Below are 282,794 nucleotides of genomic sequence, written 5' to 3' on the forward strand. Positions count from 1 at the left end.
TGTATGGGGCTTCTAGTCATGTTTTTGTCTTTTACTCTATTGAGGGCTTTCAATGATGCAACAGGGAAAAGAAAACCCTGTTCTCTTGCAAGCCTAAAGGCTGAATTCTTCCTTCTCTTCCTCCGCATCACTACTACTTTTACTACTACTACTACCATCCTCCTCCTACTTCCATCCCAGTTTGACCAGCTACAATCCCAGGACCTTTTGGGGGCAAGGACTCATAGCTCTGCATTATTTGGTGATGCTATGTGAACACATGAATAAAGATGTTGCTGAAGTTCCGTAATATATTTCAATCTATGATTAGACAAAGACTGATAACAAGCTGATTAAAGACAAGGCAAGTTTCCCAACAACAGAATAGATCCGTCAAGGGAGGAAGTCTGAGAGTGATGGTTTCTTTACTTTAAGATCAGTGTGGAATTAGGAAATACAGAAGGTCACCTGCAAGCAGGATTAAATATGCTGAAACAACTGAGATAATAGAGAAGGAGAAAAAGAGAAAGAGCCTATTTGCTTTGTAAAAGAACCTCTCTGAATGTGGCATTTTTATACTTTTTATACTTAGAGAGAGAATACAAAATCCAGAGCTTGTAGAACAAACCTAACATAGTTGAGTTTGGCATAGTTTTGCAGAAGACATTCCTTGGTGGTGATGGTGGGTTATGTTAACTGCTTATCTCAGTTAGATATGTTAGTATACAGTAAAGGGTGCTGGCACAAAACTTGAGGTTTAGGGCACAAAACTTTGAGGTTAGCTTTTGCCAAATTACTAGACATGGGATTTTCATGGCAGGATTTGTTCTGAGATTTGCCATTGCCTTCCCTTGAGGTTGAGAGCATGTGGCTTATCCATGGGTCTCATGGCAGAGCAGGAAATCAAACCCAGGTCTCCAGAGTCGTAATTCAACACTACAACCTCCACATCGCACTGGTTCTCCCGGGAACTACCTACCTAAATTTATTTATTTAATATTTATTTTATACACCTCCTTTCTCCCAGCATGGGACCCGAGATAGCTTATAAAAGGCTGGAAAAAATATAAACTAAAAGCCTGATAATCTATCTAATCACAAATCTCTGGCAGGAGAGACAATCTTTTGGATTGGCCATCTGTTGGGGATGCTTTGAATTTGAGTTCCTGCATGGCAGAGAGTTGGACTTTGAATCTGAGTTCCAACTCTAGGATTTTATGATTTAGATAATTTGGACCTAAGTCATATAGGGTTTTATAGGTCAGAACCATTACTTTAAATTGGGCCCGGAAATGATTCAGTAGCCAGTGAAGCTGTTTGAACAAGGAGGTTATATGCTCCAGCAGTGTTGGCTTGAGGATTTGGACTATGATTTGGGAGATTAGGGTTTGAATCCCCATTTAGCCATGGAAGCCTCCTGGGTGACTTTGGGAAAGTCACAGTCTCTCAGCCGCAGAGGGAGTCACAGGCAAACCCCTTTCTGACCAAATCTTGCCAAGAAAACCCTGTAATAGGTTCACATTAGGGTTGCCCCAAGTCAGAAATGACTTGAAGGCACACAGTAACAATAACAAACTGATTCCAATCAGCATTCAGGTTGTGACATTTTGAACCTGATGAAGTTTCCAGTTTCTAAAGGCAGCCCCATGGAGAATGTATTACAGTAGTCTAGCTTTCCATGTAATCGGGATAAATGGAATGAAATCAATTCATGAATTTAAGTCATTTTTGGTTGTGATTTTTTTTAGCCCCAAACAGTACCACCCACACAAATAGCAATTTATGTAACATGAATGTTATCCTATGTTTATTTTATTTGTTGTTTGCTATATTTTATTATTTAAATGGGAAAACTGCAAAGAACGGATGAATGGATGTTGTGGCTTTGTGTGCTCTTCGCTACAGAACTCATCTCTGCCCTAAGCATTTGTTGCTGCTTTCCCTAGTAGAGCATCTGTAGAATCGGTTCAACCTGAAGTAACAAAGAATGGCACTTTAGAACTAATGGGCAAATTAAAAAGTAACACATTGCTGGGGCCAAGTGGCATTCCCTCCACAATTCTTAAAAGATCCAAATGTGAAATAGCTCAGCTATTCACTGAAATATGTAACCTGTCTCTGAAATAAGGTTCGTCTGTGATTGACAGGAAGGCGGCTAAGTTAACACTAATATTTAACAAATTACAGACTTGTCAATGTCATGTCTGCACAAAGTAAAACGGGTAGAAAATTAGAATGAGTGCAAGAATTTAAACACATAAAAGATGGGGGCGGGATTCAATTTTGGGGGCAAAATCTGGCCCTGATACTGTTTATGAGATAGCCAGCCATCATTTGGAGTTTCTCAGCTCCCCCCATTCTAAAAAGTCTAAATGCCTTTCCTGGGGCTTAATTATAGATATATAGATTAGTTATAGATAGTAAGAGCTTTAAGATAAAATACACTGCTATTTTGGTTACACCCTTTTGCTTTTGGGCTTGCCTGCCTGCCCCTAGGATGATAACTTATCTGAAATACATCTGATAAGCCAGATAACATATCTGGAATTGAATCTAGCCCTCAGGTTAAAAGAGGTTACACAGCCTTGAAACTGAAGCACCAGTTGGCAATGGCCTTGGCAAAGGAATCTTATTGCCTCAATTCAGTTTCAGATAAACATACCCTCCAACATCACCTCTGATGGAGTGCAAATAATTCACTTAAATCCACCAAGAACAGGTTGCATATCTGCAACAGTGGTTTTTAAAGCGATAATCCCTTAACTCACCAAATGATATGCAGTCCATCATTCAGGAAGTTTAACAGCATGATCATTTTGGCAGCAGACCCATTCATTTCTGATGCCTAGTCAAGGAAATGAAATGCTACAGCCATGTTGTCTCTCTGTATAATCCATTTTGAAGCATATATGGGTACTTACCAACAGTTCCTGAGAGAGTTGCACCTTTCATCAACAGACTTCCAGAGGATGAGACAAAAGTAGCTGCTATCTTTCCAAACAGAACTTTGCTGCTTGGCAGGACGTCAAACCAGCACTGTACGAATTGCTGTGCCTGCCATGCAAAAGCTATGGCTTTAAAAGCATGTTTAGCTAACATCTGCAGGCCTTAGTCACAAGATAAGAACAACAATCAAGGATTTACCTTTTCATGAAGAAGGTTCTTTCACTCATTCAGATAAGAAATTGAAGTATCACCAGAAAACGAGAGTAATGGTTAAGGAACGTGATGTTCAAACCTCATCTTCATGCTCCAGGACTTGGCCTTAAGGAAATTCCTCTTCCTAAAAACATACATCTAGCTCTGTGTTGCATAGGCTCTCATGGCTTTGCTTCCTTAAAGGAATCTTCCTCAACAAATAAGTACTATTCATCATTTAAGAAATGGCAGCTGGAATCCATTAAGCATCTCAAACTGTCAGATTACAGTGAACAGATGCTGACCCTTTCTGTCCAGAAATACCTGATTTCCCTTAATAAGATACATCTGCAGAGACAAACTCTCTGTTTCTCAAACAATGATGTCCCTTGTCATAAGGGATGTCTAGCAACCTTATTTTCCACTTGCTACTAAACAATATGCTAGCTATCTGGTCAGGCTTCCTTGTTTAAATTATTCCGTTATTAAATGCACAATCTTTCATAATCAATCCTGTATCCTAATAGCAAATTAATTCTGCAGTTTTGGGCTCTTATGTGCAACCTTAATAGAAAACTGTCTTTCACAGATTTTAAATGGAAAGAGGAGGAGGTGGAGGAGGAATAAAACTACAGTACTTTCTTTTGTAAGATGGAAGAGGTTATCAAGTAGAATATCCTCTCTAACAATTAATTTTGCGGGTGCAATTATCTCTTGTTTTATACCTTGAGATGGAGTGAAGACGCTGGCAGCTGCTCATCATGATTCATCTTTAATCTTAAATGGTGTCTACAGCTCTTGAGATTTGTCCTTTAAAGTCAAATTAATCACTTGAAGGAATCAGTAATTTAAGGAGGTACACATTGACACATTTGCTGAGTGTTTCATGTTTACACTGATTTTGTCCCAACTCCACGCTGTATTAAGTGCACTTAATATTCACTGTTCTGTCTGGGAATAACATGCGATTTCCTCACCTTAAATTATGACATTTTATTGTTACAAAACATTTGCAAAAATACATATCCGACAAAAGCCTAGACAGCAAACAGCTAAGCGAATATTTATAAAAATGAACACTTATGCAAATGATGACTCTGACATATATAAAAAACATTAAAAGTAGAAGAAAGAGCAAAAAGAGAGGGGAAAGAGAGACTATACATGTAAAATCTACCTTGAATCAATTTGGCATATTGTACAATTGAATTACAATTATAATTTCATAGAATTAAAATATATAAATTTCTATGGACAAAAATACACAGGAGACTGTTATGAAAAACAACATGCCTGACTTGGTTAGCTAGATTTAACTCTTACAGACAAGGTGCAGTCACCCGGTGAAAAATTAACATGATGGATGTTAAGGCCATCAGGGCTATAAACTGTAAACATACTTACTTGGTAGTAAGCCCAGTTGAACGCACTGGGTCTTACTTCTGAGTAGATATGCCCAGGATTGAACTGTTGATGGATTATTGGATTCAAGCCTTTAAATGCAAGTAACATAGAGGTTCCCTAAAGTAGAAGCAGCCATTTAAATCAGCATGCAAAGGAAAGATTAAGCACAAGGCTAGTTCACACAGCCACCCAATGATGGTTTGGTATTATGTCTGAATGCCTTTTAAAAAAATCATCTGTAACTACTGGTTATAAAATTATAAAATATGCTTACAAACAGGCAAACTGCATATTAGCCTTGTGGTCTGTACATATAAGGCACAGTTAAACATCCCTTTATATTCTGCTCTTAATTCATAAATATATAACCCATATTGGGTTCTAAAATACTGTAGCAAATTCCAAAATGGTCACAAGAATGACTGGGCAACAAGTCCTAAGAATCATTGTAAACACTAGGAAATGAGTTAAAGCTTTTATAATGTTAGATCACAACCAAGGATCCTTGATTCATATAGTATACTGAGTATTACTGTTTTCAAGTGGTGAAAACCACAATTTGGAAACATTGTTCCCTGAACAACAGGGACAGCTACCATGCAGCCTTGCTCAGGTGTGCATAAAGATCAAATGCTTTATCTTCAAAAGTTGCTGGTAACTGGGCTAGTCCATTGGGAAGAAAAATGAAGGCATAATTGTTCTATTAGACTTTTATCTAAACCTTTTATTGGGCTTTATTACAACATTATCCAGTCTTTCTCTACTTCTATCTTGGTCAATCCTGGAGCTTTTGGATGACACAGCTTAGTTCTGTGCTTGTAGTGAAGCTTTTAAGTGCGCACAGCCAGGGCATCCCTACATTCTTCAACATTATTGTTTAGCAACCCAATGTTCTGTAAAAGGTGCATTAACGTACCTGGGTGAAATGGTTCTGTCACATAATTTTTTAAAGAAATAGCATCTCAATATCAGGGGAGACAGCTACAGATGAAATGTACAAATTCCTGAGGCCAAACTCCTAGTCTGACATTTTACCCCTCCTCCTTGTTCTTCCTCCCATCAGGAGTCTAGGAACATTACTTCTTGCTGTTATCTATTGAGCTGGATGTCTCCAGATTGTCTACTTCCCTACTGTTCCTTTCCTTCTCTTTGAAGAGTACATCCTGTTACAGACACCCAATAATTCTATGTAAATGCAGGATTTGGCATTGTTTCGTGTTCAGCTAACATCCTATTACACTTGGGCACCTAAGGTATCTACTTAAACCAATGGAGACATAATCAAATATGTTATCTTCACTTTGTACTCAACCGGCGTAACCATTACTCACAGATCCCAAAGGCCTTTTCTACCCCAACCACAAGGCAAAAATAGCTTGGTGAAGAGATGAACAGGAGCAAAGCTGTGCTAGGAGAATGAGTGATTAACCTTTGCCTTCCTCTCCTGTATGCTTCCTATTATCCCTCAAATTCTGTTGGTCCTTTGTTGGTTATTCAGAAGAAATAGCATTGCTGCAATATCCAGAGAGACTGCATTAACTGGTGCCAGTGAAAATAGACTAGGCACATCAGTAGATGTAACACAGGAACCATGAGATGAAAACAGTGACAATCATGCCGTCATGTTCCTTAAAACCTTTTAAAAGTAATTTTCGTTCCCAGTTCCTTTTGGAGATACCATCACTGGCAGGGCAATCCTGAGCATATTTACCAAGAAGTAAATCCAACTGTGTGTGTCGCAGCCTATGAAAAACAGAAGCTCCACCTAACCTCTCCTTTACTTTCTAAATCCCTAGCAGAAACTTTATAGTTTAATTTTTTCTGCAATCACAACTAAAATGACTACAATAAAACCCTGGTTTTTGGACAAGAATTAAGATTCACAGAGGTCTGAAAGACATATACATGATATTCCCCATTAACAATGCAATCACAACTATGCAGAAGTCTAGATCCCTGAATATCATCAAAAGAATAACAGCTTCATTCAGAGATCATATTTGTCTGCTTGATTGGTTTACAATCTGACCATTTACTGTGCACTTTATATTTGCTTCTTTCAGATCCATTCAGCACTGAAAGAGGTGTAAACATTTGTGTCCTTAACACAAAGGTTCCTGTTGGCTCTGAGTTTTAATAGGTGGAGAATGCTCCAAATCGCAGTAGCTAAAACTGTATCCCTCCAGCAGGTCTTTCTGGAACATGTCAGCTAAATGTGATTCATACGCTTTGACAGGACTCTCCGTGTCCCTTTTCTCAAGAGATTTATGCAAGAGTTCCTTCATCCTCCTGTTTTCTTTGGTGGTCGATTCCCAAATTATTTCAAGTTCATTTTCCATTGCCCTAGGAAGAAGAAGGAAAAAATGGATTTGCTAGCTTTGGATGCTTTATTCTCATGTTGTTGAGAGTACCTTTGAGTTGAACTATCAAACAGGATGGGTAGAATTACATTTAGATTAGTACCTGTAATGACATTTAAATGACACCAAGTGCACAGAGTAATGTGAGTGATCTGCTACGATTCAATCAAAGGTATACAATTATAAGTGAGATTTAATTCTAAAAGCATTAAAGAGTTACCCTTATTTCTACTCCCCTTATTGATAACATAACATAGCAAACCATCAACAGAACAGAAAATACTGCATTAGTCCACTCATATTCACTGTATCATCATTACTGTGTGCCTTTAAGTAATTTCTGACTTATGGGGACCTTAAAGCGAATCTATCATAGGGTTTTCTTGACAAGATCTGGTTTTGAAAAACAGAGTGTTTTGTAATGTTAAATAGTGCACAGGCCCTCTGCAACCTCTTTAAAAGGTAAATTGCCTCTTCTACTGGCTTCCATGAGAGGACATTCATGTTTTTTAACCAGAAAAAGGCAGTCTGTGAGGTCTGCAGGGGTCAAGCATCACAGAAACTACACATGGCCCAGGGCTGCACTTTGTCCACCATGAGCTCCGACAAGCAGAACAGCACAAAATGTTCCAGTGGTGGCTTCGCCATACAATCTTCGCAAAGGTATATTGATAGGAAGATGTCTTTCCTAATAATGCCCATGGCAGAATCTGTCCTTTTTTGCAGGTGCGATCTTGGATTGTTCCTCTTATCACTGCTAGGTTTTCTCATTCTGTCACCAGAAACTGACAGGTATGTTTTTAGCCTGTTTACCTGAAAGGAATTTGGAAATATTTTGCAACTGAAAATGGGTTGTAAATCAATCAAGCAGACAGGAACCAGTAGGAAGGGAGGGAGGGAGGAGTGATACTGAGATACTTAAAGGAGATTTAAGAACCTAGTTTAAAGAACATACAGTGCATGGAAGCCAGTAGAAGAGTATTGTAGTGGTTTGAGCACTAGACTACGACTGTAGAGATCAGGGGTTGATTCTCTGTTCAGCCACGGAAACCCACTGGATGTCCGTTATGTTCTTTAAGGCAGGTTCTTAAATCTCCTTTAACTACCCCAGTATCATTCCTCACTCACTCCCTTCCTACTGGTTCCTGTACATCTTGTGGTTTTACTAAATCTAATTTCTGAATGATTGTCTTATCATTAAGAGAGAAGATCCCCAGTACCCTTTTGGTCTTCAGATCTGTCTCTGTGTTATAAATCATTCACGTAATCTCTCTTGCAAAGGAGTTTAAAAAAAAAAAGCTGTTTTAGTCCTTTCCCAGCACATAAATGTTGCATTACTTTGTCCTGGTTCAACCCTGTGGTCATGTAACATTCTGAGTCTACAGTATGGATTATTTTCAACATGTCACTAATTTTAGGTTTTGGGTTATAAGGGGGTGAAGAAACCATAATTTAGTATGTAAATTAGGCACATGATTTATTTGTGGGGAGAGTGTTTACATTTTCATGGCACCATATATGAAATAAGGTGCAGTGCAGCACAGCCATGTGTACATGCTGCCGTTGGGGACAATGGGTACGCCGTCTGTGGATGCCTAAATCCACGGATGCCGAGGGTCCACTGCACTTCTGCAGTGTGTTTTGGACCTAGGTCACATATTTCACAGACTTCAAATATAGCACTGATGTTCTGCTTGCCCATTATACAGTTAAACATGTCAGTGAAATTTCTATCTACTGGCAAGAAATCTCTAGACTGCAAATTTTCTCCTTGAGCGATGCTGGTGGAAATAAATCTCCATTACTACATTACTGGCCCAGCGGTACTGATTTTGGTTGCCAAGCTACAGAAGATTAGCGAAAAGAATCCCACCCATAGTTCTGTAGTTTCTGTTATTCTTCAAGGAAAAAGGAATGGGGAGAGAGAGATCCAGAAGAACCTTTCAACAGACAGAAATCCATGATAGAAACAAAAGATTGGGCTAAAAAAATATTTGGGAGTTGGCTACAATATAGCAGAGAATAATATTTGCTAGAATTTCTAGATTTTGGTATAACAGTGAGGAGGAGTACTAATGGAATCTGGCTTCAGTTCAGCATTTAGGAAATATACTAAAAACATACCTAGAGCTTTTTAGTAACTAAACTGAAATGTTGCTAGTGTACAGTTGGCCCTCTACATTTGTGGGGTTTAGGGATGCAAGACCCCCGCGAATGTGAAAAAAAAGTGTGGGTGGGCAAGAGGAGCAAGCGTGCATGTGCCTCTCCTTCCCCTGCCCTTCCATCCCTTTAACTGCCTTCCTGCCCCTTTCCCACCATGAAAAGGGTGAGGAGCATCAGTTCCCCTCATCTTTCCCAGTTGATGTGCTGCCACACAGAAAGTCCTGTTACTAGTATCACTATCATATCTCTTTTTTTGGCCACACTGGGGAGCTATATCAAAGAGTGGGGAAAATATTTTAGTATTAGAGAGAGGGAGAGATATGCTAACTTCAAAAAAACTGACATGCACAAGCAGCATTCCCTCATGCGGAAAGGGAAACATGAGTGAAGAGCGCATCTCCAAGAAGCAGGTAAAAGTATGCAGTGGGCAAGGTTTTAATAGTGTTTATTTGAATAGGTTAAAAAGCCGAGGAACACTAGGACAAGAGATACAATATATGAATCTGGAAGGAGATCATAGAATCTTAGAGTTGGAAGAGACCGCAAGGGCCATCCAGTCCAACCCCCTGCCATGCAGGAAATCCAAATCAAAGCATCTCCGACAGATGGCCATCTAGCCTCTGTTTAAAGACCTCCAAGGAAGGAGACTCCACTACACTCCGAGGGAGTGTCTTCCACTGTCGGACAGCCCTTACTGTCAGGAAGTTCTGAGTTGCTTGGATTAGATGATCTACCTCTCCCCCTGCAATCCATCCATCCATCCATCCATCCATCCATCCATCCATCCATCCATCCATCCATCCATCCACTGCATGAAGCACCATGAATTATAGAAATGGAACACAATACACTATATTTATTCCTTCTCTGGAGTTGTTTTTTTTAAACGGAGGCAGGATGGACATCTGTCAGGGATACTTTGATTGTGTATGTCAGGGGGTTGGGCTTGATGACTCTTGTGGTCTCTTTCAACTTTATGATTCTATATTACTTGTAAAAGATTCATGGTGGGGTTTTTTTTTTAAAAAAAAACACCTGCTACCAAGAACTGGAGCAGCACTCTATGAAGTCCTACTATTAGAGGAGAGGAACACTTCATGCTGTATAATTTCAACACAGAGAATCATGTTCTAGCCAAGACCTGCCCAGCTGCTTGTTTTGCCTTTTGTGATTCAGCATCCTCCCAATGTGCAAGGCATCCCTCTTTGCCAAGCGTTATTAAGTGACTGCTCCCATTTGCCTGTCAGAAAACTGTCAGTCTGAGACTTCATCAGTCCCCACTGGAAGATGTTATTAACTCAATGAGCACATGACCACTGATTCACTTTGGAGAGAGTTGTTGAAAGCTCAATTCAAGTTAATAGCTTCTCTGTGTTTGCTTTCTTTCAAGAAGAGGCAGTGAACAGCCATGTGGATTTTTAAGGCTGGTTGTCAGGACTTAAATCGATAACTTCCTTCAAGGATTTGTAGGCTGAAGTTGGGGGAGGGAAGAAGAGAAGCTGGACAGAAACCAGTTCAGAGGATGAGACGGTATTTTCAATCCAGCAGAAAACCAGGGAAGTGAATACAGCTACAGCACACCAGATGGGGCTCTCAGACAGAACATGTTCTACATGTGCCTTCCTTTCACCAGTCTAATTGTTTGTTTAAGGCTTCGCTGACTTACCTTTTCTGCTGCAGCACTTCATCAAGGGTTTCCTGCTTCTCTTGCAGCAGCCGCTGGAGATGCTTCATTTCTCGTTGGTACTGGGCAGCCTTCCCAGCAAATTCTTGCTCCTGTTCTGTTACTTTGAGGGTGATGTCTCCAAGCTTCCCAGCAGCAGTCTCTTTATACACCTGTGAGTGGTGGAACAGAGTCCTATTAAAATCATTGCTGGGCTTGCTTATCCACTGTCGGATCATAACCAGCAGAATGACATTCTCCCACTATGGCTTCATTCTGAAACCTGGGATATCTTGTTTAAAGGACAAATCGGGTAGGTTGGAAATAAGCTCATCATTCTTCAAGCATTTCTACTGTATGTACTTTCCATGGTGTACAACAAAGGTGTTACTGCATGGGAATACTGTGCTATTTTTATGCTCCTCTTTATAAACAGCCTTGAAGTCAAACAGGTTTTAATTGTGAGGAAACGATGCCAGACTTTAAACACATGTTGCTGATATACACAGTTAAATAGTCTGTTTTTGATTATCAGTGTACATATAAAGAAAAAAATGCTGTCAAGTGATACTGTATATGTGGTTTTGATCCTTGAATGTTAGCACTGGGAAGAAAAAACAGCTTCCCTTTTTTATCAGCTTAGCTTTCTATTTGATGCTTCTGATATTTTAATATGTATTTTTTGCCCTCTGAAATAATGGAATAGATCACCTTTCTTTTCTTGCTTGCCATAAAAATGCATCATTTCAAAATGCCTGACACCTACAAAAAGAAAAGCTGTCAAATGCTACATCAAAGTTAGTTCTTTGTCTAATCAGTTTATACTGCTCTTGAACTATAAAAATTGCTATCTGTAGAAGGACCAATACTAAGCAAGATAAAGAAAAAATAATCATCCCAGAAAACAGTTCCACTGAAATTTACATTTCAGTTAAACTACTCCTTTGTACTCATATGACAGAAGGTCTCAGATTTGTGGGTCCCTTCTTTTTTCTTTGTGTAAAACTAACATTTGTACTTTTAAATACAGAAACTGTTCTACCACTAATTTAAGATTTATGGGTTGATGATTACTTTATCTGTGATGGACAACACAGCCCTGCTTCAAGTAAACTGGGTCTGAAAATTAACCTGGGATGGTATACTTTCAAAATTTCAGTCTTGAAATTTACTTTAATGTGTAAAACAAGAGATTAAAAGGAGAAGACGTTGTCTGAGACAGAAACTGAGATGGAATAATGTTAAGAAAATTCTCCTCTTCCTGTTGTTGTTTTTAACGTTGTCTATGCCCATTAAAATTCCATTACTGCTACATGGCAATGTGAAAGTAATGAGCCAAGGCTGAGCCAATTCTGTTTATTAGGAAAGTGTACCTATTATTATTATTATTATTATTATTAACCTTTATTTATAAAGCGCTGTAAATTTACCTAGAAATAAAACAACTGCTTGGGCAAAACAGAGAAAACTGTCAAATGCACAGCTGCTCCTATTTACCTGTCAAATCCTTGAAGCTCCATACTATGTGTTCTTAGCAAACAAAGAAGTGTTATAGAAAGCCTATATTCAGAATTTGTTTGTTTTCAGTCATAAGTAATACCTCTGTTGACTAACCTTAAATATATAGTGTCACTGAAATGAACAACCAAGACGCCTCCCCTCAATGAGCTTAATAGGTAAGTATAACATCACAGGAGAATTTGTTCACAAGAATAAAGATTTGTCTCCAAGGAAGAGCAAACTCTAAATAATTGCCGAGATCAGATTGTATCAACTGTCATAACTAGTCTCTAGGTTATATCCTCAACCCAAAGGCAAATGTCTTGCAGCAAAATGTGTGTGTATTTTTCATATTGACAGATAAAAGCAGTACCTAAATATTCCGAATGAGTAATTGCTACTTGTCACTAAATCCCACTGAGTTCAGTAAGATTTACTCCCACATAAGACTGCAGACTAAGTTGATACATTTCTATACTTTTCTATAGATGCCAGTCTCCAACCATAAATAGCTGGGGAAAGGGCTTGTGGTTAGAAGAACGTTTTCAATTTTCCAAAGTGGAATTTTGGCACGAAAGAGAAACAAAATTGGCAGGTTAATTCTTAATTAAAATTGATACAAACAAATAAAAATATGGCTATATTCATACATAAGAATAGAACATTATATTAAATGTGAAGGCACAGAGGGTACAGATGTCTGGATTAGGGCTGGAAAACCTGGGTTCAAACTGCTGCTCAGCCATAAAACTCAACTCAGGCTGACCCTCTTCTCAGATTAACCTCCCTGTGTTCTTGGGAGGATAAACATCTGGGTCAATCTCCTTGGGTCTCGTATATAAATTCAGTAACTAAATAAAATCCATTTAGACGTAGAAAGCTCAGATAATATTACCTAGAACAAAAATTCTCTCATACAGAGGGAGAAACTGGAAGCTTAGTTGGGCAAAAGGTAATGTGAAGTATTAGTCAAATAGTTGAGAACGTAACAAATGAATCTTTCAATCTGTGAGTTGGGAAAGCAACTTCCTGCAAGATTTAATCTGAATGATTCAGTTAATGTTCAGGAAAGTTAAACATAATTCAGCATACTCATAAGGAGTAGTGATAACTAGATAACAACCAGTTTTAACTGTTAATCTGCTATTATTCTTCTGCAACTAAAAGCACCTCCAGTATATATGGTAAGGTTAATGTATAATGAGAAAGTCATTATAAAAAATATGGAGGGACTTACTGTTGTTCTCTTTTATAGTGTGCCTTATCTAAAGATGAATAACCCTATGAAAGAGGAGGAGGAAAAAGTACTCAGTGATGAACTAGAGTGCAAAATCTGTTATCAGAAATTTAATGTTCACAGTCGCAAACCCAAAATCCTGGACTGCCTTCATAGGATATGTGCTAAATGCCTGACCAAAATCCTCCACATTGGAGATGGTTCCCTTTGTATTAGTTGTCCTTTCTGCCGTCATGGGACTGAGCTTCAGGAAGAAGAAGTGGAAGGTCTCCCTGATGATACAAACATTATGTCCAAACTCATGTCAAGAGACAAAACAGCATCGAGTTCAGACTGCAAAGAAGTTGTCTTGACACCAAAGAATCTGGCTTCTTCAAGTCCTTCTCAGGGGTCATCAAACTGCTTGGTGATAACTATCATGGAAGTACAGAGAGACTCCACAAGGACTCCAAGCCAAAACACCCTGTCAGATTATTATACAGATCAGAGTCTTGATTCAGTCTCTGTAATCACCCACAGCCAACTAGACCAAGACATTCTCTCTAAACTCTGTAAGCACGTCCCCAGAATACTAGTCTGGCTGCTTGGATTTTTCTACTTTGGGTCTTTGCCTCTTGGAATCTATTTATTGGTGATTCAGAAAGTGACCCTTGGAATTGTCTGTGTCAGCCTTGTTCCCTCCAGTTTAACAGTGTGTTTGGTATATGGTTTCTGCCAATGCCTCTGCCAGGGCATGTGCGACTGTTCCTCTAGAAGCTGACTTTGAAAAAACGACGACTAAATTTTGCATATCAGAACTTAGAGGCCTTTTGAAATTATGGACTATTAAAAGCCTTCAGTACGGTTTGTAAAATGTGATCTCATGCATAAATCAAGGGCAAGTTTTGGGGCCAAACTTATGGATTTTGGTATGACCCGTGGATAAGTCAAGGGTAAAACTTTGAGGTTCTTCAGGTCCATAATGGCTCTTCAGTGTTTCCCTGGCAGTGAGCAGAGGCTGTTTCTCTACTGCAGCAAGGAAGCACCAAAGAGCCAATTTTTCCTTAGAGTGGGGTTAAACAGTCACAGGCACCCTCTGCTCCTTCAATCCTGCCAAGAAACCTACTTTTACAGTTGTCTCTCCCCAGAATGGAAGCTCTTTACTGCTGGACCATCCACAGCGCTGGACTAGGGAAAGTGGGGAGAAAGGTATGTGTGTTTGTGACTAGATCAGCTGTTTCTCCCATAGAAATAAAAACTGCCCTGCACTCTCTCTGCTTAAAGCAGCCCATTCCCAGACAGGAGGGAAAGTGGGGAGGAAGGTATATATGTGGGTGTGTTTGTCACTGAATGAGTTGCTATCATATTGGAGAACAGAAGATTGAGATAGCCCTGTTTAAGCATTTGAAGGGATGACACACTGAGGATGGAGCAAGCTTGTTTTTTGCTGCTCCAGGACCTGGAACAATGGATGCAAGCTACAGCAAAAGAGATTCCACCTCAACATTAGGAGGAACTTCCTGACAGTAAGAGCTGTTCAATAGTGGAATACACTCCCTCAGAGAGGGTGCTGTCTCCTTTGGAGGTTTTTAAACATAGGCGGGATGGCCATCTGTCAGGGGTGCTTTTCTGCATAGCAAGGGAGTTAGACTGGATGCCCTTGACAGAGGTCTCTTCCAGCTCTATCATTCTATACAAGGGCTATTGCTTCAATATCTCATTCTGTGGGATTCTCAGAGCCTTCTGGTTGGCCATTTTGGGACAGCAGGAGTGTTAGTGTGATTCAGTATGGCTGTTTTTCTGCTGTTGGATTCAAACCACCAAATGTACCTCATAAAGGACTGTTCCAAGATCAAAAATAGAAGAAAACAAACAGGAGAAATAAAACACACACAAGGCAACTGCCTTTTCACATGCCCAAAACTAGACTGTCAGAATTGGAAAGATTGTTTGCAGAACTCGAAGGCTTACATGGCCAGCATCCATAGTTTTTTGTGGGTTTTTCTGGCTATGAGGCTATGTTCTAGAAGAGTTTTTTCTTCCTGACAGTAAGAGCTTTCCTAGTAAAACTCATCTAGAACACACCCTCATAGCCTGAAAAACCTACAAAAGCTGTAGTTTACAAAGTCCCCCCACCTCACTCTGGTCTAGACATGTGGAAGCCTGGGAGAAGGATCATTTACTTTTCCCCAGTTATTTTCCTGAAAAATATAGATTCCAGAATATTTTCTGTTAATTTTCCATTTCTTTTTTTCCTTTCAAATAATATGCTTAAGATAAGATGTTCATATATTCATTTCACCCACATTATTTTTAAAAACTATGAGTAAGTAAACTATTATGGAAGACTACGTACAGGAACACTATGCATGGTGGTTATCTGTGGACCTCTGCTGGTGCATAACACACTAGCCGCCAGTCTGCAACATGTTACCAAGAAATAACAGTTGCACTCGATGAGCACAAATACGATATTGGTCAAGGCACATTAGTGGGTGGGAAAAGGCAAGTTCCCACACATCAAATAGCCCAAGAAGCAGGATGTACACTATCAAATCAATGTAATACCTTTTCCCAGCTCTTTTTATGGGTCTTATAAAGGAATGAGTCGTTTATATATATGCTTCACACTATGGAGTATTAGATGAGACATATTTTTAATGTTTTATTAATGTAGATTATTAGTGTAGATGGATTCTTCTATTCTGTTTTTTCCTTGATTCTCATAAACTGGCAAAACCAAAGTGGTCCCTTATTGTTCAGTTGTTCCTTATAGTTTAAGGGCCTTGTAGCTCCATTTATAGGGGAGGGAAAATAAAATTTACAAAAGTAAATTCAATTTGCAGTTACTTTTTGAATTAACGGTACTTTTAATATACCAGGTTGCTAATATTACATGTAAAAATATCTGAAAATATCTGCCCCCCCCCCCCCCGCAACAAAAAGAGAGAGAGGGAGAGAGATAGAGTGATCCCTGATCCCCAGCTTCTATATTTATGGAAATTGTACATCTCTACTCTGGTCAATTAATTTATTTGCCCGCACACAGTGCTCAGTTATAAAATTTTATTACACAGTGGTGGGAAGGGTTCCATAAACCTGTCTTAGGTCAAGATGATAAATGCACAAGTGCATGTGAATATTGATACTCATGTTGTCCAAACAATTGAATAAAATCTTTGGCTTTCCTACACAGGAGATATATCAATGTTATCTTTATGTATCTTTAACAATCTTGTGAATTAAATTAGCTGGATAATGCATCCAACTTAATAACTGATCACAATGTAGGTTAGAGTTAAGCAGACTTTCATTTATTCTAGAAAAATATTAATATACAAGTGGGTTGCTTTTTTCGCACACTGAACTGTTTATTGTGTTACTTGTCCAAAAACAGCTACAATTGTTCTTTCATCATCTTTACTCCTCAATCTTGGTTATGATATGGCATTAAACTTAGTTAAACAAAGGCTCTGGGAGTCTGGCTTTTGCAATCTTTGGGCTTGTTCCTTTTCTTCATGCTCATCTAATGCTTTGAATATTCATTATGTGGAATCTTTTCTCCTGGCAGACTATATAAAGAACTTGACTATTCCTAATTACTGCATATTATTTACTAGGACCAGATGTAATGCTTTCCCTTCAGAGTTGCTTTGCGATTGGAATGCTGGGTTGCTCCTCTCTTTGAGATTTTGCCTTTGTGGATTGCAGGAGGTTGACACTGTGTTGCATATTTTACTATCTTGTGTTTTTTATAATCAGGGCTGCAAACAGTTCATTTATCCTTTATTAAGAACTTCTGTGAAAGTTCTATTAGAGGATAGATCATAGAATGTTCTAATGCAACCCTGTTGTTTGCCAAGTTCTTGTCTTTTGTAATTAAGATTGGAAAGAAGCGAACTCTTATAGAGTATCTAAAAAGTTTTTATTGAGTATGTCATTTTTATTGTGATTATGGAATGTTAATTGTATCTTATTTGATACTGCATTTTTTTGTGTTTGCTGTTTGTACTGATGTGTCTATAGACGGTAATAATAAATACTGTTACTAATTGGGTTATTTATGTTAACCCAGGTGTTTTTCTAAAGGATCATACTGAAAATCTGTTATTATATTCCCACTCTGGGGGGTGACAAAACAAAGTGGTCTACTGACTAACTGATAACCCTTCTGAGTAAAATCTTTTCTCCATTTCTCTTTATCAGATCACTCCTTCATGTGGGTCCACTGAGTTCAGGAGTGGGAAAAGTTTGTCCTTGGACAGAATGTTGCCCCAAAGTTTCATTTTTAAGCTTCCCAAGAGCCTCTGTGCCTCTCATGTTATAGGGAGGGGGGACCAGATTTTCTTTAACTAAAAATGCTCCCTCCCATTTCCAGGAAGCATATGGACAAATTTTGGCATATTTTGCTTTCCTCGAACTGTTTTAGGTCCAGCACAGGCGCTTTAGAAAATAAGAAAATGTTTATTGATCTTAAAACAGCTCAGAGGCGGCCTGTAATGTGGTGAAAGAAGGCTCAACTGGGACACTGCCATTTCTTTACGTTAAAGAAAAAGAGATCAGAAAAAATGAGATCTGAAACTGGGACTCATTCTCTGGATCAATGTTACATAATGTAGTGGTCCATAGACAGGTGCCACTCCGTGAGCCATCAGCCCTGGAGCCTTTCCAGGAAAGAAGCAAACAACTAACACTCATGGGCACAAACAGGTTAGGGATTCCTGATACATAGGAGAACAAATGCCAATCCATCACACCAGCTAGCTTAAGAAGCATTGTTCTAGAACTCAACAGTTGCAACAGACAGTAAAATAAGACAGCTCCTTTTCATATTTTTGTTTGCTGCAGAGCTTTAGCGGGAATGCCACAGAAGGAGGGCAGTAATATTCAGTAAAAGAAAAAAACATATCATTCTCTTAGTGTTTTACCACTTCATAGCTCAGACATAGGCGGGTTATAGACCGCCGCTTTGAGGCAGTCTGCCGCCGCCGCCGTTTGCTCCGTAAGGGAGCCGTCACAGCCACACTGCGCGGCTCCCTTGCGGAGCAAAAAAGAAGCTCCAAAATGGAGCTTCTTTCTGCGGCGCCCTAATGACGTCACGAGGCGCCGCTGGCGCACTCGCGACGTCATTAGCGCCGCAACACATCTGGACGCTATGTGTCCGATACGTAAACATGGCGGCCCCCATGTGGAAGGGGCGCCGCCATGTTGTACGTATGGAATACATACTAGGGTTAGGAGGGTGCGGAAGCACCGCCCCTTCCTAACCCTAATATGTATTCCATATGTATTTTTTGGCGGTTTGTAACCCGTCCTAGTTTCAAAGTAAATCCTTTTATTGCAGGTACCCATGTAAACACATCAACCAGAAATGACACCATATGTCATAAGTGAATGCTGCAGAGCTTTTAATGACTCCACTTCTAAAAAATAAACATCCACATGAGAAATAATACATTATACCATGCACACACACACACACACACATATATATAATTGTAAAAGCTTTACTCACTTTTACTTTCTCTTCTAGTTTTCCTAAACGCACATTTCCTTCTATTATTTTGTTAAGAACACCGCTCTTCTCTTTTTCCAAGCAACTGGCCTAAGGAAAAAGGGGGAGATATATGAATTTGTGAAGAATTTTGCTGTCTCATACTTATAACACTGAATTCAATGTTTGTAAGTGCTTGGGTGGCCATATAAGAAATGTATAGAACAAAGATGAAATTATGAATTGAAACACAAAGGGAGAAAGAAAGACAGACAGAAAGTAAACAGAGGAACTACTCAGCAGGAGAAAATCTGAAGAGAAGCTGTTCTTCTGGAGAATGGAAGGAAACTAAGGGACAGGCTAGGAAATGAATGCTAGGCAGCGGTGGGGTGTATGTGTGTGTTCCCACCATGCTACTGGATGTCCTACTGGATATTTACTAGATTTTCTATCCCTGAAAGAGAGCTGAACTAGAAGAGAAAGTGACTTTTTAAAAATTACCAGATTTAAAAGCTGATCACGTTCTTGAGTTACATTTTCCGCCAAGCTGAGTAGATTTGCTAGGTACTGATGAGCTATGATCTCCTTATCCATTGATTCTTCTAGCTGCTGCTTCAGAAGACCTATTTTCTTGTGGGATCGCCTACAGGTTTTTTGGAAATGTAGAATGTTCACTTAGCAAGCAGTTTAAGAGTAATAATATTTCAATTAATTCTGGTGCAATTTAACACACACAATGACCTCAGTAGCAATATATTAACTTAAGCCATGCAAGTGCACATACCATTCTGCAAGACTAATAACTGCAAATATGTACAAGGAATTGTGTCTAGTTGTGCTGCAACTTAAATTATATTCATGATGGCTTGCAGTGTGTCTTTGTGGTATGAAGAACTGCAACACTGACACATTGCTAACAGTTACAACAACAATTCTTGCCATGGGTCTAGCACCAGTTCATTAGAGAAACTTTTAGTACAAACTGAAGAAGTATATAATCATCCCAATTTAGAGTTGACTTTATCAAAACAGACAAAATACTGCTTCAGCAATTTATTGTTACTCCAGCAGCTAGATAAGAAAGTAACTAGCCCATGTGCATAGCGTACAAGTACAGCACACGATCATCTGTGATGATGTATGCACCTTGTCTTTTATTTAAAAACCTTTAAAAATATTTTGCAAAACACAGGGATGAATGTTCTGGGTACAATCTGAATGGCTTAAAGACCAAACTGATAACATACAAACTCAATACAATTTGTTGGGGAAGAAAGTTATTTGAATTTATTTTGACTATTTTACTTCCTTTTCATCTTCACAGGCCATAATGGAAGCCTTGTTTGCTTTAAAAACCAACATTTAAGGCATGCAGAAGGATTTGTTTATCAATTATTTATTTCAAGGATTTATATCCCGCTTTTCTCCTACAAAGGGATTCACAAGAATTATTTCCTTGAACCTTTTTCTCAAGTATGAAGACCAAAATCTCTCATTTAAACAAAATAGATTTCTCTGGATTTTAATAAACATTGCACTCAATCAACACAAAATCTTCAAGTATAAAATGTAGTTTTGTACAACCATGTTACTGAAAATTCTTGTGCTTGATGTAAATAATTAATAAAGCTCCCCCCTTTTAAAAATAAAAGAAAACACAAAAAACCAAGAAACAGGGTAAGTGAACCTTTTTGTCTTTTGTATCGTTTCCAGTTCAGCTTCTAGAACCTTGTTTTCAGCCACCAAATCATTTTTCTCAATAAGGATACTTTTTTTTTCTGCCTGCACAGATGCTAGTTTTTCCATTAATTCCTTTGCCTCCATTTCTCTTTTTTCTTGTTCCTCTTGCAACTGGCTACAGAAAACAGTAATAAAACCCAGGCATCAACAGCAGTAACCATTTCCCTTGTAGAAATTAACAAATCAGAAATTACAGCGGTGGGAAAGAACAGGTTGCTTATCTGTAACTGTGGTTCTTCGAGTAGACAACTGTGCCCTCATACAAATGGATTTCCGCACATGCACAGACATCATCTATGGAACATTCTAGAGCTGAGTAGCTTGGTGGGAATACCCTGCACCCACCATCTACCACACATAGTCCAGCCTGCCAAGCTACCCTCTCCTCATGTTCAAAGCCCACTGTAACAACAGGGCAGACTGCGGGTTAGGATAAAACATGGGCAACACGCCCTGGTTGATGTGGAACTGAGACACTACCTTTGGCAGAAAGGGTGACCAAAATGGTGAAGGGCCTGAAAACCATGCTTTGTAAGGAGCGACTTAGGGAGTTGGGGATCTTTAGCCTGGAAAAGAGAAAGTTAAGTGGTGATATGATAGCCCTGTTTAAATATTTGAAGAGGTGTCATGTTGAGGATGGAGCAAGCTTGATTTCTGCTGCTCTGGAGAATAGGATATGGAATAATGGAAGCAAGTTACAGGAAAAGAGATACCACCTCAACATTAGGAAGAACTTCCTGACAGTAAGAGCTGTATGACAGTGAAACACACTCCTTTGGAGTGTGGTGGAGTCTCCTTTTCTGGAGGTTTTTAAATAGTGGCTGGATGGCCATCTGTCAGGGATGCTTTGATTCTGTGTTCTTGCATGACAGTGGGTTGGACTGGTGGCCCTTGTGGCCACTTCCAACTCTTATGATTCTATGATTCTATGTCAGGCTGCAGAACTACTTTCTCTCCGCGGAATATGAGAAAGCTTTCATCATGATGGAGTTCAGTCAGCTCAGAGGCTCTCCTAGCAGAGGGAACAGCTATCAGAAAGACTGTCTTCAAGGTAAGTAAACGTTGATCAGAGAAGTCCATGGGTTCGAAGGGTTAGCATGTCAGTTGCAAAAGTATCAAGGATAGGGACAAGGTGAGGTAGAAGGGGGCCAGCGGTGGGGACAGGTGAGGTAAGCAGAAATCAAGACAATTTGCATTGTGCACTGTGGCAGACTGGTCTATTTGAGGTAGTTCCCATCTCAATGTGATTTATCAAAAAACTCTATCTGAAAGAGTCCACGCATGTCAAAGAATCAAATGGAAGGTTGAGTACCCCAGAACACGCCAACTGGAGGAATACTTCCTAATTCTATGGCATAGCCCATACAGATGTTAATGAGAACACAAGAATCCATGTCCTGCCCTAATATCTACAGTTTTGTGTCTTGTTTTATATCAGTGCTGTTAGGCATCTGTAAATCAACATGGAACTGTTATAAATTCAAAAAATTCACACAGGTTAGTGTAAAGAATAAAAATATAAAGCCATTTCAAGTTATGGAATCTTTTAAAAGGGGATACTCAGATATTTTTATCAGACTCTTACCGTTTCAATTTATTTACCAACGCAACATGCTCCTCTACAGTTATTTGATCTTGAACACGGGCTTTTAATTCTTTGTATACAGAACGCAGTTCTTCCAGTTGCTTCTGACACTCTCTCATTTCTTCTTCTTGGCTCTGTTTTTTGGCTTCCAAAATCATGAGCTGCTTTGTTAATTTGGAAACTTTAATAGAGGAAAGAAAAGAACACAAAAACATTTCAGACAAAGAAAAACAATTCCCTTAGGGAAATGAGAACAGAATATACAATATTATACTCTTCTGGGACAGTTTTCTGACATTTTTAGTTCACTGCAAAACATTCTTAGTTTAGTGACTCTTGCATTGTGCTAATCCTCAGTATTATAGTTAATTGTAAATGGTAGTTCTCACAAATTTTGAGTGTCAATGGAGATTTTTTAAATGTATGTTAAAGTAATTGTCAAACAGAATTTTCCAAGGATGGAGGGGCAACATCCTATTACAGACTTAGAGGAAGACACTACCAGGGGGAGCAATCCCCACATTCCTAGTTTAGTTCCTGCCTTGGCTTTGTGTAGGCTGTGCTTTTCCTTTTTCTGCTCCTTCCTTTGCTTTATCTTAAAGACCTTAATCTCCCTTCTGTTTTAATCATATTTATAATCTGCTTTGTCCTGTCTAGGCCACTGCCTATAAAAACAATAATATTCTTTAGCATTTTTTCTGGCCTTTCATCTTTCTAACCTTTTCTTCTGAGGAAAGGTCAGGCAGGGACTGACAGTTAAGAAGCTGTGCTGTGAGGCAAATATGTCCAACTCCAGTGTTAAAGAAGAAAATCCAGGCATGCCTGGAGAATCTTTTAACTCATCCAGACTGGGTTGAAAAAACTCCTATACTTGTGGTCAATGTAAGCTTGTATGTCTGCTTTTTTCAGACTTTGAAAACTATGGCTGCTAAAACAGCAATCAAGATACTTTACCTTCTTGGACATGTTGGCTGAGATTGTCTTTTGCTTTTGCTTGCTGTATTTTGAGTTGCTCCATCAGTACTGTATTCTCCTCTAAGACAAGCTTGGCTTGGTTTTGCAAACGATGCCTGCAAAGAACAATGATCTGAAAATGAAACGCCACTCAAATTTTCACAAAAAGTGAACTAAATGGAAGAAAAAACATAACCCTTTACTATTAGGCCAGAGATTCCCAAGAGATATATATGGATATTCAAAAACTGAAATACATAATTCACATAATTAGTCCCAAATTAGTTTGAATTTTTAGAGGATCTAATTTAGCTCCAGCTTATTATGATTTCTCCCCCTGAAATGTAACAAGGAAGTAATTTAATAGTTTCATATAACAACACACTTGCCATTCTTTGGGGGTAACAGAACTATTTCTATTTAGGTCCTTGTGTAACTGTTCATTTTCCTTCACTATTTCTTCAACTCGTGCTTTAAAGATCTTCATGTCCTCCTGAAAGAAAAATACATATATATAAAGAACACAAAATAGAAACTGTTTGTTTCAATTTCATGTTTTATAAGGTTAACAATTCCCTTCCCCCACCACATACTAATTTATATTTGGTGGTTTCTTAGTTTTTTATTCTCACCCTAGCATTTAGCTGTCCATCAATATATCTACATTCATGACAGTGCTAGAGATAAATTTAGCTCAGTTGTGTTACAAACAAAATGGCCCATGCCCCAACACACAAGACTGTTTCACATATTTCATATCCGTTATGTTTGCCTCTAAGAGCAAAAATAGAAGCATAAAAAAGCAATGTATTTATATTATACACATCCATTTGCCACAGTCACATTTTAAAGTACAGTTATACTACCTCAATTGATAAATTAGATGTGTTCATTTATCTTAGTTCTTTAATGCAAAATTTGGTGCCAGAGGCAGAACAACGTGGAAATAAGAGACGTAGGTTTCTACACTACAAGAAAGAAGACTTGCTTGCCAGGTTGGAGAAAGAGAAAGAAGCAGCTAGTACTGTTTCTAGTTTATTCAAAACTAGCAATTACGCACATGGAAAATGAAACAACTAGGTCAGGGAAACCTTGAATAAATAAAAACACTTTGAACCTTCTAGAACCTTGAAAGCCTCTTCCAAAATGCACCTAGAGATTATGGTTTTTTTCCTTTCAATAGCCTCCACTTTTCTTCAGATTTCCATTTTGGAGGCTAAATCTCTAGACTTATGCTTTATTAATATCCTAGGGAGAGCTAGTGTTGAATGAAGGTTTATCTACTCTCCCTCTTTCCATCTCTTTTGCTGTTCACACATGCTCAGTAAGGGGATTCTAGAGGCAATGGCTGTTTACCTTCCCTGTTGTAGGCAGCCATGTGCAGCTTCAGTAGAATCCCAGTGTTTCTCAGCTAGTGCAACAAAATGTCCGTGTTTCTCCACCACTCCCAATGCTGATGCTAAAGAAACTTCCAGCTAGGCCAAAGAAGAGGATGAAAAGTGGGGTGGGGGTGCCAGGGAAGAGAAAAAGATTTTGGCCTAATCTGCACTGCAGAATTAATGCAGTTAGACATGACTTAAACTACCTTGGCTCAATGCTATGGAATTCCAGGACCTGTAGTTTTGCAAGATATTTAGCCATCTCTTTCAGGGAGTGCTGGTGCCGCAAGGAACCCACAAATCCCAGGATTTCATAGCATCAAGTCATAACAGTTAAAGTGGTGTCAACTGCATTACTTTTGTAGTGCAGATGAGGCCTTTGTAATAAGGAACTTCTTTGTGAGAAGCTTTGTTAAATAAGATATGCCTTTATACTCCTGTTTTGTTAATATTTGGCCTAAGGAAATGCAGGATAGGAAAATTCAGCAGAGGAATATTCCAGGATGCTTGTACTATGAGTCCCAAGTCATCTTTCAGTGCTCTTTATAGTTATACAATATACAGTGTAATGTAGAAGCATTTTTCATGTTACCTTCTACTGAAATATTTCTAAAGAACACAGTTACCAATGTACCTCATGCGCAAGAATCAATTCTTCTTTTTCTCTCATTCTGTCTTCATAGGCTAACAGGAGAGGTGACAAATATTTCATATCCAGCTAAAGGAAGTCAAAAGAAATTTCTGTTCAGTTCAATATTGAAATGTATATATACTCTATAAATATTGTTTTTGTGAACTGAATGTCCTTCAGTAGCTAATACTAATTTTAAAATGATGCGTATTTCCAGTAGATAACTCAGAAGAGAGAAAAAACAACAGCAGTCTCATAATTATGGCAGTAACCAAATAACCATCAGTTTGTAAACCGTGAAAGTATGCAGAGTCTGTTTGTAAAGGCTATCTGTAAATTAAAGTGAGAAGCCTTCGTTCATTTCTAGAAACACTAACTACTGAAGTGTCCATTTTCTTTTATGAAAGTGGTGGTGACATTAATTTTGAAACAAATCTCCAAAAAAGCTAAGAAGTAACTCCTGAAGATCAACACTGCTAGAAACCTGTACACACTAGATTTATAAATGATTGAAGTGTTGTATATCTATCTCATTTCTGCACATAGGAGGATTACTCCCCTTTTTGTTAACTCCACAGCTGCTTTTAATTTTTAATCCAAAATTCTTCATAGCACAGGGGCAAGTAATTAATGTAAAATCTCAGGATTTGGGAGTGGCAATCCGGACAGAGTTACCATTTTGGAAATATGAAAAGTATATTCAAGGGCTCTTCTAGTGATATAGATGCCTCAGTCCACACTTCAGTAAATGCCCACAATCACATGCAATCTGATGTTTGTGTAGAAAATTCCAAAATGTGCAAACTGCAACTAAAAAAAATCTCACCCTGGCCATCTAATCTATGGTTCATGAGGGAGGCCACATGTTTGGAAGAAAAACAAAGTCCTGTTGCTTAGACCAAGACAGAACTAAGATGGGTTCCCTGACTGCTATATATTGTAGCAGATTTTTCTGAAGATACTTTAGTTGGCTTATAAATACTCCTGCACATGCAACCGTAGCTTGTGAGAACCAGCAGGACAAAAATATTTGTCCTATCCTGAAGTACTTCAACACACTCCTGTGTCAGATAATTTAGCAAAGACGTGTCAAGAGCCAAACCCATGCGGTGCTTTTCCAGTCTCGAGCTCTTTCAATAAATGGAGCACAGGAGGGGAACAAAAATATGAGAGAGAAGAGAAAAAAGCATTCCTATTTATCTATTATCAATTTATAAAATCACTTACTAAACACTGGCATTTTAAAAGTAAATCCTGAATATCAACATTTAAAAATATCTGATTAGATACTACCTGTCTTTTCAGTATTACATATAAGTGGAATAATGTGTTTTTGGTCACAAAGATAACGAGAAACAAATCAACTCTACATAATTTGGAGATAGCTAGTACTAATTCTTCAACATTTTGTAAACAGTTTTTTTCCTACTTACCAGCCAAGGTGGTATTGGCTTTTTGGGTGGCAGACTTCCAACTTTTGGACTCTTAAGATAAATAAAAGCACAGGTAACACATTAACAAATTGAAAAAATTTAAAATCTAACGAATCACAAGCATTTTTACTAGTAGTCTAAAAGTGAGCAAAGATGGGGGCAAGAGGGAATTTCACAACCTGGAAGTCAGTTGAGGCTGCATCCTTTGACTAATTTCAATGAAACCTAATCAGAATTACTCATAGTAGCTGTGGGTACTACAGTCACTTAACTCTCGTTGAACAGAAGAGACTCCCACTAGCTATGTTTGGATATCAATGGAATATTATAGTTAGCATGACAAGAATAATCCAGTTGGGTGTGTGTGTCACATGCACCCTTCTCTTCTCCTTCTGTACAATCATGGCAAGGAGACTGAAGTTTTCATTTCGGTTTTTGATCAATTACAATTTAGCATAATATCTAAACCTTAAACTGTGGCACAGCACACTTTGTTTCAACAAATTATAGTTGAGATTAACCACCATTTGTCAAGTTCAGGCGTAAATAATTAACAAAAGTTTTGGAACCCTTTTTTGCAGCTACGCTGGAAGAGGAAAAGGTAAAGTAGCTTCAGATTCATCTAGAGTTGTTCTCTTCACACAAAACTATGAGCAGTGTGATATACCCTGTGGAAGAGACATGTAATTTTTGGCTCTCTAAACTGAGACTACATCTCGCAGAAGGGCCCTTGCCATTCATTGGTCATGCTGGCTGGGACTTCCTGAAGTCGACGTTCAAAATATCTGGAGAGGCCAAAGCTTTACATCCCTACTCTATGTCAACTTTAATAAATGAGAAAAGATTTCTCACAAAGTGCAATTCGATTTTTTCCTCAAGCTTAAAACCAAAGATTACCTCATTTGGTGAAATTGGTCTGTATTTAGTTTGGTAGCGACTCAATTCTGCATTTAAACGATGAACAGTCATTTTCAGACTGTCATTTTCATCCACAAGTTCCTGGGCCTGTTGTCTTAATAAAACCAATTCTGAAAATTCCTCTGCATTTAAAAAAATAAGTAGTGTGTAAGAATTATATAGGTGACTTGATGATTGTTCAGACATTCAAAATTCTATGTAAAAATTACTAGTTTCTAAAGATTTCCTAATTGCACAAAATTACGCAGAAAATACCTGAGTAATTAGAGGCCAGCCCTCTGGGTCACAAATTGTGGATCTCAACCATTAACTAGGCTGGCTGGGGCTTCTGGAGTTCAAGTTCAAAACATCTGGTGGACCCAAGGATGAGGGTTATTACTTTGAAATGATATTTAGTGGGATATGTTCCGGACCCCCCACGTATGGAAAAAACCGTGGTACCTCAAGTCCCATTGATTCTAATGGTTCAGCGCTCCCATGCACGTCACTATGTGCATGCCACAAGTGCATGCACTATTTTGTCCCACCGGGCTTCCCGTATCTGCATGAGCTCAAGTTCGCAGATGGCAAGCCCACGGATGGCACAGGTGGACTGTAACATATATAGAAACTACACCAAGAAATGATTCCCAGGGAAATTCTTTATGGGTAACATGAGACCATAATTCAGTGATATTGCCACATGCTTTTTTGATGGTCGAGGTCCCATATTTAATCAATCTCCCATTAAAAAGGATAAGTAAAGGATGGTGGGAAAGACCTCTGCCTCAGACCCTGGAAACCGAGTGCTGGTCAAGGTAAATAACATTGGGCTAGATAATCTGATCTGGTAAAATGCTGCTTTTTATGTTATCCCAAGGCCCCCATCTCCCAAAACACCATCCTTCACTGCCTAATAAACTTAACAGTAATACACATAAACAGTACCCTGTGGGAGGCACAAATCTAGATTGTGTATGTGTGTGTTGTGTGCCTTCCAGCCATTTCTGACTTATGGGGATCCTTAGACAAACCTATCATGGGGTTTTCTTGGCAAGCTTTGTTCAGAAGAGGTTTGCCATTGCCTTCCTCTGAGGCTGAGAATATGTGACTTGCCCAAGGTCACTCCGTAGATTTGCCTTTTTTTTAAAAAAACAGCAGCTCTCAAAACATACATTTCTATAGTTTGAAAACAAATAAATGTAACATGCAAATCACTCAGTATGACTGATGTTTGACAGTAAAGCCTTCATATTTACAAGAACTACTCTCTGTTCATTTGTTAGGCATGGAAGGTTCAAAGACAATCCCAAATAGACTTCCTTGATATTTTATGATGTGCTTCTAAAGGTTCTGTACTCCAAAGACTTGAATTACAGGTTGGCTGAGTACATTCCTAATGCTGGCATGAAGATCAGATTGAACTGCTTTCAAAGAGATCAACAGAGAAGGAAACTAGCTGAGAAACATCCTGCAAGATGAGAAACCTGTTTCTCCAACAGACCACAAAAGCTTGCCTTCTCCACAATAAGCAATTGTTCCTACCTATGCTACATTTAGTAGGAGATATATTCACAGTATGGACATGCAAAATTCAGCTACTAAGTGCAGTAGTGAACAGCACAGGGAAGGTGAGAAGTCAGAAGGCTTCCAAACAAACCAGGTTCTTTCTTATAATATAATACCAGGAAGAAACCTTAGACATAATTTAAGTGAGGTGTTGTATATACAGCAGGGAGACAGATTTCCTAACATTGTAATGCATTAAATGATGGCTCATAGGGTACAGAAAAACACTGCGGCCACTAGTTTAAACTTCAGTGTATTTATGTACTCAAGCAAGCTCCGGAGAATTGAACATATTTGAATAATCAAGAATAAACTTATTTTCACTGATGTGGCAATTTCTTGATATATGATTTGCTCTTCATTTTCATGAGAATTCACATCATGATTTGAAAACCAAGTGTCATTCCTCACACATAATTTCCATTGAAGTGTAATAACAAATAGTGATAAGTTTAGGTATAACAGTAAACAGAAGAAAGTAGACATAACCATGACAAGGAGAATGCAAGGCTTCATTTCCAAGTCACTATATATCTCACACTTGCATATAAAGATGGTCAATTAAATAAGTCCAGATGCTGTGTACTGCAACTCCCAGCACTCCTTGCCATTGGCTATGCTGCCTAGGATTGATGACAGTTTCAGTCCAATATCTGGAGGGTTAAGACACCTCTGAGCTGAATGCACCACGGAGTCACCCTTACCTTCACTGTGTGAGTTCTGTGTAGTTTCTTTAAATTGTCTGTTTTCTTTCTCTAGTTTCTTAACTTTTAATTGAAATTCCTTCATTTGTTGCTTTGTCTCCTCTAGTTGTGAAAACAGGGTCTGATTTGTGTTGCACAACTGCAAATTTTCTTCTTTTAATTTCTGGAACACTTCTTGTTTTTTACGGAGTACTACATCTACTAATAGAATGGAATATTCTTCAGGCACAGAAATATTTAAACCAACTGATCAAAAAACTGCTCTCCTAGGCATTTGGTCTACAAGTAAGCTTTCTAGATACAAGAGCTATCTTGTATATTTATTTAAAAGTAAATGTGTTTAGGATTCAGGCATTTAATAACTTTCCTGTTAGTTATTCATTATAACTGAAATCATTTCAGCCTACTTTGTACTTATGATCACAGAAAGAACAAAACTCCTTAAGCTGTACCCAAATGTTATGCTATGCCATATGTCCTAATTTGATTTATTTCAAATTTAATCTAAATAAATGTTAAAGCTTCTAAACTCCATTTCTTGACTATGCTAGAGACAACTACAGGACAAGTCCAAGACTTATGTAGGTTTGTCTTCATAATGTCTACTATGATTCTACCATTTAAAATTACGGCTCTTGCTCAAAAGTAGTCCATACTATTCAATATCATGAAACTCACTCACAGACACATACAGACACAGCAGAGTCAGTACCTGGAGCTGGTGGGGGCTTTTCACTCAATGGATTGTCAGATGAGGTTTCCTCTGTCTACAAAGGGGGGGGGGGGGAAAGAATTATACCTCAGTTCTTGTTGCTGCTCTCCGCTTCTAAAAGGGTTATCTACAAGCATTCTAGAAAGCATTCTAGAAAGAATACACTGGACATTTAAAAAATAATTCTTGGCAGTTAAGAGTTGATGTTTGTGTTTTTATGCCTTTAATTTTATTGAGACATTTTTGATACAACATCAGCACAAACAGGTGATATATGAAAAAAAATCAAGCACAAGTAAAAAGGTGGTGGGAGAAAAAGGAAGAAAAATTCTTGGCTTGCAAGCTGTTGTGCAAGAGTTATACATGATACAGTCAGCTCTTTGTAGCCATGCGGGTTCTGTTCCAGACCCTTCCAGAGATGGCAAATTCCAAGAGATCTCAAGTCCCATTCTCCCCAATAGAAGCACAACATGAGCATGACCATGTTGGCACAAGCTGCATGCACACATTGCTGTTGGGGAGAATGGGGTGGGGCCATCCCTGGATGGCAAGCCCATGGATAGGAAGAGCTGACTGTACATAATCTACTGCCTTTTCAGTACTGAACACCAAGAAATAGAATATGATAGAAACCTTGAGGACAAGTATGCCTTAATAACAGCAGCTTGAATTGTAGGGTTCAAATCCAAAATGTAAATGTAAAGGTGCCCAAAAGTTTGGGCATGTTGTTGGGAAAGATTTTTTTTTAAGTTTTCCCCGAGTGCGAGACCTACATATTAAACCACAAAATTCCTTATTCTGCCTTAAAAGGTAGTTTTTAAGTAGAACTCAATATAGGCAGCTTATTCCTGGATGAAACAAATTCAGTTATCATCCATTCAGGTTTTATTCTAAATCTGTGCCAGATCCAGATAATATCAGAGTAGCACTATAAAAAAACAAAATAAATTTCCGGTCCACTAGGAAGCCTACAGATTAAATTTGAGCCTTAACAACTTCACAGCAATGTTCTGAGAATAAAGAGAGCAGGGACAGAATCAAGTATGCTGTCAAAGGCACATTACAGACCACCCAAAATGGGTGGTCTTGCGCCGCTGCCGGTTGCTGCATCCGGGAATCACAGCAGCCAAACCGCGCGGTTCCCAGACACAGCGAAGAAGTGCCAAAATGGTGCTTCTTCTTGCGCCCCAGATGGGACGCTGCGAGGCGCTACTCGCGGCGTCATATCTGGGGTGCAACGTGCGGATGCTATGCGTCCGGCACGTAAAAATGGCGGCATCCATGTGTATAGGGCGCCACCATTTTTACGCCCCCATCACATGTGAGGGGTGAGGCCGGTGTGGACGCTAGGTCCTCGGCCAACCTCTAGCACGTGATGGGGCGCCGCAAAGGCCTGTTTGTAACAGGCCTTAGTCTTTATGAAGAAGTGTGGAATGAAAATAGACAGATAAACAGCCCTTTATTTCCTTTTTAAAAACAATTACTTTGAGCATCTTTATGCTGATCTTACCTTCAAATTTGTCCCAGAGTGTTCAAGTTCTATGAAAGAAGAGAGATTATAATATATTTGAGGCAAAGTATTTCAAGATGAAGGAGAAATACAGCAGACCAAATTTCAAAACTGAGCAACAGCTTCCTTCCTTTTGTTTTTTATTTCAATTTCAGTGAAAAGAGACCTTTGTTTGACATTTATTTACTTAACTAGAATTCCATTTATTACATTGTCCCTTCCTTTCTCCTGAAGCAACACCCTCATTTTCATGAGCCCCACACTACAAGAGTTCTTCTGACACTGGCAGAAGCCATGAACAAAAGCATACCTTTCAAGGGATGGGGATACAACATTTTGTTACACATTCCACATTTCAGTGAAGATCCTGGAATATTACTCTGAAAATTTTACACCAATAAGCTGAATAGGTAACCCTACCTTCCACCTGAACATTGGGACGAATGAGACAAGTAGGTTCATGGACAGAAGAATCATCTTCTTCACGATCTGCATTAGTTGAGACCAGAAGATTTTCCTAAACAAAAGGATTATAGTAGTTTATAAATCCACAGTCTACATGAAAAACAGCATGCATGTTAAAGTACATGAACGCAGGCAACCTACAAGATTACTAATTATACATACAGCAGGATGGTTCTAGTTTCTTTTCTGTTGCTCCATTAACCTCCACCACCCTCTCACACTTTACCTCCCTCCTCCGCCACCTCCATGATAGAGTTTTGGACAACCATGTCTCTTCCTTCTCTCTCTTTTGTATTGAGATGGGGATAGCAAGCATTACAATTTGCATTGTTTAGAGAAGCAAGTCTGCATTGCCTAGAAAGCTCATGATATATGCTAAGTAGCATGTCTGGCACTGCCAAGATATTGACTATGAATGCCACTAACCAAGCTCTACACACACACACACATTGCATTGCCTAGAATGGCTTCTAGGTTTTATCCATGCCAGATATTAAGGCTGTCATACAACTTGGGGGGGGGGAATTAAATAATTAAAAATTGTAAATTTATATAAAAATAAGAAAATCACTTTGTATCTAAGATTATAGTTTTAGCTATCGTTCACATCAGGCTTTTGGATAAGCTATGACTAGAGTTGTGGAAAGCAAATATCCAGCTAGCAAAAGTTAATTGATTTCTTGAGTAACGTGAGTCCATCTTCAGTGTCAATGGTACAATATCCTATCATAATGCATGGGGTGTGTGTGTGGGGGGGGATTCTTTGCTGCAGAAAGACAGTTTGTTACTTTAAAAATGAAGAGAAATGCAGAATTACTGGTGAAATAAAACACCAATGTAGAAAACAAATTACCTTGCACATGAAAAAAAATATGGGGAGGGGAGATCTGGGCTGGGGAGGAGAAGGAAGGCCAAGCGCTCGCCCCTCAAGCCTCTCCCCAGCCCAGTTTACCACTTTTACCATTTGAGCTGACAAAAAGAAACACCTGAAAGCTTACCTTTTTAACTTTGTGTGGAACAGCATACAGGGCTTTGCTACTAACGCTTCCTGTTTTATCAATAACCTGATAGATAGGCTCTGGTTCTTTTTCTGTGTCTGATGGATATGTATCCATGTCTTCATCATCACAACAACTATCAGATACTTCAAAAGAGTGCACAGCAGACCTTTCATCGCCATCACTCTTCCAGTTTGGACTGCAACCAGAAAACACATTATTTCTAATGAGTCACACACATTGTTGAAACATTTGATTTAGAGAAATGAAACAATGGGGAACAATGTCTAAAAAGAAAAGGCTTTATTTCCTTCCAATGATCATATAACATTACCAAGAGAGCCATATTGTTTGATGGTGATGTGAAAATACAATAACCTACATGCCTCAACCTAAGATGGGATATAAGGTGATGTCCAACCTAGGATCACACCATTTTTGTGAATGCAATTTGTTGGCCTTTTTGTTGTCATGCTTTTACTGTATAGGAACCTAGGATAAAGTATTCTATTTGTTCCACCTCCTTAGCAGCTCTGAAGAAATATAACAAGTTTAAAAATGGAAGCAGATGCTTCTGACATCCCCCTTTGGTATATGAAAGGGGAAGATGGGGATAACTATGGGTCTGATGCACATGCAGGCTCACTCACATTTCCCACTATATCTGACGTGAGCCATACAGTAAGTTTGAGTTCTTGGACTTTGGTTACTAAAGACATAAAGTATTCTTTTCCAGCAGTTCTAATATATAAACTTTTGACAAAATACATATCCTACCCCATTCGTAGCTCAGTGACTGTGGCATATGGCTGAATGTAGTTTTCTCGATCCTGCAAACTGCTGGCATCACTTTCAGAAAGAGAACGCTGACGAGGATGAGGAATGGCAATAGTCCGCCCAGTCAGAGTAGTCACAAGAATAGCTGCTGCCAAAGCAGATCTATTAAACACAAAAATTATAATTAGTTATTTGAAGCATTATTCACTGATCAAATCTTTTAGTGGAAAGAGTAATATCTCTTTAACTGTCAGGAGTTTAAATATAAAACTATGAAGTTGAACAGTTAGCTCATGTACATAGCAGAGAACTCCTCCTGTCAGCTTACGGAAAGAGAACCATGAACGCATTCACTGAGCTATTCTATACCAAGTTATGCCAATATGCGTGGGAGCCACTCTAACGTGCATACCAAGCTTTATGCATGGAGGGTCCCCCATTGTTTGCTGTGACACGGAAAAAATAGCACACAGTGAAGAAAGACCCCATGAAAGAAATGAGGTTTGAATCTAAGAAAAATACACTCATCCCTCCACATCTGCGGCTTTGACTTTTGAGGCTTTGATTATTCACAGATTTGACTAATATATTCTCTCTAGAATATTTAGATCCTCCAGTACAACCCTATAGTCAACTTTAACCAAAAGTTGCACTGAAAGACATAGGCCTGTTACAGACAGCCAAAATAAAGCTGCTTCGAGTCACAGTGGAGGTATGGTGTTTCAATGATGCATGCGTCCTAAGAGTCCAGAAGCCACACCAAAGCCACGCTCCAGTCCTTAGGGCTGGAGCATGGCTTTGGTGCGACTTCTGGACTCTTAGGACGCATGCATCATTGAAACACCATACCTCCACTGTGACTCGAAGCAGCTTTATTTTGGCTGTCTGTAACAGGCCTTAGAGAATCCTAGGGAGAACACTCCTCTAGGCATTTGTAGCTCCTCCAGTGCAATTCTATGGTCAATGTCTGGAGGACCTAGAGATTCCTAGAGAGCTGTTATCTCAGGCAAAAACAGTGTTTTTGTTATTTGTGGTTTTTCGATATTCATGGGGTTCCTCTGCCTAACCCCAGCGAATGTGGAAGGACAACTGTACAGATAATATATACATGTCGATGATCCTGGATTACACGAGTACAAACAAAACCCAACTGTAAGTCATGTTTTAATCAGAGGCTGCTCAGACATAACTGCCATTGTCTAATAAGCCATAATTACGTAGACCAAGAATGAGAACTATGCTCATGCACTCTCTCCTTCCCTTCTCCCATATGTCACAGGCTTTGCTAACCCAGGACATTATCTAGCACATGAACAGGGAAGCTGTGGTACAATTTTAAGGTTCAAACCAGGATTTAAAAAAAAAGGATCAGGTACTGTTTTCATATTCTGAATTGTAGTACATGACTAAAGGTTTGGATGTAACAAGAAACTACTGTTTAGTAAACTGAAACTGTTATGTCTGAACCGGGCTGGAACGACATATAACAAATTCTTATTGGTTTCTTTAATATAAGTTGTATGGGATAAGTAAAAATGCTTTTGAGAGCAACATAGTGTAGTTGTTTGAGCATTGGACTATGACTCTGAAGACCAGAGTGTGATCCCCTATGAAAGGGTTTTCTTGGCATGATTTGTTGAGGGGGCTTTTGCCTTTGCCTTCCTCTGAAGCTGAGTGAGTGTGGCTTGCCCAAAGTCACCCAGTGGGTTTTCATGGCTGAGTTGGGCTTGAATAACTATACCACAATGGCTCTTCCAGGACACTCACCCACCTTTTTCATGTTAGTATCTGAGCATAAAAGAGCCTGACAGTCTCAGTCTCTTGATTTGTATAGAGGAGCTCTAAGCATGTAGAGTGATGTCTTTCACATGTCTGAGGCCGAGGGAGAGGGGAGAAGATATGGCCACCAAATGTCATAACACAACTAGCTTGTGCCATAGCAGCATTGTCTGAACACCTCTAAGATACAACATTAGGGAAGAATGATCCTGGGATTATGTGTTTCTGTATTGCAATATTATGCGCAATATCACAAGGATGATTAAGGAGTGTGCATGAAGAGTGAACAACAGGTGTAGAGAGATGGGGAGGATACAGATATGTATGGTGACTGCTGAAAAGTGAGTATGGCTTGTGCTGTAAAGATGATATGAGGGAAATCTGGTAAGTTTAGTTTTTTAGGAAGAAAACAAAGGAGAAGAACTGGGAAGAAGGGAGACTGTCAGGGTAGATTGTGTTTTCTATTATGACTATTTGTTTGGTAGTTACTAAAATTAATAAAACAGCAGCCCTGCTTATGGGTCAAAAGGAAAAGAGAAGAATAAGATCCATCAAAGATACTAAATGGATTTACATACATTATTTAAAATAACTACATCTACTGCCAGCATTAGACCAGTGTAGTGTCTAAAACAGTGGCTCCCAAACTGTGCCCTTTAAGATATTTTGGCCAATAGTCTGGGATTCTGGGAGCTGAAGTCCAAAATCCCTTAAAGAGCACAGTTTGGAGACCACTGGTCTAAAAGCTAAGGAGCATCAACTATGGAGAACAGCCTTATGGAGAATGTGTTGGAGGTGGATCCAATGGTGATCCTGTCAACATACCCTACCAAGAATGATTAAAGTTGGACACCACAGGTCAATGTTAGAAGTGTGATGACCATGGTAGGATTCACACACACTCAATAGCTTCTAGTGTAATTACTGCAATCACACCAGTGCAAGATGTCTGCCAACAAGCTCACGGATGAAAGAAATGTTCTTCTCAGCCCAAAAATAACAGATCACATTTGTGCAGCAAACCTGACACTTTTGACTATTGCTCTCTTTGGCCCCATACAGACAGGCCAAATTAAAGCTGCTTCAAGTCACTTTGGAGGTATGCTGCTTCAATGATGCATGCGTCCTGAGTTCGGAAGCTGCACCAAAGCTGCCCTGCAGTCCTTAGGACTGGACTGTGGCTTTGACGCGGCCGCCGGACTCTTAGGATGCATGCATCATTGAAACAGCATACCTCCAAAGTGACTCGTAGCAGCTTTATTTTGGCCTGTCTGTATGGGGCCTTTGTCACTCAACAGGTTTTTCTAGGCACTTGCAGAAGGTGAATTTAAATTAATGCATAAATAAGATATACACATGGCTGATGCCCATCTTCATCCAGTTCTTAGCAATGCTCTATATTTTTGGCATGCACCTGTTTTATGGAAAGGCGACATGCAAGTTAAGAGTCGTTGTTTTTCCTGCTAACTATTCAAACCGGCAAGAGATTTAATGGTACATAATGACTGGTAATCAAGGAATGAAAAGCATGATGACCTACCTGGGCCTCTCTGGAGAAGGGTTTGGACTACGAGGGGGAGGGGTGCGGGGGACGGCAGCTTTGGGAGCTATAGTAGCTGCAGGGATCAGGCCATGAGCTATGTGTTTCTAGACAACGCAAAATAAAGTTAGTTGGCAATGGGACTAAACTAACACAACGGAGAAACACAAATCTATGCATGAACAAGGACTGAGAAACAATAATACGACATGGAAGAACATTGGCATGTAAATTAATGAATGCAACAGGACCAAATGGATCTAACTGTAGGTATGGTTTTAAATGCCATTCATATCCACTAAAACATCCAAGAGTCCTTTAGCCGGGAAGATTTACATCCATCAGCAACTTGTCAATACTGTATATTCTTACACAGATGAACCAAATCCTTAAATTAGGGCATGCAAAATAATATGTAACGCTCAAAATGTATTTTTCCCTTTGGGCCTGAACAGAGAGGACAAAATGAGGCTGTTTTGGGTCACTTTGGAGGTACGCTGTTTAAAGGATGCATGCGTCCTAAGAGTCCGGAAGCCGCGCCAAAGCCAGCTCCAGTCCTTAGGGTTAGGCATTCAAAGGCTGCATCCACGCTGGAGGAATAACCTGTTTAGGCACTGCTTTGGCTTGTTGTCTGGCTCAAGGCTATGGAATTCTGGGAGTTGGAGTTTGTTGTGGGGCCCAGCGCAGGACGCCATGCTGAGGAGGGAGCGAGCTTGTTTTCTGCTGCTCCAGAGAACAGGGCAAGGAGCAATGGATGCCAGCTCCAGGGAAAGAGATCCCAGCTCAACATTAGGAGGAACTCCCTGGCAGTAAGGGCTTTCCGACAGCGGAGGAGACTCCTTCCTTGGAGTGTAGTGGAGTCTTTAGACATGAGGCTGGATGGCCATCTGTCAATGGGGGTGATTTGACTGAGAGTTCCTGCATGGCAGATTGGATTTGGACTGGATCAGGGCCCTTGGGGCCTCTTCCAACTCTGGGATTCTATGCATCAAAATGCAGTAAAGCCTTGCCTAAGATCAGATAGTCCTCCAAGGCCGCCTTGCTGCAAGGAGGATTCTGAGGGCTGCCTTCCCAAACCTAACTGTCTTCTAAAGACAACTAATGAATTATCATAAGCCAGGATCCCAGGAGGGATTTGGACATAGAACCAATGGCAGATCAAAAGCCAGGTCACAATAAGGGGAGTCAAGCAAGACACTCAGAGAGTGGAGGACTCTCCTCCTTTGGAGGCCTTTGGACAGAGGCTGGGTGGCCATTTTGGGGGCTGCTTTGACGGAGAGTTCCTGCATGGCGGAATAAAGGGGTTGGGCTGGGTGGCCCTTTGGGGCCTCTTCCAACTCTATGCTTCTAGACCTCCTCCTCTTCCTCCTTTCAAAGGACTTCCCGGGATGGATACTCACAAACTGGCCCTTGCGGCCTTGCCTCAAGTAAGACGCCATGGCAGCGGAGGAGGAAGGCAGAGCCCAGCGCCGAGGGAGGCTTCGCTCCCCGCCTCACTCACTCCTTCTCAGCAGACAAAACACAGACGCTTCCCCTTAGCAACCGCACCGCAACAACCCACTTCCCGATTGGTTAACCTTCAGTCGCTTCCTCCAATCGCCGCTCGCTTTACTGAGTCCTCCTTGCGGCCGTTAATGGTAAGCCACGCCCCTTACCCCCGCCTGCGTCGTGATTGGTCGGCGCGCGCAGGTCGTTCGTCGGAAGCCACGCCCCTCTCCCCTCCCTCCTTTCGTTCGCCAACGAGGCTGGAGGTTCTGCGTCATCGTGATTGGTCGGCTAGCAGAGGGCGCGCGCTCAGGTTATTAATGGTAAGCCCCGCCCCCTTTCTCTTCATTGGCCAGCGAGGCTGGAGAGCTGCGTTGTGATTGGTCGGCGGTCCTAGAGCGCGCCCAGGTCTCTGCTTAAAGGTGGGTGAGGTAGGTAGGTTCTACCTTTGTTTTCTTAGGGACATTTGCTCCTTGACGTTGAGTTTGAGGCTGCTATAACTGCTCTGGCTCAGTGCCAGGGAATCCTGGGAATTGTAGTTTATTGTGGCACCCAGAGCCATCTGACAGAGAAGGCTGAATGTCTCACAGAACTATAATTCCCAGAATTCCCTAGCATTGAGTCAGCCTCAGATCCAAAACACACCTCAGAAATAATCCAGGTTGAGACAGCTTTAACTTGTTGTCTGGCTCAACAGGCTATGGAATTCTGGGAGTTGGAGTTTGTTGTGGGGCCCAGAGCGGAGCAGAGCTCCACTCTGGACCCCACAACAAACTCCAACTCCCAGAATTCCATAGCCTTGAGCCAGAAAAGAATTATGAGTGCTGGGGCCTCGCAGCCCCTAAAGAGATGCAGCTCCTTTGTCCGTCAAGCACCCTGGAGCAGCGCTGTGACATCCCTCATGCACTGCGCCATTTGGCGCATCATCGATGCACGCCCCGCGTAAATGGCGATAGGACTCGGGAGCGTGCGAAAAAATATAGGCCCCTAAACGCCTAGCTATAGGCCCAGAGAAGTTCACTTGGCCTGTCCAGATTGTTTGTTTCTTTGCGGTATTTATACCCGGCGCTTCAGCCCTAAAGGCTCTCAGAGCGGCTGACAGATTCAGACTCAGGCTTACAATCTAAAAAGACACGGCACAAAAGGAGAAGGGGATGGAGGTGGGAACGGGGATTGAGTCCAGCGGTTCTTCTCTCCCTCTGAGGCCTGGACCAAGGCAGAGGGACTGGATGGAGGGAGGGCCTTCTTCTTCAGGCTAGCCCTAATGGCGTTGGGCCTGCCTTTTCATTCCCTCCCAGACCAATGATGACCAATGCCAAGGAGGGAGGGCTCTTCTGCAAAATCTTCAGATTCATGCTCTGGCTTCTCTGTCACTGCTATTACAGTTGTCCCTTGGGACTCGCGGGGGATCCGTTCCAGACACACACACCCGCGAGTCCTGAAACATGCGCATATTCAAGCCCCATAGGCTTGAATGGGGCGCATGCATGCATGCGGGGAGCACAGCATGGGCTCCTGTCCCATTGGGGTTAATGGTGGTCACCCCTCCGCAGATTTCCAAGTCCGTGGATTTCAAGTCCGTGGACTTAGAGGGACGACTGTATAATATAACAAAATATTAGTACCCCAAAATGATGCTGGGTGTAATAATGGCTTTTCTTCTTTTTCACTTGGATAGTGTGGGTCTTGTTCTGGAAGTGAAGACTTCGGCCATGGCAAGCAAAACCACCGCTGTCCGTACAGGATCTGTAAATGTCCCTTATGGGCATATAATTGGCAGTGAGAAATGGAAAGGCTCACAGATTGCCCAGGGCATTCAAGGTAAATATATGAATGAGGAAAGTACATATCTGAAGATGCAACATTTCTGTACTACAGATGAAATAAGGTGCTAGTTTGATGCTTCGGGGGGCTGATCTTTGGTCCTTGTTAGTACCTTTTGTTCCAATCCAGTTAGGAAACAAAGCCACATTTAGTACAGTACTATATCTGGAACCTTTGGGATGTTTTAAAGATACATATTAAGTGAAGTTGATTTGTGTACGGTCCTATTTATGTGCCTTCGCAGTAGTGTGGCTCTTAGAAAATATACTTGGAAATATATTAAAATAGTTGAGATTCCTTTCAAACAAATATTTAGCCATTAGATGACATTTTACTTAAATTCATATTAGGTTGCTTGCTATAGTTCTGCTATTAATAAAATCTTCTTGGTCCTCGTGTTTGAAGGGAAGGTTAAGCTCATTTTGGAAGATGGCTTGGGAGTTGTGGACTTCCATCTTTCAAACAGATCCTGTGTCCTCTATATTTCTGAAGCAGACCTTGTAGCAGGGAATGGCTTCAAAAGAAGACTTGCTTGTTTTAGAAATGTAAGTATGGTGTGAAGTTATTTATGACAGTTCAGAAATAAAAGACCCATTCCTTTGTACTCTGTAAAGAACCATGCATGTTATGGATTATATAAATATTAACAAGAATGGCAAAAATATCCAGGAAAGAGCCATGGAGCATGAAAGATAAATAGGTTTATTATGCTATGAGATTTTCTAGATTATAGTCTATTTCCTTAGATGCAAGGACTTTAATCTTATACATTCAGGTATATACAGTATGCTTACAAAGATGGGATATTAACAGTGACAATTGTTGTGTTAACATTTCCCATTTACAAAACTGGTAATAAATAAGAAAGTTAACACATATAATAAGTATCTATTGTCCGATGTAAACCTAGGTTCAGCAGTTTGTCACAGTGATCTTAAACTTTGAAAACTTCCCTGCATATAGGCTTTAACTTTATAGCAAGTCAGAAAATTCTGAGCTTTCCCTTTCCCTCTGTGAACAGTTTTGGAGTTTGGAATATTTGGGATTTTGAAATTCCAGATAAGGGAGACTCAGGCCTGTTGCAGACTGCCAAAATAAAGCTGCTTTGGGTCTCTTTGGAAGTATGCTATTTAAATGATGCATGGGTCCTAAGAGTCCGGAGGTCATGCCAAAGCCACACTCCATTCCTAAGTACTGGAGTGCAGCTTTGGTGCAGCTTCCAGATTCTTAGGATGCATGCATCATTTATGCCTACCTCCAAAGAGACCCAAAGCAGCTTTATTTTGGCAGTCTGTAACAGGCCTCAGTCTGTAGTATGAGGCCATCTGCTGATTCTTCCGTAATATCAGGGAGAAATCCTTGACAATATTTTAGAAAGACTGGGAAATGTTCATTTCTTTTTTACAATCATATTGGGGGTATACAACGGTTTTAGGTTTTGTAAAATGAATTAGGGATTGTTTAAACAGTAGAAGCAGAAGATCTGTAATTGTTTAGAGGAAGTATTATTGTAACCTTAGTTCAGAGAAGGGGAGAGTCAGTAGGGCATAGGTGTAGTTGTTAGATTTGTTATTATGTTGTATTTTGTTTGTAGCATATATGTAGCTTTATATTTATATATAACATTTATTCAAGTGTTGTGTTTGGCTTTGTACATTTTCAAACACACACACACACACACACATATACATATACACATACACACATATATGATTCTTCTGTAATATAAATTTCCTGAATGGTGAAAGCTTAATATAGTCTGAGATATATGTTAATATTGGTCTGTTGTTTACAACCTTGGAAGTTCAGCTGACCAAATAATAAACTATCTCAGACTTTCTGAAATGGGGGACCAATAGATATTCCCCCCCCCCCCCATGTTCCTGGGTCCAGCACTAAGTTTGTGCCCATTGGCTACAATTGTTTCTTTTTGCCAGGGATCAGTGGGCAATGACTGAAGGACCAGCAATAGTCCAGGGAAAACCACTTTGAATAGCTCTGCTCTACGAAACTCTGGCTAGATACAGATTGAAAAACGTAATGTAAAGAACCTTCAATCTTCTACAAAGAGATAAGGATGTAGGGAAAGTATCTGTTTCAAGAGGCACCATTTATTCCTGTTGATTTGTCTTCATTGTTCAAGGCTTTCAATCTTCAAGGAATTGTTATAGTTGAAAAAACTCCACTAAGTGATCAGTACTTCCCAGCAGTGCAGAAATTTGTCGTCCTAGAACTCGGAATGACATTACTACCAGTAGCCAACCAGGGAGAAGCAGCACAACTTATTATCCAACTAGTAAGTAACTTCTCAAGCTGTCTGCACTGCTAAAATGACTATTGATCAAAATTTGTGTGGTTTGATGGGATCTTGAAGGACTTGGGCGTGGAATGAAATGAATAGCAAGCTGTTTTGAGTCCTATTTGGGAGAAAGGTTGGATACAAATCAAATAAATACATAATAAATAAATGCTGGGAGAAAGGCAAGCAAGCAAGAGTAGGCGAGCAAAGTCTATAGATTAGTGGTAGGGCATCTGTTTTGCATGCCAGAAGTCCCATACAAAAAAGACGTCTGTCTGAAGTTGTAGAGAGCTGCAGGCAGGAATCTCCCACTTTCTAGAATAAATGGAAGTACACTTGGCTTGACCATTGGCTACACTGTCTGGTGTAGATGGGCATCGGAGTCTAGAAATATCTGGAGGTCCCATATTCTTTTTCTAATGTAGATAATACTCAGAGAGATAGAACTGCTGTCTGCTGAGTTGGTCTGTTTGTTTATACAGCTAGCCATGGAGATAGACCCCAGTTTGATCTAGCAAGGTAACTGTTAAAAGAGTATCCTTGTAACCCAATGAGATCATTAGTACTGTGAGCCACAAGAGGGTGCTCAGACTACATTTTGTTTTTTGTTTCAGCTGTGTGAACAAATGAAAGATAGATCCAGCAACCTTTTCCTTACGAAGAAATCTCCCAAGTTCTTAGAGGCGTCTGTGTTCCAAACAGTTCAGCAGATTCCAGGAGTTGGAAAAACAAAAGCTCTGCTTCTTCTGCAACATTTTGGAAACCTCCATCGGCTCTGTAATGCATCTGTTCCAGAGCTTGAAGGGGTAGTTGGTCAGTCTCTAGCTCAACAAATCCATGCCTTCTTCACACAAACAAAGTAATCTCATTTTATTGGCATCAGAGACAAGCATCTTGGAAAGGGTACCACCCAGATGACTTCTTAATTGATTCCTTTTCCAAACATAATTGGATTTCTTACAAAACACCTGCGGAGGATCTCCAGTTACAGCTGATGAGCAAAATAAGCTCTGCCTTTTTCACTGTGTCTATATTCGTTCTGTGCAGACTTGACATTGATTTGAAACTGAATTTACTACCATTGGGAAAAACTACGTGGTAGTCCTTTCATGGATAATGCTGAAAAATAATTGTTGCACATCTCTAAAGAGAATTGGTTATAGCATCCATCCCCTGAAAAAGAACCCCATAATTCGTCATCATTTGCCATACTGGCTGAGACTTCTGGGAGCATGTCTAAAGCATCTAAAGGGACAATGTTTCCTTATTTCTGTATTAAAGTCATTGGCCAAATGACCATTCTCTCCAATAGATGCAAGTGAATTGTGGATAAGTGTAGTTACGATTTCTTTGGATAACTTGACTGATTCACCATATGATGACTCCTGCTTTCATTTAGTTTTGATCAGATTTGTCTGAATGAATCAATTCTCTGAAATGGCCTCTTGAAACCGAAAGCATGAATCATTTTTTTTTCAGAGCTGGGGAGCAAATCCTTACCGGTTGCTCTCACATCAACTTTTCTTATTCATTGCTGCCTGATCCATACAGCCAGCCTTTAGCTTTATGTAAATCGTATTGTTTCAGGTGATGTACAAGAAAACCTGCTGTTTGAGTAGAACCTGCAAAGCATAGTCTCACAGGATGCCCTGAGGGCTGCCCAACCAACATGCGTAGGAGGAGTATTGGCATGTATGATTCAGACTTCCTTGCTTGCCAGAAGCATTCTGTATGACTTCCAGCACAGTCATGCGTTTTTGGAGTTCAAAGGTTATAACCTGACCTTCTCAGGTAAGAAACATACTGTACACACTTTACGGGGAAGTGAAAGTGATACATCAGCCTTCTTTGCATTTTACTAGACGGAAGAATTATGATGAAAGTTGGGCTCACCATCGGAAAAGTTTTCATAGAACTGCAGTCTAAAAATTGGTGCATGTCACTGTTTTGTGGTCCTTTGGAATAAAATAACCTGGAAAGGCCTCAGATTCTGATGTGAATAAAATTGTTCATCATTTAACACCTTTGGATGCACTTCATTTAAGTGAAAGCCTCAACACGTTTGTGCCCATTAATCTATTATACTCTCCCTTTGTGTGTCCCCTAAAACTGAGTGTTAGTTCAAAACCCTCATGGCAAAACCCTTTATTGTCTTATGAAGTTATGTAATGTGCTGTTCATGTTCTCTGTTCTACATATAATAAAATAACTATTAAATCTTTTATGATCTTTGGGCACAATGCCAAATGAGTTCTAAAATTTTACACACATGTTGCTCCCACCTCTGATGTTCTAGTGCTAGCACTAGGTGCTTCTAAACCTAACCCTCGATAGCAAAGCATAGGGATGGAGAACTGTGGGCTTCCAGACGTTAGAATATGATAGCTGAATGTATTTGGAGCTAGAGTTGGTCAACATCTTAGAGATACCAATGAAATGTCCATACACTAGGAAATTATCTAGGTGTTTAAAAATACTCTTAAAGTTAAAAAAAGAGAGAAACCAAAGTATGCATGCATAAAAAGGACATTCAGTACAAATGACTGAAATTCTTCCCCTCCCAACTTTGGCTTTTCATGAGTCATGAAGGGTAAAATCATTCAGGCAGTCTTGTTTCCTATGCAAGATAAAAGATCCCCTCAGGCATACGTACTTCTCCATAGTGGTTCAGCTGTGGTCATCACATAGAAAAAAGAGATTGCTGCAGTTTCTATGATAACAGGTAGTTTCTTGGCAACTAAAGGTCTATGTTTACAGAGGGATGGTGATGTAGGTCATAGATCAGCCACCAAGTATTTTCTCAACTGTCACAGCTGATGGATATGAAGTGCATATTACATTTTAGAGTCGGTGAACTAGGCTCCGATCGTCAAATGCTTGAGGCATGACTAATATGTTGGCCAAGGTGCCAGAGGACTTTGAATCTTCTAAATGTTGACTGAATAACCTTTGGAGTGTGAATGTATATTTTGCAAACATAACGTTGCAAAATGTCCAGGGGTGGAGAAAAATGGAATATGTATTTCTGCAAATTTGTCTTCCATAACTGAGAATACTTGAGGGGCAAGGGACGGCTCTCTTTCGCCCGCTTTGATAGTTTCCCAGGGTTACTACACAAGTGGCAGAGTGGAGTTTTTCTGCCTTTTGCTAACAATGCCATCCTACACTCCAGGGAAGGGAGAATCTGTCACATAGGCATGCGGTGGCCACAATGGTAGTATCTTTGTCTTTTCTGCATTCTCTGATCTCTTTCACTTTTTTGTTTCTGCTACATTTCGCCTCTCATTAAGGATAATGGAAGTAAATTTGTAGGTCTTTTTCCAAAGCCATCTAAAGGCACTTGGGTTCTCATGGTTTTAACTTCTTAGATTTTGCCAGTTGTTGTCACCTTTGTGTTTGTTCATGCCATTCTTTTGGGGAGCTGTTTGTAGTGATTTCTTGATCTATATTAGGAGCCTTTCTATTAAAAGAGGTTGATGGTTTGCTCAGATGGTCCTATAATTTTCCTATTCCCACCTTCCTAATTTCTCCCCTAGAGTTATAGTGTAAAAGAGCCATTTCACAGATGTACTAATGCAATACCAGCATTTATAACACTAAGCAAAAAAAAAAAAATAAATAGAAAAAAGAATATAAATCCCCCCCCTCAGAGTTGTCTCAGAATTAAAAAGAAACTCATATGAGGGTGGGAATAAAATGTTGCAGCTGGTGTTGGGAATTGCCAAAATGTAGTACAAGACCACAGAAACATTGTTTGGATATTTTAAAAAAAGAAAACTGCAACAAATACTGCAACCTCCTGAAACATTTGCCCTTTCACAAACCCATTTTTGTAGTTGTTAAAGAACCCACTGTTGAAAGCAGGGGAGGCATCTTTAGATATGTGGTGGGAAAAGATATGGGCCCTATGGTTGCTTGAAAAACTGTCAGACCGAATGGCAAGTTACTCAGGACAACCAAAATCAGGAACTTCCATAGACAAATGGTTCCCACTCATTGACTTTGTAAACAAAGGCAGAAACAAGAGAAGACAACCTCCATCTCATCTGAACCTTTGGTTGGTCATTCTGGATTAGATTTACATAAAGTCTGCACTGGATTTTAAAACGACCACTTACATTGAACAGAACCTAAGGAGGAGACACACAACATCATACAAAGTTGTGAGATGCATTGTTTTATTTTGCTTTATTGTTATTTACTTATATTTTTAAATGACAAAAAAGGGAACCCATTGTTGCTTTTTTTTTGCGGGGGGACGACAGCAATTTCCTCAGTTAAGGGATTCTCATAGCTTTACTCCCCCATTAAAAAAATTACTATTTTCCCAACTCTGGAGACAATTACACCGTTTACAGGGCAGGTGTGCATTTTTTTTCAGACATCAGAAGAATGAAAGCTTGGAATCCAGTAAATCTATGTCTTCTTTTGAAATGCCCTTCCCTTCGCTGTTGAATGCCTTGAGGGAGGGAGGTGTTTTCTGCAAGGGGGTGAGCTCTGTGGACAGACTTTCCTCTGCGAATCACAGGGAGTCGTGCAAAATCACTCACAATCAAATGAAGGATCAGTATTTCTGTGCGCGACGGGAGGGTAGTTTTGTTTATTCCAGATCACTCTATTACATAAGAGATACTACAGCCAAGTTTCTGCTCATTAGACTGCAACTGGCATAAGGTTTCTTGCAACAGCAAAATAAGCTGTATCTACTGTGGCATTATTTGATTGAATTTATGGTAAGCTTTCCATGCACCTTCCCTCTAGAGCATCTTTGCTAATGTTGCGTCTATTTGGTTTTGCTGCCCCTTGTATATATTTCAGTGTCTTCATTTACCACTTCAAGTGCTATGCCCATTAATTATTTTAAAGGGCTAGCCTGTTCCAATAGATTAAGTAAACCGGGAATATGAGTAATTAAGAGCAAGGGCCGTTTACTGCTAATGAAGTTATCGACTTATCTTCTAATCTGTCTGTCTTTACCAGCATATGTGAAACGGTCACACAGCTCTTTTTGCAAACAACAGATTCATTTGTTGTTGTTAACTGCCATCAAGTCAACTTTGACTTATGGTGACCCTATGGATGAGAGACCTCCAAGTCACTGATCTCTCAACAAACCTACTCAGGTCTTGCAGATTCAAGGCCATAGTCTTCTTGATTTAGTCAAGGATCTTTCGAACTGCTAGGTTGGCAGAAGCTGGGACTAGCTACTAGTAGGAGTTGTAGTCCAAAAAAAAAAGGGGGGGGGGATTTTTCATGGCCTGAAATCAGGTAGTTGGTATCAGAAAGAAATCTCGTTGGCAGCAGCTTTCCTGGATTTTTGGCAGAATAGATGCCATGCCAAACTGTGCACTGTTTAATCTGGTATAAAATATGCTCATAAGGGCTCTTATAGGTGTAACCAGTTTTAGAGGAGATGTATAAGAAAGTGCCTGTTCTTTGAGCCCATTTATCTCAGTCTTGAAGGCAACAGCAGGACTAGGGGAACTTTGGCCTGCAACTCCCAGAAATCCAAATCAGCATGACTGATGATAAAGGATTATGGAAGTTGTAGTCCAAAACATTTGAGGGGGAAAACATCCATCTCTTGGCTATAGGATGAAATGAGGCAAGCAACCTGTGGGTCTCCAGGGCCTGTTACAGACTGCCAAAATAAAGCTGCTTCGGGTCTCTTTGGAGGCATGCTGTTTATATGATGCATGCATCCTAAGAATCCGGAAGCTGCACCAAAGCTGCACTCTAGTCCTTAGGACTGGAGCGTGGCTTTGGTGTGACCTCTGGACTCTTAGGACCCAGGCATCATTTAAACAGCATACCTCCAAAGAGACCCGAAGCAGCTTTATTTTGGCAGTCTGTAACAGGCCCAGGTGTTGTTGAACTTCTGTTTCCATAAACACTGGCCAGCCTGGCCAAATGGTGAGTGATGTTCATCATCCACTGGAAGGCCACAAATCTGTGCCTTATTCTTACTTATTTGTCAGTAAGAATCAGTTAACAAATTTTAAATGTTTCAGATTCCTTTAGAGGACCTTGGCAGCTAAACCTTAAAATGCAAAATATCAGACACTGTTAACAATCTAACCCCACTGGTGACACACAGATTAAAATTACAAGATTTCTGAATGACTTGCTACGTATGGTTTATTATGTGCCAGGATCAGCTCTGAGCATCAGTTCAAATATTGCACAACAAGAACAATAATAGATAAAGAGCAGCAGCTATTTATGTTTTCCTTTCACAGGAGGGCAGTTATGAAGCAAATTGGTTTGCGTCTGCATTTTAAACAAACGTCAACAGTCAAGAAAAGTTGCACTGTTTCATCCCATCTGTAACTGCAGTAGAAGAGAAATGCTTCTTGCCCTGAAGTCCTCTGTACAACTTATTCTTAAATACATTTTTAAATGTATATATTTATACCATGTAGGAACACAAAAGCTAAAAAAAACCCTGTGAGTTCATACAAAGTTTAATAAACCAGGCTTTCAAATGAACAAAATCCCAAAATCTTTCCACTGAAAAACATTATCTAAAATTTCCTATCAGAGAGGCCTATCCCAATTCCACTGCAGGCCAAGGGGGATTTCTTCTCCCCATCCCACCCCCATAAATTCAAATGGGAGTTAGGATTTCATCTATTCAAAATGTTTTGACTATCAAACAGTGTGAGATCTACCCTGTAGACAATATTTCAGCCTAACACTACTGTGTTAGCAACCCGCAACTTGAAACGAAACAAATGTACAAAAAAATCACATTACCAGTGGGACAGTTCCTAAATGTATCCCAAGGCATAGCTTGTGACATTGCAAGCTCTTTGGAACAGCACTTCAGGCATACCAATGCTTCAGAAAACCTCAGATGATGGCAGTCCTTTAAGCTGTTGCTAAATTATAGACCTATTTTAAAGTGAAACTTGGCAGGCGTTGGGAGTTTGATCTGGGCCAGAAAGCAGTTGTTCTGTTTCTACCTCCTTCTCTACTATCTAAGTTGCAGTGTAGCAATGTGTGACATTTTTAGCTTTAAAATGCACCACAATTGCCATCTTGGTAATAATTATTGTTTCACAGAATCGTAGCACTGGAAAGGATGGCAATGGCCAAGTACATGTTTAAAGCTCTCCAAAGGAGAGTCCACTACTCTACAAGGCAGACCTTTCCACCATCAGATGACTCTTCCTGCCAGCAAGTTCTTCTTCACATTTGAGTGGAATCTCTTGTAATTTTAAAAAGGAAAAAAAAAGCTTGCTCCATCTTCTATATGGCATTTCTTCAGGTATTTAAATATGTATGTTGTATCACCTCTCAGTCTTTTCTTCCCCCAAGCTAAATATGCCCGGCTCTCTAGGCCATTTGTCTTCACAGATATAAAGAACCAGATTGAAGAATGTACAAGAGACAAAGCTTAATTCTGAAATATCTGGACTAGTAATAGCAGGAGGTCAGTGGGAACATCTTTAAACCATGTTACCCTCTACACCAGGTTGGAGAACCTCCAGTCTTTCATATGCTGATGAATTACTATTCCCATCAATATTAAGTTGGCTAGGGTTGATGAAAACTAGAGTTTAATGACATTTGCAGGACAACAACTTCCCCAGCCCTACTCTGCACATTACAGCAGTACCATGGAAGCTGCTTTGTTGCAGGCTGATCCCAGACGGCTGTAAATGAGTGAATGCAAGGTGTGAGCTCACCAGGAGAATATAGCTGGTGGCGTGCCATTTTGATTTCCCACAATGCCCACAACACAGCATAGTGCAAAATTTAAAATGGCAACTGCTCAGAGCTATTTGGAGGAGGAGTGGGCCTCGCCAGAAAAAGAAAAGCGCTCAGGTTGCTCCCTGTAGATGCCAAGCCTTGATGGAGCCAGTCAGGGGGGCTTTGCCCACAAACATTGACACCTGGGCCTGTTAAGTGTTACAGCAGTGCTGCAAGACCAGATCACAAAAAGCTAGTCCCGCTGACAGGTAATAATGGATAAAGGGAAACCAAAGTGACATTATGGTGTTTTTCAATGAGAGGTTAATTCAGTACAAGTCCTCTGCCCCACCAAAAGCCTCTAAAAGGCAGCTTAATTTGAGTTTAGCAAGATGGGTTTAATTCTCACCAGGTAATTAATCCCTTCTGTACTGATTTCTCCTAACATTTCTGGACTTAAGTATAACCATGACCAACATAATAAGCAACAGGGGAATGCTGTGCCACATCAGCAAATAATTCTCCTGTTCCTGCAAGGATAAAGCAGGATATTCATTCCACCTTCATTTAAAATTGCAGCTTGTCAGCGACACAATGATAAACAATCCTTCATAGTTTTTGCAGTAGTACAGCACACATTACTTGCTATAAATAGCTTTTTAAAAAAATATATAGTACTTAGGACAGAGCCCCACAGAGACACTTTGAAGGAGTCTGGTAGCAAACAAGATCCATGTAGTTTTCTGGACGACAAAACAACGTGACTCCTGAAATCATTGCAATGATGTCTCACTTAGTCAGTAGACAAAGCATAAGACATTGTAAGTATAAAAGTAACACAGGTCAGATCCGAACTGGCCATATTCTAAAACCACAGGCCTTCAAGATTTACAAGACTTAAGTTTCAGTTTTATGGCACACATTCAGACATCATTTCCAGATGAAAGAAAACCTCCTTTTGAAGTTCTAGTACAATGAGCTGTCCGTACTCATAAGCGTGAAGGGAGATGTGAGTTTCTTCTTAGTTGTGGAACTTCCAGCTACAACGGAAGGAAGACAGAGTGTACTAGCTGCTTTCGGCCTATTCTTCATCCCCCAGCTTAAAAAGGAGAGCTTTGGAGCTGTTTTCTTGGCCTTATCACTTTTTTCTTCTTCCTCGGCCAAACAGATCAGAGAGTATGTTTTCTGCATGCCCACGGAATAAGTGGCACACTTGTTATGCTGCAGGAGAAGGGTGGGGGAGGTGAGAGAGCATTAAAAAAAGAATTAAATCAGTCATCCATGATGGGTCAACAACATTTGGAAGACAACAACACAGTGTGTGAATAGTTTTCTGAGACAGACTTCACCATTCTTCTGCGGCAATTATCTTCCCTCTTGTGCACAGGCCAATAATTTTGCTTATTATTAGCATAGACCTCTAATAATTTTGCTTATTATTAGGGACAGAGAAGGCTCATATGGGAAGAACTGTGTAAAGTTATTTGTCCAGTACTCCATGTTTTTCAAAAAGGCCTCTTTGCACTGAGTGAAATCCCTCCAAAACATAGCTGGAATGATTGCTAGCATCAACTTTGGAAAAATAATTATCATTGTGCAGTAAGTATGGAGGAGAAAATTGAAATCTTTGCTTCCTCCCCCTTCTTTGTAAGTTTTCAGATGTGAGAAATTCACACTGGTAAGTTTTGTTAACACAGATTCATTTACAACTTCCAGAACCAAATACAAGAGCAGGGGAAGGGGAGAGATGAGCAGAATGTACCAATAAGATAGTACTTTGCCAACTGCAATTTCCCCCACCCCAGCAAAACAAATTATTAAAAATAAGAATAAAATCCTGCTGTTCAGTATTAGGAGTTCCTTATTAGATCAACAACAACAACAACATCTCAGTTTTAATAGCTAATAAGCAAAGTTACTTTGTCTAGCCCCACTGATTCCCACATAAATGCATACAGAATTATGACTTTAAAAAAGTTTTAAATTAATTAAGATTAGAGCCTGGCTAATTGCTTTAACTATGTAATGTTGAGACCTGCACAAACTATTGTCTCCCTTTACTTACCATAGAAGCTGTAGTATCTTGGCAGCTGATCACCTGAATCTCAGTCTTCTGTTCTTCCAGGTTTCGGAATTTTTCCAAGACCTCACTTACTCCCAGCCATTTGCAATCCGTGCCTTCAACAGCAACAAGGCAGTCTCCTTCTTTCAGACCTGCCAACTTAAAACGATTGGGTGCACCTTAGGATCAGCTGAAATGGTGCAGAAAATGAAATGTTTTTCTCTATCACAGGCACTGCAGGCATGTTCGTCCTTTCCCACTTTCGTAAAAGGCAAGTAATAGTGGCTACCACACTTTGTATAACCCGCACATCATTTTCAAACTCAAGATTTTCTTTCTTCTAACCAGTTATTCTTTTTTATATCTTTTTATTCCCCCCCCTCCCAAGTCATGCTCCAACTTCAGACTTTCAATGCCCAGCCCAGCGACAATGCCTGTTGTTTTGCCAGCTCCAAGACAGAGGAGGCATTTGAAAATGGTGCCAACTCTGGCCCCTGTATTCCCAGCTTCTTTCTACGCTCACTCTTGCAAGCAGTCAACCTCAAAGTACATGGAGGCATGAAAAGTCCTCCTTTCCCTCTATTCCTACTGCAGGGTAAAACAATAGTACAGAAGTGGGAAGGTACACCTTCTTTCACACGTATATTACGAACAGGCAGAAGATGCAAGTGTGAAAACACCATGTTCAACATGCTAGCTGAAGCTGCCAAGGCAGCAGCAGACACAGGATTAGTTTACGATAACTTTCCAAACCAGTATAGAAGATGAGCTACATCCCTCTCTGCTTCCTTTCTCTGACAGCTTTGCTATTTAAGTTTAGTTCTAACCATGGTTTGCTGAGAAGGTTGAGATGGCAGAACCATGACTGATGCTTCCTCTATAAATCAAAATCAGAAATTGAACAATGGTTTCTGATTCTTGTTTGAAGGACAACTCAATCATGGTTTGTTATTTGTGCTTTCATAACAAACAAGCTATCACCATATACTCTATGCATCTGCTCTAAGCCTGCTGAGGAGTTAGGAGCTTTGAAAAATGGAGTAACCAGTAATCCGGGTCTCAGCCAGGTTTAGTTTGTGAAGACAGAAATTATCAATTGTGCCTCCCAGCAAGCTGAAAACTGATATGTTGAAAATCTCTTCACTGAGCCATATAGCCAATGAACCTGCTCTGATTTTGGGCTTTTATTGCTTCCTTATCCCCTGATTTTTGTCCTTCCTAAATGAAGAGTTCTGGAAAACTCAAAGGTTTGTTTCAGTAGTCTTAATAAAGGTATTCCCTAACAACTCTGATTGGCACTAAACTGCAATCTGGATGTTAAGCTCCATACAAGAAGATGGGAGGCATGGCTCAATGGCTCATTTCTGATCCATGGTCTGGAGGATCATTTGAACAGAACCACAAAAGCAAGGAACCATACTCCAATTAGAGGTTAGAAAATGAGATTTCCTGCTGCACTTGCATTGTCTACAAAATATAAATAAGGCATGCTTTCACAGAACTCATTATGCCATGCACTGCCTTTGAATTATACCATTCCAGAAAGCTAGGAGAAATCCAAGAAATATTTACAGTGTATTTCGTAATGGAGGGTCAGAGTTCAGTTAAATTTACAACTAAAAAACAAACAAACAAACCCATGGATGGCAGTTAAAATTGTGGGACAAAAAGCCCTCCTAAACCAACAGAGGAATTTGGAGTCTGCAGCACTAACCCCATTTTTATTTGAAATACATTTTTTCCTGCCCTGTGCTGGTGTGCTACTTTTGTTAATATTTAACACTGAAAAATGCACTGAAATATTCATTTTACCCTTTGGGGGCAAAAATTGGAAGGTCACAGCATACAGCTAAGCTTTACGGCAGAGCCATGCAAAACAAAAGAAAGCAATTTATATGAGACTTCTCCTTACTGCTGCGGGAGAAACTGGATTGAGACAGTAAACGTGAACAGGCGGGCCTCCTTTCAGGGTAAATCCCAGGTTCCCAGCTTCACAACTGAAACGAACTGTGCGAGGAGCAGTCCACCTCTGCTTTGCTGAAAACACTGCAAGTGGGCCCTGAGATACACAGAACAATACGTTAAATTGTTCTCTCCGTCATCTGCAAATCTTAAATCAAATCATAAAAATTCTCTCTCACCCAAAAGCAACTCTTCTTACCTTGTTTAAAAATGTCCTATTTCAGATAAGGCACAGCCTATCTGAAATACCTTATTTCCCTATATGAGCACACCCAAGTCTTTAGATCTTAGGCAGAGGTCCCACCACTTTCTATTGGTCCCACTATGGCTAGTAGCTCTATTGCTAAAGTCATGGAAAACACTGCTCCATGGCTCTCTATTCAGTTTTAAATTACTGATAAATTTACATTTTAATAAGCTAGTTTGTTTGTTTTTTAACTTATTACTAGAATTTTAGCTGCATTTCATTTTAATCTATATTGCAAGCCACTTTGGGTCCCATGATGAAAGAAAGTTAGGATATACACTTTGGTGTGTCAGAAAGAGAGAATTCAGCAGTATCAGCAAAATTGTCTAGGATTCCGCACCCAAGCAGTAAAATCTAAATAAGCATATGTTGTGAATGACAAACTAGAAGGTATGTTTTCCCTCTAACAACAGTGTTTCCTCACACTCCAAAAATGAGACTTGCAAATAAAGCTCACGTTTACTTTTCAATGACCAAATCACAAAACAAAACACACCAAGGCTCCATTCACACTATGAAAATAAGCCGGTGTGAAAGCAGGTTATTTTCATGGTGTTCACACTCACACTCGGTAGAGTTTGCGTTGGGGGGGGGGGCAAGAGTGGGGTATATATATATGCTGTGTGACCCTGGGTTGGCAGGAGTGATTTCCTTGTTAATCTGTGTATTGTTCTGTTGTTGAATGGCACGGCCTCAGGATGGGAGGATATGCAAAGAGGATTTGTGTCTGTTTAATTAGAGATCCATTGTCTGCTGGGAATACCCCTGACCCTGGGTCGTTTTCATTTGCATTTGCTGGGTCTTGGGTTTAGGGTTTTTCAGGACTGGTAGCCAACTTTGCTAACTAACTTTAAGGGCATATTAGGGTTCAAGAGGTTTTCCTGAAAAGAACGGAAACAGACAGTAATGTTTCTTGGTATTTTCTTGGTGCCATGGAAGAAATTAGGGAGCCCACCAACTCCCCCCAACCCAAGGTCACACAGTATGTGTATGTGTACACACACACACACACACACACACACACCACTCACTTCCATGCCAGCATTCTCTGAAGATGCCAGCCACAGATGCTGGCGAACCGTCAGGAACAAACTCTTCTAGAACATGGCCACATACCCCCCAAACCCACAAAAAACTATGGATGCCAGCCATGAAAGCCTTCGACTACAGAATAAAAGGTTGCTTGAAGTCTTGCAAAAAGTGGATCTCAGATCTCACGGGAAATCAAACACCCATGCAAAACTTGCAATGGCAAGCCAGTCATTGTGAGATGAAACCATTTGATTATTAGTTCATTTATTGCACTCTAATTTATTCGGCAGCTCAGTGTCAGTTCAGTTGGACAGACAGGACGGAAAGTGGTGTCATGCCAGCCACAATCCCAGCAAACAGATCTCTGACTTGTGGTATGTGAGGCCTCATTGCTGTGTACATGCTAAAAGCTTGGAGGGAAATCTGGTGGGAGCATGGCTGGCATGCCCTCAAAAATACAGGATCCCCTACACTCCAATATGGGATGAAACTGAAGTCGCCAAATATGGGATATACCTTTGAAAACAGGACACTTGTATGTGACTCAACCTACTTTAGAATAAGCATTATCAGAACTAGCCAGAGATCTAGACAAGGTCTTTGTATGTTTATGTATAACCCTAATGTGGGATAAGCGGACACACATCTTAATACTGGGCTAATGTTTACATAGACTATGGAATGAGCGCAAGCAAAGGATGTAAACGCATTTGAAAAATCCTTCCTTAATGAGACATTAACATTTCTCGGGATTGCCGATTGCCTATTGCTTTCAGAGCTTGCAGTTAATTTCCCCTCTAATAGGAGAAAGAATTCACACTCATTAGCAGCAAAGCAACAAAACGGCACACACAAGCAAACATTAAGCAGGCAATATTGTTCCATACATACCAGCCTCTCAAAGAAGTCTTTGACTTTCACCTTGGAGAACTGGGGAGCAATGACCTCTACTTTATGGTCGGTCTTAGCTATAAAGAAAACCAAACAAAAAGGGTTTTTAAAAAAATCCTCATGCTCCCTCTAAGTTTCTCAAAGCAACATACTGTACAGCATTCTCTCCTCCTCTCTCCATTTCGTCTCCACAACAATCCTGCAAAGTAGGATAGGCTGGGGAAACAAAACTTGACTAAATTCACTTATGGAGGTTCTTGGTTGACCGAAGGATTTCAATCTGGATTTCTTCAATCTAAGTCCTCAAGGAAAACCACTACAGTATACTGACTAATAATTCAGATGAGGTAGCCTCATGTAAATCTACAGCACTATATAAATAATAATGATAATGATAATGATGATGATGATAATAATAATAATAATAATAATAATAATAATAATAATAATAGCCACATGAAAAAGAAAGCAGGGCAAATGTACTTTTAACAATTGTGTGGTAGGGGGAATTTCAGCAGGTGTTGCATGCAAGACAAGCTGTATCTTCTAAAATTCCCTCTTCTCCTCAACTATTAAAGGTGCATAAGCCCTGTCTTCTTTTTCATGCTAATAGCTGTCATTTAGATGTTAACCCTATATGGATTCTAATATCTCAATATCTATTGGGAGACTGGCTCAGAACACCAGCTGAGTCATAGTATCCCAGAAAGAAGTTTACTTACAAAGGATATCGGGAGCTGGCATCAAACTCAAGAAGTCATCTTCCAGTTCTTGCTGTGAATATTTGAGAAGGGATCGCTTGTGTGCGACTGAGAGAATTTCCTGGAGAACCTCGATATTCCGGAGCTTTTGGCATACACTACAAACCCTTAAGGCTTCTTCATGGTGAACAATGGCTTTCTTCAAGTGAGCTTTTCCTAAAGAAGCACAAAGAGGAGGTCCATAAACAGGACTGCTGCCTTGACAGGTCTTCTCCTAATTTGTCATGTTATTTGAATCAATTAAGATTTGGCTCGTTATATAGCAAGCATTCACAAAGCAATTCCTTTCACAGGCATAAATGATCAAACACTCAGCTCCACAATCTATAGCAACCTGCCCAAGATTTGTACAAAAGGCATATGTGTATCCATATGCAGGTCTATGCAGTGGTGTCACTAGAGGGGTGCACACTGCACCAGGTGACACCGTAAGTGGTGGTGACACCACTGTTCCTCAAATACCTACCTTTTGGCAGAAAGGGGCAGTGGCATTCATCTGCTTTCTTTTAAAATGCTTTAAGGAATAGTGGGAGGAAAAAGGAGAGGCTCCAGAATTTTTAAAAATTTAAATTTAAAAAATTCAAAATTGTAATTTTTTTTAAAAAAATCAAAATTTGTTGAAGTTTTTTAAAAAAATATTGTTTTAAACATCACATTTTAACCAAATCTTCACTATGCATCTGTAAATACATTTAGGTGGTGCATATGATATTGTAATTTGAAGATAACATTTTCATTTTGCTAATTTTTTTATGTCACAGCTATTAGCATTACATTCAGTGGCACGTGGGAATTTATGGTTTGCAAGTAACATTAGTGCAAAACAGCATTACTAAGGATTCTGTGTGGTGTGAAATGGGAGGACGTCATTGGGGTGAGTGACACTATGAGTTACTGCACTGGCTGACACCAACCCTAGGGGTGCCTTTGGATCTATGGAGAACTGTGATCTTTCAAGTATTTGCGAACAGAGCTTATAATGACACTGAGAAGGTTTATTGTATGCCTTCAAGTTATTTCTGACTTATGGCAACCTTATCACAGGATTTTCATGGAAAAATTTGTTCACAAAGCAGCCAGAGCCTGTAAGCTTTTCCCCTATTACCAGTCATGGAAAACAAATTAGTTCTCCCCCTCCAATTGCCCCTGCATTTGTAAAGCAGCCAGATATGGGATGGCCTCTAAATACCCTAAAGGCACCATATTCCTGCTGATGTCAGAAAGCAAGCAGGGCTAGCCCAGGGTACTACTTCGATGGGTCACCACCAATGAATACTAGCTGCTATAGGCTATATTTCAGAGGAAGGAACTGGCAAAACCACCTCTGAGTATTACTTGCCTAAGAAAACACTACAAAATCCATAGGGTCACCATAAGTTAATAGGCAACTTGAAGGCACACACACACATACACATGTGCACAAGTCCCTAGAGTGAGAAGGTGAACTGTCTGTGCCGAAACAAAGATCATGGTTTGGCTTTGAAGCCAGGTGCGAGGAGCTCTATCCTCCCAAAATATTTTATCCAGCATATGCAGTGGTAAAAGACAGTGGGCAGGCATGGTAGTCCAAAACATTCAAAGCACCATGGATCAAGCACCTCTGTTGTAAATCAAGAGTTAGGATTTGGCATCATGTTTGATCTGAGCCAAGAAAGACGAGTTTGTCCTTACCTAGTTGTTTCCGCTGGACTCTATCTTTTAAAACAGCTAGGGGTGTCAACCCTTCTGGCATGTGGTCATACAGCTGAGACAAAGCTTTTTCCTGTTGGTCTTCGTCATCATTTTGATGTACTGCCAAGGTGAAAATAAACACAAATGAAGGAGAGGGGAATAAATGACTGTTTACTTTCAATTCCTGTCTGGATTGTGTGCCTTAAGGCCTGCTATAGAGTGAAGGTGTGGCCTGAACTACTACCCACCATCTTCCTAAACCGGTTTTCTTAGAGGATTGCTATCTAGATTATATTGGATAATTCATACTGCAAGCCTGTTCATTAAGGTTGCTTGGCTCAGTGTATTAAAATATTTCCTCTCCAAACATTTAAGGCTAATAAAACTGTAGTAAGCAAATAGGGAGTCGTGGAAATCTGGCTCCCTTTTTGAGCAAATCACACTTTCCAATGGCTCAACTTCTCCTCTAAAACAAGGTCCAACCTTATGCTAGTGTGACAATGTGCCACTGCACAGCCAACATCAATGATGGCAACAGTGGGCTGCAAAAATGGCTGGGATAGGGCATATGTTACCTACCCCTGGATTAGACAAATAAAGAAATGAATTCAAAATAATGCTTACGCTGGTGGTCACTCAAAATAGTTGCAACAAAATAATGTGCTAAAGCTCTGAAGTGATCCGATTTGACTTGAGCCAGTTTTGACCAAGAGTAAGGGATATTCTCCTTGACTGGTGCTTGATTCATTGCTACATTGACAAGCATGTAGGTTTCTCCAACCTAGAAACAAAGCACAAGATCCAACTATGAACCATTGCTTGGTCATTAAAACCTCAGTCATTCATAAACAGTTCAAGTAATGTGTACACCAAGAAGACTGTAGAGGGTATACATCAGAAAAAATATATGTATTTTCAACAAGGTAATGAGGCAGCACTTTTACCATATCTGTGTAGAATTTAAATAGCTGATATGCTAAGATTACTGTTTCATTTGATAAAGAAAAGCAGCATTCAGATTCTCATTGTTGTAGCAAAATTGGCTCCAGAGAAGCACAAGCAGTGTAGTGTTTTCCACAAAGCAGTTCTTGAGGAATTAGGTGATCCATGTGCATGGGATGTGGTATATCAAGGGCTACAGCTGAAGTGGGGATGAACAGAAATGACATACTCTCCTTATCCAAAGGCAAACACTTTCCACATACTCAAGAGCATCACTGGATGACATCCACTAGTCCCATGTAGACTAGGACAGGGAACATGTGGCCCTCTTGATGCTGTTTGACTGCAACTCCCATCGCCAATATTAAAGGATGATGCAAGTCTCATAGCCACTGTTGCAGCCAAACACTCTCTGAAAAGCCATGTGTTCCTCTTCTCTTCCATTATTACTCTAGAAAGGCTGCTTTGTGCAGGAAAGTCATCCCATAGTGTCAGAAAGTACATACGGCTGATAGACAGTTGTAAACTTTTAAACCTCGCAGCCTACCTTTGCAACTTCCTGGGACATTTTCACTAGGGTGAAGAATTCATTCCGTATTCCTGGAAGGCAGATCTGTTCAAAGAGGCACTCCTGAGCCTGAGCAAGCATCATTTTGACCAGCACACTTAGCATTGCAGGACTCATGTCATAACTTGGCGTGTGAGTAAAAGTCTCTTTTAGATAATTTAGAACACCTGAAATAGAGAAGTGTAGAGAAGAAGGAAAGTGTTTGTATTGGAGCCTTTTACAAAGGATCATGGAGAGGAAAGCAAAAGAGAAGGGACACTGGGGAATATGTAATGGAAAAGACACCTCTGAGCAGCTGTGTGCACTGGTTAAGAAAACCGTCCAGAAGGAAGCCTGAAGCTCAGCCAGTGCTGTGTCACAAAAGGATGTGAGGCAGAACCGTAAAATTAACAGAAGCAATATAGACAGCATCCAGTTCCAAACCTAACCAACTTTTGGAATATTAAAACAAACATTGATTGTAGCATAAGCACTAAGTAATAATTGCTGGAGCTGAAAGCCTAATCTCAACAAATGAAACACATCCAACGGGTTAGTCAGGTTTACTAGCAAGTTTTACCTGCAAATTTTAATTGCCCCACTATTACTGCAAAGGTTTTGTTGCATGGATGGTGGGTCTTGGTGCATCTCCAACTGCATTGCCAATATTCAGGGTAGGCTGCATTTGCTGCTTTTACATTAATTTCTTTGTGGTAGGGGGAAATATTGGGTCTATTGAAATAAAGGTATATTGTCTTTAACAGATGGGGAAAACCCCACTGTAACTAACATTAAGGACAAATGGCTTCTCAGAAAAAAAGTCATGAACTTTAGATAAAACTCTGCCAAATCTTCCATTTCTTAACATTCCACATACGTGGCACTCCAAAAGTCCACAAAAACACATCTCAGTTTAGTTTGCCTTTTTGCTGTATGTACTTCTCTCATGACTTTTGTCTCTCAATATCAGGTTGTTTATGGTTGAAAACCATGGCAACAATCTCCACTCTGTCCACAAAGAACTACGCGTATGGAATGAACAATATTGCGTTGGTGGTGATACGACATCATTCATAGCCACAACTAAATACTTTTATCTAGAGAAGCAGACTCAGACAGCTGTGAAGATGCAAGTCATAGAAACACCACAGCTGGATCTGTACAGATTCCCAGAATCTAGCTCTTGGTGCAGAATTTTGACTTTTATACAAGTTATACAGATTAAGTTATTAAATGATGGGCAGAATCTGTCCATACACAGAATTACAACAATATGCAGAATTACAACAATAGTACAGTCAGCCCTCCACATTTGCAGATCTCACTTTTGTGGTTCTGATTATTTGTGGATTTGGTTAATATGTTCTCTCTAGAAACCTCTAGGTCTTCCAGCACGACTCTATGGCCAACATTAATAATAATAATTTAATAATAATAATTTGTTTTATTTATATACCGCTATTCCAAAGATCATACCGGTGAACATCAAGTAAGCTAATTAGCAAGTAAGCTAATTTGCCCCCAACAGTCTGGGTACTCATTTTAGCGACCTCGGAAGGATGCAAGCCTGAGTCGAGCTTGGGCCCTTTTGCTGGTCTTGAACTCGCAACCTTGTGGTTTCGAGTGAATGGCTGCACCACAACCACTGCGCCACCAGGGCTTAATAATAATTGTTGTTGTTGTTGTTGTTGTTGTTGTTGTTATTCCACCTTTTCCCAAGGGAATCAAGGCAGATTATAACACAAATACAATACAACATTAGCCAGAAGTTTCACCAGATCACCTAGAGATTCCTAGAGAGAACACTTCTGGTGGATGTTGACCATACATTTATACTGGAGGACCTCAAAATTCCTAGAGAAGTGATTTCTCAGGTAAAAAAAAGGTGTTTTTTTATTTGCAGTTTTTCCATTTTCACGCAGCTATGTCCCTAATCCCAGAAAATGTGGAAGGAGCACAGATTATTATTAATGCATTTAAGATAAAGTGGATTAAAAATAAAGAATGTTTCAGAATGTGAGCTGCAATAAATTATATTCTAACTGACACCATGTTACTGAAGTTGCCTTGGAGCAATAAGAGCACATAACACACACACACACAAAACACAAACAAGCCAAATTTTAAAAGACTACAATTGTGAGGATTGAAAACCAGTTAATAATGGGCTAAAGTCACCTAGATTTCGTTCTGACAACTTCTCTTTAATCATTAACCATGGCATTCACTTTGCCTTGATTCAATGCGCCATTCAGGTGCAGCCCTAGATTTGAAGAGTGTGGAACCACCAGTTAACACTCACTGTAAAAAGAAATATCTTAATTTAATTTGTTTCAGATCCTGTTAATAATCCCATGGGATTTTAATCCTGCCTCCCATGTGTTTCCAAACATGATAAATTAAGCCAAGAAGCCCATGTGAAATGTATATTCCCCTCTATGGAAGGGAGACAAGCAAGAGAAAGAGAAGGAACTGAAATGAATCACTGTCTAAACTTCTTCCAGGCAACAACCCATAGTTCTTTCCTACCTGCAGCTTTCTGAAAAGCATTGATTGCCTTTTGAAGCCCAGCTGGTGTCTGCCGATTGCACCTTGCACCAATTTGTGTGTAGAGAGCTCCGATATTAAATAAAATACTGGCTTTTTCAAGCAACAAATTCTTCTGGCAGACAGGGACACCTGTGAAGGAGTCATACCTGTATTAAAAACAAAAGCAAAAATAGAAATTAATGAACAGCAGATAAAGAGACAAGGTAAATCATAATACTATTTGTGACAGGTTAGTTCCAACAAGAGAGAGCCAGCTTCATGTAGTGGTTTGAGTGTTGGACTATGACTCTAGAAACCAGGGTTCAAATCCCTCTCAAATATGGAACCCATTGGCTGGCCTTGGGCAAGTCACACTCTCTCATCTTCACAAGAAGCAAAAACAAATTCCCTTCAAACAAGTCTTGCCAAGGAAACCCTGTGATAGATCCACAGGGTTTCTGATCACCATAAATCAGAAACCAACCGGAAGGAACACTACAACAAATTTTCAGCATGATAGAAACCCTTAATTGGTAATGAAACTACAGCTTAGATCATTTTTGCTTAGACAATTGGCAGATGTACACAAACTACATCGTGGTTTGATGGTTCCTGGATGCCATTCCAAACAGGGGTAGTTAAAGTGGAGCCATGTCCCAAACCACAGTTTATCAATTTAGATCTAAGACCACACTTTGCGCAAACCCGTCTGAAAACTGTCTTCAAACATAGGTAATTGAATCCTGGCTTAGAAGTCACTAAAAGACTATAATCCATTTGATAATATAAACTCAAGCATTATAATAAACTGTAGTTTCAAAGTCATGGATTCTTGATATTTCCAAATCATATCTATACCATCAAACGCAGTCTGCTAGTGCCGATAATAATGTTGACCAATTACTTTAATAGCATTTATGAGAATGAAAGGAGGTTCCAGATTAGCATACCCCCTCCAGTCTGTAAGAATCCCACCCCACCTGGAAAGCAGGTAACATCCTGGTTAAGACAAGTTTTACAGGTATGGTCCTGAATGTGGTTTCCAATGCTTATTTAGAAGGAACCCTGAAGAGCCGCAACTACACTTGATATAGGCCCCATTCACAACGGAAAAAATCCGGTTTGAAACTGGGTTATTTCTGCGACATTCACAATGATCCCTAATGCACCCAGTGTTGTTTGCAGGGCGGTGAGACGGAGAAACCCACTTAACCCAGTGTATTCGCCACTGGGTCTCTTACTGCGTCTTTTAATAATAATAAAGGTCTGGAGTGATCCGGAGCTTCGGTAGCTTGAGTACGCTACCGAATTGATCCGGATCACATGAGATCATTTCCAGAAATGGGGAGGCCTCCATTTTTAATTGACCTGGTGCGTGTATGAATGTCGACCAGGGTTTAAATGCCACGGAGAGGTTTGGGTACGTAAACTGTGGTGGGAACACCGATTTGGCATTGTGTCATCGCGGAGATCGGGATCTCCTCGGGACAAAAACATAAGTGTGAATGCTCCCATAATGTGTACTACACAGTTAAGTGGGGAGATGCACCCATGATAAGCAGAAAAGAGGCAATTGAGAGAAAGGGCCCACAATCTTGAGATTTGCTCCAACTTAGCTGCTAACATCAAATCTAGCCAACATCAAATTTGCATGGACTTGGTGATAGAAGCTTCCATGCTTCAGCTAAAAATAAACAACATTCACAGTCTAAGGCACAGAACACATATTAAACTTCTGACCTATGTGAACTAGAATGCACATTGCTTCTTGCTCTTTTAGAACACTTAACACCAGTCACTGCAATGCTTGACTGGACCCTAAGAGCTTTTGTGGGCAAAAAGCAAGCTTTATTTTTCATCTGGAACACCAGGCTACAATCTACCAGGTCAAATTTCAAACTTACCCTGTAAAGCTCTACACACAGAGGGTTTGAATTAACTGTTAGTTCAACAGCATTCTATTTTATTTTTATTGTATAGGGGAAAATGCTCTTACCAGGTAAATAAAATTCCCAGGTTTCTGCTAGGTGAAAAAAACCGGTTTTCTAGAAAGCCAAGCTGAACAAAGTAGCTTATCAACAACTCGACGCCAGATTCATCTCTGCTGGGAGTTCGGCAAGCCTTAGAATACATAAAAGGTACATTAACCATGATATATTGAAGCAAATCTTTAAGTATGCATGACAGGATCAGACTACCTATACACCCCATTTGTATCCCAACCTTCTCCAAAGAGCTCAGTGTGAAGGGAATATATGTGAATGTTATCCTCATAAACAATCTGGTGGGGTAGCTTGGGGATGGGATGAGACTAATCCTAAATTCAGCCAGTGGCCTTTCTAGCCCATCAGGGCAGGATGAGATTAAATGTAAAGCCAAATACAGTATTTTCTCAGTAAATAGAACTTACTTGCCGTAAATCCATGAGATCAGCAATTTCATTTTCATATTCAGAGCCATCTTCACTGTAATGTTCCAGAATAAAGTCCTGGGGAAAAGTAATAAAAATGCATCCTGATGAACTCAAAACAGTATACAGTGGGCTCTTCCCTTATGGGCAAATGCCGCGTATGCTTGAGCCCCACTGAAACCTTCCAGCGCACGGCTTTCCCTTTCACTTGAATGAAGTAATCACAGTTAACAGCTCTGTAGTAAGCCAGGACATCCATAAAAATATTTAAATTCTAAAGCAGACATACACAAGTGCAGTGAATCTAGGGAAAATTTTATGCCCTGTTCAGGGGTCACACACCAAAATAGCGGCAGCATAATGATCTGAAACCAGAAGTTGCCGAAGGTTCGCTACTGGTTTTGAAAAATGACAGTTGGCACCTTGTTCAGTATTAAGAAGATCATAAGCTAGGACTTACAATCTTGGAACTTTGGGGATTCATGTTTATGGTTGTCAATGATCAAACTTGACACCACTTCTTAAGCCACACAGAGCTCCATCTGAAGGCTTCCAGGCTTCTGAAGACGAGTCCTAAGAAATGACATCTACAGTGCTCCGTTGGTCATGAGGCACATTGAGACAAGCAGATGTGCCAGGATCCAGGGGGTTCTCTCCAACTGCCCATCTCAATGTGTCCCACTGACTGGGAAAGCACTGCAGTTGTCATTTTCCAGTGCTCTGTTCTGCAGCACCTCAGACATAGTTGGGGCAATGCCTGTCTTAAGAGGTAAGTTTTTGGGGGATGGCATCAGCAAAAGTAGATTGGTCAATGGAGCAGTGGCATCAGTGGATGCGGACTGCACCAGGTGACATCCTAAGAGTGGGGTGACACCACTGCTCCTCAAACATCTGTATCTTGGCAGAAACAGACTGTAGCATTAGGTCTGTGTTACATTAAAATGCTGAAGAGATGGGGTGAGGGCCAGTAGGAGGAGAAAGGAAAGGCCCAAGGGTTTTTTTAAAATTAAAATTTCAAATTTCATTTTAAAATATTTCTCAGTTAAATGCAAGAACTTTTTAAAAAAGAACACATTTGGGTGGAAATTTTTATTTTTTAAGAAATGATGCATCATTGTGAACTCCACTAATAATGCAAAATTTTATCCCAAGCCTAAACCAACATTTGTGCTTTGTAAAAATCATACTTTTGAATAATTTTACTAAGACCACACCATACAAATAGTTAGGACAGAACATTAACAGTAACAAAGGTTTCTGTAGCTCCTTTGAAATCAACTGAAAGAGAAAAGTTGGTAGCATGTGCTTTCATAGAACTAAGCACCTACTTCCTCAGAATGGGTATATCATCCCAAAATACAACACACATGTTTTTTAATAGTTTGAAATATTTTAGAGTTGCATCTTAAGTCAATTTACCTTCAGTGGGACAGTGAAATCCACATCCTTTGTTTCTTTCAAGCCAAGTGGTATAAGAGGAATGCTAAAAGCATGCCTGTGTTAAAAGAAAAGAAGTAGATCTGTCAGGTTCTTCTTTTTTTTAGATATATGCTTCAACAACAGGAACAGAAATTGAAAGTTTAGAAAGATCTGTCCCTCAGCTTTGGTGTTCCTCACTTATAAATGTGTTTCTTAACTGGTTACCTTTGACCAGCTTTTTGCACAGCTGCTCCCTGCTTTGCACACAAGCAAGTACTGTTCTTTTCTGTTTTCTTTTTACTAGATTGCTTCATAAACACACCTAAGAAGATTCTATTACGTTATTTAAAAAAAACCAAATTGAATAGTGGTTTGCTGTCCCATCCTCCACTGCAGCAGCAAACCGGTTCAGTGCAGAGTTATAATTTCCATTTCAAAGTGACTTGCCAAGGCCCAGCCAAAGAAATTTCTGATCAGCCATCAAAGTTAACCTTCTCGCTCTGGTTCTTTTACTTTAGATGCCTAAATCGTATTTGTAAATGCTCAGCTGTAGCTTTCAGTTTCTAAAATGCTTGACATTTGGGCGCTGAAGCAAAAATTCATCTGGGCTGGAAGAATTCTTATTGGCCAGGCAATGCTCTCATTTTGTCACCCTTATAGCTACACCGCTGACCCTTCTGGGTGAGGCTCTTGAGAGTTGAAACTGGAAACACCCGAAGGATCAAAGCTCCCTTAACTCTAGCCTATATTCTTCCAAAGAGATGCAGCAGGCCAAAGGAGCAAACCCTAGCTCAGCTCCTGTTTTGAGTCCTTCGATGGCCAATAATCCTTCAATGGCCAATTGTCCAGCATGGACACACTCACTAGAAAATGTGTTATTCATCTCTTGCCACTTAGGTAACGTACTCTATTTGTTGTTAACTGCCTTCAAGTCGATCTCAACTCATGGCAACCCTATGGATGAGACATCTCCAAGATCCTCTGTCTACTGCTCTGCTTAATTCCTGCAACCCCATAAAACCCATTGTGACCTCGGAGTGTAGTGGAGTCTCCCTCTTTGGAGGTCTTCAAACAGAGGCTGGATGGCCATCTGTCGGGGATGCTTTGATCTGGATTTCCTGCATGGCAGGGGGTTGGACTGGATGGCCCTTTGCGGTCTCTTCCAACTCTATTATTCTATGACCTCCTTAAAAGAGTCCATCCATCTGGGATGTGGCCTTCATTTCTTCCTACTTCCCTCCACCTTTCCCAGCATTATTGTCTTTTCCAATGAGTCTTTTTTTCTCATGATGTGTCTGAAGTACGACAGCCTCAGTTTGGTCATCTTGGCTTCCAGGGAGGTTTCTGGCTTGATCTGCTGTACGACCCATTTGTTTGTCCTTTTGGCTGTCCATGGGATCTTCAGCACTCTTCTCCAGCACCACATCTCAAATGAATTGATTTTCCTCCTATCATCTTTCTTATCTGTCCAGCTTTCGCATCCATACATGCGGAAAGTTTCGAGAAAGAGAGGTGGTCTTCTCCAAATGCAACCTTCTGTAGTAGGGTTACCAAACTGAAAACTAGAAAGGGCACCTGTACCTTTAATGTTTCTACAGAAGAGAGAATATCAGCAATTGTTCCTTGTCACACAGCCAGGTAACAAGCCACCCCTGCTGAAATTCGGCTTTATACAACCATTAAAAGGGACAGCAGCCATCTTCAGTTTGTATTTGGGCTACTTTACCCTTCAGTCTTCTTTCAGGAAAGTTCTGTGTACCCCTAAGTAGTTTACTATTGTCCTCTTTCTCTCAATCTGTCCACGGTAACTGGTAGGAAGCCAACCTGATCAGGAACAGGTTACAAAACCCATTATTATTATTCCAAACCATACTGCTTCTTCAGAGCATAAAAACAAAGCAAAAGCCAAAACAAATCCCTAGCATTACCTAAGACATTTGAACGTACCCTCTATTTGTTGCTTTAAGACATTCCCCCACGATCCATCTTTATTAAGTTGCCAGGCTTGTGTACAAATTTCCATGGGCACCAGTGTTCCTGCCAACTCAAACGACGAATGTGGAATGGAATTCAATCTCTCATTATGACCATTTGAAATGCCAGCTTCATGGTGGGTACAATAGGCATAATAAGCTTCTCAATTCTGACTGGCAAGGCATTTAGTCCTTTGTGAAACTCCCCTGAATCTATGCTGATGTTCAAGCTATGAGCACTTATGACAGATTAAGAATTTGTGGGTATGCAAGTCAAGCTCTTTTGTTACAAGGGATATATGTATGGCTTTTTTCCAGATTCATACTCAGGTTCCACTTGAGTTATACAGATAGTAGTTTGTATTGATCGTTTTGTTTTATATAGTCCACCCTCTTTATTAACGGACATGTCATCCACAGATTTAACCATCCGTGGAGGGCAAGCCCCCATTTTTGTTAATGGCAGCACATGCATGCAACTGCAGTAGTGGGACGCGCGCACCCCATCACCATTAAAATAACTGGGACTTGAGCATGTGTGGATTTTTGTATCCACAGGGGGGGTGGTCCGGAACAGATCCCCAATGAATACAAAGGTCTGCCTGTATATAAATAACAGATTTTAATAAAACTGATTAATTTTAATAAAACTGATTAACAAAAAAAGCCACAAGCAAATGTGTTGGTGACTGTTACTGTCTTCTTTCAACCAAGTGCTTGGGAGGTATCTGTGAAGGAGTCAATTATGTTATTTCACCCGATCCACTCTATCTGCTGCTAATATTATTTGAAACTGTTTGGGGTATTTGTCCTCTCTTAATGTTTCTTTTTCTTTCCCCTCTCTCCACAAGTTACCTGGCAGGCTAATGCGATCACACTGTGCATGATGCATCACACCATGAGAATGCCTAACAGCAGCCGCCCCTGTCATTAGGCAAAGGGAGGCATCCTCCTTAGGAAGGTTTTAGATGTAATAAAAGATCATAAAATTGTCACACTGTTTTAATGTATTGTTTAACTGACAGGAGAGGGGGGAACTGTGAAGAGTGGCCTGTGGACTGAGACCTCCAACCAAGGTAAAACTATTTTTCTTCTTCTTAAATTTGAACTGAATTTGCATGTTTTACCTCTACAACACCGAAATGTTCCTGATGCAAAAACATGGGAGACTTCTTGAGGAATCCAGTGGAGCCTACAAAGAGGGGATCAGCATCCCTTTTTCTCTCCTCCCCTTTCCTCTCTCTTTCCCCCTTTTCTCCCACGCAGTGGCTGTTCCACTGAGGAAGGTGTGCTTTCTTGACCGTGGGGCTGTTGACAATGTGAATGTATTTGAAAAGCATTCAAAGCATGCAGAGTTTAATCCTGAGCCTATTTGGCACTATTTGCATTGGTTACTCACAGTTCTGATGATGCCAATCTTTTTCAAAAACTCATTAAATACTCTGATATCGATTATCCCAATGTAAGTGGGGGGTTTTGCAACCCTTCCCCCAAACTTAATCAGATGCATTCAGGATGCAAGTGAACAACAGAGATTCAATCCGGATTCATCCTGGATTATTTTCACCATTTGAATAACCCCAGAGAGAGCTTGGGGTTAAAAACCTGGTGTAGGCTTCATGGTGGGAAGTGAGAGAGCAAGGGGATTAAAAACTAGTGGAGGCTTTATGATGGGAGAGGATATAACAATTTTAGATTTTAAATACTGACTCAAGCATCCACAGTTTTCAGTATAGGGGAGGCACGTCCCAGAAAGGATACCAAAGGCCCATTGTATTTACATTTGCCTGGGGCCTGGCATTAAAGCGTTCTAGTGCAAATATACTCTCCATTTGTTTGTTTGCTTTGAGAAGGTTAATAGGAAGAAAAACTTTGGCCTCGGTCTTTGGGCCACTCCCCATTCAAGCTACCTCCTCAAAAGCATTTAGTAGGATTAAGGATAGGAATTTATTATTTTTAATACTTTTAATACTTTTCCCAAGGAAGAGGTTAATCCTCAGTGAACAGTCAGACCAGAGAGAGCTTTCGTTCAGCAAGCAACTATACACCTTGCTCCGTGCATTTTTCCAGGGCTCTCCATCAGACAGGCTTCCCCTTCCCTTCAGAGACTGGTACAACAATGCAGCAATTCCTTTGCCCACTTACTCCGTATTCTGATAGACCTCGACGGAGATGTTGAGTCCTTCTAGCTCCTCCTTCAGGATCTGCAGATCTGAATTTACGTAACTGAGCTCAAGAAGCACCTGTTCTCGCACTTTGTTGTTGGTTGTCACCCTGCCAAAAGAAAAGGATACATACTTCTCAGAGTGTTTTTGAGAACAACCAATTTTATTGTATAGTGGACTTCGAAAGCTCCTCTATTGACATTCCCTACATTTCTAAGATTCCGCCTCCCCCCAGCTGCTTTAAGAACCGATATGAAAACTCCTGTTGCAAAATTGACTTGGTCTGTTGCCAAAACACACATAACACAAATAAAGGATGTAGAATGGCTTTCAGACAACATAAGGAGCCCAGCCATTATATAATTCTTTGTTTGAGGAAGAGGAACTATGAAGGAAGAGGTCCGTTTAAGAAAGATTGTTTTGGATAATTTAAACACGCTTGCCAAATGAAGTCTTCCATCTCATCTTCATCTCTGTAGAGCAGAATCCCTGGAGCCCTAGGTTTCCTTGATCAGAGGTTCCATGAATGATCATGATTTATTTTTTTAAAGAATAAACACTTTTGAGCCATAGATATAATAATTTTTATGCAAGGTTCCCTGAGATCTGTATTTTTTAATGCAGAGCTTCCCTGAAAATTATTTCTAGGGTTCCTGCAGCATAAAAGGGTTGAGAAAGGCTGCTGAAGTGAGTTAGGGATTGAGGAGGATCGGATACGGCTTGGAGGTTTGCTTTGGCAGAGGAAAGCTGTACAAAATTGGGCTTGGGTTAATTTTTAAACATTCATAGAATCATAATGGAAAGGAAGTTCCTCATCCTTATCTTCCTAAAATAGACACTCATAACTTATCCTGAATTATTCAAGCTTGATCTAGATGTGGGGAGGAAGGGCAAATAAATTTTCCACCTGCAACTTTCCTTATGTTAACTTACCTTAGGATCCAAGCCATTGTATTTATGAAATGAACTGTTTAAAAGAGGTTGTACATCTGTCAAGTATTATTACCTTTGTTTGAACTGCTGGCAATCAATTCGACATTGCTTTTTAAAATGATTGCTAATAACAGAGATGGGATTTAATTTTTGCAACCAGACTCTCTGACCAAGTATAACTATTAATATGCCAGCTAGCAGATTCTGAGCACCGTAGTCAGAAAAACTAACCTTCCCAAGTTCTGGTTCATATCCAGTTCATTTGCAAACCAAAGTGGATCCCGTTTTTATTTTCAACAAAGGCAGAATATAAATGCATTTCATCTATTTTAAATAAAAGTATTTAAAAATAATTGGAGAAGAGGGCTTTTGGGGCAGACACATTTCCTCAAGATATGACCTGATAAACATTACGTAAATCTGCCTGCACAATTTCCAGCGACCATCTATTCAGTAAGGTACTGGGAGCAAAGGGGCAGCTGGCTGGGGACCAGAGTCTGCTCCTGTTAAAAAGAACAAAGGCTGCATTTTGTGACTGAGGACGGAAGAGGAGGGAAATCGTGGGAACATACCGTAGAAGGTTTTCAGCGCCAGCTCTCATCCTCACTGCTTTCAGTATCTGTTGGTTCAAGATAGCTCTCTGGTTTTGCAATTTGCTCCGTCCAGTCTCTGCAAGAGGATTGCATCCCTGCATTACAGAAACACGTTAGTTCTCAAAAACTGATGGCCAAAGAAAGAAAGACAAATGCCTAAGTAGATAAAGCCAGTCTTTGCATTTAAAAAGCATACAGGCCGTAGTATTTTCCAGTCTTCTCAATAATCTATTTGTGGCCCAGAACAAATGAGCCAAAAGCACCACCCTTCGGCTGATCTGGAGGCATGGCGTTCAGATGACGCACACCCCCAGATCGGGCTGATTTTGCGCTGCAGCCACCTAAGGTGGCTCAAGTCCAGCTGCAAAAGGAGCGCAAAAAAAGTACTCCTTGCCAGCGTGCATTATGGACTGCAGTGGCGGCCAAGCTACCCATCTGCTTGAGGCCCATGTCACTCACAAAAGCCAGAACTGGGAACTCTCAGCTTTATGTATAAGCCAAAAACAAACTCTGGTTTAAAGGTGTCATAAAACCTTAGCTTGTTAGAATATAATAAACCATAATCCCAGGTTCAGACATAACACTTAAGGAATTCATGCCTTGTTTGTTTACTGATCTGTAGAAGGCACCAAGCAGGAGCAAATGGGTTGGTTCACCATTCTGTGCACATTGTGGTTTAGCAAACCACGATTCCTAGCTTACAGCAATGCATAACGGTAGACACTGTGTTCTTTTGACTTTGATTCCTGCCTTGGTCTTTCACATGGGGATTCGCAGATGTTTTTCCAAGACTTCCTACTGAGCCACAAACCTTGGCTGGTATCTAGCAATGCCAAACCCTGATTCCATCCCTGCTGGCATTGGTCCCTAGCTCTCTTATAGAACATGTACATGAATCACTGGCCACAATTGCTGGCTTTAAAAATGTGAACATGTGTGTGTATGCGCGTGCGCTTGTGGAACAACTACTTTGTAAAGAAGAAAAAGTTATATAATATTTATAGGGCAACTCGAAAAATAGATCTTTCAAAATGTTCCTTACGTATGGTGCCAATGGCCATTCTAGCTAAGCCATTCTGGGAGTTGTAGTCCAAAAGGGTAATGTTTCCAAAATCTGGTTAAAGGTCAACACAAGCTAACTATTTTAATCAGAAAGTAGAAAAAAACAAACAAACAACCGTGAGCAAAACATTAACCAGTATGTAAACAGAGGGCTGCCTTCTGCCTCAGCTGAAATCGGTAGGGAAAAAAATAGCATCTTCACAATATGTGAAGTAATATGCACCACATTCTATTGTCTAAGGTCTAATCTGCCCTGCAGACATAATACAGTCTGACACAGCTTTGACTGCCATGGCTCAGTGCAATGGAATTGCATTGAGATTTGTAGTTTGTTGTGGCACCAGAGCTCACTGTCAGAGAAACCTAAATATATTACAAAACGCAAACCCCAGAATTCCATACCATTGAGACATGGCTATTAAAGCAGTGTCAAACTATCATGACAAAGTGATGTCAAACTGGATTATTTCTGCAGTGTGGATGCAGTCAGAACTGTATCACTAAGTTGCTTTCAGGTGAAGCTTCTACTAAACAATCACACTGCCTCCAGACTTCACTTTGTAGCCTCCCCATGTTTTCCCATTATTTCTTCTATGGGTCCCCCCCCCTTTCCTTAACGATAACTGATTGAGAGGGAAAAGAGGGAGGGAGAATACCAAATAGCTGCCCAATGCTTTTTAATTGTGAACCATTAGATCCCTTTGTCAGGAAACTCCCTTAAAACTGTAATATTGGAGGTTGGAAAGGTAACCACTAATGGGACCCCAGAGAATGGTTGGATCCTGCCTTAATTGTCCTGGCAAAACTGTCAAATATCTCTTTTGTTAAGGAAATTACAAGTAAATGGCCCATAGTTACTAGGAAATAGTGATGACTACTTGTGGAAGAGCAAAGCAATATGGAGAAAAAAGATCTCCTCCTCATCTCCTAGCTAAGGATGGAGTCATCCAAAAGCAGAGGCTGAGGCTTTCAGGTCCTATTTGGATTTTTATTAGAACTGAACATCCACCAATGGAGGGTGAAAAAGATGAATTAATGTAGAGACCTTGTAGCACCTTTGAGACTAACTGAAAGGAAGAAACTGGCAGCATGAGCTTTCATAGACTTCAGTCTACTTCCTCAAATGCATCTGAGGTGCTACAAGATCTCTCTACATACTGATTCTACAGAATAACATGGCTATGGAGTTTATCAAACGGGAGGAATTTCTCTTAAATTCAAATGAAAAGAAAGTGGGGCCAGAACGCATTCATTTCAAGTCGCTAGTTTTGTGCAATTACGTGAATGCGCATTGTATTCAAACTGGCTCCCCATTGCCCGAAAATAGCATGCCCTTGCTCGAATTTGCATGTGGCAGTCTATCACGCAATAACGTGAAATCACATGATTGCGTTCGGACTGACTTCCCATTTTCTGAATTTGTATGTAGTGGGTTACCATGCAATAACGTTAAACCCCATGATTGCATTCAGATTGCCATCGGATTATACTTCCAATTCCCCTTGTCTGATGAACTCCTATGTCTTTGCATTCTCCCATCATTTAAGTCAGTGATAAAAATGTTGACGCATAATGGCCCTAGGACAGAACCCTGTGGCACTCCACTCAAGACCTTCTTCCAGTTTGAAGCACAGCCACTGAGGACGACTCTTTGAGCATGGCTTTTCACCCAATTATGTTTTGATTTATTCCATATGTAGTCATTACTATGGATTCTGTATGGGAGGAGGTCAATGGGGGGGGGGGGTGACACCATGAATTACCGCACCGGGTGACACCAACCCAAATGACGCCACTGGAGAGAATCTGGGTTGGATCTAAACTTTAGTTCTACTTAGAGGAGATCCATTTAAATCAAAAGACATGACAAATGTGAAAATTATTGGTTTCAACAAGGTTCCTTTTTATATGACTAAGTCTGGACCCAACCTATTGTCAATATTTACCTATTTATTTATTCCTTGAATTTATAGCCAATGTTCTCGAAACAGTTAACAATAAATCAGGAAAGAGAACCTTCTTAACAACGAAAACAGCAAACAAACTCTTGTGATGGACAAGGAAGAACTGACAGATCTTCTTCATTTGAACACAGGCAGGCTCTCTTTTTTAATTACTTTTTAAGGCAAAATAAAGTAAGAAATCCCAGCTGTGACACACAAAGCCCTGTGTGCTCAACTACTCTGAAGAAGAGGTGTTTGTTGTTCTGTGTTGCCAGTGGCTATGAGGCATTTCAGTTGATACAATGGGTGTTGCAGCTGATAAGCTAAGAGACATATTAATGGGACACAGAAGGCAATCCAAGTTGAATTGGGTGTGTGCCTCCATAGTTAGTAAAACAGTCAGCTCCACTGCATGCTGCAGTCATGCCTCCAGAGCAAATAAAGCATTCAACACTTTAAATACTTTGAAGCACACAAAGGTTTGCTTAAGCAAGGAGTTTTATTAACCCCTTTGCGTCTCTGTACCTTCAAGTCATCTGTCCAGTTATGGCAACTCCATGAATTTCCTACACTCAAGAGATGTCTTGCCAGCTTGTTCTTCTGAAATATAGCCTACAGCATCTGGTATTCATTGCTGGTGTGTCATTCAAGTACTAACCCAGGCTGACCCTGCTTAACTTCTAAGAACAGATGAGATCTCATGCCTTTACGGAATTTGAGGGCTCCGGAACCCTCGTCCATACAGGCGGTGGCATCATGGCGTCATCTCCATGTGGGCGCCGCCATGATGACAACGCCGCGCAGCATCTGCACATTGCTGTGGATTGTGCACGCAACGCACCACAAAAAGAACCCGGAAGAACAAGTTTCTTTTTATTGCAGAGGGATGCCACGCAGTTTGGTGGCTGCAGCATCCTTCCGCAGTTAAAATGGGCGACTCCAGCCCACCGTTTTGGGGTGGTGTGTACTGCCCCAAACATTGGGGACAAGCAAAAGATGGGTCATGGGAAATCAGTGTTACTTGGGCTTGATGGAATTCTTGTGACAATTCAAAGTTATCTCCATGGTCTCTGAGTGATAAACTGTTGCCCCCCCCCCCCCCCCCCCCCAGTTTCTGGCTGTTGAAAGAATTGAGCTGTCGTGGGTCCCCTCAGATAAGGGTTTAGGAACCACACAATAAATATAAACTTACTGGGATGTTTACACCTCCTTCTTATCTTGTCATCTTTTAATTTAACATGTTTAATAGGGGCCGATTTAAAATCTTCCTCTTTCTATATAATCATTGATAAGGAAAAGAAAAGGAAATGGAGTCTCTCTCACTCACACAAACATTTCCAAGTGTGAAGAAGAGGTAAACACATCCACTCCTTTAGTTGCAAGGAAAATAAGATTACTTCCGTCAGGGCTGAGATGCCAACTAGTCTGCATTATGGAGGTCACCTGTTCACTATAGTACTACTGTACCTTATATATCCCATGCAAACTTTATCACCCTTCCTACATTAGTCATGAGTATTTTCAGTGAAAAAGCCAATGCATATGGATATTGCCCGGAGAAGACTATGCATCTAGAAATTCAGATGCATATTTTCCCTATGGAGATCTCAACAGCCAGTGCCACTGCCATCAGGAATGAGCCTGGAGGAAGGTGTGGGACCTTGATGCATGATGTACTTTTCATATGAATAATACAAAAATATCCTAGTTTATTGGTATCATCCCAAAGCCAAAGATAGCAAGCTGGGATTTTCTGCACAAAGAGCAAGTAATCTGCCACTAAAATACAGATGCAAGATTATTAATCCTAGTGCAAATTTTCTCAAATTTTGAAGACAGAATTTGGGTTCCGAGTGAGAAGCTTTGAGCTGCACACTTTGGGTTTCATTTATTTTGTTGCATTTGTATACTCCTTGGGCTTTGTAGATCTGTTACAGAACTCCCACATTTTGTCATCACTGTAACACTGTGACAAAACTGACTCACATTTACACAAGTTTGACAGCTGAACAATAAATTGTTTCCTAGCCTTATGGAACCTCTATATCAAGGTTGTTCAACTAGGGATCTCTAAAAACCTAGAATTCCTTAGGAGTTTGCTTGGCCGGGGGAGGTCTGCAAGAGATCGTGATTGGAAAAAAGCAAACTTTTTTGAGCTACAGATATAATAATTTTTAGGCAGGGATTCCCTGAGATCTGAAAATTATTTCAAGGTTCCTTCCAGGGTAAAAATATTGAGAGAGGTGTTCTACATTCATAGGAATGTACCTTTGAATGGCAGATACTAGTGTGAGGGGAAAGCCAGTGTGACATAGTGGTTTGAGCACAGTGTTGGACTACAACTCTGGAGACCAGAGTTTGATTCCTGACTAGGACATGAAACCCAGTGGGTGACCTTAGGCAAGTTGCGTGCTCTCAGCATCAAGGGAAGGTAATGGAAAACCTCCTCTGAACAAACCTTGCCAGGAAACCCCAGGGTCGCCATAAATCGGAAATGACTTGAAAGCACACAACAACAACAACAGGTTCCAGTTTATGAGATTTCCTGGCTGGCTACAGGTGACTAGAGACACTGTGGCAGATGGGACTCATAGCAAGGAAAGTCATGATTATTACCAGGGCTCTGAAAATTTAATCTTTGGATTACAGTTTGCAAAATCCTCCAGTCAGCATGGCCAATGTTTAACAAATAAAGATCTACAAGGCAATCATTTTCCTGAGACTACACACTAAATCCCTGAAATTTCCAAACAGGACTCTATGAAAAACACTGCATTCCAACTGTAAACTAGCTAAGTACTTCTTTTACTTTCCCACATTTTGTGATAGCCGGAGACTATTTTTATTTCTTTGTCTGGGAAGTGATCCTTTTGGTCACTGTTCTTTATCCTTTAGACCTCAAAGAGGAAAAGTACAATAAATAGTTGTTACACCTTTCTCACAACAATGCCTCTTTATTTTATTTTATTTTTCATTTCTTAAAGGATAATGTTGTTCTTGAAAAACAAAATCCCCCAAATTGTTAAGAAAAATCAAGAAAGCAGCAGGACAAACTGAGTTGAAACTAATGACCAGAAGCATGCCTTAATACCTAATCCACACTAAGGAAAGAATTTGTAAGATCATTCACCAATGGTTTCAACAGAGCTTTACTACACAAATAAGAAAGTCAAATAAAATTTGTGCCAAAGTCTGTTTCTCCCCCTCTTTGTGCAGGTTTTGTTAGTATGGGGAACAGACTCAACCTTTTCCGCTCCCTTGCTGCATGAATTGTCCAGGTGAAGACTGGTCATAAATGTTAACAGCCCTTTCCTTCTCCTTTCTCACCCCTCGCATCCAACTATTGAGCTGGATGCTCAGTATAATAAGGAAGTTATTGACTCTAGCTACTAGTTTTCCCCAATCTAAAGTTGCAAACCATCTCACACTCTCAAACACACCTTGATCCACCCTGAAAGTACAACAAATCTAAATCACTTAAATCACACACACGCACACATTTTCAAACAGAAGTGGGAAACATGGGAGTTTTTGTACCGCTATGTAGTGCAGAATAATAGCACAAAATAATAAAGAGGCATTGATTGACATGCGTTTTCTTATCTGTCTATAAAAAGACAACTTGGGATCCCTCTCTTTTAAACTCAAGACTGGCTTAGTCCCAAAGCACACTGCAGAAATAATCCAGTTTGAGGCCGCTTTAACTGCCCTGGCTCAATGCTAGAGAATCCTGGGATCTGCAGTTTGGTGAGATGTTGAGCCTTCTCTGTCGGAGAGCTCTGGCGCGATAATAAACTACAATTCCCAGGATTTTCTAGCACTGAGCCAAGGCAGTGAAAGCAGTCTTGAACTGGATTATTTCTGCAGTGTTTTGGACTGTAAACCCTGTAGAAAACGGCCATTAAGGCTGACATGGGGGCAGAGTTCGGATGTAGCCTCCTCACAACGCACGCCCAACTCCACCCTCCCTTGGGCACCCTGATGCCACGCACTGCCCCACATGACATGCACCATTATCGTGCGTTTCTGGCACTACATCCATATGACGTGGCACCGAAGGAGCACCATATAGCCGTGGCAATGCGGCTATGGAGCACTTTTCAGGGCACAGAAAGGAGCCACTTTTTGCAGTTCATTTTTGCGCCCTTGAAAGGCCAGATCAGGACCACCGCGTGAGGTTGCCGCAGCTCCGATCCGGCTAGGAAAGGGGCAGTGTCCCATCACCCCTTAGCAGCAGTCAAAGAGGCTATTGCAAGAAGATCTGCTGCCCTCTTGTTGTGGATTGGAGCTCTCATCATCCACAGACAAGCCCTGATAGAAGGCAGCAAGCTTAGGAACACTGCCGTGGAGGCTCAGTTTGTTCAAAGTTCACTCACTGCTGAAAGGATTGTTTAAGACATTTCAACAAACTGTGGAGGAAGGGGATGTAGACATTCACAACGTGGCCTTGCAGGAAACATATGAGAACAATCACCAATTCCAAGGTGGCAGATAAGATTCACGCGTCACAAGCAAAGAAGCTGTTCTCCCTATCAGTTGTCTACGACTTAGAAATCTGGCAGGATTGCCATACGATGAGTTTGCTTAAATATTTTCAAAGCAGGTTTTTTGACTCTACAAAATCTTTCAATTGCCATTCTACAGTTTCATACAAATATATTGAGCAACATAACCCTTTAAAGGAAAAGTTTACCTTCTCTTTTTCCTTTTTTCCTCTCTCTCTCTCTCTCTCTCTGTGTGTGTGTGTGTGTGTGTGTGTGTGTGTGTGTGTGTGTGTATATATATATATATATATATATATATATATATGTAATCTTCCTGGTCAATATCCAGTATCTCAAATTCTCATCCATAAGGACTGAGTATGTAAAGATGACCTGTACTTCTCTTTTACCATTAGCAAAGAAGTTCCTGGGGTTATGGCGAAATACCGAAATACCTTTTCTTATGCAAAAATGTCTACAAAGTAGGGAAGCTGTGATGTGCCACAGGTTAAAACAGAGGAGATTCCCTATCTGCATCTTGTTTCGATTTAATATTACATTAGATGCAGTCATCAGATGCAGTCCGAGTTCAGCCAACCACATGCGCACATGTATATCTGGCTGGCGGCACTTGCATAACTCTCTGGTGAGGCACCTGTTGAAACCTGCTGGAAGTCAGGAGCTCACAAATGACTTGCCCAGGGTTTTTAGAAGTGCCCTAAATTTCACCTGTGAAATCCAATATTCAGGGAGAGGTTGGCAAAGCCTTTAAGTACTCGCCTGGGGCTAACGCTCCATTGTCAGATTCCTAGCAGGCAGAAAATGGTCTGTCCTAATCTAAAATGCCTTATCATGTTTCCTTTTGAACAGTTTTCCTTTACAGTTCCAGGGCCAGCAGCTTCCTTTATTATCTGCTTTTAGCAAAGGTAAACTCAAGTTTCAAGACCAGATCTGAATTTGTTTCAAGCCCATTGGAATTCAGAAAGTATTTCTGTGGGATGGAGCTGCTGATGGGGTGCCATTGGCTTATCAGACAGACCCTAGGGACTGGTTGAATGGGATAAAAGGGGTAGCCATAGCCAATGCCTCCCTACAACAAGGCAGCTTCCAACATGCTTTTGTTGAAAAAGCCATCCTTGAGTCCCACTGTAAGGCCAGTGTCCAACTTTCCATTTTTGGGCAAGGAATGTGTGGTGGCTTCCCAACTCTCAAAGTTTCTGGATGAAATGGATTATGTAGATCCATTTCAGATTTTCAGTCTGGTTTCAGACCTGGCTATGGAACAGAGACAGCCTTGGTCACCTTGGTGGAGGATCTACGCAGGGAACTGAACAGGGGGAGTGTGTCCCTATTAGTTCTGCTGGACTTCTCAGCAGCTTTCGATACCATCAGCCATAGGCCTGTTACAGACAGCCAAAATAAAGCTGCTTCGAGTCACAGTGGAGGTATGGTGTTTCAATGATGCATGCATCCTAAGAGTCCAGAAGCCACACCAAAGCCACACTCCAATTCTTAGGGCTGGAGCGTGGCTTTGGTGTGACTTCTGGACTCTTAGGACGCATGCATCATTGAAACACCATACCTCCACTGTGACTCGAAGCAGCTTTATTTTGGCTGTCTGTAACAGGCCATAGTCTTCTTCTGGGATGGGACTTGAAAGTACTGTTTTACAGTGGCTTCATTCCTTGCTATGCAGGGGCGAACCCAGAAGTTGGTGCTAGGGGACTCCTGCTCGACCCCCTGGCCATTGCCCTGTGTACGCCTTAAGAGTTCTGGTTTTGTCCCCTATGCTGTTTAGCATATACATGAAACTGCTGGGAGAGGTCATCCGGAGTTTTGGGGTGTGGTGCCATCATGATGCAGATGACACCCAACTCTACTACTTCTTTCCACCTCAATCCAAGGAGGCTGTTCTGGTCTCAAACCAGTGTCTCTCATCAGTAACGATGAGGGCAAAGAAACTTAATCCAGACAAGACAGAGGTGCTTCTGGTCAGTCAGAAGGCAGATCAGGGACTGTGTTCAATGGGGTTACACTCCCCCTGATTCCCTTGCACTGAGCCAGGGCAGTTAAAGCAGTCTCCAACTGGATTATTTCTGCAGTGTGCTTTGGACCTATGTCTTACCTATGTCCAAGTTGGTGGGTTTTTGTTTGAATTTGCTTAATGGCCTACACAGCTACGCCCTGAATGTTTTCCACACTTTGGAGGGTGGTTGTATAAAAAAAGCTTGCTCCTGGAAATCCATGTACATTGACCTACTGCAAGAGGGGACTGGAACATGGCTTTGCCACGGCTTCCGGACTCCTAGGATGCATGTATCATTTAAACAGCATACATCCAAAGTGAGCCGAAGCAGCTTTATTTTGGCCTGTCTGTATGGGGCCCATGTTACGTCATGTTATCGCTCTCTCATAACGGGACATAGTATATACAGTATATCAAACACAACATTTTGCTTATCTTTCATATATGTCCTGAAACCTTTTTGGGAACCAAACACTAATACAAATGTAAATGAATAGGAAATATATTTGCACTTTTCCCACATTCACGGGGGGTCTTTCACCCCTAATCCCAGCAAATGCAGAGGGACCACTGTACAATGGCAGAGAAAGGTCAAGTCTTCTTCTGACTCAATTTTTAACCATCACTATTGAAAGGGAAAAGGGGAAAATACACCATGCCACCCAATTTATGTACAGATGCTCAAATCCTATTATATACAATGGCAGAGGAAAACAGTGCCCTTATATAAAATGGCAAAATCAAGGTTTGCCTATTGCAAGCGATATGTATTTTAGGTATTTTCAAGCCGTGGATGCTTGAATCCATGGATAAAAAAAATCCATGGATAAGGAAGGCTGACTGTACTAGGTTGTTTTCTTACTTGTACCAGCCACTGGTACGCACCAAATTAGTACCTATAGTATACAATCCAGCTTTTCCTACTTGCTTGCTATAATAGTAGCCTTCTTGACGCATCGTAATTGTATGACAGCTTGGATGTTTTGTTTGCAATGGCCTTTGCACTAAGCAGTGGTCCCCAAACTGTGCTCTTTAAGGGATTTTGGACTTCAGCTCCCAGAATCCCAGACTATTGGGGGAAATCAAACCCATTGTAAAGTGACCAGAATACACTCCATCTGTTATGGATGTGCTTCCTCTGGACCACTGGGATTTGGAAGTCTATTGTGGGGTTGGAGGCAGTCAACTGTTCTTGAAAACTGTGGTCCAAAACACACTGCAGAAATAATCCGTCTTGAGTCCATTTTAACTGCCCTGGCTCAGTACCAGGGAATCCTGGGTATTGTAGTTTATTGTGGCCCCAGAGCTCTCACATAGAGAAGGCTCAATGCCTCATCAGTTCCCAGGATTCCCTAGCACTGAGCCAGGGCAGTTAAAGCAGTCTCAAACTGGATTATTTTTGCAGTGTGTTTTGGACATTCCTTATTCTTGCAATTCTGTGGAATCAGACCAAGGTCCAAAACCACACTGCCGAAATAATCCAGTTTGAGACCACTTTAATTGCCTTGGTTCAGTCCTAAGGAATCCTGGGAACTGTAGTTAAACCTATCTCAGACTGGATTATTTCTGCAGTGTGGTTTTAGGACCAATATGCTCAACCAAGGTCTGCATTATATATGACTGCTGAAGGGCATGATGGAAAGACATAGCTCCAAAACACAGTGCAGAAAAATGATGTCACAGGAAACTACAACTCCCAGAACCCCATAAGAAATTGTACCTTGGCAGGTTTTGATTATTGTATTTGACCCCTTCCCTACTATGTAAAGCGTTGTGCAAATTTTACAGCGCAATAATAATAATAATAAATAAATAAAATATAAAAATAAACAAAAATAATATAAAAATAAATAAATAATAAATAAAAATAATAAATAAGACATAAAATATAGAAAACAAATAAAATAATATAAAATATAATAAATAAAATAATAATACAAATGCAAATTAAAATAAATTATGTATAAAATATAGAAAATAAATAAAACAATACAAAAATAAATAAAAATAATAATACAAAAAAATAATTTTTTTTTAAAATAAAAAGTTCAAAGTGGAGCCAAACCGGATTATTTGTGCAATCTGGATACAGCCTCAATCCCAACAGACTCGACTCCTAAGGGGATGGAAGTCCTATGCCTCTTCCTTTGCCCAGTTATAAAATGAGCACAGTCTCACCTTTCGGAAGTAACCATCTCCCCTCTGGTCCGGCGCGGGGCAACCTGAAGGCAGCATCGTATCCGTCATGTTCGCCGCAGCGCAGCGCTCCGGGGCTCTTCCCACAAGAAAGAGAGAGAAGAAGGAAGGAAGGAAGAGAAGGAGGCGCTGTTCAAGCGGAGTCCAGCTCAGCACTGCCAGCAGCAGCAGCAGCACTGCTCCCCAGCTGCCCTCTAGAGCCAGATCTCCTCCTCCCTTTGCTCCTCCTCCTGCATCCACCTGGCAGAAGAGGAAGCCAAACCCTCTCCACTGCTAACAATCCCAGGAGGAGGACTCCCACCTGCAAACCCCACTTTGGACAGGCCACACTCTCTCATCCTAGATTGGGAAAGGACCCCACTCCTCCAAACCTTGGATCAAACCTTGGATCAAACACTGATCAGAATGGTGACTACAAACAAGAAATAAGGACAATCTGTTTGCTTTGCTTTATAATTAAGCTGTCTTTCTGGTTTTACTGAGCCTTTCCTTTCTTTGCCAGCTGAGCTGCTTGAAATAATGTCTCCAAGCTCATTTGCAAACTCTCAGGTCCAGACAGTGGGTCCTTGGTCTCCACTGAGGTTTGTTTCCAGGTCTCTCCCTGGATACCCAAATCTGGGGATGCTCAACTCCCATTATATACAGTGGCATAGTAAAATGATGTCCCTTAGATAAGATGGCAAAATCAAGGTTTGCTTTTTATTATTATTATTATTATTAAAAACAACATTTTCAAGCTGTGGATGCAGTATCTGTGGATTCGGAGGGGTCCCATCTTGCAACATGGAACTGAAATACTGTCAGCCCTCCTTAGCCATTGATTTTTTTATCCACAGATTCAAGCATCCACGGCTTGAAAATACTCCCAAAAAGTATAAATTCCAAATAGCAAACCTTGAGTTTCCATTTTATATAAGGGACACTGTTTTGCTCTGTCATTATACAGTACTTAATGGGAAGTCGAAGGCTTTCATGGCCGGCATCCATAGTTTTTGTGGGTTTGGGGGGTTATATGGCCGTGTTCTAGAAGAGTTTATTCCTGATGTTTTGCCAGCATCTGTGGCTGGCATCAAAGATGCCAGCCACAGATGCTGGCGAAATATCAGGAATAAACTCTTCTAGAACACGACCACATAGCCCCAAAACCCCACAAACACTATACTTAATAGGATTTGAGCATCTACAGATTTTGTTATCCATGGGGGTCCTGGAACCAAACCCCAGCGGATAACAAGGTCCTACTGTATGAAATAAACAGAAGTGCACATATATATATATATATATATATATATAGGCCTGCCTGTTTCTAAGGTCCAGAAGAGTGTTCTTACAGGGAAAGATCCCCGCGTACATTTTTACTGCTGCTGTAGTTTGTCAGGCTTTCTGTGGCGTGAACCATTTTATGAGGATACAGCCACTATTCCTAAAGGCTGTAATTCTCAGGCAATTCAGAGCCAGCTTTTCATTGCCTCTCTGTGGCACAGGCCAGACAATTGCAACCGGCAGCTGTGCGTACAGGAGGGAAAACAATTTGTTGCCAAGATACTTTTAGCTTTCCTCCTCTTCCCCAGTGTTTTAGAGCCGTGTCTTTTGTGTCATCGCTTTGGCTCTATTTCTGGAGAGGAATGTTCTTTCTTTGGCTTCGCTTTATCTCCTGCGACGCAAGAGATAATGTGGCCACCACGGTTCATTAGTCTTTTCTCCTTCAGGACTGAGTCACTCTTTGGAGCAAAGTGTGGGAGAGCCTCTCCAAGTTGCCCTCCATTCAAGGAAAAGAGAGATACGGGAAGAATGGCAACAGATCTCCACCCATTACTCTTTTGGAGCGCCCAGTTATGCGCTCGCCAGTGGGCATTGCACATTGATAAAGCATGGAAGTATGTGGGAGGGTTTTTTAACAACTACAATGGGCCCTTGGATGCGCTTGGGTTTGTTTCGAGGATCCCCCTGTGGATAACAGAATCCGTTGATGCTCGAGTCCCGTTATATACAACGGCACCCTGAAATGGCGCCTCTTATATAAAATGGCAAATCCAAGTTAGCGTATTGGAATTTATATATTTTGGGGAATATTTTTTGGTTCCAGGAATATATTTTGGTTCCAGGATCCTCCCCCCATGGATAACAGAATCTGTGGATGCTCAAGTCCCATTAAATACAATGACAGAGCAAAATGGTGTCCCTTATATAAAATGGCAAATCAAGGTTTGCTATTTGCAGCGTACTGCATGTGGTGGCCATGCAAAAAAGCAAAGGAGCCCTGGGTAAAAATACACCACAAAATTAATGAAATTATAAATGAGAAATTACAATTTAAGCCAGAAATATTTTTATTTAATGTAATAGTTGAGAGAAAAAGCATGGAAGACTATTATTTGACATGATATCAGCTGCAAGAATGATTTTTTGCAAAAGAATGGAAATCAGAAGAAATCCTGAATTTGGAGGATTGGTTAATAAAATTAGAGGCTTTAGAAATGGACAAATTGACAAGACTTATGCAAAAACCAGGAAAATTCAAAATGAATAGAAGAATGGGAAAAAGTTTTATGTCAGAAGCAGGGAAACTCTATGATGATATGACTTCTAAATTAATCTGAATATTTGTAATATGATTTGGCAATAAAGCGAGACCGAAGCTCAATAAAAACAAGTAAGAGCACAAAGTCAGCATAGAAACACAGAAGTAATAAGATACCGAAGAGATAGTCATAATCAGACCAGAGAAAATACCAAGAAGCTGAAGGATGGGAAATAACCATAGATACTAGGAATACATGTTATTTGTTTGTTACATATTTGTACTGGATGTATGAGAGAGAGAGAAAATTGTATGTGTAAATATGGATATTTTACTTGTTGTTAATGAATTAAAAAAACAAACACTACAAGCAGATGCAGCGATCTGAACGTTGATGCAACAAATGGCATTTCAAAGATGAAAAACCACAGCGCTTTGTTTTTGCCTGAGCCTGCTGGAAAGGGCATGCATAACACCTTGCCTCTGGCTAATGAAGGCTGCATCTGAGCTGCGGGAGTAATCCAGTTTAACACCACTTTAACTGCCATGGCTTGATGGTATGGAGTTCTGGGAAGTTTCCTGTGGCACCAGACTCCCCCAAAGGGTCCCCATAAGTCAGAAATGACTCCAAGGCCCACAACAAAAAGAAAGTGTACAAGAAAGGTTCTAGGATTGACCGCACAGTGTTTGAGTGACCTCTTCTGGCCACATTTATGGCAATCTGGACGAATGTTGGAATATCATGTTCGGATAAAAGTGTTATGGGTTTTAAAAGGATGTTGGCACCATTGCTATGAAAATGAACACCACGTTTTTACCTGAGAGGACACCTCTCTAGGAATCTCTAGGTCCTCCAGCGCAACTCTGTGGTCAACGTCTGACAGACACCGACCATAGAGTAGCGCTGGAGGAGCTACAGATGCCTAGTAGAGTGTTCTCTCTAGGAATCATCTTTCAGTGCCACTTTTAAAGTTGACCATAGAGTTGCACTGGAGGACCTAGATATTCCTAGAGAGGACATAATAATCAAATCTGTGAATAATCAAAGCCGCAAATATGGAGGGATGAGTGTATTGTATTTTATTGTGTTGTAAGCCGCCATGATCCTATGGGAGGATGCGGGATATAAATAAAAATGCATTATTGTTATTATTATTATGAAGACACACAACAACAAAGGTTCTTAGGGCCTCTAAAGCTCTTAATCCGGCCCTCAGCATGACCAATGGCAGTTGATAGAATCATATAGAGTTGGAAGAGATCTCAAAAGCCATCTAGTCCAACCCCATTCTGCCATGCAGGAACTCCCAGTCAAAGCATCCCTGACATATAATGATAATAATAATAATATAATGGCCATCCAGCCTGTTTATAGACTTCCAAAGAAGGAGTCTCCACTACAATCTCTGAAGGAATGTGTCCCAGTGTCAAACAGCTCTGAAAGTCAGGAAGTTTCTCCTAAATCTTGACCTGGTTGAGAATGCTTAAATGCCCCTGTTTAAACTACAAATCCCAGAATGCAAGAGGAGGCGGCCATAGCAGTTAAGGCTGAAGCGGAGTCTCAGCCGGGGTATGGGCGCGCTGATTGGTCAGCGCGAGGGGAGGCGTGGCCCGAGGAAGCTCCGCCCCCTCCCCCTGCCAGGGCAGACAAAATGGCGGCGGGCGAAAGCGATGGAGAGGAAGAGGGAGATTTTGTCACTTTTGGGACCCCTCTGGAGCCCTTGGAGGAAGGTGAGGCGGCCTTAAATGGAGGAAGGGACCCCTTTCAGCCTCCTTTTGGAAGCCTGGCGTCCTTGGCTAGCAATTAGGGAAGCAGCCTTGCTTTTGTTGCTGTTGTGTACCTTCCAGTCGCTTCCTACTTATGGCAACCCTATGGGTTTGTTTGTTTTTTTGCCCATGGCTGAGCCAGGATTTGAACCCAGGTCTCCAAGTGGTATTTCTTAGCACCCTGACAGGCCTCCAAGTGGCCCAAGGGGTCTTGATTTCTGCTGCAGAACGAAATGAAAAGACGGATAGCCAGTTGCTTGACTGAAGCAACTTGTCTAAATAGAACATGACCTAAAACATGGAGCTAGTAGTTGTGTGTGCAGCTCTTGCTCCTAAGTGGAAAATTCACATTTTGACACCCGAAGCTGTTAGATTGAATCTAAGTGAGATGTAGATTGAGATCACAGACCATCATGTTTCCAACTTCTTGATCAGATAGCCCCGAAATCAGATATTGCTAAGCATTTATAGAAATTCACACAAAGACAGGGAATCCAAACCCCTATTTTCCTCCTTCGAAACATCTATATTAGCAAATTCATTCTGTGGCATTATCAAGCTTTTGCTTACGTTTACGAAGTACAGTACAATCTGTTTAGGAAATGTTAAAGTTTTCTTTTCTTTGTTTTGGAACAGGCAACCCTGAACACTTGGCCCTAGATGTACAGTTACAGAAGGATGAAACCTGCATGTTCCCAAACAAATGAACAAAAGACATGAACTTAGTATTTTTAAGAAGCCCATGGCCTTCTGCAGCCTTCTCTGCCCACCAGTTTTGTAAAAGAGGCAGCAGAGAAGTAATGCCGTGGTTTGGTGTTACTGGATGAACTAACGTTATGTCTTTCAGATATCAGGATATAACTCTCATCTGTTTGCCTGAATGATAGTTTCCATGCATTCCCTATACTAATTTGTGTTCTTTAAAATGATAATTGCAGGCGAACGGATTAAGAAACCAGTCCCTCTGCAAGAACAAACTGTCAGAGATGAAAAGGGACGGTACAAACGTTTCCACGGAGCGTTTAGCGGTGGTTTCTCTGCCGGCTATTTCAACACTGTGGGTTCGAAAGAAGGTAAGTAATAATTTGTATTGGATATATATCTATATCTATCTATCTATAGATATTTCTGTCTCATTCTGCTTCATGTTTGCGGGTTTATAGCAAACAGTGAATCTGTTTATCTACAAAGTGAAATTACATCTTAGGGATTGTTTCTGTTAGAATCAAGAGCTGTAGAGGCTTTGTCAGTCATCTAGTACAAATTTCTACTTGATGCTGGAAACCCATACGATAGATGCATAGAGTTGGCTTAGTAGTAGTACTGGAAAAAAAGAATGGAGAGTCTTGAATTCACAGCCTCTAGTTTATTGTGGCACCAGAGCTCCCTGACAGAGAAGGCTAAATGTCTCACAAAACCACAATTTCCAGATTTCCCTAGCGTTGAGCCAAGGCAGTTAAAGCGGTCTCAAATGGGATTATTTCTGCAGTGTGTTTTGGACCTATGTCATCCTGAGCTTCTTGAAGCATATAGAAATGCATTTGCTATTGCTAAATTTAGTTACAGAACATTCAGCAGTACTTTAATGTCATGTCTTACAAATATGAATTGATGTGTTTAAAGGATGGGCACCATCAACCTTTGTATCGTCACGTCAAAAGAGAGCAGAAAAAACAGTCCTGGGGCCAGAAGATTTTATGGACGAAGAGGTAAATTTTTAAAACAGTGCAGATGTTAAATATACAGATGTCCTTCCATTTGCGCGGACTTTGAATCCACGTCCCTTTCTTACAAGGGACAAATGGAGGGATTTAAAATGGGGCGCGCCCATAGGGACACACTGCTATTTAAGCCAAGCAGATTTACATTTTTGCGGGCATGGGGTCCGGAACAGATCCCCTATGACAACTGAGGGGCAACCGTATTTTGGAGCTGTGCAGTGCTAGATAGGATGTGTTTGTGTTTCTATATATGATGTAGATCAATCGTCCCCAAACCTTTGGGGGGTACTGCCCCCTTTCTTGGGCAACAACCCTAGCATCCCTCCGCCAGTACATATTTCATGATATTAGGTCTACTGTTCTATTGCAAATTCAAAACAGACTCAGTTGCTGCTCCCTTTGCACCCTTGTCACCTTGTGACTAGCAACTGAATAGCTGGCTGAGCAGTGACTGAGAAACCTCTCACTTTGCTGGCCTTTGCAGTAAGGGCCAATGCAGGGCGTTTATAGTTGCTACATGCTCTGCACTGGAGACTGGCACTAGGAGAGGGAGAAATTTTAACTACGGGAGCTAAAGTGAAGGACTCTTTCCTAGAACTGACCCTTGATCCTCCTCCCCCTCCTTCCTCAGAGATGTACCTTTACCACACAGCCTCAAGTGTCCCTCTCTCCACACACAAACATTTTCTTCTGCTACCGCTTTGCTCAGCTTGTCCAATGAAGGAAAGGAGGAGTAGCATTCCACTTGCAGGGTTGTATCTAAACAAGACACAAGGTTTATTTTGTCTCCTGGAAGTAGACAGCTTCAATTCTGTGGTTGTTACCTCTATACAAACTGGAGTATTCGTTTCTTTGTGGCTTGTTGGTAAGGAACAAACAAGAGAAGAGTGTCTGCCCTCTGCCAGACAGCACACTAAACCGACTCTGGAGTGAAACTTTGTTTGGAGGGTGGCGGTTAACAATTGAATAGTATGGAAGTGTATACCACTTGCTCATGACAAACTAAAATTTCTCCAGATCCCTGGCTTGTGCTGCAGGAAAGTGCTTGCTAAATATACCTTGGCTTAGGTAAATCCATCTTTTATGATTATGATATCATAAAAGTGCTCTTTATTTTTTAAATTTTATTTTGCATTTAAAAGTTATTTTTTTCATATATGGGAGCCAGCATGATGTAGTGATTTAAGTGTTGGCCTATGACTGGAGACCAGGGTTTTATTCCCAGCTCGACCATGAAACCCACTGGGTGACCTTGGGCAAGTCACACTCTCTCACCCTCAGGAGAAGGCAGTGGCAAACCCTCTCTGCAGAAACTCGCCAAGAAACTCAATAATATATTTGCTTTAGGGTTGCTGTAAGTCAGGAACAACTTAAAGGCATACTACAACAGCAGCTTTTGGAGAGGAATTATTTCCAATCTGAATTTTTTATTTCTGCCTTGTTTTTTCCCTCTCTTCTCTTCATGAAGGATCTTAGTGAACATGGGATAGCACCAAAGGAAATTGCAGTTACAGATGAATATGCTTCCAAGAGTAAGGATCGAATAAAAGAGAAAGCCAGACAAATTGCAGGAGTTGTTGGCCCTATTCCTGGAGCTGCTGTATTGGATGAATTTATAGCACCTCCCAAGTAAGTATATATTAGCTATATTGCTGAGTTATGCCAGTTTCACAGTGTTTTACTTTTAGCATAAACAGGGCAGCAGAATTTAGGTTTCCTTTTTAAGCTCATGTTCCTAATGCTAAAACGTGGCTGTACTTTGAAGAGTTTGCTATATATTGCTAGATGTTTATATATGTTGTGTAAATGATGTTAATATGTTTATTTCTAACAACCATTTTGTTCATTTCCTATTAAGAATAACAGTTGGTGTTGACTTGTTGCGAAAAATGGGGTGGAAAGAAGGACAAGGTGTTGGACCTCGCGTAAAGAGAAAACCATACAAGCAAAACCCTGGTATAGTCCATTAAATATACTGCTTGTTGTTAGGTTGTTAGGTTGAGATTTCATTTAATGAAGCCAGTATGATCCATCTGCTCTAGTTCTGTAATAAGATACGTATGTGTAAAATCTCACTGATATTCTGTGATACGCAGGGAATTGAGTATTTCAACCTTGTTTCATCATATTTAGTTGCAGAGCCTGACGTGAAAATATATGGCTGTGCTTTGCCTCCAGGATCTGAAGAAACTGAGGTATTATTTGTACAACATTTTGTGGAAGGTGGGGGTTGGGTGGGATGTTTCCAATTATTTTTATACAACAAATAGTTATGCAAATTATATAGAGAAACCTTTATATCTGTAGTAATGAATATGTCACTGAAAATTTTCTGCAATCATTTATAGAGCAGTATTACTGTATGAGAAAATCTACAAAGGGGCATAGCAGCCCAAAGAGATGTTTCTGCCTCAAAGAACTATAGACTAATTGACTGTGGGGCAGATAACAAGGGAATGTCATGAGTTACATGACATAAATACAAAGGGACATTTTAAGAGTATTACTGACCGTAGTAATGCAACTTCATTATAAATAATATATGTTACCTTCTTAAAGGAGGAAGAGGATGAATATCAGCCAGAAAATGTGACATTTGCTCCTAAAGATATAATGCCTGTAGACCTGACCCCTAAAGAGAATGTTCATGGACTTGGCTATAAAGGCCTGGATCCAACCAAAGCCTTATTTGGAGTTTCAGAAGAACACCTACACCTTTTTAGTCCTAGTTCTGAAAATTCAACTCTACTTGGTGATCTCCGGCATAGCAAAGGACGGAAGCTTGGTATTTTGGGGCAGGTAAAACATTACATTTTAAGTATTTCTTATCCCACAAGCCACCTTGTTGCAGCACCTTTCTACCAACTGAAGTACTGTTCACAGACAACTCTCACATAGTGCCAGACACAGAATATAGCCAGAAGTAAGCAGAGTGTGATGAGCTTCAGGTCCTCTAGAAACTGGTGAAATCTAATTCCCATCAGCCATAGGAAGGCTTGCCAGTGGTGAAGGATAATGGCAGAAGTAGTTCACAAATACTTAGATACCATAGGCATTTCTTCTTCTTGAAGGCTTTCAGAGTGCCTGTCAGTATAAACATCAATTACATGCAAAATAACAGTGAAACAGCAGTTTGTAACACAGAGATAAAACCTAACAATGAATTATAAAAAGATTCCCAACAGATAAAACTACAAGAACATCCTGGTAACAAAATTTCCCAGTTCTGACAAAATCATTTTCATGTCTGCTAAGAAACACTTCTGTGTCACTGCTAGTTGCTTTGGAGAACACAGAACAAGACCTCGGTTGATTACCTCCATAGACAGGGAAGTTTATATGAGACAAAGTGGTCTCATAGAAACCCCTAAACAAAAATCATTTTATGCCCCATGGTAAAGTTCCTAAAGCAGCATCCCAACTTGATAAGCAAGAAAGTTCCCATCTCTTTCCTAATGTCATGTATACAGTAGTGGGCCTGCCAGTTTTGCACAGCTCACAGCTCTGTTCACCAATCTAACATCAACCATTCATTCTTATGTTAAGTTTAGATGCAATTATTGGTCTTTTGCATTGATACTCATTTGTACCCATTCTCTATTTGTTTTCCTTAGGCTTTTGGTGTAGGAGCTTTGGAAGAAGAAGATGATGACATTTATGCTACTGAATCACTTTGTAAATATGACACTGTTTTGAAAGACGAAGAGCCTGGTGATGAGTTATGTGGGTGGACAGCACCTAAGCAGCATAAAAGCAAGCAAGGTGTGGGATGCTCTGGAGCCCCAGAGTACTCTTAACATCTGGAAGGGTGTGGTCTTGTAGGATTATTTACCAAATGCTACACAGTGTTTCTTCTGAATGATAACATTATTTTACAGAAATAGAGAGAGAGCTGAAATATATTGGAAAAATTTTGGAAGGTTTCTCAGTGGCATCTAAATCAATTGCTTCTCCAAAGGTAGGTAAACTACTCTTCTTTTCTCTGCAAGTAGGGTGTTTCATGGAGTGGTTCTGTTTTCTTAGATACTTAAATTGAATAAAACTATACACTCAGCTATAAGTCGACCTCACATATAAATTGAGGGCAGGTTTGGGGGTCAAATTTATGGATTTTGATATGCCCCATGGTCAAGAGTAAAACTTAGAGGCATGTAACAAAGGACCTAAAGAATGAAGCAAAGGAAAACAATTCCAAAGAAGTTAAAAATCGCAGCAGGCATTAAATGTTTATGCCTACACTAAAGGTTGGATGGATGAGAGAATAGATTATGCTCTTGTCTTTCACCAGGGGATGGTTTCTTTTTAAATAAGAGTTAAAGTACATCTTTTTAAAATATTTTTTTCAAAAGTGTGCAAGATTATTCAAATTTCATTGCTTATGCACCATAGTTTCAGCTGTAGTTTTTCTCCTATATTGACAATTGTGAGTTTTTTACAAAGATTGGGAGGCTAGTAAAAATATTGGAGCTGTAGATGTATTGGGACAGTGTGGGGAAGCTAGCGGGGGCTATCTAGAGATGGGGGTTGACACTGTGCCTATCAGGAATACTGCCCAGTGTTTCTAGTTGCAGCATTTCAAATATGCAGGATTCAATTCTCAATGTTGGTCTTATGGCTTATTAAACATTGTATAGAAACCAGTGTTTTATAAGTATATTAAATGTCTCTGATGTTAAGTAATCAGCATAAGATTATGTCTACAACCCCACCCCCATGTGTGATGTTGCTTTTTCTTTGAAAGATTTATCCTCCTCCTGACTTGCCAAGGGATTACAGACCAGTCCATTACTTTCGACCAGTGATAAAAGCTAGTAGTGAAAACTCACACTTAGTGCAGGCGTTAGCAGAATCCACTGGGAAGCTTGAGTGTGATGCAGCACTACAAGGCAGACACCAAAGGACTGCTTCTCAGAGGAGGGAATTGCTGGGCGAAACTAGTCTTAAAGGTACCCAGTATGTTATCAGCTATTTTCCATTGTGTTTGTTCATGCATTGTAATCTACATTTATTTTGACTTATAAATAACTAGAGGTGTTTTCTGTAAGAATCTCTAGATCATGTGTCTTGACTCTATAGTCAGTTTCTTGTAGGTTCACATTGCAGGCACTAAAGATCTCTAGAGAGAACATATTGCTCAAATCCATCATAGTCAGAGCTGCATATGTGGAAAGCTGACTGTATAATCACATCAAAATTCTGATTGAGTGAGACATTCAACTCTGTGATTACTCTTTGCAAACATATTATGTTTTCATGCCAAGTTTAGATGACAGACTTCTCTGGCTTTTATCATTTTAACCTCCTGGTCATTGGAGTACAAATACCATGCTTCAAATTAAATCGAGAACAGGGATTTGTACTTCCTATTCCCTCTGGATTAGCTTCATGTCTGCAAGTGACTTGGTGACTGAACCAATGACAGGTGATACTCCACAATCCAATATTCTGTTCATTTTAAATCCTGTCTCCCTGGAGGTTTGCATCATTTTGTGCATAACTAATGTCCTTTTAGGCAGAGCTCATGTCCTAGGTTTCAAAAGAGTTAAAAGCTTTTATGGTAGGCTTTTAATAAATAAAGTTATGTTTACCAAATTATTATTATTATGATTGTTATGAAACTGAGTACCTTTTGATGCAACCATTAGTGAGGTCTGAGTGGCATGCATGATAACACGTTTTTGACCAAATGTTATATACAGTCACAGCCTCTGTAGATTCTTGATTTTAGCTTCAAAGAAGAGAATTTTACATTTGCCCTTAACTAAGGTTTTTTATGTTTAGGTCCAACAACTTCTGTTCTAGAGTATTTGTCAGATAAAGACAAAGAAAGAATCCAAGAAGTGAAACAAGCATCAGAACATCAAATGAAAACTCCAGCATTGCCCCCAAAATTCTTGCATAACAGATCCCAGGCATCAGCTTTACATGATACTCCTCCAAAGTGGCAGCTAGTGCTGGGAACGCAGCTACCCTCAACTGGTTCTAATGATTTCAGACCATTTGCAAAAGATCCAGAAAAGCAAAAGAGATATGAAAATTACACAACAAATCTCAAACATGGAACAAGAGGTAATTTGCAGTGCACATACATCTATTGTTTCCTGTATAAAATAGATTCAACATTGTGCTTCTGATGAGTAAAAGAAAGGGAGAGGGAATAACAAAAATTAGAAGAAACAAAGAAAAGGGCAAAGTGTCATACTGCTCTTAATCACACAAATGGGAGACTAGCAGGCGCAAGGTAACTCATTTGTGTGAGTTCACAGATGTCTGTTTGAAGAACTATAGTTAGAGGTATGCAGCCTGGGCTCCTAATTGTGAACAGCATTGTGGTTGTTATTTTAAAAAAACCATCTCCTTTCAAACAATTTAGCTTGATGAACTACTAATTGCTCCTCCTTTATCTTCCAGTGGAAGTGCTAGAAAGCTGTTTAGATCCTAATATGACAGAATGGGAGCGTAGGAGAGAACAAGAAGAATTTGCTCGTGCTGCGATGCTGTACAAACCTTCTAGCTCTGTCCTGTCTTCAAGGTTTACTTCTGCAAAGCATGAAGATGACACTGATAAAGTAGAAGTTCCTCGAGATCAAGAGGTGTGTTCTTATTATGTCTTGCAGTAACAACTGACCTGTACCCAATTAATCATTGCTTATCTCTTAAGCAGCATTATCAAAGTAATTTTCTAAAAATGCTATCAAAATTTGGGTCTGAGAGTGATTGATGTGGGAATCAGTATGTAATTGGTGTAGCTGATGCATTGTCTTTGATTGCTATTCATCACTGTGATTATTTTAGACTGATGTTGATGACAAAAAGGCAGCTGCAAAGATGAAGATGTTTGGCAAGCTCACAAGAGAGACATTTGAGTGGCACCCAGATAAACTACTGTGCAAAAGGTTTAATGTTCCTGATCCCTATTCAGAGTAAGTTGAGCACATACACTTTCCCTTGAAGGAATGACTGTGAGTTAAGACAATAAGCTGTTGTCGTTTGTACTGTAGATTTATTTTAAAGATATGAATTGCATATAACATAAAAGCCTCTTTTTGACAGTTGGTCTTGATGCTCAGAATGCAAAATCTTGGAAACAAAATCTAAAATTCTACAGATCTTGTGAACAATTACTTATGTTGAACAGTATAGCTCTCATTTTGAATAAAATTTCTCTGATGGCAAAAAGTTACAGTTATTAAAAGCATGATTGAGAACCCCAGCTTTTGTTTTTTTCAGGTCATGTATAGTTGGATTACCCAAAGTGAAACGTGACAAGTATTCTGTGTTCAATTTCTTGACGGTATCAGAGTCCACATCAGTAACACTGAACCAGCCCACTGCAAAAGGAGTGCAACAGAATAGTATTCAAAACAGTAGGTGTCCATTTTTTTCTTGTGGGTGTCTTAGTCAAAATTGACTATATGTGAAATATGTGTCATATTAAAATAGGTTAAATTTTAAGAAACAACAACAGAAGGAAAATGAATTGGCAGACAGCATTCCAAGCTGTCAGGAATGGGGTGGAGAATCAGTAGATTTCCTTGTTTATTATCTGGTCAATAAATTGTAGAAACGTTTATTATCCAATACATTTAAAGAAAATATGAGCAATTTAAATAATAATGAACGAATATGATCAATATGACTTAGGAGATTGGACATATAACCCTGAAAGAATATTCATCTCTTCAAGAGCCAAAGAAGCCATCAAGATGGGATGTGTCTGATAAAGAGAAGAAGAAGAAAGATGCTATTAGTGAGTTCATAAATTTAGCTCAATCAAAGGTTAATATCCAGGAGCACCCGGCAACACCAACTGAATCGAAGGATAAAAAAAAGACTGATGAACATTTTGCCAACAAGGTATAGTGGCTCCATATGTTCAGTGATTCCAATGTACATTCTTAATATACTTGGATTTTTCCACTTTATCGCCTGATGGTAGAATATTGATGATGTACGTACTTGATAGATTTCCTTACCTTGTTGCACTTGTGAGCTGTTGCCTTAGAAATATAGTTTAGTGCATACTTGTCCAACAGCAAGACTGCAACATGGTAATAGGAAAGAAAATAAATGTTTCCAGTATATGTAAACTCCCTTTACTTTTAACTCTTGTCAGACAGTAAATGATGGTACGAGTCAGAATGAAGAAGTAGCAGAAGAAGAAAGCAGGCCATCTATGGATTTGTTTAAAGCCATCTTTGCCAGCTCCTCAGATGAACAGTCATCTTCATCAGAAGAAGAAAGTGATGGTGAAGAGCAAACAGCAACAGTGACAGAACCAGTTTCTGAAAATACGAAGTATCATTCTCCTTTACCTTTAAGTCAAGGTAATACTGGACTCATTCAGATGTAATGGCAGACTTTGATTTTTGCACTGCGTTAATGAACCATGTGCAAATGGTTTCTTCTCATCCATATTGTTTCAGTTCCTTCCACTTTGGCTCAAAACATAGTTTGCTGCTACAGTCAAACTGCCAAAGAGGAATTTTACTTCTAAGTAGGATAGAAAACAAGTTCTTGGAAGCTAGTATGTCATCCTGATTTGGAGGACAAATACAAACACTAGTTTGCCACTACTCCCTGACAAACCATGATTTCTGCAAAAGATGAAGTAACTAATTCAATTTGAGAGAAAGGAGCACACAAGCACAATGCTCATTCCTGTAGTACAAAATCATAGTTTACCAAACCTTTAAGTACTTGATAAACTCTGTGTGTGTATTTGCCTTCGCATTGCCTGTTGATTTATGGTAACCCCATGTATCTTCATATGGCTTACTTAGGCAAGGAATCCTCAGAGGAAGTTTTGCCAGTTTGCTAGTTACTGCCTCTAAAATATATCCTACACACCTGGTGTTTGATGGCAGTCTCTCATCCATGTACCTAACAAGGGCTGACCCTGCTTAACTTCATTGGTTAGCTATGGTTAGTACTTGAATGAGAGATCACTAATGAATACCAAGTGCTATATGCTATGTTTCAAAGGATGGAACTGTTTAAACCACCTCTGTGGATTTCTTGCCTAAGAAAACCCTGTGAAGTTCATGAAGTCACCATAAGTTGACAGGCAACTTGAAGGCACATATACACACGTAGATTCAACATCTTGCATTGCATCTCTAAGATTCAGGCTAAAACAGAGTAGATTCACTACCCTATGGATACAGAAGCCACCAGATGTCACTAGTAAAATCCTCATAATTCAGTTTGGCTTGTTATGGGAAGTAGAACTGATGACAAGATAAAGCTTATTTGGTTCTTCCAAATCTCTCACATATCTTCATCAGTAAAAATAGCTCTGATGTGTTCTCGTCTATTACAAGCCTGTTGTATGTTATAAGAACCTTTACTGTAGTGCACCAGCATCTCAAATACAGGATTTGGGCTGCTCTGTGTGCTGTATGACTGGCAGTTCCTATTGTGTTATTCTTTCAACATTATTATGAAGGCTTCACCTTTGATAAAAACTGACTTTTTTTTCCTGTTAAAGAAAGCAAAGCTGTCACACCTGAATCTTCTGTCACTGTAACTCCTCCCTCAATGAAAGTAGTGGATCAAGGAGAAGAATTTGGACCAAAATTGCCTCCTGTTGTTCCTTCTGGTAAATACATTTCAGCAAATTCTGTGAAGTTTATATTTTTTTAAGGTTGTGTGCAGGAATTTAGTGGCTCGGCGAATGTAAATGTACAAGCAGTGTAATAGCGAAGTTGCTTTAACATTTTGTTTGTTTCTTGTCTGCCTTCAAGTCGTTTCTAACCCATAAGGGGTTTTCTTGGCAAGATTTGTTCAGAAGTGGTTTATCATTGCCTTTCCCTGAGGCTGAGAGAGTGTGACTTGTCCAAGGTCACCCAATGGGCTTACATGGCCAAGCTTGGAATCAAATCTTGGTCTCTAGAGTCACAATCCAACACTCAAACCACTGTGCTATGCTGGCTCTTGCAGCGAAATAAAAATATATATTGGATAGGATACAAAACATGTTGTTTTAAGACTAGAGCAGAAGTGTGTCCTAAGAGTCCAGAAGCTGGGGAGAGTAAAGATTAAGCAGACTGTCTAGTTCTTTAAGAGGGTTCAGAAATCTAAAAGTGATGAGTAACCATTATTTGAGTAGCTTTTGATCTATTTTCAGCAAGTGATTTTTCTCTCTCATGCTTTTAGACACTCCTTTGAAACATGAGCAAATACAGCTTGTAAGTTCTCCTGAAGCCACTAAGAAACCTAAAAAGAGCAAAGAAAAACATAAGACTAAAAGAGAACACAAACACAAAAAAGAAAAGGTAATTTATTATGATAGATGGGGTGGGACTGAGACTTATGCAGAACTATAGAGCATGGACCATTTGTCCCCTTCATTCTCAATCTCAAGCCCTTATGGTATATTGTTCTATGCACTTATTCTGCCATCAAACACATGATTTGATCAGGTTCACATCCTACTTTTCTTTTACCTGCATCAGTTCACATGAGCTTCATATTTGCATAATGTATTGAATCACGCTTAATTTAAGCCATGTGTATTATCACAAAAGCCCTATGCATGAATTTATGGTGGATAAAGGGCTGATTCTGATGTCCAATGGAGACAGCTGAGGAAACATCATTACCAGAGCTGCTGTTTCTATTTATTAGTAATTACAGTATGATGGGGATACTAAGCTCTCTTATGCCAAAACATTGTAAAAGCTTAAAAGTACAACCCACTGAACCTGTTCGTACTTATTTTGGGTAAATCTCCATAAGATCTTACCTTATCATTCCCCCCCCCACCTTTAATCTATGAGTAGCTGTTATTCCATTTGATCCATACGCATAGTACAAAACAATGAGATTGCTGCATCGTTCGAGATTTTGTTCCTATTTTGTCAGATTTCTCCTTGTAAGATGCATAAAAATGTAAATATTAGAACTGCACTTCTTTTTCAGAGAGAGAAACGCAAGAAATCCAAACACAAGAGCAAACATAAGAATAAGAAATCCATTTCTTTTTCAGAAAAAGAAACACAAGAAATCCAAACACAAGAGCAAACATAAGAATAAGAAATCTAAACAGAACAGTGGCTCGGACACTGCTGATAGCAGTGATAGCAACTGTGAGGAAGAAACTGCAGATATACCACCACAAGAATTTTTAAAAAGGTAATGAAGTACAAAGTAGGCAATACTATTTGTGTTACACAGTCCTCATGCCTTTTATTTTAAAGGCCAATTTGACAGGGAGCAATTTACATTAGACAGAAGAGGGGAGACAAAGATGGCTAGTTTTTGAAAATTGGATCTCTTTAGACCAAGGCTGATGCATATTGATTTAGAAATGTGTCTCATTGATTTAGAGTGAAATGTTCCAAGGTAAGTACATATAAAATTTAAATTTAATCATATTTCCAATGGGTGTTAAGTATTGTTCCTTATAATTAATGGTTGATTGTATTATTTTCCTATAAACTGTGATACCTACATATTCTGTTTTTTTATACAATCACTTACTGTAAATCGAGACAGGGATGTTTGCTCATTGCCTGGATGCTTCATGTGAGATAGACCAGTCTTGCATAAGTGATTTGTTGATCTCCTAATAGAAGTGTTTTATTCTTCAGTTGTAAATGTGTCGCCATTCCAAGATTGATTTGAAATATTGGTCAAATAAAGGTCATAAACATTCTTTTCAGTAACAGTATCTGGGGTAGCCATATTGGCCTTTGCTGTATGGCCTACACAGCTACCCCGGATATGTTTTCTATATGTGAAAACACCACACTTGAATCACAACAGAGAAATCCTAATGAGGGAGCCAAAAGACTGGGACTATATTCTTTAAGGTTTTGAACTTAAACAAAGGTAAAGCGCTTAAAAAATGGGAATGCATTTGGCATGTTTTACCTAAACAGCATCTAAAAGTTTTCCTAATGTAACAGGATGGAGGCTTCTTGAGAAATGCATTGTTCTCTGCCTAACAAAGGAGACTGGTAGCCTTGCAAGGAAAGAGGCAACCTGGATATCAATGGAAGTATCTTTTTTATGTTGCTAATGGAGTTTAAATTTTATTTCCTGGATGTTATGATTCATTGTCTCCCAGAATCTGTATGGCCATAAGAAGCAGTGGCCTGCCTACATGAATATCCCTCCATTACCATCTTAACTGTGAATAACAGCTTTATAGAATGTGGGCCTGTGACTCTAATATCATTTCTCCTGCATGATTTTTAACACCTTTGCTTGATGCAGATGCCAGTAGAGCTTTTAAAGCTTGCAACATATATTTTGTATATTATGGTTGGTCAGTAAAGATATCACTGTTTAGTGGATTTTGGATGTTATGGTTCTTTCCAGTAATTTACTTATTTTACATTTATACGCCATAGAGAATATATGTTATAACAGTATTTCCATTATTTACTAATTCAGTTCTTTTCTCTCTATCTCTTTCTTTTTCATTTAGGCTGAAGAATCTTCCACTTGTAAAGCGGTAGTTTGGATCCCTGTTTTATCTTTTGCTTTGAAAACAGATCTCCTCTATGATGGAAGATCAGCAGTGTAAAGCTTATTTTGATGTCCTGTATATATTGTATTTATCTTGGATTTGATAGCATTAAAATATATGCTGATCTTTGTGTTTTCCGTTAAAAATCAGATTAAGTGTGAAATGCTGGAAAAGATTCTTCAATTTTAAATATTGTAATATTAAAATTGATCATGAAAATTCTGTATTTTAATGAAAACTAGCATGAGAAAATTTTAATAAATTAATTTTACCAATCTTACTCCTAAGGTTTTAAAGTAATTTCTTGAAGAGCCTTACATGTGGACATGAGAAGGATTATAAAATAGGAATATTGACTGAGATTTTCTTGCCTTAAAATTTAGGGCCAATAAAATATTGTAGGTTAGCAATATTTTTGTCCATTATGATGAAAGTCAGATTTTCTTTGGAAAATGATTACTTTGGGGGCATAATTTAAAGAAGGTGCACCGTGTTTTTGTGATAAGATTTTTCTGGATTGAGGTATTTTGAGCTTTCCATGCTTTCCTAGTCAATCAAAACTACTTCAAGGCAGTAAGAAAACAAGCTTGTTCCATCCTCAATATGACATCCTTTCAAATATTTAAACATGACTATCATGTTACTACTTAAGTCTAAACATACCTCATAGGTTGTGGTTTCCAAACACTGCACCATTTTTGTTGACTTCCACTGGACACACTCCAGCTTCTCAATGTTGCTCTTGAATTGTGGTACCCAGAACTGAAAACACTATTCCAGGTGAGGTCTGACTAAAGCAGAATAGTGGCACTTACATTCTTCTCTGTTGAAATGAATTGTTAATTTTAAATTCTGATCCTGTCCTCTTGGATAACCTCCTAATTTGGTGTCATCTTCAAATTTTATAAGTATGCCCCCTATTCCATCATCCAGGTCAGTGTTAAAGATGTTAAATAGCACTGACTCCAAGACAGAACCCTGTGACACCCCACTATTCACTTCTGTCCATAATGAAAAGGAGCCATTGGTGAGTACCCTTTTGGTTCAGTCAGTCACCAAACTACAAATCTGCCTGACAGTTGCACTATCTAGCCCAGGAATTCCAAATTTTAGACCTCCAGTTGTCTTGAATGCCAACTCCCAGAAGCCCCGGCCACCTTAGACAACAGTCAGGAATCATGAAAGCTGAAGTCCAGAACATCTGGAGGACCACAGTTTGTGAATCACTGATCTGACTACACCCACAGCAATCCCTTCATCTACCAAACGTCTACCTCTGTAAAAAAGAGATAATGTTAGCCTGACATGATTTGTTTTTAAGAAACTCATGTTGACTTTTAGGGATCACAGCATTCTTTTCTAAGTGCTAACAGCCTGTCAGTTTCATTATCTGCTCTAGAAACTTTCCTAGTATTGATGCCAGGCTAACTGGCAGTAATTATTTGCATCCTCTATTGCCTCCTTTTTGAACATGGAGACAACATTTGCCCTCCACCAGTTTGCTGAGGCAAGGCAAGGCAGGAAGTAACAGTTAAGCTGTGCTGTAATGTTGTCCAACTACAACATTAAAGAAGATAGGTCAGGCATGTCTGGAGTATATTTTACTACCAAACTGAAAGGACTAAAAGACAACGAGCCCAGGCATGGTCTGAAGAAGGAGAATCCTTTATCCTTGACCAAATTTGCACCTTACTGCAAACACCAACTCCAGCAAGGGGATCAGATGGCAAGATGATGAACCCAAAAGGATTTTGGTGCGGTCAGAAGAACGAGAATCCTCTATCCTTGACCAGATTGAACCCCAGTGCAAACACCAGTTCCAGCAAGGGGATCGGGTGGCAAGATGGTGAACCCAAAAGGATCTTGGTGTGGTCATGAGAATCCTCTATCCTTAACCAAATTGCACCCCGCCACAAACACAGACCCTGGCAACAGGTTTGGGTGGTGATAGAGGAGACAGATTTGAAGGGGTGAGTAGTGATCTGATACCTCCTATGAATAGGAAATGCTTTACCCCAGAAGGGAGTAACTCACTAATATTGACAGTTTCAAAACAGCTTGCTGTTACTGAGAGGGACAGCCACCTGAAAGGACAGTTGAGCAGCTTAATGATTACAACATGGCCAAGCAATCCAAACTAGAGATAGGAGGAACAGTGGGGATTGTGAAAGATTAACCAGAACTGTGGAAACTTGCCAGGAAGGCAGGAAGACAGGAATGAGCAAATAAACTGGTTCTGGGGAATTATTAAGAAATGTTAAAAACTAACCCAAAAAGAGATGTTGCTTAAGCTATGCTTGCATTTTTGAATGTATAAAAGGTTCGAAGAAAGACAATTGGGTGTGACAGTCTTGGAATCGCCATTTAGGCGGCTGTCACCCCGTACGGAAAATAAAGGTGTGCTTATTTTGGACCACAGTTCGGACTCTTGACTCTCTTTGTTGCTGGATGCTCCAAGGACCTTTCCGGCATAGGTTGGGAGGGCTTGCAACCCTCCCCCTTCATTACCACCGAAGTGCAACCAGGGAGTTCCTGTCCAAACGAACTACCACCTCCCATACCTCCATGATCCACTCACTATGAAAGGCATTGGAGCAGGTTAATAGAAGGATTTTCTAGGTGCAGGGAGTCTTTATCACACTATACTCTTATAGTGCTACTATTCCACTTTGACTGCTCTAGCTGCCTCCTGTTGCATTCTGGGATTTGCAGTTGTAAGGAGGGGTATTTAGAATTCTCAGGCACTTAAGATATTGGAGTTTCATGGCACTTCTGATCAAGCAAAGCTTGAGAATAATAATAACAATAACAATAACAATAACAATAATAATAATAATAATAATTCTTTATAATGCCTTTTCCGCCAAAGAGAGAGGCACACCAGACATATTAAAAAAATTGATCAGGAAAAATTTGATCAGGAAGGCTTTAAAATGAAATATATGGAGGGGGAGACAGTATTTTGGAAGACAGGAGTTTATCAATGGCTGGAAATAAATTGTTATAGAGAGAACAAGGCAAATAGTGCAAGGACCCAACAGTGGGAGGGAAAAACCTTTATACAGGCAGCAAGCTGGGAAGATTCATGGTCTTAGTTGTCTGTACACTAATGCACAGGATGGAGCAAGCTTGTTTTCTGCTGCTCCAGAGACTAGAACAGGGAACAATGGATGCACATTTTACAGGAAAAGAGATTCCACCTCAACATTAGGAGGAACTTCTTGCCAGTAAGGGCTGTTCGACAGGGAACACTTTCCCTCGGACAGTGGTGAAGTCTCCTTCTTTGGAGGTTTTTAAACAGAGGCTGGATGGCCATCATCTGTTGTGGATGCTTTGATTGAGATTTCCTGCATGGCAGGAGGTTGGACTGGATGGCCCTTGGGGTTTCTTCCAGCTCTAGGATTCTATGATTCTAAGAACACTAGCCACATACACAGTTAACAGTTATCTGGGGAGAAGGCCCTGGTAAGTGGAGAGACTTCCATTTATCCCAGAGGGGAGTGGTTGCTAAGTTAGGCTGGTTGCTAAGGACCAAGAAGAGGTGGTTTCTGTGGCAGGGAAAGGACCCAAGAAACCATCTATTCCTCTCACGATGCCACCGCCGATAAAGGAGGAGCGAGACCCCTTGGCCATTTCGAGCCACTTGTTACAGCCTTGGGAGGGAGACCAGGAGAAGCTAGCCAAGGTCTGGTGGGGGGAAAATGGGCCTTCTCTTCCAAGGGTAGACCTTTAAGGGAAGGGGGTTAACTAGGTGGGTATTTGGTCTTGGGAACAGTGGCGTAACTAAAGGGCGCAGGCGGTATGGACTACACCGGGTGACACCACTGCTCCCCAAATATCTGTATTTTGGCAGAAACAGGCTGCGGCATTCAACTGAATCTCTTCTCAATGCTTTAAGAGATGATGCGAATGGGGTGAGGCTCATTAGGAGGGGAAAGGAGAGGCCTTGGGTTTGTTTTTTTAATTAAAATTTCAAATTTCAAAATTCTTGTTCCTCCGTATTCGCTAGGGTTAGGGGCACAAGACCCCCGTGAATGTGGAAAAACCGCCAATAACCAAAACACCATGTTTTCTTCTGTTCCAAGCCAAACTGCACCTTTCCCCCATTGTATGTAGAGAGATCTTGCAGCACCTTTGAGACCAACTGAACCAAAGAAATTGGCAGCGTGAGCTTTCCTAGACTTCAGTCTACTTCCTCAAATGCATTTGGTGCAATGGAAGCCAGGCACAGACGTATATATGCCATAGGTATGTGAGAATGTCAATTCAAATTCAAAGCTCATGCTGCCAACCTCTTTCTCTCAATTAGTCTCAAAGGTGGTACAAGATCTCTCTACGTACTGATTCTGCAAACTAACACGGCTGTATCTTTGAATTTTTCCCGCATAGTGTTTTGCTTTGCATGGGGAAACAGTACATTTATCGTATCTGCTTTAAAGCTTTATCATGCATTTCAGTTTGACTGGATTGGGCTCTGCTGCAATTTGGTGTCAACAATGATATTGCATGGTTGATAGATTTCTAGTTACTTCCAATATTGCTTTTTTAACTTTTGACAGAATCTAGGTACCAATGCGTTCAGGCGCCACTGCTTAGGAAGCCCAGGGCTGCCACACAACCATTAATATGCTATAATGAAAAAATGCCAATTTGGGGACTTGGTATAGACTAGAGTATACCATGATTTATGTTGGTTGATTTATATATAAGAAAGAAATCCATAGGTGCTTCCAGTACAGTTTTTACAGTTCATACAAACCCACATAGTTCCAACTACAAAAGCAATAAGATGAACATGAAAGCGTTGTTATTCTTTCCTTTCACAGATCCATTTCAAAATTTTAAAAGGACATTCTGATACCGTGACTTCCTGTCATTTCTGTTTTTATGATACAAAAGTTCTCTCTGGCTCTTTTGACAGCACTGTGAAACTCTGGGTAAGTTTATTCGAAACCTGAAGCAACTAATTGCACTGTTTTACAAGTTGAACAATTGAGCATGGCTAATGGAAGTGACAGTTTTCTTCCTTCTTTCAAAGTGAGCCTTTGGTCTGTAATGCTAATTTTTAGAAGATCTGGCGACTGTCCATTGCATGTTGTGTGTTAAAGACTAGACAGGTTTTAAGTATACAGTTAACACCAGTGGCAGTCATTGGAAAACATGCTGCTTCTCATTGGAGGGGACCCTGAACCTTAGATATTGAAGAGCTGGAGCAGATGGGAAAGAGTACACAGTGTAAAACTAAAAAGAAACAAAAGTTGAATGAGCCGGAAGCAAAATCCAGGTTTGAATGATGCCTTTGTCAGACTACTAAAATATCATTTAAAAGGTGAGCTTTCAACTCCTTCAGGAATCATAAGGTTGGGCATAGGAGGAGAAACTGGAAAGTCCAAAAAACCATCCTGGATGGATGTTAAAGACCGTTTTGACCTACGTAATAATCAAGCTTATCTTTATTCATTGCAGGATACTGCCACTGCTTTCTGTATCCAGACATTTAAAGATAAGCATACCGGACCAATTTCCGAATGCTGCTTGAGTCCAGATAATAAAAGGTGATCATTCTGCTGTATGTTATATATTATTAAGTAATTCAAAGGAGGAGGAGGAGGAGGGAATTGTAATATCAATCATTGATAATTAATTAATTAATAATTAATTATAACCTATCCACAGCCCAAAGAAGTTTTGGCCCCTACCTACTGCCAAGTTGTGCAGGTCTGCTTTAACAGGAGATCCTGCCTTGAGCATGGAGTTGGGCTGATGACCTATGAAGCCCCTTCCAACTTTATGATGCTATGACTCTATGACTCTGTGCCCTGGAAGCAACAACAAAACATTATAAATTACTAGTTTTTGCTGTCTTTGAACATGCAATTGTTCTTAATATTTAGGTTGATAACAGGATCCTATGATAAAACCCTAAAGGCCTGGGATACTGAAACAGGAAAAATGCTTGTACGTATCAACTTTTTTTGGAAGCCTCTTTAATACCTAGAAACTAAATGTTAACTAAGCTAAGTGGGCACATGGATAAAATATTGCAACCATCTCCTGTAATGTTGCCCGCACATGCCCAAAAGCCTGTATGAATTGCTTTTTAAATGCTGGAAATCAAATGAGACTATTGGCACAGGTTTCTCCGTTCCGACTTCCAGCCTGATTCAAGGGAACTCTTATTGTAAATGAAAAAGAGCAAAGCAAAATTTGTTCTGCATTACAGTAGTTTAGTGAGAACGTATTGCCTGAAACGTGTGCCTTGCCTGCTATATATATCCCCTACTATAACAGTTGTGAGTAACTTTGGAAAAACAGTACAAGGTTTAAGTTCTCCCACTGTTAGTCATATTTGAAACCTCTTTCATTTTAGTGAAAGATCCAGTTTGCCTTGAACTTCAGTAACCATTTTAGTTACTTTTCATTTCTTTATACGGTGTGTCCAATGCAGCTGAAGCATGTCATGACTAAATCCCAGTTAAACAATATGTCACTTGTGACTGATACATCCAGTTCAAGTCTTATTGATGTCTCTGAATCTTAATTATACCTAACGTTAGCTTCATCTGGAAAAATGTTTATATGTTGGGCTGTTATAGTTCACCTTGAAGCATAAACTTAACTGTTTTTGTCTTCTTCTCTAGTGGTCTTTAGAGCAGGATGGACTTATAACGTCTTGTCATATTTCTCATGATGGTAAATATGTTGTCTCTGGTTCAGATTTGGAAAATGCTTTATTCATCTGTGATGTGGAACATGCTAAACAGGTGGCATTCATCAGAGGTAATATGTTCACACTTTGGTTAATATCCCTTTATTTATACCTAGTGGGAGATTTGTTTCAACTGAGGTTTTGCAGGCACTTTCTTTTAAAGTTATGCTCTTGTCTGCATGACGATGAGTATTAGTGATCATTCAAATGGGAAGCCCATGAATATTTCTTCTCTGTAGGGATAGTTGTCATCTCTTTGAAAGGAATGTTGAACATAGTTTTAGTTATTTTCCTTGTCACTTAGTTAGGTGACATAAAGCATAGATCACATCTGAAACTTCAGTAACTCTTAATATATGGAATATCTTAACAATCAATGGTATTCATGGCCATGGTTTGCTTCTCTGCCATGCAATTAGTTGCTTAAGCAGCAAACCTCAAAATGTGGCTTATTGTGGCTTGTAAATGCACCTGGTGAATTCAAGGGCTAGTTTTGTGGATTGTGAAGGGTGCAATAAAGTGAAAAGCAAGTGGTAGGTAGGTAAATAGACTCAAAAGCATTCAAGGAAATAGTGCTGTCACTACTTCACCATAACGGAATTGCCATTTTGTTGTTGATTTAGATTATCACTCGTTGGAGATTCAGTGTTGGGTGCAAGAGGTTTGAGTTGCTTCTCTGAATCAGAGAAACATAGGTTCTTCTTTTCAGTCTTTGTGAATCATACAGATGGGTTATCCTGGGCTTGCACAGTGCGTCATTGGAAACCTCTAGACCTATGCATTTTGGTGGTAGCCCCATCCACACCAGTAGCCACCTCTGTCTTTGCCAGATCAGGGCCACGGCAACCGCACACCACAGCCCCAATCTGGCCTTTCCACAGCGCAAAAAGGAGACTCAAAAAGCGGCTCCTTTTTGCACCCTGGAAAGGGCACCGTAGCTGCTGGCGCCACAGCTTTACGGTGCTCCTTTGGTGCTGTGTCATCTAAATGCAGTACCCGAGGAGCACTATGATGTTGTGCACCATGTGGTGTGGCGCACAGCATCACGCTAGCATCATGTGGACGCCATGCCCCAACTCCACCCCCAGGCTGACTTTTCCTGCTGGTCTGCACAGCCTCTGAATCTACATTTAAACTACTGTATTAAACTTATTTGGCCATTATGCTGAAATTATGGGGAAAACCTTTCAACATTTGCATTGCATCAAGCAGCCCATTACCTAACATGTTTGCTGTCCTGTTCCCTTCCAAGAAACAAATGCACCCTGAGCACTGGGGGCAAATCTTGGCCATTGCTAGAAAAAAGAGCTTTAGAAGGATCCATCCTATCCTCCAATTTGCAGTGAGGTCAGACTGCCAAAAACATGACCCTGTATTTCTTGAAGAGGAACAGCAGATGTGGTCCATAGGTTTCTTAGTCATGTTCAAAATGGAGGACATTTTGGAATTCCTCCTGGACAGAAGGTTGAAATGTAAGACATGTCTTGGAGAAGGAGGACATTTGATCACTCTAAGTAACAGGTAAGCAAACTGTCCTTGATTAGTTGGAAAACCCTGCTGCAAGTAGCCATTAAAATAGCTAGTAGCTCTTCTCAGACAGAACAAAATGTGCCAGAAAGCAGTCTACTAACTTAAGATGTGGAAACTTGTAGAGTATATGTGTTTCAGAGTATCACAGAAGTACGGTGAGAAGATGCCGTTTTGATCCTGACAACCAACGAATAGCCACAGTGTCCTCTGACATGTCTATAAAATTCTGGGACATTATAGCACAGTCTACCACAGTCACAATAGAACGGTAAGAGATCCTGATGCAGCAATGATCAGTTTTGCCAAGGCTTGAAGGCACACACACACACACACACACACACACACACACTGGAATAACACTTGCCCTATAAATTAGTATACCTTGTACATATGATAGGAATCCATTACAGTGACTGTCACATTTTTTTTCAGGGCACACAACAATGCAATTTCAGATTGCTGCTTCTCCATGGATGGTCACTACTTATGCACAGCTGGCTGGGATGAAAATATAAAGTTGTGGGATATCCGAACCGGAGAGTTCCGTTCTCATGGGCCTATTACTTTGGAACAAGGTCACATAGGTATTGTTGGCTGCTGTGATGTCAGTAAAGATGGTGAGTTCGGTTATGCAAAACATCTTCTAATGGCACTTTCTTGCCTCAGGTGTAGGGTTTATTTCAGTAGCACCACAGAGGTAATATTCAAACTACTAAACTTCGAAAATGTAATGGTTTTTCATTTTGTTTAAATGGCAGCATAGATGATATCATTTGAATTTGATGGCGTCTATTGCTCTTTAATCAGCCTCTTACAATATATCTTCATTGATAAACTTATTACATTTACTGTTGAGAGGACATGAATGAACAGAGAAGTAAAATGCCAAGCTATATAATATCTTGAATACATACTACTATTTTCTTATACCTCTGAGCATTTATATACACTCAGAGAACCAGAAACAATATTTGGGGCTTTCTTTCTGTCTTGAAGATACTTACAAGATCTGATTTTTTTATCCATGGATTGAAGCATCCATGGTTTGAAGATATTTTTTTAAAATATATAAATTCCAAAAAGCAAAGGTTGATTTTGCCATTTTATATAAGGAACACCATTGCATATAATGGGACTTGAGCATCCACAGATTTTGATATCCTGGAACCAAACCCCACAGATAGCAAGGGCCAAGTGCATGATGAAATATAACCACTATTCATAATACAGTATGTAAGTTGTTTTAATTGTCAAGCGTTTTATGTATGTGTGCACTTTTGTACATTAACAATACAATACAAGGAGTTCACACATGACATTACAATTTATATTTCAGTGTCACTTGTGGTGTCTGGAGGTTATGACAAAACAATTGTTATCTGGGATGCACAAGAAGCATATAAAAAGCTAACTTTAAAGGTATGGTATCAAGTTTCACTTTGGCAAAGAAACACAGAATGTTTTGCTGTGAATATAGAAATTAGCTCTGAAATTCCAACTATACACAATCATTTTTTAAAAATTTCAATCAGAAATAATATTTCAATGCTTATTTAAGGGGCTCTCTATATTTGTTATTTGCTCCATTTATATCCCACATTAGGATATTTAAAACAGAAAATGTAGATTATGTAGATAAGAATTTATTGTTGTTATTTAAACCGCAATCTGGTATCTAGTTACCTTTGAGTAAGCTCCACTAAATCCAATAGGACTGGCTTCTGAGTAGATATGTATATGACTTTGCTCCTAGTAATACTAATGTAATGAGACATTAGTAGGGCCAAACGATCCAGTAATTGTCAAGGTTAGTTTTTCTTGCATTAGGTGAAGACTGCTAAGTACTTTTACTAAAATGGTCATATATCCTGTTCATAGTATCCAGTTTATATAAAAGAGAAAATAACTCATCCATAGGTTCTATAGCTGCAATATCTACAATAGAGAGAATAACTCACATATAGGTTATAATTCAAAGATATGGCCGTGTTAGTCTGTAGAATTAGTACGTAGAGAGATCTTGTAGCACCTTTGAGACTCACTGAAAGAAAGAAATTTGGCAGCATGAGCTTTCATAGACTTCATTCTACTTCTTCAGATGCATTTGGAGGAGTGGAAAGCCAGGGACACGATGCATCTGAGGAAATAGACTGAAGTATACGAAAGCTCATGATGCCAATTTCTTTCTTTCAAGTTAGTCTTACAAGATCTCTCTACATATTGGTTATAAGATATACCAAGGGATTTTGTAGCAACTTTGGGAATAATAGTGACAAATAAGTTGTAAAATTAGTTTTTGTAGATTTGGTGTGCTTCCTTAGATGCATGGAAAGAAAGCGGAGGGGGATCGGTGCTTCCAGGACAGATTGTACTCTTGCCTTTCATCAGGGGATGCTTCCTTCTTGTACATAAGAGTTCAGATACAGTACTTATATTGACCCGTGGATAAGTCAGCTCAGGTTTTTGGGGGGTCAGTTTTTGGACCTATATTTCTAGACTTATACATGAGTGAGAGATCATCCTAGCACTCCACGTTTTGCTTGAGCGCTTGCAAAATCATTTCTTTCCAGGGCCATGGAGACTGGGTCACAGACATTGCAATCAGTAATGACAAGAAGCGGCTTGTTTCTGCCTCAAAGGTATCAGTAAACGTATGAAATAATTATAACGTTACAGGGGGAAAATCATTTTAAAAGTGTCAGTAGCCATACTGATGAAAGGAGGGGAAATATCTAAAATTACAAAAGAAGGATAATATACTTATCAGGCCAACTCAAACTACTTTTTAGCAAGACATATTTGCTTATTTTATTTGATTACTACATTTGCACAAAGTAATCGAGGAGGTTTATAGTTCTGAAATACTAAAGAAATAGTACAAGGCAGCTAAAGACATCTTCTGTCTTCTCAAAGGACGGAGGTTTTAGAAGCACTTTTCTTTTATATGGCCAAATTGTTCATTTTAGGTCAACCTCAGACAAGAGGGTGGGTGACTAAAGAATTATTCCTTTGTCGATATTGTAGTTGTCAGACTACACCTAGAATGTTAATACAAAGATGCCATGGGTGACTTGCTGTTTTGAATGCCAGTTTTAACACCAATCTGTCTCTTGCCTTGGGCAAAATACACAAATTACTTGGTAGGCAGAAAGTACATAAAGGAGAATATCTTTGGAATAAGATTTTATGTAGGTCCCTAAACCTGTTTAAAGGAGGATGCTCCTTCTTCTCTGAAACATCCCCAAACAGTTCTTCTTTTAGAGCTTCTTAGCTTTTCTGAATGCAAAAAAATTCCAAATCACATTAAGAAAACAAATTTTCAGCAGCTGCATCTAAGATGGAAGGAAGAGGGGAAAAGAAAGAAAGAGTGACTCAAATCTCCCTGGCCTTTTATCTCAACACTTTATTAGAAGCTGTGATCAGAAGCCTTTGCAGTGATCCTGACCAATACGTGGTATTTTAGATAAATTGTAGTAATGTAGCTAAATATTGTTAAGAAACCCTAACGTTAAGCATGGAAGGCATATAATTTTATTAACTAATGCAATCTCCTAATGGTTTAGGACTGTACTATGAGAGTATGGGACATTGGAAATATCAATGAGATCCCTGTGGTGATAGAAGCCATAAAAACAAGAGGCTCCAAGATAGCTACGGTCAGTATACCATTTATCTCATCAAACGGATACTTTGCTTTCCAAGAATACCCATCTCTGCATATATATATATATATATATATATATATGTACACCATTCCCTTCACATTGACTGGGGGAAGGGATACAAGACCCCTGTGAATGTGGAAAAACCGCAAATAACAAAAACACTATGCTTTTTACCCGAGAGGACACCTCTCTAGGAATATCCAGGTCCTCCAGTGCAACTTTGTGCTCAACATCTGCCAGATATTGACCACAGAGTTGCATTGGAGGAGCTACAAATGCCTTGAGGAGTCTTCTCTCTGGGAATCTCAAAGGACATTATCAGACAAGGGAAAAATGGAAGTATAATCCAATGGCAATCTGAACGCAATCATGGGGTTTCACGTTATTGCATGACAGACCACCACACACGCAATTTCAGGCAATGGGAAGTCAGTCCAAACACAATCATGGGGTTTCATGTTATTGCGTGAGAGGTGATCACACGCAATTTCAGGCAATGGCAAGCTATTTTTGGGCAATGGGAAGTCAGTTCGAACGCAATTCGAATTCACATAAATTTGCTGAACTAGCAAATTCACATGAATGCGTTCTGGCCCCACTTTCTTTTCATTCGAAATTAAGAGAAATTCCTCCCGTGTGATAAACTCCAAAGTCCTTCAGTGCAACCTTTGGTTCAGGTTGACCACAGAGTTGCACTGGAGGACCTAGATCTTCCTAGAGAGAACATATTAATCAAACCCGCAAAAGTCAGAGCCGCAAATGCGGAGGGAGGAGTGCGCTTTCAGGATGAGCTCTGTCCTGTTCAAGTAGAAGGCGAATAGTTTTAATCCCTGACGCATTATTCTTTCTTTTGCAAATCCAGTGTGAAAAGTGTAAGAAGCCCTTCTTGATCTTCCAGGATGAGGAAGAACAAGTGGAAACCAAATGTGTTTTCTGTCGGCTGGAAGCTCCGACTAAAAACGTTTTACCGGTGCCTCCGCCTTTCCCTCCCGATTTTTAACCTCTGTTAAAGGCTTACATGTATTGCAATGCGTTTGCTGCTACCCGTATTGTGGCATGTAGATGTGGGCCTATTTCCCAAGAAAGGCATTTTCATTTATCTTATGTTGTTATTAAGAATTCATAACAGAGAATATATACCTAATCTGGTATGTAGCTGTTTTTAATGTGCGTCAGTATTAGGATTAATTGATAACTATCCTGAGCATGACGTACATGAGAAAGTGTTTCCAACTACATTGTATGTTTTCAACTGAGATTAATTGCACAGACCTCCAGGAAAATATTCTTTTGGTCAATGAACACTAATGCGCTGCAGTTTCTCAATGTCCGTGAACCCTGTTGTTAAGAGAATAACAATGCAATAAAATGGTTTTAAAAGCTTTACTTGTAGATCTGGAGTTATTTTTGTGTAACAGATAATAAAATGTTCGTCTGGAAATTGAAGCTGTCCCTGAAGAATGAAAGCAGCTGTTGTTCAGAAATTGCTGTGCAGACATAATACAAGAATCGTTTTCAATGGGCAGCCTATCTTTCAAAAGCATTTTAGCCCCTGAATAAGTACAGCTTATTATACAGGTGCGATCCCATGCGAAAACAGGATTTAAACGGTAAACAACCCACGAAAGAGGATTGGTTTTCAGACAGCAACTGTCATTAAACAGGACAGAAAGTGGATGAAAACCACAAAAGCGGGTTGTTCTTCGGATGATGTCAGGGTTAATGATGCAAAGCTACTCAGGCTTCATTGCAAATGGGATTTACTCTCAGGGTCAGTACCAATGACACAAATTAAAGTGGTCTCAAACTGGATTATTTCTGCAGTGTGGTTTTGGACCTTGGTCTACTTCCTCTTATTTGCAAGAATAAGGAATGTCCAAAACACATTGCAGAAATAATCCGGTTTGAGACCGCTTTAACTGCATTGGCTCAGTCCTAGGGAATCCTGGGAACTGTAGTTTGTTGTGGCCCCAGGGCTCTCAGGTGCAGCATATGTCACCAAACTACAGTTCCCAGAATCCCCTAGCATTGAGCTAGGGCAGTTAAAGGAGTCTCAAAGTGAATTATTTCTGCAGTGTGTTTGGCATCATTATGTTTGTTTGTTTTTTCCCATTCGAGTTTGTTATCCTATCCTATCCTATTATACATACAAAACATAAACTACAGTTCCCAGGATTCCATAGCACTGAGCCAGGGCAGTTAAAGCAGCCTCAAACTGCAGTGTGGTTTGGAGCATTATTGGCAAGACCTTTAAAAAGCCTGCCATGTGCAAATCCCAGGACAGAGCATTGCAACCCTTTTCCCTTGGAGACAAGAGTGCTCCCTGCTGCAGTTCAGTGCAGGGCCTCTGTGTGTCGCTCTCTCCCCCTCGCTCTGTCTCTGGCTTAGATGAAGCCAGCTCCGCCGCTCACCCTAGCGGCCGGCGCCGTGGCTTAGTTGGTTAAAGCGCCTGTCTAGTAAACAGGAGATCCTGGGTTCGAATCCCAGCGGTGCCTTGGGACACAGCTTGCATTTTCCTTGTTATGCACTTCATTCATTTCATTGTTTATTATTATTATTTGTTTTTAAAAAATGCAACCCATACTATTTGTCTCCTGAGTAAATTACTTCTCCTTCTACTTCTTTTTAAATATTTGCATCTTAAAGGCAGATGCACAAACTCTTTCTCCTTATGTTCCACCAAAATTCTTCTGATCTTATTCCATTTATTACAAGTTTGGCTTTGTTTTCATCTCAGTGAATACAACAAGGTTTGCTTTTGTTTTGTTTTGTTGTGCATTTTCAAGGCATATATATATATATATATATATACACACACACACATATATACATATATCAGTTTGCTATCCTATCCTATTTTGCAATTGAAATAACCCATGTGCAAAAACATAATAACCTATATACAAATACATCACCAATCTATAAATAAATAAATAAATAAATAACCTATATATAATATAATATAACATTATATTATATTATATATGTTATAATAATATAATAACATTTTATATGTTATTCTAATATAATAACATTATATATATTATTATATTAGAATAATATCATAATATTATTCTAATATAATAATTATTAGAATATATTATAATAATATAATAACATATACATTATCCTAATATAATATAATAACATTATTATTATTATAGTTATATAACATATATCATAAAATAATATAATAACCTTATTATAATTATAATAATTATAATTATATAATAACATTATAATGTTATAATAATATAATTATGTATACAATAATAAAATATATTATAATAAAGTATAATAATAATAGTAGTATATATAGTAGTATAATAGTATATTATATTCAGTTAGTCTCTATATAAAGAAGATGCTTGGCGAAACATCAGAAACAAACTCTTCTTTCTATCCTCACATTCTCAATGGCACTCAAAGAGGTAGGATAGCTAATGCTCAGTCAGATCAAAGACAAGCTGGAACTATGCCCCTTAGGCTTTACTGTCTACTGCAGACTCACTGCTGCAACCTGTGACTGAAAGCCTGCCCTTCTCCAGCCTTCCTTCCCTCTTCTTCTAGTGCTGATGCTGCTAAAAGATGCCCTGCGAGACAGAAGAGGAGGAGGAAAGGGGAAAGTGGGCAGGAAGAAAACTTTGCAAAGGGGAGCTTCACTGTCAGAGGCTTTGTTAACTGAAGGGAGACATTTTTTGAAACGTTCACATGTTTTGTGAGGGATGCTATGAGTTCTTGAAACTGGTACTCAGACTGTGGGATTTTAATACTCCTTAAAGCTGTGTGTGTGCGTTTGCACATGTGCGTGTCTTTTTATTTGTGCTTTCTTTTTCTCTATAGCGAACAAGCCTTGCCAAAGCATCGGCCCTCTTCTGTTTTGTATTCTCTGTTACTCAGAATAGGTTTGTGCAAACATTTTCAAAGAGGACCTCAATTTACTTTGCTAGGGAGCCCAAGATCAATAGACTCCGAATGGTACCCAGAACAAACGGCTGTTAATGGTGATTATATTTAGCCGGATTAAATGTTACAGGGACTCCTTTGAAGTCAAACGGGGAAAGCACAGCACAGCTATGGCACTTCGGCATTCAAACAAAGATGAATGCAAAATTGTGGGGGCCTTCTTGGGCCACTTTAGGTCCCAATAAGACCTGTTCTGTTGTGAAGTCAAAGGCTTTCATGGCTGGAGAGAGCTGGATATATATATATATATATATATAGTATCGACTCAACTATAAGTCGACCTCGCGTATAAGTCGAGGGCAGGTTTTGGGGCCAGAATGATGGATTCTGCTATGACCTCGTGGATAAGGGTAAAACTTAGGGCCATGTGACGAAGGATATAAAGGATGAAGCAAAGGAAGATGATGGCAAAGAACCTGCAAAATTCTGCAGCGATAGTGGCACCTTTGCTTTCGGATGGTTCAGTTCATAGGCATGCGAGAGTAGAGACGGTTGGTGCTTCTTCTTAGGTGCTCCCGGGATGGACAAAGCGCTTACATTTTGCCTCTCTACTCAGAAAAAGGAGGTGACCATATATGTGTGTGTGTGTGTGTGTGTATGCATATATGAGTTAAAGTACAGGACTTACATTGACCCCTGGATGTTCTGTGCCTTGTGAGGATGATGGGAAGTGTCCTCCAAGACCAGCCCCCTCACATGCTGTGCCTTGTGAGGATGATTAGATATATCTCATTTATATATGTGTGTGTGTGTGTATATATATAACCATATGTGTAATATTATTATGTATGTGTGTATATATGTGTGTATATATATATATAATTATACACACACACACACACATATAATTATATATACATGTGTGTGTGTATTTAAATACAATTATAAATATGTATACATAACTGTGTGTGTAATATTACGTATGTGTCTATATACATATATACACACACAATATATAAAATTATAACTTTGTATATATAATTATATATGTGAGAGAGAGAGAGAGAGAGAGAGAGAGAGAAGTCTCCCTTTCTTCTGCCGCCAGAGGGCGCTCCAGGACGACAGGGAAAGGGGAGGCGGCTGAGTTTGGGACTACAATTCCCATCACCCCCAACAAACCCACATGCTTTTGGACTCCAGCTCCCAGAAGCCTTAGCAATGTTGTCCCATGGCCTGGGATCCTGGGAGCTGAAGTCCAAAATCCCTTAAAGGGCACAGTTTGGGGACCACTGATTCTATACCAATGGTCCCCAAACTGTGCCCTTTAATTTTGGACTTCAGCTCCCAGAAGCCTCAGCCATGTCGGCTAACGGTCTGGGATTCTGGGAGCTGAAGTCCAAAAAAAGAAACCCTTAAAAGAGCACAGTTTGAGGGAACCACGTCAGAAAACATACATAAGTTACAGTGGCCCCAAACTGTCCCCTCGAAGAGCTTTTGGACTTCATCTCCCAGAAGCCTCAGCCATGTTGGCCCATAGCTTGGGATTCTGGGAGCTGAAGTCCAAAATCTCTTAAAGAGCGCTGGAGAGGAGGCTAAAATGCCTCACAAACACTACACTTCCCAAAATCTCTTCGCATTGAGCCAGGAGCAGTTGAAGCGGCCTGAAAGCGGGCTATTTCTGCAGTGTGTTTTGGACCCAAGCGAGGCGGGCCTGAGGAGGAGGAGGGAGGCGGCCTCTTCCTGAGGCCAAGCCGGGCCTCGCCGCTTCCCTCCCGCGGGGCTGGGCCTGGCGGCGGCGGAGGCCATGGCGGGAGGATGGGGCGCAGCGCTGCTCCTGCTCCGGGGAAGCGCCGGCCTCTCCTTCCCGGAGGGCGCCTGGTTCTGCTCGTTGCTGTTCTGGCTGCTGCTGCTGCTGCTGTGAGGAGGAAGGCGGGCGAAGAAGGGCGCCATGGAGGCGTCGGCGGCGGAGCTGCTGGGGCCGCTGGCTGCCCTTTGCCTGGGTGAGTCTGAGACCATGGAGGAGGCTGAGAGAAAGGCAGAGAGAGAGAAGGGAGGAAGGAGGGAAGGAGAGAAGGAAAGGAAGAAGGAAGGAAGGAAGGAAAGAAAGAAAGAAGGAAAGAAAGAAAGAAAGAAAGAAGGAGAGAAGGAAAGGAAGAAAGAAGGGAAGGAAGGAAAGAAAGAAAGAAAGAAAGAGAGAAGGAAAGGAGGAAAGGAAAGAAGGAAGGAAGGAGGGAAGGAAGGAAGGAAAGAAGGAAGGAAGGAAGGAAGGAAGGAGAGAAGGAAGGAAGGAAAGAAAGAAGGAGAGAAGGAAAGGAGGAAAGAAGGAGGGAAGGAAGGAAAGAAAGAAAGACAGAGAGAAGGAAGGAGGGAAGGAAGGAAAGGAAGAAAAGGAAAGAAGGAAAGGAAGGAAGGAAGGAAGAAGGAAGGAAGGAGGGAAGGAGAGAAGGCAAGGAAGAAAGAAGGGAAGGAAGGAAGGAAAGAAGGAAGGAAGGAAGGAGGGAAAGAGAAGGAAAGGAGGGAAGAAGGAGAGAAGGAAGGAAGGGAAGAAAGGAGGAAGGAAGGAGGGGAAGAAAGAAGGACGGAAGGAAAGGAAGAAAGAAGGAAGGAAGGAAGCAGAGAAGGAAGGAAATAAGGAAGGAAAGAAGGAAGGAAGGAAAGGAAGAAAGAAGGAAAAGAGGAAAGAAGGAGGGAAGGAAAGGAAGGAGGGAAGGAAAGAAGGAAAGGAAGAAAGAAGGAAGGAAGGAAAGGAAGAAAGAAGGAAGGAAGGACAGAAGGAAGGAAAGAAAGAAGGGAGGAAGGAAGGAAAGAAGGAAGGAAGGAAAGATAGGAGGGAGGGAGGAAGGAAGAAAGGGGGGATGTATTTTTGGCGCCCTCATAATAGCCATGGTTTTGGATTAATACCGAGGAAGGGATGCTCTGAAGAAGAAGGGCCAAAAATAGCCCTCAGAGGGGTATATATATTCTGCCACTGAAGTCCAAAACCACACTGCAGAAATAACCCACTTTGAGACCGCTTTAACTGCCCTGGCTCAGTGCAAGGGAGTCCTGGGATCTGTAGTTTGTTGTGGCACCAGAGTTCTCTCTGGCAGAGAAGGCTAAATGTCCCACAAAACTACAGTCCCCAGAATTCCCTAGCAGTGAGCCAGGGCAGTTAAAGCGGTCTCAGACTGGATTATTTCTGCAGTGAGTTCTGGACCTCAGTCTCCCTCACTGACCGCAGACACTGTGACCCAGTCCTGCCAGTTGCCTATTAGGAACAAAACATCTGGACTTAAAAGGGGCAGTAGTTCTAGCCCACAGTGGAAGAGAAGCCAAGACAGCAACAGCCCGCATGATGTTTGGGTGAGATGCATGCCCTGAGGGCACCACTACGAGGACCGTTTGCCGTCGGAAAGGAAGGACCATGTCACAGCAGGCAGTCACTGACACACAAACCAGATGAGAGGAGATGCCCATTGCCCACACATGGATGGTCTCCAGAGGACATTAAATGTGGAGAAACACATGGAGCACCTGCATGGACCCTCTGATGTGACCATCGCATGCAAAGGGCAAGAATGCAAAGCGGTTAAAATGCCTGTACTGCAGCCACTCGCAGCCACAAGGTTGTGAGTTTGATCCCAGGCAGGGCTCCAGTGTCCACTCAGCTTTCAATCCTTTTGTAGGTCGGCAAAATGGGTACCCAGCTTGTTGGGGCAATTGACTTAAACTGCTTAGAGAGTGCTAGGTCACTGGTAAGCAGTCTAGAAATATACTTGCTATTGCTATGATCCCTATGTGAAGCGCCCAGGAGGAAGGAGAGCCTGTGGTGTGCATGGCCGCAGCCCTGATGCGCCGCGTGTTTCCTTCATGCGAGGGCACTGCTGCAGAATGGAATGACATCAGCTCTGGCTGCTCAAGGGAATGCATAGGGGTCCCCCCTCCCTCTTCACCCAGGTTAGACTGTGCACAGAAATGCTCAGCAGCACTGTGGCTTTTTTGTTGCGTTCACAGTCTTGTGTTTATTTTATCACTGAGGTTCTTATAAGGATCACTTCCGTCTTCCCAGCCTCCAGGTTGCAGTCGGAGACAGGAGCTTTTGCAAAGTTAGTAGACTCTGGTTAAAAAGGGAAAGCAGCCTCAAAGCAGACCAACTGAACAACAACAGAGACAGCATATGATTACAAAATGTAGGCCAGTGCTTCTCCTGCATGCCTTTTTAAAACATCTTTTGTCTGACGAAGAAGCCAGTGGAGCTTCAAATGTTTGTGTGATGTATTTTATGCGTTTCAGTTGCTCTTTTGCAGATTTTGGGCTTTTGCTGTCCCTGAATATGTTTTCAGGGTAACATTTGAGATTCACTTCCATTTTACAAGCAAGTCGGTGCAGTTTGTTGTAAGAGCGTTCTTAATTTATTGCTGCACCTGGGAAGGAATAAAAAGATTATTATCAGTGTTATTAAACTTTTGCATAAACACCAAGCTCTTTAGTATATTTCTTAATAACATAAGCTGGCAATGTGTTTTTCCCCCCAGTCATATATGAAAAATGGAAATACAATCATATATCAGAATCGAAATACCACATTTGCTGGGCTTAGGGGGCAAGGACTCCTGTGAATGTGGAAAAACTGCAAATAAAAAACCCAAAATACTATTCTTTTTACCTGAAGGAACAGCTCTCTAGGAGTCTGTAGGTCCTCCAGTGCTACTCTATGGTTAACACCTGCCAGACGTTGACCATAGAATCATGCTGAAGACCTACAAATACCCAGAGAAGTGTTTTCTGTAGGAACTTATAGGTTCCCCAGCACAACTCTATGGTCAACTTCTGGCAGAGTTGCGCTGGAGGACCTAGAAATTCCAAGAGATAACATTAATCAAAACCACAAACAATTAAATCCACAATATTAAAAGCCACAAATGTGGAGGGACAACTGTAGTGTCCAGTTTAGCTGGGGAGGGATTGCTTTAAAAAGCCATCGTGTAACTTAGGCTGCTGACGTCTGAGTAGATGTGTCCAATTGTTGTTCCATTGTAGATACATGTAAGGCAACCTGAAGATGTAATTTCTGTCTTTGGATAGAAAAATCTAGCAGTCTGCTTGGCCAGAAGGTCAGGGTTTTGACATGTAAGAGAATGCCAGAAATCTCAAAAGGACTCATGTCTTTGCCTGTTCTCTTGGCTTCCTTAATCTCGCTCCTAAACTTTGATTGTTGATGGGTACACCTTGCCACACACATAATAATTTGGCAAGGTACAGTTTTGTCCTTTGCTGCTTGTTAAGAGAAGTCATTATGCTTGTAGAAGTGGAACTTACAGTTTTGCTTAGATGAGGCTCTGAATGTTTAATGCGATTTAGATTGTTACATCCTTATGTTATAGTTCATGTTTTCTGTGATGTACTCATCATCCACACAAGATGGAACTGGTGGCCTTTAGCCAGTACTCATCTGGCTGATAGCAGTACAGTACTGTGCTGTGTTGCCAAAATGAACAATTCTGTTGCTGTTGTTGTTGTTTTGCTGCTTTCCTTGCTGTATTACACCTCTAATTTTTCCTTTTGCCCAACAGCATTCTCTCTCATTTCACTTTCACAGCAGATTTTAAGTAATGAAATGAAGGCGCAATCAAGATAGCATTATGTGTCGCTGTTTTTGTTTTGTTGTAGTTCTTAGCGACACATTTATTTTCAGAAAAGGCTTTTATGTAACTGGTAGCAACAGTCCTAATGTTTCTTACTTCTGTCCTTCAAGGTAAAGATACATTTGGATGAAAGAAATCAATGGAACTTGTTCCCGGGTAATTGGTATACACCTCTCATTTTGAGCCTCCCTTTTTCTGTTGAAGTATGAATAAATGCCTCCCATATGCAGCTCTGACAGATATGTGGTGGGTAGAGAGAGTCGAAACAAAGAGCTGTTATTTGAATGGTTATGCTCCTTATGTAAAAGACATTTGGGAAAGAGCCCAAAGATATGTTGGTAGTTTAGTAACTACAGCATAGAACCAGTGGCTTGTGCAGGGAGTGGAAGATGTTTATTCTCCTGTTTTAAATGGGGAAATTTCTAATATTTGTTATTCTGTGGATCAAAAACAAAAATCCCTCCACAAAAACACTATTCTCTTTACCGAAGAGAACGCTTCTCTAGGAATTGCCAGATCCTCCAGTGTGACTCTATGGTCAGCATCTGCCAGAGGTTGATCCTAGACTCATGCTGGAGGACCTACAAATACCCAGAGAAGTATTTCTCTAGGAACTTCTAGGTTCTCCAGCACAACTCTGTGGTCAACTTCTGGCAGAGTTGCGCTGGAGTACCTAGAGATTCCTAGAGAGTACATATTAATCAAAACCAGAAATAATTAAATCTGCAAAAGTCAAAGCTGCAAATGTGACGGGCCAATTGTAGATGATCTACACACAAAAGGGGGAAAGCAGGTGAACATATGGCACATATGTGATCCTCCACAGCATGATTTGGAGGATCAGAATGTGACATTTGAACTGAGGTGCATCCCTTTTACAGTTTTAGTCATCATACTAAACTTTGTCAACTCAGCTTATTAAGTCTTGCCAAAAATTGGAGGGTATTTCTTAGAGAGTGCTTCATGCCATTTGACTCTCTATTTATCTTTTCTTTCCTCTAGTTTATATCCATTTGTGTAATATATCCATCAGCTGTGGGTAAAACTGTACATGCCGCATGAAGTTAATTCCAGTCCATGAAATCTTGCCAGTTAGAGTTCATAGGTCTACTGTTCAAATAAATGAGACAAGTTAACGGTACTATTAATTTCAGTGAGTTGCATTGGAATAGCAAGTACATTTCTATACTGCTTATCAGTGAACTAGCTCTCCATAAGCAGTTTACAGTGTGTAAACCAATTGCCTCCAACATGCTGGGTACTCATTTTACCAACCTACGAAAGGATGGAAGGCTGAGTGGACCTTGGAGCCCTCTTCTAGGGTTGAACTTATAACGTTGTGGTTACAGGAGCAGCATTTAAGCACTGTGCCACCGGGGCTCCTGGTTGCATCTAATCATTATGAGTAAATACGGATCCAACTTTTAGGCTTTACATTTCCATAAGATTTGTTGTGTTTGCTGCAGCAGAATAACACAGTTACTGTGTTAAGGAAGATAAGGAAGATCTGAACAGAGTCAAGATTATCTGAAAGACCACCTCCTCCCATATGAGCCTGCCAGAAATTTGAGATCTTCAGAGGAAGCCCTGTTGTGTGTCCCAACACCTCATGAAGTAAGGTTGGTGGATACATGTAACAGGGCTTTCTCTTGAACAGCATCTTGCCCCTACCGTTCTTTTAAGCTTCTGGCAGTGCTTTTCCATGTGGCATTCAGTATCTGAAACTGCTGTTTTAACTGCTTCAAAACTGGATCCTTGGATTGTTTTTAGACTGCTTTAAGGAGTTTTTAAAGAGTATTTCAATATGTTTAAACATATGAAGAAAATGAAGAGTATAACTGAGTTACAACATAAATTTGGAGCCTGCTGGAGAAACAAACTTTTTCCACATATATTTCCATGTGTATTCCAAGTGCTAACACTTGTTTACTGCAACAAACCTACTATTGATGCCTCCACTATAATGTATAAAAATATTTCACTTTTTGTTTTTTGTTTTCAAAACAGTGAATCTCTTCTTGTCTGGGAAAATTGAAAGTGCTGTCCCTTCATTAGGTAAGATAGAACTCTTTTCCCCCAGTAGTCCTTTAGTTTTATTTTCTTGCTGATAGTTGACTAGTCATTTCCAGTCAACCAGTCTCCCCCAACCTGTTATTGTTGTTGTTGTTACTGTTGGTGTGTACCTTCAAGTCATTTCTCACTGATGGGAACCCTAAGGTGAATCTGTCACCCTAAGGTGAATCTATTATAGCTTCTTACCCCTCACATTGTTTGAACTCTGTTGTCTTCATATGCCCTGAATGAAGGCAGTTGAAAACCAACAAGAAAAAAAGTTAAGGCAACAAATCTGTTGCTGCCTATAAAAACAGATTTTTTAGATTATTTATAAGTAGTGATATGATTTTAAAAAGTGTGTCTCTTTAGGAAAAGGAGGACAAAGCAACCACTTTTCTGGACCACAGCTTTTGAAAACATTGTGTTAATTCCTTCTTTATGGTTTTGGTTTTCCTATGGTTGCTAGCATATCCGAGGGTTTTTCACATCACTTTTTCCTTGGGGCAGAGTACTGCAGAGTATTTCTCATGTTCTTTTGGCAGGCTCATTTAGAGCTATTGATCTTGTCCTAGAAGATGTCTGTTGAGCTGCATTTAATCCAGAAAACCAGATAGTTTAGTAAAGCAGAAGAGGCAGAAAAAGGTAATGAAAGATAACACTGACAATAATTTTTTTAAGAGTAGCAAGAGCTGTTGTGACTAGGTGTGCATTTAACTTTTAACATTGAGCAGTTTTTTGTTGCTTTTGACAGCTGCTTGCAGTGGAAAACTAGAACAGCATACTGAACACCGTGGAGTCATATACAGCCCTTCTTGGCCACTAAACTATCCTCCAGCCATCAACTGCAGCTGGTACATTCAAGGTGATCGCGGAGATGTGATAACTATTAGGTAGGATGGATGACTGGACAAAAATGTATTAGTTTGCTAAAACATCATGCCAGCTCCAATGTGGTAGGCCAGCTGAAGCTTGTGTCTTAAAACTATTCTGCACCTCCCTCATGGAAATTAAAAGGTTGTTTTTAGCTTCACAAAACCTCTATTATGTAGAGTGTGCTGAAAGGGAGCAACAGAGTCAAAGGTCCAAAACACACTGCAGAAATAATCTAGTTTGTGACGGCTTTAACTGCCCTGTTTCAGTGCTAGGGAATCCTGGGAATTGTAGTTTATTGTGACACTAGAGTTCTCTGACAGAGAAGGCTAAAAGTCTCATAAAACTAATTCCCAGAATTCCCTAGCATTGAGGCAAGGCAGTTAAAGCAGTCTCACACTCTATTATTTCTGCGGTTTGTTTTTCGACCAAAGACAACCATAGAAACAGAAGACTGCTTCATCTGTAAATATGGATTGGCTGTCATGAACTGTCTTCAAGCCTGCATGTTCCCTTCTTCTCTTTACTCCTCTTTTCTTCCCATAGTTTGCTTGGGGAGGCTAAGAAGTGTTAAATAAACCTTTTGATAATAAATTAGTTACTAAATAAATACTTTAGAATTGGAAGTCTCATGCAAGCCATAGTTTCCAATTTTGTTTGATGGTAAGATATTTGCACAGCCATAGTCTACCTCATTTAACATGTCTTGAAACTGGTGGGGTGGGTAGGGATAGGAGCTTATAGAAGAGGTGAGGAGACATGTTCACAACATCCAAACCATGGTGTAACATACCTTGAAGTATTTCACAGATTCTTTACTCCTCTCCTTTGACTTGGCAATTCTGGGACTCCCTTTCTAAGCTAATGTACATGGGTTTTGATTTGCTACAGCTTCTCCACTGGGGCTAAAACATTCTGACAATTAGCAGCTATAAAGTACTGAATCAACCATGGAATAAGACTTGAGTATCCTTGGGAGAAAAGTTTTAAATGTCTATGGAGTACCAAGTACCCACTCTGCTGGCTCCCAGTCCCCTGGTCAGCCTCTTCACATATACCTGTCCAGTAGCTTGGTTGAGAAGTCTAAGGTAACAACTTGGGAAGACGTATTTTATACTCTTAGGAAGGTTAGATAGAAAGGAACCTCTCACAGAGAGAGGTTATTTGACTTGTCTTTGATACCTGTTTCTGTGATCTTCAGAAGGCACTGAGCCTTGTAATTCAGGCCCATTGTGCCTAGCATAAGGTTACACACCTTGTGCCAGTAACTGAGCTGGGAATTCAACCAGGACTTCCTGACTTCTCACACTTTTGTTCTAAATAGTTAAGCCAAGCCTTTTTAATGAGCCAATTAAGGCTTCCGCTGTGTTCACAGTCTGCCCTCACTGAGAGAAAGTAACAAAACGGCAGCAATTCTCTTGTTTTAATTGACTGATACAGTTACTGTATTGATGATATCCATAATTATTTCTCCTGAACCACTGGTGTATTTGCTAGCAGTGGAGAGAAGTTAGATTTCCAGCATCTGCTGATTCTTAAACATTAATTTATGGCTAGAACATTTTGTCCCCATTTTAAAGATGGATTAATTAAAGGAATTTTTGTTGAGGTCACTTTAATGGTGGCTAAGGTCACCCTTTATTTATTTGTTTTTAGACCTTTTTAGTCTGGAACAAGAGAGAATATATTAAATTTGGCCTCCTTCCAATAGTAGCAGCTGTGCAATTTTTGTTAGACTCCAGGTAGCTCCTCCAACATGATAGAGGTGAACTTTAAAAGAAGATGCATTATGAAATGTTTGTTTTCTCTTCCAAGGAATGGAAGTCTGAAATTATACCACTAGCAGTAAAAGCAAAAACAAACAAAAGAAGCCCACCGGAAATCACCTGCACATTCAGTGTTGTGTCCCCCGTTCACCTGCATCTTGAGTTTTTGAAAGCAACAAGACAAATATAATTGGTACAATGCTTATAACAGCTATGATGCCAGTTGGATGGAAAATCTACTCTGCATTTTATTTGACTTTTGAAGAACTATCTATCCCCATTCTATTTTCACACTAGGTCCCACACTTTGGATAGCTCATTTAAAGTTTAAATTAGAAGCTAAAACAGTTCAACCACTCTATATATCAGAGCCATATACTCCACAGAATAATGTTGAAATGCTTTGTCAATTATTCAGTGAAAGAGTGACTACCACTGTGTCCTTTCTGCAGTGGTGCCATCTCATAGTCTGTCCTTAAAGTCATTCTTAAATCTTAGTGATGTGAATTCTTCATGGAAGGTCTCAGAGAACTGAATTAAGTATATTTTTCCATTCACCATGCTGCATTTCTTAGATGTGTTTCTCTGAAAGTAAGTCTAACACTTTTCATCCCCTCCCCTTCTTTTTTCTTGGCAGTTTTAAGAACTTTGATTTAGAGGACTCTCCCAAATGTTCAGTAGACTGGCTGATGATTGGCCCATCTTCTAAGCGGGAGGAATACAGAGTCTGTGGCTCCTTCATACCACCTTCTTTCATCTCTGCCAGGGATCACATTTGGATATTTTTTCACTCAGATTCATCAAGTTCGGGGCAGGCTCAGGGATTTCGCCTTTCTTATATTCGAGGTAAAAGCTGTCTATAGCTTGAATTATTGTGTTGATTACATATTGTTGTTTGGCTACCCCTCTGATTTATTTTATTTTTCATATGTCAAAATGCACTTTTATTCACACCTTTATTTAGGAGAAGGAAAGAGAAAATGAATGCTGGTTTGACTTCTGCAGGAGAAGATCAGAATGGCTAGCCTTTTATATTTGAGGGCTTTGATTTGAATGTTTCTGTCTGTTGGGCTTTTAAGATTGTTGTCATTCCTATTTATCCTTAACATAATTTACCCTGTTCCCTTATTCTTCTGTGGGGTCAAGCAGACTGGCAACTTGGACTGGTCTCTGGCTGATCTGATCACCCTTCATTCAGTGTGGGAATGCAGTCCCAGACAGGCCACCAGCAAGGACCACTTCTTTTGCACTCCTTTTGCTGGTGGCTGCAGTGCAGCTTCGGCCCGATCCTGGGGTGTGCATCATCTATATGCCATGCCCCCAGATCAGCCTGAAGCTAGTGCTTTTGGCCCTTGTGTTTCAGGCCTTTGAAACACTTTCTCCCCCACTCCAATTGCCTTCACTACAGATGGTTTTGTTTCTCCCCACACAGTTTACTGTCTTAATGAATACTTTGTTTGCATACTGTTAACTTCTCTCCAGCATTTTTGGTTTTAAACAAGTTAAAGCATGGGGAACCTAATGCAAAACCTCTTACTCTTCATCACAGAAACATTACCTTCTTCCAGATGGCTGGGGCTCTCTGTTTGTTACAGATGAGGAAAAAAAACAGTCTTCTGAATGAGCTAGTGATATTTAGATTTTCTTTTCAGAATCTGGATGGGTATGTGTGGAGTTTGAATAAGGAGTCAGGTTGCTTCTGCTACTGGGTGTACTGGCCATGTTGGAACAGAAGTTTATTGGTAAGGAGCATTGAGGGAAGACTGGGAATAGCGCTAGAAGTACTTGTATTAATTTTTCACAGTGCAAATAATGCAACAGTTGATCCTTCCAGCAGAATTATATTTTTGAGCAACTAAATAGAGCAATCTTCATCCATTTCCTCTTGCCAATTTACCCCTCCCAAATGATTAAGCCAATTGTTACAATAAAACAGAGTAGTCTCTTATATTTGGAAAGGAGAGGTCAGGTCAGGTTATGGGGAGGAAATTACTTGGGGCAACTTGGAAGAAGAAGTTTGTGGCATGAGGAAATTATGTGTAGGCATAGCATTTCAGAGGGACAGTGGAATTCTAGAGATAAGATTTGAATCCTCATTTAGGCATGGAATCTTTCTAGGTGGCCTTGGACAAGACACCCTCTCAGGCTTAGAAGGAAGGTAGTGTATCTGGAATAAATCTTGTCAAGAAAACCCCGTGATAGGATTCCCATAAATCTAAGGGCCAAAATAGACTGCAGAAATAATTGAGTGTGAGACCACTTTAACTGCTAGGGAATTCTGGGGATTGTCATTTTGTGAGACATTGAGCCTTCTCTGTTAGAGAGCTTCAGTACCACAACAAACTACAGTTCTCAAAATTTCCTAGCACTGAGCCAAGGTAGTTAAAGTGGTTTCAAGATGGACTATTTTTGCAGTCTGTTTTGGCCCCAAGTTAACTTGAAGGCACAACAACAGCAAGTTGAGAATAGCTTCCACATCCAAATTTAACTCTGTTTTTTGTTGAATTGGTATTTGAGAAGCCATACAAAACACATTAAGTGCTTGCAAAGGTTTCTAATGTTTATCTGTCCCTTCACAGGAAAAATTGGCCAGCCTAATTGCCAGTCTGATGAATATCATTGTCTGAATGGCAAATGTATCCCTAGCACTTGGAAATGCAATTCCATGGATGAATGTGGTGACAATTCAGATGAGAAGAACTGCACTGTGCCCCCAACAGAACCTCTGTCCAGCATCTGTCCTTCTGGAACATTCCAATGCAGTGTAGCTCATTCCACCAAATGTTTGTTGAATGAACTGAAATGTAATACAGTTAAAGACTGCAGCAATGGCTCTGATGAAGAAAACTGCCCTGATCTTTCCTGTGGCAAACAGCTTGGAAATTTCTATGGGTCTTTTGCTTCCCCTGATTTGTTTCGCTCAGATCATAGCCGAGCAGATCTGCACTGTACTTGGTATGTGGACACTCAAGATAACCGCCATGTTCTCCTTCAGCTTGACTTGCAGCTTGGGTACAATGATTACATCAAGGTGTATGATGGTTTAGGTGAGAAAGGTGATAAACTTATGCAGACTCTTTCATATCATAATAACAGGCACTCAGTAAGCCTAGAATCCTCTAAGGGCCAGCTGACAATAGCATATCATGCCCGGTCAAAGAGCACAGGCCATGGCTTCAATGCAACTTATCAGGTGAAGGGTTATTGTCTTCCTTGGGAGCATCCATGTGGCAACGATGAGGAATGCTATACTGATAAGCAGCACTGCGATGGCTGGTGGCACTGCCCCAATGGCAAAGATGAAGAAAATTGTCCTGCCTGCCAGAAGAATGAATATCCCTGTGAAGGAAATAGTGGACTATGTTATTCATTACTTGATCGTTGTAATAATCAAAAGAACTGCCCTGATGGCTCAGATGAGAAGAATTGCTTCACATGTCAACCTGGCAACTTCCATTGTGGCACCAACCTGTGCATTTTTGAGACATGGCGTTGTGATGGACAAGAGGATTGCCAGGATGGAAGTGATGAGCACAACTGCCTGGTGATTGTACCTAGGAAGGTCATCACAGCAGCTCTTATTGGGAGCCTGGTCTGTGGGTTGCTCTTAGTGATAGCATTGGGATGTGCTTTTAAGCTGTACTCATTGAGAACCAGGGAATACAGGTGAACAGAAATCATTTTTCTTTCTTTACTGCTAGTAGTGTTGGGTGGTTTTTTGGGGTTTTTTTTTGGCAAGGGTAACATGGGAGTTTTTGAAGTGTAAATAAAGATTACAAATGTCTTTGCTATGACTTTTTTAAAAAATGCCATACTTCACTTTTGCCAGTCCTATGGTTCATAAATCTGACCTGGTTTATGAACCATAGGCTTAAATCTTATTGTTAGTCCTCACTAAACCAGACCTGCAGAATCAGTGGGCTATACCTATATGTTAACTTACCATGCAAGAGTTGATTCAGTTGGGACTAAGCAACAAGATTCCGAACATAGTGTGCCTTGAATTTAAATGCTCCTCTCGCCCCATTTTTCCTTATTTGAGCTTGTAAAAGGATCAGAGACACCAGTCTTGAATTTGGGCTAGATGTACACACAGCCTTCCCAAGAGATTTGTACATTGTGTAGAGTGGCACGAGTCACTGGTATCAAAAATCACACCAATAACTAAACAAAAGAAACAGAAACTGTTAAGGGATGTGAACTGTAGGGTGTTTGGGGTGGAAAAAATTGCCCCCTAGCTCCTGTGCAATTACCTACCTTCGTCCTACCAGTTCTCGGCTACAAAGGTATGACTTCACTTTCAACTTATTTTATCTCTTACAATGCTAGGCAAGGGTAAGAATTCAGTGAAGTCTAATTGCTGTGTTGACTAACTCATATATGTAAAAAGGGGGTTATAGTTATTTTAATCTGTGTCTTAATGTCTATAAATAGTTCATACATTTATGCCTTGTGAAAATCTGTTACACCCACTTTGACTTTTAAGCAAATCACTGTTCCCGTTGAGATCTGAATTCAAGAAATAGATGTATGTTTAAACTGTAGAGGTCACATAACAGTTTCCCCATTTGGTCACTTGCTAAGGGTGATAACACTTTTAAGAAGCCAGAAAATCTCTGCAGCAGGATCAAGAGGGAGCATGGGAATTGATTGCTCACACAAACTATTCTTTGTAGGCCAGGAAAGCTGTGTCTGAATGTGCCCTTTGTATATTTCAGGCTTGATTCAGGTAGTCACTAATTCTCAAACTTTCAGTGAGCATCCATGTCAAGAACTGAGTTTGGAAATGTTACCATTATAGACTAGAAATCACAAAATCCCCAAGTGAGCACGAGCCTGACTTTATTCCACTAACCTTTTGCAGCTCTGGGCCCTAGAAACAAATTATTGGGTTTCCCTCCCACCTTTACTCTGTAAAAAAATAATAAAAATGATCAGATTAGTTATCTCTATGGTTTAATGCTAATTGGAAGGTGGAGAGAAAAGTGTCCATAGGGAAGAGTCCATAAGCAATATGGGAGTCACTCTTCTTGATTGTGCCATCCACGGTAACGCTACTCATTTCTGCTGTTTGAACCAGCAGGGTTTGGCACCTAGAAGTAGTGCAATTGCTGTAGTAACAAACGTAGGAAGACAATTTTGCATGAGCATGTGTGTTGAAGGTACCTGAAGGTGACAATGACACTCTCACATGCCTCCAGTCCCTTCCCCTGAAAACTCATTCAGTCAGAATCTCTGTGCCTAGGTCAAAGTAAAGCTTCTGGTTGTGCTGTTAGTAATCTGTGAGTAGTGGCATTTGTCATTGCTCCTCTGGGCACTGACAAATGCAAAGCAAAGAGGATCTGATGCTCTGTCCGTTCTGTTTAGATCTCATTGGTTTTCTCTCCTCGCTATCCCCCTTCTCGCTCTGATTCCAGGGCATTTGAAACCCAGATGACCCGTCTTGAGGCAGAGTTTGTAAGGCGTGAAGCTCCTCCTTCCTATGGGCAACTGATCGCACAGGGGCTTATCCCACCGGTAGAAGATTTCCCTGTTTACAATCCTTCACAAGTAAATGACTTTGTTTATAGTCATATACCATTCCATTGCAATACAATTGGATTTGAATCTGAAAATGGCTTTCCATACAGTGCAGTTCCTTAGGATGGAAACATAAAGGATGCTGCTAACACAAAACCATTTCCACTAAGTGCACTACTGCCTCTGCATTGTATGGAAATCTGCACTAAAGAATGCAGTTTTAGAGAGAAAGATTGATGTTTTATTTATACTTGTTGAAACTGAGTGATTCTTCAAATAAGAAAGCTGACAACAGCTTCTACTATTCTGAATACCAGACTTGTGGCACAGGTGAGATTTTAATTGGTGCTCAGGCATTTGTCTTAACCTTCTTAAACTCTCCTTTATATATGCTACAGTCCCAATCCTGATTGGACCCTCCCGTGTCCATGGCTTCCACTACTTACATTTTTTAAAAGACAGTCACTCGGTGTCAAACTATATATTTAAAGTGGCTTTTAAAGTGAGAAGTTTGTTTGCCTATTATTCCATTTGCTCATTTTTAGTGCATTTAAATATTGTAATATTACTAACTATTTGTTTATCTTTTCAAATTTGTAAGATGCATTTGGCAAAGATGTGCTTTGAAAACAAGACATTTATTTGTATTTCATTGAATCCTAGAATCATAGAGTTGGAAGAGACTCCAAAGGCCATCCAGTCCAACCCCTTGCCATGCAAGAACACCCAATCAAAGTACCCCTGAAAGATAACCATCAGGCCTTTGTTTAAAAACCTCCAAAGATGGAGATTCCACCACAATCTGAGGAAGCATGTTCCACTGTTGAACAGCTCTTACTATCAGGAAGTTCCTCCTAATGTTTCAGTGTAATCTCTTTTCCTGTAGCTTGCATCTGTTGCTTCGTGTCTTATTTTCTGGAGCTGTAGAAAGCAAACTTGCTCCATCCTCAATATGTCACCCCCCTCAAATACTTAAACAGGGCTATCATATCACCCCTTAACCTTCTCTTCTCCAGACTAAACATCACCAGCTCCCTGTATCTCCTCATAGAGTCTCCTCATATGGCATGTTTTCCAGACTCTTCACCATTTTGGTCACCCTTCTCTGGACACACTTGAGCTTCTCAATATCCTTTTTGAATTGTAGCGGGAGGAAAAAAACTTTACATAGACAGCTAGGGGGATGTCCCATGGGCTTAGATGTCTGTACACTAATGCACAGAGCATGGGAAACTTTCCCCTCAAAATCCCCCACTAAACACCCAGCCTGTTTTCCAGTCCTGTTGACCAAGCTCCAGAGACTGAGACTGCAGCTGTATAGGAAAGCTACTGGCTTCTTCCCCCAGCCAAGTCTCCCTTTAAACTATAAAGCTTTCTTAAATACATGACCCATGAAGTACTGAACTATTGGGCAGAGAAAGGTAGCTGGGTTCTTTTCAGGAATATTGAGATTTAAGGGAAAAGGCATGCTAGGAGAATGTGAGTTAATTTTGACAGATATTATAAGGGCAACTGAAAGTGTCTTTTTTTTCTCTCTCCCAGAAACTCATGAGGCTACTTCTATACATAAATGCAGTTTTTGTCAATGATTGGATTTTGTCTTACATTTTTGCCTCCAAATGCAGTCATCAAATGCAGTTTTTATTGCTGTAATCCCGTTTCGATCCGAAGGGAGAAGCAGGAGATATAAATAAAATTTTATTATTATTATTTATCTCTACAGCATTATCTATTTATAGCTGGTGCAGTATCTGTAATTACATAACTATTGAGAGACATATTTTAATGTTTTTGGGGAGGTTTTTCTCACATTAGCTTTTTACAGAGATAGTTGAAATTAAGAGTGAAACAGTGGCTAGTCTGCTGTAATCTAAGGATATAAAAAGCTATTGTATTGATCTTTTCAGGCTTCTGTGCTGCAGAACATCCGAACAGCAATGAGGAGACAGATGAGACGGCACTCCTCAAGGCGTAGCTCCTCCCGCCGACATTTGGGCAGATTGTGGAACAGATTCTTCCACAGGCCACGAGTGAGAGGTCAGATCCCACTGTTAAACCCCACTCACACTTCCCAGACAGTACTGGGAGATGGAATCACCAGTCATACAGATGGGACAACTGCCCAGAGTCTCCCACCTTCTCCTGAAGGACCTAATGTTGAAACAGAGACCTACAGCCCAAGTGGGGGGCTCCCAGAATCAGAAAACAGCAATTTGCCTTCACAGCTCGAAACTACAGACCCATCCCCTTCGGATGTTTTGTCAGACCTTTGCACAGCTGCTTTGTCAGAGCCAGAGGATGGGTACAGTGACAAGCCTTTGGGCACTGAAGACACCGCCAGTGAGGAAGTTAGACAAACCAGCAATGTTGATTCAGGAAAAACATTTAGAGACCCTTTGTTGGAAAGGGTTACAGAAATGCACCAGCATGTTGGGTCAGCATCCAGCCGGACTGTTGCAGAGAGGAGAAGTTCCAGCAGGAGTCGTTTCCTGAGTGAAGAGCCATGCCAACTGCCCTTTAAAACATGGGAGTCCATGTACTCTGACAGCCCAATGAATGTCCCCATTCAGGTGGATGGCCAACATTGTTGCTGCCCACATGCATATCATGATGAACCTTTGGGCATTCACCCAGCTTGTTGCCATTCCACAGAAGTGCCAATACTAGAATCCCCTATCCAGGAAGTCAGCCCCAGTGATGACGAATCTTTACTGGTTTGCTAGTGAAATTGTGCTGGGTTTTGTAGCGGGCCTTGTGAACTTTTTACATTATATTGTGGTGCACACCGTCCATAACAAAACACCCACCTCTCTGTGTTGTCTCTGTTATCATGCTACATTGATCTCCAGGGGAGCAGAACGTAGATGACAAATTAAATAGGAGATATTTGGTGTCTGTAGTTGATGAGAAAGAGTTTAAATCATATTTTTCTTCCTTTTAAAAATCATTTGGTTGTATAATGTAATTGTAAAAGACAGGGTGGTTTTCAAAGGAATTTCTTGCCATCTTATAATCTCCCTTTAATAACAGGTCTCTTGCTAGTAAGATGCTGCCATAAAAAAACAACAACCAAGGGTCCTATAATTGTTTGTGCATGTTTATGGCATCATCTCTTGTGCCATAAACTAGAGCCTACTTTCAGGCAATTTAAGTGATTGGCAGAAATATCTGCATAAGGATAGGGAGAAAGGCTACCAGGGAAAGTTTTCTTCAGTTAAGCAAGACCAAACCAGGAAACCTGTGGCCCTCTTAGACATTATTAGGCTACAATTCTCAACATTGTTTAGCATTGGTCACAGTGGCTAGGCTGATGGGAGTTGGAATCCAGCAACAACTGGAGGGCCCCATGTTTCTCATCCCTAGCCTAGAGAAAACCAGAGATAGTAGAATTTCACTTCTTTTGTCTGTATCTGTCATTATTCTTCCAAATATAATTATCTATGCCAGTTAACCTCTCTGGCACATTCACTTTACAATCTGTGAATGGTTACTAGGCAGGAAACATCCAAGGGGACACATGTGACTTCTCATAGCTATTACATCTGTGGGAAGTAGCAGAAAACCTGTAGCGTTTCATCTGTCTACCATTCTAGGAAGCTGAAATGACATTCCCCAAAACAATTGCTTGTCTGTCTCTGATCTGTGGAAGTGTGAATGCACAATCCCATGTGAGAATATGTTTCTCCTAAATCCCCTTGTTTCTTCTGTTTCTGAGATCACTTTCTCTCTACTTTAAGAGATCAAAAGTCAGCTTTCAACTTCCTGCCCATAAACTTGAGGAGATTCAGCTGGCAGGCAAAGCAAGCACCAGACACCAGTAATTATGACTGTGACTGCTCAACTGGAGATATCCAATTATTGTCAATTTAGAATATTTGTTTAAATTAAAGCTATGTTTACACTGCCCTAGAGTAAATTATTTAACAGGAAACTGAGTCTGTAAAGCATCACTTTCTCTCCTCTCCCTCCCGCCCCCCTTTAAAAAAGCTACTTTCATTCATTAGCTTTCTCCTTTCATAATGGTGACCATAGAGAGGCCAGAACCAAAGGCTCTTGTGTTACATACAGAGAAAATATGGTTACTCTCACACCCAATTTGTTTGTTATAGAGATTTAAAATGGGCCAATATTGTAACAGTTTTACAAGGGCATTGTTGAAATGTTGTTTCATCCCTATTGTCTACATGCACAAGACGTTAGCAGTGTAAGCAGTGAAGTGTATGCATACACAGAAATCTTAGTAGCCCCATGAGGAATTGGCCAGTGCTTTTTATTAAAAAAGAAAGTTGTTAGGTTGATAGTCTGTCATGTTCATACTAGGTACTGAAGGACTGGGTTTCTCAGAAAGTTCTTCTATGGGGAAAAAAATCAGAAGTGGTGCCTGAAAGATAGTTGTCTGGGAAGCAATGATTTCTTGCTATGTGAACAAGTAAACAAAAGGATTCCATGGACAGCCAAAAAGAAAAACAAATGGGTCCTAGAACAGATCAAGCCAGAAATCTCTCTGGGACCAAAATGACTAAACTTGGCTGGCGTACTTTGGACATATCATGAGAAGACATGAATCATTGTAAGAAACAATAATGCTAGGAAAGGTGGTGGAAGTAGAAAGAGGGAGGCTGCATGCTAGATGGATGGACTTTATTAAAAAGACGATGAGGATGAGTTGGCAGGAGCAGGACAGAGCAGTGGAGGACAAGGGAGTCTTGGAGATGTCTCCATCAGCAGGGTGGCCATGGGTCGAGATCAATGGAAGGCAGTTAACAACAAACAAGCTGGCATGAACTTTAGACTGGCAGGATCCTCCTGTCCTTTCTCTCCTCTCCATACTGGATGAGCAGAATACAAATAGCTACTTCTAATTTTGAACAAACTGCTCTTCCCAGTGACGTCTGAACTTAGAAGGCTGGTTTGTTTAAACTCAAATTGGTCAACAAACCACAATCTGAAACTGGTTTAATCTGTTCTTTCTAACTAAAGTTCACACAAACCATAGTCCAAAATTCATGGGGAATTATAGCTCTGAAGTCTACTTACAAGGATGAAAGCAGGGATACCATACAAGTCAGACGTTTGCCACAATGTTTTCCTTTGACATCTGAAATGTGTTGATGTATTAATCACAACTGTAGTTTTCTGTAGGTTTTTTGAGCATGCAAGCATTGTGGAGTCTCTTAATTCCTGTGTGCAGATAGGTGCCTTTTGCTTTTATTTATTTTTTAAAAATATCTTTTAACATAAAAAAGTGATGGTGACTGTGTCATTGCTAGGACATGATAACCTGTTTACAATCTTGTATTGTTCTAAAATAGAGAGGAAGAGAATTTTCACAGTTGCCTGAGTCTGTTCCTAGAGTAATGTAAGTTTTCTTCCCTCCATCATCTGATTGAATCCCAGGCTTTTCTAGTAATACCATTTCAGAAGTAATAATGTAGGTTGGGCTGACCATTATTGTCAGCTGCTGTGGGAGAAGCAACACACAAAGATGTTTTGAACTGAGTCAAAGCATTGGTCTGTCTAGCCTAGCACTGTCTGTTCTAAAACATCAGTGGCTCCCAAAGGATCCAGCTCTGCTGCCTGCCATTTTTTGGATGGATTGGGGTACCTCAGGCCTTGAGGTTGAAAATGGTTCCCTTGAATTCCCCACATAGCCACACCTTCTACTCAATGATATTGTCATTTGGTAGTCCCCCAGCATTGGTACAGCTGCCACCACCCTCCCTGGAAGGTTGAACTTGTTCTTGTTGTGCTGGGATTTTCAGTCCCACCCTTTTGCTATTGGCTCCGTTGTTGTTGTTGTTGTTGTTGTTGTTCTCCACCCGTGTATCAATCTTGGCCCATGGCGACACTGTAGATGAAACATCTCCAAGACTTCTTATGCTCCAGTTGTCTTCTCAGGTCTTACAGATTCATATACTGGAATGCTGCCCTCTGAGACCTGAGGTGAATCTGAATCCAACCCTTAGGCTGAATGAGGTTCCCACCTTTCTTATAGGTAACAATAATGAGGAATTGAACTCAGGATCATCAACATGTGAAGCACATGCTCTGCCACTGAGCTTTGGCTCCTTTCCAGTATTGGAATTTGCCTTTCCCGTGTGATATGATGGGAGCAGCATGGAGCCAGATTATCAGGTGCAGAGATTTGGCTTATGTGCCACTCTGTTGTCCCAAAACGTGCGTTTTGGACATGAATTCTTTGATTTCCACACCATCTCTCTTTATTCTTTTCTTTTAGTACATTCACTGCTTGTTTTCAATGGCTGTGCTATGTGCTATGCTGCACTGTTTTACATGTCGCCATCTCATTGCAACCAATGGGATTTGAGCATATTAACTGTGCACTGGATTACAGCCAGTATAATCATTAGCAGGTGTTTTGCAGAGTGCTGATTGCTTTTAATAGTGTAACCAAATTCCTCTCCAGCATATTGTCACTTAGGCATACTGTAACTTTTCATTGTGTGTTTAAAAAGAGAGAGAAAAGTTAAGGTCAGGCATAGTAATGATGGATTGGTCAGATGCACAGAATGGTCCAGGGTGCCTGAAAAGTCTTTGGTCTCTTTAACTTGTGTTTCCTAACCAAAAGTTGAATGAGAACTGAAATAATTTCTGTTTGGACAAAAGGAAGTTGTTGTGTTAACTGAGCAGGGATGCTATACATTGGAGTGTGCTGTATCAGCAAAATACTTTTTATTGTAAATTTCAGAGATTTCACTTGTGTTTTTTTTTCTTCCTTGTGATTAACCATGGAATTTAAAATGTGTCAACCATCTTTCTGTTAAAAGCTCAAAACAAAAAGTAATAAAATTACTCTGCAGTTGTCTTTCCTTTGAGAGTCAGGAGGTACAAAAGAGTTCCTGAAGCACTGCTCCTTCTAACGCCAGTCTTTGCTGCTTTGTGTCAAAGGTAATGGAGTCACAGCAGTGCTCCTTGGAAACAAGAGGGAGGTCCATCACACTTGGGGACTCCTGAGGTTTGCAGAAAGTAAAACGTAATAAATAAACTACAGCCCAGTGAATCCAGTGCATACTAAATAGCCACAAAATGTTGAGTGCCAGTTGAAGAACAGAATGAAACAGAAAAGTGGAAGATCAGGAATGGATTGTCGTGGTGGAAGTTATATCTGGCTGGCTGCAAACAGCATTCCCTTCAAAAGGTAAGGACATACTGCACGATTTTCTGGCAAGTCCAGCTTTAATGTAGTTATTTGAATCCCCAGATCTGTGAATATCTGTTGGCAGAACTGTCCAGGTTTTACGTTACTTTGAAGCTAGAGGTGGAATCGCTTTTCCTGTACTTTGAATCCTCCCTGCCCTATTCTCTGGAGCTGCAGAAAACAAACTTGCTCCATCCTCAATATGATACCCCTTCAAAGATTTAAACAGGGCTATCATATCACCTTTTAACCTCTTCTCCAGGCTAATCACCCACAGATGCCTAAGTCTCCTAGTTCAACAACTTGGTACAGAGTGTTTTGTGTAGCATGTGTGCATGGTCATGCCGCTATTAGGGACAGCCCCTGTTGTCCTGTGGCAGCACAAGCACACAGCTCTGCCATTGGTAACAATGGCAGGACATGCACCACCATTAGGGACAGCCCCCATTGTCCCCAGTGGTGGCTTGTGCATGCAGCCATGCTGCCATTAAGTCATTGTCTCCAATGGCAGCGAAGCTGTGTATATGTGCTGCCACAGGACAATGGGCTGGGCTGTACGTACATGCCACCATTGTGGACAATGCGGGCTTCAGCATCCACGGAGTTTGGTATCCGCCACAGTGGAACATAGCTATAAGTTGGAAATGACTTGAAGGCACACAACAACAACAATATACCTCTATGGTAACATGGAAGCAATGAGCCAGTTTTGGTAGGAAGCAGAAGTCGCACCCTTTGACTCGCCCAGCTGCAACAAATTCCAACACCTCTCCAGATTATTCCATTGTTGCAAGCTGACAAACATTTCACAGTGTCTTACATTAAGTATAGTTTCCTGCATCTTCTGAATTGGGAAACCATGATGAATAGCTTCAGACTAAAGCAGGATATTAAAGCATGGCTTGAAGTTGCTTAACATAGTCCCCCAGTTTGTCTATGATGGAAAAACTATAGTCAGTTAAGACTTCTGGGCCAAGAAGGACAGACAGAAAGGCTATGCGTGTGAGTAAAATGCTCACAGTCGGGTAATTCTGTGCCTTCTTGACCAAACACTAACTGCACTAGCTTCCACCCCACAATAAAGAGCCATAGTGGTACCTGGAAGAACTGCCAAATTTAATTTAGATTTCCAGGGGCCAGTTTGGAATACAGAATGCAGTTCAGAATGCCACTTTACACCACCAGAAACAAAGCAACCAGCACATTTTATTTTATTTCACTCTTCTTTTTTCTTTTTAGGAGAAAGAATTGAGTGCTATTCGCTGTTTGCTAGAGCCAATGAAATGGTGTGTTTCGTTTTATGTGCTTTACTATTGGAGTACTAAAACAAAAAAACCCAACACATTTTCAAGATTTTTTTCATCTTTTTCAAAAAAAAAAAAAATCATCATGTAAACAACAACAAAATCTACTTTGTGTGTGTAAAGTATATTGTTATTTCTTCAAGGTCTTTTCACATCCTGGAAGGGGCGAATGAGTGAAAGGTAGATCGTCTTCTTCTAGAGATCCCCCCTGAGGGTAGACAACAAAACACACCTTCTGGCCCAAATGCGTCAAGGTTTCTGGGAAGAAAACAACAACACGGTTATCAGTTGAAATCTAACCCAAATGGCCATTATCAATCAGGGATGAAATATAGCACAGGTCCCACTTCTACTCTGGATTCAGAAGTAAATGAATGAATTCTATGATTCCTCCACATTCTATTCTCTCTCTCGCACACATATTGCTAAGCAATGTAATTTATCCCATAGCCAAAGCTATCCAGGTTCCCATCTCATACTTAACACTCCAACGAGATCTTTCTTACCTGCTATCCTGTTTACACACTTTGGTTTATTCTTCCAGTATACAACAAGAAAAAACACTGGCACTCCAGTTAATATGATAATCAGTCCGATTCCACAGACTACTGGCTCAGAATATAAACTGAAGATCAAGAGAAAGGCCCAAAATATCAGGTAAGTGATTGGGACCAGGAGATTTACCTAAGAGGAGAGAAAATATTGGAAGTGTACAGAAACCTGTTATTTCTGTCCTAGTCTCCTTCATCCCATACAGACTAAAGGAGCATTTGATGCTGACTAGACCAGATTGCAAGCATCTTTCGGTTTAGCCAATCTAACTGAAAAGGAAATTTCTAGATCAATTACATTTGTCCCGTTCCAATCTAAGGTGTATGATGGAGAGCTAGAACCTAGTGTCGCAGTTACAACAGTTTTTGCCAAGCTAGCAAGCTCCCAGTTTGTTCCTATTGGCACATTCTGGTTGAGAATGATGGCAGTGACACATGGAGAGGAGCTAAAGAAGATGCTGGAATAAGGACGCCTGGGCTCCTGAGCCAGGAAGTTTGCTAGCTATTCTGGCTCTCATTTTAAACTGCTTTAGAGGGTTGTTGTTAAACTTATATCCAGTGCAGGGGACTGTGTTTGCAACTTGAGTTACTTAAGGGAGAAGAGACTATAAATCCAACAAATAAGACAGCAAATAAACTGGACAGTAAATAGACCTTTGATCAATTCCAGTATTAGGCAAGGAACTTTGTATTCATTCTGGCTTTTTGCCATGTTTCCCGATTCTTCTGTTTTAGTCCTAGCTACTCTTTGTTTTGTTCTCTTTTTTTATTCTCTTGCGTGCAACCTTTAGTGATGTTTTTAATACTCATACATTGATGGCTTTTATACCTGGGCTGAAAGACACCCTAAGGTTTATCCATAAGGGAATTTCAGCCTTGTTCCCTTACATACCACACATAATTAGCCCTCTGTATCCATGGATTCTGTATCTAGGATACTACCATCTACAGTCTGCATTTTTAAATATATACGTATATATAAATTCCAAAAAGCAAACCTTGATTGTTGCAATTTTATACAAGGTACACCATTTTACTACATCACTGTATACAATGTGGCTTCAGTATCCATAGATTTTGGTATTCACACAGGGTCCTGGAACCAAACCCCAGCAGATATCAAGGTCCCACTGTTGATCAAAGATGTGATATATGCTCAGTTAGAATATGACAGAGAGCTAGTGCGGTGTAGTGGACTGAGCATTATATTAGGACTCCCAGAGACCAGGATTCAAATCCTGCTCAGCCATGGATACTTACTAAGTGACCCTGGCACAGTCACACACTCTCAACCTTAAGAGGAAGGGAAAAAACCCTCTGAAGAAAGCTTGCCAAGTAAACCTATGATAGGTTTACTTTAGGGTTGTGATAAGTGAGAAATGACTTGAAGGCACACAGCAACAAAGAATATGCGAATAGATTTAACGTGCTATTTTTCTACAGTGCATTCAAACAATTTGTAATACTTTTGGAGGCCTACTCAACATGGAAAATGGTAGGAGCTAATGGAAGTTGTACTATATTTCACAAACTCTGGATGGCTAAGGTTTCCCTATCCCTGCTGTAAGGAAAGCACCCTACTCCTTGGCCAACAGCCATGGGAAAGTCATTGAGAAAGCCCCAATATTTTTCACCTTGATAGGTCGAAAGATCTTGGGTTTCTTCCATCGCAGTACAATCAAGCCTATGATGGTCACTCCATAGCAGAGGTAGTTAATGAAGGACACATAATTAATTAACGTATAGGTGTCTCCAACCAGCATAATGACAACAGTAGCCAGACACTAGGAGGAAAAAGGAGACGTAGTTTTAAACGGAAGCATTGCTTGGAGAAAGTTTCTGAGAGTGCTTATGTGAGTGTACTAGCATAGTAGTAAGTTCAGTCATCAGAGGTGTTCTTTTTGGCTTCTCTTATTTTCTTTCGCTTTGCTCCCTTCTGTCTAAAGAACACCCTGAGATGAAATTGCTTTATTGTGGAGGGCAGCATGTCTGTATCTAGGGTTCAATCTAGGATCAGGGGGGAGTGATCAGAGCTATGTATGTGCTTTATGGCCATGTCTTTAATTTATAAGCAATATAAGCTAATATTAAAAGAGCAGTGAGACTTACGCAGACAAGGAGGGCAGGAATAGGGGTGCAGCGTCTGACATGAATCATAGCCAACAAACTGGGTAAATGGCCTTCTCGGGCACCAGAAAAACACAACCTGAAAAGAAGAACAAAGACACTGAGTGTGGACAGTGTGGCCCATTTGAAAGTCTAGCACCAAATGTTCTTCCGTTTCTTCTGGCCAGGAAACTGAACTCAAGTGGGGCAGTCTTGACAGTGTAATAGATAGATAGATAGATATTATTTGGGCCGTTTAAGAGGAATATCTAGGCAAGCTGCATAGAATACATTGGATTTAATAGTAACATTCATTAGAGATAAGGAAAAACATATTTCACAATTCAGTGCTGCGCTTTGGAGGGATTACTATGTACAGTCTGATACTTTTGTTCACATTCTTGTACATCTCCCTAGGATCCACTTAGATGAAGGGCAGTTTAAAAAGAATTTTGATAACAAGAATTCTAAATATAAAATAATTTTGTATGTAGGTATGTATTGCTCAGCTATATATAGTTGGTTCCCTATCTGCAGGCTTGGATTGGAGCATTAGTAGATGGCTCTGCAAGCACACTGCCATACCAATTTGCCATTGGGATGTAGATATGGATATGAAGGGCTGACTGTACTTAATGATATACTGTGTTAATTGCCTAGGAAGACCTTACTGTGAGATGAAATTAACTCTCACAGAAAGGGCAATATACACCATATCGTCCAACAGTTCTCCATTTGGCAAAGACTGTTCAGTAGTGAACATCACATTGGACCCCAAGTAATGTGCCTTTGATCCCTTGTTTTGCTCTCTGTGTGATAAGCATTAGCAAATGGGCTTGTTTTTCCAGGATGTCACCACTTTAACCATTTTTAGGATGGAAGCACAGAGGGCTACGTATGATAAAGTCCTAAGTAATTTTGGAAGTTTCCCTTCACCCTCTCACTGGGTTTTATCCTGTTGATTCTCTACTACACCAGTCCATTATGCAATTTAGGGCAAATCCTAATTTCTCAACCTAATTTTATACCAATGCAAAATGTATACTTTGGAAGGGCAAAAAAATTAATACAAGTAAGTAATAAAAATACTAGAAATAGCACACGGTGACACCTGGTTCTGCATAAAACACAACAGAAAAAGATAGTTAGTAATGAAAGCAAAAGGAAATGCCCTCACCCTGGAATAAGAGAGCAGTCAGGAAAAGAAAAATCGTACTTTGTCTAACCTTGATGAGGTAAAAAGGTATCCATTTATTCCTCCAAATGTTGACAGAGCCACAGAGACAGGCATAACCCAGGAAAAATATCCTAGTAACTTTTCACCAAACGTCTAAAGCAACAAAAAGGCAGAGAAACTGAAATGTAAACGGCAATGCACAAAACACCAACGATGGCAATGGCAACAGCAGGAATAGCGAGGAAAAGGATAACATCAACAAACTCATATGATAAAATAATAACAATAATTTAATGCAAATCAAGAACATGGACGACAATAACAAAAACTGTATATGTCTTGGACTTATTTTACTTACTACTGCAACAGCATTAGATGACAAGAGCTCTTGAGGTGACATGGCAGTGAAGTATGCAATATTGGTGAACGTGTACACAAACGTCACCAATGGGATGGATATGAATATGGCACGAGGTAGATTCCTAATTTTAAAAAAATAAACAACAAGCAAGAGCATTGATAAGCATTGGTGCACAAACATCTTGTGGAAAGATCAAATCTTCACAGGATCAGCTCCTGGGCAGATTGTATAATGTCAGTGGCATAAAATCAATGACACTAGACTTAGACTAGATTTAGGACCCTATTGCATGGAGTTCAAACCCTGGCTTACCTTTCCCAAATTCAGTGCTAATTTGGGAAGCAGCTGGGTCCTATCACATAGAAATCGCCACCGAATTGTCACCCGGGTCCATCCTGGATGCAGTCCGGGTCCTGTAAGCCCCTTTTCGAAAACAGAAGCTTCCGACTTCTAAAAATGGATGTTTTTAGTTCCGGAAGTTCTTCACATTTTCTAACTTTTTATGAGTCTGGTTAGGGCTGCCAGTTCAGTGTCATCTCAGGCCCTGAGTTTTCAGAGCCAAAACCTAAGATCTAGAGATGGCCCCTGGATATGTCATTAAGTGTTAGGCATTAAGTATCAACTGCACTTGCTCATCAATTTGGGAAGACAAGATAAAGGAAATTTAATCTAGCCTTTTGGCTTCTGTGCAGAAGGTGGATGAAGAGTAGAGTGGAAGGCAAGCCCTGGCACAACAACTGGGAGGGAAGGTGGAAGCTAATTTAAGTAAATGTGTATACTCTCCAGGATAACAACCATTATCCTGACCACTTGCTTCCATCTGTGAATTGAACTGAGACAAAATTAGATTCCCCCCCCCAAAAATCCCATATACAAAAAGTGTAACCCACATCAAATATGCAACTTTTTAACAAACATGCCTTCTTTGCATAATTGGTTCAACTCCCCAAAATTTGTTTTTGTATTTGCAGATGGATGCTATTTTTCAGCACAGGATGACAGCCATGTGTGGACGATATGTCTGGTTTCTGTCCAAACCCTGGTTTCTGTCCAAACCCAGGTCAAACTAAGAACAAATACTTGCCTGCGAGGATCAACTAATTCTTCTGTTACATAATTTAGGAAGTTCCACCCACTGAATGCAAAGGAGCCTTGGAGAAAGGCTAATGCCAAATGGCCCACCGAGGGGGTCATCCAAAAATTGAAGGCATTGCTTGGCAGAAGTTCTTCATAGTTTCCTACAAACAGAACATCGTGCAAAAGTTAATTGAAAAGTGCATCTTAGCTTTGGAGTGGTGAGGAACCTGGGGCCGTCCAGAAGTTATAGACTCCAACTCCCAATAGCCCCAGACAGTGTGGCCAAAAGTTGTGGTCCAACGCCACCAAGCACATCAAAGATCCCTTCATCTTAATGCACAGTCACCCAATGGCACCCTGTTCTGGGCAGCACAACTTTCAGGATAAGAAAAACAGGGAACTGGTTTAAGAAAAGCATGGGTTCTTCCCCCCTCCCCCTCCCCCTCCCCGACAGGCCCAGAATTTGGAGAAAATTGGTTACAAATATCCAGTTGCTTGTAATTGATTCCTTTCCCCCCAAATGAAGGTATAACTAAGTTATATTATATTAACAAAGGATAATGCTTGTAGTATAATGATAATTTACTACAAGCTTGGAAGTATCTGTAGCTTGTTGCAATTGCAACTACAAAGAACAACCTACAGTGGACCCTTGTTATCCTCTGGGGTTTGGTTCCAAGATCCCCGTGGATAACAAAATCCATGTATGCTCAAGTCCCATTAAATATAATGACATAGCAAAATGGTGTTCCTTATAAAAATTGAAAAATCAAGGTTTGATATTTGAAATTTATACTTTTTTGGAACATTTTCAAACCGTGGATGCTTGAATCCGTGTATAAAAAAATCCATGTATAAGAAGGGCCGACTGTATATGAGTGTGTGTGTGGGTGTGCATGTGTTCTTCACCCTGGGACTGTAAAGTGAAACTCGGGCAATAAATTATTGATTAAAAATAAATAAAATCTAAATACTGTAAAAGAAAGGTCGGTTTCACCAGTATTATCATGTTAACATTCCAGCTTTCTGTGCATGTACCTTTGAAGATCTGTATGAAGCCCACAATAATGATAAGGCCCAAAGCCAAGAGTTTTCCGGCTGTAAATACATCCTGGATGCGAGTGGCCCATCGGACGCTGGTGCTGTTCACCCAGGTCAAGAGTGCTGGAGAACAGAAAACATAATTCAATATCAACAAAAAGCAATATAATATATCAGATTTATTATTATACTGCACTCAACATTAAGAATGTTTCCAGTCTAGACCACCATCATAGGGGTGCTTGTGGCTCTCAACATTTAACTTTAAAAGCAAGAAATTCCTCCTTCTACACAATTATTAACAGTATAGGAACTATCTCTAGTTTTCAGTCTGGCAACATGGTGAGAGGAGATGGAGTTACCCTTTCAGAAAATACTACAACCCGGACCAACTCCATCATGAAGTACTATGGCCCTCTGGTCTCGGGTGGTTATTTTGACAGTGAATCTTGGCCCAACAGTATATACTGTGACAACTGAGTTTCCCCAACAGCACTTCCATTTGGCTTAAGTCCACCTCAATGGTAGACAGTGAGATTGACATCCCTGTTGGCTCCCATTTTAAAAAGACACCACTACTGGATAAATTGCTTAGACGGAGTCTAAGGTTGGATGATCGGTGATGGTTATAGGCAGGAGGTGGAGGGAATACTTATCCCAGTTCAGTGGCTTTTTTCTCAGTGGTTGTTTTGCTTGCTCACCTCCGGTGGTAGCAAGACCTGGCTGGCCTTGTCAGCAGTCATATGCATACAGTGATGAAGCTTATTGATCAATACTCACATAAACACACCATGGAGAGGACTCTGGAGGCATTGTAGGGTGGGATACAATTAGGAAACACTGGCTGTAGAACATAGTTGGAAAAAGTCAGTGCAATAACAGCCAGGCTAGTGGGGTACATGATAAGCACTGCACTCCATAGCAGTAAAAACCTGAAGCCAAGAGAAAGAAACAAAAAGAAATTGATCTCCGATTAAACTCTGCAGCTCCAGAAAGTACCTGGCTATGTACACTCAAGTTTTCTATCCAGCCATGCAACCCACTGGATGACTTAGTCTCCTTCTTTTAGCTTGAGCTTAGCTCATAGGGTACTTTTGGACAGAAGAAGTGAGATTCATAATTTTCTGCCTTGTGTTCATTGGAGGAAAGGCAGGATATAAATGTAAATAGCAAACAAAAAAGGACCTAAGTTGTCATCAATGGGGAAACAATGATCCCACCAATAGAATTAACAATAAACATGAGTGTTTCTCTCCTTCACAAGATTGCTTTGTATGTTCTTCTGTTGCCTAAGAAATGTCTCCACTGCATTTTTGCACAGAAGCTAATGCTGGCATGGATATATTCCATGCAAAAAGATGGGTGGATATGCCAAGCATGCTTCTTACAATGTCTGCTCAAGCAGCTCCAATGGCAGCTTGAAACTGACCCATCATCTTGACATGGCGGCTCTGAGGTAGGATTACTTGGGGAAATTATTATTGGCCCAAATCCTACAACAGGGTTGTGTAGGGTTAACCACTGCATGCACAGCACAATAACATCCAAAATACACAAAATAGCAATATTTTCATTAGGCGAACAAAAACATGATGTGTTTTGTGCATTTTTGTTGGCCCATAAAGGTATTATTATTTTGAGCATTCCGGATGTTATTACACTTCGTTGTATGATTCAACACAGGTACCCTGGGATATGCTTACTGCATGCAGAGTTATGCATTAATTCTGCTACATCACCTTTGTGCCCAACAGCAAAACTGTGCAACTGAACTGAGGCCGTGTTTGTTTGTTTGTTGAGTTTATATCCTGCTTTTCTCCCAAATGGGACTCAAACTGGCTTACACTATAAATTAAAACAGAGCATCTAAAACAATATGGAGTGCAAAAGTGTAAAAAGCATTAAACCATACATCAAGTTAAAACACTACTTTGAAGACGTTAACATTGAAACACTTTAAACTGAAGTGTTTTACATACTAGAAACAGCACATTGAATTGTGTATCTCTCTGTCCTGGTCAATTAAGGTTGAAGGCATGTTTAAAGAGGAAGGTCTTTGCCTGCTGGCAAAAAAAAAAAAAAAAAAAAAAAAAACAGCTGGGAGGAGGCAGGTTGTTGTCCCTACAAACAAATGCACATGTGAATGCACAACCAAATGTGTCCGTGCAATGGCACTACATGTGCAACTCTGCTCGCACAACCTTGAACTGAAAGCAGAAATTCCATATCAGACACAAATGTCCAGCCAGTTCTGGAGGAGAACTTGTATGTGTGAAACACTACCAGGATTCTAGCCATTATATTCATCCTCCAAGGGCCTCAGGCTGCCATTACTTATTTAGTTATTTAGAGTGTACAATTAGTGTGGCAGAGTACTTTTTTAAATGCAAAGAAACAGATGTCTGCCCTCACAGAGCTCACAGTGTTAAAAAAGAAAACCCTAAAATAGTGAAACAGCAAGAAAGGAAGTTGAGAGGGGGCAAACAGGAGCAATATATGTGGTTCTTAGGGGTGAGGAATGTAGGGATTACAGATTTTGTTGAAACTGATCTCCCCATCAGTTAAAAACAAACAAACAGAATAGCTGAAACTTGAATTTATTTATTGCCAGACTATGATCAATTAGCAACACAATCTTATGCTACTAAGAATTAATTCTCACTAAGCAGAATGAGGCTTTGTTGTAGTAGTAGTGTTCCTTTCAGGCTTATGGTGACCCTAAGGGAACCTAGTACCTCTATCATAGCATTTTCTTAGCAAGATTTGTTCAGAAGAGGTGTATTATCGCCTTTCTCTAAGGCTGAGAGAGTGTGATTTGCCCAAGGTCACCTACTGGCTATTCATGGCCGAGTTGAGATTCCAACCCTGGTTTCCCATAGAGCTAGTCAAACATTCAAACCACTACACCATGCCGGCTCAAAATGGGGCTTACCCCTAAGTAAAAATGTACAGAATTGCAGTCCAAGACTTTACCATCCAGAAAATCTAAGGCTTGAGAAATGAAAGTTAATATTATATTATATTTCTAGTCGTCAATGGAACAATGGGCCTCAAAGCACATTTCCATATCCCCAGTTAGGTAATGAACACTGCTCAAAAAGCAGAAAGCAAACACTGTATTTGTTGTGGGTCTTTCGAGCTTGTGACCATCTTCTAGAAGAGTTTCTTCCTGATGTTTTGCCAGCATCTGTGGCTGGCATCTTCACTGAAAATGCCAGCCACAGATGCTGGTGAAACATCAGGAAGAAACTCTTCTAGAACATGGCCACATAGCCCAAAAAACCCACAAAAAACTATGGATGCCAGCCATGAAAGCCTTCGACTAAACACTGTATTCTTTTCCTTCAGTTCAACAAGGTAAGGCAAAGAGGCAGATGGCATACACTTTTGCTGATCTAACAGGATCTTTGTTAAGTATCCTCCCACAGATGCTCAGATGTGAATGATACCTCCTGGAAGTGGCCTTGGATGGAAATGCTTTCTGCATTGCCAAGTGCCAATTATGCCTACAATGTTGTGCAAATGATAATTCCCTCACTTCCTTGTCCAGGAACTCTGAGGACCAGCGCTGTTATGCAGGAGCTATCGTTTTTGAAAGCAATATGTCTTTGGCTGTATCCCAGGTCCGATGAGTCAATCTTGTCTCTGGCTTATCTAATAACATGTGGTCCTTCGAGAATGACGCATCAATTGGGCATGATGTTCCTAACAGGAAAGATGCCAAGAATCGAGAGGGACACAATGGTGGCAAGAGGAAATCTTGGCTCCTGTTAAGGCATGTTTCATTCATACAACAGTGGAGTCCATGGGAGCTTTGAGCTTACTTTTGGTGATAATGACAGCCGTGTTCTGGCCTCTCACTGAGTGGATGAGCTGAGCTTGGATCAGTTTGTTTCACAGTGAACAAAACGTTCTGTGAAGACAGCTGTGACGTTACATAGGGAAGCAAGCATGGGCTCAGCTCAAGTAGGGAGGACAATAAAATGGGCCCAACCCTCCTCCACATGATCCAATTCCCTACAATCTGAAAACATACAACCCTCCTGTGTGCATCCATTAGAATTTTTGCCCGGGGGCTCTGGGACCTGTACTCTGGACAAGGTAACTTTTTCAAATTCTGTGTCAATGTGAGCCCTAGATTTTCATCCGTAGTACAGGGGTGAGCAATTGTGGGAAGTCTAGGGGGCCACCTTAGCCCTCCTGAGGGACCATGGAAGGTCCTCCTCCACAAGAAAATCATAGAATCGTAGCATTGGAAGAGAGCACAGGGGGCACTGAGTTCAATGCCTATGTAGGAACACCAACCAAACCACCCTCAACAGATGGCCATCTAGTCTCAGTTTAAAAACCTCCAAAGGAGACACCAATGCACTCTGAGGCAGCATATTCCACTGTCAAACAGCTCTGACCATCAGAAGCTTCCCCCTGAGATTTAGGTGGAATCTCTTTTCCTGTTGTTTGAATCGATTGCTCCTTGTCCTGGTCTCTGAAGCAGTGGGAAAGAAACTTGTTCCCTCTTTGATATGACATCCCTTCAAGTATTTAAACATGACTATCATGTCCCCTCTCAACCTTCTTTTCATCAGGCTAAACATTTTCAGTTCCCTAAGACACTCCTCATAGGGCATGACTTTCACCATTTTGATCACCCTCCTATGGACATGTTCCAGCTTCTCAACATCCTTTTTGAATTGTGGTGCCCAAAACTGGACACAATATTCCAGGTGAGGCCTGACTAAAGCAGAATAGAGTGGCACTATTACGTCCCTCAATTTGGACACTATACTCCTGTTGATGCAACCAAGAATTGTGTTGGCTTTCTCGGCTGCCACACCAGACTTCTGACTTATGTTCAGCTTGTGGCCTCCTAAGACTCCTAGATCCTTTTCACAGGTGCCTTCCATCCTATATCTGTGCATTTCATTTTTTTCTCCCTAAGTGTAGTACCTTACATTTCTCCCTGTTGAAATTCATGTTGTTATTTTTAGCCCCGCTTTCTAATCTATTGAGGTCATTTTGAATTTTGATCCTGTCCTCTTGGGTATTAGCTATTCCTCCTAATTTGGTGTTATACGCATGTCCTCTATTCCTTCACACTACCCAATTAAAGCATGATAATTCTACTATATATGTGCATTTCATTTTTTTCTGCCCACGTGTAGTACCTTACATTTCTCCCTGTTGAAATTCATTTTGTTAGCTTTAGCTCAGCCCTCTAATTAACTGAGGAGGTAATTTTGAATTTTAATCCTGTCCTCTGGGGAATTAGCAGTCCTTCTCAGTTTTGTATCATCTGCAAATTTAATCAACATGTTCTCTATTCTTTCATCCAAGTCACTGATAAAGATGTTGAATTGCACTGGGCCCAGGACAGAACCCTGGTCACTTCTCTCCAGGATGAAGAGGAGCCATTGCTGAGCACCCTTTGCATTCGGCCAGTCAACCAATTGCAAATCCACCCAACAGTACCCTTGTCTAACCTACATTTTACTAGCTTCTTTGCAAGAATATGGGAGACATTGTCAAAAACCTTACTGAAATCAAGATATGCTACATCCATAGCATACCCTTCATATACCAAATTGGCAATTTTATCAAAAAAGGAGATACTGCCTAGGCCACATTTTACTAGCTGCTTTGCAAGAACATTATAGGGAATTGTACTGCCATCACCCTTTATCCCTGGTGTTTGGGATGACAGAAGTTGTAGTCCAACACACTTTTGGAGGGCATCAAATTGGGGGATTCCTGGGATTCTGATTTTCCTTTACAGAACATTTTGCTTCATTGAAGACACTGAAAAATGCCAAACAAACATCACCAGGCAGACCTTTTTCAAGTTGTAGGAGCATGCAGAGGCTGCAATAAAACAAACCAAAACAAACCTCCCAGGATTCCTTCCAGGTTTAATATCCTCAGAGAGATTTGTAACTTAAGCTAAAAAGGGGGAGAGATGGGGGGAAAAGAATAGGCTTCTTCCAAGCCAAAGCTGCTTATTATGCAACCCCCTGGTTACTAATCTTCCCTTGCCTTCAGTTTAGAAAGAAGTTAAAATATATGAATGGTTAGATTGGACTTTGATGATCATTACAGTTTGGTGGTTCCATAAAACAGCTATTAAATATGAAAGTTGATTAACTTCTAGTTAGAATAGGATTCTTAAGAGTTATTTTATGGGCAAAACATTAAATGAAAAAGACTGCTGAAAAGAAAAGCCTAATCACCATTTAGTTTTCATTTAACACTTTCATATCGCTGCTGGAAAAAAAGGAGAGAATACCCTTCCAGTGTTTCCCAGATGAAAACAGGAATATGATTAATATTTGTGTTCTGTTATCAACTCTCATTACAACCTCCGTTTTATCCTGTCTTGGGAGTTTATCACACTGGGGCTGATGGCAGCATTAAAGAGAGATTAAAGCGCATTTAAAGCATCCCGCAAGTGAAGCGAAAATGTTGAGCAATTGCACAAATGATTATCACATGCAATTGTGCAAAGAAAGTGATATTGGAAATGCATTACAAGTGGAATTGGGAGCAGAGGGAGTATATCCCCATGCAATTTTGGCAGTGCTGATGTGCCCCCTCCCAAATGTGAGAGAAATATAATGATCTGGCAATCTCTTCTTAGTAAAATTTAGAATTAATCTCTGTTTCATGTGACTTGGCAGGCTTAACTACACACATGGCATCCTTGGCTGCAATCCTGTATTCTCGTTTAAGTTGAGAGTACGTGCCACTGAACTCAGTGGAACTACACATTAGTAAATTCTGGTATTCCCTTGCCCATTGCCCCCCATATTCTAAATCCAGTTCTGAATCGAGTGAGTGCTAGTTGCGTGTACTGTATATTTGTATCATTTTTAATACGTTGATTTTCAGATTGCGTTTTGTTGTTGTTGCTGTACAGTATTTCAAAACCCTGCATAGCCAGTTTGACTAGAAACAAGAGTGGGCAAAAAGTATGCACAGCCCAAGGGCAAAGGATGCCTCTTACATGCTGTGTCCAATGCTTTTAAAAACTAATTTCTGCCGATGGTCTTAGTTTTTTAAACAACACCCTCCTCCCTTTTTAAAGCAACGGATAAATGATCTGACAGGAGAGTTACTCCTAGCTGGAGGCTGAAAATCCTCCAGTTTTTATATATTCTTTTAGAACTCGATTTGGCCTCTTTCTCTGATGCAATAAATATTGATGTATAGAAGATGCCTGACCTTAAATTTTACCAAGTGTTGGTGGAAGAAATTTTACTTTTTAGTTGAGTTTGTCCTTATTAAATCTGACACCTTGCTACAGAACTTTGCAAAAATGCAATGGGTTTCCTGGTGCCCTACAAATACATGTTCTCACATGCTTTATTTTCCAGAACATAGGGAAAGGGGAGGGGAGATCCCACCTACATGCAGATGCTCTTCACTTCATTGCACACTGCATCAGCAATCCTGGACTGCATCAGGTAGCCTGTTAGTTCAATCAGATACAAATCAAACTAATATGCTTGCCTCTAAAAGTGAAATGATGTGTTTGGAAGTTTATAGCGTGAGGAGCATCTGCTCAGGCCCCATTAACATGAATAGGAATTGGGCAAGAGACAGAACTGTGGAAAAAGCGTGACACAATTCTGTGCCTGAAGCTGTCATTTAGTGGTAGAGCAGATGTCACGCTCAGTCTTTGGCACCTCCATTTCGTTCTTTTACAAAATGTAACATCTCCTGATCTCTGGTCTTCCCAGGGATGCTGCAAGCATGAATGAGGTAATGTGTGCCTTTGAATGCTCACACAGCATGACATAAATGCAAAGCAGTATTATAGTGAAACTACACTTACCCAGCTAATTCACCGAAAACCTCAGTGACGTAGGAATAATCTCCGCCTGATTTAGGGATGGTAACTCCTAACTCAGCGTAACACAATGACCCGAGTGCTGCAACGCCTCCTCCAAGCACCCAAATTATGAGCGCGAGGCCTACAGAGCCAGTGTGTTCTAGTACTCCTTTTGGTGAAATAAAGATGCCGGAGCCAATGATATTACCTGGGGAAACAAAAGTTGAAAGAAGAGCTAAATTAATCTAAAGAATTTCTCATTCTCTTGCTAATTTTGCATAATACCTTACCAACATTTTCTTAACCCATCTGCACAATACATTATCTTCCAACTGTCCCAATTTGACAGGGATGGTCCCAATTAATCCTCTGCCATCCCACTCTTTCAGCAGCTTTTAAAATGTCCCAGTTTCTCTTTCATTCCCACTTTCTTTCTTTGTCCTCAGCTTACTTCAACTGCTGCAAACAGAGTTCAAGGTGGAAAAGTAGGTTGCACTCATTTAACTCATGGGGGAGAGGAAAGGAAATGTAGGATCGTGGCCTTCCCAGTAAACTCAGGCAAAAGCAAACTGGTGCAACCTGTCCTAGCTTTTGTGTCTCCTAGATTTCTCATTAATACGTGTTTGTGGATTTCAATGGCTTCCCTGTGGATTTTGACCCGACAGTTGTTGGCTTGGTCCAAAATTTCAGTATTTTCAAACAGCATTTTGTTCCCTGGATGGTTTCTAATGTGTTCTGCTATACTGAAATTCTGGACCATGCCAACAACTATCAGCAATTTCCTATGAACACAAAGTTTCCGTCCAAAAGTGAAGATTTTCATACCAGCACTTTCCCCTTTGTTCTAAGATTGCTTCAGTTGCTGAGTTCAAAGTGCAAAAGCAGTTTACACTCATTTAATTCAGCAGCAGCTGCAGGCAAAAGCTAACTGCTGCAGCCTCTCCAAGCTTATCTGTTCTTCCTCATTAATATATTTTACTACCTTGACCACACTCTGATGTTGTTTGGCCTCACACACTCCACTTTCCATTTGTGAAATATTGAAGGGTATCTTAATGTTGAGCCCACAAGTTTGGTCCCTGAAGTTGCTCTTAAGAACTGGTCAGATTCATGCAAATGTAGTAAGTAGTTTTTAAAATGTGTATATTCTGTCTAGTTGCCTGTGAAAGAAAACCAAGGTCCTATTTGTTTCTGTCGACGCGTAGAAAAGGAAGATCCAGAAGTAGAGTTGGTATTCAAGTGGGATGCTTACGCTGGAAAGTATCGAGCATGGCACTTTATTTTCTCAGCCCCTTCTTCCCGCACTTCTCATTTGGCGCACCGAGAACACTGGAAGCTCCCATAAGGGCATGCCCTAACTAGATAATGGCCACTGGAAGAAAGACAACCACTGGTGCTTTTAAAGGAAACTTCAGGACAATTTGTTTCTAATGGTCCAGGCACTAAATAAAGGATAGCACAACGTGAGAAATGCTTTCCTATAACAGCTGATAGAAAAGGGAGAAATTAATGCTACCAGATTTTGTTAGGATGACAAAACACAAGGTGTTATGAAGAGATTAAGAAGTCAAATATCACAGCCGAATGGCTTTCTGGTGCAGATTTTAGACCCGGACAGAGAAAGTCTCATTAACATTCAGAAGAACTTGCTCAAAGGAAGACAGTCACTCTGGGCAGAATACTAAGAGAAAACCTGACAGTACAGACTCTGGAACAAGCACAGTTATGCTAATAGACTGGACTCTAAACAAGAAGAGATGTGCTGACAGGTTCAGTGGCTTCTTTTTGCTATGGGTTACGTAAGGCGATGCCGGGAGGTGGCAAGAAAACCCCACAGGCTAAAGCGGTTTTTAGCAAATGTGTAATGATGAATACAGTCACTTCTCCTGGTTGCATGACTAGCAACCCCTGCTGAAGTTCCCTCTTTCACACAGCAAGTTTACACAACATTTGTACAATGATGTTGCCAGGTTTCAGTCTGACCACCCTAATCTAGTCCATTTCAACTTGATCTGAAGCTGCATCACTGGGAAAGTGAGAGCAGGAGACCCCAGTGCAGAGTGACCAGATGTCTTCATAACCACAAAGGAGGACAAGGCACTGCAAACCTACAAACTAAAAGCTACAAACACTGTATATACTCTACGATACATTGACCTCATATATAAGTCAAGGGCAGGTTTTGGGGCCAAAATTATGAATTTTTATATAACCCGTGGATAAGTCTTTAAATTGAAGAAGAGATTTACACAGTTTGATCGTATGTCCAAGTGAACATTCCATATTTAGGTAATCATTTACCGAGATCCCTAAGTAGGAACAGATTCTGCCACACTGAAAACATGGAAAGGGAGTCAGTGTGGTGTAGTGGTTTGAATGTTGGACTATGATTGTGGAGACCAGGGCCTGATTCCCACTAGCTTTTAAACTGGATCGCAAATCAGTTTGAACCAGTCAAATGACCCTGATTCCCACTTAAACTGAATTGCTGAAGCAATTCTGAGTGGGGGGCCATGCACTAGACCCATTTAACCCACGTCTTTTTGACGTGGATGTTTTCCACGTCTTTTTTTGATAAATCGATTCCGTGCAAGTGTGAACCAGATGCAGATCAGAATTGATTTAAATTTGCCCTTCAGCCAGCTGGAGCAGGTCTATTTTGAATAGATTCATGCCTGAATGTGAACCACAAATGGATTATTTTAGAGGGGAAAAATGCAATCAGGGCAAATGCAGTGGGAACCACACTCTGCTGTTGAATCGATCCATCAATTCGGATTGCACACTGATTTATCTGTAAGTGGGAATGAGGCCCAGGGTCCTAATCCCCACTTGGCCATGGAAGCCCACTCAGTTGGACATCTCATGGCAATAGCAAACCCCCTCTGAACAAGCTTGCAAAGAAAACCCTGCCATAGCTTCACTTTAGGGTCATTATCATTTGGAAATGACTCAAAAGCAGACAGAACATACATAACAAAATTTGGAAAGAGGGGTCCAGCTCTCCAATGTTGACATTTGTTTGTTAGTTTTGGTAGTAGATTGTATCCCTCTTCTTTCACTTGTAGGTTAGCAACCTGGAGAATCACTCGAGGCACAAAATTTGTCTCAGGAATACCTAGTTGTTGACATCTACTTAAATAAATATTAAATAAAAGCAAGACTGTATTAGATCAAGGCAGTCATGGAAACAAACTGGGAGAGGACATACCAAGAACAAAATGAGGAGATACATGAAACTTGGTCTCCATCTGGTGGCCCTAGGATGAAAATCTGCATTTGAAGAAGAATCTTGTAATAGCAATTTTACTAATATCTCCGACAAACATGCCCTTTTCATCTTCTCACTGATAAATTGTAATTCTCCTTCACACAGAGGTTGGCCTCATCAGAAGTTAGCACTTGGAGAATAGATTTAACAATACAGAGATCATCCAGACACATCCATCCTCAGTACGGTGAGTTATATTTCCATTTAAATTACAGTTATTTCATCCACAATTTCATCTATTGCATCTATACACAATTTCCATCTATACATATACATGCATCTATACATATACATGGATCTGCTTATTTTGAAGGGTTTAATTTTATTTTCCTCCCCCTTAATTTTGGGATGGGGTTAGGTGGTAAACTTTCTCTTGTGTGTAGTTGGTGCATTCTTGCTAGCTTATGTGGAAAACAAAGAGGAAAATATGATAGCTGTGATGATGGTGCTTAATTATTTAGGCAACCTATAAAAGCTAGTTCTTATATGCCAGATTCTTTTGGCACCTATAAATCATAGCCTGGGATTATAGGTGTTTTAAAATGTCAACTCAGTTTTTTTGGGTCAATTTTTTCACCTGAATTTCTAGACTTATACATGAGTATATACAGTAAATTATCATTAAGAGTAAACTGTGGTTAGGCATTGTGTCAGAACTGAGCCATAGCCATTATTTGCCTATGCATTAAGAGACATTTAAAATCTTAATAATGTACACATATCAGAAGACATTTCCTTGTTTTAAATGCAGTTATAATGCTCTCCAAAGTAGGGACAGCTGGTGGCGGTGAGGACTGGCAAAGTCAGTAGCTGTGCATGCTGGATGTTAAAGAAAAGCCTTTTTGTTCCTAACAACTTTGAGAAATTCAGCCACAAATCATTCAAGAGCTGTTCATTCATGTGAAAACATGACCCCTGTAGCACTGCCAAAGTTAAGGAGACCTTAGGTGATCTGCTCCAGGATTTCTAGTCACGCAAGTACCTTCACCCAGCCTCTGTTGCACCATTAATCTACAACACATGCAGTGTGTTTCAGGATATGCTAACTTCACAACATGGGATCTACAAAGGGGTGCTGAAAAGTTCTTGGCCTGATTCACTACCCAAAATCTGAGTGTAATTTTGTCAGTGTGGTTTGAAAGGGTGTTTTTTTGTACTGTAAATTGCCAATTTCTGAATTCTTTCTGAATTCTAACTTCTGAATTCTAGAACCATGTCAATGAAAAGCGTGGAATTTTAAAATGCTGAACCAGGTCATTGTGAAGTTCCTGTTCCTGTAGAAGAAAACCCTAAAGGAAATCCATGAGTGTACGATGCAAACTGAGTGACAAGTGCCCATCATACTCAATAGTAAAGAAGTGATGTGCAAATTTTCTGTGTGCAGATTTTGAGATTTGAGATGCAGCAAGCTCTGGGAGGCCTTCAAAAGTGTCAACTCCGGAAATTGTTGAGCATGTTCATGGCCTGATTTTGGCAGATTGGCAAATTTCAGCTGAAACAACTGCTGGGACACTAGAGCTATCCAAGGAATGCATTGGGCTGAGCAGCTGATTATGCAGAAGCTGTCAGCCAAATGGGTGCTGAAATGTTTGAATACTGACCAGAAACAAAATCAAGTGGATACCTCCAAGCTGATTTTGCAGCATTCTCAGCTATCTAGTGATAACATTTTGAAACAGCATGTCACTGTTGATGAAACATGATTACAACATTATGACCTGGAGACCAAACAACAGTCCTTGCAGTGGGAGCACTCAGATTCTCCATGGCCAAAGAATATCAAGACAAAGGTCAGCAGAAGAGGTCATGGCCACAGTTTTTGGACTAAGGAAGGTATTTTGATGATTGACTATCTTCAGAAGGGCCAAACAGCATACTTATTATTCAGCACACTTCTCTAACTTTTGCTGATTAAAGCCAGCTTTGAAGGAAAAACGGTAAGAGAAGCTGCAAAAAGTGTTCTCTTTTTGTAAGACAATGTGCCTGCGCTTTTTGTAACCAATGAATGAGAAGAGGTATATATGTTTAATTCTATGTATCCAGTCAATGTATGGCTTGCAAGTTCTTTGTCTAAATTACTATAAAAAGGTATGTCACCTATGTTCGGGGCTTAAGACCTTTGGAAAATATTCCTCTGAAGCCAGACGACTAATAAACTGCTGAACTTTCATTCACTTCTGGTCTCCCTGGATTGTCCTCCCTGAAATATCTGCAATAAAAGGGCCCATGTAACTTAATGGATGTAAGCACTGCTACTTTCCACCACCTGTGTGCATTTCCATGTGATTGGGTGGGATATAATTAAATCCGTATTATTATTATTATTATTATTATTATTATTATTATTATTTCCATGCTGTGTGCGTTTCCTCTTGAAGGTAGCAAAGGTTTGTTATTGTAAAGCATTAAGTCAATCTTTCCACTAGCACCCATTGCAATTTCCCACACCTGATCCTATCCCAAACATCCTGGAGTTGTTCTAATCTTATTACTGCTTCATTAAATCAATGTCATTGCCATCAACCAAAAATATTCCTTTTGTAACTCTGCAGTTAAAATCATCAACCAGCTGGGAATCCTATTGTTTCTGGGATTCCTAGACTGTATAAAAAGTTGGCCTTGGCACTAAGACGCTGGCTCAAACTGAAATAAGGCAGGGATGCTGCTGGATTTCATATTGATCTCGCAACACAGGCTACTGCCCCTCATGTTTCAGGTAGCCTTGATGGGTCACTGTCAAATCCATCATCCTCTGATTGGAACTCTGATTCTGGACTGGTAAGTAATTGCCTTCCATCAACCTTGTTACAAGAACTACCTGTGTGTGCGCGCGCGCACACGCGAATGCTATTGTATTAGTGTGATTTCCCCCTTTGCTGTTGTTAGTCAATAAAACTAAGTTGTAGTTAGCATTCTGGAGTTCTAGTTTTTCAGAACCATTAGACAAAGGCGAGATCCCAACTCTTTGAAGTTACCCAGAGTCCTCTCGTGGCCATTAAATTGAGCCATTAAAATCTCCCTATTATGTATTCATTTGTGGCTACCATTTCGGTAACCTGGCAATTTGGGTAACAAGATTTAAACCTGGTTTTCATTTTTGATTATTTAATTCCATTTTGATTTTTTGTGTCTCCATAAATCGCACAATTGGGAGGCTAGCAGGCAACTCACACAAGGAAGTGGGAGTGTTGTGCCATAAACACAATATGTAACAACTGAGCCAAAACATTATCAAACACAATGCAGTAAACTTTTACCAAAGAGCATTAAGAATTAGCTGCCTTTACTTCTAACTAGAAAACGATACTGCTCTCCCAAAGGCTGCGTTGGTTCTGGATCAATCATGTGGTTTGTGAGTTAATGTTGCAACCACACAACATCTCTCCATACATCATCAAGTGGTACACTGGTGGAATGAGATCAAATGTGAATGGGAGTTCTCTTTTAGCCAGTTCACCGGAGACATGAATCGCTGAAACCACCCATTTTGAAAAATGCTGTGTCGATACTGGCTGACCTAGTTTTGAGACAGAAAAGCATACAAAGAGTCTGGGTACTCTTTCTCAAGTTCATCATTCGGTCAACTTAGACAGCAAGAGCTCCACAGAAATCCTAGGAAGGTAGAGCGCATTCAAAGTCAGAGGTAGGGTTTTGCATAAATGCTGGCAAAACAATGTCCAGGTTTAGGTGTGTGAAGGTTGTCTACAATCCCACCTTTACAGGATGGGACCCCTTGAAACCTCCTTTTATCAAAAAACAAACAAACAAACAAACAAAAACAACCAATGATTAACCAGTTACATTCTAGCAATGCATTGGGATGTTGCTGGGACCTCTATCAATATATGCCTACCCAAGTGAGGAACTAGGCAAGCGAAGGCCAGTAAAAAAGGAGTATAAAGAGACAGAGTACATAAGGAAAAGTGTAATTATAACGTAAAGAACATTAGAGAAAAAGAAGATGACTACATGGAGAACAAACTCAACAGCCATCAGACTGGACGGTTGCCCTCTCACCACCAGTAATGTCCACTCTCCCCACAAAATAACAGTATCTCCCCAGGTTCCCTTTGTTATCTGGGAAGAAGGCCCTGATAAATGGAGGGACTGCTCCTGTTTCTTGAGACACCAGATCTGGCTACGGCGACACTTGCCTTGATTACATCCCATTTGGACTATTATAATGCACTCTACGAGGGGTCTGCCTTTGGAAACAGTTCAGAAACCTCACTTCGCCCGGAACACTGCAGCTAGAATGCTGACCAGGGCCAGTTATCGAGAGCATATGACTCCCTTGTTGAAATAGCTCCACTGGCTACTGGTTCATTTCCAGGCACAATTCAAAGTGCTGGTTATGACCTATAAATCCCTATATGGCTTAGGTCCAGATTATTTGAAGAACTGTACTTCCCATATGAACCTACCAGAACACTAAGATCTTTGGGGGAAGGCTTGGCTTGCTGATGAAAAGCAAGCAGGGAAGGGGACATTCCAGATGGTGGGAACAGCCTCCTGTGGAAGGGCATTCCAGAGACACTGGCTTAGAAGTGCCAGAGCACCACAGGAGCCTCCAAATGGCATCAGATGCACATCTCTGCAATTTGGTAATAGAGTTTTGTTGCATTTCTGCAACGTAGCTATGGATTTGTAAAGTTACAAAATATACATGATGTAGACTCTTTACCATAATTTTAGCAAGGTCATAAGAAGGAACCTTCCACACAAAAGTCAGTGAGGACTAAGCATGTTCTGTGCATGGGGAATATTGACCGACTGCGAAAGAGAGAATGGAAAACCACAAAGTGGGAATGGAACAGAGTAGCTAGAACCCGAATAGGCGCACACTATTTTGCAACCTTCCAAAGAGCAGAGCTCATTTGTGGATTCTAAAAGCATGTGTTTAATTTTCCCATTGAAAACAGAAAGGGCATGTGTCCTGTTCATATCTGTCTCTGGGGAGGAGGTCCCAATCAGTTAAGGGTGCATAGGACTGTAGCCTTAAAGATAAATTTCACTTTAGCTGCATCATGTCCAGAGTTCGGGTGCACAGACTCATTAAATTTGATGAGGACACAGGTTTAGTTAAGGGCTGAATGGCGAAAACAAAACAAAATATTATATAACAATGTATTTGCTTTGCTACTGGGCAGTGAACTACGCATTTCTACAGTTCAGTGCTTGAAGGTCTAATTGAAAAGGGATAATTTCCTGTGTCTTATGTAAGATAAAATCTTTTCTCACTTAGAGGCAATAAATGCTCATGTGGGCCAAAGGAGGAATGACCCTAAGACCTAAGTGGGCAAAGCTGGCATTTTAAAGGGTCAAGGTACAACTACATGTGACACCCACTCTTCTGGATGTTTTGTTTCATGTGATGGTGGTATTCTTAAACATTTCAACTTTAGGCCTGGCTGCAGTTTGGAGGAAACCTATGCAAAATGGCTCTGTTGAGAGCAGAGATTAGAAAGGTTGCTCTAGAAATGTTTTGGACTAAACAATCCTTGTAAACAACCATTTGGATTGGGGAGAACCAGTCTGATACAGTGATTGGGCTATGATAAATATATTCTGGGTTTAAATCGATACCCAGCCATCAAATTCAAACTGTGACCTTAGGTGAGTTGGTTCATGGTCTTGGTTTAACCTACCTTCCAAGGCTGGGGTGGGAATAAATAGTGAAGGAAAATGTAAACCATCCTGAACGTTTTTAGAGGAAAGACAGGAAAGAAAATCCAGCAAATGTTGCGCTCAGCAAAGGACAGGAGAGACCCTCTCACAGCCGCAGGAGTTTATCGCATAGTGCAGCTGTGGACAAGTCTACATAAGGACCACCAAATGCAGTGTCCAAACACGAAACCTGTCTGCCTCATTGCATCAAGATACACAACAGAACAGAGGGCACAGTGTGAGCCAGTGCTTGAACTATGTGATACTTCTCCACCATCATTTAGTAACCTCTTTATATTTATTTTACTTGTACACCAGCCAGTTATCTTATGATATAGAGCAGGATATAAACATTTTAATAGAAAGAAAGAAAGAAAGAAAGAAAGAAAGAAAGAAAGAAAGAAGCAGGTAACTATAAGAGTCACTACTTACACCACACACAAAAGTAAATCTTCTCCCTTATTAGTTACAGTTGTAATGTAACATAGTTATATCTTAGTTATTGGGGAAATTAAAATTAATTACATTGGGCCCTTGCTATTTTCGGGGGTTTTGTTCCAGAAACCGCTGTGGATACCAAAATCTGAGAGTGCTCAAGTCCCCTTAAATACAGTGGTATAATAAAATGATATCCCTTCTATAAAATGGCAAAATGTAGGTTTGCTTTTCGGAATTTATATGATGTTGTTCATCTTATGGTGACTCTATTACTGTACAGGGTTTTCTTGGCAAGATTTGTTCAGAAGGTGGTTTGTTTTTAAAATATATATATTTTAAAAATAGTTTTTGAATATTTTCAAGCCTGAATCCATGGATAATGAATTTGTAGATATAGAGGGCTGACTGTGCAAGTAAATCATTATTTGTTTTAAGGTCACATCCAGATAAAAATGTATTTGTTTTTTCCAGCTGTTCCTTGTGACCTTCTTTCCACAACACCCAAAGTGTGGTGGAGATGACTTTTCCTGTCTGTCTGTTTGTGCAAAGCTCAGACTTTCCTCTAATGAAATGCAGGCCGCATCACCTAACCCTGGCAAGCCAGAAGGAGCAGGATGTCAGAACAAGAAGAAAGGCAGACAGTTTGGAGGGGTTTTTCCCCCCTTTCTTTAAAAGGCACACAGAACAGACAAGCTTGAAATAGGATGACCAGCCTTTTTAAATAGCTGTGTACAACCAGAGTGGGTAAAAGGCAAACTGTGTCTTGCTGGTGGATGGCCTAGTGTTTGCTGGGACCCTTGCAAAGAATGTTAGGACAAGTGGGAGCTTGGCCTCATTCGGGAGGGCGCATCATGTGCAAAGTGAAGACTCAGGCTCATTTAACACTGAGTAGATATGCCAACCAACCTTACCATTAGGCAGAGTGAGGCAGTTTCAAGGTTGCCAGAGTGAGATCTGGGAAGGGCTCCTGTATCTTTAGACTTCATAGAATCATCAAGTTGGAAGAGGATTTATTATCAGACGACATCGAGGTTAACGCAACATTAACCCAGACAGAAAGTAGAAAAGACATGCAAAAGTGTAATTGATTTTCAGATGATGTCGCTGTTAAGGTGCATTAACACGACATCAACCTGGCGAAAAAGTGGACAAAACGTTATTCTTTTTACTTCCGGAAAATCCTGAAAGTAAAAAAAATAAATCGTGTTTTGTTGACTTTCTAGCCAGTTTAATGTTGCGTTAACCTCGATGTGTCTGAAAATAAATCTTGCTTTTGCATGTCTTCTTAGGTTTCTTTGGTGTTTTAAATCCCATTTCTGCATGGGATGCCTCTTGTGTGATAAACACCTTACTGTCATGAAGTTCTTACTAATGTTGAGGTAGAATCTCTTTTCCTGGTTTCTATGAAATACAAATAAATCTCTTGTTTTCAAAGCACTCCTTTGCCAAATGCATCTTATAAATTTGAAAAGATGAACAAATGGGGTTAGTAGTATTACAATATTTAAATGTATTAAAAATGAGCAAATGGAATAATATGCAAACCTTGTGCTCTCTTCCAACTATTGAATAACTCCTACCTTTTGAATGGCCATCAGAAAAATATCAAAGGATGCATAGCTCCTGTACAAGATATAATAACTATTTTATAGCTCTAAGGCCAGTTTTAAGTAAAATGGTCCGTCAGCCTAGAAAAGCCTCTAGCAAAGTAGGCTGGCATGATAATAAATGTAGGCAGACTAAAAAGTATCTGGCTCAACTAACCAGGAGAGTTAGGCAGATGCAAATGAGAGCTGATTTGGAAGCATTTGGCTTCCTGCCACCTAATTTATAAGGACTTATTAAGAAAGAAAAAAGGACATTTATGATCGCTCAGTGGGAGGAGTTGGGGTTGGCAGCCCTAGAAAGAAATAAAAGACCGTTCTGGAATTTGATCTCAATGTTAAACATGGGCTTTAATCCCACATTAGATGCATGGATTTCATGAATAATACTTGGTATATAATACCTTAGCAATATTTTTGAAAGTGATGTGGATGGCAGTTTTAATGGATCAAGCAACAATAAACAGGCTTTGTTAATGGCATTCGCAAAATGGCCCCCAGTCACAGTACAAGTACGCTGGTTACTTTCAGACTGTATCCCATATATTACACACAAAATAGTGTTATTTGCTAAAGCTGTTAAAAATATTCATGGTAGTTAAATGAATTATATTGCTACTATACAGGGAATTCACTAATCTGATTTTTTTGTATGGATGTACATGAATGTAGGTTTTCTTGTACTGTACTGCATTTTACCGGTGTTTTGGGGATTTGTAATGGCTTTTAGTCAAATACAATAAACAACTGACTGACTACTTGGATTTCTAATCACTGAACCAATGTGCTAATAGTTGTCACCTGGACACACCCTCAGATATGGGTGCAATATGTGCTCGCTTCGGCAGCACATATACTAAAATTGGAACGATACAGAGATTTAGCATGGCCCCTAATAATAATAATAAAAAAAGATATGGGTGCAATATGAATTCATTATTTTTCTTCCCGAACCCAACTTTATTACAAAAGATACCTGTGAAAATCCATTTCATGCGCACTTCCTTCACTATAACCGCCATGGCTGTATGCTGCAGAATCCTGTGTCTGTAGTTTAGTAAGGGATTGATAATTCTAAATATCAGACCCTAAATTGCAAAGCCCAGAATTTCATAAGACGTTGCCATGGCAGTAAAGTGGAATCATAGCACTATATAGTATGAAAGGACCTAAGTATTATGCTGATCCAAAGGCCTATTGGCCTTGATTCCTTCTACTGCAGTGGTATTTGAGTATACTCAGCCAATGTACATACCTATAAATTGTTAATCTTTCATAGGGCACATAAAAAAGAACTAATGGAAAGGGTGCAAAGGCTTGTATATGCTAACATTTTGCATTATGAACCTTTTGTTGTATTTTAATTCACTACATTAATCTGTTGCTAGGATTCACGTTCCTTCTGTGAAAAGCCACAATGCTTAACCTCATTCATTCGCATGGATATTTTTTTTAAACCAACAAGCTTGCATTTAATGACCCGCTGGGATATTTTATAACCCCTTAGGAATTTCAATATATTTCAGGGGATATATTTCCAATATATTTTATGTCCATAAGAGTGTTTGTGAGTCTAAAATGAGAACTGTGCCATAATATTCAAACACAGAGATTCAGAAAACACATTATCTCTGGTGTTTCTACTAGCAGAACATGGAGAGCTATGGTGAAGGGTGGGTAGTTGATGGATATTATCTAAATCAGGGTCCTCTCTGTACTGGCCAGGATTCTATGGGGGCAGACCTGAGTATTTTGGCTCCGGAGCTGCAGGGGAAGAGGAGGACCAGGCACACACCTGTGGAGATTATCACACATCCTTGTCCCGTCCTTGTTCCGTCCTTCTTGCAGGAAGGACTTTCAGATGCACAGATCTGTCACACAGATCCCATCATTAACCTGTCCGAAAAGTGCAATTGACTGCAATCACACAAAAAACCTTTTAGATGACATTGCGCAGATCCCATCATTAACCCGCCATTAAAGCGTCATTGGCCGGCATTTTGCATTAATGGAAGTTCGCGTTATTGAAATGCCGCTTTAATGACGGGTTAATGGCAGGATCGACACTATGATTTGAAAGCCTATTGCGCTATCGCTGTCACAGACAAGTTAATGACAGGATAAGGATGGGGGAGAGATCCTGTCCCTATCTTGTCTGTGTGTGATAATCTCCCTGCCCTCCCATGCCTTTAACTGACTTCTGATCGGGGGCGGGTTATTCGCAGTTTTTCCACATTCATAGGGGTCTTCTGCCCCTAACCCCCGCGAATGTGGAGGGCCGACTGTATTGCCATTACATCCAGTAATATATGGGAATGACGATTTATGAGTAAATTAATACAAAAACATTAGCATCAGCATGGGTGTAGTATGGGAGGAGGTCAATGGGGGGAGGGTGACACCATGAGTTACCGCACCAGGTGACCCCAACCCTAGTGACACCATTGACAACAACATGAAGCATTCGTACAAGGTGGAGTCCAAAACATCTCATCTAACAGTATTGCAAGCTTTTGAAATGTCAAAAAAAAAAAAAAAAGGGGGGGGGGAGGGAGTCACAATTAACCTCCCTAAGACACCATTGTACCCAGACCATCCCATACAGTGAAAAAGGAAAATGATCAGGCCATCCTTGTCACGCTTTGCAACGGACATACTCCAACCCAGTGTCAGACCCTCGGCTCCTGCACATTCTGAAGGGAAATATTCTCCCCCTTCTCTCTTTTTGTACCTAGGATGAGGGGCTTTCATGCTGGGTGAAGTTCAGCTGTGGCAGGACAGCACATGGGCAATATTGTTTGGACTCAATTAGTAAAACTGTGGTTTTGCTCTCTCCCTTTCTTACTGCCAGGAATCACTAATTAGAGCTCATTGTTCTGTGTAACTCATTTGTGGACCTTAGAAGTGAGCTATTGGACAAGGGGTCATGTTTTGGAAGAGGCGCAAGAACATAATGATATGGGGGCAAGCCCTAGCAACTCCAGTTGAAGAAAAGAGAGGGCTTGGAGGTACTGTGGCTTTCTTCTTTCCAGGAGGGGTGCTCTCAGAGGGTGAGGCAGGAGATTCCTTGGCCATTGGCAGTGGTGTCTTTCAGGGTGTGTGGACCACACTGGGTTACACTATCAGAGGTAGTGATATCAAAATGTCTGAAGGTATAGTAGAAAATGGCCCACTGACCCTCAACACATGCTCACCCTTGTGACATTCATAAGTGATGGAAATGTGTAAAAGAGGTTGCAACAATCTGGATATACAAGTGAGAGGAAGGTGTACCCTGCTCTCCCTTCTCCATCTCTGGAAAATTGCCACTAGGAACTGGCATCCTAAGAAAGCACTGAGAGCCCAGGGCTTTGGGAAGGCACAAGACGGATCTCGGATATTTAACAGAGCAGCATTAACAGGCCTAACTTAAAAATTTACAGGCATACGGGTTGGGCTATGTGTTTGCCCTAAAAGAGAACAGCCAGCCAAAACTAAGGTCAGCTCTGCTTTCCAGTGCATTTGGTCACTTTTTAAACAAGAAGACTGGCCAAAGCTCTCCCAGTGGAAGTAGTAAGGCACACTCCCAAATCCTGCAGCAGAGATAAATTACTTTTACTAAACACAGTGTTCAGCTCAAGAGATTTTTCCTTTTTAAAAGGGAACATTTAGAACAGGAAGTTTTTGCCTTTGCATTTATATCAGGATATTGCATGGAAGTGCTCTCCTCTGTAACCCTGCTTGGTCTTTGGGGCCAATTTTCCAGCCGAAGTTTGGAACCTTAGGATTCCATGAGAGATGGTTACTTTGGAGGGGGGAGGAAACCAAACATTTTTAGGAGCTGTAATTTAAAAGCAAGGGTTCCCTGAGACCTAAAAAGTATTTCAAAGTAATAAGAATACTTGATGTCGATGGGATCTGCCTTGTAGTAAGCGACTGTGGGACTGCGGGTTCAATTACTGTTTTGCAGAATTTGCAGAACTTAGACTCTTTCTTCCTAGTGTATAAGCTTTCAAAGAGTTTGCTCATTTATTTATTTTATTTAAATATTTTATTCCTTCCTTCTCATCATGAGATGTCATAAATAAAGTATTTAAGCTATTGCAAATTATAATAAGTAAATCATTTAAACAGGGGGAGTGGTTAAAGATGCCTTCCTGGAACTGGGAAATGTGTACCATGTTGGCCATGTCTGACTGGCATTTTCCTCAGTTGGTCAGAGAAAGTTACTTATTCCAAAAGAGCCCCAAGGACAGTGACTCTGAACTTTTGCCAACAGCCCTGAGCTCATTTGTTCAATGCTGAGCCTAAAAGCTACATAAGAGACATAGCCCTGCATTGCCATTGCACACATTCTGCTAGCAAGATTTAAACATTTCCTTCTGAGCATACATGGGGGTCTGGGGGAACTACCATCATACCCTCCAACTGTCCCAGGTTGGCAGGGCCAATCCGGATTAATCTTCTGTTGGCCCACTTTTCAGTTGTTTTTAAAATGTTCCACTTGGCAAAATAAAATAAAATAAAATAAAAATGGGAGGATGATAAATGAGATTTTGAAGATCGAAATAGTAGTTAGACCCGAATTGTTTCTTTTAAGCATGATGGATTTTGGAAAGAAACTGAAAAGAGAGTATATTGATCTGTTATATGTTTACAGCTGCAAGACTTATATGCAAAATAATGGAAACAGAAGGAAATTCTGAATCTTGAAGAATGCATAGAAAAACTATTAGACCTTGCTAGGTCAGCTAAATTAACTAACGTGTTAAAAGGATGCAATTGGATTCAGCAAACATATATTGAAATATAGGCGTTCCATAATATTGTTTGTTTATTTATTTATGTATATAACGCTGTAGATTTGCATTAAAAAATCTGAAATATGGAACTCTTCTGGTCCCAAGCATTTTGTATAAGGGATACTCGACTGTTGTTAAAGGAATAGTACCACGGCCAGATCAAAGGTTAGTAGCCCTAATCTGTGAAAAGTGGCCTTTTTTGATATGTCAAAGGAAGAGCAAAAACGGCTCAATATTAACAGAAGCCATCTGGGTTGCCAGAGGGTTTTTTCTGGGCCCAGTGCAATTCAACATCTTTATCAATGGTTTGGATGAAGGAATACAGGATATGCTTATGAAATTTGCAGATGACCCCAAATTAGGAAGAGTAGCTAATGCTCCAGAGGACAGGAAAAAGTGAGGCATTGCAGGTGTTACTACACCTCTTGTTAAAAATGTCCTTTTCTGATGGTTTGAATTGTTAAATTTCCAGCCTGATCTGGTCTTTGAACCTGCTTTGGACTTAGTCTGAACTTTCAAGCTTTCCAAAGTGCTAAAACTATTTTGGGGATAGGATTAAGGACCTTGGATATCTTCTTGAAAATTCCTGAAAGTAAAAAGTGGCCAAAGCGGACAAAATGTGCACTTTAATTCACAGGTTCAGTCCGGGATAATGGCGATGCCAGGGGACATCATCTGAAAACAACCCCGCTGTTAGGGGATACTCCTGGATTTAACCCACATTTATCCCCGGGATTTGGGCTTTTCTCTGCCATGCGATAAACTCCATATAGAAGGTCAAACCTGGCTAAACTATGAACAAAATGGTGCAACCTCATCCTGCTCTCATCCATGTCTGGTCTGTAGCGCATCAGTAAGGAACTACCCTTGGCTTGCTATGATAATAATAATAATAATAATAATAATAATAATAATAATAATAATATTTTATTTCTATATGATCAAAAATGATAAGTGAAAAGTATCCTTTCTTTCTCCTGCCATTCCATGAACTGTGCCACAAAAGATCCTGAAAGCTCTTTGATTTAGAAGCAAAACAACGGACATGCACTTTGCAAACCCACACACCCGAGTGCCCAAAGCCATGCTTACACCTAAGATTTTAAGTGATCCTCTAAAAATGTGTGAAATTAATGTGTAAGACTGACTTTACCTATTGTACCCCCAGCTGAATATTAATTTGATGGTAAACCCAGGTTTTTGGCTGTGTAATGTCTAAAACAGCTTGAATATTCTGAGCAGATTACTTGCCTATCCATCTGTGATGCACTTGGTAGAACAGCTCTACCATTTATTTACCAGCTTACTACCCCCATCTCTCTTTCCCTTTCCCCGTTTCTAGGCAATGGGAGGAATAGAAAACTGAATAGTGAAGAATGACAAATGAAATCATAACAGTGATCCTTGTCCTAAGCATCACCTCAACCACAGTTGTACCTGACATATTATGTCCTAGTTGTTATCCATTCAAGTCTTAAAGTCCCATAAGATTTTTACTTCACCAGTGCTGAGGATAGCATGGGCAGCCAAAAAGACAAACAAATGGGTCTTTGAACAGATCAAGCCTGAAGTCTCCCTACAAACCAAGACGTGGTCAAACTGTGGCTGTCCTATTTTGACCACATCATGAGAAGACATGCCTCACTGGAAAAGACAATACTGATGGAAAGGGTCGAAGGCAGTAGAAAGAAAGGAAGATCACATGTCAGATGGATGGACTCAATGAGGGAGGTCACAGGTCTGAATTTATAGGGCCCAAGCAGAGGAGTGGAGAACAGGGAGTCTTGAAGATGTCTTAACCACAGAGTACCCATGAGTCAAGGACAACTCAAATTCATTTAACAACAACAAGTAAGTTTTGACAGGCAATAACAATGAGGGAGCTCACAGGGATGAGTCTGCAGGCCTGAGCAAAGCAGTGGAGGACGGAGGGGGGGCTTGGAGATGTCTCATCCACAGGGCTGCCATGAGTCGGAGTTGGCTCAAGGGCAGTTAACACCAAACTGCATGGGTTTCTAGATGCTTGGATGGAATCCAAATCTTTGACAGTCCCATAGGTAGGAAGATGGCATCCCAAGTAAGAACTCCTCCCCAATGATATTTTCTTTCGGGCCACAAATTTCTAGCATTACAACCTAAAACTTCAGTGGTGCATTTAGACATGCAGTTTAAAGAAATGAATAGTCAAAGTTGCCAGGGAATGCGAAGGCAACAAGTAGAAGACTTCTAGGTGTCAATCTGGCGACTTACTCTCTGCAATGCCAATCCGGAGTCTAAAGGAAATTTTCATTTTGGGGGGGGGCAGTTCTTTTTGTGGGTAATGCCCTCATTTTGAACCCAATGGGGACAAATCCTGATGGTCCAAAATAATAATAACATCAATAATAATAATCATAGGCCACCTCTCCCTTTGGATTGAGGCAGGTTCCAAAAAATGTAAAAACACAATACAATACAATTCCAGTCAGTAACATCCGGTAGATTTTAAAGTAGGAAAATGCTTTGCTTAAAATAGGCAGAGTTGTGCTTTGCCCTTGGAAGAAAAGGAAACAAATCAACCAACTTTCTGCCAGTAGTTCATTCAAAGCTGGGCTTGTATTAGCAAGGTTGCCATCCTCTTGCATCTCCCATTATTATTATTATTATTATCACCGCACCAATACAGGGACTCAGGGACCCTTCCACTCCGGGTTTAAAAAATAACCCACATAGGAGATTGTCACAGCATGGCACTCACCAGTTGGCAACCCCAAATAAATGAAGCCGCTACCAGAGCACCTGAGCATCAGCTTGTGCCATATACTGATAGTGTGATCATCTCCACAGTCAAGTATATACATATATATAGAGAGAGACAGAGTAGGAGGAATATACACACGCTCCTCCACATTTGCGGCCTTGGCTTTTGCGGATTTGATTATGTGCAGTTTTGATTCATACCTTCTCTCTAGGAATCTTTAGGTCCTCCAGCGCAACTTTGCCAGAAATTGACTCTAGAGAACCTAGAAGTTCCTAGAGAAACCCCTTCTCTGGGCATTTGGAGGTCTTCCAGAAGGATCCTAGGAGCAACTTCTGACAGATGTTGACCACAGAGTTGCACTGGGAGACCTGGAGGCTCCTAGAAGAGTGTTCTTTCAGGTCAGAAGAACAGTGTTGTGTTTTTGTTTCCCCACATTCACAGGGGTCTCTTGTGCTGCCTCATGCCTGAATGAAAACCAGTGCAAACTAATGCAAACTCCGAATGTCTTCATGACAAGCAATACAGACAAACGCAAACTCCTAAGGTCTGAAGGAAAACGAACGCCAATGGATGCAAACTCTTCACGCTGTAATAATGAAAACCAAGGCAAAGGAAGGCAGGCTCCTAATTGATGAATGAAAGCTAGTGCAAACTAATACAAATTCCATCTAGTGTCTGAATGGAAACCAACGCAAAGTGATGCCAATTCCTGACGACTTCATGAAAACCAAGGCAAACTCCTAATTGATGAATGAAAACGAATGCAGACTCCTGAGCTCTGAATGATACCAATTCCTAGGGCCCTGAATGAAGACTAATAGTCCTCACTAATGTCCGGGTGGAAACCAATGCCAACTTCTAGTGTCTTAATGCAACCTGATGCAGACTGAATGTTTGAAGGAAGCCTAATGCAAAGGAATGGGAGCTCCTGAAGTCTGCATGAAGACCCCCGACCCTCCAACCCCCCCAATACCCCCAATACCCCCGGGTGGGGACAGGGTCTGGGGAGGGCAGCCCTACCGACGATGATGGCGCAGGCGCTGAGCAGCCCGATCTCCTTCTTGAGGGCGACCCTCTCCTCCTCCTTGGCGACCCCTTTGGGGCCAGGGATGGCCAGAGGGTCCGGGCTCCTCTGGGGGGGATGCTGCTGATGCTGATGCTGATGCTGATGCTGGCTTTGCTGGGGATGCTGCTGAACCGCGATGCTCTTGCGGAGGCTCTGCTGCTGGGTCTCCCCGGCCATGGCCAGCGCTCGCCTCCTCCTCCTCCTCCTCCTCCTGCTCCTCCGGAGAGCTGCCTCCTTCCTTCCTTGCTTCCCTGCCTCCCAGCCCTGCCCCCAGGAGACCCGGCCAGCTGATCCTCCCCTGGCCTCCCCCCCTTCCTTTCCCCCTGGCAAGGGCTCCGCTGCTCCACGATGCGTCCCCACTCCACCTCTAACCCGCTCCCCCTCCCCTCCCTTTGGCTTCCTAAGTTGCATCCACACTGGAGATCTAACCCAGTTAGAAACCCCTTTAAATGCCATGCCCCCCCTCCTCCCCCTCTTAGCTTCCTAAGTCTAGAGGTTGCATCCACACTGGAAAAATAACCGCTTTAGATGCTGTGTCCTACCCTCTCCTCCTCTCGGCTTCCTATGGCTGGAGGTTGCATCCACACTGGAGATCTAACCTGGTTTGACACCACTTTAACTGCCATGTCCGCCCCCCCCCCTTTCTCTTGGCTTCCTAAGTCTAGAGGCTGCATCCACACTGCAAGACTAACTCCACACTGGAGATCTAACCCGGTTAGAAACCACTTTAACTGCCATGCCCCCCTCCTCCTCTTGGCTTTGGGTTTCATCCACATTGGAGAACTAACCTGGTTTGACAGCACTTTAGCTACTATGCCCCCTCCTCCTCTTAGCTTCCTATGGCTGGAGGTTGCATCCACACTGGAGAACTAACCTGGTTTGACACCACTTTAACTGCCATGTCCCCCCCCCTCCTTCTCTTGACTTCCTAATCCTAGAGGCTGCATTCACACTGCAAGACTAACTCGCTTTGGCACTGCTTTAACTGCCATGTTCCCTCCTCTTCCCATGCTAGTGTTCTCTGAAGATGCCAGCCACTGATGCTGGGGAAAGGTCAAGAATAAACTCTTCCAGAACATGGCCGGCCTCAGAGCCAGAAAACCCCACAAAAAGCCATACAAGCCAAACTGGGAAGGAGAGGCCAGGGACAGAACATGGCAGGCAGCGGTTTGTGTTTCCTGGCCAGGACCAGGGTCCATCTCCTCTCCCCTGCATTCCACTGGCTGCTCACTTGTCTTCCCTTTCTGCGTTGACTTGGCATCACTGCTGAAAACAGCCTTCCAATCCAGATAGGTTACATTCCATATCCCACCCCCCTGGCCATGTTGCCTAGGCATGATCTCCAGGTTGGGAAGCCTGGCCTAAAAGGAGAGGGCAAAGGGGAGTTGCTTCTCCTTCCAGTGATGGCTGGTGGCTTCCATGTCTGTGGAGCAATGCATCCCTTATGGATAGAACCCTAGAGTTGGAAGAGATCCCAAGGGCCCTGATCCAGTCCAACCCCATTCTGCCATGCAGAAACTCTCAATCAAAGCATCCCCTGTGACAGATGGCCATCCAGCCTCTGCTTTAAAGACCTCCAAAGAAGGAGACTCCACCACCCTCCAAGGGAGTGGGTTCCACTGTGGAACAGCCCTTACCGGAGTTTATCAAACAAGGGAAAATGGAAGTATTATCCAATGGCAATCCAAACACTGTCATGGGGTTTAATGTTATTGTGTGATAGACCACCACACGCAAATTTGGGCAATGAAATGCTATTTTTGGGCAATGAGAAGCCAGTTTGAAAGCAGTTCGCATTCATGTAAATTCGCTGAACTAGCGAATTCACATGAATGCGTTCTGGCCCCACTTTCTTTTCATTCAAAATTAAGAGAAATTCCTCATGTGTGATAAACTCCACTGTCAGGAAGTTCCTCCTAATGTTGAGGTGGGATCTCTTTTCCTGGAGCTTGCATCCATTGCTCTGTGTCCTGTTCTCTGGAGCAGCAGAAAACAAGCTTGCTCCCTCCTCAACATGACATCCCTTCAAATATTTAAACAGGGCTATCATATCACCTCTTAACCTTCTCTTCTCCAGGCTAAACTGGATTAGGAGTTCTACTCCAAACTTGAAAGCTTTCCAACCTAACCCTACATAGGTTCAGCACATTGGATAGCTCCTGTAACTAAAATCCGGAATGGATTATCTATGATCCCACTGACATGGAAGCCACCAGCTGTCCCTCCTCTTTTCTCTGGTTGCAGTTTATGGGAGAATGTGTGAATAACAAACAATAAGCAGCAAAGCGGGCAGAGAGGAAAAGAAGGAAGGCTAGGGTTGTTGGGGTGGCAGTGGGCCTCCTGAGGGTCTATAAAATTGCTTAACTACCTGCTTACTTCTGATGCAAGCCCTGGCGCTGTCAAGGGTCCGATCAGAGAGAAGGGTTTTGGGGTTAAAATTCCTCTGTCTTTCATGGAAGAGAGCCACCTGCCCAGGAGAACTGGAAAAGTTAAGCCTAATCTCCCCTCCTGCACCCCTGGCTTCATGAATAGGCAGGGGCCCATGTGCCGTGCTTGCAGTAAATTCCTTTATTATTTGAAGAGAAATAAGCTCTTAAGGGGTTTAGCTCGATTACTAGGCAATGCCAGTAGCCCACCCCAAACAGGCTTGAATGTGGACTAGCAGCAGGTCATGCTAAAGAGGCGATTTAATATATTTCAGCGGGACTTTGCAGAGTTTTGAAATTGTTTAGGATTTAACTAGGGCGGCTGGGTGGCTGGGATTTGCTTTACTGTGTGGTTTTAATCCATTTTTCGCAGCCTTTAGATCAGCCTTTATTTAGTTTTCACCCGGGAGGAACCCCGGCAATCATTTCCAGGTCTCAGTAAACACCCGCCTAAAAAATTATTATTCAGTTGGTCGTCCATATCCACGGATTCTTTATCTTCAGGTCCAAGCATCCATGGCTTGAAAATGTTCAAAAATATCTACATTCCAAAAAGCAAACCTTGATTTTGCCATTTTATATAAGGGACACCATTTTACTATGCCACTGTATTGAATGGGACTTGAACATCCACGGATTTTACTTAGTCTATAGTGCTTTTTTTACCCCTTCTTTTTTCCGCTTTTCTTCCTTTTTTAAAAAAAGCAGCATTCAAAAGGGACACACTCGTTCGGCAAGTAGCTCCCTGAAGTCAGCTCTCAGGAGCAACGACTTCCTTTGGGCAGTCAGCTCTGAACATACTGTGTTCCCCCTGAATGACGAAATGTTAGTAAGCAAAAAAGCCAAGCATTCTTTGCAGCGAGGCGACTGCTTCGTAGCAACTGCACAGAGAAAGGAAGAGAGAGAGAGAGCACAGTGGCAATGCCCATGTGCTCCTTTGAGGGCCTGCTGCTGTCTCTGGCCTGGTTTTCTTTCATGCTTTCAAGTTAGCCTTGCCAGGTGAAATCAGGGACAGGGCTCTTGTACATCGAGCGGCTGTGCAAAAGAAGGAATTTCGGCAGGTGTTGCTCGCATGATAATTCCAAAACAATTATTAAAGGCGTACCAGATGCAATGGTATGCACTGACCTTTATTGCTATGGCAATACCTGGCAGCCTTCTTGCAAGTATACAGAAATGTTAAAATATATAATAAATGTGAAGATGAAGGCTTTCATGACCAGCATCCATGGTTTTTTGTGGGATTTTCAGGCCATGTGGCCATGTTCTAGAAGAGTTTATTCCTGACGTTTCGCCAGCATCTGTGGCTGGCATCTTCAGAGAATTCTCTGAATTCACTATCCTCTTTCCATATCCCCATTCCAGTTTGCTCTGTGTGCTGTGTTTGTTTGAACGGCAGTCTTCAGTGTGTGGTTGCACTCTGCATTCTTCTAAATAAAATCTTCTTAATTCACCCAAGACTTCCCCAGTGCCCACAGTCCAAAGGTTACCCAAGCCTCTTGCAAAAGCTAATTTCCCCGCCTCTGGTTCACACTTGCGCAAAATCGATTTATCCCAAAAGATGCGGCGGGGAAACAGCGTCAAAAAGACGCGGCTTAAATGGGCCTAGTGCATGACTCCTCCTCTCTGAATCGCTTCAGCCATTTGGTTCAAGTGGGAACCAGGGTCATTTGAACAGGTTCAAACCGATTTGTGATCTGATTTAAAAGGTAGTGGTAATCAGGCCATAGAATCATAGAGTTGGAGGAGACCCCAAGGGCCATCCAGTCCAATCCCATTTTGCCATGCAGGAACTCACAATAAAAGCACCCCTGATAGATGGCCATCCAGCCTCTGGTTAAAGACCTCCAAAGAAGGAGACTCCGTACTAAATGAATGTTTACCTTTAACATGCACATTTTGAAAAATGCACTGCATCTGGTACCCTCTGGAAGCGAAGGACTGATAATTTTCAGGATAACAGCAGTCATGGCAAGAATGGAGGATTTAATCCTTTCCTCCTCTGCTACTCATCCTTATCAAACCCTACTGTTATACAGATTCATTCTGTTTGAAACCCGCGTTGGATGTACTTGACAGTAGCTGATTGTTGAAACTGTTGTGTATCACAACCTGATGTTTGTCCTTTAATAGCATGATTGCCACTTTTTTTCCCCACTTGCACTAATGCGGCTATCACTGCCCCTGTTTGCCCTGCCTCATGCATTATGATTAGTAACAACACAGTTATGATACAATACCATTGCAACCCACCCATCACTGGCCAAATCTCACATTGCAATCACACTCAGACTCAAAGGGTTTCACAGGTTTCACATATCACATATATAGAGAATACCATACTTTATACTTGGCGTTATGGTGCCATCCTGTGGTAAAATGGAAGAAGTGTCACTATCTTTATCCCCAGAATAGGACAAAATAAGGTCAGTGTAGATGATAGATTTAGCTTTCTTCTTTATGGTCTTTTTGGATGTGTGTGCAGAAATGGATCTCCAAGTGGTGAAAGATGTCTCTTTGTCGTAGCACATGGTTCATCTTACATACATATCTTATTTTATTATGCTTTGCTATTAGTCATTGGAAGGTAAACACAAGCTTAATTTTAAGAAAGAAAAACAGATTGCAGTGGTCCCTCCACATCTGCAGGGGTTAGGAGTGAAGGGCCCCCCTGAATGTGGAAAAACTGCAAATAAACAAAACACTATTCTTTTTACCTGAGAGAACACCTCTCTAGGAATCCCCATGTCCTCCAGTGCAACTGCATGGTCAACGCCTGCCAAAGGCTGACCATGCTGGAGGACCTACAAATGCTTAGAGAAGTGTTTTCTCTAGGAACGTCTAAGGTCTGTGGCGGTGAACCTATGGCACACGTGCCCTCTCTGGCATGTGAAGCCATTTCTGAGGGTATGTGGAGAGATGGGAGGGTGGGGAAAACATAGGAACAAGTGCACGCCTGTTCCTCTCATCCCCCAACCCCTCCATGCCTTTAGATGGAATCCATGCCCTATGAGGAGAGACTTGGGGAACTGGGTATGTTTAGCCTGAGAATTGATGGTTAAGAGGTGATATGATAGCCCTGTTTAAGTATTTGCAGGGGTGTCATATTGAGGAGGGAGCAAGCTTGCTTTCTGCTGCTCCAGAGACTAGGACCCGGAGCAATGGATGCAAGCTCCAGGAAAAGAGATTCCACCTCAACATTAGGAAGAACTTCCTGACAGTAAGAGCTGTTTGATAGTGGCATGTATAATCTTGGAGTGTGGTGGAGTCTCCTTCTTTGGAGGTCTTTAAACAGAGGCTGGATGGCCATCTCTTTGGATTGCTTTGATTGAGACTTCCTGCATGGCAGAAGGGGGTTGGACTGGATGGCCCTTGGGGTCTCTTCCAGCTCTATCACTCTATGATTCTAAGCCTAGGTGGTGATGATGGAGATATAAATCTGGTCCTCCAGATGTTGACCATAGAATTGTGCTGGAGAACCTAGATGTTCCTGGAGAAAACACTTCTCTGGGCATTTGTTGGTCCTCCAGATGTTGACCATAGAGATGTTCTGGAGAACCTAGACGTTTCTAGAGAAAACAGCTCTCTGAGCATTTGTAGGTCCTCCAGCATGAGTCTATGTTCAGCTTCTGGCAGATTATTGACCATAGAGTTGCACAGGAGGACCTGGAGATTCCTAGAGAGGTCTTCTCTTAGGTTAAAAAACAGTGTTTTTCTTTCATTTGCAGCCCTTCCCTCCTAATCCCAGTGACTGTGGAGGGACCACTGGATTTGGCTGCACAGGAAACCACCCCTGTCTGTGTGGCTGCAATGGTTGCTTCCTCCTCTTCCTGTTCCTGTGCCCCCCCCTCCAGAAGGCCAGATGGTACCTCCCTCCTCCTGCCCAGCCTTCATTGCTGAGCATTACACTCTCTCTCCCTTCTTGGGGGTTTGGAGAAGAGCAAGAGGCAGAGAGCTCCCCAAAGGCTGGCAGAAAGGACCCTCTGAGGCCTCCTCCTCCTTCCCTCCTGGACCCCCTTGCTCCAGGGTGGCATGACCCTTTTTGGCAGCAGTGAAGGGTACTGGAGATGTGAGTAATGCCCAAACCCCATTGTGCATCATGGCTTTTGCATGCAGGGCTGGCAAAGGATGCTGTGCCTCCCCTCCCCAGGAGACAACAAGGGCAGAAGGACAGGGGCTCTCCCCCTTTTAACTGGGTTGGATCATGGATGGCAGGGGTCCTAGGAATCAGCAGGCTTGGCTCAGAAGGAAAGTTTGCTCTGGGGGGTGGTTTCTGTGGCATTCATGTTTGTTTTGGCTTGTTGAGAAAGGCTTATTTATTAGATTAGATACCTCTGTGTGTGTATATATATATATATATAAATATATTAATTCCTTGCCAGTTTCCATCACCACCCTGATCTAAACATGGTTATTATGAGCACAAAAATATATGTATATATACATATGTACGTGTGTGTAATGTTAATTCCTTGCTGGTTTCCATCACCGCTCTGATCTAAACTTTCTTTCACCGATTTGGTTATTATGAGCACAAAAATATATGTATGTATGTATGTATGTACATATATATATGTATATGTGTATGTGTGTGTGTATACACACACACACACACAATGTTAATCCCTTGCCAATTTCCCTCATCTCTCTGATCTAAACTTTCTTCAACTATTTTGGTTATTATCAGCACAAATATATATCTATATATCTGTGTGTGTGTGTGCGTACAATGTTAATTCTTTGCCAATTTCCCTCACCTCTCTGATCTAAACTTTCTTTCCCCAAGTTGGTTATTATGAGCACAAAAACTAACACACACAGACATTATTTTTGTGCTCATTATAACACACACACACACACACACACACACACACACACACACACAATTAATTCTTTGCCAGTTTCCATCACCTCTCTGAGCTGAGAATTGTAGTTTTGTAAGGCACGTGGTGCCAGAAAGCTCTGGTATCACAACAAACCAGGGGGAAAGCTGTCCACAAAGTCTGGTGAAGGGAGCTGACAGGCCTGCCATAAATCTCATGCCTCATGACTTAAGGGACGGGCACAAGAAAAGAATGGGAAAAAATAATATTTTGGAAAAGCTTGTTCGTGCAAACCAGAAATAATCTGGTTTGAAACCACATTAGCTGCCATGTCCCACTGGTATGGGAATGGCAGTTTGCTGTGGCGCTAGACCTCAACAAACTCTGGTGCCACAACAAATGACCATTCCCAGAATTCCATAGCATTGAGCCATGGCAGTTAAAGTGGTGTCAAATTGGATCCTTTCTGCAGGGTGGATGCAGCCTGTTTTTTTTATCAGAGACAACTCCTCTCTACGAATCTCCAGGGCCTCCAGTGCAATTTTATGCTCAACATCTGCCAGAAGTTGATCACAGAATCATACTGGACAATCTACAAAGTATTTTCTCTAGAAACTTCTATGTTCTCCAGCACAACTCTAAGGTCATCGTCCCGCAGAATTGTGCTGAAGGACTTCTTAGAGAGAACATATGAGCAAAACTGCAAATGTCAAAGCTGCAAATGTCGAAGGCCAACTGTACTTCTTTTGCTCAGCTAGCCCCTTCGTGCTTGGACTCTCATCTGCTCTGCACTTTCCCGCTCATTGTCACATCTTTCCCTTAATGTTTAGATCTGGACATGGCACGGGAACCAAAGCTGAGCCATACAAGACCTGGTCAGAAGAGGCAACATAGTGGAAGCCTATATCCGTGAGTCTTTGCCATCACTTTCTCTCAGGCTGATGATCTCCCTGCTGATAATAGTTTTAGCAACCCTCGGTTGGATTTCCATTTGGGGCAATTGTGCTGTTGCGTAAACGGTTGTGTTCATGGGGCCAGATTGTCACTTGGAGGATGAAATTCCTATCCCCTGAAGGGGTTTGCTAACATAAAAACAAAGTAACCCATGGATTTTTGGGTTGATCCTCTTTAATTTATTTAGTGGTGCTCTGCAACTGATGTTAGCAAGACTGGAGAAGAGAGAAAGGTCTGTTCAGAATTAAGACAGATGGAGTGAGCTCAGGTACACCCTACTGGATAGAAGATACCAGATCATGTGTATATTAGAGTCATATATGTTTGTATATGTGTGAATATGGGAGACAGGGAATGCTAATAGATTACACAGGTGAGATAACTAGACCAGTACAGGGCATCTAACCACACTGCATTTTAAGCAACAAGGAAAGTTGTTTCAAGGAACTGTAAGTGTACTGTCTGCAGGAACAGTTACATTACTTTCCTAACAGTCCTGGTTACAACTTGTGGAATCCTGGACTTATAGTTTGACAAGGTACTTAGACCTCTCTGCTACAAAGCTTTAGTGTATGCCTACAGAGAATTTAAGTACCTCACCACACCACAGAACCCAAGATACTATAGGATGTAGCCACGGCAGTTAAAGCAGAGTGAGACAGATATGTGAAACTACATTCTTATCTTTGTAATGTGGGTGCATGGGGCTGCTTGGTGGAGCAGAGATGCTGGCACCCAAAAGAATCATTATGACATGAAAAGCAGTAGAAACATTTTTGAAGGGATATAATGTGGGGCTTAAGTAGAAATGTGTTTATTTCTATTTTACCTTCCTTCCAAAGTGCCCAAGGGAGCATATAAGGTTCCTCCTTTTATTAAAATAAGCACCCATTGAGGTAAGTTAGGGAACCAATGAACTTTATGACTGAGTAGGGATTTGAACCTGGCTCTCTCTAGTCCTATTCCAACATCCTATTCACAGCACTTTATGGTATTCCCATGCCTAGTAAAAAAAAAAGGTCCTGACTCAAAAGGTTGTACTGTAGTTGGTCTACTGTTGTGCACCAAATTTCTGGGGTTTTCTTTTGTTCAGAAGTACATTTCTCTGGTATGATTATAGTATTTTCTCAATTTACCACTATTGGATTTTTTCCCAGACCAAAAAAACTACACTGCTGTGATAACAATGGAAGAATGCACAACCAAAATCAATCTTTCCCCAGAATGCACAAGAGATAAGCAGATCCAGCCTTGCACTGCGCATCTGTTCAGGACTATTGTTTTTGCACTGCAGTTTGAAATATGAGAGATAGAGAGCAATGAGGCACTCAAAGGTTTGCTGAGCTATTTCAGGGGATGGTGAAAATTTCAACTGTTAATTACCTTGTCAGCATTCAGCGTCATGGACTGCTTCTCTCAGGGCCAGCCGCAGCACACAGTACAATTGGAATATAGAGAACTGCCTTATACTGAATCAGGCCATGGCTTCATCTACTCCAGTGGTACTCATCCGTTGGTCCTTCAGATGTTTTGGACTTCAACTCCCAGATGTCTCAGCCAGTATGGTCAATGTTCAGGAATTGAGGCATCTGAGGCCTCAAACTTCATCTAGACCATTGATCTAGCCTCATGTTGAGGGCTCTGAGTGGCAGCTGGTCTCTTGGGTTGCAGACTGATTGTTTCCTTATTGCTTATTATTATCACAGTATTGCACTGGCTCAGTGGGAGTCATCTGGTCCGTCCTAATTTTGTTGAAATTCATTTCCTAGCATTCCTCATATTTGGCTTTCGTGACTAGGGCTAATGGGACTTAGTCCAACAACATCTGGAGAACTGCATTTCTTCCCATTCTTGTACTGGTTGATGCTGGGAAAAGAAACACAGAAGCCATCTTGGTGGAGCATCTATGCAACATTAACTTTGTTTTTCAGATGACTAATATGAAAAAAAAGACATGAAAATCTAGTTAGTCTGTTTGCCTTCTGACTTACGGTGACTGTAAGGTGAATTTACCATAGGGTTTTCTTGGCAAGATTTGTTCAGAAGGGGCTTGAGTCACCCAAGTTCACCCAGTCGGTTTCCCTGGCTATGTGGGGATTTGAACCCTGGTCTCCAGAATCTAAGTCCAACACCCAAATCACTACACCATGCTGTTAGTCTAGTTTGTTTCAAATGGGAATCGGTTATCTATGGTTAGGCTCCAGTGGTTTTTTTCTGTTTCTACCATGTAAATCCATCCCGAGGAGAGTAATGGCCACTCTCTTTCCAAGTAAAATATTGGCCTGTCAGAAAGAATGGGGTCATCTTTGACAGTTGTTGTCCCATTTCCCTTGCTTTTGGTAACGGCGGTAGATAAAGGAACAGCCTCTGTTATCTTTTATTACTGTTGTACTTCTTCCTCTTTGACGCTCACATAGAGCTTGTTCTGCTGCCAGGAAAACTGTTCAGAACCATGGGTTTAAACAAGGATGGGTTTATTTATTTATTTGACTGATAATGAAAATTATTTGGCTGCAGCTGTTTGAGCAGGAAAGCCATTATGTGTGCTGGGAGTGGGGAAGCAGGAGCTACAAAATGGTTTCTTTCCACTTAGATTTGCTTGGCTCCTAGGAGTAATTAGCCAAGCATCATCCCTGTCGAATCTGTCTGTTTCAAGGGCCAGCTATGCGTAGCACCGACAGCATTCCTGATTAGGGCAGAATCAGATCCAGAATCAAGGCAAGACAAGACAAGCTGCAGAAACCTTGAAGACTAAATGAACAGGCAAACTCTGGAACAAAAATCTGAAGTGAGATTCAAGCTCCAGGAAGCCAGTGAGGAAGAGAGGCAGGCAAATATTGGTACCGTATATATGTGTGTGTACAAGTTTACCTCATGTATAAGTCGAGGGAAGGTTTTAAGATGAAAATCATGGATTTTGATATGACCCGTGGATAAGTCAAGGATCTAAATGGAAAACACCACTTCCCTCCCTCCTCCTCCTTTGGACTTCTCCTGACCACTTAGCAATTCTTTCCTGGTGCTGGAGGAGAATGCTTTAATAGCAGATCTGGAAGGGAAAGAAGTGGATTTAAATGTGGAGTTTGGTGGGAGAGAAGGCTTTAACATTGGATCAGGAAGGGAACGAAGTGGATTTAAATGTGGGATTTGGTGGGGACAGAAAGCTTTAACATCAATTTGCAAAGAGAATAATCTCTTTCACACAGAGACACAAACACACTCTCTGCTGGCAGCTCTTTTAGAAATCACTGCTGAGATACATGGTGGTTCTTCTCTCAGGACCTTTCTAAGCACTGTTACTGTATTGACCAGTATCTAAGTTGACCCAGGATTTTAGGGTCAATTTTTGGGCATAAATTTCTCAACTTAATGTTGAATATATACGGTATATTTCCAATATTTTCACCAGTCCTACTTTTTTGCCTTTGCAAAGCAGCCTGGAATGCTGTAGAGATTTGAGAGAGAATGGTGCATGGGCTGTGCATTTTTGCATGTCATGTTTTACTTAAAGGCCTTTTAAAAAAGTTGGCAACTCTAGCCTGTTGATTCATTCATATCCTGCTCTGTCGGTCTCCTTAAGTGGAACGTGACAAGTCTGAACAGGAGCCTCTCCAGACATAGGCTCTCTCCATGCAATTTGCATGTTGATTTTTTTCAAATGTGGAGAACCTCCATGTGTAGCAGAAGCTCTCCTGTTCAGATTTATAGTTCTCCATGTGAGGAAGACAACAGAGATGAAGGTTGAGAGGCGCAAGGCTAATCAATCAGATTTAATGAGAACTGGCATAGTTCAAAGTCATAGTTCAGTACTCAAAACTCTACACTATGCAGATGCTCTATGCCTGATGAACATGTAAGCCATAGAACAGTGAATGCTAAAGCAGGGTTGAGGAATGCATGGCCTTCCAGATGCTGGTGCCATCATGATCCCTTGCTGCTGGTTATGCTGGCTGGGGTGGATGGGAGCTGCAGTTGAGCGACTTCAGGAAGGCACCTGGTTCCTACCCCTGTAACAGAGTGTGCTAAAATAGGTCAGACAACACCCATGCTCAGATCTGTGGCCTTGCGAGAACTATTTCCCTCTGTAATTTGTAAGAATAAGAAACCGATAGACAAGACTACCGATCTAACAGATGGAAACTTGGGAAACAAAGGGACTGAATAAAAAGTCTCAAAATAACTTCTAGGAGCAAACAATGGCTGCACTATAACAGCTTTTCTGGAATTCCTGGCTCCAGCTATCCTTGTTGCTGCCAATGTGATGTTTCAGTGTGCCTTTAAAAGGAAGGGTGTTGCTATTGCTGGCCAGCATAAGCCACTCTTAAATCTCTGTGAAATACTGTAGTTCCCTTTGTCCTATAACCCAGGGTAACAAATCCTGGGAGTTAAATGCTACCCAGACTTCATGTCTCCTCCTCCAGCACCATTTGGGCACTCTGAGGGTCTGGCATGTACTGGGTTAAGGAGCTCAGTCGTTCCTAGGCACACACACAGTTTGTGAAAGAGGAGGGCCATTCTCTCCCACACACTTGAGTTTGAACAATTCACAAACACAGAAGCCTGCCTTGTCAGATGTTCCACTTCCATCACATAGGCTCTTGCCTGTGATTGCTCATGCCACCATAAATCATTTAGCCTCTAATGTGACACATATTTTCCTAGCCATTTTGCTGCTATTGACTAAACACAGCTGCTCATCCAGAAATAGCACTTGGACAATCTCCCAAGTGCTTCCGCTTAACTTTCTAAAATTGACTGTTTGTCTTTAGATGGCTTATCTTCAAATGAACCTTTCATCATTTCATCTCTTTTATGCCGTTCTTCTGTGTACGGTTTCCACCATCTTTTTATTCTACTTGGTCATGTAATGTGTGCCCCTGCTATTTGTAGAGTGTCCCCACTCTTGGTTTAATTTTCCCTTTGATTTCTCAGATCTTGTGGAAGAGGTCTTTTCTTCTTCCTTTTTTATTGTCACTTTCTGTTTCTCTGAGTTGATTATCATAGTAGTTCTTTTTGTCACTTACAATTAATGGAACAGTAGCATTCAGGGTTATGACTTTATTTCTACCACCTTTTACTTTTGCCTCTTGCCTGTCCATAACTGCTTGAAGAGTTTCATCTGTTACCTGTTGAGGCTTCTCTTTCTTTTTGGCTGCAGAGTGTGTCTTTTTGCATTTCTCTCTGACAGTTTCCCTGGCTTCAGTCCAGTTCTTCTGGCTCCTGTTTGACAGAATCATAGGTCCTGCTATGCTTGCTAAACATATCCTTTTATACTGGATGATGGGATATACTGCACTATTGGTGATGCTGGTTGGAAAGATTATCTTCTTTAATGAGCAGATGTGGGGGGGGGGTAATAATTGCTGTAAACTGTCAAGATTAGTTTGGTGGGAATGCTTGGTATGAAGAAAAAAGGGTAGCCCCAGGAAATACAGTATTCCCTCCATTCTCGCGGTCTTGAGATTCATCTATGCGCGAGGGGGAAACGATGGGGCATGTGTCCGAGGAGCATGCGCATGCATGCAGCCACATGCTTATATTCAAGTCCCATGCTTTCCTCGCGACCGTAGGAAGGACTTTCAGACAAAATTGAGTAGATACCATCACTAACCCATCCAAAAAGCACGATTGACTGTGATCGCGCAAAAGACTTTGAGATGATGTTGCACAGATCCCGTCATTAACCTTTCATTAAAGCAACATTGGCTGGCATTTTGCATTAACAGAAGTTCATGTTATTGCAATGCCGCTTTAATGATAGGTTAATGACAGGATCGGTGCTATGATTTGAAAGCCTTTTGCGCTATCACAGTCACAGTTACTATTACTACTATTATTATATTTATTTGTATTCCGCTCTTTCCCCAGAACTGGGACTCAGAGCAGTCAACAATATTAAAAGAACAATACAACTAAAAACATAGAAAAGAGGTGTGTTACAAAGGAATTAAATTACAAAATTAAAATAGATTGCTATTAAAAGAATTAAATACATTTTAAAAAGATAAAATTGTTTAAAACACTTTAAAATGAATTCTGCTTTCGGTCCCTATCTAGGGCTCCATTCGTACTGCAGAAATAGTCCGGTTTGACACCACTTTAACAGCCACAGCTCAATGCTATGGAATTGTGGGAATGGTAGTGTGCTGTGACACCAGGGCTTGCTGAGGTCTAGTGCCACAACAGACTACCTTTCCCACAATTCCAGTGGCAGTGAGACATGGCAGTGAAAGGAAATTATTTCTGCAATGTGGTTGCAGCCTAGGTTGGCACAAATAGGCTTTCGCAAATTATTATTTTCTTGTTCTCCAAACGCATGAGGCATGAGATTTATTACAGGCCTGTCAGCTCTCTTCACTATACTTCCTTGACAGCTTTCCCCCCTTTTTTCTTCATTTGAATCTGAGGGCTAGACTGTTCCTGTTCAAAACCTACCAAGCGTGAAATTTAACATTAGAAATCTCTAACAGAAGACAGCAGAATGCTGAGGCATGCCAGCTCTGCAGCTGGAGTAAGAGTCTAGTCTTCACTAAATAAGGTTTCTGGAAAAATAGGTATCGGTGCCCCCAAATCTAAATCTCAGAACTTCTATTAGGTATCACAGTTCACCTTATTATTATCTACCTTTGGCATTCATAGGTTGCAGAAACCAGACACCCCCCCCTTTTTTTTAAACAATTTCTCTTTATTCAAATGTACCATAAGAAACTATGCAGAGTATAATACAGACGTTAAACTAGTAAGGTATGTATATTGTAGTCAACTGTGCTGAAGTTCCAACATGAACCACTTTTGGAGCAGAGAGGCAATACAGAAATAGAAAATTGGCATGATGTTGGGCTTAAGAGTATTTGACCAGAACTGAGGTTCAAACCACTGCAGATTGGAACTAAAAGAGCATCCAACTTTTTCTTGGACTGTATGTCATGACTGCAGTTGGAGTTGGGACGGAGGTAACCAGGGTTGGAAAAGTGGCAAGCAATTATGTGCAAGCAAAGCAAATCACAGAATTATCATCCTCTCTTCTTTGCAGCTGTGACCTGGACTATGAGATCTATAAAGATGATTTGCCATACAGGTAAGATTGGTCTCCCTCCTTCACTAATTGTACCCCCCTCTTACTCATTAATGTAATAGGTGTCCTGAGTTTTTTTGGGTTTAGTTTTAAAAAGAAATCCCAAGACCTCAGTGTGACTCTCACTTGAATCTGGGATCATGTTTTAAGGGACTTCTGCTAATGAACCTTTCCCCTGTTCCTGCAGGGTTTATGAATACCAAAAGATCCCTCCCCTCATCAGTCACATTCCTGTCAAAACCAGACGAAGCCACCTAGGGTCTGGGGGTAAGACCAGCCTGGGCCCAGGATTGCGAGGAAACAACTCCATGGCAGGCCGTACAAAACGTGAGTGTTTTGTGGTAGAGATCCTAAGAGGTATAGGCTGACCATATTTCCTTGAGACCAAAACGGGACATTGGGATGGCAAAAATGGAACAAGGTTATGAAATACAGTGCGTCCGTGCCAACCATGGACATGCCATCCGTGGATTTGAGCGTCTGTAAATGGCAAACCCCAGCTTTTTCAGTGGGTGCATGTGCACACAGTGGTGTGTGCGGGCGCAAGCTTGTACACAGGCCCATTGAAAAGAATGGTACCTGTGTTTTTGCTAGCCACAGGGAGGAATGGATCCCCCATGGATATCAAGGGAAGACCATATTGTATATTTTATATTTCATGAAAAAGGAACATGATAACAAATGTTTTATTGCATGAACATATCGAGCTAACAGTTATTCTTCAGTGACAGTACTCATATAAAAATTTAGGTAGACATAGAGGGAGACTGTATTTCACCACTATTTTTTAGATTGTAAGCCTGAGGGCAGGGAACCGTCCAATTAAAAAGATTGTATGTACAGCGCTGTGTAAATTTACAGCGCTTTATAAATAAAGGTTAATAATAATAATATCCCCATGAATATTTCACCAATGATGTAAACGTATGCAGCAAGTTTCAGTCTTTCAATACCTTATCATAAAACTTCTCACATTCCATGACATGACAGGGATCTTCAAACCATTATCGCAACATGAAAGCATTTTTCTTGAAAATGGGACAAAATCAACATTTATATTAAAATGATAGGGCAGTCTGGAAATATGGGGGGGAAATAATGTTACTGTCCTGTTTAAAACAGGACATATGGTCAGCCTGCTTTAGTGTTGGTGAGTAGCCTGTCTGAATGGGCCCCTGGTTTTACCCACAGAATGAGCTTCAGCATAAACCTCCCCACCAGCTCCCAATATACTGTAGGCTGCCGTCATGTAGCTTGATCCATTCACACAGTCTTTTTGTTCCAGTGCGAGCAGAAGAGTTACACTCCATTAAAGGAGAATTAAGCCAGATCAAGGTCCAGGTGGATAACTTGCTGGAGAGCCTGGATCGGATGGATCAGCGACGAGACCACAATGCAGGTGAGGGGTTACACTTCTGGCTTCCATGATCTATTAACTTTTGTTTACAAGGGCCCCCAACAATGGTATAGTAGATGGGAGTCCATACAGGTTGGGTATCCTTTATCTGGAATGCCAAAATTCAAAAGACTTCAAAATCCAAATTTGTTCACATGGGTAGCTGAGATAGTGACATCTTTGCTTTCTTATGATTCGTTGTACACAAACTTTGTTTCATGCATAAAATTATTTAAAAATATTGTGTACAAAATTACCTTCAGGCTATGTGTATAAGGTGTATATAAAGAAAAATGAATTTCATATTTTTGGATGCCATTTCCAAAATATTTCGTTATGTATATGCAAATATTCCAAAATCAGAGGGGGGGGGGGAGAAACCCTGAAATTCAAAATGCTTCTGGTTCCAAACATTTCAGCTAAGGGGGACTCAGAGTGTATACCCTTTATGTGTAAAGAACAGGGGTATCTGAACAGCCCAGGAAACTGTTTTCAGTACCAGACCTAAGCTCAGTCCTTTTATATACAGTGGGTCCTTGTTATCTGCTGGGGTTTGGTTCCAGGATCCCCCTGGATAACAAAATCCATGGATGCTCAAGTCACATTGAATACAATGGCATAACAAAATGGTGTCCATATTAAGGTTTCCATAAGCCAGACATTACTTGAAGGCACACAACAATAGCCACTTAAAGAGAAGTGGGCTCTTTTGCCACAAAATTGTTTTGTTGTTGTTGTTGTTGATTTAAAAGCTCAGTTGCAGTCCTTTTGGCATGCGGTGCGGTTCATATACAAGTTGGTTTCAAATGCATAGTCTGAAGGCACATCAGGCCATGACACTGCTAAAACTAAACAAGACAGAAGTCTGAAACAAGACTCAGTATTTGGACCAGAGACTTGCTTTTGCTGTCCTAGGTTCCCTGATGGAAGATTTAAGTATAGTAAAATTTAAATACCCTGAAGATCTGTGATTTCATCACTGGGTTGTCCCACCAATGTAGCAAAACACAACTATTCCATACCTTCTTTGCATTTCTAGTTGCTGTGACCAGTTGTATCACCTATAAACCAAGCTTCTGGTGACAAACCTCTCCTTCTCTAGCTAGCCTAATTCTCTAATGGCAGATACACAATATGTCACCTTTGCCATACTGAAAGCCTTACTAGCTTGATAGAACCTGTCAGTGCTTGCACTCCGCTGGCACAACTTTCGAATGTCCAGGGTTATGTCACTTCACAGTGAGGCAGCAGAAGGGCAGAAATAAAATAAAGGGACCAGCATGATTGCTTGACCCTCCTGGCACAAACTTCTCTGAATCCACAGGTTCCAAGGACAGCAAGAAGAAAACTCCAGCCAGTGGAGAGGCTTCATGCCCAGCAGGGGACCCAGTGCAAAGGACAGAAAATGATGGACATGCTGCTCTACAGGATGTTGACAGTGCAGATGAGAGCACAGACACTGAAGAGGCGGTAGGTAGCCAGACTGACATCTATGCAGCCTTAGGAGTTTATTGCATGTGAGTTTATCGTTAGTTAATCCCATCAGTATCCTGGGAAAATCGTGTAATTGTGTCAAACAATTTCACACAACATCGCACAAAACCCACCATTAAAGTGGTCACAAAGAAGCATTAACACACATCTTTTTACTTTCAGGATTTCAGCAACAATGCATTTCCAATATACCTTTATTTGCACAATTGCGTGTGATAATCATTTGTGCAATTACTCGCCATTTTTTTTTTTTTGCTTTATTTGGGGGATGCTTTAAATGCGCTTTAATCTCTCTTTAATGCTGAAATTAGCCCCAATGTGATAAACTCCAAAGAAAAGTTGCAAACTGGAAAGTAACTGGGCAAGTTACAATTTCTTCTTTGTTGGAAATTCAATAATACTGGAGCTGATATCCAGCAAGTTGTGTGGTGTGTAAAAGTTTTATACATGAAGTCCTCTCTCAACCACCAAGTCCACTGTCAACCCAGAGAGCACTATCACAGCCATTTACTGGCCAGGGCTGGGGAGGCAACCAACCAGGGCTCATCATGAATGCAGTTCTGCAACTAGAAGAAGAATGAGCTTGTTTATCTTACATTTCCAGTGAGTTGTTCACTGGGAGAAAGTCTTCATTCTTATTTCCCTTCTGCAGGCAGAACAAACAAATGAATAGATCACAGACAATGGTTTCTCTTCAGATTGTATAAATGTCTGCAGCCAAAACAGGCAGTGCCTGACTATGGCAACAATCCTGGGGAAGAGAGTGGGATGGGGATGGACACTGCTCAAGGCGCTAGTGAATACCTCCTTGCAGAATGTTTTTTTTTAATAAAAGACATACATGCACATTAAGTCCAAGTTATACATGAATATGTCACCAACAGGAATTCAGCATGAACATTTTTTAGATGGGGGGGCACAAAAAACTGGAAACCTCTCCAACTGAAGCAAAGCCGGCCCAAGTTTTACCCCTCAGGCATTCACATGTCTCATAAGAGGAAGCAATAAAATCCATGTACACTAGTGAATTTTTTAGTCTCTGATCACTACACCACAGTTACTCTAGTAAGCATACTTTACTATGCAAAGACAGTGCTCCCCTTATTGCTGTTCTGTATTTAACATGCTTGGAGCATCTATGACCTGTTTTATGTACAAAACATATTGCCTTTTGTCACTCCAAAAATGTCCATGGCAAGAGCCCACAGGTCCTGCTTCCAAATTCTTTGCAGAACCAGTAGGCAAGAACAATTATTTTGAAGGTAAAGTGGACCATTTCCTAACCTTTCTACCATCTGCTTGTCAGGTCCAATTACTGATAGGGCTCCTGTTCCCTTAGTAACAGTGTAGTAGAGAGAGTTTTTGCGAGCAACACCTGCTGAATTTCTTTATATCTTCTACACAACCATTTGTGAGCCAGTATAGTGCAGTGGTTTGACCATTGGATTTTTACCATGGAGACCACAGTTGAAATCTCGGTTCAGCCATGGAACCCACTGAGTGACTTTGGGCAGGTCACAGTCTCTCAGCCCAAAGGATGACAATGGCATCTTTAATGTTGATGTCATGCTGTGCGGGTGCCTGGCAACACTGTGTGTGTGTGTGTGTGCCACCCAACTGCCCAATTCTACCTGGCAACTGTAGCAGATAGTAAGTTATTAATCATTTAACATACTTAAATACCAAGAACATTGAACTATATGTATATGAAAGCATATGCAGAATTATGCTTCAAGGACTACGCGTATAAAGCATTTTGTTTCATTTCAGGCAAGGAATCACACACTGGATGCCGAAGGCAGCAACTGAATAGACCAGGAGTGCTCTGATCTCTTGCCCAGCGTTTCTTTTCCTATGTGTTGTATTTCTTTCAATGCCTCCAGCAGGATCTGACACCAGTTACCTGCAAATAGTGCTAGTGCAGAGGAGAAAAGATGTCCTTCACAATCTCATTAGCACCTTTATCTGGCCTGGCAGAGAGAGACTCCTGTGATGTGCTGCTGAGGGAAGAAAAAGCTTGGTGTTCTTTGTCGGTGAAAATTTTTAAAAACATGTCAGTTTGGGAGGGGAGGGAAAGCAGGCAACATGAGTTCACAATTGAACCCGTTCGCCAATGAGCAGAAATAAAGCTGTATCAATCTCTTACAGTTATAACTCATCGCTTTTGTATTACTGGCAAGGCAAAACTCTTGGTCTAGAAGTAATTGAAAACAACACATTACATGTACTTAATTTTTTTCCCAATAACCAAGGAATGGCTAGGTCGCATTATAATTATATCATAACAAGGGGAAACTGTGATGATTCTGTTTATGAGACTTGAGCATAGTTCGTGCCATAAGCCAACTGGTTTTAACATTCTGATGATGTTTTTAAAGTAGCTAATAGCAACCTTTAGTTACTTTTGAATGAGACTTCCTTTTGAAAAAAATGAAAATATGATTACTCTACAAAAAACAAATCTTGTTGAAAGAGTGCTTCCTTTTAATTTCATTATGTGTTAGGTAGACCAGGAGGAGTGGGTCTTGCAAATATTTATCAATGAAAGGCAGAAACTTAAACCTGCCATCTTAGAATCATAGAATTGGAAAAGCACTCCCGATAGATGGTCATCCAGCCTCTGTTTAAAAAACAGTGGAAGCAATGTGTTCCACTGTCAAAAAGTTCTTGCCATCAGAAATATCTTCTTAATGTTTAGGTGGAATCTCTTTTCCTGTCGCTGGTATCCATTGCCCTGGGTCCAATTTTCTGGAGCAGCTTGCTGTATCCTCAATACAACATCCCTTCAAATACAACATAGCCATCAGGTCACACTTAACCTTCTCCTCTCCAGGCTTAACATACCCAGCTTCCTGAGCCATTCCTCACAGGGCATGCTTTCTAGACTTTTCACATTTTTGTCACCCTTCTCTGGACATGCTCCAGCTTGTCCACATGCTTCTTGAATTGTATTGCCAAAACTGGACACAGTATTCTAGGCGAAGCCTGACCAAAGCAGAATAGAGTGGCATTATTATTTCCCTTGATCTAGACACTATACTTGTATTGATGCAGCCTAGAATTGCATTGGCTTTCTTAGCTGCCACATCACATAGCTGTGGTCCACTAAGACTCCTAGAGTCAAGCCTTGAGTCACCCATCTTATATCTATACATTTCATTTTTACTTTCCAAGTGTGGTCTCTTACATTTCTCCCTGCTGAAATTCATTTTCTTAGTCCTGGCTCAGCTTTCCTATCTGTTAAGGTCATTTTGAATGATTTAGTGTCATCTGCAAATTTGATAAGCATGCCCTCTATTCCATCACACAAATCACTGATAAAGATGTTGAACAGCACTGAGTCTAGGATTTGCTGGCCTTCTTTCTACCCCTCCATCTTCCAGAGGCCACAGCCCATCAGTTTCTTAGAGCAGCTGTTCTGCAAAGGACCTATTTGATTAAAGACTGCATCAATCTAAAATAAATGTTCCTGACACCTTCCACAAAGAACACAGGGGACAGTATCCTGAAGGTAGTTGCTACATCTCAGAAATTTATAATGTACTTTAAAGTGTGTTTGATAATATTGAAGCTTTACTATCATTAAAGACATCCACAAACCATGATAAAATTGTCCACCTTGACTAACTGTCCTGGCCTGCATTCACCACCTTTGCAGCAATACCAGTTTTAATTCTTATATCCAGTCAGGGCTGGCCCAAAAGGCATTTTTTTTAAAGTAGTAATCTAATATATAGTACCAGCCATTTAAGACAATTAGAACAAGATGGAGGACAGGAAATAAAACAGATATAAATGTAGCCTATTTCCTAAAGGAAATAATGCTAGCTCTCCTGTGTTCTGCAGGTGTGCAGTAACCAAAACAAACAAAAACTAGGCCCAAGCCAACGATCAGCACTTTCTGAGATGCTTGACCTCAACAGGAGCTCATTGCAGAGTGCAGAAGCACAACCCAGTGTGCACTATTTAGCAACAGAGCACTGACCAACATGAAATAAGGCGCAGGCACAGTTGACTTCTTCCCAAGTCCTTGGAGGCTTTGATCTTCCTGTTGCAAAATACATTTACAACAGAAGCTCTGACTTCTGTCAACATATACTGTCTGCTACCTACAATCCACTTCTCCAACAAACACACTCTACAAACCCTCCAAAACACCAACTCCTCTCTTTAACCCACACCTGTCCTGGATTCCAGAGCCCTTATATACAGTGATGATACCATTAGGGTTGACACCTGGTGTTTCTTAACATTTACAGCCATCGAAGTTATTTTACCACTTCTTAAAGGGACATTTTGCCCAACAAATAATGGGTTTCTCTGAAGATGCCAGCCGCAGGTGCTGGCGAAACGTCAGGAAGAAACTCTTCTAGAACATGGCCACATAGATCAAAAAACCCACAAAAAAACCATGGATGTGGCCATGAAAGCCTTTGACTTCACAAATAACGGATATATATAATTAAAACTGATATATATTAAAGAATGGAATTAAACCTAACAAATGCCACCAGGAAGAATTCAGAGTTTGCGTTTAAGAACTACTGCTTCCCTCAGTGCAAAACCCACCGGTTTTCTCTGCCAAGTAGTTCTGAAGCCATCTCTAAGGGTCTAAGTACAACTCTTTTCAAATCTACAAATTTCAGGGAGAGATGGTGGCATCATTTTCTTAAGGCAGGGCCTCTGCTATGACACAACTCCAGCAGTTCAAACCAAACCAAAACTCCAGGCAGTAACAAAACTTTTATTTTCTTGTAACCTAGTTTGACATTAACTGCTCATAGCAAAATGGATACCAACTGTAGTTAATAATAAAAGTCTTTCTAGCTCAGTTTTCTCCAACCTGGTGCTATCTGGGTATTTTGGATTGTATCTCCTGATGGATAGGAACAACAGAGTTCTAGTCCAGCACATCTGAAGAGCACCAAGTTTGGGGAGACAGTGATAAACCAAAACATGAATAATGGCATCGGTCCATTCTTTCACAGAAAGCAGTTTGAAAGTATTCCTGGGTTGGTCTATTGTCGGTGTGTGCTTCTCCTCAAGCCGTTCTGGTTGGACGTTGTGCCTTTGCCTTGCAGAAGTATCCAGTTCAAATTCTCCAGACTCCTCACACACACTCAAGGCCAAAGGCCCATCTTCCGAGACAGATACTGCTGCTAGTCCTTAGAGAAAGGCATGCCTGGTTCCAGACACAAAGTGGGCAAGGGGTACATATAGCCTAGTCTTCCCTGGATGCAGTCCTTGGGGACCTAAAGCCAGGATGCTCACATTCGCTCAACCTAGGAATCCCTGCCAAGGAAAGACTTGTGGAAAGAGAGACTCCAAGGGCTGAAAAGGAGTGTAGTGGGATCCACTCTTGAGCTGCACCCACACTGCAGCAATCTGATTTGACACCACGCTTTGGAATTCTGGGAAATGCAGTTTTTGGAGCCATTTAGTAGTTCTCACAATGGCATATCACGGAGCCATGGCGGTTCATGCAATCGGATTGTGTTAAAGGTAGCTTTTGGAACCATTTGGTAGTTCCTAGATCCCCACAGCATGGAGCCATGGCAGTTCATGCTCTGGAATTCTGGGAAACGTAGTTTTTGGAGGCATGTAGCCACCCCAGAATCCCATAGCATGGAGCCATGGCAATTCATGCGATCGGATTGTGTTAAAGGTAGTTTTTGGAGAAGTGTGATGGCATGGAGCCGTGTCAAACAGGGCTGTGGTGCGGCGCAGCAGATGCCGACTCTGCCTCTCAGAAGCCTCCAGTTTTGAACTCCCTGGAAGAGTCTGGAGGCAAAGCTGAAGCCCTGTCTTGTCCCTCGCCATCGTCCTCCTTGTCTTCGGGGGCCATCACTGTCCCTTGGTCTCCCTTCTTTGGGCGCAGGGCGCGGAGGAGGCTCTGCCGGAGAAGCGGATAGAGGCGCTGGCAGCCATCGAGGCCCAAGCGGAGGGCGGTGGCCCAGCTCTCGGCCTCTCCTCCTCCTCCTCCTCCTCCGCTGCCCAGGAGCCCGGCCACTTGGTTGAGGGAGGGCAGCAGGGCCAGGGTGAGCTGGGCTCCTCCTCTGCCGGCCAGGCGCTCCTCGGCCTCGCTGGGCTGCAGCAGCCACTCTCCTTGAGGCCCCGGTTTCCGGCAGAGAGCGCAGGCGGCCACCAGGTCATAGAGCTCCACTCCGGCGTCGGCTAAGGCCAGCCCCGCGGCGCAGAGAGCGGCGGCCAAGGCGGAGCCTCCGTCCTGCAGCAACAGGGCGCTGACTTCCAGCTGGGCCCGAGGGTAGCGCCCCAGGCGGACGCAGGGCTCCAGCGCCTCCTGCAGCGCCAGGCCCAGCTCCGGCTCCCGCTCCGCCGGGTGGCAACGGGCCCCGCGGCTGGAGAAGGGCGCCCGCCGGAACTCGCACAGCAGCCGGCCCCGGGGCTCCCCCGCCGGCGCTCCCGGGCCGCCGCCAGCCTCCCTGGGCCCGGCCACCGAGCAGAGCACCTTGGTGCCGCCCTCCAGCTCCACGTAAGCGGAGCCCTTGGCCTGGCTCAGCAGCCCCACGCGGGCGAACAGCGGCTGCAGGCGGGAAGGGTCACGGCCGGAAGTCCATACTGCTTCCGCTTCCGCTTTGCCATCGCCGCCCGCCCTCACGAACAGCAGCGGAGACTGAGACTCCTCCGGCCCAGGAACGCGGCGGTGGTCCAGCGGCATGGCCTCCGCGCCAGGACCGGAAGTGAACCCAAGCGCCGCCGCTTCCGCTTCCGCTTCACACCACCTTTCTGCCCCGCAGCGCCCCCTGCCGCCTCGGAGGGCTCCAACTGGCTCTTTTAAGGCTTGCGGACTCCAGCTCCCACAATCCCAGACTATTAGCCAACATGGCTGAGGCTTCTGGGAGATGAAGTCCGAACGCTCTTAAAGGGCAGAGTTTAGGGACCGTTGCTATTCAGCGGGCCACAAACTGTTCTCTTTTAAGCCAATAATGACCGAGGCTTCTGGGAGATGAAGTCCAGGATCTCTTCAGGGGCACATTTGGGGACCATTGCCTGGAATAGACCCCAGGGACCACCCAGCCCAACCCCCTTCTGCCATGCAGGAACTCTCAGTCAAAGCTCCCCAAGAGATGGCCTTCCATCCTCTGCTTTAAAAAGCCTCCAAAGCAGGGAGACCCCACCACTCTCAGAGTGTCTTGCTTGACTCCCCTTATTGTGACCTGGCTTTTGATCTGCCATTGGTTCTATGTCCATATCCCTCCTGGGATCCTGGCTTATGATAAATCATTAGTTGTCTTTAGAAGACAGATTTGGGAGCACAGCCCTCAGAATCCTCCTTGCAGCAAGGCAGCCTTGGAGGACTATCTGGCCATAGGCAAGGCAAGGCTTTGCTGCATTTTGATTCATAGAATCATAGAGCGCAAGGGTCATCCAGTCCAACCCCTTTATTCTGCCATGCAGGAACTCTCAGTCAAAGCATCCCCATTGACAGATGGCCATCCAGCCTCTGCTTAAAGACCTCCATGGAAGGAGACTCCACCACAGTTTCCAAGGAAGGAGTGTGTTCCACTGTTGGAACAGCTCTGTCAGGAGGTTCCTCCCAATGGGGAAATGGAATCCCTTTTCCTGTACTTTGCATCCATTGCTCTGGGTCCCATTCTCTGGAGCAGCAGAAAACATGCAGCCAGCCTCAGTTGTTACATCCTGCTGCCTGACTCTTTCCTCTTCTAGAAAGGCAACTGTGTTCTGTGGCCCCTTTATAAAACCTTGTACTATAGCAGCCACTTTGGATTAGGATACCATTCACTTGTATTTGCATTATTTTGCAAACTAGTCAGTACAAAGTGCCTGGGATACTTTTTTGGTCTACATTTTGGGGAACTCTAAGCAAAAGTAGTTACTGCTAGATCAAGCTTCCAGAATGGCATCCTCCAAAAGGGATGTATATGATCTGGCCTGGAGAGGAGTCAGTGGGGAGAAGACGTGTCTCTGCACCCCAAAAAAGCTTCCCCACTTTGAAAGTTGAAGGCATATCCTAAGACATGCATACTAGTAAATGTTCCTATAGGTATTACAGTAATAATTTCCAGTCATGCCATGTGGTGTTCAGGGTAAATCTTTAGTGGTGCTCCGCATTTGTTTGTTGTTGTGTGCCTTCAAGTTGTTTCTGACTTGTGGCAACTCCTAAGGCCAACCTTTCATGAGGTTTTCTTGGCGAGGGATTTGTTCAAAGGGGGGTTACCATTCATTTTAAAGCACAATTTACCACTCCAGTTAAGAGACAGCAACATATCCAAACAAGTATTTTTGGCTGTGCAGGAAGGGTATGTATTTATAAACCAGAGGCTTGCTGCAGTTCATTTCTGTTTCTGCACATCACATTAATGCATGGCTATACAAGAAGCGTACATGTGGCCATTGTTTTGTTTCAGTAGCAACTCACTCACTTAAGTACATTGCATCTGTTTATTCAGCATGGAACCTAGTTAACCACAACTCTTCACACCAGGGCACAGTCTGGCTCAGGTTTTGCTACAACAGAGGTTAATACTATGAACAGAGGGAAAAGCTTCCACAGTTACAGACACAAGGGATGAGATGATAGCAGCTTTGATGCTCACTCCTGCACATGCTGAACATCTCAAGTGCTTGAGCATGGATAGAATTTGTAGACAATGTCCCCCTTTAAAGTGTACAAAGATATTTAGTTTTAGAACGTCAGGAAGTAGTGACACACATGTGCAAAAAGGAGGACTATTATTTGACAGCAGGCACCCTAAGATGCCTCAATTATTAACACATTTAGATTAGAACTTGTGCAGTCATTGGGTCTCACGTTCTGTGTTCAGGTCATTGCCTTACATAGCCACTTTGCTTGGTTACTGCCTTAGCCGATGAGTTTAGAAGGACAACAATGCGCAAGCTTTGTTTCCACAGAGACCACTAAACTTCTATCCTATGGACTGAAAAGGCTTCCCTTCTTGAATTTTCTCACTCAGACTGGATTCAGTTCTTCAGCTCACCCAGTTTGAGCTTGGCAAAGTCCGTGGCCACCTTCAGGGCATCCATGAGGCAGTCAGTGTTTTTGCCTGTTGCCTGAGCTGAGAGGTCTTTCCCACCCCCCTTGCCATCCATCAGACCTGATACCTGTTGAACCCATTCACTAGCCTTTAGGCCTTTACCGACAACATCCTGAAAAAGATGGGAAGAGAGAGTATTAGACAATGGGCCTAAAACAGCCCAAGGACAGGAAGTCAAAAGTATGGTTATTATTAGCATATTATTAGCATTAGCAAAAAAACTGGAGTATAGAGATGATATGATGAGGGCAGTCTTCTGAGATCCTACAGAAAGCAATACAGCTCCCCAACCATTGGTGACTGCCTGCCAATTTTTAAGTGTCAGTGCCACTTTTCCCACTATCACACTGCAAAATGTTAGTGATAAACTGAGCAGGTTTGCAAGGAGGGGAGCAATAAACAGGGTAGGGATCTGCATGAAGACCCTGCAGCATCCACTCGATTCTATATATATTTACAAAGCTAATGATTCCAGGCTCCAACAACTATCAATATGAACACTTTTACATCTACAGTCAATGTGGGGTCTACTCCTCCACTTATCCAAATTATTTCTATCATGACCATTGGTGCACCATGGATTAGCCACTGCTGAAATATCATCCCATGAATCCTGGATTTACCTGAGGAACTTGGCATAAACAGGTGATTTTGCCAGCTTCATTATCCACTGTGAAAAGCATGGCTGCTGTCTCAGGTGAATGGGTCTTCAAGAGCTTCAAGGATTCATTCAGTGCCTGCAAAATGGCATATGTAAGGTTCAGAGAAAGCACAGGTCAGGTTTGCTCCTTGCTTATGTGATCAGGAACTGATCTGGTCTCAGCGTCCAAACAAGACATTGGGAAGGCTGATTTCTCTCCTGTAGGTTAGTAGCAGAGATATGGTCTGCCATGGATGCTGTTTCAAGCATTCTTTATCTCTACAATTCTCATTTGAAGAAAGACTAATGCTTCCCATTATAGTACTGGAAGTTTCACACTCAATCCCTGGCAAAAAGAATCAGGCAGCAGTTTTTTCTCATCACTTTCCTAATGTCTCTAAGACACCCCCAGCAGCCAATGGGACAATAAGAACAATACTGCCAACCTAAAACAAAACTGGTTTAGATGAACAAATTATCTAAATCACTGTAAAGTAGCTTGCTCCTATGTTCTACACAACTCTAGATGTTGCTGGGCTGCACTTCCTATCAGCCCTAGCCTGCACGGTCAAGGGTGTGTCTTCAAAGGCCCAAATGGCTGCCATGGACCAGTGACATGTGTCTGATTCCCTATAAGCACAAGGACATGTCTAGCCGAGAGGGATCTCTGCCATTTCATATGACACTTTCTGCAGAGATCTGCTGCCACATGGGATCTGCTCCCATGTGTTTCTTAGACTGTGAAGACAGAATAATTACCCTGAATTGCAGTGGAATTGGACTCTGTGAAAGCAACTTTTAAAAAAGAGCTGCTTTTGATGATGGTTTTATTCATTTTCCTCAGCTTGTATTTTTACCTCTTTTGGTCTATTTAACATTTGTGCTGGGACTGCTACACATAGGACACTACAGAGGTTCGCTCTAGAAGTTAGAAACACTACTTTGTGGGATCACATCTCCCATAATCCCCCAGTGGCCATGCACACGAGGGGTGGGAGGTTCTGCAAGCTATTATCCAATAAAGTAACTTTTTCCACATCTGAGTCTCTCCCCATGAATGGAACACATTTGCTTTATTAAAACAACTGGTGTCTGTGAAGGGATGTTACTACCATCCATGTGAATTACCTTTGCAGATGCTCCACTCTCCATTTCCAAAATGACCAGTGGCTGGTTAGGATGAGCCTCAATAAGCTGTCTTGTCTTGTCAAGAACCTATGGGAACAGTGAAAGAGGAGACATTTTGGTCGATTAACTACCATGGAAATGCCAGTGACAGGAGGAAAGAATACAACAGATGCAGAGAGGCATTTTTAATATTACATTCTGACTTCTCACAGGATACAGATAACAGGAGTCCAAAACAGACAGTGCATCTGGGACAAAAAAGTTATACACACTGGGGCCAGGTTGGTAAAAATCAGAGTCCCATTTCCAAGACCTTCCTTCCTGAGGGGCTGCTGAAAGAAGTTGCAGGAAATGCAAACCCCAGCATATAATGGCAATAGCCACATGGTAAAAGAGAGAGCTACCGCTCTGTTGAAAACAGAGGCATGGCCCTTTCATGTTCACCATTAGCACATGCTGCAAAGGGAAACACAGCAGTGTATACAGATGAATTCTTGCATATAATGATAAGTGCTCACTCGTTTCTGGATGTCAGCTTTGTAGGTACGATCTAGATCATCCATAATCTTCTTTAGTGCTTTGAGGGACTCTCTGAGTTCATCTTTCTGCCATTGAGGAATGACAGCAGTGGCCAGGGTCTGTAGATGGAAGAATTTCAAGTCACAACAGCCCAACTATAACAGAGAAAACCCAGTATGCTCCATTCCAATCATTACAAGCAGGGGTCTCATTTCCCCCCATTTCTATGATCACGGTGTACAAGGGCAGAATTTACTCTTTTAGAATCTTAGCTTTCATTAAACATATTTCTAGCTCTCAGGATTCCCTACAGGTAAACATGGCCAGCACCTGATTAAATCTCAGAAATGCACCAAAGACCTAAAGGGGTTGTTAATGTCTTGACCAAGGGACCAAGATTAGAATGGTCTGCTTCAGTCATTGCAAAATTCCCAGTTCTCCTTTCATGGATTGCAGTGATTGTTTGTGCCACAAATAAACAGGATAATGCAAAATAATTTTGTACAATTCATCAAAGTCTCAGAATGTGTACATCTTGTAAAGATATTGTTAAGATGTTTTGGTGAGGTACCTACAGCCCTACCTAGAAATCAATACAGCAAAGACAGAAGATTCCCGATCAGCTTTTAGCAAACTGGTGCTGCCTTAGTTGGCACTTAGATGAACCATCTGACAAGAATTCTGAATAACATGCTGCAATCTCCTTTTCCTTCCCCACTCCCCATACCTCGCCAAGGTCTGCAATCTCACGCTGGACATCTTTGTTGGGAGCAGTCTGAATCTTCACCTTGACTTCCAGATCAGCAAGCAGCTTTTTAAGACTGTCCACTTTTCTCAGTGCCTTGGAGAGGGGAATGAAACAGTTCATAATTCCAATCAGCAATTAAAAAGAGGTGACTTTTACTTTTTGGCATGCCAAAACAACTAAAGATCAACCAAAGGCATAGTAAAATATTGCTCACTCAAACAGGATCTGTGTGAAACACTACATTTCTACGTGTACATCCATGTACACATGCACAGACACACACATACTTGTCAGTTTCATCGACTTGACAGAGCTTGGTAAATTATCATTCTGGACTGTAGTTCCCAGAATGCCCATTATAGTGGTTTGCTGATTCTAGAGGTTGCAGTCCAAAAAATTAACTTCTTCAAGCTCTGTACCTAACCTTTTCCCATACACCTGCCCATTCCCCTCCCACTCACCTTCTGGGCTTCTGCTCCAGTCACTGCCACTATTCTCCGGATGCCCTTAGCAATGGCTTCCTCTGACACAATTACAAAGTGGCCAGCATGGCTGGAGTTCTGCAAATGCCTGTGGAAAATAGCAGTTTGTCACACAAAGTGCTGAGGCAGTTGTTACCTTCAGAGGTAACCTTGAGAGTTACTTTAGAGCCCAGACACTAACACTTTCTTTGGAACACACCAAGCAAGCCTGAGCCTTAAGACTCATAGTCTAAAGTATTAATTGCTCTGATCAATTATCTACATGTCAGTACTCCTGGGTGCTTTGTTATTTGTTGATTAGAGTATAATAAAAGATATAGCCCCTCCCCGCAAAAAAGATACAAAAACAATAATAAAATATTCAGTCTGCTCCTTTCTGTAAATTCTTTAAACTTGATGCAACACACACACATAGGTAAACAAGCAACAGGTATTGATTTACATGCTATGAAGTTGTGTGCAAAGCAGAAAGACAGCACTGAGCAACCTTTTCAGATCTCTGTTCCACAGAGAGCTGTGCACATGGAACACAGCTCTCTTTCTATGGATTGGAGTCCCATTTTCTCCCCAGGCTCTCTGGTTGTACTCACGTCCCTCCACAGAACTCAACAGATGTGATGGCCCCTGCGGCACTAGAAGGATCAGCCAGCATGTCCTCAATGGGTATGCCAATTGAGACAACGCGGACAGGGTCAGGGTAGGTCTCGTCAAATACTGCTCGTAAACCCTGGATGGCTTTGGCGGATGCCAGCGGGCAATCCTTGGCATATACCACCTGGGAAACATGAAGGGAAAAAAAAAGGAAAGTTAATCCTGGTGAAGAACTATCAAAGCTTAGAAAAGTTATCCTTAAGATTAGTTTCCAGAACTCATCTAGGCCAGCATACCTGCAGATGACCAGGTCAGAGGCCAGACCTCACACAGGTAAACTACAGCCACTAATGCCAACTTCACTTTAAACTTCTTCATGCAGAAATCCTTAATCTCAGGTCTATAACAAAGGGAAATCTATGCTAGAATCAGTCTTCTCCACCCTGGCACCCTCAGCCATTTTGGATTACAGCTCTCATTTTAGAATCACAGAATCTTTACAGCTGGAAGGGACCACAAGGGCCAGTTAGTCCAGCCCCCTGCCAATCACTGGATCACTGGTCATGCTCTCATAGGTTGGTGAAAGTTGCAATTCAAAACATACGGGTAGGTGGGGAAGGAAAGTGGCATCAGAGGTGGCATCTCTGAAGATGCCAGCCCAGATGCTGGCGAAACGTCAGGAATAAGCTCTTCTAGAACATGGCCACATAGCCCCAAAAACCCACAAAAATTATTTATTTCTGTCCTTATTCTGCCAGACCTTGGTTTTTGTGCTGGCTGTGGAGAAAGGGGACTTGCTATCTCTTCTGTCAGCATGAAGTCCAAACAGGCTGGTCAAATAGGGCTGGAGCAGTATGTTCCTTTGCCAGTTGGCTCACTTGCCTGAAAGGAATTCCATGAACTTGCCTATGGCAATTAGGCGAGCTATTAAATTCAAGGTTGGCACACAGGAAAGTTGGTGAACACCATATGGACTCACATAGCAATTATAATACAGCAGCACAAATGATATTCTCTCCCATCATACCTTTGCTTCCTGAATCATCTTATTGGCAATCTCTTCTGCTTTCTTGATTTGTTGAGTAGACATAGCTCCTTTGGCTGTGAAATCAAACCGAAGTCTGTCTGGAGCAACCAAGGACCCTCGCTGGTCAGCTTCCCCCAGCACACCACGTAAGGCAAAATTGAGGATGTGGGTGGCTGTATGGTTGCTCATGACAGGCCTTCTCCTTGGCTGCAAGGCAAAGATGGATGAGAGTGAGGAGTGGTGTGGGACAGCGGAAGGATGCTTGTTATAAAGAATACAGTGAATCTTATGTTAATGGTGGAACAGTATTTGCTGCAGATAAAAACAAATGAATACGACTTCCCCAAAGGTGCTTAAAGCCAAGGAGTCAGCTGGTAGCCTGTTTGCTACCTTTTGCCCACAAAGCAATTTTAAGCATGCACTGGAAAAAGATGTCTTAGCATGCTGCCTGAAATTCACTAAACTGGCAAAGAACCCTTGTAACAGTATGCCAGAGGCAAAGTACTACCACAAAAATGAATCTGCCCAGGTCACCTCAACTGGCAGGGACAATGGGAGAAAAGAGAAGGGACCGATCACCTGGGAATGGGTCATGTGACAATTTCTCAAATTAATGTGTAAAAGTGTAGTCCCTGAGAATACAACTGTCAGCCATCTCAGTCACCAAATATTCTTCTGCAACTCCTGATACTATATGTTACAGCAGCATAATAGTTAAGAGTGTCACATGCCTAGGATTAATTTCTCACTTCACCATCAAACTCTCTGCACGACACTGGGATAACTACTCCTCGGCCTAACCAATCTCACAGGATTGTTGTTAAGGTGAAAGTGTTGTAGTGCAGGGAAGAAACCAGGTAACATGCTTTAATCATATTTGAAGAAGACCAGCATGACAATGGAATGGAATGAATAAACATATCACAGGATGGAAAGGGAGCCTGTGGCTGATAAGCAATGTGTAAATATTCTAAACAAATAAATAAATTTAAATTAAACATGCTTTGATCTTGGGTACAGAACAGAGTTTGTTCCTACATGAGTCACTTACTTCATCAATGTACAATCGTACAGTGTCTCCCACCTTCAAGCTCCCATAGATTGTGCCCACATGGAGAACATAACCTCCACGCACTTGTACATTTTTCACTGTAAATTCTGTCTTCTGCAGAAACCAAATAACAGGTGTTAGCTGACTCTCAACAAGGATAAGAACAGAATCAGAGCACAGCTCCTTCAATCAATTACTCAACCAACATCTGCACTTGCAGCTGGAAATGCCAAACAACATCAGAGATTGATGTAACTTTACAGTTGGCCCTCCACATTTATGGCTTTGACTTTTGCGGCTTTGATTATTTGCAGTTTTGATTAATATGTTCTTTCTAGGAATCTCTAGGTCCTCCTGTTCAATTCTGCCAGAAGTTGACCATAGAGTTGTGTCTCCTGCATGAGTCTATGATCAATATCTGGCAGATGTTGACCACAGAGTTGCACTGGAGGATCTAGAGATTCCTACGGAGGTGTTATCTTAGTTAAAAAGAATAGTGTTGTGTTTTTTTTATTTGCAGCATTTCCACAGGGGTCCTTCATGCCTAAACCCAGCAAATGTGGAGGGACCACTGAAATTATTTATAAATGATATAATTTCTTTACTAGAAAGGAACATACAAAACTAAAATCAAGGATAATAACTGGATTTTAAAAGGTCAAAAAATTACAGCATGAAGCATAAAAACACATACACATAAAAATTACAATAGAAATGATCTCATTGATTAGCAAAATGGTAAGTAATACAACAGCACAAGTAGTACCTTAACCATGAAAAGCCTAGGGGAATAAGACATTAAGTTGGTGCCTAAATAATGGTGGAAAATGGTGTGTGTGTGTAATAAATGACCAAAACACCCTCTAACATGAAATGCTGAGCACCAAGAATTGACATTAATCCTGCTCCTTAAGTGCTATGGACTGAACCTGAATCTCTGGGCATGCTAAACATGCACCCTATCACTCGCTTAAAACATCTCCAACTTACATCTTCACTGCTTTCGTCCTCCTTAACAAGATAGCCTTCATCATAGATCTGTCCTCCCTGCTCAGCATAAAAGCATGTCCGGTCCAGCACAACCCCACATTCTTGACCTGTAGACACCTCATTCACAAACATCTTCTCCCGACGAAGGGCTTTCACGGTGGCCACAGGGCTGTCAAACTCTATACATTGGGGGAAAACTGTGAGATTCGGGGCAGAAAAGGCTCTTTGCTTTACTAGGAAACAGCCAAACAAACAGAAAGAGGAACTGGCAAAATCAATGTGATGCTGGAATAACATAGCTTTCTAATATATGCTGGGGCACATAGCTCATAACCAAAGTATCTCCACCTGCTTTTAAAAAACCCTTGAAGAGAAAGCGTGGTCAAAACATTGATACAAGCATACCATAGTTAACAAAGCCTCTGACACTGAAGCTCTTTTTTCAAAGGCTCTTTATGCCTGCCAGCCCCTACTTTCCCCATGAACCACAGTCTAGCTTGAGGTTTTTTTAGTGGCACTGACAATGAAAGGATGGGAAGGAGTAATGGAAAAAGATTTTTGGTGTTGGGTTGCAACAATGTGTCTACAGTAAACAATTCAACAAAGCTTGACCTAGGAAAGAACAGGATTTTATCCTAGCCAATCCTACTGTAGCTGTGTGTGCCTGCCTATAACAAGCAAGGTAAGCAGCAGCTGCCTCCAAAATCTCTTACTAAGCATACATAAACAATGAAACAGACAGAGAAGGTAAAAGCAGATAAGCCCACCTCACCACACCCCCCCCCAACATGTTAAAAAAGGCGAACTCTGTGAGTTTGGCAACCACATGGAAATCAAAAGAAAAATTGAGATTGGTGAAAGAAAAGAAGTCACCCCTGGATATATTTGGGATGAAGCTTTCAAGGAGGGTCAATATTTTTTGTTTATTTGTTTATGACCAATGCAAATCAGTGAGTTTGCACGTCAGAGTAGGGATTCAAGCCCTAGTCTCTGAAGTCATGGTCAAATCACTGTATCAGGCTGGTTTGGGATGGGTCCAGATACAAAAAGAGCCGGGGGGGGGGGGTACATACAGCCCCAGGGCTGCACTCTCCTTACCCCTCTGCCTTAAATACAGACAAAATCAAGCATTTAAAAAGCCTCTGACAATTTTTCAACCAAAATCACCTAAACCAAATTTGGTTATTTTTTTTAAAAAATCCAGTCTATAAACTCAGGATTCAGCTGTTAGTTCACATGGCTCTATTATCCATTAGACAAACAGCTTTCCAGAAAAAAACAAAGTATAAAAGCTGCTACAGTTGACCTGTTGAAGCCACTTTTTCTGACATTGCCTGAGGAATGTGAGAGAAGAGATGGCATTATAGGAAACAGTCGGGAACCTACCATAGGTGCCACTGGGATCAGATGAGTAGTTGTATTTCAGAGAGTCATCTGTGGCTTCCTGCCCCTTGGAGCGGAGTTCCTCAATAGCATAGATGTCCAACATGATGAGATCTTCATCACCTCCTCCCTTGCCCTGGGACTTCAGCTGTGAATATAACAAGACAAGATGTAAAAGAAAGCCCTCAGTATGACATGGATTTCTATTTTGTTAACCGACAGAAGACAGAAAAGGGGAAGCAGGGGCAGGCTGATCAATGAAGCTCAGGTGGGATGCAAAACAGATGTTCAGAATGCCCATTTCTGCCTTCAATTAATTCTCAATAGACTAAGGTCAGTACTACCAAATCCATCGCAATTGGAAAGTTGGCTGAGAAAACAATGGAATAAAGGATATAGAAAACTCAGCAGCAAGCCCAAACATAGGTCCCGAAGATTACCATGGACTGGTGTTAGCAAAACACATTTTTCTAAGACCAAACAGTATCTGAAACTTTGCAAGCCCTTATCATCAAACAGCTTTCTCTAATGTGGCACCCTCCAGATGTTTTTGATGACTATTCCCATCAGCTCCAGCCAGAATGGCCATCCATCAGAGAATATAGGAGTTACAGTCCAAAACTTCTGGAGGGCACCACATTAAAGGAGGGCTGCCACAGAGATGCGGCTGACTGGTTCTTCTCTACATATGGACTTTCATTGTGTTGACTGGTTAATAATCTATTTTGGCTTTGATTTTTTTCCTATGCACATGTACGTCAGTAAGTATCAGTGCTGCATTTTGCTTTACTTTCACTTTGTGCCTTCTCTATCATAAATCTAGGCAGTGCATTTTAATTAAATGAGGCAAATAAATTAAGGGGTGATTACTCTTTACCCCAACAACCTCACATTATAGTAATATATTTTAGCTGACATGCTATGACTCTTTAATGTGCAACTGAACTATTTCAACTGAGCTATTTCAAGCTATATACACTTAATATTTAGATTTTCTTTTGTATTTTTAAACAAATGTTCAGTCCTTGGGGCAAGACATTCAAGCCTACAAATATATTACTCTTCTGATATGCCCTGTAGAGGAGAAAACTGTCTTCTAAGCTGGTGATGAGCCAAGACCCACCTGTGCAGTCTTCCTCTCCTCTTCAAAACCCTCCATGTCAACCTTGAGGCCCTTCTCTTCTGCAATGAGCCCGGTCAGATCCACAGGGAAACCATAGGTATCATACAGCAACCAGGCAGTATCTCCTAGAGAGAAATGAGAAAGGAAAACAGTCAGATTACTGGCATACCACACAACTAGCCTACATTCTCCCTTGCGAGATTTCTACAGGGTTTATAACTGTGATCTTGGCTTACTAGCCAGGTTTCTGTTTGTCCTCGCTGCTAATTCCTCAAGACTTCTATCAAGCAAAGAAGCCTGAAGGGAGAATCTTGTCTTAATTTGAGAAGAAAAGAAAAATCAGCAGAAAAGCCTGCTGTTTCTCTCCTTTCTCAAAACTCTCTGAAGTGAAAGATTTAATTTCTCCCTTCAGCCTAGGGTGATCGAATGCAAGTTTGAAAAACAGTATGGATTATCCTTCATTTGTGTCCAAATAGAAAGAACAGTAAAACCATCTAGCATCCCTTTTTTGTTTACAAAGAGAAACCTAAGTTGGAGGATCCTGTGAGATCTTCTCATCAGAAAGCAAGACACACAAACACCCCCGGTGAGCAGATGAATGGAACAGTGGATAGCATGAATGTGTGGTTTAAAAAGACAAGAAGGAATGTCTGCTCAAATCCCATGAGAAGAGGCATGGGCAAAATAGAAATGAACAAGAACTGCCATGATGAGGCACACTCATAGAGGTTAAGATGGCTTATGCAAATAGTTGCTTATTATCATTCATATCTCCCCTATTTACAGCCCCATTGTCTACAGGAATGTTCTTAAAGTTCAAGTGTTCATAATATTTTACATCAGGAAACAGGAATCCTTTATAGCATCACATAAACACTTGCGCAGCTGGGACACTGAGGATGGAGCATTGCTTTGAAAAAGCATGCAGTTTGGCCCAATTTCCTTAAGATTCATAATCAAGTGTTGCACATAACAGCATTCACTTTCTCACCAGGAATAATCTTGTTGTTCCCCAAGCTCTGAATCTTCCTATCAAGTATGCGTCGGCCTCTATTGAGTGTCTTCAAGAACTGAACCTCCTCTTCATTAATAATATCTTTCACCATCTCTGGATCTTTTTTCAGTTCAGGAAAAGCACCACCCTGAAAGCAGTAAGAGTTGTTAGGCCAAACCAAGTAACACTCCTTCCCTCCCTGCCCCATGTAAGCCCCAAAAGCAATTGAGAGAGAACAGGTTTAAAGGCTTACCAGGGATTCTACTACTACATCAACCAATGTGGCAAAGAAACCTTTGGGTGCATTGAGTTTCTCATGCGCATACCGCACTGCGCGGCGAAGAATGCGCCTCAGAACATACCTGCACAAGGGAAAGAAAAGGCAGGCAGAAGTTAGTCTTTGCATTTAATGCAAAAATCCCAGAGCTTCTAATCACTGGCACTGCCCTAGATCTCTCACGCTGCCTAATTAACAGACCATGGCTTGCATACTATTAGGGACATGCACACACATGGTTTTCCCTTATGTATGCATATATTATTTCTGGGGTGCTGCAAAAGTATTTCATATCAGGTCTTCTACAGAAGCTTCACACAACTGGCATGAAGAAAAAAAATCACATACACCCTTACCCCCTCCCAGTGTTGTCAGGCCTTCCACCATCTGAAAGGGCCACAGTGATGGTCCGCGCATGGTCAGCAAGTACACGATACGCCATGTCTATCCCATCTACATCATCCTCACCAACCTGCCCACTGTATGGTCTGCAGCCAGTGCCCTATGATGAAAAAGAAATAAGAGTGATGCTGAAGAAACAAAGATCAAGCTTATTGCATGTGAGCAAGTTTACATAACAGATTTTCTACTGAGGCCCTCTGGACTATTCATACCCACCCCACCAATGCACAACAGTTGTTCCCAACGTTTGGTCCTCCATATGTTTTGGACTTCAACTCCCAGAAGCCCCCGCCATCATGGTCAATGGCAATTCTGAAGGATGAAGTGTATGGTGGGGAAAAGGTTGAAAACCACAGAAATAAGCAGCCTCATTTTATGTGTGTAGAAGCAGCCATATGACACAAGCTGCCTTTTCTCTCCTCCAGGCCCCACACCTGCAGCATGAGGCTGCTGTCTCATGCCAACTAATACTGTGAGCACTGCTGGCCCATATCATGCAAAGACTAACACTGTTAACCACAAGAAAAGAGATACTATCTAAAAGTTAGAAATAACTTCTTTTTAACTGTAAGAGCTATTTGACAATGGAATAGACTGCCTTGGACAATTGTGGACTCTCCATCTTTGGAGGACTTTAATAATAATAATAGTTGTGTATTCTTGCATGGCACACGGTTGGATTAGATGATCCTTGTGACCTTGTCTCTTCCAATTCTATGATCCTGTGTTCCAGCTGGTGAGACTAACTCAGGAGATGCAAAGACTGATTTAACAGCCAAGCAGATCTAGGCATGCAGCCTTCTCTTAAGGGAAGCTAGAGACACAGAAACTAGAGCCTGTACATATGTTAACACAGTCACCCACAACACATCTGAACAGGTACCTTCTGGATAGCCTCAAAGTAAGGCACAAAGAGATCTGTATCATAGTTGGACATCTTGTTCTGTAACACAGACACCAGCCTCTCTAGGCCCATGCCAGTATCAATGCTTTTCTTGGGAAGAGGTTTCAGGGTCCCATCAGCCTCTCTTGCATAGAAAAGAGAAATACATCATTATTACACTCTCAGCCTCAGGACAATGGTAAGAACAATGGTAAGAACAAATCCTGGGATTTGTAGGTTGGTGAGGCACCAGAACTCATCAGACAGAGAACTGTAAATGCCCCTTCCTAGACTCCAATTCGCAAGATTCCATAGGATGGTATCAAAGTGTTATAATTGTATAATCTGTAATAAAGCTTTCCTTGCTACCCAAGCAACCCATCATGTCCTAAACTGAAAATAACAAAACACTGCTTTACCCAACTGGCATAAATTTGTCCTTCATTATTGAATAGCAAGTCTTATATATTCTGTCTTCTGAAATGCTCTGTTAATATTTTCTTCCCATCTAACAATTCTCCATTTATCATTTCTAATATTATCCACATTGATCAAGATAATGTTTTGATGTTATTTTAAATGTTGTTATTGTGTGCCTTAAAGCCCTTTCTGACTTATGGCAACCCAAAGGCCACTATAAGTAATTCTTGCACCACCTGTTGAATTGTATGAACACCAGGTTCCATATCTCCAGAACATTGGGATCATCTTGATTGACGAGGTGTGAAGCATCTCGGTCCCCAATCCGGTCATAGTGCATCTCACTGCAAGGTCCACATGGTCCTGTATCTCCCATTTCCCAGAAGTTATCCTTCATGCTGCCTGGAAGAATCCTGCTCTCTGGAAGACTGAAAGAAATACCCAGTGAATTACTAAGACTAGTTTTTTTAAAGTCAATAATGGCTAAACATATGCCAAAACCCACTCAGCTGACTCCATGTCTTTTAAAGGAACATTTTTATCACACTGACAAATGTAAAATAATACTTTTATGCATGACACTAAATCATTCTTTACATGTACATGGATAAAGGTGCTTCCCTTTGCATGCAAAGGGATCTTGTAGACCTTTGAAACTAACTTAGTGAAAGAAGTTGTAGCATATGATTTAGTAGACATAGGCTGCACCCACCTGCAGAAATAATCCAGTCTGACACCACTTTAACTGCCATGGCTCAATGCTACTGAATTCTGGGAAATGTAGTTTTGTGAGACATTTAGCCTTCTCTGTCAGAGAGCTTTGATGCTACAACAAACTACAATTCCCAGGATTCCACAGCATTGAGCCATGACAGTTAGCGTAGTGTCAAAATGGATTATTTCTGCAGTGTAGATGCACTCTCAGTCTACTTCCTCAAATACATGGAGCCGTCTAAGGAAGTATACTAAGCCTCCAAAAGTTTACACTACCACTTCTTTCACTCAATTAGTCTCAAAGATGCTACAAGGTCCCTTTGCATATCAGTATTCTAGTCTTAACACAGCAATGTCTCTGAACTTATTTTTTGTGGAAGACAGAGAGATCATAGAGATTACCCTTCTCTAGCCACTCAGAAGCCTTCCCCAATCTAGTATGCGCCAGATGCTTTGGATTACAGCTGCCACAGTACTTTATCTTTAGTCATGTTAGCTGGATCCAAAGGGAATTTTTATCCAACATATCCAGAGGGAGCCAAGTTGCAGAAAATTCCCATGTAGCATTTATCAAGCATAGGCTGGAAATCAGGAAAGGCTAGTTCCTGGTCATCTAGGCCCAAAGGTGGCTCAGTCTACATCCTAGGAATTTCCCAGACAACTCACCCTAAATCCAGCCAGATTTGTTTGCAATCTAAGTCTGGCTGCAAACCAGCTGCCTCGTTCCCACCAAAGTATGTGACGTACAGCCTCTCAATAGGGATGCCAAACTCTTTGGTGAGCAGGTCCAGGGCAAATTTGCAGGCCAATTCCTGAATGGAAAAAGAAAATAAACCCTGAGGTCTTGGCATTTAGAATGATTCTGAAGGAAACTGAAATAGATCTGCAGTTGTCACCACCACCAGAACAGGCAAATGGGCAGACTGTTGTGTATTGGGGAGAGGAACTGCTAAACCCAGAGGCTTAACCTGTTTTTGGAGTCCCCAATCAAGCCTACAGAGGTTATCCCATTGCCTCACCCCCTCAAGGTGGGAGACAGGGCACAAGCACTCCCTGTGGAAGGCAAGCAGGGAGAGAAGCATAGTCAGCAGGTGCTTTTGGAGCTTGCAGGGTCCCAACCTTAGGATGCACCCAATAAGGCTCCACATCCTCCTTGCTCTGTTATTCCCAATTTTTAATCACAATAGTCCAAATGCTGCACTAAACAAAAACACTGCAACCAGATTAACCTATGCATGTGCATATAATTTCAGCAGAACTGGAATTTCTTTGACATTAAACACAACCAGGTTGCATTCATCATTTGGACTCATCTTAGCCAGCTAATTACTTTAAATTTTGGGCAAAAGCTGCTGACAGAGTCTCTATCATACCTTGAAGTAATCTCCAAAAGACCAGGAGCCCAGCATCTCAAAGAAAGTGTGGTGATAGACGTCTTTGCCAACGTCGTCCAGGTCATTGTGCTTCCCACCAGCACGAATACACTTCTGAGTGTTGGCTGCTCGCGTTAGTTTTGCCATGGGGTGAGTGGGGTCAATAGTGTTGAGGAAGATGGGTTTGAACTAGATGGGAATAAGAACAGTTTTCAGTTCAAGGACACCCTACAAACATAGAAAAAATATAAATTCCAAAAAGCAAACTTTGATTTTGCCATTTTATATAAGGTACACCATGTTACTATGATATTGTATTTAATGGGAACTGAGCATCCACAGATTTTGGTATCAACAAGGAGTCCTGGAACAAACACCAGCAGACAAAGGGCCCACTGTACTCACTTGTCATAGTCAAGTTTTATAGTCAAGTATTGCTTTTCACCATCTAGTCTTCATTTCAATAATTTTTTAACTTTGCTTTACTTTTGAGTGTGCTGTTGGTTCAGAGAGCATTCTACCTGCTACATACCAAGGGTGGTATAGAAAAAGAACCCAGAATTTTCACGATTCTTCACAAATTTGTTTAACATCCTTTCAGAAATGCATCACCACATCCTGTAGCACTCAATTCCAAAATTTAATTATACATTTTTATGTGAAATGGTACTTCTCTATATGTTCTTATGTGTTCCTTATCAGTACTTCCAGAGCACATCAACATCACTGATCCTGCAGTCACAAAACTGTCGGCTCTTCCTATCTGCTGGCTCGCCATCTGCAGATTGGAGCATCTTGTGGATGGCCCTGCCCTGTTCTTCTCAATGCCAGGATGTGCACATGGGTGAGCCAATGGTTGCACACACATTGCACTGCCATTGAGGAGAATGGTACTTGAGGTCCCACAGAATTTGCCATCTGCAGTGGCGAATCCGGAACAGAACCCCCGCAGATACAAAGGGATGATTATACCTAGTTCTAGAGTTATAAGAAAGAAAGGAAACTCTCTCTTTACCTATTTTGTCCACTTTGTTTAGAGTTTTACATCATGTCTCACCTGATTCATGCCCGCATTGGCAAAGAGTAAAGTTGGGTCATCCAGGGGGATGGTGGCAGAAGAGTGCACATAGGTATGCTGGTTCTCCACAAAGAAATTGATAAATCGTTGACGGATTTCTCTGGCTGTTAAAGTTGTCGCCATCTTGGAACTGCCACTCAGTGCTGATAAGAAGAAGGGGGGAGAGAAAGCAAGGATTTGAATGACACATTGAAAATTCAATGGAAGAACAACTTGCAGCAACTGAATCGTAGACACTGTTGGTGATAGCAACTGGCACTGAGCCCCATTGCATCTACTCAGACACTGTAAGCCCCACATAATTCAAAACACAAGGACTATCAGTCTTCAAACAGCTTAATCCTTGCATACCAAGGATTATAGGCAATGAGGAGATTCCCATTTCTGATGTCAACTAAAATGTATTAAAAGCACTTTTTAAAGTGAGGTGCAGGCAGATCTAAAGCAACATAGCCAAGTAGAAATAGTGTCTCGGAGTGAAGTAGCAAACCCAATTAAACTTACAAGCCATATATGCAGGATGACCTGCCTGTGTAAATATAAGCCTATAACTGATTTGCTATGATCAGGAATTTTAGCCCCCAAATTTGGGCAGAGGGTTGTTTCTATGGTTATAACTCTGAGGGTCAGAAACATTGGATAGTCTAGTTATACAAACATTACTATACTACCCTTAACACCTATTAGCTACCATATATACTTGTGTACAAGTCAACCACTTAACACTACTTCCCAGGTGCTGGAGAAGTTTTAACATCAGGTTATAGGGGTGTTTCTTTGATGAGAAGAGAAGGCTTTCAGATCAGATTGGGAAGGGGCAGAAGTGGAGCTAAAAGGGGAGTTTCTTTGATGGGAAGAGAAGGCAGAAACACATTCCACACTCACTGTCCTCTTTGCAAAAACAGAGAAAGGAAAGAACACCTTGGGCCTAGGAAACAAGCACAGGACAGCCATATTGCAGCAACTGTTAAGACCCTTGACCAGCCATCTCTGGTCAAATAATCCTGGCTGTCCTTCGCTTGTTCTCTTGCCAAACACACAATACTGCAGCCAACACCTGACTGTTGTGCAGTATAGAGTCAGTAAGATGTGTCTGACACAACGCAGGGCAGTTAAAAAGGTCTCAAACTGGGTTATTTCTGCAGTGTGTTTTGGACCCAGGTGGTGTAGAGTGCATCTGCACTGCAGAAATAATCCAGGCTGACACCGCTTTAACTGCCCTGGCTCAGTGTGAGGGAACCCTGGGATTTGTAGTTTGTTCTGAAGCTCTCTGAGGGAGAAGGCTAAATGCCTCACAAAACGACAAACCCCAGAATCTCGCAGCATTGAGCCAGGGCAGTTAAAGCCGCGCCAAACTGGGTTATTCCTGCATTTGTGTTTGGGGCCAAAGTGGCGCAGGCAGCATCTGCACTGCAGAAATAATCTGACATACTCAGAAGTATGGAATGCTGGGATTTGTAGTTTGCAGTGGCACCAGAGCTCTCTGAAGGAGAAGGCTAAATGTCTCCCAGGATCCCACAGCACTAAGCCTTAGCAGTTAAAGCGGTGTTGAAGTGGGTTATTGTCGCAGTGCGGATGCAGCTGGAATGCTGGAGTATGAAGCTTGCACACACACCCATTTGTTTGTCTGCTTTGACCTACTCCACAGGGTTGTTGTGAGCACCATGTACTCCACCTTGAGCGCCTTTGGGGAAACAGGGGACCGATTAAACACATACACACACACACACACACACACACACATATATATATATATATACACACACACACACACACACACACATTATATATATATATATATATACACACACATATAACATATAGACATAATATATATATATATATACATGTACATATATGTATATATATATACACACACACATATTATATGTACACACACACACACATATATATACACACATATAACATACAGACATAATATATATACATATAATATATATGTGTGTGTATATATATGTGTGTGTGTGTGTGTGTGTGTGTACATATATGTGTGTGTGTGTGTGTGTATATATATATACACACACATATATATAAATATATAGAGGAGCATAGAGAACACGAAGCTCTTCCCTTGTCAACCCCTTTCTCTCTCTCTCTCTCCATACCTGTCTCTTTCCTCTCAGCAGCTCCAGACCAGCATGCAATCCTTTCACCTCACACCCAACCTTGCTGCAGATATCTTTTAGCCCACCCACTCCCTCAACGCCTAATCGCGATTGGTGGCAAGAGCTGCTCATCAGCGTCAGCCCGCCCACTCCGTCGGCGCCAGATCGAGGTACTAAATGACCATTGGTGGTAACGGCTGCTCGTCAGCTTCCATCCCGCCCCAGTCTTGTTGACGTCATAGGTCCCTTCATGCGGCTGATGCAACGGCCCTGAAATGAAAGTCACGTGGTCTCCCCGGAAAAGGGCTGAAGGTGGCATGGAGGCAGCCATTACGGGAAGAGCATTTTTGTCCTCCAAGGGTTTTGGACTTCAGTTCCCAGAAGCCTTAGCCTTTTGAGCTAACCATCAGGAATGATGGGAGTTGAAGTCCAAAATAACATGGAAGCCTAACGTTTGAGAGAAGATACTGTTTTCTATTTTCTTTTGACCAATGACCACTGGTCTGTTAATAGCAAAAAAAGAATGGCTGAGTCCACATTGCAGGAATAACCCAGTCTGGCACCGTTTTAACTGCCCTGGCTCAAGGCTATGGAATCCTGGGATTTGTAGTTTTCTGAGCCATTCAGCCTTCTCTGCCAGAGAGCTCTGGTGTCACAACAAACTCCACTTCCCAGGATTCCATAGCACTGAGCCAGGGCAGTTGAAGTGGAGTCAAACTAAGCATTCCTATCTCTTCCCGGGATAAGTCCTCTATTAACGCAATGTGTCTGAAAACCTTCGTCGCATTCCTTACATCAAAATAAACAGTGCAAAACGGCATTAAAGACAAGGAGCATTGACACTTCCAAAATGCATTAATAGTGAAACGTATCAAAATATCAAAACGTATTTTGACTAAAGTCTTCCTTGGTGGTTAAAGCTGTAGTAGCAGCAAAACAACTATCCTATTGCCAAAGAGTCATCCAGTTTATGTATGTATGTATATATATATACATATATATAGTAGGACAGATCAGGGTTATAATAATTCTGTATCCTGGATGCTCAAACAAATTGCTATTTATGCATTTTTGTACGGTGTGTTGCATTGTTTATACACAACTTATTTTGATGTAAGGGAGTGCTTTGTCATTGCATCATCAGAATATTTTAGACATTAAAACTAATTTTATCCTTTACTTTGTAAACACTCTTTTCCTAGACCTTTCTGTTTGTTACAGTGTTTTGTTGTTGGTTTAGGACAGTTAACACTTAATGTTGACTTAATGATCTCTGCTTTGCAGCCCAGAGCCCCTTGGTACTTAGGTGAAGCTTAAAGCACAGCAATCTTCAGGTTTCAAAGGTCATGGAAACCCCTTTAGATGAAGAGGGGTTGATTCTATGCCCCCCAAGAGTTCCCTGGAAAGCATTTGGGGATCAGAGCCTTGCAGTTATATTGCTTTCATTGCTCCATCCCAAAACAGAAGCCCTCTTCAGAAAGTGAAGGTGCTTTAAAAGAGAAAGAGTGGACCACTGTTGTTGAAAATGAAGTGTGCCAATCAAATATTTATGGTACTATGAACTAAATAGCTGCTCTGAAGGTCTTCCCATTAAATGCAACAGGAGCATGGAATCCAGGATTCAAAATCCAAATCCCAATGGAGCATGTCTGTGTATGCGCCTTCACGTTGCCTGCCGACTTATGGCGACCCCATGAGTCTCACAGGATTTTTTTCCAGCTGTTGCTAACATTTTATAACTTTACAGTGCTAAGCTATTTAAACGATCCTCATGGCCAATATATCACTTTAAAAAATAAAAAAAAAATTGCTCAGCTAAAATAAAGAAATAAAAATTCAATTTAAACCGAATCCCCCACATACCCCGCACCGGCAATTTTTAACACTGCTTTTGCTTTATTTTATTTGCAGGTTGTTGCAACCCATGCAGAAGCTCAAAAATAAAATGGTCTTGTTTGTTTAAAAAAAAGTTTAATGAAAATAATAATAAATATCTTTAATGCACAAACAATAATCTTGTGGTGATCTTTTTCTAGATGGATTCCTTTATTTTATTTATTTATTTATTTATTTATTGCAGTCTGTCAGAGAGAGGAGCTCTGGGGCCCAACCTACTACAATTCCCAGGATTCCCTAGCACTGAGCCAGGGCGGTTAAAGCGGTCTCAAAATCTGGACTCATATCCAAAACGCACTGCAGATGTCCGGTTGGGCCCTCTCTGCTGCCTTTCCACTGATAAGTAATGGGGCAGGGGACAGTACTCTGCAATTGGCTTCTGAAACAGTTTGTAGTAGTTATGAACATGATGCTGAACTGGTCCGCTGAGCATAGAACCAGCACTAACTCTCCAAGGACTCAGGCAGAGGCTTCTCCCAGCCCTGCTACCCAAGATCTGTTACGCAGAAATACCAAGAAGCGAACCAGTTATATAAAGAGTGCTCCACATCTGAGCAACAGCCCCCTCCCTGTCTCAGTCAGTTTAAGTAATCTTTGGTCAAACTGAAAAGATCACCACAAGTAAGTCTCAACAATGGAAATACACACTCAGCAAACCCCTGAATAGAGCACTCTGAATCCTCTGTTGTATATTTTGATTCTAAGTGATATATTCATGTGAAAACTAGGAAAGAACCAAGAGTCAAGAGCAGAATGAATTGCCATACCATCCAAGAGTTTAAAAAGATGACTTAGGTCAACAGGCTAGGTAGTCCAGTACTCCTTAATCAGACTGACAGCTAACTTCTAAGGGCTTTCCCAGCCCAGAAAACCTAGATATTTTAGCAAGAGTTGCCAGCATGCAAAGCATGCAAAAGCAGCTGCTGGAGTACTGAACTGATGCCTACCATTTTGTGACCTCTCTTTGCATAATTTCATATCCTTCAGGAATATGAATGTCAGCATGCAATACATGCAAATGCAGGTGCTGGAATACTGAACTGATGCCTACCGTTCCATGACCTTTCTTTGCATAATTTCATATCCTTCAGGAACACTTATTCAGTTCAGATACACCTAAATAGTTAACCAAGGCGTGCTCTTTCCAGGATGAGACATAGGTATAATAGCCCCAGGCAGGTGAACAGACAGGGCCAAAGGTAAGCGTATCTCTTGCTCAGCAGCACTGATCTGTATTTACCAATTCAATGAACAAAGTCCAGCTACTAAAAGAGTGAGAGTGAAGGGCCAGGATGGCTCCACTGGCTCGCAGCGTTCTTGTGACAGGCTCCAACCGGGGAATTGGGCTGGAATTGGTGCGACAGCTTGCAGAGATGACAGATCCGCCAGAACACATTTTTGCCACGTGCCGAAACCCTGAAGGACCCAAGGGAAAGGTTTGCTGACAGGTTGTTTCAAAATGTGTGTGGTGTTGAAGGGTTTTCCGGGGAATGACTTTCCTGTAAGTTGATTATGGTACAAGTTGCCACAGAACTCTGGTTACCGTAATTCTATTCAGACATTGCTGACCTGAAGACATAGATATGGCATAACCTGTCAAGTGAGGTATAATTTTTTAAAATAATTGTTAAATGCCTGGAAGAATAAGAAGATAGCCTCTGGGGAAACCTTCCCTGAACAAATCTTGCCAGGAAAACGCCTTATGGTTGCCGTAAGTCAAGAAATGACTTGAAGGCACACAACACACACGTTGCTCTGACAGCAATATTCATGATATCTGAGGCCATTTCCAGATGGGAGACTCCCAAAAAGTCTCTGGAAGTGCCAGGTTTTGTTTCTGCACAGAAGGATTTTATTTTGGCAACCCCTATGATGTTTTCCTCATACCAAAGCATTTTCTGGGAATGTTGGGCATTATCAAAAACTTTTTTATTCCCATTCCCCAGGTTGGTTTAAATTAACCCAGCACTTTCTAAAATGAAATGGATTGGTTACTCGCTGTGTATTTCTGGGTCCTCACACCTAATAAAGCAAGCAGCTAGTTAAATCCAGCTGTTTCCTAGACAAAGATTCAACAGAGATCAAGTGAGAAGAAAAGGAATGTTAGCACTAATATTCCCAAAGCGCTTTAGCATTTTTGGGCACAACACCTTAACATTTATGAAAGTCAGTCTCTGAAATGTTGCATGAGACTGGTTGTGACATGCAAAAAGTCAGAAGGGGAAGGACACAAGGAAGGAAGGGAAACCCAGGGATATTTCAAGAGGGGAGTAGATAAAGGAACAAGAAAACCTATGAATCTACAAATACAATTAAAAGAAAAAGAATCGAAAATTCTCAATATCTTGACGGAGTCTGGTTTTGCCCTGAAACGCCTTGGCAAGAGCTTTCCTGGGGGAGAGATCCTGGAGAGAATCTCAGGTCACTCTAAGCTTTGATCATCAAAGCTGAACATGCCCTCTCTCTGGCCACTTGGTTTATTGCTGGCAATGGAGATGATCTGAATGAAAGCAGAGGAGATGCAGGGGCAAACCAAGGCAAGTCTGCCTTGGGGGAAAGAGCAAATTGTACCTCTTTTTCCTTACAGTCAAAGTAAATTGTTCCTCCAGTCAAGGGACAGGAAAGTGCAGCCACATGTGGTCTGCCAGACCCATCAGAGTCCCCCCACCCCAAGCCTCTGGAGACCCATATCCAGAAGATCCAGAGGCCCTAGAAGCCCTCAGTAAAGCTTGTTGCAGCTTGCTGAGTGCAAGACACAGTTTGCCCAATCCAAGGAAAAGCTTTTACTTTCCTTCCCATTTGTCCTCTCTTGTGCTCTCTTTTCATGGCTGCAGAAGGTCTGCCAATTCCTCTCCCCTTTCCTCCTTTCTCTGCTTGACCTCTCTTGCCACCACTACAAAAACACTACTGTTTTTTCTTTCTGCCTTATTCCCAGTCTCCATGTGCATTTCCTCTCAATCCATTCTTTCCACTCTCTTCCACTCTTTTTCTTTGGCTGGGTTTCTTCCCTGGCTCCATTATCCACCCCATTCCTAGTCCCCCTGTTTTGGCCAAATGAAGTGCAGAAAATACAGATGCAAATCTTCTAAGCTTCCTCTGACTTCTTCATCATGCAAAAGACTTACTGAAAGAAAATTGTTGTTGTTGTTGTTATGTGTCCTCAAGCCATTTCCAACTTATGACAACCCTAAGGCCCACTTATCACAGGGGTTTCTTGGCAAGATTTGTTTAGATGGGATTTGATTTTCTGCCAAGGCTGTGTGTGTGTGACTTGCCTCATGTAAGCCTGTTGGTCCTCATGACAGAGCAGGGATTCAAATCCTGGTTTTCAGGGGGAAAGTCCAACCCTCACACCACTAAACTACTCTGGGTTGTCTTACAGTAGAAGAAAAGTTACAGTGGTAGAGTCATCTGATTTTGTACGATCATAGAACAATCTAGACAGTTTTCGTTGTTGTATGCCTTCAAGCCATTTCCAACTTATGGTGGCCCTACATCAAATCTATCATGGGGGTTTCTTAGCAAGATTTGTTAAGAAGCGGTTTGTCATTGCCTTCCTCTGAGGCTGAGAGAGTGACTTACCCAAGGCCACCCAGTGCATTTCTATAAGTTACATTGATATCTTGCCTCTTCTCCGGTGATCTAAAGGTGGCATATGGGGCTCTCCTCCTCTCCACCTTAGCCTCACAACTCTGCAAAGTAGCTCAGGCTGAGAGAGAGATCAATTAGCCCATAATCACCCACTGAGTTTCATGGTTCAGTTGGAATAAACTTTGGATCTTCTGTATCCCAGTTCGCAGTCTATTAGCGTCGCCAGGTTTCCAAAAGAGCAATAAGAGACAAATGAAATTCATGACAAGCAAAGCTGACAAGGAAGTAGCTATTAACAAGTTTGAGATCTAACCAAAGGCGAGATGAAAGTTCTGATTTCAGTTAGTCTCAACATATATTCCCCTGTAAAATTAACATTGTCTTCAGCTTCATAAATTAAATAATGCACACATCTTTGTCTTTATGGAGGGCCCAGACACTCAAAATGCTGGATTTTTTGGTGTCCTGTTATGTCTATGTAAAAAGACAAGCTTTTCAACCCTCAAATGTGGGACATCCCTTGTAATAAGGGACATCTGTTAGTCTTATAAAAGATAAACTTTTCAGCCCTCACATATGGCTGGCTCTTGACTATGGATTTTATCACACAGGAAAAATCGGGGATTTAAACGGCAAAAATCTAGTGAAAATTGCACAACTGCAATTAACCATTTCACACAACATTGCGCTTAAAGTGCCATTATCCCAGGAATAAATATTCATGGGGAAATCATTCATGGGGAAAACCTGTGAATGATTTGTTGATGGTTTATTGCCTGTTTATTCCCGAGATAATGGCTTTTTAATCGCAATGTGTGTGAAAATGTTAATCATGATTGCAGGATTTTCACACGATTTTCACTGTTTAAACCCCCGATTTTCCCCATGTGATAAAGTCCTAAGAAAGTAAATAATAATATTCCAAACTATTTACCTCCCCCCTGCAGTTCTCTTCTCACAACTATTTTTCTGTCTCCAATTTCAGGCCCTGCATGATCTGGCTGACAAACACCCCAACATTCATGTGATTCAGCTAGGTACGAAATTTATCTATTGCAGTGATGGCGAACCTATTAGAGACCAAATGCCCAAACTCAGTGGCGTTCCTGTATCAAGTGTCACCCAGTGCCAGGGAGCAGGGACTTCTAGGGGCAGGATCTCTGGGGGTGCTGGCTCTGGCACACATGCCATGGGTTCTCCATGGCTGATCTATTGCCTCACTGTCTCCTTCTGTCAGTGAGGAAACCTGTCTATTTAAATGAATATGCACTATGCACAATTTGACAGTTCTGCCTGTATGTTTTGTCATTTAAATTTTTATACCTGAGTTTAAAGTGTATTGAAGTGTTCATCAAATGATTAATCCATTAGTGGAAATCTGATGTACATTGGCTGCTCACACGCATCAACCCAACTATCTAAGATAGACAAGAGTAAAAACTGGAGATACCTCATGTACATATGATAATTGTATAGAAGAGAGATTTTAGTGGGTGATGCTTGTTACCTGGTTGCATGACAATCACAAGTGCTAAAACTCCTTCGTCTATACAACCATTAAATGTTCAGCAGCTGCCTTCACTTTTCAGTCTGGCAACCCTAAGCAGCTCTGCAAAACACAAACGGTTACATTTTCAGTCTGATGCCTGCCTCATTTGCTGTCATTTCTGCATGAAAGAAGTGGAGAGCCAGTCCAGTGTGGAGTCTGCTGTGTCAGCGGTGGAATCTCATCTGAAGGGCAAGGGCCTGAATCTGCTCATCAACAACGCAGGTGTGAACTCCTATGCCACACTGCAAACTGTGGAGCGGCAAGAAATGCTGTCTGCATTCAACACTAATGTCGTGGGGCCCATCTTTGTGGTTAAGGTAAGTTCAGAGTATGGAAAGTTATTTTAAAAAGTAAATAATTGATATTACTTGATATACTGTTAATCTATACTAAAATGCATACTATTTATACTCTTAGGGAAACAAACACTTCTAAAATCCCCTTAAAATAACAAAAGCAACTAGAAGCAAGGAACGGAATAATAATCTCTATGCAAGGAATAAATAGGTTTCTGAAGAGAGCCCTCATTTCTGTGGTGCTTATTGTATATTTCAGGAATTCGTGCCTCTGCTCAGGAGGGCAGCTAATGCAACGGGGACAGAAGAAATGAGCTGCAGCAAGGCAGCCATCATCAATGTAACCTCCAAACTGGCTTCCATCGAGCGGGGATTTGAGGTTTTTCATGGGCCAATGTATCCATACCGAGCAAGCAAGGCAAGTGTTTTTAAGGGGCCAAATATTCTTTCATTCTGAATAGTAGCCCGATGGAAGCCCAAAACATACCCAGCTCTCTAATCTGCCAATTTTGGGCAACAACATTCTTCAGTGTTGAAGAATGTTGTTGCCAAATTGTCAAACATTCTTCAATGTTGAAGAATGTACCCTGGCTTGGGCCCAGGGTACTTGGAGGACCGCCTCTCTCCATACAATCCGCCCCGCACACTCAGATCTGCCGGGAAGCAATTGTTAAGGGTTCCAGAGGCTAGATATGTCACCACCATACAGAGGGCCTTTTCTACCTCGGCCCCCAAGCTCTGGAACTCGCTTCCCGGCGAGCTCCACTCGGCCGCCTCGCTGGAACAATTTAAAAAGGGGCTAAAAACACACCTATTCCAGCAGGCATATCCCTGACCCCTGATGACCCCTGATGTACCCCCTCTTTTTCTTCTCCCTCTTAGCAGCATTGTTGAGCTAGTGTGAGATTGTTTACTGTTTGATTTGTTATTATGATGTTTTTAATGGTTTTTATTGTTGATATGTGCTATGTTGTGAAACCGCCTTGATCCCTGGAAAGGCGGTATATAAATAAAATTTTATTATTATTATTATTATTATTATTATTATTATTATTCAATGGGTTTAAAGCTTCCTTTGGATGCAGCTTGAAGTTGATGTAGGGGGATCAATAGATCAAAGCTGAATCCAAGAGCACCCAAGCCAGCATGACCTATGGGGACAGGTTGTTATTTAATATGCTTCACATTGACTGCAACTCATGGCAAACCTTTCATAAGGTTTTCTTGATAAGGTTTCTTCAGAGGAGTTTGCCATTACTTTCCTGTAAGGCAGAGAGAGCATGACTTGCCCCAATCACCCAGTGGGTTTCCATGGCTAACCCTGATCTCTTAGGCTGCATCTGCATTGTTTAATTGCCACAGGCTTTATTCTATGGGATCCTAGGATTTGTAGTTTCTTGTGGCACCAGAGCTATCTGACAGAGAAGGATAAATATCTCCAAAATCTACAACTCCCGGAATCCCATAGCATTGAGTTAAAGTGGTGTCAAACTGCATTGCAAATGCAGCCTTAGATTCCTAGTACTATGCCATGAAAGCTCACAAGAGAGGATGGGTGCTGCTCAGAAAAATGTGAACAGTAGCATCACTAGGGGATGCAAGGGGTGCAGACCAATTCGGGTGACACCACAGAAGGTGGTGACACCCGGTGAAAGCCCCCCACTTTAGAGTAAAGCCACATAGGATAGGGAGACGGCCCAGCGCCCCTCGTCCCTGCCCCGCATGGCTTTACTCTCAAGTAATAGATTTGTATGTTTGTTTTGTAGGTTGCTTTGAACATGGTCACTGTATGCCTTGCCATGGAAATGAAAGCAGATGGGATCTTGTGCACTCTGATCCATCCTGGCTGGGTGAAAACAGACATGGGAACAGACCAGGTATTTTCTATACAGTGTGTTAGAAGATGATCCACATTTTCAGAAGGCCATTTCAGCCAAATTGTGCTGAATGTGTGAGCTTTGGTTCTCATAAACATCCCAGTAATGTGACAGAACACACCACTTTCAGTCTAATGACGTAGGCTAGTTGATGGGTTACTCATTGAGGGAAAATACCAAGAAAACTGAAATGTCACATGGGGCCTAGAACTACCAGTTTTAAAAAATTGTGCAAGAATTGCATTCCCACCTGCAAAATGCTGTCTGCGTGTATAGAAAGAAGAAAGAAGGAAGAGCCAGGGGAAAACACAGGTTATAGATAGAAGATACATGGAATACAAAGAGAAATCATTGCCTTTACTCTTCTGTGTTGGAATCTGTCTTTGAAGTTTTTTGTTGTTGGATCTTCCACTTTGGCATCAAAGACAGTATGTTCTGAGAGAATGAATTAAAAAAAACCAACCATATTATTCAATGGCAATGCATGCTCGCTGACATGCTGATGGAGATCTGCACACATTGTGATCCATTGAATAATATAGAGCTTGAGCATGGTCTCACTACATGTGTTAATCTGGTAATAACTGCTAGAATTCTCAATTAATTACCTTTGTTAAAGTAATTAGCATTGCTTTTTTTTGGTTGCTTTTCAATTCCCTCTGACGTACTAATTCCATACCTATGACTGAAACATCTGTTTAGTCTCTGCCAGTGGTGCCACTAGAGTTGCTCTTAGCTTGGTATTGGAACTGAGGATGAGACATAATGTGTTGAATTTGCAGAATGCAAATCAATAATAGCCATAATTATAGTAATTTGCATATTATGCAACTGTGAGCATACTGACAGGTAAGATTCATGCATGAACCAAAAAAACGGGTGAGAGGGGAAAGAGAGAGAGAGAGAGAGAGAGATTCTACTTTTCTAGGGTTGCCATATTATAGTCCCTCATATCCAAGCCTCTAATTTGCTCTTCTCTTCTCTTTCAGGCACCCATGACTGTTCAAGACAGTGTGCAAAGCATCCTCAAAGTGCTTCCCACATTATCATCATCATCAACCGGAGCCTTTCTGGACTGGGAAGGGAAAAGACTTCCTTGGTGAGGAGACTTCTCACCTGAACTGACTTAGCCAACTTCAAGGCAGAATTAAAGACATTTTTGTTTAGGAAAGTGTTCCAATCTATAATCTGATGTGGTGCTTTAATGTGCTTATTTGCTTACTGTCTAGTTGTATTTTAAGATACGTTTTAATTCTATGACTCCTGTTTACTTTTTGATTGTATGCTGCCGGCAGGTTCTTATTTGTACTTGGAATTAAAGAATTTAATGAATGGTTCCTTCTTTTTTACAAATGGATCAGATGGTTTTTCTCCAATATCGGTGGATAGTTTATCAATTTCTGCCAATCTGTAACATTTTTAATATCCATTGGTCTTTAGCTGGTATTTCTAAGCTCTTCCATTTCCTTGCATATGTTGTAGCTTGCTTTTGCAAAATCTCAGAAGCATTTGACTACTTCTGGGATTTATAAAGCAATTATTGACATCCAATACAGGATCTAAAGGTCCATGGGAATCTGAGCTTGGAGTACCAATAGCCTAAAATAAAAGGGATAGAATTTGGAGATTTGTTTTATTATTTTGCTGTCTGCAATGGTAAAGGAGTCTACTCACCAGCCACTAATATTCAAGCCTCTCTTTTGGGAGGGTTATTGCTTCTTTGCACTAATCTGGAAAAGGCAACAACAACTGACAAAAATCAAGGAAGGAACTACATCCTGAGAAGTCACACTTTAGATGAGTCTAGTTGTGCGTGACAGTAGAATCCATTTGATTTGCTTGCAAACTAACATTTCATGACCCCTGTCACAATACAGATTATTGCTAGGAACGTTCACCAGGATGTGGTTTCTGTGGATATTTTGTGGCTTAATACATCTGTTCCATCTGAATGACCATTATCTGGCCAGCTGTAGTTGGTAAATTTGGTTGCTTTTCCTTGCTCAGTAGTTGAAATTCTGGGCTATTTTCCTGCCCCTACAAAACACTTTATTAACTGGAGCATAGTTTGGATGGACTTGTTATGGCTCATTATAATTATTCTAGTCATTATGTGTGGCGAATTTAGTTGGTCTGCCTAATTCAGAAACTGGAATTGCAAAACAAAATATGGTCTAAATGCATACCAGAATGTGGTTTGGTGGAAATTTTAGGACTTAACATTGCGTTACTGGATGCAAGCTACAAAAAAAGACATTCCACCTAAACATTAGGAGGAACTTCCTGACAGTAAGAGCTTTCGACAGCGGAACACACTTCCTCAGAGAGTGATGGAGACTCCCTCTTTGGAGGTCTTTAAACAGAGACTGGATGGCCATCTATCAGGAGTGCTTTGATTGTGAGTTCCTGCATGGCGGGAGGTTGGATTGGATGGCCCTTGGGGGTCTCTTCCAACTCTATGATTCTATGATCACTTGCTTCCAGTCAAGTGTAACTTGTGAATTGGGTTGGGTTGGTTTGCTCAGAATTTGACATTTCAGCCACTCCTTTCTGTTTCAGATGTTTTCTGGCCATTATGAGGTTAATAAAATTGTATTGGATAGGTTTCAGTTCTAACATAATTGCTCTCTATCGATCTCTTGACTTCTCCCCCTTCTTTTTAAAATAAAATGGCTCTACCGGCCCACTCCAGGTTTTACAATGTTTCCTGGTTGGGTGCCAAAAATAGACTCAAAAGTGACACAAGAGCCAAGCAGCTTATGCAAGCCTAGGCAGCAGAGACGCAGGAGAGTAGCATTTAGCTGAGTCTCAGCTGTCCAAGGGTTTTAGCAGTTGTAACCAGGAGCGTAAGAAATATGCCAGAGCTGAATGTGCACAGCGTCCTAGTGACTGGTTCCAATAGGGGTATCGGCTTGGAACTGGTCAGGCAGCTGGCTGGGAAAACCAACTGTCCAGAATGGATCTTTGCCACCTGCCGGGACCCAGAAGGACCAGGTGCCCAGGTGAGCTCAAGGAAGGGGACATCTCTGCCTTGGGATGGGTATCAGAACAAGAGCACTTCCCTAAGGCCAAGCAGATTGTATCTAGGGCTGAAAGGGGTTGGAAGCATGATTTTTTAAACTTCCAGTTCCTAGGATTCTTTTGCAGCAACAATGTAAGAGATCTCTCTCCAGGGGAGAATGGTAACCAGATGCAATTTTATTCCACCCTTCTCTTTCTTTCTTGAATAATCTTGAACAATCCACTCACATTCTAAACATCTGCTTTTGTTATGTTTCAGGCCTTGAAGAATTTGGCTGCCGAGCATCAGGGAATAGAGATCATCCCACTAGGTATGTGGCTCCCTTTCCCCAATTCTTCCTTTCTATACTAATGAAGACAGGAGCTGCAGTTCTTGGCAATTCAACAGGAGTATCACATTGGGCATGTAGTTCTGCGACTGGGGCATCACTGCGTCTCAGCAAAAAATATTGTCTCTCGGAAAGCAGTGCATTTTTCTGGATGGGGTCCCATGTCTACTACTGTACTAACCTACATTAGGAATTGCACTCAGGGTTGTCCAGGAGATAAAATCTGAATTCTATCAGCAATGCAGAAAGGTTTCATCTCCTTTGCAGTGCATTTTTTCTGGATTGTTCTGCCTGATGTTGATTACTAACTCTCATTAAGAATTGTGTGAATCACATCTTCTTTACTTTGGCCCTTAGTTCATATTTCTTGACATGAGGGTTGTTTTAAATAACGTAAGATATGCCTGTTTCCCCTTTTAATTCTTCCTCCTCCCGTTTTCTGCAAAACAGTCCTTGTTGCACAGTTCCCTATGAAAGTTCCTTACAATTGTCAGGCATAGAAATGTGAAAAACAAGCTGAGTACATTTAGTATCCAGGACCAGCCACCGATTCTTTGCTGTCTGAGCAAATAATGTTCCAGGCTCCAAACTCAATAACTGAAATACAAAAGGGCAGCCAAGTTCTTTTTGGTAAATGAAGTGGAACATCACACAAGTGCCTTTCTGTTTCTCTGAACAATCTTTTTTTAAAAAAAAAGAAAACCCACCAGTGGCTTTGCTTTTCCAACACTCAAAATCTGGACGTTGTCATCCAAAACATTTTCAGCTACAATTCAAGGTGTAATACAATTTAAAAGATGGAGGAGCTATTTCAGTCTTTTTCAGCAAAGCCAACAAAGAATTTACTTGTACCTCAACAACTCCCAAGTTTTATTTGGCATACACTTTCATGAACTGCAGCCTCATTTCTCCTCTGATGAAGGGATCTAGAGTCCATTAAAGTTTATGCCAAATGAGACTTGTCAGTCTTAAAGGTCCCTCATATTCAAAGCAAAATAATGAATGCATAAGCAAGGGAAGCCTGAATGAAAGGGAGGTTAAGGAATCGAGGAAATTAAGGAGGTTATCGCACACGAATATCATCGATGGGATAGATGTGTGTTTAACCATCAATGAAGGACCTTTCCACAGTGGGAAACTCCAGTTCTTGAAGAGCCATGAGATAAGCCTGGGTTGCATATGGGCTGCATACAGGCTGCGAACAGCCCAACCATGGGGATATTCATGTACGATAATCTCCTTTAAAAGTTAAAGAGAAAAGGAAAGAGAAAGCAGGATTAGATAGTCTTAGCTCAGCCTTTTTGTTCTGGTCTATGACCGTAATAAAGATGAACTAGGAACTAGCTCAGCCTTTTAGCCTAACCGTCTTCACAGGAATGTTGTAAGGACAAAACAGTGGGGATGAAGGTGGGAGAACAATGTACCTCAAGTTCATTGGAAGAAAGGTGGAATATACAGCTAATAAGTCAAATCAAAGAGTGCATGGTACAATTAGGAATTACTATTTATGGTACAATTAGGAATTACTCCTGGAAGCCTGCAAGGCTAGACCTCAGGTGGGCTATACCTTGTTGGAAGTGCAACAGTACTTAGCACTAAAGAGTTCTTAACGCCTCAGAGAGGGTAGTAGTAATAGGGTTAGATAGTTTGAGACATCCAAAGTATTCCCCCCCCCCTTAACTACCTATCCTGATTTTTGAACCTTTTGTGATATAAAGGGATAACACTTCTTTTCTTCCCCCAATTCTTCTCTCTGCTCTTTCGCTTAGCATCCTAAGTGACGTTCCTATCTTAGAATGAAGATTCTGTAATATATATAATTCATGCTTCTTAGTCATGCTCAGAATGGAGGGCATTTTGGAATTCCTCCTGAACAGATAGAAAGCTAAAATGTAAGACATGTCCTAGAAAAGGAGGATATCTGGTCACTCTGGTAATAAAGCTTTTGGTTTGTTTCTCCAAGCCATTGGTGTCTTTGCTCCTAATGAAGGGTCTCCAATTGCTGCCCATGCTCTCTATAATCTCTTGCTTTATATCTCCTCTTGGCTGCTGCAGACACTTCTGAGGCATTTAGTGTCAAGGCTGCCGCAGCCATAGTCACTGAGCGGCTGAAAGGGGCTAGCTTGAATTTACTGATCAATAATGCTGGAATTGTAAACCAAAGTACTCTGGAAACTGCAACACCAGAAGACATGTTGGAGGTTTACAACACCAATGTGAATGGGCCCATGATGGTGACGCAGGTAAGATGATCCTGTGTTATCTTGCTCATAGTAGCGTTTCTTTGTGATAGAAAAGCCCTAAGGTTTGCAGTTGCAATGTATGTGGAATGACACTGTTTTTTCATAGTGATAGGGACACTGGTCTGTTAAATTCACTCCCTATCCCCATGATAGGAAACTATGGCCTGTTACAGACAGCCAAAATAAAGCTGCTTTGAGTCACTTTGGAGGTGTGCTGTTTAAATGGTGCATGCATACTAAGAGTCCGGAAGCTGCGCCAAAGGTGCACTCCACTCCTTAGGACTGGATCATGGCTTTGGCATGGCTTCCGGACTCTTAGTACGCATGCATCATTTAAACAGCATACCTCCAAAGTGACTCAAAGCAGCTTTATTTTGGCCTGTCTGTGTGGGGTCTATATCACTCCTTTAACAGCAGCACAGAGCTTGCAAAAATTACTCTTTTCGAATACAACTCCCAGAATTCCCTTTGCTCTTTGAGCATACACTACCAGCCCTTTGACTTCATATCAGGTTTTCATCATTAATATGTAGCACAGTCATGAGACCTGATACATATTTTGTGGATCACAATGACTCATGGAAGCTAACATGTGTTTTGAGTTCACAGTAACATGGTGTGATAATATAGCTAGCCACTCAGATCTTACATTCACTCTCTCAAATGGTCTCCCTTCCCCACAGATACTAATTCACATACATTCTCTAACTCTTTGACATGCTAATTTTCTCACACAAATTACATTGTCACACTTTCTCTCTCACAGTCACACATACATTAATTTTCTCATTCATCCTCCCTCAGTGCTTTTGTTTACACAGTGTCATACACAAATTTAATCCCTTGCTCTCACACATTCTGTCACACTTACCATCCCTTTCTTACATACCTGCATATGCATGTGCATACTCACATATACACAAGAGAACTAATCTTTTTGTGTGGCTGTGTGTGAAAGAGTAACTATGGAACTATTCTTGAATATGTGTTTCGGCTCTTAGCATTATAATTTCCCAACCCTGAGAGACCAATAAAAACCAGTTACTATTTGCGTAGAAATCCAAGAGAGCAAACTTTTGAATGAGACAACAATAACAACAACAGCTTGGAAGTGTAAGATTTGCTAGCTGTTTAGCACTCTTGTTTAATTAATTAATAACATATTAATCATTCTGGAACTGAAATACAACTTAAGTATATTACATTGCCTCTTTTCATTTTTAAAACTACTGATATAATCAATAATCAATTAATTGATTTTAATTCATTAGTTCCTGCCACTGTGTGAAATGATACCAAGTATGATCTGCATAGTGTTTGGATACCTCTCATTCTTTCCTCTTCTTCTGCAGGAATTCCTGCCCTTGCTGAAGAAGGCAGCCCAAGAAAGTCCCCAGAAAGGGATGAGCTGCAGCAAAGCTGCTATTGTCAATGTAACGAGTGAATGCGGTTCTATTACAAACCTCTTAGGGTGGGAACTTGCACATATCCTCAGTTATCGTTGCAGTAAGGTATGCTGATATCAGTGATGCAATGGTAACATACTGTTAATATTATGTTGTCCTCACCCTGCTGTTCTCCAAATGGTAGAGTCTCCAGGAGTACAAGCATTAACCAGGGTTGTCCCTTCCTGTGGAATGAAAATACTGGAGGCTTATGTTTTTTTTGCGAGAGATGGTTTATTTACAAAATCCATATGCGTTAACAATAAATGGAAGCTCTCAGAACCTTAACACCACAACAGATGCTGTTGCACACTCTGAGCCCACAACTAACTCCAACTCCTAGAATTCCATAGCCTTGAGCCAGGGCAGCTAAAGTACTGCCAAACCGGGTTATTTATCCAGTTTGGATGCAGCCCAAGAATACACCAGTCACGCTTTGCTCTGTGTTTTCCTCCTAGGCTGCTCTGAACATGCTTACTAAGTGTCAGTCCCTGGGTTATGCAAAAGATGAGATCCTGTGCATTATGTTACACCCTGGGTGGCTACAAACGGACATGGGAAACAAAGTGGTAAGTGATTTGTGGATCAAATCTCATTGCCAGAAACCATTAAATATTTGGGCCTCCATCCAAGTGGGAGACCGAGGAGAGAATAGGTTGATCAGTTTTTGTATTTAGATTAAGTCCTACTCAGTTACCTCATTGGAGTGTGGAGGGGACTCTGAGTTCTCAAAGTAATCAGAATAGTCAACCAGTCCAAGAGTCCAGGGTTTCAACAAGCAGAATCATCAGTCCAAGAGTCCAATCAAGGAAATCAGGCAACAAGAGAGCCTCCAACAAGGATGCTTTTGCCAGGGAAGTTAGTTAACCTCTGACAAAGGTTCTGACATTCTTCCCAGGCTTTTATCTCCAGTTCCCACTGGTGCAGCTGTTCCCTAATTACTTGGCGTTTGTTATAAATTCTTTGTGAGTGACACTGAGCCTCTCTTGTAGATCTTTGTTGGCTGAAGGGAGGCACAGGTAAGGCTGCCTCCTCCTTCTTCCCAGTGCCCAAGCTAGCAGGAACCTCTGCTGCGTTGGTGTTGGGTTCCTGCCTGTCCTCACTGGCAGCAGTCTCTGTTGACCCAGGCACTGAAGGACCAGAGCCAGGCTCAAGGCTGAGTCCCTCTGCTTCCCCTCTGAATTTCCAGCTTTCTCACAGGGCATGACACCAGTGCTTTTAAGATAATCAGGGGAAAGCTTTATCTTGGTCCTGCCACCATCACAGGTTCACTTGGTGTGGACACAAGAAAGAGTCTTCCAGGGGATGCTCCCACCCATTGGAACTCCCTTCCATGGGAAATTAGGCTGGTCTCCTCCCTGCTTTTCCATTCACCAGACAGCAAAAATGTTTTTTACTTAAGCAAGCTTTAATTAAGCAGGGAAGGTCCTTAATATAGATGTATATTTTATCTGGTTTTAAATTTGTATGATTTTAATAGTGATTTTTAATTGTTTTAAAAACTTTTTGTGAACATTTTAAACTGGTCGTTGTGGAAGCTGACTTGGGCCCCAGCCTGGGAGAAAGGTGACATATAAATAATGCAAGCGAGTAAATAAATAAATGTTATGCTCTCTGTAGTATGTTTTGCATCTAAAAGTCCTTGAGTCACTCACCCGCTCTCTGTTTCCAGATGCTGGCCCCCATGACAGTGGATGAGGGTGTGCAGAAGATCCTGGATACACTTGCTAATCTCTCTGAGAAAGATACAGGCACTTTTGTGGACTTGGATGGGAAAACTCTTCCCTGGTGAAATGTTCCTGCACTGCTACAGGCAAAGAGGAACACATTTCTATAGGGAAGGAGAATGCCTGACAACCTCGGCCATCAATCAACAAATATTCTACTGCAGGGTTCTTCCATCTAGCTTTCCTATGTCCTAAGCATCCTTCCAGTTGGATACTATGTGAGCCTCCTCCTCCATTTTTTTCTTTTGTATTCTGCAATTCCTATGTCACTGTTCTCCCTTTCGGCCCCAGAGGTGCAAATCAAGATTACTGGATTAAAAGTTGAAGATGGGAGGTGTAATGGATAGTTGACTTGGCCATGGAATGAGAAATACTGGGATGAGGATTGGCACAATAAATCATTTGCTTGTCTCTTATTTGCTTCCAGTATCTGCCACAAGAAGGATGACATGTTATTATTTGGGATGCTTAACACACACACACACACATACACACACACACATATATATATATTCAGCCTAGGGGAATGGGCAGTGAGATTTATCATAGGCAAATGGAAAGTGATGCATATTGGGGCAAAAAATCCAGGCTTGACACTGTTGGTGTCTGAGCCAGCAGTCATTAACCAAAGAAACAGAATTGGTGGGAGTTATTCCTGGGTTTTAGTGGCCTGATTGCAGATATAAACTACACATGGTTAAAATGTGGCAATAGTGGGCAATTTTCATATGTCCGTGTGGCAATTTCCAACCACTGGAACACAGATCACAACCCCACTAGTCATCCTGATGCCAAATTTTAGGATTAAACTGTAGGGGGAAAAATCTCTTTGATCATACAAGTTAAATCTGCATATCTTTCTCCAGAAGTTTCCAATATATCACACAAGACCTCAGCATCTTGCACTAGCATCTTCCTCCTCAGTATAGTCCCCGTCTTGAAGTCTGAGATATTAATGGCTACCAAAAAAAAAAGACTTCTCAATGTTTTCAATAAGAATGTACTCATTACCTTAACACCTTCACAATCTGAATGTGTCTTTCTAGACATCCACAATCTAAATGCCAGCCCTCTTCTCCACACAATCCATTTTGTTTTCTTCAATGGAGATGACAGTGGTGTGGTTTGAGCACTAGACTATGACTCTGGAGACCAGGGTTCGAATCCCTGCTTGGTCATGAAAACTTACTGGGTGAACTTGGGCAGACTACAATCTTTCAGCCTCAGAGGATGGTAATGGCAAACCTCCTCTGATGAAACTTGCCAAGAAAATCCAATGTTAGGGTTGCCTTAGGGTTGCCATAAGTCAGAAATGACTTGAAGGCACACAACACACAATGGTACCTCTTTACTGTCTGTCAAGCTACTTTGTTTTTTTCCTTTACAAAATCATTTGAGGTCTCCAGTCTGGTTAAGGTGAGTAGTTATTTGTAAACTGTGATTGCTTCCACAGAGACAATTTCTTCAGCCTGTTCAACAAGCACCATCTTTTGTCAGATCCACTTTGTGCCTTCAGATCTACCCTTGTCCCCATAGTTTTCTCCTCAGAGAAAGCTTCCTCAATCTGCACAAATACACACTCTTGGGAGATTATCACACAGGAGGGGAAATGGGGAAAGAAAAGGCAAAATGGCACATTTGTGCGGAAGATTTTCAGATGACGTCACACTCAGTCAAGACTTCTCCTGGAAATAAGGAGGGCCAACCTCCTTGATGACAGCCACTCCTGGCCTTTCTTCCCCAGGTCACAGTCTAGGTGAACGTTTCTGTGTCTTAGGCCCTATACAGATGGGCAGGAAGGGGCAGCGAGACACCACCCCTTTCTGTCCCCGATCAGTGCTGCAGCAAACGCATGCCACAGCACCAATCTGGCCTCTGTAGGGCACAAAGGGAGCCAGTTTTTCTGGCTCCTTTTTGTACCTGCGAAGCGGCGCCATAGCCACAGCCGGCCAGCTTGATCACTTCCCTTTGGCGCAGCGCTGTTTGGATGCTACGCCATATAGACATCAGCATAGCGTGTGCTTTCTGAACATGTGTGTGCAAAGATGGCACCTGGGCAGCTCAGGGAGGACTGTGAGCGTGGAGATGCTCAGCCCTCACCCCGCCCGCAGGATGGCGCTTTTTGCCCGTCTGTATCAGGCCTTAGAGATATATCCTAGACACAGGAACATTCAGCTGGATTGTGATGCAGGGAAAGAAAGGCCAGAAGAGCTGTTACCAAGGAGACTGGAAGGTTGGAGGACAGGACCGGACTCTTAAGAAAGGGAAAGGTTCAGAGCTAACAAGGGGAAAGGGAGAAAGAAAGGATATCTGGGATGCTTCAAAGCGGAGTAATAGAGGAGGGAGCTGCAATGTCACCAGCACTTTGCCCTAGTGCAGGGGTAGGCACTCTGCATCCATTAGAAAAGAATGGCTTTTATATATATATAGCTGAGGAGAGGATTCAGCAGAATGTGTGGGGAAAGAACTATGTATATAAGTGTAAGATGGAGGAGTTTCCTATATATCTTGGTTCTGCACTGAGGCTTTGTACAGACTGGCACTTTGTGCCAGCCTGGGGCTCAGTTGGCCTTGGTGTCCACATGCGGCCAGCCCTACATTCAGTGCCTGTGCGCCATATTGCCACACCCTCGTCCACACGGGGTGTGTGTGTGTGTGTGTGTGTGCAACAATGATGCATGGGTGTCCAAGCGCCCAAACGGTGCTCACTGGAAGTGGCGGCATCATGATGCACAAGCACCATTATGACGCCCCTAAAAAGAAGCAGCCTAGAGCAGCTCCTTTTTAGGGAGCGCGCCCGTGCCGCGCCGTGCTATGCCAGTAGTGCAGCACTGACGAGGGGCAAAAATGGACCGTCATCTGTATCCCCCCCTGAGTTTCTTTTTTAATATAATCTTTATTAACTATATAAAACACATTAAAATTTACATGTAAAAATAATATATGACAACTCCAAACAAGAATACAAAAAGGGGGGAAAAAAGAAAAGAAAAGAAAAGAAAGGAGAGAAAAACATACAAAATAAAAATAACATGTAGAAATGACTGGAAAGAGCATATCATCACTCATACATAGACAGTGTCTTCCTGTCTTTTCACATTCTTCTGATATATAACTCTATATTTTTATCTCTATTTAATTCCATATCAACTAAGTTTACCACATAATTCTTACATCCATACTAAGAAAGAAAAATATTTAATTTGGGATTTGACTCCCTTTTCTTTTTTATTTTTCCTCTTATTTACATTCATTTCAGACCTGTGACCCAATTCTGTCCCCATTCATTTTTTAAATATATATATAAACAGGGGCTCCCAATCTTTCCTAAATCCATCAGGTTCTGCACTGAGTTTCTGTGTATCTTATGGATATTGAAGGGGTCTGAGTAGTCTAGCATTGCCATCAAGTTATAACCTCTCTTATCTTTGTTACTGATATTTGTCATCAAGTCAAGTTTAGACTGATGGCGATCCTAAGAATGAGAGACCCTTGGTCATCTACACACTTGCTCAGGTTTTGCCAATTCAAGGCCATGGCTTCCTTGGCTGAATCAACCCACTTATAATGAGGTCTTCCTTTTCCCCCTGCTGCTTTCCCCTTTGTCAAGCACTATCATCTTTTCCCATGAATTGTGTCATCTCAAGTTCAAAGTGTGATAACCTCATTTCAGTCAATTTGACTCTTAGTGAGACTTTGAGCTTGATTTGCTCAAGGGTCTTTCCGGCAATCCATGGTATAGCTCCCAACAAATGTTAAATTCAGACTTAGTGGAGCTTGGTAAACCTGTGCCATAGAACTACTATCCAAATTAGGTTGCCCAAAATTTTAACAAGGGCAGCTTCTGTGTAACGTGTGGTATGGGAAATGGTTTGCCTAACCGAAAGCCAAACCCTGACAAAGAAAAAGATGTTTGCTATGTTTGAAGCCGCGTACAGTAAGGGAAGGGCCCACTGTATATACATCACAAGTGTTTCCTATACATCTCACTGTGTCTGCCACCAGTTTTGTTTTTAAATACAAGTTCTTCTGATCTGTTTCATTTCAGGTTTAACGTTTTATCCCGAATGGGTCCCAAATTCAGATTCCCAAACTATAACAAGTACCAAACAGCTTATGCAAACCCGGGTGAATGTACTAACAACCACTCTTAAATGAACTGAAGCTGTCAAAATGACTTCATTGTTTGGACGCTGGCTGCCAAGAGCGAAGGCAACATTAAATCCACAAAGCATTCTGGTGACTGGGTCCAGTCGGGGTATTGGCTTAGAAATTGTCAAGCAGCTGGTTGAAAGAAGCAACCGGCCGGAATGGATCTTTGCCACCTGCCGGGACCCAGATGGACCACGCTCCCAGGTGAACCCCCCAGAGTGGACTCAGCCTCACCTTGGTTCTCTAAACAAGGGGATTCCTTCTGATGCTCTGGAGCTTCTGTCCAGAGGTGGGTGGAGGTGTTTGGGCAGGATTTTTAAATGCACCATTTTGTTGTTGTTATCCACCTTGTGTTGGCATGTTGTCAATTTCTTCCTGGACTCCTACGTAAAACTTTGCTATTTCTTCCTCTTTTTGCAAAGTATGCCAAAAAAAAAAAAAAAAAAAAAAAAAAAGGAGGCAAAGTATGCAGAGTATTGCAAAGAGTATGAAATGCACCATACTCTGAATTTTTGCAAAGCCTTGTTACTGGAACAAGTAAGAATGGCAATCATGTGCCATTTAGCCACCTTCCGTCTTGCCACTCTATCACATTTCATATAATCCAGCCACCTACTTTGAAGCTGCATCTTATATATTTGATTTGTTGTTTTTCAGAACCTGAAAAATTTGGCTGCCAAACATCAAGGATTGGAGATCATTCAACTGGGTATGTTCCACCCAACACCCAATTCCCTTTTCTTTCCTTGAAGGGTCAAGAGCTGGGATTTAAGACAAATCAATAGGATGATGTCTTTTTGGAAAAGGGTAGATGAGTAAATGTTCATTAGCTCACTATTTGTAATGTACTGTGTCCATGTCTCTTCCCCAAAGATATACATAACTATACATATCATTAGCATATACATGTCAGCAAACATACCAACAGATCAGAACAAAGAATCAAAGGACCAGGTCTGTATAATACTTATCAATCAGGGTATTTTATGGACCATGCCACTGTTTGTTGTTGGAGCAGCAAACCCAGAATAAAATATCTTCTGTCCAATCTTTAAAAAGAACTTGAATGGTAAGTAAAAAGCATATCATTTTCAACCAAAAAGTGCCTGAAGTGACTTGTGTAGCAGAAAGTGACCCTTGACCAGTAATTTTTTCTCAGCTTAACGTCTTCCCAAGATTTTTGTAAGGATAATATATTGTGTGTTTCTGTTTGTGTGTTTGTGTGGGGGTATCCATCTCAATAATAAAATAAAATAGTGCATGACAGTTAAACTCCTTTCATCACATTTATTCCTGTAGACGTTTGCAAACCATCCACCATCAAAGAAGCCGCAGCCAAAGTCACTGAGCTGCTGAAAGGAGCTGGGTTGAATATACTGATAAACAACGCTGGGATTATAAAGGTAGAAAGTACTCTGGAATCTGAGAAACAGGAAGACATGTTGGAAGTTTTCAAAACCAATGTGGTTGGACATATGTTGGTGAGCCAGGTAAGGTGATCTTATCATACTTCTTCATCAAAATGTTTAATTATGTTGCAAATGCCCTAAAGTCTGGCAAATATTTTGATTTATACGTGTGCTTTATGATGATGGATTCACCGACAGCAGTGATTTATCCCTGGGCAAATGTACTAGAGTAATAAAAGCTGCAAAACAGATAAATGTTGACTGTATTTACTCTCCTTACTACTGTAGAACTGAAAATTTGCACTTCTTGAACTAGAATGGTAGAAAATACAAGAAAGCCTAGGCTGGAGCTTACCTTCTGGGTTCAGATTTGTCTTCCCGCTGAAGCCTTGTGTCCTTCCATCAGACGATTTGGATGTCCTTTACTTTCTTTCTCTAGGCATTTCTGCCCCTTCTGCAAAAGGCAGCTAAAGAAAGCACCCACAAAGGCATGAACTGCAATAAAGCAGCCATTCTTAACATGTCCTCTGAAGCTGGCTCCATCACAAATGTCTACATGTGGGAAGGTGCACAAGTCCTCTCTTATCGTTGCAGCAAGGTACAAACACAATACTTCAAAGATGAAGTGCTAGCTTTGTTAAATGATAAAGATGATTAGTGTTAATTAAACTGACTTATTTTTCCTCCTTTGGCTATTAATGGTGAGGGAATAATGCTGAGCCATCCACAGCCTGCCTATCCTTTGTGTGTCGGATCTGTTTCTTAGGCTGCATTAGCTCCGACTAAGAGTCTCCTGAATATTGCTAGCTATCAATTGTTTACCAGAACCTAAGAAATACAGGACTACAGATGACCCACACTGATTGCTTTCCCTATTAAAATCCTTAATTAGGAATCACAGAACTGGAAGAGATCCCAAGGAAAATCAATCAGAGTAAACCTAATCTCCTGATTATCAAAATAAGAAGAAAGTGCCTTGTTTTGCATCCTTTCCCCTGTCACTGGCCCACAGTCCATCATGAATAGTCTTTTCCATGAAAGGGAAGAAGATGGAGGAGGGTGTATAGCAAGTGACTTGCTGGTGGCTCAGAACTGAGACCCTCTCTAGTCCAGTCTACCAATGCTCAGAATTATAGCCTAAAATATGGAGACCATCAAACAAATAAAACAACACCTCTCTGATCTCAGTGTGACTTGCTGCTATCCCATGGAACTGGGACACATACGTTATCGCTGTGCTTCTTGCATTTCTTCTTCTAGGCTGCACTGAACATGCTCACAAAGTGCCAAGGTCTGCAACACAAAAAAGATAAGATCCTGTGTGTCGCAATACATCCTGGATGGTTGCAGACAGATATGGGAAATTCTGGGGTGAGTAATTTGTGGGTAGAATCTTATTCCAAGAGGCCATTCAGTTCATTGAACAAACTAGACTTTCATGGAATTTAGGCTCAGAATAGAGAAAAAATTACTAAGGTTTTTTTTTTTAAAAAGTGTTTCTTGAAAAATTTCAAATTTTGTTCTAATTAAAAACTTGTTCTGGCTAAAAACATACAAAAGCATCTTTGGATTGATTCCTCTAGGAAATCTGATCCCACACACTGTGTTCACCCAAAAAGTCAATATGATTACTACCGCATGAGGTACTTACCGCTGCCCAAACGTTGCAGAAGCGCTGGAGTTATGACCGTCCATTCGCTTCTGAAGTGTAATTGAGGCTTCCCGCTTTCCTTCCGTTGTGGAATCGTTCACAGAAAAGCCAGGAGAAGCCATTTTGTTAATAACGCAATATCCCATTATTAACAAAATGGCTTCTCCGTGAGCGATTCCACAATGGAAGGAAAGTGGGAAGCCTCAATTACACTTTAGAAGCAGAACGGACAATTGCAACTCCGCCATTTCTGGAACGTTTGGGCAGTGGTAAGTGCCTTGTGTGATAAGGTCCTGTGAATTTCTCAGATATAGATTTCCCCAAAACAAATCATGCCAGACTAATCTTATATTGTTTTCTGATAGAGTTACAATATTGGTAGATGAAAGGAATGCTGTGGATGTAGTTGAGTCCAGGGTTGGCCCAGCCTTCTATCCTTTCGTAGGTTGCTGAGTACCCAGCTTGTTAAGGCCAATTGGCTTACAAGTTGTAAACTGCTCAGAGACTGCTTAGTTCAGTATGAAGCAGTATAGAAATGTAAATGCTGTTGCTATTGTTAGTGTATTTTGATTTCAGTAAGACTTTTGACATAATTTATTTGAAAAATGCTAGTTAATGGGTTGGACAGTACAACTGTCAGATGGATTTGTAGTTGGTCGACTTATCAAATCTGAAGATGACACCCTATTAGGAGGGATAGCCAATATCCCAGGGGACAGGATCAAAATTCAAAATGACCTTAACAGATTAGATAGTTGGGCCAGAATTAACAAAATGTATTTCAACTGTGCAAAATGCAAGGTACTACACTTAAGGATTAAAAAAAAAAAGAAAGGCACAGATGTAGGATGAGTGACACTTAACATGCAAAGGAGAACTAGAAGTTTTATAGACCACAAGCTAAATATGAGCCATCAGTGTGATGCAGCAGCTAAAAAAAGGTAATAGGATACTAGGCTAGATGAATAGCTAGGTATAGTGTTTAAATTGAGGGAAGTAATAGTGCCACTCTATTCTGCTTTGGCCAGATCTCATCTGGAATACTATGTCCAGTTCTGGGCACCACAATTCAAAGCAGATATCAATAAGCTGAAACATATCTAGAGGAAGGTGACTAAAATGGCAAAAGGTCTGGAAATCATGCCCAATGAGGAGCAGCTTAGGGAGGTGGGTATGTTTAGCCTGGGAACATCTTGCATAGCTACCAAATATGACTGAGCTTGGAATGAGAAGCGGCAATTAAAAATATTGATCTATTTACCTTTTGTAGCTGGCTTTCTGCAAGAATGTTGTGCTCTCAGAATATCATTTGTTTTTTCTCACTGGTTTTGAACTTTGCAAATAGTCTTTTGCTATTGCTTTCCAGGTACTGGCCCCTACAAAACTTGATGATGGTGTGCGAAGGATCCTGGGTATGCTTCCCTCTCTCTCTGAGAAAAATACTGGCACTTTTGTGTGTTTGGATGGGGAAACTCTTCCCTGGTGAGACACAGCTGGGTAGACACCTGTACCAGCTCTTTTCTACTTGCTTGGGCTTCAGGAAGAACTCTTTGCTAGCAATTTGAGCTTGGACTGCAATAAATACCTTTTCCCTTGAAATCTGTGCAACTTTCTATTTCTTCTAGCTGCATTGATGTAGTTGTTAGTTTTTTGCATAATGCAAATCCTATGTAACTTGCATGATACCGCATGATTTAGCTCCTCAAATTGGCAACATGATATTATGGCAAATGATTTTCCTAGTAAGAACATTCATTGCCTCTTGGGCAGAAAATCTTAGTTTCACACATTTGTTGGTTGGGTTAAACAGCAATACTGACTGATGAGAGGTTATAGCAGGCAGTGTGCTGAAAATGCTCATGCAGTATACAGTTGCTGTGAAAAAAAACAGATCCCATGTAGTGGTCATTTAGAAGAAAATTGAAAGTAAAATTGCTAATAGAATAGTGTCTTTATACAAATCTATGGTGTGATCCCACCAATGCCAATACCTTTTCATGGTAGTGGTACTGTGTGCTTTTGTGACTCAAAAGCTAAGCTGAGAGCAGCAGTGCTACAGACAGGACCTCACATATGTCAGACTAAATGCATCAAACAGCTACTAGGCAGCAAAAGTGGTGGAGGGTGACACTGGGGGAGGATCTCAAAGAGACAACTTATGTCTCATCACCTTATGAGGAGGCAATCCGAAATGAAACAAGAGACAGTGTGAGAAGATGAGCAGTGGCATCACTATGGTGTCTGTATGTGGAGTGTGTGTGTATGGCCTGCACTGGGTGACACCCCAGAAGGGGGGTCCTCCCACCGCTGCAGAGTGAGGAATGGCAAGTGTGCCCCTCACATCTTTGCCATGGCAGTGGGGGCCGCCTCTGAAACCCTCCCAACCCTGCTGCCATGGCGCTGCTGTCCTCATGAGGAGAACGACATCACAGCAGCGATGGAGAGGGCCGAGCATGACTCTCCTGACCTCACTGCCACAAAGCACTCTCCTCATAAGTAGAGTGCCCCATAGTAGCATCAGCAGCAGACAAAGGTCAGCACACTCTTTTTGACACTGCTCCTCACCCAGGGCTCTGCCCCTGCCCAGAAGTCCCATCCCCTTAAACAAGACACAAAATCCTTCTAGTGATTTGTGATGATACATATCTGGGCATCCTGCATAACATCCTGTTGTGCAATGGGAATTCCCATTGCAAAATTACTCTCATAGTGTTCTGGTGCCAATTCCACAATAGCTCCCATAGCACTCTAATGTCTATGGTGCAATGAGGCCCATGCCGCAAGGGCCACTACATTGGTTCCATCTGTGCAATGTTCCCAGAAATGAAGCTATGTCTCTGCTCCTCTCCTGAGAATACAAACATTTTACCTGTATATGATCATAAGTCAGTTTTGGATGATGTACACACTTAACAGGACACCAGGCTATATTTTGTACTGTTTTTAATTGAAGACAAGGACACGGCTAAGCAGGTAATTGCATTATCAGTGGTGATCAGCTCCTCCTGCAGTGCACAAATTCAGACTGTTGAGAACAGAACCTCACCAAGGAATGACTTTCCCTTCCCAGTTCACAAAAGTACCATTGTCTTTTTCTGCAAGATTAGCAATGGTATTTAGGATCCCTTTCACACTGAACTCTGCTGTAAATGGGGGCTGTCCCTAGAAAGAAAGAATAAGCAAATGACCTTGGGCTTTGCACACTGCAAAAGCAAAACAACAAAATTTCAGGTTACCTTCAAACAAGCATATTTTTTATTTATTGGTTATTTAAATATATATTCAGCCTTTTTCATACGAGCTGAAGGTAGTGTATGTGACTGGAGTCTATGCTTCAGAATTTTGAGCATAATCTTGCTTGCATGGTAAATTAATGTCATGGCAAGTCACATACTCTCAGCCTCAGGGGAAGCCAATGGCAAACCTCCTCTGAAAAAAAACTTTCCAAGAAAACTCCATGATAGGTTTGTCTTAGTGCTGCCATAAGTCAGAAATGCCTTGAAGCACACAACAGCAGCAATAAATAAATACAGTATATCATTTTAAATTATATATTTTAAAAAAACTGAACCCACTCCCCTCACATCCTGTGGGGCTGTGGATTGCAATTTTGCCAGCCCCCATAAGCTGTGTGAGTTCTGAGGTTTTTCCTCTTCAGTGATGGAAGTGACTTCTATCACGAATTACCTACCACTGACTTTCCCATGTCTGTCTGAACCCATCCAGGATGCACCGCAATGCATAGGATATTGTCTTGGGCAAATTCCAAGGACTGGCACTTTGTGAGCATGTTCAGAGCAGCCTAGAAAGGAGACATGTCAGAAGAACAAACATCTCAGTTCCACAATCTGGCACCAAGTCAAAAAGAGATTTCTGCAGGACACAGCAATACTATTTAATGCTCGTCCTATAATGAGGGTATTTACCTATGGGTAAATCTAAATGGGGTGGTTGTAATTCTGACAAAACCTGATAGTATATTGGTGTCCCCACATTTAAAATCTCTATTCACACAATGCCTGCACATATCAGAAGTAATCTGTAACCATTCCCTCTCATATGTGTAATTGTCAGCACTTTTTCCTTAAGGCTTTATCACACGGGAGGCAAGTGTCATTAAATGGGCATTAAATCCCATCAATATCGCTCAATAACAAGTTGATTTTCATACAGTGTCATGCGACATCGCCATTATTCCGTGTATAAAGCTGCAAAATCATGCCATGTTTTATTCATGGGAAAATCCCGTGAATAAAAAGCAGCACAATTTTGCTGTTTTATTTACAGGATAATCGTGATTTTGCCACTTTATTCACAGGATAATGGTCAAGTTCTGTTGGCAAGAAAATCCTATAAGTCCTTTTCTCTTTCCCAAAATAAAATAATAATACAGTCGGCCCTCCTTATCCACAGATTTTTTATCCACGGATTCAAGCATCCATGGCTTGAAAATATTCCAAAAAAGTATCAGTTCCAAAAAGCAAACCTTGATTTTGCCATTTGATATAAGAGTCTTGTTCTGTCGATGCATTACTTTTCTCTCTCTCTCTCTCTCTCTCTCTCTCTCTCTCTCTCACACACACACACACACACACACACACACAGAAGAATTGCCATACTTCTGTTGTGGCTGAATTTTGCTTAGCAAGATAGACAGTTGTCAAGTGTGCAAGTTGTAAAACTGATTTTTAAAAACATATCTAGGAGAAATTAAGTGTAAACTCAAATCTCAATTTTAAATTTGAACACAACCAAGTCTTTCTGCCACTGATAATGCCATACCTTGCTGCAACGATAAGGGATTGCCTTTGGTACAGTGGCATCGGTGATGGAGCCCCCTATACTGGATATGTTGACAATGGCTGCTCTGCTGCAGCTCATGCCTTTGAGGGGACTTTCCTGAGACGCTTTCTTCAGCAAGGGCAGGAATTCCTGGGGAAAAAACCAAGGACAGCTGGACATGTCATGGGAATTGCATTTCTTCCCCAGTTGAAAAGCTGCACTCAGTGGGGACTTGCAGTAGAAACGCAAAATACTGCACCCAGGCTGTCGACTGGGGCTGGTTATAGAAAATATACCGTATATACTCATCTATAAGCGGAAAAAATTATGCCTGAAAATTGGCACCAAAATGACTTATATATGGCTCAATAGGGTAACACTTCTCAGAAATGTCCTAAAAGAAATACCATATTTAAAAATACAATGAAAAAGATAAAAGCACAGCATGTTGCTGTGTGCCTGAAAGTCGTTTCTGACCATTGGCAAACCTATATCACTGGGTTTTCTTGGTTAAATTTGTTCAGAGGGTTTTTTGCCATTGCTTTCCTCTAACAATGAGAGAACGGGACTTGCCCAAAGTCACCTATGGGTTTCTATGTCTGAGTGGGGATTGTAATCCTGGTCTCTGGAGTCCAAGTCCAACACCCAAACCACTACACATGGTGGCTCTCAAAAGCACAGCACATCCTATTAAGTATTCCTTCTGCTACAATGTTAAGAGCAGAAAGACTGCCTAAATCAAAAGGTATTTGCCTGACGATAGACAGAGAACAAAAAGGGGAATAATTGACTCTCATGTGGAAGGAGGTTCCCTCACCTGGGAGCAACCACTGAGAAGGCTCTTCTCTGTGTCCTCACTAAATGTGGTTGCAATTGTGGTGGGACCAAAACTAAGCCCTTTCCCAAGGCTCTCAAAATTTGGGCAGGCTCAGTTAGGAATCAGTCAATCTCACTGGAGTCCATTATTCTTTCTCAATCTAATGTCACAGGGCTGTTGTGAAAATGAAGAGAAGGAGAGAACTTTGGGGCTCAGCAGAACTGATCCCTTCAATAAGAAAGGATCCATATTCCTCAAACCAGATGCTTCTTTTTATCTATAAAATCTGGAAGACCCACTTGAAATCAACGCACAATAAAGTCCAAAAAGACAAGGGGAACAAGCGTGTGAGGAGTAAAGTTATGGTGACAGTTTACAGCTCGTTTTAATGCAGGACTTTAACTGAAACTTAATTTAATATAAACGTAATGATTCCTGTTCCAACATATGCCCAATTGAATTAAATTTTCCAGCTTATTGTTTATATCAATATACTGACTTTTTTAAAACTAAGGCCTGTTACAGACTGCCAAAATAAAGCTGCTTCGGGTCTCTTTGGAGGTATGCTGTTTAAATGATGCGTGCATCCTAAGAATCCGGAAGCTGCACCAAAGCTGCACTCCAGTGCTTAGGAATGGAGTGTGGCTTTGGCGCGACCTCCGGACTCTTAGGACCGATGTATCATGTAAATAGCATACCTCCAAAGAGACCCGAAGCAGCTTTATTTTGGCAGTCTGTAACAGGCCTAACTTTCCTCTCCCTGCTCATCACCAAGAAGCCCTGGTGCTGAGCATTCACCCTTTAAACACTGAGAACTTTGCACATGAGAAGAGACATTTATGAAAAGAGGATGACAAGATAATCTTACCTGGCTCACTATCATGGTCCCAACAACATTGGTCTCATAAATCTTAGACATGTTCTCCATTGTATCCTGAGGGTTTGCGTCTAAAATCCCAGCATTGTTTACCAGCAGATTAAGTCCAGTTCCTTTCAGCTGCTCAGTGACTGTGGCTGCAGCAGCCTTAACACTGGAAAGATCAGTGGTATCTACAAGAGCAAAGATATCTTTTCAGGATTGAAAGCGAGCTAAGATTAAATCTATTATTGCTGTGGTAGTATGTACTCTTTGTTTTTGCAGATGCATTCACATGACACATTATTACGCATACGCATAAAATGCATTGCACACAATATATTTGATGCCCACATGGAGAAGCGACATAATTAATTTCTATAGACTGTATACATTTGAATTTACAGTTAGAGAAGAGAATGCCTTTTGCTTATTTTGAAGATTGCTAAAATATACTGAGTTTCTACCAAGTAATGGAACATATCCTTCTAACTTTTTTCCTTAAGCTTTTCTACTTAATAGATTTTAGTGACTTAAAAACTACCATTTCATGAGTTTACGCATGTGCCAAGAGGCAATTTGGGTCAATAGGCAAGCTCAAGACTGACCAATATACATGAGGCAGGCCTATATCAAATCTGACTGAAGTCTTACTAGAGGAGAGCCTCTCACAAGTGTTCCAGGTTCCCATTAAATTAGAGATTTCACTGGAGTCTGAAACTCTCACAAAAGTCCCTACTCTCCATACCCTCCAACACTTCAAGACAACCAAAGTTATTAATGGGGAAGAACACACCAGCTAAGAGAGGATGCAGCAGTTTGCTTTTGTCTGAGACTACTGGGAAGGACAAGTTCTGTTCCCTCCTCTACCTCCCACTGAGTTAATAGAGTAAAAACTACTTATGTGCTTTAAACTCAGTTTGCAGCAATTGAAGTAAGTATTTAAAAATAAATAAATAAGACTTTGCAAAGAAGGAGCCAAAGCAGTTTTTGGAGCCAACTGATAAGAGAGATCCATCCTCATTAAACGTCAAGAACACTATTTTTTGGTGGGGTTACTAAAAGTCAAGAGATATCCCCTTTTGCGCATGCGTAATGGGGGGGTGATGAATATTAGAACACACCTATGAATCTATAATGACTAATTTAAATGGTCATGAGACGTATGATGAGATATATTATGGGTGGAATTTTTACATAATTAAAAAGGTGGTCTTAAAATTGATCCCATGTCTAGATCTGGCCAATAAAAAAATGAGATAGAAATATTGTAACAGAAAATGTCTTATAAATATTGTGTGAAACCTCAGACGGTGGGCCTCCTTGCCTGAGACACCCCTTCTTGCATGATTGTAATTAATAAATTGGAAATTGCTGCTTCACTTGTTTTGTCCTGTGATTAATCTGATTTGGTACTTTGGTACTTAGAAGAAATCTGTATCTCACAGAATCTCAGCTCTTATTGTTTATTTCTTCTAAAGTGCAATGCAGCTCTTGTTCCCAGCAGTCTGGTGGGGAGTGAGGCAGAGAACACATGCACACAACACATACTCAGTTGGATGATTTTCACTCCCTGGTGCTTGGCAGCCAGATTCTTCAACTCCTGAAACATAGCAAAGCCAGAAGTTTGTCATATATACTATTCAGTTCCTGGGGAGATGGCGTAATTTGAGGAGAGATTAGAAGGCAGCAATGAGTAGGAGTTTAAGCTGCAATTGCTGCATTGTTGTGCATCTACAGAAGCGAGCTGCAGAAAATATCTTGATCTCAAGCTGCTTTGAGTATGGAGCCCTAAAAAGTGTTTAAGATCATGCAAGTAAATTAAAGTGTGGGGAGGGGAAACACCTACCTAATAAGCAACTCTGCCTGTCCCCAGATTCCCAGAGCTCTCTCTCTCTCTTTTCCTTTGCTATTTTTCTTCTTGACCTTTCCCTTTGCTTTCTTGCTAGTCCTTCTCTTGTTACACTGTAGTACTCATTCAGTCTCTCCCTCTGTTACTTGTTCTCTTCTATTCTTATCAGATGGACTTTCCTTCTTCTTTTCTGGCTCAATCTAGGGAATGAGAAACATGCAGAGGTAATTACTATATAGCATGCTTTATAAGCATTAGGCCCGCAACCAGCATTGCTTCTAGGCAATCTCTGTGCTGATAGGGATGCCCTAGCTGGAGGTCCTGCACTGAGCAGGCTGCTGAATGTTGTATGACCTACAGGACCTCTTTCACCTCTGCGATCTAAGATCAAGGGTGTCTGCCAACTAGTGACTAAAGATGATACTGTAGTCCACAGAGATTTTAATTATAAAAATAAAAATAATTAATTAAAAAACAACAATCAAATATCCCTAAGGCACAGACCATTATGCTAAATCCCTATTCCCGGATCTGTCTTTCAACTGACCAGGAGAATCTCTATCTTGTCTCGATTAAGCTTCAGTTTGTTTGCCCTCATCCAGTCCATTTCAGAGGCCAGATACTGGTTTAGGAGAGAAACAGCTTCCTTGGAATTAGGTGGAAAGCAGTGATAGAGCTGAGTATCATCAACATATCAAGGGTTGCCATAATTGTCCACTATTACCAGGGACAAAATGTGGAACAAATTCGAGACCAAACTGTAGGACAACTGCAGGACAAAACTCAGCCCAAAATGTAGGACATTTAAGAAAAATGAAGGACCTTAAATTTCCTACAGTTTGGGCTGAGTTTTGTCCTGCAGTTGTCCTACAGTTTGGTCTCGAATTTGTCCTACATTTTGTCCCTGGTAATATGGACAATTATGGTGACACCTTACTCCAAAACTCTGGACGACCTCTCCCAGATGCTTCACGTAGATGTTAAAAAGTATAGGGGACAGGACTGAGCCCTGAGGTATCCCAAAGGCCAATGACCAAGGAGTTGAAGAGGTATCTCCCAGCACAACCTTCTGAGAGTGCCCCTCCAGGAAAGAGAGAAGCCACTGTAGAACAGTACCTCCATGCCTCATCCCAGAGAGGGGGCTAAGAAGTATACCATGGTCGATGGTATCGAAAGCTGCTGAGAGGAGAACCAACGGAGACACACTCCCCTTGTCCAGTTCCCTGCGTAGGTCATCCACCAAGCGGTTTCTGTCCCATAGCCAGGTCTGAAACCAAACTGACATGGATCTAGATAATCCGTCTCATCCAGGAACCCCTGGAGTTGAGAGGTCACCACATGTTGCAGCACCTTGCCCAAAAATGGAAGGCTGGAGACTGGTCTGTAATTGTCTAGTACAGTAGGATCCAGGGAAGGTTTTTTTGCAACACCGGTCTTACCAAAGCCTCTTGGAACCCTGCCTTGCTGTTTAGTGAATGTTACATCTCTTACAATATTTAATTGAGTTATACCTATAATTCCTGTTGACCAGGGCACAATCTTCTTGCCATGAACAAGAGAGTCCCACACTGAGACACCCTTACCAAAGCTAGCTCCATCCTGGGGCTTACCAGCACACGTGGTCCGTCAGGGTCCCGGCAGGTGGCAAAGATCCATTCTGGCCTATTTTTTCCTTCAGCCAATTGCCTGACCAGTTCCAAACCAATGCCCCGATTGGACCCAGTCACCAGGACACTGCGAGCATTCAGCACTTCCATCTCTCTTGCCAGGGTGAGTTCAACTAACAAAACGTTATGCCAGCCCAGCTCTAATTCAGTCTACTGTCAATCTCCTCCCATAAGGGTTACATAAGCTTCTTGGCTCCTCCTGTGCTATCTCATATTTTGCATTTTGGAACTCTACCATTTCTGTATCAAAAAGCTGTGTCCTTTGTACTGTAATAAAATACAGTGAATGTAGAATTCAAAGATATAGCTGTGTTAGTCTGTAGAATCAGTATGTAGAGAGATCTTGTAGCACCTTTGAGATTAACTAAAAGAAAGAAGAGGCAGCATGAGCTTTCATAGACTAAAGTCTACTTCCTCAGATGCATTTGGCGTATATATATATATATATATATATATTGGAGTTTATTATTATTATTATTATTATTATCATCATTTATTTATAGAGCGCTGTAAAGTTTGCACAGTGCTGTTTGCATAGTAACTGTTAAAAAAAAGAATAAAAACCTGCCAGGCATCGTATGGTCTAAAATAACAACATTACATAATTAAAATATCTCTAAAATAATACTAATTAGTACACAATAAAAACAAAGTTATCAGCAGATTAACTGAGTATACTACTCAGATGCATTTGGAGAATAATATATTGAAAGTAGTTTATAGATGGCATTTGAAACCTGTCACATACTAACAGAAATTTATCCCCTACTTGCTGGAATTCAGGGTGCAGAGTTAAAGGAACAGTTATGACCTATAAAGCCCTATACAGCTTTTTCTTGTTTCCTTTCACATCATTTCCAACTTATGGTGAAACTAAGGCAACCCTGTCATGGGGTTTTCATGGCAAGGTTTGTTCAGAGCTGGTTTGCCTTTCCCTTCCTCTGAGGCTGAGAGAGTGTGATCAGGTCACTAAGTGGGTTTCCAAGCTGAGTAGGGATTCCAACCCTGTTCTACATAGTCATCATCTAATGTTCAAACCACAACACCGTACTGGCTGTGATGCACAGTTTATATCAGACTATCTGAAAGACTGTCTCCAAGCCTACAAGCGAGGGTTTCTCTTCAATCCCTAAAACATCACAGGTACAAGATCCTTATTTATTATTATTTATTATTACTTGGTAAGACTGGTTATCACTTGTTCTGGTGCTCAAGGTATAAGAAGTTTTAATGTCTTTTGAGATGTTCTAAGTTAATGTTTTTTTCAGTGGATTGTTGTTTATTGCTTTTTAAACTGTTGCAGCTGGCCAACTTTTGGATCAATGCTTTTTGAAGAATATAGCTGGACCGTTGAGTTGAACAACAGTAGGAGTGAATCAGTTAACTAATCTGAGCAGTGCTTTTGAGATCTGATGTCTCCCAGTGTCCTGTGATTTATCGCTATGGTTTTCTGTATTGTACTATTCTCTGTCATAATGTCTTATCTGGAAAACTTTTTTTGTGTGTGGTAGTTCTTCTTTATGACCACACCAGCAAGAATTTGGGGAAGGATGGCAGGGATTGCCAGAGGGAAGAAAACAGGTCACTGAAGTTCTCCTTATCTGTATCCAGCTAAGTCCAGCCAATAGATTTCCAGCATAAATCTCCTCCCCAGAAGGTTGCATAAAGTGCTAAACAACTGTATCAGCTCCGATAAAGTTGTTTAGCAGGAGTTCAGCTACAACATGAAATCAATAAGGGCAAGTAGGATTTGCTGAAAGTGCTTTTCAGGCCAACAAGAGTCTGGAGAAAGTTGGTTCTTGTGTGGTTGGAGAGTAGGGTTGCCAGATCTCAGGGCCTGGCCTTGTTTCTCAGAGCCTGACCTCTCTTTCCAAGGCAAGAATGGACGAATATGAATAATATTTTCCTCATTTGTGACATATCAGCTGACAGCCTGTTAGGGACATACACACACTTCAGTTTCTCTTAAATGTACTTTTTGCTTTTGGGATACTGTAAGGGTTGCTATTCTCTTCCTTGCTGTAGAAGGGGCTGTCCCCAGCCACTTGCTGATTCCTGAACTGATTCCTGAAACCAGCGCAAACATAGTGGGAACTACGTTTTTTCAGAACCGATTTCAGGAATTGGTTCAGGAAATGGATTTCCCGGTAAGTGAGAATGGGCCCAGGAATCTCCTACACACAGGAGAGGTAGACAGAAGAGAAAGCTGTAAGATTTTCAGAAAATAAATATGTATTTATTGATGAGAAAGTAATCAAAACAACACTACATAAATGTGAGTTGGGCTTTTGCACCGCCAACGGGAACGTGGTTCCTTCTCCAGTGGAGGCAAGCAAAGTTGAGTGTCTCACCAAGGAACGGATTTCCCCTCCCAATTCACAAAAGAGCCATTGTCTTTCTCTGAGAGGCGGGCAAGGGTATTCAGGATGTCTCGCACACTCACGTTCGCTGGCAGCGTAGCCTGGTTTAGCAAAGAGGAGATAAAAAGAAAGTGAGAGAGAAGAAGAAGAAGAAGAAGAATCAGGAAATTACAAAGTGTCTAGTTTGGCATCTGTTATGCAAAAACTGGTGTCAAACAGGAGTGGAAATCATGAAGCCCTCCAGATATTATTGGAACACAATTCCTACCATCCCTCATCATACAGAGTTGCAGTCCAACAACATCTGGAGGTTGGCAGGATTCCTAACGCTAGGGTAAACTGTTATTAAATACATGATTAATTTCGTCATCATTATCCTGATCAACCTGCCTTTTCTCTAGAACAGGAACCGAAGGCAGTTTGTAAACATTAGGACAAGTTAGATTTACAGTATGTGGAAGAATAAGTCCTGCTGGGGGAAAAATTCAGCTGGGCATCTGCCTCACAGACATCACTGTCTCACTAATAGGTATAATGCATTCTGTCTATATGATCAGGTTTGGGGGATCCAGCTAGAATTTAGTATTTAAGTTTAGCATTGTACAATTTAATACCGAAAATGGGCTGAAGGCTATGGTGGATAGTTAGGTGTCTGAAATAAATTTTCTTATTGATAAATAAAATCCCAAAATATCTTCATGCATTCTAAACTTTACTTTGATGCAAGCCAAAGGAGTGAAATAAATTTCACGGCTTCTCTGTGGTTTTGCAATTCCATTGTGACTCACTAACCTGTGCAGTTCCCATGTCAGTCTGCACCCATCCTGGATGCACAGCAATGCACAGGATCTCATCTGCTGCATATCCCAGCGACTGGCACTTTGTGAGCATGTTCAGAGCAGCCTAGGAACAAGACAGACCAGAAGCAAGGAGATGTATGATGCATTTCAGTTCCATAACATGACAGTGGTCAGAGGTAGGCCTGTGTAAAGAACGTTGGGGAACATCTTTGCTATTAGTGCTTTTACATTCTGACATTCTGCTTTTGGATTGTGGGATAGGTGTGGGCCAAAAAATCCTGGGAAGGAAGAGACTGTGGACAGCTAAACCTATTTCCAAATCAGCGCTGCAGATTGAACTCTTAAATCTGTATTGTGAACATGGAACAGAAGCGAGATTTCATTCTTTGCCTGAAGTGGCATGGATCTACTCCTGTCTGCTCTAACATTCATCCATACAGAAGTATTTTCACCATTTTAAAAGCAGTAGCAGTGTATGTATCTGATTCCATCTTGGAAACACTGCAGATGGAAGCCAAGATTTTTCTTATTGACCCAAGAACCTGCATATAGACATTTATATAGCCAATTCTGCCAACATACAGACATATCTTGTGAGTGTTTACAGTTATGCATACTGCCTACAGAACATACGTAAACCAGTCAATATATCCATATCCTTATTTGAGACCTTTACCTCAAAATGTCATTGAGACACCGACTTATGCCTGCCTGATACCTGGATCCAGTCCCATGCACCTACCAGCTAAATGCGACTGGAATCAATAAATAGTTGTAGCCATAGTTTTTTGTGGGTTTTTTGGGCTATGTGGCCATGTTCTAGAAGAATTTCTTCTTGACATTTTCCCAGCATCTGTGTCTGGCATCTCCAGAGAAATTACTCGCCCCTGGACATGAAATGGACTTAGAATTTTTCCCAACAACTTTCCCCCAAGAATCTAGGGTGCAAATAATTGAAAGTCAAATCCTTACTGAAAGACAGCCCTTTCACCTTATCATCAGTGGGATCTCAATACCTTGCTGCAACGGTAAGATATAGCATGCGCATTACTATTCCACAATAAGACGGTGGTGATGGAGCCACCTTCACTGGACATGTTGACAATGGCAGCTTTGCTGCAGCTCATCCCTTTCTGGGGGCTTTCTTGAGCTGCCTTCTTCAGCAAGGGCAGAAATGCCTGGAGAAAGAGAAGGAATCAAGGAGAGCCAAACACTCTGTGAAGACAATTGGACATCACTTCTTCTCCTCTGCAAATGTTATTAGGGTGAGGCAAATAGGGAAAAACGAGGAGCCAGATGCACACTATAGTGTCTCTAGAACTCTACAGATGGAAACTGCTTGCAGTCATGGTTCAACAGGTGTCACCTGCTACTACCTCACTTCCACAACCTGTTGAACGTATGTCTCTAATCTGTCATACCCTCCAACTGTTCCTCTTTGACAGGACCAATTAATCCTCTCCCATCCCATTTTTTCAGTTGGTTTTAAAATGTCCCAATTTCTGTTCTATCCCTCCAGTTTTCCCCTTTCTCCTCACTTACTTAATTGCTGTAAACTGAGTTGAAAGTGTAAAAGCAGTCTGCACTCCATTAGGAATGGGGAGAAGAGAACAAGGAGTGAAGTCCTGTCCTTCTCAGTAGGCTCAAACAAAAAGAAAGTGCAGCAGGCTAACTAGCTCATGTCTTCTTTCTCCTTTTGCCATCTTAACTTTTGCCATTTTGGCCACACTCTGATGCTGATCGACCAGACTTGTCCCAGTTTTCATCTGTCAAATGTTGGGAGGTAAGTTCTAGTCCAGGAACAAGGCAAGCCTACCTAAACACCCACCCCCAGGTAGGAAAAAAACCCTTCATAACCCATGCATTTTCTGAAAAGAAAGGGCTCAGCAAGATGACATGTTTCTCTGCAAGAGTGGATCTTACCTGGCATGCCACGAAAGGCCCAATCACATTGGTTTTGTACACTTCAGCCATGCCTTCTGGTGTCTCTGAATCCAGAGAGTTTGGGTTTGCAATGGCAGCATTGTTTATCAACAGGTTCAGTCCAGTTCCTTTCAGCCGCTCACTGACTCTGGCAGCAGCATTTTTAATACTGGATGGATCAGAAGTGTCTGCAGCAACAAAGAGAAGACTGTAAAGGTGATGAACATTATTGATTAATCATTAACCACTTCTCTCCTAGGAAAGACCCCACTGGCCATTCAGCAGTCCTGATGCAACCCTCTGTAACTCACACTTTTATTGATCGAACTGTGGATCAGTTTCCATGGTATTTTTAAGTAGACAAAAGATTGCATACAGTAAAAAAAATCTCTGGAGAAGAACATGTTTGCCAATGCAAATACCATACAGTATCATTCTAAGGTTTCTCCTGCACTGGGAACGCAGAGTGGCACATGTTTTTGCTCTAGTACAAATATGTGAACTTTTCTTTACTATATTCCAAGGATTGTCAGATTGGAAGAGGAAACCTGGGGGTCTTTTATTAGCCTACAGTTTGTGAAGAGGATTGCATAGCAATTGAGGTTGAGCAGAATAATGTTGGTTCAGGATGATTGATGCTGTCATTCTGGATTTCAAGATGCCAGGAAGTAGACTCTGTGACTAGAGATTCAAATATGGCAATAGATGGCTTATTGCTGGTGGTAGACTTTTGTTGATGGGTGAATGAGCAATAGGATAGCAGCAAGGATGGCTCACTTTTATCTCCATGCTTCCTAAAGAATGTGCTTAATCCACAATGGGAGTGTATATCACACGGAGCTTTTTGGAGATTTTCTGGCTCAGTTCTGACATGACTGCACTTCCAATGATGCTCATTCACATCGTAACGTGAATGTGTTATCAGACGCCATTCCTTTCTATGGGAGCATTGCGAATTTGTTTGGTGTAGAAAACCACTCCGATGTCACCCCCCTTGGCCCCCTGTGTCCTGCTCCATCATCCCCCTCCTCCTCCTTCATGCCATTTTGCCCCCTCTGCCACCCTGCAACCCATCCCATCATTCCCATCATCCCCTGCCTTCTCCTGCATCCCGATCCTGGCCCCAGTGACCCCTAGCAAGCTGTCCCATCATCCCCTGCCTTCCCCTGCATCCTGATCCTGGCCCCAGCGACCCCCCGCGGGCTATCCCTTCATCCTCTGCCTTCTCCTGCATCCCGATCCTGGCCCCAGTGACCCCTAGCAAGCTGTCCCATCATCCCCTGCCTTCTCCTGCATCCTGATCCTGGCCCCAGCGACCCCCAGCGGGCTATCCCTTCATCCTCTGCCTTCTCCTGCATCTCGATCCTGGCCCCAGCGACCCCCAGCGGGCTATCCCTTCATCCTCTGCCTTCTCCTGCATCCCGATCCTGGCCCCAGTGACCCCTAGCAAGCTGTCCCATCATCCCCTGCCTTCTCCTGCATCCTGATCCTGGCCCCAGCGACCCCCAGCGGGCTATCCCTTCATCCTCTGCCTTCTCCTGCATCTCGATCCTGGCCCCAGGGACCCCCAGCGAGCTATCCCATCATCCCCTGCCTTCTCCTGCATCCCGATCCTGGCCCCAGCAACCCCCAGAGACCTATCCCATCATCCCCTGACTGCTTCTTCACCCCAATGAAGGATGACAGCTAAAGAGGGGGCAGGGAAGGAGGACAGCGTCCAGAGCCCCACTGAGCATGTGCAAAGGTGCCGATTTGAATCGTTGAACCCTCCGGTGTGGTAATACAATGTGCACTCACTCCGCTTTGCTTGAATCCGCATCACGTGACTTGCTTGGAATAGAACTGACTTCGCTTCCCCCTCAATTCGGAAGGGCAACAGAAAGGCAACCAGATGTGGTAAAGCATCACGTTTTAACCTTAATTCGCATTGCTAGACAGGAGTGACTCTGGATCTGGTGTGAAAAAACATCACACTTTGCATTGCTAGAACAGGAGTGACTGCGAATCTGACCTGAAAACCCCCCATGTGTGGTAAGGTCCTACGATAACAATAGAAACAAGTTAATATTTGGAACAGAATGGAGACATTCTGTACTGAAATTGAATCTCTTTCACACTACAAAGGTGTAGCACTTGAGACTGAAAGGATTATGCACAATTAAAGACCTGAAACTAAGAGGCCCTGGAGATATGTTTTTGCTCTCTCAGGATGGCACTATATGGCAGAGATAGTCAATTAATTGGGTTGGAGTCCTTTTGGAGCTCACAGGGAATACAAAAAATGCTCGTTGCACAAATCAAGAAGTTGACAGAAGTTGAGTTGGATAACAGCAACAAAACCCAGCTCCCTATACAGATATATGGCTTGTTTTAAAGTGAAAGGACTGCTTTTAAAGAGAAAACCCATTTTTTACCATTATCATGGTGGTAAACTTGATGGCAAAGGACTTTGGGGTCCTTTGGAAACCTGCGACAAGGAATGGGGCATACACCCAAACTGTGGGCTGCTCCTCTGCTCTAGAAAGATCATTGTGGAAAGGAAAATGCTGTATTGTTACAAGTGTGGAATCTCAGCTCTTTCAGGACCTATGCACTGAGTCTGATCATCAACCTCTTTACTAGCAGCCACTCTGACTGGCAGCAATAGCCTTTCAGGGTTTCAAGAAGGATTATGTCCTAGTTCTATCTAGAGATCTCCTGTTTTATCTGATGGTATTCTACTGATCCTATTTAGCTTCTGAAATCAGGAAATATGATGGAGTTCAGGATGGTATGGTGGTATTTATCCATGTACAAAGAGGGAATTATTAGGGAATAGAGTTACCAAGCACATACCCAACTGGATGATCTCCACTTCAGGGTGCTTCGCAGCCAAATTCCTCAAGTTCTAAAAGACACACAAAACAAACATGGGCAAAGAGTCCAAAAATCCTAGAGATGGAATTTATATCAAATGGGACAAGAAGGAGTCAGGGTCCAGCTGCTTTAATCTTCTGCATGTGTTACATTATTGTGGCTCAGCAAAAGTGTTGCATTATTTGTTGCATAACTGTGGCTCAGCAAAAGTATTCTCCTGGAAATATTTGAGCAGAAGCCCTTCTCTGAGTGTGGTATATTCTTAGCCAAGAGTTCATGCAACAAAATTTCAATTTTAAAGACTGTGGGGAAAATTCTGGGAATTCCTGCACACCTGACCATATATCCTGCAAGAAATCACCAGTGTTATTCTTTAGGATATGTTTTCACAACCAGTTAAAAACAAATTATTTGTCTCTTTGAGAAACTGCAAAGGCTCATGTTTCTTCCCCCACTACCATAAATTTTATTAAGAGCAGACAATGCAACCCTCAGCACTTTAACTAGAAGAAAGTCCTACTGAGCCCCATGGGGTTTAATCCTTAGGGATATTTACCTATGCAAAATATTTCAGGAAAAAAAAAATCAGTTTCCTAAACTCAGGAAGAAAAGTTGCTTCTCCCTTTAAAAGTTTTGCAAGCGATCACTACCACTCTCAACATATAATCTGCTTGACACTTTGGATTCCCTTGTTTGGGCACCCAGCCTCACATAGAGGTGATGCCACACCAAGGCTTACCTGGGCACCTGGTCCTTCTGGGTCCCGGCAGGTGGCAAAAATCTTTTCTGGATGGTTGTTCTTCTCAAGCAGCTGCCTGACCATCTCCAAACCAATGCCCCGATTGGATCCAGTCACCAAGACACTGCGTGCTTTCAACACGGCCATTGCTCCAGCCTGCCTGTCTCTACCTAGCTAGCAAGAATCTGTGCCAACCAAAGTCCCCAGCTCCTCCACCCAGATTTATATAATCGGCCTGGATCGTGTTTCAATTTAGAAAGTCTATCTCTGGCAATAGACCAAAAACTCATAGGTGGCAAAGTGCAAATTGCCTTTGTTATAGATAAGCTCAGGTTCAATGTTTGATGTGGGAGTGCCACAGAGCTCAGTGGTGAGGTACATCTTTTGCATCTAAAAGGTGCCAGGTTCAGTCTACAACACTACCAAACACTACAGGCTCTAATGCTACAAAATGGAACTGGGAAAGAGTGCTGCCAGGAACAGTAGTGAGCTGCTGCTGTTGCTGCTATCAGTGCCAACAATGCTGAGCTGGGTGGACCAAGGGTTGTTTCAGTGTTGTTGTTTGCCTCCAAATCATGTTTTACTTATGGCAACCATAAGTGACCCTGGGGATGTGACATCCTGTCTTCCACTGTTCTGCTTAGTTCCTATAAACCCATACCTGTGAACTCCTTAATAGACTCCATCCATCTTGCATGCAGCCTTCCTCCCTTTGTACTTCCCTCTACCTTTCCTAGCATTATTGTTTTTTCCAATGAGTCATGTGGCCAAAGTATGACAGCCTCAGTTTTGTTAACTTGGCTTCCATGGGGATTTCTAGCTTGATCTGCTCTAGGAGCCATTTGTTTGTCTCTTTGGCAAACAAAGAGAATCCTCAGCACTTTTCTCCAGCCCCACATCTCAAATGAATGGATTTCCTTCCTATTGTCTTTCTTAACTGTCCAGCTCTCATATCCATACATGGTAATAGGAAATACAGTGGCTTGTATGACTCTAACTTTTGTGCTCAGTTGTGTATCTTTGCATTTTAGGATCTTTTCTAATTCTTTCATTGCCACCTTCCCCATTCTTCTTCTTCTTCTGTGATCCCTGTTCCTATCAGTGTTTGATCTCAGGTATGAGAACTCTGTTATTATTTCTGTTTCCTCATTGTGTAGGTTGAATTTCTGTGGATACTTTATGGTCATTGTTTTTGTTTTCTTTATGTTCAACAGTAAGTCTGTTGAACTTCTTTCCTTGATGCGTGGAACTTTTAGGACAACTTTTATTGTTGTTAAATATACAGACAGAGAGAGAGAGTTAAAGTGCAGTTGTGTTTGCAGTATTCAACTACTGTTTGCCCCATAGACACTAGAAGCAAGAGCACATGCATTCCAGCTGTGGGCAGAGTTCAGGGCCCAGGGGTTAATCTGGTCCAAGGAAAGCCGCTCGGGAAGGGCTTGATAATTCTTAGCTGTTTGGACATTTTGCCACTAAGCATGTAAAGCACAAGTCAGGTCAGTTTGGTGCATATTTACATATGAATTTTCTTGCCCAACCTTGCTTAACAGCTTCCCCTCCCAAAGAAAGTACAGACCTTGCCCTCTGAGTATCACATTGGTAACTAAATCCAGGCAAAAATCCAGCTAAAATCCACCTTCAACTGGCCTGTTTTCACTTTCGGGAACTTCCCGTCTTTGCAAATTGGCCCGCTGAGGGTGGATTTTAACTGCCCAGCTTTACGGACATCCATCCATATGTGTATTGAATGCCCTAAAATTAATCATTTTTGGCAAGAAGTCATTTATCAAATTGCTTTAATTACAAACCAAAAAATTAACTTTTGTCCAAGTTTATTGCTTAATTCAATTTATAGAAAAAGCAATAAATCTTTAAAACATAGAAACCTTTTCTCATGTCAGCAGCTCGAATTGAGGTGGCCTCTTCCTGGAAACCAGGCCTCGTGTCCATAGAAAACTGGTGGAAAGGAGTGTGGGACCGGAGTTTGGGACCAATGGATAATGGAGAAACTATCAGATAAAGTGAATTTTAATTTAAGACAACAAAATCAAGAATCTGTTTATGAAAAATGGCTTCCCTTTATTGACTTTGTCAATACAAAGCTTCCAGCCATTCAACCTCCAATTCACCAGAGGTCACTATGGTCTGATTTATTTCAAACTATATAAACTGTACAAGACTGAATATAAGAGATGTCTGTGAAAGCTTGAAAGTAGGCTTTTTGCCTTCTTTTTATTGTAATCCCTTTTGTATAATAAAAAAATCAGGCAATATCCCTGGAACGGGAACAAACTATTCACAGGATATGAATAGCCACCTCAATACTGTGATTGAAGAGTGATTGGCAGGATGTGAAAGATAATCGCTGGATGAGAAGAGGAAGGAAGAGAACCAGTAACAGAGGGAGAGACTGAATGAGTACTACAGAGTATCAAGAGAAGGACTAGAAAGAAAAGGGAAAGGTCAAGAAGTAAAATAGCAATGGAAAAGAGAAAGAACACTGGGAGTTGGGAGACTAGGCAGAGTTATTTAGTGCCTGTTACATCTTTTAAAATATTTAATTGAGACATTGATGTCATGCCCAGTCAGGAGGAGGATTCAGAGGACGACGAGGAGGACTTGGCCCCTCAGGTGCCGGGGTAAGGCCCCAGCTCTGCTCTCCCAGCTCCTGGAGATTTGGCTCAGCCAGGCCCTAGCCCTGTTGTATCACCTCCAGTGGACCTTGTGGCTCAGCAACCCAGTCTTTCCCTAACAGAGGTTCCAGACCTGGGAGACATAGAGGAGAAAGATACTTAGGTACCTTCAGCCAAAGAAGGACTGAAAGGGTGTGCCTTCGGTGTTCCCAAAGGTTAGCTGAGAAATGCTCTTTAATCACCCAGCAGCTGTGATAAGGAGCTGGCCTGATATAAACCCCTGGCAGACGCCAAGCCTCTTTGTCAGAATCTATCTGCATCCCTTTGGTGAAAGCTGCTCTCTCTGACTCCCTTGGACTTTGTTGCCAGACTCCTTACTTCCTAGATAGATCTAGACCTTTTGACCTTGGACCAGACTCATTGACCTACTGAACTGCCCTCTGCAACTCTGGACTCTGGACTGGCTTTTGGTTTTGCTCTATCGAACACTGGACTGATATTGTGCTTTCGGAACTGTTTCTTTGCTGCTGTAAAGCCTTGCTTTTGTTGACCTTTGCCTGGCACACTCTTATCAGATGATTATCAATTCATTCCTAGCGAAACTGCAGGATTTTTACACTTTCGCCTGAGAGCACATGGGGGGGGGTGCGGGGGAAAGAAAGGCATAACCCTGGCTAATTTGTGTTTTTTAAATTAATTAATTTAAATTAATTGTTTTTATTTTAATATTTTAAATCTCTGGACCACAGCATCGTGTTTACTCACTAGTTGGCAGACACACTTGATCTTAGATCACAGAGGCGGAAGAGACCCTGGCCCTATTCACGCTACGTTATACACCGGTTTGGAAACTGGTTATAAACCGGTTTAAAAGGGGTTGTTCATACTTGTAGCTGTTTTCCCAACCTTAATTTCAGGGGTGGGGGGAGTGTAAATATCTCAGAAAACTACTGTACCCAGAATTATATAGCACTGAGCCAGAGCAATTAAAGCGGTCTCAAACTGGATATTTCTGCAGTGTATTTTGGACCATTTTCTCTTTTCTCTCCCTCACCTCTCCCTTTCCACTGCATTTCTGGCACTTCCTTCCCCAGATGAAGAATACGTGTCTGATTTGGGAACTTGCAGAAAATTGTGTAACTTTTCGGTTAGTTTAAAAATTGTGTTCCTAAAGCATGGACCCTAGGAGGCCAGTTTAAGAAATTTCTATGCTTTTCAGAACTATGAAGAATGGAATTGAATCACAGGCCTTGTGCCCACTATGGTTTAAACCGGATCGTAATTTGAAATGGTCTGGTTTAAACCACCATGGTTACCACTTAATTTGAATCGCTGAAGTGATTCGGAAAGTGGGGGCATGGTTTTTACCCATTTAACCTGTGTCAAACAGACGCTGGTAAAATGGGGTGTTTTTTGGGATGAATCGATTTATTTGGAAATAAATCGATTCAGCCCAAGTGGGAACCAGGTGGAATCAAATAGGATTTGAACCCGCCTTGGTTTCCACTGGCAGCGGCTTTCCCCCATGCTCCATCCTCAGTCCAGGAGACCAGGAGGATGGAGGGAGACAATGGTGGGGAAGCTGCTGTCGATTCCTGCGCCGATTATTGAAACTGGAACAAACATAGGACCTTATCGCACACACAATTTAAAACATTTTGGGGACTGAAGGAGGACGCTCATGTGCGCGCACGTCCGGCAGAAAGTGATTTTTGCCTGACGGAATACCTTCCGTCAGCAAAAAATGGCGTCCGTCAGGACTAGATGGGAATGGGTGCGCGCTGGGGGACGGAATGGGGACTGTATGCGATAAACTCCGTTTTGTGCCAGACGCGCGCGCGCATGAGCATCCTCCTTCAGTCCCCAAAACATTTAAAATTGCGTGGCGATAAGGTCCATAGTGGGAGCCATGCTGTTTACTGAACCGATTTCAGGAATTGGTGCAGGAAGCGAATCAAGAGGTAAATGGGAATGAGGCCACAGGTTACTAAAATCACAGGTTATTATTTTGCAGCAAACACAGGTTGGAAAAGCAATTATTAGATCTGACATTTTGAGTTTCTCAGAGTGAAAAATGGGAAGGACACCTCTACTTTTATCAGGTATGGAGAAGGAGGAATTTCAGCAGGTGGTCCTTGTCATCCAATCAGGTAACAAGCAACACCTGTTGCAAATACTTCTTCTAAACAGGAGCCCTCGCCAGTTTTCATTTGGCAACCTTATTGGCACAATACTTTCCATGATGAAAGAACCTGCATACAAGGAGGGTCTAATTTACCATCTCAGCACCCTGTATCTTGAAAAAAACAACCTCTTGATTGCCTCTTAAAAGAAAGCATATATAACCAGCCTTCCTCTGTGCTAAAGCGAACAACAACTAACAGGCAAAATCAAAAAATCCTACACAAAAAAGAGGCAGACAGAAAAAATTGTAAGACTTTCAGAAAACAAATGTGTATTTATTGATGAGAAGGTAATCAAAACAGCACTACATGGCGAGTTGGGCTTTTGCACCTCCAACGGGAATGTGGTTCCTTCTCCAGTGGAGGCAAGTAAAGCTGAGTGTCTCACCAAGGAACCGTTTTCCCCTCCCAATTCACAAAAGTGCCATTGTCTTTCTCTGAGAGGCGGGCAAGGGTATTCAGGATGTCTCGCACACTCACGTTCGCTGGCAGCGTAGCCTGGTTTAGCAAAGAGGAGATAAAAAGAAAGTGAGAGAGAAGAAGAAGAAGAAGAAGAAGAAGAAGAAGAAGAAGAAGAAGAAGAAGAAGAAGAATCAGGAAATTACAAAGTGTCTAGCTTAGCATCTGTTATGCAAAAACTGGTGTAAAACAGGAGTGGAAATCATGAAGCCCTCCAGATATTATTGGACCACAATTCCTACCATTCCTCATCATACACTTTATGTCTATATGATCAGGTTTGGGGGATCCAGCTAGATTTTAGTATCTGAGTTTAGCATTGTACAATTTAAAACTGAAAATGGGCTGAAGGCTATGCTGGATAGTTCAGTGACTGAAATAGATTTTCTTACTGATAAATGAAATCCCAAAATATATTTATGCATTCTAAACTTTACTTTGATGCAAGCCAAAGGAGTGAAATAAATGTCATGGCTTCTTTGTAGTTCTGAGATTCCATTGTGTGAATCACTAACCTGTGCAGTTCCCATGTCAGTCTGCACCCATCCAGGATGCAGAGCAATGCACAGGATCTCATCTGCTGCATATCCCAGCGACTGGCACTTTGTGAGCATGTTTAAAGCAGCCTAGAAAGAAGACAGACCAGAAACAAGGAGATGTGTGATGCATTTCAGTTCCATAAGATGACAGTGGTCAGAGGAAGGCCTATGTAAAGAAGGCTGTGGAATTTATTTTCTATTAGTGTAATCTATGGTAAACAGATCTGTCTTTCTATTGGAGGGGTGGCATGCTCAGAGGTTCCAGGGTCCAATTTCCCAGGCTCAGGACTATGGATCCTATTTAATCATGACTGGCTGGAAACCTGCAATCAGTTTTTAAAAAGGTGCCAAAAGGGTTGCATATTTTTCAACTGATACTCATCCCTCCTGAGCCTTCCAAAAATCAGATAACAGTTCTTGCTGATTTTATTTTAAAAATCTGGCTCTGCTGACCTGATGAGTCTATCCCTGGTCTTCAGATAGACATAGGAGCTTATCCCATGCACAAATAAGCTGGCTTACCTCTTCCAGATTCAAATCAGGATCGAGGATGCCCCCAGATGTTATCAGACGTAAACCACCGTCAATCTAGCTGCAATGCCACCACCTGGTGAAGTCTTTCTCAGCCAGCACTTTTTCAAAGTTGGAGAGTTCTGGACTTCGAAAAATGGCCAGCTGAGCGAGGCATTGACTCGGGGATGCATTAAGGTGGCAGCATTGTGGCTAGATTGGCGGCTATCTGATAACATCCTGATTTGAAGCTGGAAGAGGTAAGCCAGCTTATTTGTGCTCCATACATTCTGCTATTGGACAGTGGGTTAGGTGTGGGCCAAAAAAAAAAATATCCTGGGAAGGAGGAGACTATGGACATCTAAACCCATTTCCAAATTAAGATAGAGAATATTTTAAAGATATAAGTCCCATTTCACTGCCCTCCTGATGGCCATGAGTCAGTCACACATCTCAGACAGCAAGATGCCAGGAAAAATGGCAAAATGTTGGAGAACAGAAGTGTGTGTGCCACATGGATAACCATATGCCCTACCCTCAGATGAAGTGAAAATCCTGTCCTATTGCCAGTGCTGCAGATTGAACTGTTAAATCTGTGTTGTAAACGTGGAACAGAAGAGAGATTTCATTATTTACCTGAAGTGGCATGGATCTACTCCTATCTGCTCTAACATTCAGCCATACAATGTCATTTGCAACATTTAATTTTGGAAGTATTTTCACCACTTTAAAAGCAGTAGCAATGTATATATGTGTGTACACACACACACACATTAAAATTACAATTTAAGAAGTCAGCTCAGGGACTACAATTCAATATGACTTTTTCCCCCTCCTGGAAATATTTCTGCCTGGCCTTATCTGGTTCCATCCTGGAAACACGGCAGATAGATTTTTCTTATTGACCCAAGGACCTGTATGTAGACCAGAGAATCTGCATATAGACATTTATATAGCCAATTCTGCCAACATACAGACATATCTGGTATTTGTTTAGGATTATGCATACTGCCTACAGAACATAAGTAAACCAGTCAATATATGCATATCCTCATTTGAGTCCTTTGCCTCAAAATGTCATTGAGACACTGACTTATGTCTGCCTGATGCCTGGATCCAATCCCATGCATCTACCAGCTAAATGCAGCTGGAATCAATAAATAGTTGTGGCCATTTTTCTCCAACTTTTGTATTTGGGTCATTATTTGATGGAGTGGACTCGCCCCTGGATATGTATGTATTTATATATATATATATATATATATATATATATATATATATATATATATAAAACCTGCCTCTCCCCGGAGGATCTGGGCGGGTTACAATAAAAATAAAATAAAACATAGTAAAATAATAATACAACCCTAACCCACAATTTAAAACACAACAGCATAAAATCAGTTATTAAAATCGCAATAAAAATTGAAATATAATTTATTTTCCATTACAATGAGGCAGTTTAGGGGAGAGTCAAGAAGGCATAGTTGTGGGACAGTGGAGAGGGCCCATGTTATTCATCTGGGAATGCCCGCCGGAAGAAATCCGTCTTGATGGCTTTTGTAAAGGCCTCAAGAGATGTTATGTGACAGATCTCCTCCGGTAGGTCATTCCAAAGTTTAGGAGCGGCCGATGAGAAGGTCCTGTGGGCAACCACTGCAAATCTAGTCTTCTTAGTCTATAGTAAATATGTCCCAGAGGACCTGAGTGTGCGGGGTGGATTGTATGGAAAGAGATGTTCCTTTAAGTAAGCTGGACCTAAGCCATGTAGGGCTTTAAAGGTGATTACCAACACCTTGTACAAGCCCGGAAACTAATTGGTACCCATTGTAAAGATTTCAGAACTGGTGTTATATGGTTGCCTCTTGATTTTCCGGCAACCAACCTGGCTGCCATGTTTTGGATTAACTGAAGGTTCCACATTAGGGACAAGGGTAGCCCCATGTAGAGTGCATTTCAAAAGTCCAATTGAGAGGTTACCAGAGTGTGTATTACTGTTTCTAGGTCACCTGGTGCCATGTAGGGTCGTAGTTGGCATATCAGCCGAAGCTGATAACAAGCACTCCTGACCATCACATCTATCTGAGCTGTCAACTGAAGGGACGGAACCAAGAGCACTCCAAAACTACGAACACAGTTCTTTAGGGGAAGTGTGACCCCGTCTAGGACCGGTGAACATATCTCCATACCCAGACTTAGGGTTTTTCTCAACAACTTTCCCACCAAGAATCTAGGGTGCAAATAACTGAAAGTCAAATCCTTATCGAAAGGCAGCCCTTTCATCTTATCATCACTGGGATCTCAATACCTTGCTGCAACGGTACGATAGAGCAGGAATAGTTTCCCACATTAAGACGTGGGTGATGGAGCCACCTTCACTGGATATGTTGACAATGGCAGCTTTGCTGCAGCTCATCCCTTTCTGGGGGCTTTCTTGAGCTGCCTTCTTCAGCAAGGGAAGAAATGCCTGGAGAAAGAGAAGGAATCAAGGAGAGCCAAACACTCTGTGAAGACAATTGGACATCACTTCTTCACCTGTGCAAACGTTACTAGGCTGAGGCAAACAGGGAAAATTGAGTTGCCAGATGCACACTATAGTGTCTCTAGAACTATACAGATGGAAACTGCTTGCAGTCATGGTTCAACAGGTGTCACCTGCTACTACCTCACTTCCACAACCTGTTGAACGTATGTCTCTAATCTGTCATACCCTCCAACTGTTCCTCTTTGACAGGACCAATTAATCCTCTCCCATCCCATTTTTTCAGTTGCTTTTAAAATGTCCCAATTTCTGTTCTATCCCTCCAGTTTTCCCCTTTCTCCTCACTTACTTAATTGCTGTAAACTGAGTTGAAAGTGTAAAAGCAGTCTGCACTCCATTAGGAATGGGGAGAAGAGAACAAGGAGTGAAGTCCTGTCCTTCTCAGTAGGCTCAAACAAAAAGAAAGTGCAGCAGGCTAACTAGCTCATGTCTTCTTTCTCCTTTTGCCATCTTAACTTTTGCCATTTTGGCCACACTCTGATGCTGATCGACCAGACTTGTCCCAGTTTTCATCTGTCAAATGTTGGGAGGTAAGTTCTAGTCCAGGAACAAGGCAAGCCTACCTAAACACCCACCCCCAGGTAGGAAAAAAACCCTTCATAACCCATGCATTTTCTGAAAAGATGACATGTTTCTCTGCAAGAGTGGATCTTACCTGGCATGCCACGAAAGGCCCAATCACATTGGTTTTGTACACTTCAGCCATGCCTTCTGGTGTCTCTGAGTCCAGAGATTTTTCGTTTACAATAGCGGCATTGTTTATCAAGAGGTTCAGTCCAGTTCCTTTCAGCCGCTCACTGACTCTGGCAGCAGCATTTCTGATACTGGATGGATCAGAAGTGTCTAAAGCAACAAAGAGAAGACTGTAAACGTGATGAACATTATTGATTAACCACCTCTCTCCTAGGAAAACCCCACTGGCCATTCAGCAGTCCTGCTGCAACTCCCTGTAACTCACACTTTTATTGCTCCAAAAGTACAGAGCACTGTGGATCAATTCCCATGGTATTTTTTAAGTAGACAAAAAAAATTGCATACAGTAAAAAAAAAAAAAAGTCTCTGGAGAAGAACATGTTTGCCGATGCAAGTACCATACAGTACCATCCCAAGGTTTCCCCTGCACTGGGAACGCAGAGTGACACATATTTTTGCTCTGGTACAAATATGTGAACTATTCTTTTCTATATTCCAAGGATTGTCAGATTGGAAAAGGAAACCCTGGGGGGTCTTTCATTAACCTACAATCAGTGAAGAGGAACAGTACTGGATAGGAATTGAGGCTGAGCTGAATAACGTTGGTTCAGGATGACAGATGAGGTCATTCTGGATTCCAAGATGCCAGGAAGACTAGAGATTCTGATATGGCCATAGATGGCTTATTGCTGGTGGTAGACTTTTGTTGATGGGTGAATGAGCAGTAGGATAGGAGCTACAATGGCTCACTTTTCTCTCTGCACTACCTAAAGAATTTATTAACATATTCCCCAACATTTGACAATTCTATGAGAACAATAGAAGCAAGTTAATATTTGGAACAGAGTGGAGACATTGTGTACTGAAACTGAATCTCTTTCACACTACAAAAGTATAGTATTTGAGACTGAAAGGATTATACACAATTAAAGACCCAAAACTAAGAGCCTGTACAGACAGGCCAAAATAATGCTGCTTTGGGTCACTTTGGATATATGCTGTTTAAATGATGCACGCATCCTAAGAGGCCGGAAGCTATACCAAAGTTGTGGTCCATGGCTTTGGCATGGCTTCTGGCCTCTTAGGACGCATGCATCATTAAAACAGCATACCTCCAAAGTGACCCGAAGCAGCTTTAGTTTGGCCTGTCTGTACGGGCACTAAGAGGCCTGGAGATATGTTTTTGCTCTCTCAGGATGGCACTATATGGCAGAGGTAGTCAGTTCATTGGGTTTCAGACCTTTTGGAGCCCACAGGGAATGCAAAAAATGCTCAGAGCACAAATCAAAAAGGTGACAGAAGTTGAGTTATGATTTGCGGGGGATGTATTTTTATGTTAAATAGATCAGCCCCATGCCATAAACTACTTTAAAAGTATACAACTGCCCCTGGATACTGTTCTAGAACAAGGATAGGCAGTATGTGTGTATCAAGGGTTGTTGTATTGTATCCCAGAGCCTCATTCTGCACACCCCTGAAATGTGGGCTCCTCTAAACCAGAGTGGATACAGAGTTAGAGTGGAGGGCCACCCCTTGAATTTCATACCCTCCAACTTTTCACAGATGAAAACTGAGATGCATGTGGCCAAGCAACAACAGAGTGTGGGCAAGATGGCAAAAAACTATTAATGGGGAAGAACACAGAGATTAGGAAAAGCTGCTGCAATTTGCTTTTGACTGTATCTACTTGGGAAGGGCAAGATTCTCCCCACTTTCTTCTCTCCCCACTGCTGAATTCACTTTGAGCTCAATTTGCATTAACTGAATTAAGCTGAAGACAAGAGGGGAAATGGAAGTAAGGGCTGGTACAGATGGTTTTAAAGGAGCAGCTTGACACCGCCCCTTTGAGCATTGGATAGGGGCTGAAGCAGCCACACACCACAGCCTCGATCTGGCGTTTTTCTGGCCCAAAAAGAAGTGGCAAAGTGCCACTCCTTTTTGGGATGGAAAAAAGCTGCTCTCTCCACGGTGGCAGCAGCTCTTCTGCGCTCCTGTGGTGTGCGGCATCTGAACGCCATCTAGTCGAGTGGGAGGCATGACGCCAGCTTGGGGGCAGCATCGGGGCATGTGTCATGTAAATGCCACAACCCCACTCTACCCCCAAGCCAGCACTTGCTATGTGGGGCTGGAGAAGAGTGCTGAGGTTACTATGGACAGCCAAGAAGTCAAACAAATGGGTCTTAGAGCATATCAAACCAGAAATCTCTCTGGAAGCCAAGATGACTAGATTGAGGCTGTCATACTTTGGCCAAATCATGAGGAGGCACAACTCACTGGAAAAAAACAATAATGCTAGGAAAGATGGAGAGAAGCAGAAAGAGATGAAGGCCACATGCGTGATGGCTGGATTCTTTTAAGAAGGTCACAGGTATGAATTGACAAGATGTGAGCAGAGCAGTGGAGCATATGGAGTCTTGGAGATGTTTCATCTACAGGGTTGCCATGGTTGAGATCGACTCGAGGGTGGATAACAACAACAAAAATTAGCTCCCTAGACAGACTATATGGCTTGTTTTAAAGTGAAAGCCCTGCTTTTACAAAGAAAACTTACTTTTTACCACTATTACGGTGGCAAACTTGATGGCAAAAGACCTTGGGGTCTTTTGGCAGCCTGCAACAATGAATAGGGCATGCATCCAAGCTATGGGCTGCTCACCAGCTCTAGAGAGATCATTGTGGAAAGAAAAATGCTGTACTGTTACAAGTGTGAAATCTCAGCTCTTTCAGGACCTATGCACTGAGTCTGATCATCAACCTCTTTACTAGCAGCCACTCTGACTGGCAGCAATAGCCTTTCAGGGTTTCAAGAAGGATTATGTCCTAGTTCTATCTAGAGATCTCCTGTTTTAACTGATGGTATTCTACTGATCCTATTTAGCTTCTGAAATCAGGAAATATGATGGAGTTCAGGATGGTTTGGTGGTATTTATCCTGTACAAAGAGGGAATTGTTGGGGAATGAAGTGACCAGGCACATACCCAACTGGATGATCTCCACTTCCGGGTGCTTCGCAGCCAAATTCCTCAAGTTCTGAAAGACATACAAAACAAAGTTGGTCAAAGTGTCCAAGCAAATCCTGGAGATGGAATTTATATCAAATGGAACAAGAAGGAGTCAAGGTCCAGCTGCTTTAATCTTCTTACATTATTGTGGCTCAGCAAAAGTGTTGCATTCTTTGTTGCATAACTGTGATTCAGCAAACGTATTCTCCTGGAAATATTTGAGCAGTAGCCTTTCTCTGAGTGTGGAGTACTTTTAGGCAAGATTTCATGGAACAATATTTCAATTTAATACACTGTGGCAAAAATTCTGGGAATTCCTACAATAAATCACTAGTGTTATTATTTAGGATATGGTGTTATAAATTGTTAAAAACAAATTAGTTGTATCTTTGAGAAGCTGTAAATGCTCATGTTTCTTCCCCCACTACCATACGTTTTAGTAAGAGCAGACCATACAACCCTCAGCATTTTATCCTGAAGAAAATCCTACTAAACTCCATGGAATTTATTCCTTAGGGATATTCACCTATGCAAAATATTTCAGGGGGGAAAAAACGGTTTCCTAAACCCAGGAGGAAAGATTGCTTCTCCCTTTAAAAGTTTCACAAGAGATCACCACTACTCTCCACATATAATCTTTTGGATTACTTTTGATTCCCTTGTTTGGGCACCAAGCCCCACATAGAAGTGATGCCACAGCAGGGCTTACCTGGGCACCTGGTCCTTCTGGGTCCCGGCAGGTGGCAAAAATCTTTTCTGCATGGTTCTTTTTCTCAAGCAGCTGCCTGACTATCTCCAAACCAATGCCCCGATTGGATCCAGTCACCAAGACACTGCGTGCTTTCAATACTGCCATCGCTCCTGCCTCCCCGTCTCTAACTAGCTAACAAGTCTCTGTGCCAACCTAAGTCCCCAGCTCCTCCACCCAGATTTATATAATCAGACCGGATCGTGTTTCAATTTAGAAAGTCTATCTCTGGCAATAGACCAAAACCACATAGATGGCAAAGTGCACACTGCCTTTGTCATAGATAAGCTCAGGTTCTTTGTCTGATATGGGAGTGCAACAGAGTTCAGTCATGAGGTACATCTCTTGCATCTAAAAGGGGCCATGTTTACTCTCTAACACTACCAAACACTACAGTCCCTAACTCTACAAAATGGAGCTGGGAAAGAGTACTGCCTGGAACAGTAGTGAGCTGCTGCTGCCAATCAGTGCCAACAATCCTGAGTTAGATGGACCAAGGCTTGTTTCAATGTTGTTGTTGTTGTTGTTGTTGTTGTTTGCCTCCAAATCATTTTTTACTTACTGTATGGCGACCATAAAGCAAACTTTTCATAGGTTTTTCTTGGCAAGTTTCTTCAGAAGGTGTTTACCCTTCCCATTGACTGAGGGTGAGAGAGTCTGACTTATCCAAAGTCACCCAGTGGATTTTTACGCTCAAGTGAGGATTTGAGTCCAGGTGTCCATATGGCAGCCGTTATGCACATCTGCACATGGCATAACAAAGGAGGAGGGAGGGAGTTTGTATGCATTCCCTATGGGTTGAGGGGAAACGGCCAGAAACTTGGATTTTCTAGTTGCTCTTTGGAGATCACAGGGGATTGATGCTCCTATGCTTCCTTTTGTTGTTGTTATTGGTTAACCACACTCAAGTTGATCTTGACCCCCTCAGGATTTGACATCTCCAAGACTCCCTGTCTTCCACTGTTCTGCTTAGTTCCTGTAAACTCAAACCTGTGACAATAGACTCCATCCATCTAGCATGCAGCCTTTCTCTCTTTCTACTTCCCTCTACCTTTCCTAGCATTATTGTTTTTTCCAGTGAGTCATGTGGCCAAAGTATGACAGCCTCAGTTCTGTCAACTTGGCTTCCATGGGGATTTCTAGCTTGATCGGCTCTAAGACCCATTTGTTTGTCTCTTTGGCCAACAAAGAAAATCCTCAGCACTCTTCTCCAGCCCTTCATCTCAAATGAATGGATTTCCTTCCTATTATCATTCTTTATTGTCCAGCTCTCATATCCATACATGGTAATAGGAAATACAATGGCTTGTGTGACTCAAACTTTTGTGTTCAGTTGTATATCTTTGTATTTTAGGATCTTTTCTAGTTCTTTCATAGCCACTTTCCCCATTCTTCGTCTTCTGATGTCCTGGCTGTGATCCTCGTTCCTATCAGTGTTTGATCCAAGGTATGAGCACTCTTTTACGATTTCTATTTCCTCATTGTGTAGATTGAATTTCTGTAGATACTCTGTAGTCATTATTTTTGTTTTCTTTATGTTCAACAGCAAGTCTGTTGAACTTCCTTCCTTGATCTTCCTCCATGTCTGTGAGGTTTTCTGCTAGTGTTACAGTGTCATCTGAATATCTTAGATTGTTGATATTCCTTCATCCTATTTTCACTCCTCCTCTTTCTGTGTCCAAGTCTGCTTTTCTTACAGTATGTTCTCTCTGTTAGCCATCATTTGGTTTTCCATGTCTGTTGCCATATGTTGGTTAGCATGAGAGGTGACTCTGCCAATGTCACTTGCAGCAATTCAATTTCAATATCGTCTGTTCCTGGTCATTTGTTTTTGCCATTTCTCTTATTGCAGCTTCCGCCTCACCTTTTAGAATTCCACCTCATCTTCATATGTCTCTTTGTTCCATGTGTCCTTCATTTTGTCATCTCTTTTATATAACTCTTCTGTGCAATGCATCCAATGTCTTTTTATTCTTTCCTGATCTTGAATTATGTTATTTTTATTGTCATAGAGTGTCCCAGTCCTTGCTTTGAACTTTCCTTTGATTTCCTGGATCTTGTGGAATAGGTCTCTCATTCTTCCTTTTTTGTTGTTGTCTTGTACTTCTCTGCATTGGTCGTGTAGTAGTTTTCTTTATCTTTTCACACTAGCTGTTGTATTGTTGCATGGTTCTTAGTTTGTTCCTGTCTCCCCTTTGCTTTGCTTCTCTTCTTTCCTTTATTGCTTGTAGCAGTTTATCTATCATCCATGGTTTCTTCTCTTTCCTTTTGTCTATTGAAAGTGTCTGTTTGCATTCTTTTTTTATTATGTCCCTGGCTTCAGATCATAGTTCTTCTGGTTCTCAGTCTATTATGCTTAGTAGCACAAACCTGTTCTTTATATTGTTAATAAATTCGGATGAGATATTGTTTAGATCATATTTTGGTATGATGACTGTTTTTGTTTTCTTCTTGAGTTTCACTCTTATTTTTGATATGAGTAATTTGTGATCTGTGCCACTATTGGTGCCTGTTCTAGTCTCAGCCACCAGTATGAAACCTATGGTTCCTAGCATATCTTTAGTGGGGTTTTGAGACACTGCATTTGAGATGTGCAGCAGAGATCTTAGGGTTTAAGGCGTAAACGATTGCCAGGGCTAAGGAGTAGATTGTTTTCACCTTGAATAAGGTAGTGGTATTTTCAGTTGTATATTTAAGAGGAAAAGGGAGGTACATCATTTATAGTGTAATTTCTATTTTGTATTTCCATCAGTTGTGTAAATTTTATTTAGTGCCATAAGATTTACTACCAAACGTCACAGAAACAACACAGTCAGAAGAGTCCTAAAATCAAGTCCTGCATTGGCCCCTCATTGGACGCATGGAACTTTTAGGACAACTTTTATTGTTGTTAAATATACAGACAGAGAGAGTTAAAGTGCAGTTGTGTTTGCAGTATTCAACTACAGTTTGCCCCATAGATGCCAGAAGTAAGAGCATGTGCATTCCAGTTGTGGGCAGAGTTCGAGGCCCAGGGGTTAAACTGGTGCAAGGGAAGCCATTTGTTAAGGGCTAGATAATTCTTCGCTGTTTGGACATTTTCCTTCGCACGTAAAGCACAGGACAGTTCAGTTTGGTGCATATTTACATATGAACTTTCCTGCCCAACTTTACTTAACAGCTTTCCCTCCCAAACAAAGTACAGACCTTGCCCTCCAAATTATCACATTAGTAACTTTATCAAACTTGTCAAGAAGTCATAACTGGCTACCAGCTTGATGTTGGTTAATGTGTCAGATGCTCCCCACAAACATTCCTGCCCTGAGGGAGCAAGAATGAAGCAAGGTACTGGAAGACATATAGAAGTTGGAAATTTCTGAATGGAAACTCATTAAGGAAATTGATAGATGATGTTGGGATGTGCATTAAGGCTTATGGGCTGCTCTCCTACAGACTGAAATAAACAAACACC

At 41.3% G+C, this 282,794-nt stretch overlaps 17 protein-coding genes, 1 non-coding gene and 1 pseudogene across 35 annotated transcripts; 11 read left to right on the top strand and 8 right to left on the bottom strand.

Moving 5' to 3' along the window:
- Positions 1-3,995: 3,995 nt before the first annotated feature.
- Positions 3,996-39,205, bottom strand: CEP89 (centrosomal protein 89). Of its 2 annotated transcripts, none has more exons than XM_089539957.1 (19): positions 38,991-39,205; positions 37,591-37,697; positions 34,272-34,433; positions 33,495-33,693; positions 32,452-32,548; positions 32,032-32,060; positions 30,522-30,576; positions 29,810-30,007; positions 27,537-27,679; positions 26,640-26,690; positions 25,210-25,293; positions 23,586-23,689; positions 23,197-23,312; positions 22,243-22,423; positions 20,605-20,772; positions 19,419-19,560; positions 18,939-19,028; positions 10,711-10,880; positions 3,996-6,864 (listed from the first exon to the last, which is right to left on the bottom strand). In XM_089539957.1, exons 1-19 carry the CDS (start codon positions 39,027-39,029, stop codon positions 6,624-6,626), a joined length of 2,376 nt encoding a protein of 791 aa, XP_089396083.1. In that variant the 5' UTR covers positions 39,030-39,205; the 3' UTR covers positions 3,996-6,623. The 2 variants fall into 2 exon arrangements, with proteins under 2 accessions (XP_089396083.1, XP_089396082.1); XM_089539956.1 differs by having other exon boundaries at positions 29,810-30,010.
- Positions 10,901-14,871, top strand: LOC149305918 (E3 ubiquitin-protein ligase RNF182-like). The gene is made up of 2 exons (XM_089539958.1): positions 10,901-11,020; positions 13,463-14,871. Exon 2 carries the CDS (start codon positions 13,479-13,481, stop codon positions 14,202-14,204), a length of 726 nt encoding a protein of 241 aa, XP_089396084.1. The 5' UTR covers positions 10,901-11,020; positions 13,463-13,478; the 3' UTR covers positions 14,205-14,871.
- Positions 39,206-39,597: 392 nt separating the features above from the next.
- On the top strand, positions 39,598-45,336 carry FAAP24 (FA core complex associated protein 24). 2 transcript variants are annotated; one of them, XM_089540738.1, is made up of 5 exons: positions 39,598-39,736; positions 40,754-40,896; positions 41,305-41,444; positions 43,043-43,195; positions 43,813-45,336. In XM_089540738.1, the coding sequence occupies exons 2-5, from the start codon at positions 40,788-40,790 to the stop codon at positions 44,059-44,061; spliced, it is 651 nt and encodes a 216-aa protein (XP_089396864.1). In that variant the 5' UTR covers positions 39,598-39,736; positions 40,754-40,787; the 3' UTR covers positions 44,062-45,336. The 2 variants fall into 2 exon arrangements, with proteins under 2 accessions (XP_089396864.1, XP_089396865.1); XM_089540739.1 differs by lacking the exon at positions 39,598-39,736 and adding an exon at positions 40,036-40,235.
- Positions 45,337-48,993: 3,657 nt separating this feature from the next.
- RHPN2 (rhophilin Rho GTPase binding protein 2) lies at positions 48,994-84,927 on the bottom strand. Of its 4 annotated transcripts, XM_089539928.1 has the most exons (15): positions 84,724-84,919; positions 73,010-73,125; positions 71,485-71,613; positions 67,367-67,442; positions 65,948-66,025; positions 65,534-65,658; positions 63,538-63,704; positions 61,009-61,196; positions 60,144-60,300; positions 59,520-59,639; positions 57,810-58,004; positions 57,088-57,164; positions 54,868-55,014; positions 52,959-53,114; positions 48,994-52,114 (listed from the first exon to the last, which is right to left on the bottom strand). In XM_089539928.1, the coding sequence occupies exons 1-15, from the start codon at positions 84,790-84,792 to the stop codon at positions 51,860-51,862; spliced, it is 2,055 nt and encodes a 684-aa protein (XP_089396054.1). In that variant the 5' UTR covers positions 84,793-84,919; the 3' UTR covers positions 48,994-51,859. The 4 variants fall into 4 exon arrangements, with proteins under 4 accessions (XP_089396054.1, XP_089396055.1, XP_089396056.1 ...); XM_089539929.1 differs by lacking the exon at positions 54,868-55,014 and having other exon boundaries at positions 84,724-84,918; XM_089539931.1 differs by lacking the exon at positions 48,994-52,114 and having other exon boundaries at positions 53,025-53,145; positions 84,724-84,927.
- A 3,978-nt stretch (positions 84,928-88,905) lies between these two features.
- Positions 88,906-103,508, top strand: GPATCH1 (G-patch domain containing 1). Of its 3 annotated transcripts, none has more exons than XM_089540483.1 (20): positions 88,906-88,993; positions 89,666-90,102; positions 90,653-90,738; positions 92,219-92,379; positions 92,609-92,706; positions 92,884-92,945; positions 93,310-93,549; positions 94,365-94,512; positions 94,629-94,708; positions 95,492-95,696; positions 96,532-96,819; positions 97,162-97,343; positions 97,546-97,673; positions 97,981-98,117; positions 98,438-98,607; positions 98,867-99,077; positions 100,241-100,351; positions 100,909-101,027; positions 101,741-101,886; positions 103,187-103,508. In XM_089540483.1, exons 2-20 carry the CDS (start codon positions 89,955-89,957, stop codon positions 103,215-103,217), a joined length of 2,751 nt encoding a protein of 916 aa, XP_089396609.1. In that variant the 5' UTR covers positions 88,906-88,993; positions 89,666-89,954; the 3' UTR covers positions 103,218-103,508. The 3 variants fall into 3 exon arrangements, with proteins under 3 accessions (XP_089396609.1, XP_089396607.1, XP_089396608.1); XM_089540481.1 differs by having other exon boundaries at positions 88,910-88,993; positions 89,968-90,102; XM_089540482.1 differs by having other exon boundaries at positions 88,910-88,993; positions 89,968-90,102; positions 92,890-92,945.
- Positions 103,509-106,731: 3,223 nt separating this feature from the next.
- Positions 106,732-116,518, top strand: WDR88 (WD repeat domain 88). 3 transcript variants are annotated; one of them, XM_089540960.1, is made up of 11 exons: positions 106,732-106,913; positions 108,055-108,165; positions 108,695-108,783; positions 109,123-109,186; positions 109,870-110,008; positions 111,606-111,735; positions 111,900-112,084; positions 112,804-112,886; positions 114,038-114,106; positions 115,031-115,123; positions 115,995-116,518. In XM_089540960.1, the coding sequence occupies exons 1-11, from the start codon at positions 106,821-106,823 to the stop codon at positions 116,130-116,132; spliced, it is 1,194 nt and encodes a 397-aa protein (XP_089397086.1). In that variant the 5' UTR covers positions 106,732-106,820; the 3' UTR covers positions 116,133-116,518. The 3 variants fall into 3 exon arrangements, with proteins under 3 accessions (XP_089397086.1, XP_089397087.1, XP_089397088.1); XM_089540961.1 differs by having other exon boundaries at positions 111,900-112,051; XM_089540962.1 differs by having other exon boundaries at positions 109,870-109,921.
- Positions 116,519-117,553: 1,035 nt separating this feature from the next.
- Positions 117,554-117,627, top strand: TRNAT-AGU (transfer RNA threonine (anticodon AGU)). Its single transcript has one exon. It is a non-coding gene; the product is annotated as a tRNA-Thr (tRNA).
- Positions 117,628-120,596: 2,969 nt separating this feature from the next.
- On the top strand, positions 120,597-141,731 carry LRP3 (LDL receptor related protein 3). 3 transcript variants are annotated; one of them, XM_089540858.1, is made up of 7 exons: positions 120,597-121,038; positions 126,670-126,717; positions 127,469-127,607; positions 129,991-130,199; positions 131,933-133,019; positions 134,771-134,903; positions 136,781-141,731. In XM_089540858.1, the coding sequence occupies exons 1-7, from the start codon at positions 120,987-120,989 to the stop codon at positions 137,594-137,596; spliced, it is 2,484 nt and encodes an 827-aa protein (XP_089396984.1). In that variant the 5' UTR covers positions 120,597-120,986; the 3' UTR covers positions 137,597-141,731. The 3 variants fall into 3 exon arrangements, with proteins under 3 accessions (XP_089396984.1, XP_089396985.1, XP_089396986.1); XM_089540859.1 differs by lacking the exon at positions 120,597-121,038 and adding an exon at positions 126,043-126,276; XM_089540860.1 differs by lacking the exons at positions 120,597-121,038; positions 126,670-126,717; positions 127,469-127,607; positions 129,991-130,199 and adding an exon at positions 131,011-131,095.
- Positions 141,732-142,697: 966 nt separating this feature from the next.
- SLC7A10 (solute carrier family 7 member 10) lies at positions 142,698-177,272 on the bottom strand. 4 transcript variants are annotated; one of them, XM_089540861.1, is made up of 11 exons: positions 176,996-177,271; positions 157,478-157,682; positions 150,430-150,581; positions 149,647-149,772; positions 148,616-148,769; positions 147,529-147,652; positions 147,220-147,323; positions 145,997-146,093; positions 145,522-145,671; positions 143,843-144,020; positions 142,698-143,594 (listed from the first exon to the last, which is right to left on the bottom strand). In XM_089540861.1, the coding sequence occupies exons 1-11, from the start codon at positions 177,216-177,218 to the stop codon at positions 143,467-143,469; spliced, it is 1,641 nt and encodes a 546-aa protein (XP_089396987.1). In that variant the 5' UTR covers positions 177,219-177,271; the 3' UTR covers positions 142,698-143,466. The 4 variants fall into 4 exon arrangements, 3 of the variants coding, with proteins under 3 accessions (XP_089396987.1, XP_089396988.1, XP_089396989.1); XR_016282515.1 differs by lacking the exon at positions 142,698-143,594 and adding an exon at positions 144,886-145,017 and having other exon boundaries at positions 143,944-144,020; positions 176,996-177,272; XM_089540863.1 differs by lacking the exon at positions 142,698-143,594 and having other exon boundaries at positions 143,869-143,961.
- LOC149305926 (U6 spliceosomal RNA) lies at positions 169,287-169,387 on the top strand (annotated as a pseudogene).
- Positions 177,273-183,335: 6,063 nt separating the features above from the next.
- On the top strand, positions 183,336-197,363 carry LOC149305927 (RNA-binding Raly-like protein). The gene is made up of 7 exons (XM_089539579.1): positions 183,336-183,536; positions 185,121-185,199; positions 192,278-192,322; positions 192,507-192,646; positions 193,605-193,718; positions 195,040-195,185; positions 196,980-197,363. Exons 1-7 carry the CDS (start codon positions 183,500-183,502, stop codon positions 197,016-197,018), a joined length of 600 nt encoding a protein of 199 aa, XP_089395705.1. The 5' UTR covers positions 183,336-183,499; the 3' UTR covers positions 197,019-197,363.
- A 2,570-nt stretch (positions 197,364-199,933) lies between these two features.
- Positions 199,934-201,895, bottom strand: EXOSC6 (exosome component 6). The gene has a single exon (XM_089539578.1). The coding sequence runs from the start codon at positions 201,886-201,888 to the stop codon at positions 200,956-200,958; it is 933 nt and encodes a 310-aa protein (XP_089395704.1). The 5' UTR covers positions 201,889-201,895; the 3' UTR covers positions 199,934-200,955.
- Positions 201,896-203,619: 1,724 nt separating this feature from the next.
- Positions 203,620-222,271, bottom strand: LOC149305929 (alanine--tRNA ligase, cytoplasmic). The gene is made up of 21 exons (XM_089539751.1): positions 222,197-222,271; positions 220,050-220,213; positions 218,993-219,181; positions 218,286-218,431; positions 217,142-217,333; positions 216,486-216,630; positions 215,557-215,702; positions 215,177-215,285; positions 214,921-215,071; positions 213,930-214,054; positions 212,810-212,954; positions 211,424-211,602; positions 210,434-210,547; positions 209,383-209,589; positions 208,355-208,539; positions 207,744-207,852; positions 207,262-207,375; positions 206,534-206,653; positions 206,016-206,102; positions 204,871-204,984; positions 203,620-204,359 (listed from the first exon to the last, which is right to left on the bottom strand). The coding sequence occupies exons 2-21, from the start codon at positions 220,191-220,193 to the stop codon at positions 204,174-204,176; spliced, it is 2,907 nt and encodes a 968-aa protein (XP_089395877.1). The 5' UTR covers positions 220,194-220,213; positions 222,197-222,271; the 3' UTR covers positions 203,620-204,173.
- Positions 222,272-225,302: 3,031 nt separating this feature from the next.
- LOC149305930 (uncharacterized) lies at positions 225,303-232,738 on the top strand. 2 transcript variants are annotated; one of them, XM_089476754.1, is made up of 6 exons: positions 225,303-225,528; positions 228,669-228,720; positions 229,362-229,549; positions 229,788-229,946; positions 231,295-231,405; positions 232,395-232,738. In XM_089476754.1, the coding sequence occupies exons 1-6, from the start codon at positions 225,385-225,387 to the stop codon at positions 232,506-232,508; spliced, it is 768 nt and encodes a 255-aa protein (XP_089332880.1). In that variant the 5' UTR covers positions 225,303-225,384; the 3' UTR covers positions 232,509-232,738. The 2 variants fall into 2 exon arrangements, with proteins under 2 accessions (XP_089332880.1, XP_089332881.1); XM_089476755.1 differs by having other exon boundaries at positions 229,365-229,549.
- Positions 232,739-234,173: 1,435 nt separating this feature from the next.
- Positions 234,174-240,586, top strand: LOC149305931 (uncharacterized). The gene is made up of 6 exons (XM_089476753.1): positions 234,174-234,407; positions 234,686-234,737; positions 236,811-236,998; positions 238,351-238,509; positions 238,902-239,012; positions 240,116-240,586. The coding sequence occupies exons 1-6, from the start codon at positions 234,261-234,263 to the stop codon at positions 240,233-240,235; spliced, it is 777 nt and encodes a 258-aa protein (XP_089332879.1). The 5' UTR covers positions 234,174-234,260; the 3' UTR covers positions 240,236-240,586.
- A 1,650-nt stretch (positions 240,587-242,236) lies between these two features.
- On the top strand, positions 242,237-248,959 carry LOC149305932 (uncharacterized). 2 transcript variants are annotated; one of them, XM_089476750.1, is made up of 7 exons: positions 242,237-242,551; positions 244,219-244,526; positions 244,980-245,031; positions 245,622-245,812; positions 246,171-246,329; positions 246,992-247,102; positions 248,749-248,959. In XM_089476750.1, the coding sequence occupies exons 2-7, from the start codon at positions 244,344-244,346 to the stop codon at positions 248,866-248,868; spliced, it is 816 nt and encodes a 271-aa protein (XP_089332876.1). In that variant the 5' UTR covers positions 242,237-242,551; positions 244,219-244,343; the 3' UTR covers positions 248,869-248,959. The 2 variants fall into 2 exon arrangements, with proteins under 2 accessions (XP_089332876.1, XP_089332878.1); XM_089476752.1 differs by lacking the exon at positions 242,237-242,551 and having other exon boundaries at positions 244,434-244,611.
- Positions 248,960-250,322: 1,363 nt separating this feature from the next.
- Positions 250,323-257,480, bottom strand: LOC149305933 (uncharacterized). Of its 2 annotated transcripts, XM_089539703.1 has the most exons (6): positions 257,300-257,480; positions 255,389-255,440; positions 253,850-254,031; positions 252,165-252,314; positions 251,074-251,184; positions 250,323-250,544 (listed from the first exon to the last, which is right to left on the bottom strand). In XM_089539703.1, exons 1-6 carry the CDS (start codon positions 257,444-257,446, stop codon positions 250,425-250,427), a joined length of 762 nt encoding a protein of 253 aa, XP_089395829.1. In that variant the 5' UTR covers positions 257,447-257,480; the 3' UTR covers positions 250,323-250,424. The 2 variants fall into 2 exon arrangements, with proteins under 2 accessions (XP_089395829.1, XP_089395830.1); XM_089539704.1 differs by lacking the exon at positions 252,165-252,314.
- A 2,090-nt stretch (positions 257,481-259,570) lies between these two features.
- Positions 259,571-266,185, bottom strand: LOC149305934 (uncharacterized). The gene is made up of 6 exons (XM_089539700.1): positions 266,035-266,185; positions 265,275-265,326; positions 262,440-262,627; positions 261,533-261,694; positions 260,509-260,619; positions 259,571-259,817 (listed from the first exon to the last, which is right to left on the bottom strand). The coding sequence occupies exons 1-6, from the start codon at positions 266,179-266,181 to the stop codon at positions 259,704-259,706; spliced, it is 774 nt and encodes a 257-aa protein (XP_089395826.1). The 5' UTR covers positions 266,182-266,185; the 3' UTR covers positions 259,571-259,703.
- Positions 266,186-271,106: 4,921 nt separating this feature from the next.
- LOC149305935 (uncharacterized) lies at positions 271,107-279,516 on the bottom strand. The gene is made up of 6 exons (XM_089539702.1): positions 279,305-279,516; positions 278,572-278,623; positions 275,556-275,743; positions 274,667-274,825; positions 271,825-271,935; positions 271,107-271,348 (listed from the first exon to the last, which is right to left on the bottom strand). The coding sequence occupies exons 1-6, from the start codon at positions 279,449-279,451 to the stop codon at positions 271,235-271,237; spliced, it is 771 nt and encodes a 256-aa protein (XP_089395828.1). The 5' UTR covers positions 279,452-279,516; the 3' UTR covers positions 271,107-271,234.
- Between the last annotated feature and the right edge of the window lie 3,278 nt (positions 279,517-282,794).

The sequence above is a fragment of the Sceloporus occidentalis genome, unplaced genomic scaffold (genome assembly GCF_023333645.1).
Source record: "Sceloporus occidentalis isolate IW3139 unplaced genomic scaffold, rSceOcc1.0.p SCAF_10, whole genome shotgun sequence".
Taxonomy (NCBI): Eukaryota; Metazoa; Chordata; class Lepidosauria; order Squamata; family Phrynosomatidae; genus Sceloporus; species Sceloporus occidentalis.

Excerpts from the sequence above, each read along its gene's own strand:
- LOC149305918 (XM_089539958.1), top strand. The coding sequence starts at position 13,479 with ATGAATAACCCTATGAAAGAGGAGGAGGAAAAAGTACTCAGTGATGAA.
- GPATCH1 (XM_089540481.1), top strand. The coding sequence starts at position 88,915 with ATGGCGGCGGGCGAAAGCGATGGAGAGGAAGAGGGAGATTTTGTCACT. Across the intron at positions 90,739-92,218 it reads AAGATTTTATGGACGAAGAG|GATCTTAGTGAACATGGGAT; the intron begins GTAAATTTTTAA and ends CTCTTCATGAAG. Across the intron at positions 92,946-93,309 it reads CAGGATCTGAAGAAACTGAG|GAGGAAGAGGATGAATATCA; the intron begins GTATTATTTGTA and ends ACCTTCTTAAAG.
- CEP89 (XM_089539956.1), bottom strand. The coding sequence starts at position 39,029 with ATGGCGTCTTACTTGAGGCAAGGCCGCAAGGGCCAGTTT. Across the intron at positions 32,549-33,494 it reads TTCCACACAAAGTTAAAAAG|GAAAATCTTCTGGTCTCAAC; the intron begins GTAAGCTTTCAG and ends CCTTTTGTTTAG. Across the intron at positions 23,313-23,585 it reads TCTGTTACCCCCAAAGAATG|GCATCGTTTGCAAAACCAAG; the intron begins GCAAGTGTGTTG and ends TGTTCTTTGCAG.
- LOC149305931 (XM_089476753.1), top strand. The coding sequence starts at position 234,261 with ATGCCAGAGCTGAATGTGCACAGCGTCCTAGTGACTGGTTCCAATAGG. Across the intron at positions 234,738-236,810 it reads AATAGAGATCATCCCACTAG|ACACTTCTGAGGCATTTAGT; the intron begins GTATGTGGCTCC and ends TGGCTGCTGCAG. Across the intron at positions 238,510-238,901 it reads TCAGTTATCGTTGCAGTAAG|GCTGCTCTGAACATGCTTAC; the intron begins GTATGCTGATAT and ends TTTTCCTCCTAG.
- FAAP24 (XM_089540738.1), top strand. The coding sequence starts at position 40,788 with ATGGCAAGCAAAACCACCGCTGTCCGTACAGGATCTGTAAATGTCCCT. Across the intron at positions 40,897-41,304 it reads GATTGCCCAGGGCATTCAAG|GGAAGGTTAAGCTCATTTTG; the intron begins GTAAATATATGA and ends TCGTGTTTGAAG. Across the intron at positions 41,445-43,042 it reads GACTTGCTTGTTTTAGAAAT|GCTTTCAATCTTCAAGGAAT; the intron begins GTAAGTATGGTG and ends TCATTGTTCAAG.
- WDR88 (XM_089540960.1), top strand. The coding sequence starts at position 106,821 with ATGCCACCGCCGATAAAGGAGGAGCGAGACCCCTTGGCCATTTCGAGC. Across the intron at positions 110,009-111,605 it reads ACAGGTGGCATTCATCAGAG|AGTATCACAGAAGTACGGTG; the intron begins GTAATATGTTCA and ends TATGTGTTTCAG. Across the intron at positions 115,124-115,994 it reads GAGGCTCCAAGATAGCTACG|TGTGAAAAGTGTAAGAAGCC; the intron begins GTCAGTATACCA and ends TTGCAAATCCAG.
- EXOSC6 (XM_089539578.1), bottom strand. The coding sequence starts at position 201,888 with ATGCCGCTGGACCACCGCCGCGTTCCTGGGCCGGAGGAGTCTCAGTCT.
- LOC149305934 (XM_089539700.1), bottom strand. The coding sequence starts at position 266,181 with ATGGCCGTGTTGAAAGCACGCAGTGTCTTGGTGACTGGATCCAATCGG. Across the intron at positions 265,327-266,034 it reads CAGAAGGACCAGGTGCCCAG|AACTTGAGGAATTTGGCTGC; the intron begins GTAAGCCTTGGT and ends TGTGTCTTTTAG. Across the intron at positions 262,628-265,274 it reads AGTGGAGATCATCCAGTTGG|ACACTTCTGATCCATCCAGT; the intron begins GTATGTGCTTGG and ends TTGTTGCTGCAG.
- LOC149305933 (XM_089539703.1), bottom strand. The coding sequence starts at position 257,446 with ATGGAAGTGCTGAATGCTCGCAGTGTCCTGGTGACTGGGTCCAATCGG. Across the intron at positions 252,315-253,849 it reads GGACCATGATAGTGAGCCAG|GAATTCCTGCCCTTGCTGAA; the intron begins GTAAGATTATCT and ends TTTTTTCCCCAG. Across the intron at positions 251,185-252,164 it reads TCCCTTATCGTTGCAGCAAG|GCTGCTCTGAACATGCTCAC; the intron begins GTATGGCATTAT and ends TCTCCTTTCTAG.
- LOC149305927 (XM_089539579.1), top strand. The coding sequence starts at position 183,500 with ATGACCCTTTTTGGCAGCAGTGAAGGGTACTGGAGAT. Across the intron at positions 185,200-192,277 it reads CATAGTGGAAGCCTATATCC|CTGTGACCTGGACTATGAGA; the intron begins GTGAGTCTTTGC and ends TCTTCTTTGCAG. Across the intron at positions 192,647-193,604 it reads CATGGCAGGCCGTACAAAAC|TGCGAGCAGAAGAGTTACAC; the intron begins GTGAGTGTTTTG and ends TTTTTGTTCCAG.
- LOC149305929 (XM_089539751.1), bottom strand. The coding sequence starts at position 220,193 with ATGGCGACAACTTTAACAGCCAGAGAAATCCGTCAACGATTTATCAAT. Across the intron at positions 219,182-220,049 it reads CCAATGCGGGCATGAATCAG|TTCAAACCCATCTTCCTCAA; the intron begins GTGAGACATGAT and ends ATTCCCATCTAG. Across the intron at positions 211,603-212,809 it reads TGATCCCAGTGGCACCTATG|AGTTTGACAGCCCTGTGGCC; the intron begins GTAGGTTCCCGA and ends CCCAATGTATAG.
- RHPN2 (XM_089539928.1), bottom strand. The coding sequence starts at position 84,792 with ATGACGGATACGATGCTGCCTTCAGGTTGCCCCGCGCCGGACCAGAGG. Across the intron at positions 65,659-65,947 it reads ATCTCATGGATTTACGGCAA|GCTTGCCGAACTCCCAGCAG; the intron begins GTAAGTTCTATT and ends ATGTATTCTAAG. Across the intron at positions 52,115-52,958 it reads AAGATACTACAGCTTCTATG|CATAACAAGTGTGCCACTTA; the intron begins GTAAGTAAAGGG and ends CTTCTCCTGCAG.
- LOC149305935 (XM_089539702.1), bottom strand. The coding sequence starts at position 279,451 with ATGGCAGTATTGAAAGCACGCAGTGTCTTGGTGACTGGATCCAATCGG. Across the intron at positions 274,826-275,555 it reads GGCCTTTCGTGGCATGCCAG|GCATTTCTTCCCTTGCTGAA; the intron begins GTAAGATCCACT and ends CTCTTTCTCCAG. Across the intron at positions 271,349-271,824 it reads CTGACATGGGAACTGCACAG|GCTACGCTGCCAGCGAACGT; the intron begins GTTAGTGATTCA and ends TTGCTAAACCAG.
- SLC7A10 (XM_089540861.1), bottom strand. The coding sequence starts at position 177,218 with ATGGCCGGGGAGACCCAGCAGCAGAGCCTCCGCAAGAGCATCGCGGTT. Across the intron at positions 150,582-157,477 it reads GTTTTCGGTGAATTAGCTGG|GTTTTTACTGCTATGGAGTG; the intron begins GTAAGTGTAGTT and ends TCTTGGCTTCAG. Across the intron at positions 144,021-145,521 it reads AGATCTTTCGACCTATCAAG|GTAAATCTCCTGGTCCCAAT; the intron begins GTGAAAAATATT and ends CTCTCCTCTTAG.
- LRP3 (XM_089540858.1), top strand. The coding sequence starts at position 120,987 with ATGGAGGCGTCGGCGGCGGAGCTGCTGGGGCCGCTGGCTGCCCTTTGC. Across the intron at positions 121,039-126,669 it reads GCTGGCTGCCCTTTGCCTGG|TGAATCTCTTCTTGTCTGGG; the intron begins GTGAGTCTGAGA and ends TTTTCAAAACAG. Across the intron at positions 130,200-131,932 it reads TCGCCTTTCTTATATTCGAG|GAAAAATTGGCCAGCCTAAT; the intron begins GTAAAAGCTGTC and ends GTCCCTTCACAG.
- LOC149305932 (XM_089476750.1), top strand. The coding sequence starts at position 244,344 with ATGACTTCATTGTTTGGACGCTGGCTGCCAAGAGCGAAGGCAACATTA. Across the intron at positions 244,527-244,979 it reads CAGATGGACCACGCTCCCAG|AACCTGAAAAATTTGGCTGC; the intron begins GTGAACCCCCCA and ends GTTGTTTTTCAG. Across the intron at positions 246,330-246,991 it reads TCTCTTATCGTTGCAGCAAG|GCTGCACTGAACATGCTCAC; the intron begins GTACAAACACAA and ends TTCTTCTTCTAG.
- LOC149305930 (XM_089476754.1), top strand. The coding sequence starts at position 225,385 with ATGGCTCCACTGGCTCGCAGCGTTCTTGTGACAGGCTCCAACCGGGGA. Across the intron at positions 225,529-228,668 it reads CTGAAGGACCCAAGGGAAAG|GCCCTGCATGATCTGGCTGA; the intron begins GTTTGCTGACAG and ends CTCCAATTTCAG. Across the intron at positions 228,721-229,361 it reads CATTCATGTGATTCAGCTAG|AAGTGGAGAGCCAGTCCAGT; the intron begins GTACGAAATTTA and ends TCTGCATGAAAG.